Source organism: Aquarana catesbeiana, linkage group LG03, assembly GCF_042186555.1.
Source record: "Aquarana catesbeiana isolate 2022-GZ linkage group LG03, ASM4218655v1, whole genome shotgun sequence".
Classification (NCBI taxonomy): Eukaryota; Metazoa; Chordata; class Amphibia; order Anura; family Ranidae; genus Aquarana; species Aquarana catesbeiana.
In genome coordinates, this window is record NC_133326.1 from 254897864 (window position 1) to 255186221 (window position 288358).

A 288358-nucleotide genomic window follows, 5' to 3' on the forward strand; every position below is an offset into this window, starting at 1 on the left:
AAACTAAAGTCATCAAAAATAAATCCATACTGTCTATACTGACAGGAACATTTAATTATTGCAGAATACGCCTAAATGTTGATGAAAGGGTCAAAGAAGGATATCATCTTTATGTAAATCTACCCTTGCAGTATAAAATGATAATTTTATGCAAACTACACCCGTTTAAAAGAGTTCAATCCCAATAATACTATAGAAATCCCCTCAATAATGTGGCAATTTCTTACTCAACACAATAACCAAAAAATAAAGGGAATTTCCTTTTTTCTATGAACTACTAACTAATTACCCAAATAATATTAAAAACACACACATGATTAAATGGGAGAAAGACTTAGCTCAAGAATTCTCATGGGACCAATGGAAAAAAGCCAATTATATATCCAGTAAATCTTCTGCGTGTATCAAACACTGGGATAATGCACAAAAAAATACTGAATACATGGTATTCTATATATATATATATATATATTATATCTATATATATATATTCTATATATATAGATATATATATTCCCAGGGCTTTTTTCAGCCGGAACTCACTGGAACTGCGTTCCGGAACCTCCGGTGTTCTGCCATATAGTGTCCTTGTATCAAATAGTGTCCGCCTCGTACTGCGCAGGCGCTGCGCCTGCGCAGTACGGAGGAGCAGGAGATGCCGAAAATGTCCGAAGGTGATCAGCTGACCATCAGCTGTACACGGCGCTCGGGCACCTGTTAGCGATGGCAGTGTAAGAGGGCCCCTCGCGGGCTCGCTTCGCTCGCCACGCTTCGGGCACGGCCTCGCTGCGCTCGGCAAATATTTATTCTAACTCTATGTCCACTTGGATAGTGGGGAATGATCCTGGACATAGGGTAAGAATAAATGCGCAGGCGCCGTGTACAGCTGACGATCAGCTGTTGAACTTCGGAGACTTTCGGCGTCTCCTTTGTCCTCCGTACTGCGCCTGCGCAGTACAGGGAGGACACTATATGATAGGGGACTGAATTCGACAAGACACCGGCTATCATGTTAAGTCTCAGGCCGGCGCCCTGTGATTGGGTGAAAAGGGTCATGTGCAGCAGGTGGGGCTGACCTGTGCTCAATCGCGGCGGAGTGGGGCTGGCCTTCGCAGTGAGCTGTGGCTGCTGTCTCCTCCTCTCCTCCTCCTCCTCTTCTCCGGGTCACTGATCATGTCCCCGTTGGGGCAGGCAGTCTGGCAGTGTGACAGGCGGAGGCGCAGAGGCAGAGCAGATGAAAGAAAAAAAGATAAGAGACTCAATCGAGAGTTTTGATGCTGGCCCGGGGGGAGTAGATATGGTCTGGGGAGAGAGTCAGTGTAATGTATAGTATTGTGGGTAGTGTATAGTGGGGTTCCTCCTCCCTTCTCCACACTGTTGGCAGAGCAGCGCCGCAGTGTGTGGAGAGAGAGAGAGGAGCTGTCAAAATTGAAGGTTGGATGTCGGGGGTGGGCGGGACCCGGGGTGGGCGGGACCGAGCTATCCAACACCAGCCAATGGGATGGGATCTGGGCGGGCCGCTACGTGTATGTGGCCCCGCCCCTTTCTTAAACAGCCCAATCATTGGCTGGATAGCTGCTGGGTTCTGCCTACCCCGGGTCCCACCCACCTCCGACATCACGCTGAATCTGTCAGCTCCTCTCTCTCTCTCTCCATACAGTTTCACACACCGCGGTGCTGCAGAAAGCATTCAGTTTCACACAGTTACACTATCGGCTGTGAAACCTGCCATTGCCACCTAGTGCCACCTGCCAGTGCCATCTGCCAATGCCAACCAGTTCCACCTGCCAGTGTCAACCAGTGCCAATCAGTGCCATCTGCCAGTGCCACCTGCCAGTGCCAACCAGTGCCACCTGCCAGTGCCAACCAGTGCCACCTGTCAGTGCCACCTGCCAGTGCCATCTGCCAGTGCCATCCAGTGCCACTTGTCAGTGCCTGCCAGTGCCACCTGCCAAAAAAAAAAAAATCAGCCTTACATATCGGCTGCAAAAATCGGCATTATATATCGGCCATCGGCCACCCCGATTTCTAAATATCGCCATCGGCCAGAGAAAAACCCATATCGGTCGACCTCTAATAGTGTGTGTGTGTGTGTGTAGTGGGTAGTATATTGTGTGTGTGTGACTGTAGTCAGTGTATTGGTCTGTGGGTAGAGTATTGTGTAGTGGTCAATATGTAGTGTATTAAGTAGTGGTCTGGGGGTAGCGGGTAGTGTATAGAGTATTGTGTAATAGTATAGTGTATTGTGTAGTGGTCAGTGGATAGTGTAGTTTGTGTAGTAGTGTATTGTGCAGTGGTCAATATAGGAATCAGGTAGGTTAGTGTGGTGTGGTGTGTAGTGTAGTGATCTGTTTGGTGTGTAGTGGTCAGTGTGTAGTTTAGTGGTCAGTGTGGTGTGTAGTGTAGTGGTCAGTGTGTAGTGTAGTGGTCAGTGTAGTGTAGTGGTCAGTGTGTAGTGTATTGTGTAGTGTAGTGGATTGTATAGTGTAGTGGTCAGTATAGGAATCAGGTAGGTCAGTGTAGTGGTCAGTGTGTAGTGTAGTGGTCGATGTAGGAATCAGGTAGGTTGGTGTAAGGGTCGGTATAGGAATGAAATAGGTCAGTGTGGTGTGTAGTGGTCAGTGTATTGTTTAGTGTAGTGGGTAGTGTAGTGTGTTGTGTAGTAGTAGTATAGTGTAGTGGTCAGTATAGGAATCAGGTAGGTCAGTGTGTAGTGTAGTGGTCAGTATGTAGTGGTCAGTGTAGTGTGTAGTGTAGTGATCGATGTAGGAATCAGGTAGGTCAGTGTAGAGGATAGTGTAGTTGTCAGTATAGGAATCAGGTAGATTAGTGGTCAGGTAGGTCAGTTTAGGAATCAGGTAGGTCAGTAGTATTGTAGGAAGGGAAGAGACTCAGGGAGTGCGAAAAGTCCGCAGGTTAGGGGGCGCAAATTACTTGCCTTGCCCCAAGCGCTGACAGTCCACGCTACGCCACTGCTCTCCTCTCCAGCCTGTCATTTAATACTGAAGCCAGTAGAGGAAGTTTTCTGCACAGCGCACTTCCTCTACTGGCTTCTTGTTGCTAGCTCTGCACAATCAGGGTTGCTGCCCTCGATCACTGGTTAGTGCTTCCGATCCCAACCTTCAGCTGCTGCAGTGCTTTGGGAGGAAGCTTCCATCCCTGCCTGCCGCCGCTACTCAGCCTTTGTAGCACGGAGCCGAGGAGCCCTGAAACACCTCCTCAGCTCTGTGCTACAGTAGGGGGAGCTCTCCGGTCCACTGCACTGTGCAGAAAAAAAAGCCTGCACATATCATGGAGAGCGGTGATGGCAGAAGAGGTGAGGGATCTGTCACTGTGAAAATTTTGCAGAGACTGAGTTCATTCAGATAGGAGTGCACTGTGAAAGTGTGTGGGAGAGCTGGAATATGTGGAGAGAGGTAAAGTTTGTGTGTGTTTAGCAGAGGGGAAAACATTGTACACAGAGGAGAGCTGGGGGAACTTGTGATGAAAGGTGAGCTGAGAAAGTATGTGTGTGTGGAGGAGGGGGATCAGCAGAGAGGAGAGCTGGGGGTATTTGTGATGAGAGGGGAGCTGAGAAAGTATGTGTGTGTGGAGGAGGGGGAGGTCAGAGAGGAGAGCTAGGAGGGGATTTGTAATGAGAGGAGAGCTAGGAGGGGATTTGTAATGAGAGGAGAGCTAGGAGGGGATATGTAATGAGAGGAGAGCGAGGAGGGGATTTGTGATGAGAGGAGAGCTAGGAGGGGATTTGTAATGAGAGGAGAGCGAGGAGGGGATTTGTGATGAGAGGAGAGCGAGGAGGGGATTTGTGATGAGAGGAGAGCGAGGAGGGGATTTGTGATGAGAGGGGAGCTGGGGGGATTTGTGATGAGAGGAGAGCTAGGAGGGGATTTGTGATGAGAGGGAAGCTGGGGGGATTTGCGATGAGAGGAGAGCTAGGAGGGGATTTGTGATGAGAGGAGACCTGGGGGGATTTGTGATGAGAGGAGAGCTAGGAGGGGATTTGTGATGAGAGGAGAGCTAGGAGAGGATTTGTGATGAGAGGAGAGCTGGGGGGAGATTTGTGATGAGAGGAGAGCTGGGGGATTTGTGATGAGAGGAGAGCTGGGGGATTTGCGATGAGAGGAGAGCTGGGGGATTTGTGATGAGAGGGGAGCTGGGGGATTTGTGATGAGAGGAAAGCTGGGGGGATTTGTGATGAGAGGGGAGCTGAGAAAGTATGTGTGTGTGGAGGAGGGGGAGGTCAGAGAGGAGAGCTAGGAGGGGATTTGTAATGAGAGGAGAGCTAGGAGGGGATTTGTAATGAGAGGAGAGCGAGGAGGGGATTTGTGATGAGAGGAGAGCTAGGAGGGGATTTGTAATGAGAGGAGAGCGAGGAGGGGATTTGTGATGAGAAGAGAGCGAGGAGGGGATTTGTGATGAGAGGGGAGCTGGGGGGATTTGTGATGAGAGGAGAGCTAGGAGGGGATTTGTGATGAGAGGGAAGCTGGGGGGATTTGCGATGAGAGGAGAGCTAGGAGGGGATTTGTGATGAGAGGAGACCTGGGGGGATTTGTGATGAGAGGAGAGCTAGGAGGGGATTTGTGATGAGAGGAGAGCTAGGAGAGGATTTGTGATGAGAGGAGAGCTGGGGGGAGATTTGTGATGAGAGGAGAGCTGGGGGATTTGTGATGAGAGGAGAGCTGGGGGATTTGGGATGAGAGGAGAGCTGGGGGATTTGTGATGAGAGGGGAGCTGGGGGATTTGTGATGAGAGGAGAGCTGGGGGGATTTGTGATGAGAGGGGAGCTGGGGGATTTGTGATGAGAGGAGAGCTGAGGGGATTTGTGATGAGAGGAGAGCTGGGAGGAATTTGGGGGAATTTGCCTTATGTGATACACAGTTCTAAGCCTTATCTCATTACAATTTTTTGGCACCGCTGTAATTCTCCACTCTAAGGAAGGGGTGGGGTTTGGATGTGGTTGGGGCGGGGTTTAGGTGTGGTTGGGCAGCGTTTGGGCGTGGTTGAGGCGGAGAGTTGGACAGAGAGGGTGAGTTCCTGCACGTTTTCTCTGAGAAAAAAAGCCCTGTATATTCCATATATATATATGACCCCATATCAATTAGCAAAAATGTATCCCTCTACATCTGACATATGTTGGAGATGTAACGAACAAACAGGTAACCTTCTGCACATATTATGGAGCTGTAAAAACTTGCAAAGCTTCTGGAACTCAATAGCTTCATTTATAGCAGACCTTACAGGAAAGCTAACCAAACTTACTCTGGCCATATCCTTACGGGGCCTAAATTTGGACATTTAGAACAATAGTAATCCATACAATACAAGCGGCAAGGCTCACTATAACCAGCCTCTGGAAATCCAGGGACGCACCCAATTTATCGACAGCTATAGCCAGACTAAATATTCAAGCTCAGTACGACCTTATGCTTGCTTATAAAAACTACTCCACCATCACATTAAAAAAAACATGGAATACCTGGCTATCCCATCCTAGGGCATCCAACTACTTAAAAGAGTGTAACTTTAAAGTACCGTTAAGCCACTTATGTGCATATCTTTGATGTAGTCTAGCATCTTGGACCTACCCTTTCAATCTGATTTGCAAGTTTTGTTTTCGTTTTCATCTTTTGAACCCAAGTATCTAGTCAATTTGGTGACCTGTCCATGCCTACAGTTTGAACCCATTATGCCACGTACACGCGGCCAGACTTGCCAACGGGCTAAACTCCGTCGGCATTTCCGACGGAAAGATTTAGATTGAGTCCATCAGAAATGCAGACATAAAAAGTCCGATGGGGCATACACATGGTCGGAATGTCCGACCAAAAGCTCCCATCTGACTTTTTCTGTCGGGAAGTAGGGCCGTGTGTAGACTGGTACAGGTTATCAAGTATTTTATACTTACACAAAACCTTTTTAAATCAATGTAACTCTGTTGGATGTTGGATACATATGATTAAAGTACATGATAATTTGTATTGTTAGTTAATAACTTTCAATAAAAATGTATTGTTAAAAAAAATGGAAAGTAAAAGAACAGAAGAGAAATCCAAATCAAATCAATATTTGGTGTGACCATCCTTTGCCTTCAAAACAGCATCAGTCCTTCAATTCTTCTAGGTACACTTGCACACAGTTTTTGAAGGAACTTGGTTGGTACTTGGCAGGTTGTTCCAAACATCATGGAAAACTAACTACAGAGCTCCTGTGGATGTAGGCTGCCTCATATCCTTCTGTCTATTTATGAAAATGTAACCTCAGAAATGAAATATGAACAAAGCATATCCCTATATAGTGTGTACTTGTCTCAATAAAGAGCACTAAGTATCCCTCCAATTAGCTCTCAGCTCTCCTCACTGATCTCTACAGTGCATAATTTCAGCTCTCCACCCCATTTTCTGAAAGCGCAGACAAACTTGATACATTCTGGACTTTGAACAGATGTAGAGAAGAAAAGACTGCAGATACAGAGGTACAACTTATGTAGGATGATTTGTTTCATCTCTGTGTATCACCTGAGGCTAGTCACTTAACTGGGTATATGTAAGGGTTTGCAACCATTAAATGCATTCTCTGAATTAAAGTGGAAACTTTATGTAAGAAAAAAACATTTGGCAAACGGGTAGGATTTTAATGCAGAACATAGTGTACATTACAGAGCTGGTAAGTATAACGCCATTTTTATTTTCAGAAAAAAAATTGCCTTTGATATCACTTTAAAGTGGAATTCCTGCCTAACCATAACTATTATTAAAAAATGTCCCCTTCCCCATGCTGCCTATGCTATCTACCCTATGTAAAAAGGTCTATATACTTACCTTTTTCAGGCCACTGCGGCTCAGACACATGATCCTGCATCTCTAGCTCCATTGTGTCAGGAAGAGCTTGAGATCGGCTGGGAATTCTGGGAGCGGTGACATCACTCATAGACACCCATAGACTCACATAGCCCAGTCATTGTTGTCGCTCCCCCTCTCTCTCATGAAGCTGCGAGATCATGTGATCACATTGGAGCAGGCTAAATAAAGGTAAGTATATGCTTCTTTTTAGGCAGGATAGGTAGCAGGAGGGAGAGGGGACATGTTTAAGAATAGTTAGGGTTAGGCAGAAATGCCACTTTACAGTATAATTAAACACATTTTTAAAGTGGTTCTAAAGCCTTAAGTTATTTTTTACCTTTATGCATGCTTTACATTAACCACTTGCCAACTGCCTCACGTACATGTACTGCGGGGCAGCGGCTCTTCTGCACAAAATCAAGTACAGGTACGTGATTCCGCTCTTCCTTGTCTGCAGCGTGCATGCGCGCCACCGCCGACCAACTCTTGCTGTGATTGGACACAGCGGGAGCCAATCAGAGGGGTCCCGCGGACCTGATGTCTGCCAGGATCTGCCATTCATTCCCCAGAGAGGCAGAACAGCAATCTGCTTATGTAAACAAGGCAGATTGCCATTCTGTGACAAGGGAAGACAGAGATCCTGTGTTTCTGCTAAGCAGGAACACGGATCTCTGTCTTCCCACAGTTAAAGCATCCCCCACACAGTTAGAAAGCACTCCCTATTTTTTTTTTTTTTAATTGTCTGTCGTTTTTCGTTTATACAAGTAGCACAAAAAATAAAAAACGCAGAGGTGATCAAATACCACAAAAAAAAAGCTCTATTTGTGGGAAAAAAGGACATCTTTGTGTGCAGCATCGTATGACTGCACAATTGTCAGTTAAAATAACGCAGGGCCGTATCGCAATAAAGGGCCTGGTCATGAAGGGGGTAAACCTTCCGGAGCTGAAGTGGTTAAGGTGAAAAATCTGTGCCACAGGATCCTCCCCCTTTAAACTAACCTGAGCCTCGATCTCGATCCAGCGCTGTGCATAAGAGCAGTGGCTTTCTCCACTTTCTCCCTCCTAACAGGGCAGACTGATAGCAGGGGAAGCCATTGGCTCCTGCTGCTGTCAATAAAATCTTACGATAGAGTGGGGGACGGGGCAAAGCCCTGCTGTCTGTGTCTATGAATGTAGGCAGCGGGGTTCGGGATTGAGGGCTTCATAGAAAGCTTGCTGCGGGGCCACCTGGCAGGGGGAGGAGCCAGGAGCACCAGCGGGGTACCCAAAAAGAGAAGGATCAAGGCTGTTCTGTGTGAAACCATTGCATAGAGCAGATAAGTAGGACACATTTGTTATATTTAAAAAACAAAAAAATAGAGGTTTAGAATAACTTTAATTGGTCGAGAGAAATAGAAGACCTGTCAGTTTTTATTGCTGTCTGTGCCCCCATTATGGAGATTCACCCTCTCTATGTGTCCTGGTCACTGTTTTTACCGAGAGTACAAAAAATCCCAAATTTTGGAATGTCGCCAGAGCTGGTGACAACCAGGAATTTCTTTACTTTGGAGGGATTTCCTTTCTTTTCCTGTTTTGGCTATGAGACAGAAAGTGAAAGGAAGACTCCCCAGTGGGACACATATGGCAAAAAAAATGATGGTTGCAAACCTCAGACATGAAATATAAACAAAGCCTATCCCTCTGTAGTGTGTACTTGTCTCAGTTAAGAGCACTACATGCTAATTCTGTCTGCTGCTTTGTTCCTCTGTTTCACTTCTGACAATTTTTCCTGACAACAGAATAAAAAAGGTGACGGGAGGGAATTCCAGCTCATTGACAGCCTCAACTCTGTTCCTGTGTGCTGTGTGGAGGGGGGGTCCCTTCCCTCCAATCAGATCTCAGCTCTCCTCACTGAGCTCTGCAGGGCACAATTTAAGCTCTACACCCCCTTTTTTCTGAACTCCCCGACAAGCTTTAAAATTCTGCACTTTAAAGCGTAGCTCCAGTCATTTTTTTTTTTAAAGTCAGTGGCTACAAAAAGTGTAGCTGCTGACTTTTAATAAACACACACCCACCTGTCACAGCATTCAGAAATTGTGGTCACCCCAACCGTTGCTTGTCTCCTCTCCAACTGTGGGCACCTGGCAGTGACAGCTTGCAGCCTCACAGCTGGGTGCGCACTGCGCCTGCTGAATGGTCCGGCAGTCTTCTGGGACCTGTCACGTGTCCCAGAAGACTGCAGGGAGGGAGGGGGAGAGAACTTCCCCTCGGATCGATCAAAACTAAGTACCTGCTCCAGATGTGGCAGGGGAGGGGTTGAGGAGTGCTTAAAGTGGAACATTAGTCAGAAAATGAAGTCCTGCTAGATCACTTCAGGCTGCCCCTTTTGCAGGTATAGCTATGTAAAACATTTCATGTATTTATTTCAGGTACTTATATAGCGCTGTCAATTTACGCAGTGCTTTACATATACATTGTACATTCACATCAGTCCCTACCCTCAAGGAGCTCACAATCTAAGGACCCTAACTCACATTCATACATACACATACTAGGGCCAATTTAAACAGGAGCCAATTAACCTACTAGCATGTCTTTGGAGTGTGGGAGGAAACCGGAGTACCCATTAAAAATAAGTGTCTATGTTGTTTAAAATCCAATAATACACTGTCTCACCCTTCTCTGCACATGCCCAGTTGCCCTACATTTTTAGGCCTTTTTAGGCACTGCCAAGTTTGTAGAGGCCGATCTGCTGCCAGTCTTAAAGTGGAATTAAGCTCTGTCATCCTTTACGGCCAGGAAGCTGCTTGTTTGACCTGCAACTGCCATGATACTGCACATGTGATCAGTTATGACACCAGCCATTTGATGGTTTGACAAGGTCAAAGCTTAAGGTCATTCCAGAAATGTAACTGTTTTTTGAAACCGTTAAATCGATGGGTTTAGATCTTCTTTATGATTTACTGCTGTTCAAGGGCTCTTGGCTTCAACAAAATGTCAGCCTCCAGCAGGAAGACGCAGGAGCAATGCTGGCGACAATTTACAGCACACACTCATTTTAGTAATATAATTATTTATGTGGAATGTATGTTCCTTGCTAAAGAACATTATTTTTTATCAAGTTGCTATGGGTAAAGTTCCACTTGAAAAGAAGAATTAAACCCTCCTATCCTTTACAACCACCCTTAAAGTGGATGTAAACCTGATTCATGATTCATTCACTCATTTAACCTAAGAACATCTATCTGTAGTGTTTTCTTATCTCTCTCCAAAGCATTAAGTCCCATGTCTTTCTGCTGATAAAACCAGCCTGAAATTTGTGTTTAGTGGGTGCTATAAATAGATTAGCAAAGAGCTGGTCTATTTACAGCACAGCTCTGCACATTCCTTCCTTCCTTTGTCTATGTGGAGGGGCGGGGTGTGCCTTTCCTCCAATCAGCTGTCACACAGTGTATGTCAAGACTCCCCTCCCCCTGCTGAAACAGGAAGAACAAATTCTAACTATATGTGCACTTTCTACAGAAAGTATAAAGTTGCAGACAGCAGATATACATATAAAACTTATGTAGAGAGATTTGTTTCATCTCTGTGTATCATCTGAGGCTGTTCACTTCACTGAGCATATGTGAGGGTTTACATCCACTTTAAGCTGCTTCTGTTTGATCTGCAACTGCCATGGTGCTGCACACATGATCAGTTATGACACCGGCTATTTGATGGTTTGACAGTTTGGTTGAGGAAACAAGCAAATGTGACAGTTGGCAATCCCAGCATTCCAGGAATGTAACAGTTTTTTTTAAACTGTTAAATCAATGGGTTTAGTCCCGCTTTATAATTTACTGCTGCACAGGGGCTCTGGGCTTCAGAAAATGCCTTCCTCCAGTAAGAAGAAACAGGAGCAATGCTGGAGGTAATTTACAGCACACACTAATTTTGGTAGATTAATTAATAATGCGGAATGTATATTCTTTGCTAAAGAACATTATTTTTTATCAAGTTATTATGGGTAAAGTTCTGCTTTAAAGTGTAACTTCCGTTTTGGTTGAAACTCTGCTTCAAAGAGATGTAGAGAAGAGAAGACAGCAGATAAGCAGGTACAACTTATGTAGGCAGATTTGTTTAATCTCTGTGTGTTTCTCCTGAAGCCAATCACTTCCCTGGGTATACAGTTTACAATCACTTTATTTATTCATGTGTACATGACCCCCAACACACATTGTGCAGGCCTGGGCTTTCGTTGTCACCCTCATGAGGGGTGCGTGTGGACAGGACAGGGGCGTGTGTGGACAGGACAGGGGTGCAGCAGACAGTAGAGGGGTGCATGCAGACAGGAGAAGGGTGCGCGTAGACAGGAGAGGGGTGTATGTAGACAGGAGAGGGATGCAGAGGACAGGAGAGGGGTGCATGTAGACAGAAGAGGGGTACAGGGGACAGGAGAGAGGTGCAGGTAGACAGGAGAGGGGTGAAGGTAGACAGGAGAGGGGTGCAGGTAGACAGGAGAGGGGTGTATGTAGACAGGAGAGGGATGCAGAGGACAGGAGAGGGGTGCATGTAGACAGAAGAGGGGTACAGGGGACAGGAGAGAGGTGCAGGTAGACAGGAGAGGGGTGAAGGTAGACAGGAGAGGGGTGCAGGTAGACAGGAGAGGGGTGCAGGTAGACAGGAGAGGGGTGCAGGTGGACAGGAGAGGGGTGCAGGTGGACAGGAGAGGGGTGCAGGTGGACAGGAGAGGGGTGCAGAGGACAGAAGAGGGGTGCAGGTAGATAGAAGAGGGGTGCAGGTAGATAGGAGAGGGGTGCATGCAGACAGGAGAGGGGTGCATGCAGACAGGAGAGGGGTGCATGCAGACAGAAGAGGGGTGCATGTAGACTCACAACACTGCTAGGCAACAATGGATGACACAAAGCTTAGTATTTTATGGAAAGCCATGGTGTATACGTCATCCAATGATGCTTTCCATGTGCGGGTGTCCTGTAGTCATCACACAGTGTTTGATCACATGTTGTATATAAAGTTTTCTTTTTTTATGGTCGTTCTTCGCAGATTCCCAGCAGAGCAATCACCGTGTGCCTGGGAAAGCAATGACGAAGTGTTCCCCGGGACGGATCAGCTGGCTCTCCGCCCAGCCAGCACACAGACAACAAGCCGCTGCCTCCACTTACTACAAGTAACAACTCATCCACCTCGCTCCAAACAAGGCACAGATGACGTCAGGGCTGCCGCGGCCAATCGCGCCCTTCCCTGACCCAACAAGGCTCCTCCCAGAACCAGAGGCGGTGGCGGCGAGCCATTTCCACACCGCTGTCCACAACCTCCCGAAGCTCCGCGATCTCGCGAGAACATGTAGATGAGCGTCGCGGGCGCGCGTCGTGTGTGCGCAGCCGGTCGGGGCCTGCAGACGTCTGTGTGACAGTGAAGAGAAGTTGGGTGTGGGCCCCCCCCTCCGGGAGCAGGCCGAGACACAGCCTCTGAGGCGACCGAAGAGGCCTAGGCCACACGGGGAGGAACGGAGGAGAGCTTCGGAGAAGAGAGGGCAGCACCCGGGGCTGTGAGGGGGAGGGGGGGAGGGAATGAAGATGGCGGACGCCAAGCAGAAGAGGAACGAGCAGCTCAAGCGCTGGATAGGCTCGGAAACCGACTTGGAGCCGGACGTCGTGAAGCGGAAGAAGAGCAAGGTGAAGTTCGATGACGGGGCCGTGTTCCTGGCCGCCTGCTCAAGCGGGGACAGCGAGGAGGTGCTCAAGCTGCTGGACCGGGGGGCTGACATCAACTACGCCAATGTGGACGGACTCACCGCCCTGCACCAGGTACGGCTCTGTCACCCTGCACCGGCTGGCCAATCAGGGCCTTACTCATTGCAGGACACACAGACCCTGTCTTACCTGGGAGTGCATAGTCATAGGAAGGCTTAGTTTGCAAAGTCAGATGCAGGGGGGCTGCAAAAGTAGGGAGTTGAAACTCAATTTTACCCCCCCCCCCTTCTTCTTTAAGTTGCAAAGTAGTCAGATGACGCTGTGTACATGCTTTGCAGTGTAGCACAAATGATCAAAAATTGTTCCCCCATTGCATTTAGCGGGCATTGGTGCCATTGACCACAATTCCTTGGTGTGACTAGGACTCTGCAATGTTCTTATTGTCAGTACCCCGTGGATCTTCAAATGACATCCAAATGTCATCACCGGATACTTTTACCCCCTTCCTGCCCAGGCCAGTTTTCAGCGCTGTCACACTTTGAATGACGATTACTCAGTAATTCAACACTGTACCCAAATTACATTTCAATCTTCTTTTTTTTGAGGCAGAGAGCCCGATTACAGTAGAAAAGTTCAACATTTTGGGTCCTGTGCATCTCCTGTGATCATCTTGAATAAAGCATTGTTTTTGAAGATCCATGGGGGGGTGCTGGTAATATGTACGTTCATGATGTTGTATAAAATACTGAAATCTAGCCATGGGGACTCTTTGCTTTTTAGGCATGTATTGATTTAGAGCACTGCATACGTTTGTATAGAAATATGAAGTTTATTATACATCCTATATATAACAAGCACAGATATATCCAACATGTCTACCATAAGACTTCACACATTCATCCATGTGGATTATTGGGATGTAAACAATGTGTGAACCCTTGGCAAATGAAAAATGGACAAAGCTGACATCAATGCATCTCTATAGAAGAACGGATGTAAATGGATGATCATCCATTTACATCAGTTTACAATCACATCCATCAACATAGAGAGATATATATATAGATATATATATATATATATATATATATATATATATCTATATATATATCTCTATCTCTAGCTCTATTTCTTTTTTTAAACGGATCAAAGCCCTAGTTTTGTTCCGTTAAAAAAAGATGTAAACTGACAGTTTTTGCATTGGTAGTGGATGTAAAAAACTGATGAGCAACTGATGTACAGTAAACTTCATCCATTTATTTTATTTGAAAAAAACGCGACTCAACCGATAAAATGAACGGTCCACATACGTGAAAGGGGCCTTATGGTAGACATATTAGATGTACTGTTCTTGTTTTATATTGTCTGTATAATAAACTTCATGTGTATATAAAATATATGTGTGTGTGTGTGTGTGTGTGTATATATATGTATGTATAATATTTTTTTTTTTTATGTCAATGGCTATATTTTAGTATTGTATGCAATTTAAGTATGATGTTACCTAGCAGGCTGTTGCTGCAGCAACCATCTTAACTCCTAGCCTACTACAGGAACGTGCGCAATAGGAATGTTCCCAATTGCATGCCAAATGGTAGGCTTGCAGAGCTGTATTCCCATTCAAATAATTTGGCTGTCAAAGCATTCAGGAGGTGGCTGTGCTGAGCATGCACTACTCTCTGAAAAGCGTTCTGTGCGGATCACTTTTCAGAGAACAGTGCAGGTGTAAATGAGCCTGTAGCTGAACCAGGAAAAATAAAAATTCTTTGAGGGAATGCACCTCTGCTGCAAGGCTTAAAGGCCAGTTTCTGTCTAGGGGGTTTGAAAGATCAGTTTTACCTAGCAGATTCTTTGCTCCAGCAAGGCTCCTCACTGCTGCTGAACTGGTCCCTGCAGCCTCTTCTCATCCAAGTGTCTTCCTCCTTTTTTTTAATGAGTATCGGGGACATAGCATCTGTAGTCACAAGGGTAACTCAGATCAACATCTGGCATGTGAAGTTCCATGTTCATTGGAGTAGAGTGTATGTATAGTCATGGCATTTTTATTGTATAAAGTAGAGAATTTCCTGCCAGGTTGATGTCTGTGATCGATTGAGTGGGGAAATGTCCCTTCACCTCTGCCCCAGAGATGTAACACTAATTAAGCCTTGATGCATGCTATGTGCAGGGCTGCCCATTCTTTTCAATGGACTGCTCTACCCGCAGGAAAAGAATTAATGGCACCCTGTGCTTCAAAGTGTAGTGCATTTCTCTGCATGTCTGGGAAGAGCGTGATTTTGTCAACCTAGCCTTAGAGGAAATCTCCTAATCTACAGAACAGGTGTCCCCATTTGAAGATGTAACTTTACCTCTTGTTCTAAAGACAACTCTCAAATTTTGGATTTCTCTGCTTTTTTTTATTTGGTGACAATGGTCTCCCTTACAAATAGTTTGATTTGTATAGTGCATATCTCCTTGGGCATTCAGACCACTTAGGAGGAGGTGAGGCTGCATTCAGTTCAGCCAGTTAACCTACCAGGATGTCTTTTGAAATGTGTGAGGAAACTTCATGCAGATGATTTCCTGAACCAAGGACCCTAGCTCTGCAAAGCAGAAGTGCTAACCACTAAGCCACTGTGCTGCTTTAGGGGTGAATCTTTCCAATAGAGACAAATGACAGAAGATCCTAACTCTTCCCTTCCAATGGAGTTAGACCTGATTTAGATCAGATCAATCAAACTGCCAGAGCCTAAAATTATTAACAACGTCAGCTCTGAGATGCATTTTTTTATTAATTTGTGTCAGATTGATCAATCAAATCCTAAGATTGCATGGGGAAAACTGAGATCCATTCAATAGATTGTGATCATATCTTGCAATACTCGATTGAAATGCACTTCTTTGTGTGTGGCACATTGATCCGATGGGTTCTCAGCTAGAACTAGATGCTCCTACCTTGAGAGATCAATTGGAAAAGTTTTTTGCCACCAATACTTTTGTGGCTGTAAATGCAGGGGGTATGTTCTGACACTAAACTATAGAAACCGCTTGTTTTGCAACGTTGAAGCCTTTTTTTTTCCTTTCATCCAAGTCTAGATGAATGTGACATCCTACTAGTTATAGCATGACCTGCATAAAAAACAACCTGTGGCACATTACATACATTTTTTACAGTCAGCTTAGCAGTTCATTGTCACTTTAGATTCTGTGAACCCTTCTAAGAAATGTCATCATAGGCGTGGTATGTTTACAAATAGTTTTTCCTTGTAATGTAATTGAATGCTTTGGTTGGGGGGGGTGTGATTTCATCTGCCCATTTTATTTTCCTTAGTTCTTTGACACCCTGTTGTGATAATAGTTTTAACAAGTCCAGAAATAAGTACCTAATGTTAAATTGAAGTAGAGAAATTGGCAGCAGTTGGCTACCAACTTGTTGGTTTCATTTGCATTTGTTTGCTTAACATGTTTGACACAAGTGAATTTTGTGGTTTGTAATTTGTGTGGTCATTGGTGTTTTGATGAACCTTTATAATTAGGGCAGCATTTCTCTTTACAGGTGGTTTAATGGTTAGTTATTACACATGTATTTTTTTTTTTTCTAACAAATGTTTTTTTTGCTTGATGACATTTTTATAGTATATTTGCTATCTTTTAACTTGCAAAGAAAAAACAATTGCATTATGTTGAGATGGTAAAACAAGTGACTGGTTAATTGTAACTGGCTTATTACAGTATACATTAACCCCCTTTTACATTACAAAGCACTTTCATTCAGACTACCTGCCAGTAAATTGTTATGGGAAAAGTTGAAGAGGGTTTTCACTGTTCAAGGGTCTAAAAAATTGTCAAGCTCGTCTCAGCTTGTTTTCCTAATGCTGTAATATATTGGTTTTCTAGGTTCCAATGCAAAGAAGAGTTGTTTAAAGATGTTAGCAGTCAAGTTGTCTCAAAATGAATGTGTTGTGTATGTTAATGTTATGTTTTGTAGCTTGCTGATTGGTATCTCTCTGTGTTGGCCAAATAAGGGCAGGTTAGCAATAGGAGATAATGCATGAGGTGCTGAGCACTTGAGTCAGGCTCCTGTTGCATTAGATATTTGCTCAGTGAATTCAATTAGTATTGTAAAAATGTTTAGAATGTTTTAGTTTTTTGGAACTACCTACAGTTGTAACTTTATATTTGAGTTTCACACATGTATGTGAAATAATTTTTCTTTTAAACAATTGTATCTAGTGCACTATAGTTGCTGACTGGGTGCTGTAAACTTTCTAAAGATTGGTTTTAAGTTGAGTAGTAATTCCCTCCTTTTTCCGATTTAAAGTCTCAAAGAAACAGTCTCTCTTGAAGGAAACATGTCATAACAGAAGCATTAATGCTGCCATTGTCGCCTTTTGAAAAGTACTTTTGAAAATGTACTTTAAAGGCCAAGTATACCATTTTTTTTTTTCTTTCTAAACTTTAGCTCCCCTATGTAACAATGTAATAAGTAGCATTAATGTACTTATTTTGCAAAAATCCACTTTCAATTCTACACAGGCTTACCTCACACTCTTCATAGCTGTATAAAAAACCCTACTCAATTACTTCTGCCTTACTTCCTGGACAGACTTTAGGCCATAACACACAAAGGAGTTGACCAGCTGATCTCATTGGCACACAACCTGCATCATCTACCCTCAGCTGGTCAACGCCTTCCTGTGTCATGACCTAAAGTCTGTCCAGGAAGTAAGGCAGAAGTAATCGAGCAGTGTTTTTAAATGGCTATAAAGAGTGAGGTAAGCCTGTGTAGAACTAATGGAAAGCTGTTTTATTTTGCAAAAGTAGTACATTAATGCTATATTGTTACATAGGTGAGCTGAAATTTAGAAAAAAAGGTGAACTTCGCCTTTAAAGCGAGTCACATGTAGACAAAGTATTATAAGCCCTGTACACACTACTAGTCTCTCTTCATTCAACTCGGCAGGCTGAACAGAAAAAAACTGACAGCTCAGATCAGAGCCGCTGTATTAACATTCTAATATTAGTACAGCGATCTCCCCTGCTGTGCTAGTGTTCTGACACTCCTCCCCCCGGCCAGAACACTCCAGTCAGTGCTCTCAGCCATTGGCCAAAATCACTGATTGGGAGCCGATCAGCAGACATTTTTTTCAGTCATGACCCTTCTACAGAAGCTGGCTCTAGTGAAGGGAACATTTAAGGCATCAGTATACCAAGACAATTTCATGCTTCCAACTTTGTGGGAACAGTTTGGGTATGGCCCTTTCCTGTTCCAACATGACTGTGCACCAGTGCACAAAGCAAGGTCCATAAAGACATGGATGAGCAAGTTTGGGGTGGAGGAACTTGACTGGCCTGCACAGTCCTGACCTCAATCCGCCAGAACATCTTTGGGATGAATTGGAGCTGAGACTGTGAGCCAGGCCTTCTCGTCCATGTCAGTGCCCAACCTCACAAATGCGCTTCTGGAAGAATGGTCAAACATTATCATACACCATGCTCCTAAACCTTGTGGACAACCTTCCCAGAAGAGTTGAAGCCATTATAGCAAGGGGTAGGCCAACTTGATATTGAACCCTACAGACGAAGACTGGGATGCCATCAAAGTTCATTTGTGTGTAAAGGCAGGCGTCCCAATACTTTTGACAATATTTGTGTGTATATATAACAGTATCTCACAAAAGTGAGTACACCCCTAACATTTTTGTTAATATTTTCTTTTAATGTGCTGAAGAAATGACACTTTGCTACAATGTAAAGTAGTGAGTGTACAGCTTGTATAACAGTGTAAATTTGCTGTCCCCTCAAAATAACTCCACACACAGCCATTAATATCTAAACCGCTGGCAACAAAAGTGAGTACACCCCTAAGTGAAAATGTTCTAATTGGGCTCAAAGTGTCAATGTTTTGTGTGTCCTCCATTATTTTCCAGCACTGCCTTAACCCTCTTGGGCATGGAGTTCACCAGAGCTTCACAGGTTGCCACTGGAGTCCTCTTCCACTCCTCCATGATGACATCACAGAGCTGGTGGATTTTAGCGACCTTTTGCTCCTCCACCTTCCATTTGAGGATTCCCCACAGATGCTCAATAGGGTTTAGATTTGGAGACATGCTTGGCCAGTCCATCACCTTTACCCTCAGCTTCTTTAGCGAGGCAGTGGTCGTCTTGGAGGTGTGTTTGGGGTCGTTATCATGTTGGAATACTGCCCTGCTGCCCAGTCTCTGAAGGGAGGGGATCATGCTCTGCTTCAGTATGTCACAGTACACGTTGGCATTCATGGTTCCTTCAATGAACTGTAGCCCCCCCAGTACCAGCAGCACTCATGCAGCCCTAGACCATAACACTCCCACCACCATGCTTCACTGTAGGCAAGACACTTGTCTTTGTACTCACCTGGTTTCCGCCACACACGCTTGACACTATCTGAACCAAATAAGTTTATCTTGGTCTCATCAGCCCACAGGACATGGTTTCAGTAATCCATGTCCTTAGTCTGCTTCAGCAAACTGTTTGGCGGCTTTCTTGTGCAGCATCTTTAGAAGAGGCTTCCTTCGGGGACGACAGCCACGCAGACCAATTTGATGCAGTGTGCTGCGTATGGTCGGAGCACCGACAGGCTAACCCTCCACCCCTTCAACCTCTGCAACCTCTGCAACAATGCTGCTAGCCCATATATGTCTATTTCCCAAAGACAACTTCTGGTTATGATGCTGAGCATGTGCACTCAACTTCTTTGGTCAACCATTGTGGAACCTGTCCTGTTAAACCACTGTATGGTCTTGGCCACCGTGCTGCAGCTCAGTTTCAGGGTCTTGGCAATCTTCTTATAGCCTAGGCCATCTTTATGTAGAGCAACAATTCTTTTTTTCAGATCCTCAGAGAGCTCTTTGCCATGTTGAACTTCCAGTGACCAGTATGAGGGAGTGAGAGCGATAATACCAAATTTAACACACCTGCTCCCCATTCACACCTGAGACCTTGTAACACCAACGAGTCACATGACACCGGGGAGGGAAAATGGCTAATTGGGCCCAATTTGGACATTTTCACTTAGGGGTGTACTCACTTTTGTTGCCAGTGGTTTAGACATTAATAGCTGTGTGAGTTATTTTAAGGGGACACAAATTTACACTGTTATACAAGCTGTACACTCACTACTTTACATTGTAGCAAAGTGTAATTTCTTCAGTGTTGTCACATGAAAGGATATAATATATTTACAAAAAATGTGAGGGGTGTACTCTTGTGAGATGCGTGTGTGTATATATAATAATTTTTCATGTCCATTAAAAAATGCATTGCAGTTTCGTGGCAGTTCATTCTGAATGAGTGGGTTGCTTCAACACGGTTTTGCACACCAGCAGTCTGAATAGGTCCTTTTTAAAGTGGAGTTCCACCCACTTTTACAACTCTTCAGCATCCCTCACTAAACTGTCCACTGTAAACGAATTGGATATTTTTAAATTTTTTTTCTCAGCACTTACTGTATATCTGCTGTATTCATTTTTCACTTCCTCCTCCCTGGCCGCGGCCCATTGCATCATTTCCTGTTTACAATGCCTTTTGGGAAGGGGCGGCAACTTCCTCTGACACTGCCGTTGCTATGGAAACCTGACCTGAAACCTATTACACTGCTTGTGCTGCACTGAGCATGTGCGAGATCTGCAAGGATGAGATCCAGGAAGAAATACAGTCTGGCTTCAGATGCCCAGACTTAAGATGGCCACGGCCTGCTGTAAGTTTATAAAATAACAAACTACTGCTATAAACTAACAAAACAGACCTTAGTTTACAGACTAACTTTACTAGAATACATTAAGCTTGTGTATTATAGGGGTATTTTTATTTAAAAAGTATAATTTCGGCCGGAACACCACTTTAAGTATGACACAAATGGGCACATTTTTGTTTTTATTTTTTTACCGGGATAGTTTTCTCCATCCGGCTATGTTGCTGTTGTTGATATTGCATTGTCACATAAGACGTCTGTTGTGTATAGTCCATTCCATTGCCTTTGCACTTTTTTCAGTGTACAAGGTAATTATACAGATGCTTCCACTTCCCAGGGTAGATATAAATCAATGATTTAAAAAAAAAAAAAAAACTTTTTTTTTTTTTTTTTTTTTTTATGCTTTTGGAGTAAAAATCTAAAGATCGTTTAAGACGCTTTAATAATTTAGTTTATTCAGCATGAAATGGAGCTTAGTTATGTAGCATGAGGCTGTATATTCTGCAATATTTGAGTTTACCAAAAATGTAATCAATGAATCCAAGATCTGCAAGCTGAGATAACATGCACTGAATTGATGCATTCACACAATTTCACAATAACCATGAGATGAACCAAAGTTCAGGAATATTCCTTAATCTCATTGTTTTACAAATCTATGTACACTACAAACTGTAAACTGTATGATTATATCGGTTCTGATATCGCTGTTTTACTAACCTGACAGCCTATTCTATTTTTTTTATTCCTATTAAAATAATAAACATGTTATACTTGCCTGCTCTGTTGCAGTGGATTTGCACAGAGCAGCTTGGATCCTCAACTCTCCTCTTCTGTGCTCCTGGCCCCTCCGTTCTGTTCAGTGCCCCCACAGCAAACAGCTTGCTATGGGGGCACCCGAGCTGAGTCACAGCTCCCTGTGTCCTTTCAGACATGACCCATTCTGGCCCAGCCCCCTCTCTCTCCTGATTGGCTAGCTGACTTTGACGCCAATGGCACCGCTGCTGTGTCTCGGCCAATCAGGAAGGAGCAACTCAGATGGCTGAGACACTCGTGTACATCGCTGGACCGAGAGGGACCTCAGGTAATATTAGGGGGGCTGCTGCACACAGAAGTCTTTATCTTAATGCACAGAATGCCTTAAGATAAAAAAAAAACCTTCTGCCTTTACAACCACTTTAAAGATTCTAACTACCAGCAAGAATGAGTCCTTACATTTAACTACTTCCCGCCCCGCCGGCCGTCATATGACGTCCTTGACTTTGAGCGGGATATCTGAATGATGCCTGCAGCTACAGGTATCATTCAGATATCATCTTTTAGTGGCGGCGATTCCCTACACCATAAGAATGATGGTATTGGCTGTTCGCTGCTTGATTGTTTTTAAGAGTGACGAACTAGGGCTGAAACAACTAATCGATTAATCGACAACTAATCGATTTATGAAATTAATCGGTTACTATTTCCATAATCGATTAATCGGCCACTAACATAATGGGGTTAAAAACAAACTAAAATGAGCCCTTTATAGTACAAAAAGAGCAAATCGCTACTGTAAATATTACTTTCACAGTTCTACAGTAAAAAAAATAGTGATTATCTGCTTTTTTGTACTATAAAGGGCTAATTTTAGTTTTCTAACCCCATTATGTTACTAAACGTCTTAGACCTGGTTCTTATCTATGTGTTTTTTGGTGCTTTTTGCAGAAACGCACTACAGTTCATTTACATGGTTTCCCATTGGACACGTTCACATCTATGCTTTTTTTCAGCCGCTGCGTATTTGGAAAGGGTCAGGGGACTTTTTTTTTAAACGCAAAACGGTGCTTTTTTGGTTCAATATATTTCAATGGAGAAGCTGCAGAAACGCATGTAATGCATTTTTTGCAGCAATTTGTGTTTTTTAATCTGCCCAACAACAAATTGGCCAAAAAAAATGCAAAAACGCAAATCGCAGCAAAATCACGTGTTCAAAAATCAAAACGCACAGCAAAAAGCACTGCAGAAACAGATCAAAAGCAAACTGCATAGGTGTGTACTGAGCCTTATGCTGGCCACACGGATCAATTTTCAGACGAGAATATTCAATCTTTGTACATTCACTGAATGAAAGAATGTTGTTTGAATTTTTCACTTGTTTTTTAACATTCTGTTTTTAAAACTAATGTAATTTCTGAACGAAAACCACATACACTGTCTGAAAGTTCCTTTGACCAAGACGTTTTCTATTATTTCCAAATGTTCCCGTCGCTGTGGTTGAAAATGAACGTCGATTTGACCCCACTAACGATTAGAAAATTGAACGAACGTTCTTAAAATGACATTTTTTTTTTTTTTTTGAAGGAAGTTATTGTTTGTTTTTAAACGTTGGAGCAAGTGCAATAATTCTAGCCCTAGACCTCCTCTGTAACTCAAAACATGTAACCAGTAAAAAAATTTAAAGCGTTACTTATGGGGATCTCTAAGTATCAAAGTTTGGCGCCAGTCCACAAGCGTGTGCAAATTTGAAGCGTGACATGTTGGGTATCTGTTTACTCGGCGTAAGATCATTTTTCAAATTATGCAAAAAAATTGGGCTAACTTTACTGTTTGTTTTTTTTTTTTTTTTTTTTAATAGCATGAAGGCCTTTTTTTCCAAAAAAAGCGTTTGAAGAATTGCTGCGTGAATACTGCGCGAGATAAAAAGTTGCAATGACTGCCATTTGTATTCTCTAGGGTCTCTGCTAAAAAAAAAATATATAATGTTTGGGGGTTCTATGTATTTTTCTAGCAAAAAAAGATGCTTTTTACATGTAGGAGAGAAATGTCAGAATTGGCCTGGGTGACAAGTGGTTAAAGAGCACCTGTCATTTCAGATCCATCATGGCAGCGCCATTTAGCGGGCATCCACTTTGCTGCTGCCGCCACGTCCCTCACCTTGCATCACTGACACATCACCAGCCGCCCCATTAAGTGAATGGGACGGTCGGTGAGTCAACAGCGGGTCAGAGGAGAATCTGCTACGGGACAGAGATGACTGTTTACTTTTACTGCGCTTTAAAAATTCTGATTTAAATTAAATCCCACCCTGTCCACTTCCCTGTCTATCCCAGTAACACAGCAGCTTGGTCATCTTCCTGCATTTCCTGAGACGGCACCAGGTAACATTAGCTTAGAGCAATGGTTTTCAACCTGGGGGTTGGGACCCCCTCAGGGGTCGAATGATGATTTGCCAGGGGTCACCGAATCCAGGGCTGTTCCTGAAGCCCGCACTGCTCTCCCAGCCTCTCTGCAGCCACCCAGCTGGGCTGTTCCTGGAGCCCGCGGCCACCCACTCAGCCTCTTTGCAGCTGCCCATTCAGTTCACGGCATGGCTGGGGGGGCAGAAACTAGAGGTCACCTGACTGGTGACGAATGCAAAATGGGAGGGGCTGGAGGAGACCCTATCTCCTGATTTCGGTATAGGTGTCACTGCTATGTGACACCTGCTGCATGACAGGTTTTTCACCTTAATGCATAGGATGCATTGGGTGGAAAAACACGAGGGTTTACAACCCCTTTAACCACTTCACCCCCGGAAGGATTTACCCCCTGCCTGACCAGAGCACTTTTTACAATTTGGCACTGCGTCGCTTTAACTGCTAATTGCGCGGTCATGCAATGCTGTACCCAAACAAAATTTGTGTCCTTTTCTTCCCACAAATAGAGCTTTCTTTTGATGGTATTTGATCACCTCTGTCGTTTTTATTTTCTGCGCTATAAACGGAAAAAGACTGAAAATTTTGAAAAAAAAAGATATTTTCTACTTTTTGTTATAAAAAATCCAGTAAACTCAATTTTAGTCATACATTTAGGCCAAAATGTATTCGGCCACATGTCTTTGGTAAAAAAAATGTCAATAAGCGTATATTTATTAGTTTGCGCAAAAGTTATAGCGTCTACAAACTAGGGTACATTTTCTGGAATTTACACAGCTTTTAGTTTTTGACTGCCTATGTCATTTCTTGAGGTACTAAAATGGCAGGGCAATACAAACCCCCCCCCCCCCCAAATGACCCCATTTTGGAAAGTAGACACTCCAAGGAAATTGCTGAGAGGCATGTTGAGCCCATTGAATATTTAATTTTTTTGTCCCAAGTGATTGAATAATGACAAAAAAAAAATTTACAAAAAGTTGTCACTAAATGATATATTGCTCACACAGGCCATGGGCGTATGTGGAATTGCACCCCAAAATACATTCTGCTGATTCTCCTGAGTACGGGGATACCACATGTGTGGGAGTTTTTGGGAGCCTAGCTGCGTACGGAGCCCCGAAAACCAAGCACTGCCTTCAGGATTTCTAAGGGCGTAAAGTTGTGATTTCACTCCTCACTACCTATCACAGTTTTGAAGGCCATAAAATGCCCAGATGGCACAAACCCCCCCCCCCCCCCCCCAAATGACCCCATTTTGGAAAGTAGACACCCCAAGCTATTTGCTGAGAGGCATGTTGAGTCCATGGAATATTTTATATTTTGACACAAGTTGCGGAAAAGTGACATAATTTTTTTTTTGCACAAAGTTATCACTAAATGATATTGCTCAAACATGCCATGGGCATATGTGGAATTACACCCCAAAATACATTCTGCTGCTTCTCCTGAGTATGGGGATACCACATGTGTGGCACTTTTTGGGAGCCTAGCTTCATACGGGGCCCCGAAATCCAGTCACCGCCTTCAGGATTTCTAAGGGCGTAAATTTTTAATTTCACTCCTCACTACCTATCAGTTTCGAAGGCCATAAAATGCCAAGATAGCACAAAACCCCCCAAAATGACCCCATTTTGGAAAGTAGACACCCCAAGCTATTTGCTGAGAGGCATGGTGAGTATTTTGCAGCTCTCGTTTTTTTTTTGAAAATGAAGAAAGACAAGAAAAATGTATTTTTTTTTTTTCTTTTTTCAATTTTCAAAAGTTTGTGACAAAAAGTGAGGTCTGCAAAATACTCATTATACCTCTCAGCAAATAGCTTTGGGTGTCTATTTTCCAAAATGGGGTCATTGGGGGGGGGGGGGGAGGGGTGTTGTGCCATCTGGGCATTCCATGGCCTCCGAAACTGTGATAGGCAGTGAAGAGTGAAATCAAAAATTTACGCCCTTAGAAAGCCTGAAGGCGGTGCTTGGTTTTCGGGGTCCCTTACGCGGCTAGGCTCCCAAAAAGTCTCACATGTGGTATCCCCGTACTCAGGAGAAGCAACAGAATTTATTTTGGGGTGTAATTTCACATATTCCCATGGCATGTTTGAGCGATATATCATTTAGTGACAACTTTGTGCAAAAAAAAAAAAAAAATTGTCTTTTTGCCGCAACTTGTGTCACAATATAAAATATTCCATGGACTCGACATGCCTCTCAGCAAATAGCTTGGGGTGTCTACTTTCCAAAATGGGGTCATTTGGGGGGGGAGTTTTGAACTGTCCTGGCATTTTATGCACAACATTTAGAAGCTTATGTCACACATCACCCACTCTTCTAACCACTTGAAGACAAAGCCCTTTCTGACACTTTTTGTTTACATGAAAAAATTATTTTTTTTTTTTGCAATAAAATTACTTTGAACCCCCAAACATTATATATTTTTTTAAAGCAAATGCCCTACAGATTAAAATGGTGGGTGGTTCATTTTTTTTTTTTCACACAGTATTTGCGCAGCGATTTTTCAAACGCATTTTTTGGGGAAAAAACACACTTTTTTAAATTTTAATGCACTAAAACACACTATATTGCCCAAATGTTTGATGAAATAAAAAAAAGATGATCTTAGGCCGAGTACATGGATACCAAACATGACATGCTTTAAAATTGCGCACAAACATGCAGTGGCGACAAACTAAATACATTTTTAAAAGCCTTTACAGGTTACCACTTTAGATTTACAGAGGAGGTCTACTGCTAAAATTACAGCCCTCGATCTGACCTTCACGGTGATACCTCACATGCATGGTGCAATTGCTGTTTACATTTGACGCCAGACCGACGCTTGCGTTCGCCTTTATTATTTTTTTGATTTTTTTATCTTATTTTTAAACTGTTCCTTTCATTTTTATTTTTTTTTAATCATTTTTATTGTTATCTCAGGGAATGTAAATATCCCCTATGATAGCAATAGGTAGTGACAGGTACTCTTTTTTTGAAAAAATTGGGATCTATTAGACCCTAGATCTCTCCTCTGCCCTCAAAGCATCTGACCACACCAAGATCGGTGTGATAAAATGCTTTCCCAATTTCCCAATGGCGCTGTTTACATCTGGCGAAATCTAAGTCATGAAATGCTCGTAGCTTCCGGTTTCTTAGGCCATAGAGATGTTTGGAGCCATTCTGGTCTCTGATCAGCTCTATGGTCAGCTGGCCGAATCACCGGCTGCATTCTCAGGTTCCCTGTTGGGACAGGAGAGCCAGAGAAAAACATGGAAGACGGTGGGGTGGGGGGGGGGGGGCATTCCCTCCCACTGCTTGTAAAAGCAGTCTGGAGGCTAATTAGCCACTAGGATTGCTTTTACATGAAAGCCGACCGCTGGCTGAAAAGAATGATACCAAGATGATACCTAAACCTGCAGGCATCATTCTGGTATAACCACTCAAAGTCCAGCAACATACCAGTACGTTGCTGGTCCTTGTTGGGCATATATTGTAAACTTTTTTTTTCATGCAGCCTGTGGGCTGAACGAAAAAAAAGATATTGATCGGTGGGTATGCCCACCATTAGAATACCTCCCTTCATCCACCCACTTCTAATGATGGGCATACATGAGATATATATATATATATATATATATATATATATATATATATATATATATATATATATATATATATATATATACACACCGAAGCATGGGGGCATCCTCCTGCAAAAGTTAGGAGCAAATCGCTCCTCCGCCCACTGCTGCCCCCACGCTTCGGCATATATGCTGAAGTATGTAACTGTGGTGGTGAAATCACCTCCGAAAGCGCTGGAGTCATGGCTTTAGATATCTTGGGAGCAAACGCTGCTGCTGTCAAGATAAATAAATCCGCGCTGCAACTAAATGGTGTACCTGCTAAGCAAATGATGGTTAACAAAAAACAAAGTAACATTACAGTATAACAGTAATACTTACCATACCTGCAAAGCAAATACATAAAAAATAGTAAAAAATAAAACACATAACGCAACCTGTGCCTACCTAAAATATATATATGCCGAAGCATGGGGGCATCCTCCCGCAAAAGGCAGGAGCAAATTGCTCCTCCACCTACTGCTGCCCCCACGCTTCGGCATATATGCTGAAGTATGTAACTGGTGGTGAAATCACCTCCGACAGCGCTGGAGTCACGGCTTTATGTATCGTGGGAGCAAACGCTGTTGCTGTCAAGATAAATAAATCCGCTCTGCAGCTGAATGGCGTACCTGAGAACAAAAAAGTGGTTAACAATAAAAAAACAAAGTATAAAAAAATTGCATACCTATAAAGCAAACATGATAAAAACATAACAATAAAACATTGCAGTATAGAATGCAGAACAATAGAGAGAGAATAGAGAGAGAACAATAAAACAACAACTATTTTTTTGGTTTTTTTATTTTATATATATTATTTTTTTTTTTTTTTTTTTTTTTTAGTAACTTTAACTTTTTTAACTGGTACCAGGTTTGGGTCTCTCAAAATGCGATGGCATCTTGGGAGACCCTGTGAAAGTGTGTCCTAGTCTGTGCAGTGCTGTACCCTACGCTAATACTCAACTAGTGAATGGTAGCGTTCAAAACATTCACCAATGCATAGACCAGGATTGTCAGGACAGGAGGGACAACAATACCGGGTGTCACGCCTAAATCCGCGCTTGCTGCAGACACAACATCTTTTTTGGGGGGCTCGTTGGGTAGGGGTACTCTGGAGGACATAAGGAAAATGCCTCTCATGCAGCCGGCTTACTGCATTTGGTTGGGAAAGGTGAGGTGGAGCACCGTCTGGAAACAGAAGGGCTCTGACGATCTCTTCCTGGAATTTAAGGAAGGATCCAGTCCGCCCTGAAGCTCTGTATAGCACATGAGCATTCAGCAAAGCCAATTGAAATAAACAGACGCTTTTTTGTACCAGCGTCTGGCCTTACGGGCAACTAGGTACGGCGCTAACAACTGGTCGTTGAGGTCCACCCCTCCCATATTTTGGTTATATTCGTGGACACAGAGGGGTTTCTCCACAACACCAGTCGCCATAGTAATTTGGGTTGTCGTGTCTGCATGAAGGGAGGTAAGAACGAAAACATTCTTATTGTCCCTCCACTTCATAGCGAGCAAATTATTACACTGCAAGCAGGCTCTCTCCCCCAGCCTAAGACGGGAATCTACAAGCCGCTGGGGAAAGCTCCGGCGATTAGGTCGCACGGTGCCACATGCTCCAATCTGTTGATCAAAAAGGTGACTAAAAAGTGGCACGCTTGTGTAATAATTGTCCACGTACAAGTGGTACCCCTTTCCGAATATGGGGGGCCCCAAGTCCCACACTATCTTGCCAGCACTTCCTATGTAGTCAGGGCAGTTTGTTGGCTCTACGTGACTATCTTTGCCCTCGTAAACCATAAATCTACATGTATAGCCTGTGGCCCTGTCACAGAGCTTATACATCTTGACCCCGTATCTGGCACGCTTGCTGGGAAGGTACTGTTTGAATGACAAGCGGCCAGAAAATGTAATCAGGGACTCAATAACGCAGACAACTTGATGGGGAGTAAACAAGTCTGCAAAACGCTGGTTGAAGTGGTTTACGAGGGGCCGAATTTTGTAGAGCCGATCGTATCCAGGGTCTCCACGAGGACGACAGAGTTCATTGTCGTTGAAGTGCATGAACCGCAAAATCTGCTCGTATCGTGCCCTGGTCATGGAGGCAGAGAACACGGGCATATGGTGAATTGGGTCAGTGGACCAATATGACCGCAACTCACTCTTTTTAGTTATGCCCATGAGGAGGGAAAGGCCCAGAAAGGTCTTAAATTCGGAAACCGTAATTGGTCTCCAATCTCTGGCAAGGGAGGACTGGGGAATGGTGGCGATGTGTTGACCAGCGTACAAATCGCTTTGGTCCACAATAGATCTATAGAGATCTTCGGTGAAAAACAGCGAATAAAAATCCAGTGGCGTAAAGTCAACTGTTTCCACCTGAATTCCGGGTTGGCCAGTGAAAGGGGGAAGTACGGGTGCTGCAGAAGTGGTGGGTTCCCAATTCTGATTGGCGAATGCAGCAGGAAGGGCACTATGGGCACGACGGGCCTGTGTTAGTCTTCTTGGTGGCAGCGGGACACTACTTTGTGCTTGCCACCTCGCCAGCTTGAACTGCACTTATGGGACTCGCCACGTCACCACGTGATACTGCAGTGCTGGATGTACGACCAGGGTGTACTAGGCCGCTGGTGCTTTCCAGTTCACCGGAAGGAATAGCGGCACTAGTACTTCTCTGCTCCATACGAGAGCCCTGCGGTTCTTGTACTTCAAGGACAGAAGAAGTTTGGGGTCTGGTACGCCTGACCTTAGCATGGACCACAACTCCGTTGTCAGAGCTATCTGTCATGGAGCCGCTGTCCTCTACAGGATCGTATTCTGAGCCTGAATCTGACAGATGAGTGACTTCCTCTTCACTATCTGTCATGCTCAGAAACCTGTAGGCCTCTTCACTAGTGTACCTTCGATTTTGCCATTTTGGGCTGTAAATTTAGGGGTACACTAGTGAGACTCGCAGGCAAAAAAGCTCCTGACTGTTAGCGACTGGTTCAAAACGCTACCAAAAAACTGTTGGCGATCGCAGGGATCAGGCCTGACTCTGCGAACGCTGCAGTTATGTGTGCTTAGTGTTTTGTAAGTGTCAGTGATCGATCGATACTGCACTTGGGTGGGCTGGGCTGGGCTGGGCCGAGGAGCAAAATGCAGGTGCTAGCAGGTATCTGGGCTGATCCTGCTAACACTGCGTTTATGGGAACCCTAAACTGCTGGGGAGTATAGATCTGTTCGGATCAGATATCGATCCGTTCAGATACTATAGCACTAAGGGAGGTGTATGCTGCTTGCGTGGGTTTTAGCGGTACTGGCGCTAACCTGACGCTGCCTGGGGCGACGCAGACCTTATCTGATCCTAAAAACGTAACTTATATCACCGCCGGGCAATTAGGGGGTTAAACCTTTTATAAGGTGATAAACGGCGGGTGCCCTAAAACTATAATAAACTATAAAAAACTAACTAACCAGCGTCACCCGTAACACTTATACGGTGATCGCTGGTGAAGGGGCAATCGGGGGGTTAAAACCTTTAGTAGGTAGTATATGGGGGTCCCTGTCGCTATAAAACACTGACAGCCAACCTATATACTTACCTCCCTAACTAGCGTCACCTGTGTCACTAATACAGCGATCAGAAAAACGATCGCTTAGCGACACTGGCGACGGGGGGTGATCAAGGGGTTAACTTTTATTAGGGGGGGTTAGGGGGGTACCCCAGACCTAAAGGGGGCTAACCTAACTGCCCTAACACTTATAACTGTCACAAACTGACACCAATGCAAAAAAAAAAAAACTGCTATTGGTGTCAGTGTGACAGGGGGTACAGGGGGGTGAAGGGGGGTGAAAAGTGTGCCTGGCATGTTCTACTGGAAGTGTAGTGTTGGTGCACTTACTTGGATGTCTTCTCTCCTCGGCGCCGGATCAAAAAGACCGTCTCGAGGAGGGATGACATCACTTCCTGTGCCTCTGTTTACATTACAGAGACACAGGAAGGAGCGACCGGGAGGGGGTGGCCAACAATGGATGGCCTCCCCCTCGCCTCTCATCGCCCGCGAACTCGAGCCGACCGCCTCTGGCACCGGGGGGGTGGTCCGCCCGCGGGAGGCAGATCACGTATGGGTACGTGATTCTGCCTGCCCGTGCCATTCTGCTGACGTATATCAGCGTGAGGCGGTCGGCAAGTGGTTAAGTAGTGAAATGAAGATGACTGCCCCAGAGTCTGCAGGCTCCATCCACAACTAGGCATTTGTAATTTTGGGCAAAATCGTCACGATTCTGCCCGCGATTCCAGAATCCTGGCAGAATGCGGGACGCGACTGTGATGCCATTACTTGTTAATGACACCCCAATTGCAGTGTTTTATTTATTATTATTTTTTCCCGTGATAAATTGTGAGAAAATAGCAGTGCACAAAGCTTATCGCTCTAAAAGGAGCAGGAGCTTCTGTTGGACGACGGCTTCGGAGAATTCCAAATGCATAGGTGTGAATGGAGCCCAAGAAAAGAGCAATAACACCTGCCATATTTCTAACATGGCAGGTTCTTATTTAAGTATCTGTTTTTCAATATAAACGTTGAGGTGGCCCCATGTTCAACGGAGCAATAGGAAAGCTGGATTTATATAGGGAAAGTCAATTCATACTTTATCTGCTTATAGACCTTGAACACTTCAATCTACTGATCATTTTTCTACACAGCTTTTCCATCATATGTTCTATAAAACTTGCATAAGTTTTGTAATAGGTGTGTGGTGTTTTTTTTTTTTTATAACTAAAATCACAAATCGTCATGCTTACCTGCTCTTTGCAATGGTCTTTGCACAGGCCAGCCCTGTTCCTCCTTTTCTGGGATCCCCTGCCAGTGCTTTTGGCTTCTCAACCAACAACCCCTTTTCAATCTGCCCTGTGAGGAGGGAGAGAGATGCTGCTCTTATGCATAAAGCTGGATTGAAATCAGGCTCGGGTACATACGTATAAGACACAAGGTTTTTTTTTTTACCTAAATGCATAGAATGCAAGGTAGAAATCTTTGGGCTTTAGAACCACTTTAAATTGTAAGGAAACTTCCAAAAACATCTTATGAAAGTTTCCTTAAACCTCCCCCCTCCCTTCTCAGCTGCTCACTTACTGGGTTCACTTCTGGAAAAAGGTCTCCCGGCACCTTACCTGTGGATGGCCTGCTTTCTTCTTGCACTTTTTACACAATGGAACCAGGCAGGAAAATGGCTCTTGTTTTGAGGACTAGTATTCCAGAACTTAGTCTGCATCTAATGAGGGGAGGGTCGACTACATCTGTGCTGTATATTGTAAAGTACACCTGTCCTCTGCTATTATTGTCCACCTCCTGAAAATTCTAGATGCATCTTACTGTCTGCTTTTTGTACTTTAGGCCTTGTTCACACACCATGTGCAGAGACATCAGTTTTTCTGCACGCGTTCGTCAAGGGCACAAAAAAAAAACTGTTCTGTGTCCTGTTTACTACACAGCACTGGTATTGTGTGCACATTTTTTCTGCACAGGAATCTGCAAGGTATGTGCAGTTTTCTGTGCGGGATCTGAGCTGGTCTGTGTACTCTAAAATCGGACGGTCCCCCCTGCTGTCAGATTTCAATAACGCGGCAGAGAGGTTTCCCCATACATCTCAAAAGTGTGGATGGGGGAATTGGTTCAGCCTGCTGGCTGAATTGAAAAAAGCTGAACCATGTATGACTGGCTGCAATTCAAAATTTCATCTATTCTCTACAGCTTTTCCAATGACCTCCATTCCTCTACATGCCAACCTTATCTGTTGGCCTCAGCTATCACATGGTGTACAGTTGGCTAAAAAATTTCACTGTTTCAGTTTAAATATATACATACACACACACACATATATATATATATATATATATATATATATATATATATATATATATATATATATATATATATATATATGCAACAAGTGTCAGAAAAAGGCCTGGTCTTTAAAGCGGGGTTCCACCCAAATTTTGAACAATATCTGTATGTATTCTATTCCTTGCCTAGATGCTGACACGCCATTTAAAAAAATTTAAATCGCCGTAATTACCTTTTATTTTTCTATTCTTCTTTGCATTTCCTGGTTCTCATCCTGTGGGAGTAGGCGTATTTCTAGCCTCTCCCAGACTCCTGGGAGCTAGTCTCAGGCTTCCCAGGATGCCACTGAGCATGTGCGGGAACGAGCGGTGAATGCTGGGAGCACAGCATTCACCGCATCCAGGAAATAAATGCTTGTGGGCTTCAAATGCCCACAATGAAGATGGAAACCGCCTGCAGTGAATAATATAAGTTATTCTTTCCGACGAAATCTGACACAGGCGGACATATTACACACAATATGTGAGTATGTAATGCTGAGAAGAAAAGTTTGTGAATGAACTCAAAAAAAAAAAAAAAAAAAAGATAGGTGGACCCCCACTTTAAGTGGTTTAACTGCCCTTATTTGCAGACAGAAGTTCATCCCTTTTTGATATAAAAGATCCAAATGATACAATGTTTCTCTTTATCTCTCAGCGCTGAGCAGTGTTGATAAACATTTGCCGGTGTTCTGCCGAGAGGTTCCCGTCAGATAATGTCCGCCCTGTACTGCGCAGGCGCAGCGCAGTACAGAGGACTAAGGAGCCGCCAAAAGTCTCCGAACATAAACAGCTGTTGATCAGCTGTACATGGCACCTGCGCAATTAAGACTACATTGTGCCACATGCTCCCAATGCTCGTGCAATTCTGCAAGGGGCGGGTGTATTATTTAACTCTGCAAGGAGCGGATGCAAAATACACCCTTCAGTTGTGTAAATGCCCCGCAAAAACTTGTAGTTTATTGATAAAACCACCCCCAACTTGTGAGCTCTGCCCATCATTGTAAAATATGGCCTCTTCTGTAAGCATCCGCCCCTTACACGCTTCTTAATAATACATCTGCCCCTTTGAGAAATCCACCCCCATCGTATAAGCTCTGCCTATCATGCGGCCTCTTCTGTATGCATCCGCCCCTTGCAGAGTTCAATAATACACACGTCCGTTGCAGAGTTGCATGAGCATCGGGAGTGTGCGGCACAATGTAGTCTTTATTGTGCAGGCATCGTGTAAAGCTGATCAACAGCTGTTCATGTTCGGAGACTTTCGGCGGTGCCAGTGCAGTACAGGGTGGACATTATCCGACGGGGGGACCTTTCTTGGCAGAACACCGGATGTGTGTGTGTGTGCGTTTTTTTTTTTTTTTTTTTTTTTTTTTTTTTACAGCTGTGGAGAGCTGCTCTGCACTTGTTAGATGAATTGTGGAAATGCTGGATTAAGATCGTGAGGGGGGTTGCATGGAGATCGCCAAATAGTGGCATATGCTATGTAAAATATAAAAGATGAGGTTATGTGAGTAAATGGATAACAAAACATGTCAAGCTTTAAAATTGCATATGAAACCAACTAATTTCGGTAATTAAAATTGTCCATAGGCAACATTTTTTTTAAAGTCTTTTACAGGTAATCAGTTTAGAGTTAGCCACAAATGATGGCCCTAGAATTGTTGCTCTCACTCTTTTGTGTGTGGGAATATTTTATGTGTGGTGTTCAGTCATAGTTCTCGCATGTAGCAGCACCTCATGCATACATTTTACATATGTATATGGACAGAGATGGGGGAGGGGGGGGGGGCAGGGAAAGTGTGGGTTGTGGCTTCTGGGTCCCGTGCCAAGCATCTGCCCTTCTGCTTTGGTTGCTAACTCTGCATGGGCGTTATTCAGAGAACATGTTGCATTTCTCAGTGAGTCATAACATTGTCCCACCCCTCTACCTTGTCCAATAAGATTGCTTTGTGATCATTTAGAAAATGCTGATGTTCTCTGGCCTGGTGGTGAGCGAGTGACCCTCTGTATTTTTACTATGCTGCTTGGTGCTAGACCTTGAAGCTAGCGGCAATCACTGTAGTACTGGTGTCTTACAGTGATTTTCCAGCTTCCATAGTGATTGGCCAGGTATGGAACATGCATATACATTTAACATTAGCACTCATGGAAGTGACCACCAGAAAGAGGATATTCAGCATTTACATACACTCCCAGCTGCTGAGTGTGAGTGTAACTTCTGTTGCTGTAATGGATGGACGCAAGTATTACAATGCAGCGAAAGGTTTAAGCATGTGCCCACCCCATTTCTTAAAGTCAGATCTTCTCTGTGCTGACTCTCCTTTAAAGAAATATGTTTAGAGGTGCCAGCCCCCCCCCCCGGAAACTAATATAATTCTGACACATCGGACAGTTATATTTAAAGGAAATATATAGTTATATTTTCAATAAGTAACAATCCAGTAAATTTTGATGAAGAATCTCCTTTTCACTTCAGTTCTGCCTGTCTACTGGCTGTCTTACCACAACTTCTGGATTCCCTGCATGTTTTGCAGCTTATTCCTCTGCTGTTCAATTTCTAAAGACTAGCTATCTCATGATACCTTCTTGTCTGCAAGTTCTTGTCTGTAGTTTAGAGGGCATAGTGAATTCAAGGAAGTAAAATGTGGCCAAGGAAATAAATGCTCAAACCCCAAACACTGCTAAACTTGTTTGAAAAACACAGCTTAGATACGTTTTTAACGCTGGTTTTCTCCTGTCAGGAGGAGTGGCATTTACAATAAACCAGCGTGCATGAGGCCTTAAGAGAATCTCCAATTTTGGGTTGACATCAGAACCGTAATAAAAGGGAAGTTTTCCAATAGGGACCCTAGTTCTGGTGATCCTAATGACACAATGGGATTCCCTCAGTTTAGAGGGATTTCTTCTGCCTTTAGCTACACTTTAAATGGATAGGCTCTCTGGGCGATCCTGTCCACTTATCAGTGGTGTCGATACATGCAGTGGGGAAAATAATTATTTGATCCCCTGCAGATTTTGTAAGTTTGCACAGTTAGAAATTTTTATCATAGGTGTATTTTAAATTACAGAATATCCACCAAGATTTCAGAAAAAAACAAATGTTATAAATTTAGTTGCAATTCAGTGTGTAAAATAAGCATTTGTTCCCCAAGCAAAACATGACTTGGTACTTGGTGGAGACTTTTAATATTCGGACTCTTAGCTTTCCTGGAATCCAGCGATGTCGGCACCCTAGCTAATGTTTCCTTCAGCTCTCAGGTGCTGCTGCCGCCATCGTTTGTAAGTGAAACTGGCAGTGAAGCATTGCTGCTTCACAGCTGGTTCCCTACTGCGCATGCGCGACTCATGCTGCATTTTCTGAATGGCCCGGTGGTGGGGGGAGGGGGGCTGAACTTCTGAGTGATTGCTCTGCTGCGCGATCTCTCGGAAGTGGTCAAAAACAGGTACCCCCTTCCACCTGAAAGGTGCCAAATGTGGCACCAGAGGGGTGGAGGAGTCAGATCAGCGGAGCTTCTATTTTTGGGTGGAACTTTGTTTTAAGGTTTCTTGGCTGTCTCTTGGCAACTCGAAGTTTCAGCTCCCTCCATAAATTTTCTATAGTATTCAGATCTGGAGACTGGCTAGGCCACTCCATGACCTTAATATGCTTCTTTTTGGGCCAATCCTTTGTTGCCTTGGTATCTTTTGGCTAAATGTCATGCAGAAGGACCCATCTAAAGTGTTCTGGCTGAGGGAAGAAGGTTCTCATCCAAGATTTTTCAATATATGGCCCCATCCATTGGCCCCTCAATACGGCAAAGTCGGCCTGTGCCTTTGGCAGAGAAACCGCCCCAAAGCATCATGTTTTCACCTCTGTGCTTGACTGTAAGGATGGTGTTCTTGGAGTCATAGGCAGCATTTTTCTTCCTCCAAACACTGTGAGTCCCCCTCATCAAGAAGTCACGTGTACAGTACATACCAATAAACATCTAAATGATATAGAGAAGGATTGGGAGAAAGTGCTGTGGTCAGATGAGACCAAAATTGAGCTCTTTGGCATTACTTTGACTCGCTGTGTTTGGAGGAAGAAAAATGCTATTATGACCCTAAGAACACCATCCCTACAGTCAAGCACGGAGGTGGAAACATGATGCTTTGGGGCTGTTTCTCTGCTAAATGTACGGGCCAAATTTGCAGCATTGAGGGGCCAATGGACGGGGCCACGTATTGTAAATTCTTGGATGAGAACCTTCTTCCCTCAGCCAGAACACTATGGATGGGTCTTCCAGCATGACAATGACCCAAAACATACCGCTAAGGCAACAAAGGGGTGGCTCAAGAAAAAGCACATTAAGGTTATGGAGTGGCCTAGGCAGTCTCCAGACCTTAATCCTATAAAAAAATTGATGGAGGGAGCTGAAACTTCGAGTTGCCAAGAGACAGCCAAAATCTCTGCTGAGATGTGTCACCAACTACAAGAAACATCTTGCCTCTGTGCTTGCCAACAACGGGTTTCAAAGGATAATAATCGATAATTCTTTTTAGTTTAACCACTTGCTGACCGGGCCATAGCCGGAAGATGGCTACAGCGCGGCCGGCTTATTCTGGGTGGACGTCCATGGGACGTCATTCCAGAATGTTGCTTCCGTGCGCCCCCGGGAACATCCCCGGCGCATCACGGTAAATAACCGCTGATCGCGGCCGTTTACCACGTGATCGTTCCGTCAAATGACGGATCAATCACTTGTAAACAAACCGGTGTCACGTCATGACGCCGGTTCCTCCCTCCCCTCTGTGTACCGATCGGTACAGTGCGAGGGGAGAGGGGGAGAGATGTCTGTGGGCTGGATGTTTAGTGCCCACAGCGCTGCTCAATGTCAATAATTTGCCACGCTCTGCCACGCTCTGCCACGCTCTGCCACAAATTTTAAGAAAAACAAAAAATGTATTTTTTTATCGAATTTTCAGTCTTTTTTGATTTATAGCGCAAAAAATAAAAAAAACCCAGCAGTGATTAAATACCACCAAAAGAAAGCTCTATTTGTGTGGGGGGAAAAAAGGACAAAAATTTCATATGGGTACAGTGTTGCATGACTGAGTAATTGTCATTCAAAGTGTGAGAGCACCGAAAGCTGAAAATTGGTCTGGTTAGGAAGGGGATTTAAGTGCCCAGTTGTCAAGTGGTTAAATCGTGGTGTTTTTTTTTTTTTTTTTTTTTTTTTTGATTGCTTTTGGAGTAAAAATCTATCTAAAGATAGTTTTCTATTTAAGATACATTAATAATTTAGTTTATTCAGCATGAAATGGAGCTTAGGTATGTAGCATGATGCTGTATATTCTGCAATATTTACATTTTTGGTAAACTCATTCAATGAATCCAAACTCTGCCATCTGAAATAACATTCACACAATTTTACAGTAACCATCAGATAAAACAAAGTTCAGGAATATTTATCCCATTGTTTTGCAAATCTATGTACATTACAAACTGTATTATTTGAAGAGAAATGCATCTGTACTAGGCTCTAAGTGTGAGGAGGAAGGGCAACCAGTAAAAATGAAAGTGAAACATTCTAAGCAGCTTATAAACCTTGTGATCTTTCTGCACATAGCCTGACAGCTAATTATTCTAAATGGGAAACCTTTATTTTGTTTGAAAATATTAAAGATTCTAAATACCAGCAAGAATAAGTCCTTACATTTAAAGAGCACCTGTCATTGCAGATCTATCATCGTAGTTCCTGTTAGCGGGCATCCACTCACCTGCTGCTGCCACGTCCCTCACCTTGTTGTCACTGCCGCATCACCAGCCGTCCCATTAAAGTGAATGGAACTGTTGGTGAATCAACAGCCGCTGCAGGACAGAGATGACTGTTGCTCTTTAAAAATTATGATTTAAAAAGAGTTGATCAAATCTACCCTGCCACCAAGTATTAAGTCATGTTTTGCTTGGGTATCAAATGCTTATTTTTACTTACTGAACTGCAAATCAATTTATAGCATTTGTATTTTGTTTGTTTTTTTTTTTTGTTTTTTTTTTTTTTGTTTTTTTTCTGGATTTTTGGTTGATATTCTATCATTTTTAAAATACACCTATGATAATTATACTCTTCATTTCTTTTCTTTTTAAGTGGGCAAACTTACAAAATCTGCAGGGGATCAAATAAATTATTTTACACGATATTTACTGGGAATGTGCCAAAGCACACCCTTTCTTGCAGAGGTCAAGCCTTTTCTCGACACCCTACACAAGCCTTTTAAACCAGTCCACTTCCTTTTGGGCTTTCCCATTCCTGACATGCTTAAAATTCTTTACTAAAATAATGAATCATATGTTGACTGTTGCAAGGTGAATACGAGAATGTGAAATGAAGCAAACCAACAAGACCATCTCAAGCAGGATTTTTTTTTAATGCATTCATGATGTACATACTATGGAATATCTTGCAGCACAGCTGAATGCTCATGTAGACAATTACAATAAGTTTGGACTCCATGGATGATGATGTTGCTATGCCCTGTCACCACAATTTTTTCTCTACGTTCTCCTTCATTCAGTATAACTTTCCATCACACTTTACTTTCCCCCTTCGTCTTTCAGGACAGCCACCGTGAGAGATAGTCTCCTCCTCTTCCTCTAGAAAACACTGCGCCAGCCCATAAATTCTTACTTCCCCCTGCTAGACCTCAGTATTAGTGTTTCCTCCGGTGGGGAGACACTGTGCAAGGAGCCAGGCCACTCAGTCAGGGTGACTGTGGCTGGTGTTTTGTGTTTTTTGATCTGGTAATGGGAGCAGGGGGGTACTTACCCCTCGTTCAGTGGCCACCCCATCCTAGCCGAGCGCGGCTTCAGGTTGTGGGGGATCCCTATCGCGGCTACAGGGCCGCAGCAAGCAGGCGTTCGCCTTTCCCTGTACACTGTACAGGCCGCTCGTTTTTGGAACTAGGCGGGCCGGACGACGGGTGACGTAATTTCCGGCGGAAGGGCGAATGCTTGCCTTTGACCCGCGACTTCTGGTTCCGGGTCGCGGAGCTGATAGGGAAGCCAGGCACAGGCTGGAGTCGCGCACAGGCAGCGTGGGACTCGGTAGTAGCAACCACCTGCAGTCATGTCTGAAGCAGATGCTCAGCCAACGGACACTACCTCCAGCCTTCCTAAGGTAAGAGCGCCCTGGGGAAGGGTACTCTTTATCTAGGTTTGTCCCTCCATGTATAGTTCCTGTCATGGGGGGGCAGACTCCCTGGGTGGTCAGGGGGAGGAAGCTCAGATCCCCACATATTAAGGAGGGTCTAGTGCACTCCCAGGGTTGTATCCTAGTTTAAAAAAAAAAAAAAAAGTGACAATGTTTTGTATTTTTTTTCATGTATTTCAGAAAGCTACAGAGAAATCTAAGTCTACACATAGCTCTAAGAAGAGATGTGCCTCTTGCAGGGACACATTAGGGGAATCTTGGACAAAGGTCTTGTGTAGGGAGTACATAGACTCCCTTGTTAAAGAGAGGGACTCTGAACAGGAGTCAGGACTAGCAGCCTCGGTAAAGGAGCTCTCGTCCACCTTTTCTTCATTTAAGGCTTTATTTGAAAGGTTTCAGCCTCCCGTAAATCCAGCTCCCCAGGATACAATCCCGCCTCAGGCTCAGGGCTCTGCTCCTGCCCAACCTGCAACTTCAGTTAGGGCAGAGGAAGCTCCAGGCCCTTCCGGAGTGGAACAAAGACAACCAGACAGTTCCTCCTCCGATTCCCAGGATGGTTCAGAGGGGGGAGGACCAGGACGGGGAGTCCCGGAAATCCTCCAGATATAAATTATCCCTGGAAGAGGTAGAGGACCTCTTAGGGGCTATTTATACAACCCTCGGTATTCAGAAGAAACCCCTGACCCTTCATGACCAAATGTACAGGGGCTTGGGGGAAGAAAAGAAAAATGTTTCCAGTACACGAGGTACTGGTTGAAACTATTAAAAAGGAGTGGCAAGATCCCGAAAGGAAGCCCTTTTTTTCTAGATCCCTAAAGAGGAGATTTCCGTTCTCAGAGGATCCTGCATCTATCTGGAATAAAAATCCCAAGTTAGATGCCGCCTTCTCCCAGGTTTCCAGACACACGAACCTGGCGTTTGAGGACATGGGGGCCTTGGTGGATGTCATGGATAAGAGAATAGACTCTCTCCTCAAAAATACTTGGGATTCAACAATTGGCAATTTAATGCCTAAGTTGGCTGTCACAGTTGTGGCTCGCAATCTGGAGCACTGGCTCTCCCAGATCCAAGAGCATATTGAAGCTGGAACGGCAAAAGAAACCATTCTATCTTCTTTCTCTACGATTCTGCGGGGTATCGCCTACATAGCTGATGCCTCGGCAGAATCAGTCCGTATGTCAGCCAGATCAGCGGCTCTAGCCAGTTCGGCCAGGAGAGCCCTCTGGCTAAAAACTTGGCCAGGCGATAGCGCCTCCAAGGTCAAGTTGTGCGGGATACCCTTAACAGGAGACCTCCTCTTCAGCCCAGGTTTAGAGACCGTCTTGGACCGCACAGTAGACAGGAAGAAATCCTACCCAGTTAAGCGGAAAACCCCTGCACAAACAAAGAAGGGGTTTCGTCCGCAAAAACGTAAAGAAGCTCCAAAGCCGGAAGGGCAGAAGAGATCTTGGGGTCAAAAAGGCAAGGGCGGAGGAGGGGCGATTTTTCGACCCTCCTGAGCAGCCCCGTAAAAGCCAATGACTCCCCAACCACAGTGGGGGGGAAGACTGGGGGCCTTCCTCCCACAGTGGGAGGCAATATCCCCCAATCACTTTATCCTAGGGGTTATAAGAAGGGGGTACCGTTTCAAATTCACAAGTCCTCCCCTGCTGAGATTCCTTGTCCTACCCAGATGCAGGGCAAAGGCCGAGGCTCTGTTGGGAGCACTAAGGGATCTGGAAGATCAAAATGTGGTTCTCAGGGTACCAAAGGCAGAGGAGGGAGAGGGTTTCTATTCACACATCTTCGTAGTGAAAAATCCCACAGGGAAATTCAGACTGATTCTGAATTTAAAACCCCTGAACAGGTCAGTGACATACAGAAGATTCCGTATGGAGACAATTTTCACAGTCATAGCCCTGTTACCCCACAGCTGCTTTATGGTATCGCTGGACCTAAGGGACGCGCATCTACACATCCCTATAGCAGAAGCCTCGCAGAGGTTTCTTCGGCTAGCAGTAGACGCAGGTGGAACAACGGTACATCTACAGTTTCAGGTGCTGCCATTCGGGGCTATCCTCCTCGCCCCGCATTTTCACCAAGGTCTTGGCGGAAGTTATGGCCTTTCTTCGGCTCCAGGGGATATCAGTGATGGCATATCTGGGCGACCTGCTCCTTTTTGCAGCGTGCCCAGTACAGTTAGTCAAAGATCTAGAACTAACAAAGAAGGTTCTTACAGGTCTAGGGTGGCTACTGAACTTAGAGAAGTCCAGTTTGATTCCCTCACAGCGCATCACGTACTTAGGCTATCTGTTGGACTCAACACTTCTAAGAGTGTTTCTTCCAGCAGAAAAAGTACTAAAACTGGACAGCAGTGGCTGCTCTCCAGTGCAGCAATCAGGTCTCCATAAGAGTTCTGATGTCAGCCCTGGGACTTTTAACCTCTACCCTCCCAGCAGTGCAGTGGGCAGGTCTGCACTTTCGTCCCTTGCAGTCCTTTGTCCTAAGGGTGTGGGATCACAGTGAGAAAGATCTGGACACCTTGGTACAGGTTCCACACCAAGTAAAGAGATCCCTCTGGTGGTGGAGGAAGGTTTCAAACTTGTCGCAGGGTTGTCTGTGGTTCATCCCAGTTTCTCGGGTGGTAACCACAGACGCAAGCGGCAAAGGATGGGGGGCACATCTGGGTTCCCTTTTAGCACAGGGCACCTGGGAGGACGACGAACTAAGAAGGTCGTCCAATTGGAAGGAGCTGAGGGCAATCGGGCTAGCACTCAGGTTTTTCAAAAAGGAGCTACAGGGCCACCATGTTCAGGTGCGGTTGGACAACTCGTCTGCCGTGGCCTATGTAAACAAACAAGCCGGCACGAGAAGCGGAGTCCTTTTGGCCTTAGCATCAGACATTCTGAACTGGGCCGAGACCAACGCTCTCTCTCAGCAGTCTTCCTGAGAGGAGAAAAGAATGTGATAGCAGACTTTCTCAGCCAAACCAAGCTGAGAGAGGGCGATTGGATCCTCAACCAGGAGGTTTTCAATCTCCTTTCAGAGAAATGGGGTCCTCTGGAAGTGGATCTGTTCGCGTCAAGAAACAACGCGAAAGCCCCATGTTTTTTCTCTTTAAACAGAGGGGAAGGAGCACGGGGGGGGGGGGTCGACGCATTGATCCAGAACTGGCATTTCAGAATCTGCTATGCGTTCCCGCCCCCGGCGTTATTGCCGGCAGTTCTCAGGAAGTTCCAGATGGAAAACACGTCCTATTCTAATAGCACCAGATTGGCCAAAGAGGGCATGGTTCTCAGTACTCAAGCAGCTAGCGATTGAACCTCCCTTATTCCTGCCTCCTCGAGAGGACCTCCTCTCACAGGGCCCAGACCTCTGTCCACAGATACACCAATGGCAGTTAGCGGCCTGGCTACTGAGGAGGGTATGTTAAGATCTAAGGGTTTTTCTGAGAAATTAATCTCCACCCTCCTCAACAGCAGGAAGGAAACACGCCAGATGTATAAGAAGGTCTGGGTATGTTTCAATGAATGGTGTGTAGAAGGCTCTTTTGCGGTTCACAGTCCCACAGCTGTGTTTGGAATTTCTTCAGTGCGGGGCAGATAGGGGTTTATCCATTAGTACCCTTAGAGGTCAGCACTCAGTGCTTATTTAGAAAAGCATCTGGCCACCAACCCATGGGTGGTCAGATTCTTTAAGGCTCTTTCTAGACAGAGACCGGTTCAAGGCCCTCCCTTTCCCAAGTGGGACCTATCTTTAGTTTTACAGAGCCTGACGGGAACCCCCTTTGAGCCTTTTAGAAGGGTGTCTACTGAAGGATCTTACGTTAAAAACAGTTTTTTTTAGTAGCAGTGACAACTGCCAGGAGAGTCAGTGAGATTGAGGCCTTATCTGTCAGACCTCCTTTTTGCGTTATTTTTCCAGATCGGATCATCTTCAAGACTGATCCGGCACTTTTGCCTAAGGTGGCTTCTGGATTCCACAGAAGTCAGGAGGTAGTTTTACCCTCATTTTGTCCCAACCTCTCAGGGGAAAGGGAATTAAAATTTCATTCTTTGGACGTAAGGAGATGTATCCTTCAGTACCTAGATCTGACCAAGACGTTTAGAAAGTCAAACTCCTTATTTGTTTTGTTTTCTGGGGCCAGAAAGGGATGCAAAGCGTCTCGACGCACTATTGCCAGATGGCTCAGAGCAACCATAGCCAGGCCTATACATTAGCAGGGAAAGAAATCCCAATGGGTATAAAGGCACACTCTACCAGAGCTATGGCAGCTTCTCAGGCAGAAAAGGCTGGAGCAACGCCAGAGCAAATATGCAGGGCTGCAACATGGTCCAGCTATTCCACTTTCGTAAAGCACTACAGAGTGGACCTGGTGTTGGCTAGTGAGCAAGCCTTTGGGCAAAAGGTATTTCAAGCTGTAGTCCCCGATTTTTATCGTGACTGCGACATGGTGGACACATCGGACACTTTTGGCACAATTTTGGGACCATTCACATTTATACAGCGATCAGTGTGATTAAAAATGCATTGATTACTGTGTAATTGTGACTGGCAGTGAAGGGGTTAACCACTAGGTGGCGCTGTAGGGGTTAAGTGTTTCCTAGGGAGTGATTCTAACTGTGGGGGGGGGGGCGGGCTGTGTGTGACAAGTCACTAATCACCGCTCCTGATTACAGGGAGCTGTGATCAGTGTCATTAGGTAGAACGGGGAGATGCTTGTTTACATTAGCATCTCCCTGTTCTTCCTCACAGTGAGACGATCGCAGGTATCCCAGCGGGCGCGCGCCCGCAAGCCGCCTTCTAAAAGGCAACGTACAGTTACGTTAATCTGCCTGTATGTGCCCTTCTCCTGCAGTATAGCTGCGTGAGGCGGTCGGGAAGCGGTTAAAGTTGGTAATTTGTCAGGTGTCCTCTGTTTTCTTTCTCTTTTTTTTTTTTTTTTTTTTTTTTTTTTTTTTCATGCAGGTAAATGTAAATGAACTAGATTATCTGTCTACTGTGTGTTAGTTGCCTGAATAAAACTATTACTTTTATACTGAATAAGAATCTGTCCTAAAGCAAAAAACGTGTGTGTGCAGGCTCTTATGGGAGCCGGCTTTTCCATTACTTTTGCCACATTAAGGTGCACTGTTGTAGATTGAGAGTGCATAAAAATGTTTTGTGTTAAATTTTCTTTCATGGCAGCTCCAGCGCCATCCCAATATTCTCTTCCTAGATAGCAGCCTGAAAATAAACTGCTGCTCTTGCAACCTGACATGCCCTCTGTGCATTTCCAACTACTGAAATTCAACCAGCAACACTCAGAGCCTCCCTGCTGCCTGGAGAGCAGTAGTTGTAACTCTGCAGGGTGCATGTCAGGTTGGATTTTTTGGGGGGGAGCTGCAGTGAAAGAAAAAAAACTTTTAGATATTTAAAGTCCTAATTTTATGCATTCACTTTCTATAATCTGTAGTCCACAAAGCCACAGTTGGCATTTATGGTTTTTTGTTACAAGGCAAAGCACCACTATATGAAGGGATAGAGAGAAGAGAATATGCTTCCACTTTGTTGCTTACTATTTCTGAACCAATTAAGCTGAATATATTGATTACTGCCTGTCTGCTGGTAACTTCTTTCCCCAACTTTCTGGATTCCCTGCATGCTTTGCAGCTTGCTGCCTACAAGCTGTGATTCCTGTTCTGGTTCTGCCTCCCATAACGTGACCTCTCGGCCCCTCTGTAGTTCAGAAGGCAGGCTCTGTGAAGTGTGACACAGCACTGCCTACTCAGGGCAGAATGAATGTGTCACAGAATTAATGGAAGTAAATGTGGGACTCTTTCATTCTGATTTGAGTAGGCTTAACATAATTAAAATACCATATATACTCTAGTATAAGTCGTTCCGAGTATAAGTCGAGGCCCTAATTTACCACAAAAAAAAGGTAAAAACTTAGTGACCCGAGTATAAGACGAGGGTGAGAAATGCGCAGCTACTGTAAGTGGAAAAGAGGGTCAACAATGCCCATTTGCAGCCTCACTGTGCCCATTTGCATGCCTCACTGTGCCCATTTGCAGCCATAGGTCCCCCGAACTTCAAACTCGGTAGTTAAGGGTTCCTAGCTGCCCCCTAGCTGCAGCCAAAATTTGAGGTCTCTGAACCCAAATGGTCCCGAAATGACATTGCTGCAGATGGACACAGTTGACCGAGTTTGGGGCCCTGTATCTCGGGACCACTTAGTACTAGGAACCCCAAATTTGGTGTGCAAACTCAGTGGCACTAGCACCATAAAATATCCAAAGCTGGGGTTTCTAGCACTAAGTGTTCCCGAGATACAGGGCCCCAAAAATCGGTTCAGGTACCCCAGCATTGGATATGTTATGGTACCAGTTCCACTAGGTTTGCACACCAAATTTGGGGTTCCTAGCACAAAGTGGCCCTGAGATATGGGGCCTCAAATTTGGTTCGGAAAATGAAATTTTTTGCTGCAGAAAAGTGCTTGACTCCAGTATAAGTCCAGGGGGGCACTTTCAGCATAAAAAAATGTGCTGAAAAACTCGACTTATACTCGAGTATATACGGTACCATGTGGAAGTGCATATACTTTAAAATGTTGGCCATAGATATTTAAGCACATTTGAGCCAACATAGAATTTAAGCAGCAAATTCTGGTGTGATTTACTCTAAGCTGTTGCAGCACCTTTTTATATATTGCTGTGGCCTTGAGATAGGTCACTCATCATACAGGAGATTATGGGCAAGTAGCCAGAATTCTTAGCATTTTTAGAATTCCAATTGTAAAGCAGCTGTCCTAGCATAGCCCTTTTTTTTATTGTCATTTTAAAAATATCTTACTACTCATGTTTTACTAGTATTGTAAAAGAGCTCAAGGTAGGATTTTTTTATTTTTTTTCTACTCCTGTAAACCTATCTTCTGGCTTGTTCACTTAGTGTGGTGACCTGTGTTTGTTTTTTTATTCGGCACTGGATAAACAAAGGAGCATCACTAGGACACGTAGAAAACCTATGCATCTTTATCATATAGTACAGGAATCCTGTTTATAGACCATGGGCTAGATGACACGATCTTCGATTGGTAAAATCTTTGGTGGATCCACACCTACTGTCCACATATAACCCTGCCCACTCTGTGAGACTCTAGTTCAGGGTCAGCAACCCACGGGCCACACCCAGCCCGCCACCGCTAATAGTCCGGCCTGTCAGTGCCCGTGATTAAGTCACGGGCCCGTGGACTTGTTCACAGCTGTTGTCCTTGTTGGACAGTGCCGAGCAGCTGGTTTCACAGGGCTGGATGGGGGTGGGAACAGCTGAAGTTGACTTTTTATATTAAACAGCAGGTGATTGGTTGCTGGGTGATCCTAGCAACCAATCGCCAGCCTGTTGATTTAAAAAGTTAGCTTCAGCAGTTCCCACCCCCATCCAGCCCTGTGATAGCCGCTTGCCTCTGTGTGCTTTACACCTGTGTAAGGTAGGAGAGTTCTAACTTCAGCGTGTGTTTTTGTGTCCGTGGGGTGCAGGGGGTGGCAGAGGACACTATGGTGGGCAGATGTGATGGGGTGCAGAGAACACTGGGGGGTGGCTGCAGTGGTCACGGGGGGGCTGCTGCAGAGGATGCTGGGGGGGGCTGCAGAGGGCGCTGGGGGGTAGCTGCTGCATAAGGTCACAGGCGGGCGGCGGCTGTTGCAGAGGGCGCTAGGGGGGGCGGCGGCTGATGCAGAGGGCGCTGGGGGGGTGGCGGCGGCTGATGCAGAGGGCGCTGGGGGGGCGGCGGCGGCTGATGCAGAGGGCGCTGGGGGGGCGGCGGCGGCTGATGCAGAGGGCGCTGGGGGGGCGGCGGCGGCTGATGCAGAGGGCGCTGGGGGGGGCGGCGGCGGCTGATGCAGAGGGCGCTGGGGGGGGGGCACGGCGGCTGCTGCTGCAGAGGACGCTGGGGGGGGCGGCGGCGGCTGCTGCAGAGGACGCTGGGGGGGGGCGGCGGCGGCTGCTGCAGAGGACGCTGGGGGGGGCGGCGGCTGCTGCTGCAGAGGACGCTGGGGGGGGCGGCGGCTGCTGCTGCAGAGGACGCGGGGGGGGGCGGCTGCTGCTGCTGCAGAGGACGCTGGGGGGGGAGGGGCGGCGGCTGCTGCAGAGGACGCTGGGGGGGGGAGGGAGGGGCGGGGGCTGCTGCTGCAGAGGACGCGGGGGGGGGGGGAGGGGCGGCGGCTGCTGCTGCTGCAGAGGAAGCTGGGGGGGGGGGTCGGCGGTGGCTGCTGCTGCAGAGGACGCTGGGGGGGGGGGGTCGGCGGCGGCTGCTGCACAGGACGCTGGGGGGGGGGCGGCGGCTGCTGCTGCAGAGGACGCTGGGGGGGGGGCGGGCAGAGGACGCTGGGGGGGGTGGCTGCTGCTGCTGCAGAGTACGCTGGGGGGGGCGGCGGCGGCGGCTGCTGCAGAGTACGCTGGGGGGGGGGGCGGCGGCTGCTGCTGCAGAGTACGCTGGGGGGGGCGGCGGCTGCTGCTGCAGAGTACGCTGGGGGGGGGGCGGCGGCTGCTGCTGCAGAGTACGCTGGGGGGGGGGCGGCGGCTGCTGCTGCAGAGTATGCTGGGGGGGGGGGGGGGGGCGGCATAAGGTCACAGGGGGGCGGCGGCTGATGCAGAGGGCGCTAGGGCGGCGGCGGCTGATGCAGAGGGCGCTAGGGCGGCGGCGGCTGATGCAGAGGGCGCTAGGGCGGCGGCGGCTGATGCAGAGGGCGCTAGGGGGGCGGCGGCTGATGCAGAGGGCGCTGGGGGGGCGGCGGCGGCTGATGCTGGGGGGGCGGCGGCGGCTGATGCAGAGGGCGCTGGGGGGGCGGCGGCTGCTGCAGAGGACACTGGGGGGGGGGCGGCGGCGGCTGCTGCTGCTGCAGAGGACGCTGGGGGGGGGGGGCGGCGGCTGCTGCTGCTGCAGAGGACGCTGGGGGGGGGGCGGCGGCTGCTGCTGCTGCAGAGGACGCTGGGGGGGCCGGGGGCGGCGGCTGCTGCTGCAGAGGACGCTGGGGGGGCCGGGGGCGGCGGCTGCTGCTGCTGCAGAGGATGCTGGGGGGGGCCGGCGGCGGCTGCTGCTGCAGAGGACGCTGGGGGGCCGGCGGCTGCTGCTGCAGAGGACGCTGGGGGGGGCGGGGGGGGCGGCGGCGGCTGCTGCTGCAGAGTACGCTGGGGGGGGGGCGGCGGCTGCTGCTGCAGAGGACGCTGGGGGGGGGGGCGGCGGCTGCTGCTGCAGAGGACGCTGGGGGGGGGCGCGGCTGCTGCTGCTGCAGAGGACGCTGGGGGGGGGGGGCGGCGGCTGCTGCTGCTGCAGAGGACGCTGGGGGGGCCGGGGGCGGCGGCTGCTGCTGCAGAGGACGCTGGGGGGGCCGGGGGCGGCGGCTGCTGCTGCTGCAGAGGATGCTGGGGGGGGCCGGCGGCGGCTGCTGCTGCAGAGGACGCTGGGGGGCCGGCGGCTGCTGCTGCAGAGGACGCTGGGGGGGCGGGGGGGGGGCGGCGGCGGCTGCTGCTGCAGAGTACGCTGGGGGGGGGGGGGGCGGCGGCTGCTGCTGCAGAGGACGCTGGGGGGGGGGGGGGGGCGGCGGCGGCTGCTGCAGAGGACGCTGGGGGGGGGGGGTCGGCGGTGGCTGCTGCTGCAGAGGACGCTGGGGGGGGGGTCGGCGGCGGCTGCTGCACAGGACGCTGGGGGGGGGGCGGCGGCTGCTGCTGCAGAGGACGCTGGGGGGGGGGCGGGCAGAGGACGCTGGGGGGGGTGGCTGCTGCTGCTGCAGAGTACGCTGGGGGGGGCGGCGGCGGCGGCTGCTGCAGAGTACGCTGGGGGGGGCGGCGGCGGCTGCTGCTGCAGAGTACGCTGGGGGGGGCGGCGGCTGCTGCTGCAGAGTACGCTGGGGGGGGGGCGGCGGCTGCTGCTGCTGCTGCAGAGTATGCTGGGGGGGGGGGCGGCATAAGGTCACAGGGGGGCGGCGGCTGATGCAGAGGGCGCTAGGGGGGCGGCGGCTGATGCAGAGGGCGCTAGGGGGGCGGCGGCTGATGCAGAGGGCGCTAGGGGGGCGGCGGCTGATGCAGAGGGCGCTAGGGGGGCGGCGGCTGATGCAGAGGGCGCTAGGGGGGCGGCGGCTGATGCAGAGGGCGCTAGGGGGCCGGCGGCTGATGCAGAGGGCGCTGGGGGGGCGGCGGCGGCTGATGCTGGGGGGGCGGCGGCGGCTGATGCTGGGGGGGCGGCGGCGGCTGATGCTGGGGGGGCGGCGGCGGCTGATGCTGGGGGGGCGGCGGCGGCTGATGCAGAGGGCGCTGGGGGGCGGCGGCTGCTGCAGAGGACACTGGGGGGGGCACGGCGGCTGCTGCTGCAGAGGACGCGGGGGGGGGGGCGGCGGCTGCTGCTGCAGAAGACGCTGGGGGGGGGCGGCGGCTGCTGCTGCTGCAGAGGACGCTGGGGGGGGGGGCGGCGGCTGCTGCTGCTGCAGAGGACGCTGGGGGGGGGGGCGGCGGCTGCTGCTGCTGCAGAGGACGCTGGGGGGGCCGGGGGCGGCGGCTGCTGCTGCAGAGGACGCTGGGGGGGCCGGCGGCGGCTGCTGCTGCTGCAGAGGATGCTGGGGGGGGGGGCGGCGGCGGCTGCTGCTGCAGAGGACGCTGGGGGGCCGGCGGCTGCTGCTGCAGAGGACGCTGGGGGGGGGGCGGGGGGGGCGGCGGCGGCTGCTGCTGCAGAGTACGCTGGGGGGGGGGGGGGGGCGGCGGCTGCTGCTGCAGAGGACGCTGGGGGGGGGGGCGGCGGCTGCTGCTGCAGAGTACGCTGGGGGGGGGGGGGCGGCGGCTGCTGCTGCAGAGTACGCTGGGGGGGGGGGGGGGGCGGCGGCTGCTGCTGCAGAGGACGCTGGGGGGGGGGCTACATGCTCCCTCAGGGTGAACTGGCTTTGTATTTGTGAAGCACCTTAAATATACCTGTACTGTTATTACTATGTTAAGATTATTATCTTCATTTATTAGCAGGTAAATGCGGCCCTCCATGCAGTCACATACATTGAATCCGTCCTTAAGTGGAAAAAGGTTGCTGACCCTTGCTCTAGTCTAGTGTGTGTTTGTTTGTTTCTACTGTCCTTAGGTGATGGATGCCTTCTTTTTGGACAAGTTTTCCTATTATCTATTCAACAGATTTAAATAGTCGATGGAGGTTTTAAGATCTGACCGTTTACTGCCTTTGTGGCTCATTATTCGTTTCCTGCACACCTTGGGAACTGTACCTGCAGTCACAGGCTTGGCCTTGTAATGTATGCTTCAGGCACTGGATCCTGCTTTCGTTATTTACTCATACAAACAAGGCCTGGGGAATGCCCAGGAAAAAATTCCAAGCCTACTTACCACCAGCTCGCAGACAACCAAATTAACCTAACAGTATGCGTTAAAAACAGGGGTTTAGTCCGCACGCATTTGCAAATGCTGCAGAGCCTTGTCACGGCACCCTGATATCTGTGGTCCTAACACTAAAATATGAGTGTCCCCACAGTGGAGCCACATGCATTCTGATGCATAAATGAGAGCAGGTGGACTGAAGGGCAGCCCATCCCTTTCGTTATTTACTCAACCTGGAACCTGACTACTCCATTTTACCATGAAATTAACTCACTGGCTTACCCCTCAGCCTTGTCTTGCACTCCAACACACCACCTTTTTTTTTTTTTTTTTTTTTTTTTTTTTTTTTTTTACCATCCATTCCATGATTAGAGTTTTTGGGATAAGGTATTTAATTTGTCCTCCAATTCTTAGTTCTCAACCTTGATATGGGGTTCACTATTAACACATTGTATCAAAAATGGTTTAAGCCCCCTTGTTCCTAGGGATTCTTGGGTGGTTACCCTTCCTGTCCACCTATGGTCCACAGCAACTTTGGCACTTTTCTACCATTCTCTGCCATCCTCATCCGTCTATGGATGCTTAACAGCCTGGCCAGGTAATTCCCTAATATCCTTGCCACCTAGCTATTCCCTATGTTAGATTATTGCATTGTTACGATGGATGTCTCCTATTACATCCCATTGGGGCACAGTGTTTCTCTTCCTTGTGTTTTTTATTTATTTTTTTTTGGTGGTGGTGGGGGGGGGGGACTGCTCTGCTATGCGGGCTAATAAACATTCTACTCCTGAGTTCTTAATCATCCCTTATAAAATGTTATATACACACACACACACACACCCCTCTTGACCTGGCTATACTTCTGGCACCCTATAAAACCTGATTAACCTTGTATACCATTTTCCAATCTCTTGATGTCTTGCACTGCTTGTACAACCTTCTACTACACAGGATTTTCCCTTGTAACTCAATGGGAGTTAATTGATACTCCCTTGTAGAGGGACCCGCATAAGATCCAATCCTCCTTTTTCTGTACACATTGACAGCGTTAACCTTCCTTGGGCTTTTCTTCCACTTGGGGAAAGGATAGCCTGGAGACCAGTGTTCCCCTTACCTCCATGATGTTTTTGATTTCCCTTAACCTCAATTTTCTTGTCATGTCTGTTGACCAGCACATTATTTTGCTAGTAATCCCATTCGGAACTCCGGGGTCAGGTATGACTTTTGTTTACATTAGAACTTGTGCCCCCATTTCTCTAATTTCTTACTGGAATATTTATCCTTGGCGCTTCTGCCCCTACCCACCCAGGTGGTCATTTTGTGCCCCCCCCCTTCCACAAACTTCAACCTTTGGGGAATGGGTCCCTCCCTAGCCCATGCACCTACAGTTCTGCACTCCAGCAGAGCAGAGTCACTGCCTAAGTTTTGTTTCAAGTTTCTCCCAAACCATTGGCTGCGGTTCACTGTTCCTGGAGCAAGGAGTTTCTACTGTTAAGTTTGTTTTGAGGCCTGTCGATCTTCACATTTTCTTCCTGTGGACCTGTTGTGGCTGTTTAGCTGTCTCATTGCCCACTCCTTGATTCCTTGAGGATGTCCCATGGTCATTTCCTGTATGATAAAGATGAGAGGGATTTTGCTGTTGCTGTAAATATCTCATACAGTACAGGGCACAGGTCCCTTCCTCCTTCTGTGATCTTAGTATTGTTTGCCAATAAAGCTGGCGAGTCATGGAGAAGGAGATGTTATGTGGGGACATTGGGGCAGACCCAGCAAAAAGTGTCACTATGTGATACCTTAAATAAGTTAAAGGGGGGAAGAAAAAGTGCAATGTGCTGAAATGCTGCTCGATGGCTGTTCTCAGGCTGACAGTTGCTCATATGGTAAAACTCTGCTTTTTTTTTTTTTTTTTTTTTTTTTTTACCATGCAGGTTACTGTGAACTACTAGCCCTTTATAGCACAAAAGGTAAAAACACCAACGTCCTTTTCCACATATTAGGCTATAAATATGAAGTACAAAATATGTCCCTATTTTTTGAACAGGTAGTTTTGAAATGTTGGCACCAATTTAAAAAAAATGCATATCAATGCACGATGAGCATCAGAATACTTTTTGTATGCAGACAGTAGGCACAAGTGGGAATAGGTTGCTGTCTGTGTTCTATACACATATACGAAGTGTATAGGCTTGTATGGTGTTTCCAAAGCTGGCCCCAGACATTTGCCATTCAATTGTACAATTTCCTTTACATTTACCAACTGCTATGAGTAACGCAGGATGTTCTGATTGGACATTGAATGATTGTTATGTAGGTGATTGCAGTATACAGTTGGAACTAAAGGCAGTAATCTGTCTCTCTCTAAGAGGTCCCAATCTGGCTCGGGCATCTTTCCCCAGCTTTTTTCAGGTGACAGTCTTCAGCCATCTTGATTGGCTGGTGTGTGATGTCACCTGCATATGTGTGGGAGTCGTTCATCTGGCACTGTGTCAGAAATGTAAACTAAGCTGCGTATGCTCAGGTCATTGTGTCCACTACAGAGGATTGTGAACAGGCAGGTGAGTTTATTTTATTTTGCAAGTGAACTTTGCATGTCTCTTATGCAATAAGGAGCCTGCCTGTTTGTAGTTTAAGTCAGTCCACACTGAAATTAAATTTGGGGACAGAGAGCATGACTTGCATGAGAAATGGCTCAGTTTCACAGTATAGACTTCCAAAAGGTATACACGCTTGTCGGCCACCCATCATATGCAGAGGGATTTTTGCTTATTCTGGGAAAGGTTACAAAGATCTGAGTAAGGAAAATTGAAGACCTTTCTTTTTCTTTTTTTTTTTCATTTGCTATGTTTCCTGCATAGCATTTTGAGCTTATGGGATGCCTTTACTTGCAGTGTATTGGAGTTGGTAATGTTCTATTTTTGCCCAGGTACAGGTGATTTTTTTTTTTTTTTTTTTTCTTTGCAGCATATAACCACAATTATGTAAAAGGATAGGAAAGCACACAAGATATTACTACAGGTACCATGTTAAAATAAATAAATAAACCTTCCTATTTTATTTTTTTCTTCAAATTTTGTTTTACGTTCTATTTTGTGAAGTTTCCCATGTGTAGACATGCAAAAGCCATGATTCTGATGCTAAGATGTCAGTAGTTACTGCAGACTCAGAACTCACTCAAGTGACTCGTTTTTTCTCTTGTCTCTTTCCCAGGTGTTACATGCTGGGAAAGAATTGGATGTGGCACACAAGGAGGGTTATATCTTTTGCTTGAAAGCGCTAGACACCAAATTGTCGTCTGAATGCGCCTGCCGTTCATCAGCTGCAGCCACGGTTTGTGTTCTGACATCCACTGATGACGCTGTCAGAATGCAACACCCAGAAGTTGGGATTCCTGTTAGATTTCTTTCATTCAGCTCGCATGAATGCAAGAAATCTGTGCCTATGGCCAGCTATAGTTTGCCGTTTATTGCAGGTGTTTTTACGGTACCAATGCTTTATGCAGCACTTTATGTATTGTATGTTCTGTTAAACCCTAATGGCTTGTTGTACACAAGTGTTTTCTTGTGTTAGAAATACATTTGAAAAGCACCTCAAATGCTGGTCAACATATTTCCATTTAGTTCATTGGTGTGGTGTGCTTCATAGAGACTTTTTTAAATGTTTTAGGTTGCAATGCCTTGAAAGTTGCAGGTGTATTATTTTCATTGAAACCAAATGAGACTGAATGCAGCCTTTTGCTGTGATTTGCATGGGAGCACTTGTGATTGAGCACCACTGCGTTCACATGCAAAAGACAACATTTGACAGCAATGCCCATGTACACAAGTTCTAATGGCGGTTAACATCTCTACAATGCAAACACTTGTTGGTGTCTATAATAGCTATAGTTATGGAAGCCGCAAACATCTGCATTTGTTAGATTTGTTTGGGGTGCTACGGGACCTGCCAATGTCTCCAGCATGTACCTTCGACCGAAGTTGGTCAAGCAATGAGTTTTGTTAAGCAGGGATGGTCACACACCAATAGAAATTTGTACCTTCTCATTGTCTGTTTTAACCAAGAAAAGCCTGCACAACGGTACTGCAACTGTATGCACTGCACGACAGCAGTGGTGTGTGGCCTCATTCACTTGAATGGCTTGCATTGGCAGGCACCACCGCTTTGTGTATAATAAATGCCCACAACATTTAACACTTCCTCCAGTCTGTGTTGTGTTAAGGGGGCGGTCATGGGGTGGAAAGTTTTATTCTGCAAGAATATGCACTAAAGATACACCGAAATTTAGGCAGCCGAAGCACTTCAGTCCAAAAATGGTGTTATCCGCATTTAGCCGATAAGAGAAAAAGGTGGAAATAATGGCACCAAAAACGCACCGTGATTTTACCGTGACTTTACTACAAATTCGAGGCAATTTTTTGCAGCAAATTTATGGCAATGTTTACAGCAATTTTGGGGCGATTTTGGCCCCGGGGTGCAACGGATCAAAAAACTCACGGTTCGGATCGTTCCTCGGATCAGGAGTCACGGTTCGGATCATTTTCGGATCAACAAAAAAAAATCTCCCTCACTGTAATATCCACAATCTCCCCCACTGTAATAATATATTAGCAGGGTATGGCAGGAATATTGCAGGGCATGGCAGAGTATTGGCAGGGGGGGGGGGGGGAGAGGAACCGGCGTCTTGTAATGACGCCGGTTTGTTACAAGTGATCGCTCCGTCATTTGACGGAGCGATCACGTGATAAACGGCCGCCGGGTGTACCAAGATGGCCGCCGCTCCGGAGCTAGGCTGAAGCCGCGGCCTTTCCTATGGCCGAGGCCACAGAGTGCTCCGCGGATCGCTGGTGTCCCGATCCGCGGAGGTTGATCCGTACGGATCAATGACGATCCGTTGTACCCCTAATTTTTACTGTGCTTATTGTGTGTTTCATAGGTCATGTGACTCAAACCGCATTAACAAAAGTAACACGGGTGCTTTAATGGTGTGTTCTTGCTGCGTTTTCAACTGAACTGGAGGTGCGTTTTTTTTTTTTTTTTTTTTTTCCTATTGCTTACTGGGCACTTAAACCCCCCTCCTGCCAAGACCAATTTTCAGCTTTTAGCACTTGCACTCTTTGAACGACAATTGCGTGGTCATACAACACTGTACCCAAATGAAATTATCATCCCCCCCCCCCACAAATAGAGCTTGCTTTTGGTGGTATTTGATCACCTCTGGGTTTTTTATTAAAAAAAATAAAGACCAAAATTTTTTAATACAAAACTGTTTTATATTTTGTTAGGCTGCGTTGGTGGGCACTGATGGGCTGCGTTGGATTCGTGGCACTGTGGGTCTGTGTGAACAGGCCCCAATGCTGCAGTTGCTGGGCACTCTGGCTGACAAATTCAGTTTTTAAGTTGTATTAGACTTCATATACTCGGATTCTCTTGACCACACCATTTTTTTTTCCTTCTCAAGGATTTATGTAGTAAAAAATTCCACTTTTTAAGTATTAAATGAGCAGGTGGGACTGAATACAAGTCACATGAAACCTGTCTCTCCTGTTGGGGCACATTATCTACCTCTGTGATGAAATACAAACCTAGCAGCCTCTTGTAATTATCAGAATAAGTGCAAGTTAACCCCTTCTACCATAACTCTAGACGTCAGAACTTGAAGATGGCAAAGCACCAAATGGTTACCAAGTTGTTTTATTAAAAATGTGACTACGTTAACACCATTATCAGGCAGGTGGTGCAGCAATACTGCAGATCTGCAATAGGGAACTTAGTTGTCCCTATCATAGCTATGCAGTTAGGAGCCTGTGATTCACAAGAGTGCATGAACAGAAGTTTATATACCGTATTTATCGGCGTATAACACACACTTTTTTTTCCCCTGAAAATCAGGGGAAAATCGCAGGTGCGTGTTATACGCCGATCCCCTGCGATCCCGAGCTGTCAATTCTTCAAAATCGCCGACCGCGAATTGAAAATGGCGCCGCTGGCGCCGAAATACACAGAGCCGGTCCTCGGCTCTTTCCGGCGGCTCTCGTTCACTTTCGGCTCCACTCGTAGTCCCGAGCGGAGCTATCCGAACCTACTCGGCTAGGTTCGGATAGCTCCGCTCGGGACTACGAGTGGAGCCGAAAGTGAACGAGAGCCACCGGGAAGAGCCGAGGACCGCCTTTGTGTATTTCGGCGCCGGCGGCGCCATTTTCAAATCGCGGTCGGCGATTTTGAAGCCCAGGTTAGCTGGGATAGAGGTTTGAATGCTGCACTGGGGCAAGGCTGCACTGGGGCAAGGCTGCAATGATGGGCATTTAAATGTAAGTTTTTTTCCCTTCAACTTCCCTCCTAAATTGGGGTGCGTGTTATACGCCGATAAATACGGTATATAGTAGCAAATGATTTTTCTGCACTGTATTTATCTTCTGTCAACATTTTAATGCTGGCCATACACGCACAGAATTTCGTCCGAAACTTGACGGTTTCTGAAAGAGCATTCGACAGTCGTGCAGTTGGTGAACACAACTGTACCGACTATTTTGACTGTGGGCCCTGCTAATGTCAATGGATCCGAAGTGAAAACATTTACTGTTTCAACAAAAGTGTATACATGTCGATAATGTGATCAAAAACCAAAATTCTTTCTTGTATAATCTGTTTTTTACTGTTATCGAACGATCGCTACGAACATGGAAACAATCATGTTAAACAAGTTTATTCGGTCAGTGGCCAATTAGATTTTAACTGCCGAATAATCGGTCAGTGTGCAAATGGCCGAAATTCTGTGCTTGTATGGCCAGCATTAAAGTATGATGTAGTGTGCACAAAAAAATGAAACAAAACAAAATAAACATTTATTAGTAAAGATTTGTTACATTTCTGTTTAAAGTACCACTTGGGGTTAATAAGCTATTCCACATTAAAGTGGAATATAAAAGACACAAGTTAATGCGACTCCGTAATCATTAGTCGTTCTAAAGCAGTTTCTCCGCCCCCAAATGTAAACAGTTACCTGAGCCCTGCTTTGATCCAGCGCTGTGCTCCTCTGCAAGTCTTCTCCCATCTACCCCTTCTCACAGGCTGGGCTGAGAGCACTGGGAACCATTGGTTTCGGCTGCTGTCGTTTAAATCCAGTGAGCAGAGTGATGGGCGGGGCCGAGCCGTGCTGTGTTTCGATGGATTCACGCAGCCTAGCTTGGGAGTGAATCCGCATTTGTGCCACCAAGGGAAGTGGCTTCCTATGGGGAATTGGAGGAACCAAGAGCTCCAACAGAGGTACTCCGAAGAGGTTTGGGGCGGCTCTATGCAATACCCTTGCGCAGAGAAGACAAATATAACATCATTTAAAAAAAAATTGTGAATTTTTAACCTGAACTGCTTTTAGATTTAATACATTATAAAAAATATTTGCAAGCAGTGAAAGTACCCTAATGTGATATGGCTGGACCATGAGAGAAGCAGGACAGGGAGCCAGTTTGTTCCTTGTGCTGGCAAAGAAACCCACTGATAGGAAGATAAGAGTGACAGATGAGCTCCTCACTGTTCTGTACATTCTTTTTAACTGTGCAGTAAAGGGCTAGTGTGGATTCAGGCTAAAACTTTAACATGTTGTGGGGGGAGACAGTAGCGGAATGCTCCAACTACATATGGAATGCAAATTATTTTATGCAATCGTTACGAAAGTAAATAGTACATATATTTTTTACGCTAACCGTAATAGAGAAAACATATTAGTTTCTATATGATCCTTTAAGTAGGCTGCTTTTATTATGTCCCTTTTTAGGATTATAGACCCTGTCAGCAGATCATTCTTTTTCAACAAAGCTGTTCCTATAAAATGTGCGTTTACACGCGTTTACAAGCTGTTACAGGCATTTGGCATTTCAAATGTCTCTGAGCATCCGTTCTGAACGCCTTTTTTTTTTTTTTTTTTTTTTTTTTTTTTTTTTTTTTGCTTTCCAAAAAATGCTTCTGAACTCAACTGCCTAGAAACGACTATAAATTACCCTGTGCATGTACTGATAGAATAACATAGAGGAGAGTTCAGGGCAGCTGAAAAAAACATGAGGCCTTAGAGCCCTTTCACATTGTGGCCGCATTAGTGGTAAAGCACCGCTAGTACTTTACTGTCTTTTTAGTGGTACTTTTAGGCGCTAGTGGGGTGCTTTTAACCAGCTAGCGGCCGAGGAAAGGGTTAATAGCGCTCGTGTAACGCTGCTGCCGAAACGCTTTGCATGCGCTTTGGCAGCGGTGCCCATTCATTTCAATGGGCGTGAGCGGCCGAAGAAAGGGGTTAAATGTGTTTGTGTAGTGCCGCTGCCGAATCGCTTTGGCGGTAGTGCCTTTCATTTCATTTCAAACTTTTAGACCCCTTTCACACTGAGGCATTTTTCAGGCGCTAAAGGGCTGAAAATAGTGCCTGAAAAATGCCTCCCCTTGTGAAAATGCAGTTGGCAATTAGAGTGGCAAATAAAACAAGATGATGTATATTTTGTTAGTACAGCTTGTTGACAAGCTAGCAAAACTGGGACCAGGGATGAAAGGTACTTTCTTTTTAGAAAACTAATGCCTGACCCTCCCAATCAGAAATCGGCCAGCAAAAGACACGGTTAAACAAAGTGATTGTAAGGCTTTAATTAGTGTTTTTTTGTTTTTTTTTGTTTTTCTCATTATAGTAAACAAGTTATTATTGTTATACAGGATTTATATAGCACCAACAGTTTACGCAGCGCTTTACAACATTAGGGAGGACAGTACAAGTACAATCCAATTCAATACAGGAGGAATCAGAGGGCCCTGCTCGTTAGAGCTTACAATCTAGGATACTTACCTGCTCTGTGGTTTTGACCAGAGTGGCCCGGATCCACCTCATCTTGGGTCCCACGCTGGCCCACTCTGCTGCCAATAGCCAATCAGGAGTGCGAGTCCCTGGAGAGGCAAGGCTCTCGTGAACATCGCTGGATCGAGAGGAGGCTCGGGTAAGTATTGAGGGGGCTGCTGCACACAGGTTTTTACCTTTTGTGACTAGAACCTTGTGCCTTTACAACCCTTTAACTATTTCTTAACAGAAAGAAGTATGCATCCGCAATGAAGTTTGCTAAAATCCTTTTAACATATCTTCTTGAAAAAGCGGTGTTTCATTTTACAGTTGAGCAACAGTGTTTGGTTAAAAAAAAGCAATATTTCAGTTTTATTTTAATTATACTGTATATGGTTTTGTTTTAGTAAGTTATCTACTTTCTTTAGCACATACCCTAGAATGGTGCACATGGCAAGTATATTTTTCTTTATCGTATGCCAACACTCCACACCCTCCCCTCTTGTTCTGGTCATGGGGAAGCCCACACCATGTATAGTCAGAGCTAAGTTTGTATTGCCTCTAATAAAGTGATGTCAGTCTTCCAGCTGTCCTGGACTTTTGTCTTCAACACCCTCTGAATGGCCCTCTCTTGGTACCTGATATACCAGCACATAGAGAGCTAGTATGGAATTCTTTTGCATCATTGTATCTGGAGTTTGTAAAGCAGTTTGCATGGATTTTGGGTGCCCAGCTAATTATGTCTACTGCACTTTTTTTTATATATATCTACGGTGTATAGTTTTATAAATTTTTATTCATAACTTTTTTATAAATATTTATTTTCTGATAGCTGGTGACATCAGTGTTCTCAAATTGTTTGAAAAAAATTATGAAGATGCATTCTCCAAATTTTTTTCAGTATGTTATGCAGTTTAATGCTTACTGTACGTTAACATGTTTTTTCAGAGATATGTTACACCTCTTCCCTTGCAATGTTAAGAATGACAGTGTTTAGTTTGAAAAGGAGTCGTTTTTGTTTTTTTTAATATAAACTACAGTTTAGATGCTGGAACATATAAAGCTAAACCTAAGTTGTATTTCTGGTTCACTATTCATTTTTATGTAGTAGTATGGCATAGTAATTTTATGGCAGTAGCTTGGAGGTTAAGCATATGTTTTAGTAAAAAAAAAAAGTACACGGATATAAAAAGTCTGCCCACCCCTGTTAAAATGTCAGGTTTCTGTCATGTAAAAAAAAGAGGCAAAGATAAATCCGTTTCAGAACTTTTTCCACCTTTTAACTACTTAACGACTGTGTTATAGACGAATGACGGCTACAGCGCGGCTCGATAACTCTGGGAGAGGGCGTACATTGACATCCTCCCAGATTCTCCGCGCGCCTCCTGGAGATCACGGTAAATGGCTGCTGAAAGCGGCCGTTTACCACGTGATCGCTCCGTCAAATGATGGAGCGATCACTTGTAAACAAACCGGCGTCACGTCCGGTTCTCCTCTCCCCTCTCTGTACTGATCAGTACGGAGAGGGGAGAGATCAGATGCTGCTGCAGCGCTGTTTGCTGGATGTGTAGTGCCCACAGCACTGATTTGTGCCCATGCTCAGCCATCCATCCATGCTCGGCCGGCCATCCATCCATGCTCGGCCGGCCATCCATCCATGCTCGGCCGGCCATCCATCCATGCTCGGCCGGCCATCCATCCATGCTCGGCCGGCCATCCATCCATGCTCGGCCGGCCATCCATCCATGCTCGGCCGGCCATCCATCCATGCTCGGCCGGCCATCCATCCATGCTCGGCCGGCCATCCATGCATGCTCGGCCGGCCATCCATGCATGCTCGGCCGGCCATCCATGCATGCTCGGCCGGCCATCCATGCATGCTCGGCCGGCCATCCATGCATGCTCGGCCGGCCATCCATGCATGCTCGGCCGGCCATCCATGCATGCTCGGCCGGCCATCCATGCATGCTCGGCCGGCCATCCATGCATGCTCGGCCGGCCATCCATGCATGCTCGGCCGGCCATCCATGCATGCTCGGCCGGCCATCCATGCATGCTCGGCCATACTCGTCCGTCCATGCATGCTCGGCAATACTCGTCCGTCCATCCATGCTCGGCAATACTCGTCCGTCCGTCCATCCATGCTCGGCAATACTCGTCCGTCCGTCCATCCATGCTCGGCAATACTCGTCCGTCCGTCCATCCATGCTCGGCAATACTCGTCCGTCCGTCCATCCATGCTCGGCAATACTCGTCCGTCCATCCATGCTCGGCAATGCTCGTCCGTCCGTCCGTCCATCCATGCTCGGCAATGCTCGTCCGTCCGTCCGTCCATCCATGCTCGGCAATGCTCGTCCGTCCGTCCGTCCATCCATGCTCGGCAATGCTCGTCCGTCCGTCCATCCATGCTCGGCAATGCTCGTCCGTCCGTCCATCAATGCTCGTCCGTCCGTCCATCAATGCTCGTCCGTCCGTCCATCAATGCTCGTCCGTCCGTCCATCAATGCTCGTCCGTCCGTCCATCAATGCTCGTCCGTCCGTCCATCAATGCTCGTCCGTCCGTCCATCAATGCTCGTCCGTCCGTCCATCAATGCTCGTCCGTCCGTCCATCAATGCTCGTCCGTCCGTCCATCAATGCTCGTCCGTCCGTCCATCAATGCTCGTCCGTCCGTCCATCAATGCTCGTCCGTCCGTCCATCAATGCTCGTCCGTCCGTCCATCAATGCTCGTCCGTCCGTCCATCAATGCTCGTCCGTCCGTCCATCAATGCTCGTCCGTCCGTCCATCAATGCTCGTCCGTCCGTCCATCAATGCTCGTCCGTCCGTCCATCAATGCTCGTCCGTCCGTCCATCAATGCTCGTCCGTCCGTCCATCAATGCTCGTCCGTCCGTCCATCAATGCTCGTCCGTCCGTCCATCAATGCTCGTCCGTCCGTCCATCAATGCTCGTCCGTCCGTCCATCAATGCTCGTCCGTCCGTCCATCAATGCTCGTCCGTCCGTCCATCAATGCTCGTCCGTCCGTCCATCAATGCTCGTCCGTCCGTCCATCAATGCTCGTCCGTCCGTCCATCAATGCTCGTCCGTCCGTCCATCAATGCTCGTCCGTCCGTCCATCAATGCTCGTCCGTCCGTCCATCAATGCTCGTCCGTCCGTCCATCAATGCTCGTCCATCCATGCTCGTCCATCCATGCTCGGCAATGCTCGTCCGTCTGTCCGTCCGTCCATGCTCGGCAATGCTCGTCCGTCCATGCTCGGCAATGCTCGTCCGTCCATGCTCGGCAATGCTCGTCCGTCCATGCTCGGCAATGCTCGTCCGTCCGTCCGTCCATGCTCGGCAATGCTCGTCCGTCCGTCCGTCCGTCCGTCCGTCCATGCTCGGCAATGCTCGTCCGTCCGTCCGTCCGTCCGTCCGTCCATGCTCGGCAATGCTCGTCCGTCCGTCCGTCCGTCCGTCCGTCCATGCTCGGCAATGCTCGTCCGTCCGTCCGTCCGTCCGTCCGTCCATGCTCGGCAATGCTCGTCCGTCCGTCCGTCCGTCCGTCCATGCCACTACAGTGTCTCACTAAAGTGTAATAGGTAGTCAAATTAGATTTGACATTTATGCCCCTAGAATGCCTGATGGTGCTCCCTGCATGTTGGGCCTCCGTATGTGGCCAGGCTGTGTAAAAGACTCCCACATGTGGTATCACCATAATCAGGAGGAGTAGGAGAATCTATTTTGGGGTGAAATTTTTGCTTTGTACATGTTATGTGTTAGAAATATTGTATAAATGGACAACTTTGTGTAAAAAAAAAATAAAAAAAATAGTGTTTTTATTTTCTTTACACATTTTCCAGAAACTTGTAGAAGAAAATGACACGTTCAAAAGACTCACTATGCCTCATAGATTATATGTTGGGTTGTTTTGTTTTTTTTTTTTTTTCCAAAATGGGGTCATTTTGGGAGCGTTTCCATTGTCCTGGTGCTCCAGGGCCTTAAAGTGTAAGAGGTAGTCAAAAAATTATGTGTAATTCATGCTCCAAGAACGCCTCACGGTGCTCCCTGCATGTTGGTCCTCTGTATGTAGCCACGCTGTGTAAAAGTCTTACAGATGTGGTATCGCCATACTCAGGAGTAGTAGTAGAATGTGTTTTGGGGTGTAATTTGTGCTATGCGTATGCTGTGTGTGAGAAGTAACCTGCTAATATAACAATTTTGTGAAAAAGAAAAAAAAATCTTCATTTTGCAAAGAATTGTGGGAAAAAAATTACAACTTCAAAAAACTCACCATGCCTCTTACTAACTTGGAATGTCTACTTTCCAAAAAGGGGTAATTTGGGAGGTATTTGTACTTTCCTGGCTTGTTAGGGTCTCAAGAAATGAGATGGTACATCAGGTGTGATCAATTTTCAGAGATTGGCACCTTAGCTTGTGGACTCTTAACTTTCACAGAGACCAAATAATATACACCGATTTGAGTTATTTTAACTGAAGATATGTAGCAGTAGAGCTGCGCGATTAATCGTCAATCGTTATCGCGATTTTTTTTTTTTTTTTTTTTTTCCCGTTGCGATCTTGATAAGTGTTTCACGATTCTTGCTATGCAAAGAATTATCTCTGCTCTTCTGAAGCCACAGCCATCAAAAGAAAGTAAGAGAAAAACTGGGCAGTCTGCCAAGAATCATAACATACTTTATCAGTTGAACTTAAGTATAAACATTGTAACAATTTGTCAATGTAATAGACTTTGTGTGTAAAGGCCCTTTCACACCTGCGTTCAGGTCCGCCTAAAAAACTGACAGGCGGACCTGAACGGGCGCTCCATAGACCTCTATGCAGCGGTGACATGTCCGCTGAGACGGACTTGTCATCCGCCGGCTCAGCGGGGATGAACGGAGCGCAGGTGTGAAAGGCCCCTAAGACCCCTTTCACACCGAGGGCGTTTTGCAGGAGCTATAGCGCGTTAAAAATAGTGCCTGCAAGCTGCCCTCAAACAGCTGCAGCATTGTCTCCAGTGTGAAAGCCCGAGGGCTTTCACACTTTAGCGGTGCGCTGGCAGGACGTCAGGAAAAGTCCTGCCAGCAGCTTCTTTGGAGCGGTGTTTCTACCGCTCCTCCACTGCTGCTCCCCATTGAAATCAATGGGGCAGGGCTGGGATACCGCCGGCAAAACGCTGCTATTGCAGCGCATTGTGGGCGCTTTTAACCCCACTAGTGGCCAAACTGCGCCGCTAATCTGACGGTAGAACGCCGCTAAAAATATCGGCGTTTTACCGCCGACGCTATGGGCAGTGTGAAAGGGGTCTAAGTGAAAAAAGTTTAACCACTTAAAACTAAACCTTTTTCTGACATTTGGTTTCAAGTTTGAAATTTTTTTTTTTTTTTGCTAGAAAATTACTTAGAACCCCCTAAAAAAAAAAAAAAAAAAAAATATATATATATTTTCTAGTAGACACCCTAGAGAATAAAATGGTTGTTACAATATTTTGTCTCACTGTATTTGCGCAGCGGTCTTTCAAATGTAATTTTTTTAAAAAAAATTGCTTTAATTAAAAAAGGTAAAGTTAGCCTGTTTTTTTTTTTTTTTTGTATAATGTGAAAGATTTTACGCCGTGAGAATCGTGATCTTTTTATTCTAAGCAAAAAATTGTGATTCTTATTTTGGCCAAAATTTATGAAGAAAAATTACTAATTGGCAAACAACTGAAACTAAGAAAAAATGCATTTTTTTTTTTTTGCAGAATTTTTGGTCTTCTTTTATAGCGCAAAAAATAAAAAACCCAGAGGGATTAAATAACACCAAAAGAAAGCTCTATTTGTGTGAAAAAAAGACAAACATTTCGTATAGGTACAGTGTTGCATGACTGAGTAATTGTCATTCAAGATGTGAGAGCACCGAAAGCTGAAAATTGGTCTGGTTAGGAAGGGAGTTTAAGTGCCCAGTGGTTAATGTGACCTATAAACTGTACAACTAAGTTGAAAAACTGAAATCTTTTAGGGAGGGGAAGTAAAAATAAAAAACTAAAATAATGTAGTTGCATAAGTGTGTATAACTGAGGTTGTAGCTGTGTTCGGAATTAACCACTTACCGACCGCCGCATGACGATGTACGTCCAAACTTTGGCGGTGGATATCGTTGTTATGGCAGCAGCTAGCTGCCATAACCCCGGTATCCCCGGTTTCATGCGGCGGTCCTCTTTCTGATAAAAGTGGTACCTGCGGCGGATTCGCCGCGAGATCACTTTTATCAGTGGCGGGAGAGGGGCCCCCCTCCCGCCGCGATCCGGTGCCCTCCGCCGCTTACCGGAGCCGTCGGTAGCGGCGGAGGCGATCGCGTCCTGTCAGTGCTGTGTCTGGAGACGAGTGAGGCTAAGATGGCACCCACTCGTCTCCATGACACTGCTGGGCGGAAGCGACGTCAAAACGTCACTTCCGTCCACGCCTCTTAAAGCCACATTTTTTCAAATGTCATTTTTTTAAATGAATTTTTTTTTTTTTTTTTTTAATTGCATTTTAGTGTAAATATGAGATCTGAGGTCTTTTTGACCCCAGATCTCATATTTAAGAGGTCCTGTCATGCTTTTTTCTATTACAAGGGATGTTTACATGTAATAGGAATAAAAGTGACACCATTTTTTTTTCTTTTTAAAACATATATATATATATATATATATATATATATATATATATATATATTTTGTAAAATAATAAAAAAAAAATGTAAACACCCACCCCCCCCGTCCCGACGAGCTCGCGCGCAGAAGCGATCGCATACGCGAGTAGCGCCCGCATATGAAAACGGTGGTCAAACCACACATGTGAGGTATTGCAGCGACCGGTAGAGCGAGAGCAATAATTCTAGCCCTAGACCTCCTCTGTAACGCAAAATATGCCACCTGTAGAATTTTTTAAATGTCGCCTATGGAGATTTTTGAGGGTAAAAGTTTGACGCCATTCCACGAGCGGGCGCAATTTTCAAGCGTGACATGCTGCGCAAATACGGTGCAAAAAAAAAAGTATTGCAATGACCGCCATTTTATTCTCTAAGGTGTTAGAAGAAAAACCATATATAACGTTTGGGGGTTCTAAGTAATTTTCTAGCAAAAAAACCTGTTTTAAACATGTAAACACCTAAAATCCAAAACGAGGCTGGTCCTTAAGTGGTTAAGCAATCACATTCAAACTCATGTTAAATAGGAGTCAGTTCACACCTGTCATCATTTAGAGTGCCTCTGATTAACCCCAAATAAAGTTCAGCTGTTCTAGTAGGTCTTTCCTGACTTTTTCTTAGTCACATCCTACAGCAAAAGCCATGGTCCACAGAGGGCTTCCAAAACCTCAGAGGGATCTCATTGTGTTAAAAGGTATCAGTCAGGAGAAGGGTACAAAAGAATTTCCAAGGCATTAGATATACCATGGAACACAGTGAAGACAGTCACCGAGTAGAGAAAATTTGGCACAACAGTAACATTACAAAGAACTGGACGTCCCTCCAAAATTGATGAAAAGACTAGAAGAAAACTGGTCAGGAAGGCTGCCAAGAAGCCTACAGCAACATTAAAGGAGCTGCAGGAATATCTGGCAAGTACTGGCTGTGTGGTACATGTGATAACAATCTCCCGTATCCTTCATATGTCCAGCCTATGGGGTAGAGTGGCAAGATGGAAGCCTTTTCTTGCGAAGAAAAACATCCAAGCCCGACTAAACTTTGCAAAAACACATCTGAAGTCTCCCAAAAGCATGTGGTAAAATGTGTTCTGGCCTTCTGAAACCAAGGTTGAACTTTTTGGCCATAATTCCAAAAGATATATGTTTGGAGCAAAAACACTGCACATCACCAAAAGAACACCATACCCACCGTCAAGCATGGTGGTGGCAGCATCATGCTTTGTGCTGTTTTTTGTCAACGGAACCAGGGGCCTTAGTCAAGGGTAGAGGGAATTGTGAACAATTCCAAATACCAGTCAATATTGGCACAAAACTTTCAGGCTTCTGCTAGAAAGTTGACCATGAAGAGGAACTTCATCTTTCAGCATGACAACGACCCAAAGCATACATCCAGTTCAACACAGGGATTGGTTCACCAGATGAATATTAAAGTTCACTGCTTGAACATAAATGCTGATATTGCCTATCTGTGCTTGGGCTGGGCAGTGTTAACCCCTTCCCTGCCAATGACAATTATACAGTGATCAGTGGCTATTTATAGCACTGATCGCTGTATAAATGTCAATGGTCCCAAAAAGTGTCCGATTTTGTCCGCAGCGATGTCTGTCCCGATTAAAAGTCACAGATCGCCGCCATTACTAGTAAAAAATAAAAAAAATTATTAAAAAAATGGCAAAAATCTATCCCCTAATTTGTAGACGCTATAACTTTTGCGCAAACCAATCACTATACGCTTATTGCGATATTTTTTAAATTTTTTTTACCAAAAATATGTAGAAGAATATTTATTGGCCTATACTGATGAAGACATTTGTGTTTTTTTGTTTGTTTCTTTTTATTGTTTTTTTTTTTTTTTTATATATTTTGGGATATTTATTTTAAAGCAAAAAGTACAAAATATTGTGTGTGGTTTATTATTTTTTTCCCCCAAAGTGGTCACTCCTTTTTTGTTTTTATAGCGCACAAAATATAAACCATAGAGGTGATCAAATACCACTAAAAAAAGCTCTATTTGTGGGAAAAAAAGGACATACATTTTATTTGGGTACAACGCTGCACGACCGCGCAATTCGGTTAAAGTGACGTATTGCAAAAATTGGCCTGGTCATTAAGGGGGAAATTCTTCTGGGGCTGAAGTGGTTAAAGGGAGTGCTCCTAATCTCCGCTTGTTACCTGTATAAAAGACACCTGTCCACAGAAGCAATCAATTAGATTCTGATCTCTTCACCATGGCCAAGACCAAAGAGCTGTCGAAGGATGTCAGGGACAAGATTGTAGACCTACACAAGGCTGGAATGGGCTACAAGACCATCACCAAGCAGCTTGGTGAGAGGGTGATGACAGTTGGTGCGATTATTCTCCAATGGAAGAAACCCAAAACTGTCAATCTCCCTCTGGTGCTCTGTGCAAGATCTCACCTCGTGGCGTTCCATTGGTCATGCGAACAGTGAGGAATCGGCCCAGAACTACATCAGAGAATCTTCTCAATCTCAAGGCAGCTGAGACCATAGTCACTAAGAAAACTATTGGAAGCACACTACGTGGTGAAGGACTGAAATTGTGCAGCGCCTGCAAGGTCCCCTTGCTCAAGAAAGCACATGTAAAGGCCCATCTGAAGTTTGCTAATGAACATCTGAATGATTCAGAGGAGGACTGGGTGAAAGTGTTGTCAGAGGAGACCAAAATCGAGCCATGTTTGGAGGGGGAGGAATGCTGACTATTGACCCCAAGAACACCATCCCCCCCAAGGTCAAACATGGAGGTAGAAATATTATGCTTTGGGTGTATTTTTCTGCTAAGGGGACAGGACAACTTCACCGCATCAAAGGGACGATGGATGGGGCCATGTACTGTCAAATCTTGGATGAGAACCACCTTCCCTCAGGCAGGTCATTGAAAATGGGTCGTGGATGGTTATTCCAGCATGACAATGACCCAAAACACACAACCAAGGCAACAAAGGAGTGGCTTAAGAAGCACATTAAGGTCCTGGAGTGGCCTAGCCAGTCACCAGACCTTAATCCCATAGAAAATATGGGGAGGGAGCTGAAGGTTCGCGTTACTAAACGTCAGCCTCAAAACCTTAATGACTTGGAGAGGATCTGCTAAGAGACATGGGACACGATCTCTCCTGATGTGTGCTAACTTGGTGGCCAACTACAAGAAATGTTTGACCTCTGTGATTGCCAACAAAGTACTAAGTCATGTTTTGTGAAGGGGTCAAATGTCGTATTGGTGTATACTAGAGCTGCACAATTAATCGTTAAAAAATCGTGATCTCGATTCACCTCCCCTGACGATCTCTCCTGCTGAGTTTGCCGATTCTTTCATATAAACAAGTGGAGAGATTATCTGTTCACTCAGCTGTCACAGGAAAACATCCAGGCAGTCTGCCAAGTTTAGAACTTGAAACATTGTATCTAACTTCCTTCTTAGATCAAAGGGATAAACTTCTCTGTGTAAACAAATAACCTGGGCAATCTGCCAAGCTTTAAACAACGTGTAAATGCAGGAAGTTTAACCACTTAAAGTCTAAATCTTTTTCTGACTCTTTTTTCTTAAGTTAAAATCAATATTTTTTGCTAAAAAAAAATTAATTGGAACCCCCAAACATTAGAGTGTATGTGTGTGTGTGTGTGTATATATATATATATATATTTTTTTTTTTAGCAGCGACCCTAGGGAATAAAATGGCAATTGCTGCAATATTTTATGTCAAACTGTATTTGCCCAGCGGTCTTTCAAATGCAATTTTTTGGGAAAAAATACACTTCAATAAATAAAAAAAAAAAAAAACAAACAGTAAAGTTAGCACAATTTTTTTTTTTGTTTTAATGTGAAAGATGATGTTACGCCGCGAGAATCGTGAGAGAATCGTGATCTATCCTCTAAGCAAAAAAATCGTGATTCTCATTTTAGCCAGAATCGTGCAGCTCTAGTGTATACCACGCACTTTTTCACCCTGAAAATCGGGTGCAAATCATGTGCGTGTTATACGCCAATATTTTCTTTTGGCCTGCCTCGGAGGGCGGAGGGGGGGGTGGTGGTTGAGCGCCACCAGATTACGCAGAACGGGGATCTCCCGTTTACTCGGCCGATGTAATACGAAGTCCCGCCTCCTGGACCAACTCTTATGATAGATGTCACATTTCCCAGCATTGGACCAGTGTTCTGTCTATCATAGCTGGTCCAGGAGATGGGACTTCATATTACAGAGGCCATAGAGTAAACTGGAGATCCCAGCTCTGTGTAATCTGACGTCTCTAATCTCCATGCACTGGTCAGACTGCAGGTGGGCACTGATCAGGCTGCAATGGTGTGGCTGCATTGATGGGCATTGACGCTTATTTTGCTTGGAAGTTCTTTATTTAAAATTACTATTTTTTTTTTTTCCCCCCCCTGAAACTTCCCTCTTTAAAATGAGAGCCCATTCACACAGGGACAAATTTGGATCCGACTTCAAGTCGCGCTACATGAAAAAAATCAATGTAAGTGAATGGATCCGTCTTAATGCACACTACTGCAGTCGCTGCGACTTCAGAAAAGGTTCCTGTACTACTTCAATCCGACTAGAAGGCGACTTGTACCCATTGATTCCAATGGAAGTTGCCTCCAAGTGTGATCACTGTTCATACTGAGGCAACTATACAGGAAGCAGAAAGAAAACAAAGTAAAATTCTCCACTAAACAGCCAGCCCCCTCCTTCTCACACACAGCTAAGCTCTGATTGGCCACTTGTAAAGTTCCCTGTCTTGGAGGTGACTTCAAGTTGTGTTGTAAGTTGCCCCAAGCTGTGCTGTGATTCATTCTCAAGTCGTGTCCAAGTTTCCTCCCAAAGTTGCGCTGGAAGTAGTGTTGCCCCTGGGTGAATGCGCTCTTAAGGTGCGTCGATTAAATATGGTACTTATTTCACTCAATAAAATGCAAATCGATTTATAACTTTTTAAAATGCGTTTTTTTTTCTGGATTTTTCTTCTTCTGTCTATCACTGTTAACCCTTTCATGACTAAGCCTATTTTTGAAATTTGGTGTTTACAAGTTAAAATCCATATTTTTTGCTAGAAAATTACTTAGAACCCCCAAACATTATATATATATATTTTTTAGCAGAGAATCTAGAGAATAAAATGGAGATTGTTGCAATATTTTATATCGCACGGTATTTGTGCAGCGGTGTTTTAAACGCAAATTTTTTTAAAAGGGACACTTCCATGAATTTTAAAAAATCCAAACAGTAAAGTTACCCCAATTTTTTTTGTATAATATGAAAGATGATGTTACGCCGAGTAAATAGATACCAAACATGTCACGCTTTATAATTGCACGCACTCGTGGAATTGCGACAAACTATGGTAGCTATGAATTTCCATAGGCGACGCTTAAAATTTTTTTTACGGTTACCAGGTTAGAGTTACAGAGGAGGTCTAGGGCTAGAATTATTGCTCTCGCTCTGACGATCGCGGCGATACCTCACATGTGTGATTTGAACACCGTTTAAATATGCGGGCGCCACTTCCGTATGCGTTTTCTTCGCTGCGCGAGCTCGCGTGAACGGGGGCTCTTTAAAAAAAATTTTTACATTTATTTTTAGATTTAGAAATTGTGTTTTTAAAAAAAAAAAAAAAAAATTGTGTTTTTTTTTTTTTTTTTTTTTTTTTCTTTTATTGCTGTCACAAGGAATGTAAACATCCCTTGTGACAGTAATAAGTGGTGACAGGTACTCTTTATGGAGGGATCGGGGGTCTAAAAGACCTCCGTTCCCTCCTGCACTACAAAGTGTTCAGATCGCCGAAAACGGCGATTCTGAATACTGTATATTTTTTTAAATTCGGCGCCATTGGCAGCCGAGTAAACGGGAAGTGACGTCATGACGTCGCTTCCGCGTTTACATTGAGAAGGCTGGAACGAAGCCGCCCACGCTTCGTTCCAGCCCGCCCACAGCCGCCGGAGACAGCCGATTGGACACGGGCCTCCCGATCGCACGGGAGGCCAGGTAAGAGGCGACGGGAGGGGGATGTCCGCTCTAAACAACGGTACCGGGATGATGCCTGCAGCTGCGGGCATCATCCCGGTATAACCCCGGAAAGCCGAGTACGCATATCTGCGTACGGTCGGCGGGAAGGGGTTAAAATAAACCTACCATTAAAATTATAGACTGATCATTTCTTTCAAATTCAGCAGGGGATCAAATACTTTTTTCCCTCGCTGTAAAAAGATTCCTGCAATCAATCTTTGAACAGGGGAATATTTTGCATGTGCTGGACATGAGCATCTTTTAACTGCCTTGACCCCATTACTCCCTTAATGACTAGACCATTTTTTGCGATCCGCCACTGTGTTACTTTAACTGAAAATTTAATTGAAAAATATATATAGATCCCCTTAAATTTTTCACTCTTTGTTATATTGCAGCCATTTGCTAAAATCATTTAAGTTAATTTTTTTTCTCATTAATGTACACACAGCACCCCATATTGACAGAAAAACACAGAATTGTTGACATTTTTGCAGATTTATTTAAAAAAGTAAAACTGAAATATCACATGGTCCTAAGTATTCAGACCCATTGCTCAGTATTTAGTAGAAGCACCCTTTTGATCTAATACAGCCATGAGTCTTTTTGGGAAAGATGCAACAAGTTTTTCACACCTGGATTTGGGGATCCTCTGCCATTCCTCCTTGAAGATCCTCTCCAGTTCTGTCAGGTTGGATGGTAAACGTTGGTGGACAGCCATTTTTAGGCCTCTCCAGAGATGCTCAATTGGGTTTAGGTCAGGGCTCTGGCTGGGCCATTCAAGAACAGTCACGGAGTTGTTGTGAAGCCACTCCTTCGTTATTTTAGCTGTGTGCTTAGGGTCATTGTCTTGTTGGAGGGTAAACCTTCGGCCCAGTCTGAGGTCCTGAGCACTCTGGAGAAGGTTTTCGTCCAGGATATCCCTGTATTTGGCCGCATTCATCTTTCCCTCGATTGCAACCAGTCGTCCTGTCCCTGCAGCTGAAAAACACTCCCACAGCATGATGCTGCCACCACCATGCTTCACTGTTGGGACTGTATTGGACGGGTGATGAGCAGTGCCTGGTTTTCTCCACACATACCGCTTAGAATTAAGGCCAAAAAGTTCTCTCTTGGTCTCAGACCAGAGAATCTCATTTCTCATCATCTGGGAGTCCTTCAGGTGTTTTTTTAGCAAACTCCATGCGGGCCTTCATATATCTTGCACTGAGGATAGGCTTCCCTCGGGCCACTCTGCCATAAAGCCCCGACTGGTGCACAAACCAATATTCGCTTATTGGCTTTTTTTTTTTTTTACCAAAATTATGTGGCTGAATACATATTCATTGATGAAGAATGAATTGATGAAGAAAATTGGATTTGTTTTTTTCAATTTTTTTTTTTTATTGGCTATGTATTATAGCAGAAAGTAAAAAAACGTTTACTTTTCCCCAAATTGTTGGTCCTTTTTTGTTTATAGCACAAAAAATAAAAACCGCAGAGGATCAAATACCACTAAAAGAAAGCTCTATTTGTGGGGTTAAAAAAAAATCAATTTTATTTGGGTACAGTGTTGCACGACTGCGCAATTGTCAGTTAAAAATGTGCAGTGCCATATTGTAAAAATGGCCTGGTCATTAAGGGCGTTTTTTTTTTATTTTAATTTAAAAAAAAAAAAAAAAAAAAAAAAAAAAAAAACTTTCTTTCCACATTTTTCAGAAACTTGTGGCAAAAAAATTAAGTCTTCAAAAGACTTTCCATACTTTTTAGAAAATACATTATGGTGGTTGCTTTCTAAAATGGGGCCATTTTATGGGTGTTTCCACTGTCCTGGTGCAAGGGTTTTGTACTGTCCCCTGGCATTTTATGGTTAAGAAATATGCAGTCAGTACATAGGGACTGATCAATTTTTAAATGCATATACCATGGTTTGTAGACTCGATACCTCTGATTTGTTATTTTTACCAAAGAAATGTAGTATTATATATTTTGCCCTAAATGTATAAAGAAAGATTGTTTGCATAATTTCATGACCGAAAAACTTTAAATTTTTTTCTAAGAAAAAAAAAAAATGCAGTAGTGATTAAATACCACCAAAGGAAGGTTTTGTTTGGGTTGTGTTGCATGACTGAGTAATTGTCCTTCAAAGTGTGACAACGGTGAAAACTAAAGTGGCCTGGGCAGGAAGAGGTGAGTGTCTGTCTGTCTGATCCTGAGTTGGTTAATGAAGATTTTCATTTTGCACTGAATAAGCTGGTCTGTCTTGCATTATCCTAATAGCACTCCCACATATCCTACCCGTGCTCTCCAGCCAGTTATAATGCCTATTTTCAGAATTATTTTATTTAATTTTTTTTAAATATTAAGCTACCTGCTCCTCACAGTGCAGTATGGCAAATGACTCCTGGCCTGTCGGGCACTGTGTGAGGAGGCAGGAATGACCAGAACTGTCAATCAAATGTTGCTACTCAGTGGTTGAGTCCTACACAACGAGCAGGGATGTAATTATTACTACTGGTTGCCATGAGCTACAGCTGGGAAGTGATCAAACCGGTGTCCATGGGGGGATACATGGCATAGCAGGTGCTGATCTTACAAAATAAATATAAGAAGGAATGAATCCCATGATTCAGATATTGCACAATGATTTTTCTCACTGATAAGACTGGAGGGATTAAATGGTCAAGATAATGGGTTAAACTTTGGAAGCACCTCCACTGATGGGAATACACTTTTTTTTTTTTTTTTCCCCCCGGAGTTCAGCTTTAAGCATGGAGGTCAAGACAATGGGATGAAGAAGCTGCAGTCTTTACACCCAAAAAAAAGTTGAGGACTAAGTAGGAGTGTAATTTAAAAACTTTGCTTACCTTTTTTGGTAGGACTTTTAGAATGTGTTTTTTTTTTTTTTTTTTTTTTTTTTTAAAGGGTGTATTTCAAACATGATTTAGGCCTGTACTTCCATGACTTTTTAATAGCAAAAATTTGATAGTTGTGCACATTGCACCATATTGTACTTGACTAAAATGTCTTGATTTTTCTTTTGATCTAATGTGATAACGGGGAAGGGTAGTGGTGGTCTAGTAACGAGTTTGTTTAGTTGTCAAAACTAAATGTGATACCAAAGTAATCAAATTTGTTCTTTGAGCACTTCTGAGTGCTAGACCTCCCCTGAAAAAAAGCACAAACTAGCTAACCACTTAATGACTAGTAAAAAGAATGTTTGAGCTGTTCAGGCTGATTATTGCCAAATAAGGCACAATTGGCTGACCAAATTTGGTCAAATAACTGAAGACGGCTACTCCTGTGCCTTGTAATGTGCAGCATGCACTGTTCATTCTCTCAGGAACAGCAGTGGTCTGAAAGGTGGCTGCGTTTTTCAGACTTGCTATGTGTCTAACAGTATGGAATAAAAATTTTCATTGCTCCTAACCTTGACTTTAAAGCTTGTCGTGGTTTTCATCTTAATATATTTTCTTTGCCATAACCGTGTCTTGTTCTTGTTGTAGATATTTTTTAATTCTTATAAAAGTCCTCTAAAATATAAAGCTGGCCTTACACTTGGGCCCCTTTCACACTGGGGCGGTTTGCAGGCATTATTGCGCTAAAAATAGCGCCTACAAACCAACCTAAAACTGCCGCTGCTGTGTCTCCTTTCACACTGAAGCGGTGTGCTGGCAGGATGGAAAAAAAACTCCTGCAAACAGCATCTTAGGAGCGGTGTATACAATAGGGCAGCGCGGCTACACCACCCCTGTAGAAGCGCTTTGCGGGAGGTTTTAACCCTTTTTCGGCCTCTAGTGGGGGTTAAAACCGCCCCACTAGCGGCCGAATACCGCCGCTAAAATGACGGTAAAGCATCGCTAAAAATAGCGGCGCTTTACCGCCGACGCCCCCACCGCCCCAGTGTGAAAGGGGCCTTATAGAAATTTCCTCAGGGATCACCTGAGTTTTGATTGCTGTGTGACCGTCCCCACTTGACAGAACTTGATTGTTACATTTTCTTTTGAATTGATGTTTTTCTTAGCTACTGCAACCAATTGGTGTGGAATTGTGTGTCTGTATAGTGGAATCCTTTTTTTTTTTTTTTTTTTTTTCCCCATTCAGTCCACTGACTGAACATATTAAAAAAAAAAAAAAAAAAATGTGGCAAGCTTAAAGCGGTTGTATACCCGCAAATAAAAAATAAATAAAACCTGTAGAGCAAAGGCTAGTATGCACCGCATACTAGTTTATTAAGAAATACTTACCTTAGAATGAAGCCCCCACATTGTATCCCGGTCAACGCCAAGGGAGCTGGCATCTTCCCCTCTGCGTTTCTGACGCTGTAAGTGGTGGCTCCAGCCACTCACAGTGCATGCGCGTGGGAGTCCTCCGTTCTGGCGCGAAACGTCAGCAGCTGCATGCAGGGTGAATATCTCCTAAACCATGTAGGTTTAGGAGATATTCATTTTACCCACAGGTAAGCCTTATTATAGGCTTACCTTTAGGTAAAAATGGTATACAACCTCTTTTAAATTGTTACTAAACCCACAACAGTAAAATCAGTCTGTATATAAAGTAAAGCATTGCTTGCATACACTGTGGAACCTAAGGGGTTATTCCTTTATTCCTCCACATTGTGTTGAACAGCTTTTTTTTTTTTTTTTTTTTTTTTTTTTAATGTCTCCACTGATCTTCCCCTTCTGCCACTGTCCCCAATCCATCCAAGACAGCACATTTTTAGTCACTCTGCTCACTCACTTACATACACACTCTTGATGTGTATTGCTAAAGAGTTTTTTTTCTTGGGAGGGTGCATGTGATCAGCACAGGGTCAATCAGCACTGTCCAGACTGAGGATCAAGAGTCCTGCAGTCATAGATTGAAAACTCCTCCTTCAAGCTTTAACCAGACACTGATAGAAGTCACAAGACTGCTATGTACTGCTAATGAGAAAAGGCATTTGCATTTCTGTCTACTATGGGGAACCAGATATAGTGAGTTGCAGGGTCCTGGGTTTTTTAACACTTTAAGAGTTCACTCTGCTTTCAAAAAAATGTAATTAATAAAAAATGTATCATATACAATTGCTACACAAGCCATGTTACAATTTTTAGTAATGTTTTGATTCCCATAATTAAATCTAATTACCAAGTCAGGCAACTGATGGCCACCAAGTTTAGTTTTACTTTCTGGAATTTGTAAATCGGAACACAATGGAGTTTTTTTATTTTTTTTTTTAATTTTCAGTTGATTTAAAGCTTTGCATACAAACTTATTATTCAGCTATAGCTGCATTATGTATATGAAGTCACTTTTTTGTGCACCATATGCTTTTTTGCCAAACCAAATGCTACAGTGAGGGGAAAAAAGTATTTGATCCCCTGCTGATTTTGTATGTTTGCCCACTGACAAATGATTAGTCAATAATTTTAATGGTAGGTTTATTCTAACAGTGAGGCAGAATAACAACAAAAATCCAGAAACGGTATTTCAAATAAGTTTTAAATTGATTTGCATTTTAATGAGTTTAATAAGTATTTAATCCCCTATCGGCAATATTTCTGGCTCCCAGGTGTCTGCTAAACAGGTAACGAGCTGAGATTAGGAGCACTCTCAAAGGGAGGTAACAAGCTGATCACTCTCAGCTTGTTACCTGTATAAAAGACACCTGTCAACAGAAGCAATATATCAGATTCCAGTCTCTCCACAATGGCCAAGACCAAAGAGTTGTCCAAGGATGACAAGTTTGTAGACCTACACAAGGCTGGAATGGGCTACAAGACCATCGCCAAGCAGCTTGGTGAGAGGGTGATAACAGTTGGTGCGAATATTCACAAATGGAAGAAACCCAAAATAATGGTCAGTCTCCCTTGGTCTTGGGGCTCCATGCAAGGTTTCACCTCGTGGAGTTTCAGTGATCATGAGAACGGTGAGGAATCAGCTCAGAACTACATGGGAGAATCTTGTCCATGATCTCAAGGCAGCTTGGACCATAGTTACCAAGAAAACACTTGGTAACACACGCTGCAGTGAAGGACTGAAATCCTGCAGCGTCTGCATGGTCCCCCTGCTCAAGAAAACACATGTACAGGCCCCTCTGAGGTTTGCTAAGGAACATCTGATTCAGAAGAGAACTGGGTGAAAGTGTTTTTTGGTCTGAGGAGACCAAAATCGAGCTCTTTGACATCAACTCAGCTCGTCGTGTTTGGAGGAGGAGGAATGCTGCCAATGACCCCAAGAACACCATCCCCACCGTCAAACATGGAGGTGCAAACATTATGCTTTGGATGTGTTTTTCTGCTAAGGTGACAAGGCAACTTCACTGCATGAAAGGGACGATTGATGAGGTCATGTACCTTGGAACCTCATTCCCTCAGCCAGGGCATTAAAAATGGGTTGCGGATGGGTATTCCAGCATGACAATGATCCAAAATACACAGCTTAGGCAAGAAAGGAGTCACTCAAAAAGAAGCACTTTAATGTCCTGGAGTGGCATAGCCAGTGTCCAGACCTTAACCCCATAGAAAATATGGGGAGGGAGCTGAAGGTTCAAGTTACCAAATGTCCGCCCTGAAACCTTAATGACTTGGAGAGAATTTGCAGAGAGTGGGACAAAATCCCATCTCAAAAATGGGATGTGTGCAAACCTGGTGGCCAACTACAAGAAACGTCTGACTTCTGTGATTGCCAACAAGGGTTTTGCCACCAAATACCAAGCACTAAGTCATGTTTTGCGAAGGGGTCAAATACTATTTTCGCTCATTAAAATGCAAATCGATTTATAACTTTTTGAAATGCATTTTTCTGGATTTTTTTTGTTCTGTCTTTTACTAAAAAAAAAAAAAAAAAAAAATTAATTAAAATAAACCTACCTTTTAAAATTCTAGACTGATTCATTCTTTGTCAGTGGGGAAACATACAAAATCAGGAGATCAAATACCCCCCCCCCCCCCCCCCCCCCCTCACCGTACCTTGTAAAAGTAGTGGTGACATCATCACTGGGCTGCATATAGCCTGTATTCAGAGTAGAGCTGTAGCTGGGATCCAACAAATCTCCCATTTCAGGGGTGGTTACAAGGCCATTTTCTTTTCACAAGGACAAAGAGCAGTGACCATTGTATTACAGGAAACTCCTGCACAGAGGCAAATTGCAGTAGTTTTGTATTGGTTTAATGCATGTTGGCCGTAGGTGCGTTACCACTATGTGGGTACAACAGACACAAATAGGGCAGTTCCACTGCTACAGGTGATCCCAACCCATACACGAACATTTCCAGGGGCAACTACTTTATATCCTAAAGGAACTGATGCTTGTCATTGGAGTCTCCTTCAGCTCTCGTGAGGCAGAGACCTCTTCCATAACCTTGGGGGCCTATACAGCAACTCAAGACCTTGTTGCCAGGTCCACCAATTTCCTTGCAGATACTGGCCATGTAACCTGTAAGCTTACCCCAGAAGAATCTCTGACCTTTTCAAGGCCTTAAAGTCCAGTCGCTGGTTATCCCTGGTTCTGAGTCCCAACATTTGCGGGCACCACAGTCTCCTGCTGTCACCTCAGAATTGCAAAATGGTGCTTTGGACCTTATTGATGCTGTGCATTCTACATTGTGTTTAGATGATCAGCCTGGAGTCTTTCTCAGTGCCAACAGCTAAAAGACCTTTAAACTACACCCACCATTGAGATGGACTGAAGGGTCCTGGGAGCTTACCCTTTGAGAGGGAGTTTGTTAAACGATGGTCTAGGCCCACTGGACCAAAATAACAGGAAAACTACTGGACAAGTAGGTTTGCTTGATTTTAATAACTGTCAGTTGAAATCCCTCCTTAAATTCCAATTGGATCTGGCAGGTTCTGCCCTGTCCCCTGTGTTGGCAATGACTTTAATCCCTTCCTGCCTACGTAACACATATAGTATATGCAGCCTTATGGAAGTGGGCTTTTTTTTCCCATGGGGTCGCATGTGTGCATCTCTCACCTTTGTGCTAGGAGCGTGCTGCACAGCATGCTCCCAGCACAGAGTCCAGGGTCACATTGAGGGCCCCGTACTAATGATCGGGATCCTGAACTCCCAATTTCGGGTCACTGGATTGCTGTGGTAGTCTTGGTGTGTTTCTCTGTAAATCTCTTTCCTTGCAAAAAAAACCTACCTACATCAAGGTATGATCTAGGTTAGTGCCAGGGCTAGTGTTTGGGTCAGGGTCAGTATATTTTGGGAAGGATTATTTTCCCCTTCCTTACCAGAGCACTTTTTACAATTTGGCACTGCTTTGCTTTAACTGGTAATTGCGTGGTCATGCAATGCTGTACCCAAACCAAATTTGCGTCCTTTTTTTCTCCACAAATAGAGCTTTCTCTTGGTGCTTTTTGATCACTGCGTTGTTTTTTTTTTTTTTTTTTTTTTTGTAAGCAACAATTTTGTAAGAAACGATATTTTTTCATTTTTGCTATAATATCCCCAAAAATGTTTTTAAACAAATTTCTTCATCGGTTCAGGCCAATATACTCTGCTACAAATTCTTGGTAAAAAAAATCGAAATGCATATTGATTGGTTTGCGCAAAAGTTAGTCTACAAACTATGGGTAAGATTTATGGCTTTTTTTTTTTTTTTTTTTAAATACTAGTAATGGCGGTAATCTGCGATTTTTTTTTTTTAGCGGCATTGCGACAGACAGATCGGACACTTTTGACACGTTTTTGGGACCATTGACCTTTATACAGTGATCAGTGCTATAAAATGCACTGATTACTGTGTAAATTACACCGTTAGGGAAGGGGTTAACACTAGGGGGCGATCAAGGGGTTAAATGTGTGTTCCCTCAGTGTGTTCTAACTGTATGGGGATAGGACTGAGTAGGAGAGGAGACATATCGCTGTTCCTACATATTGGGAACAAACGACATGTCTCCTCTCCTCTGACAGCACAGGGATCCCCATGCTGGCACTTGTGGTTGCGCATGGCCGGCGGATGCCCCTTTGGCGGCGTGCACCCTCTGGCGCCTCCTAAATGAACCCCATACCTGTACGGGGATTCGCGCAGGGGAGCTATTCTGCCCCCGTATAGACGTGAGCCGGTAGGATACCGGTTAAATTGGCGTCGGTGTGTTTTAGGTAGGAAAAAAATATTGCTTCTGGGCTGTACTAGGGTACAAACGGAAAACACGTAGCATAGCTGTTGGTAGGTTATGGTAGTAACAAGAAATATACTATATATATTTTTTTTTTTTATACTATTTTGGGCTAGTTTTTCTTTGATTATAAAAAAAATCCAGCGATATCCATAACCATTTACTACCAAATGAAAGCCCAGTTTGTCCTGAAAATAAAGCATTGTCCACCTGGATGCACAAAGTAGTTGTGATATATACAGCTTTACCAACACATGTCAGAGTTGTAAAATAGTGCTTAGGCATGAAGAGGTTAATCGGTCCAATCATAGCAGAATGGGTCAGATCCCTCCAAAAAAGCATCGATCTGCTGGAGTAGACCCCTTCCTAATTTAAATAAGAAGGAAGAAAACTGCGCCCATGTATGCAAACTCGGTATCGTATGAATAGCAGCACCACTGACGTGAGATATAATCACATAAACAAGTATAATAAAACAATGTGTTGCGCTTAAGTGGGGGAAAAAAATTATTAAATATGTGCAAAAGTTCTTCACTTAAATTCCTCTACCTTGTGAGTAGACCACCACCATAAGTATGGCTGTACCCTTATCAGAGAAAGTCGACCACCTATTACAGGGGCGTTAAACGGGGCTCATGCATCGCATATGCTCCATCCCCGGTCACTCCTCAGCATACAAAGGACAAGGGAAATCATCCAGATACCGCTGAGAAACTATACTCCAGTCCCAAATTGTGGCGACGTAAGGGTTGGAAAGGAGAGAAAGGCAGGTCCGCTCTTCATTTACCTGTGGGGCCACAGGAAGGGGGCCTCTTCCTGTGGTCCCACAGGTAAATGAAGAGCGGACACACCTTTCTCTCCTTCCCATCCCGCCCCAACCCTTATGTCACCACAGTGCTCCAGACACCATGATCTGGAACTGGAGGAGTCCCTTGTCCTTTTGTATGCTGAGGAGTGATCGGAGATGGATGCATGAGCCCCTTTTGACCCCCGTAATAGGTGGTCAACTTTCTCTGTTAAGGGTACATCCATACTTGTGGTGGTCTACTCACAAGTGGAGGAATTTAAAGTGGATGTAAACCCAATGTCATCCCTTCTAAACTACTGCCATAGGGGTTATCTATAAGGATATACATGCCTCCTGCATGTAGCTTTACCTGTGAAATATCTCCCCTCTGTCTGTTATGAGACCCGAAAAACTGCATATTCTGTGGGTGGGTCTGTTGTCTGGAGCTCGGTGGGTGGAGTTGTGATGTCAGTAGACTCCCCGCCCACCTCTGCACTCCCCTTGTCAATATGCATTTTCTCCTGTGTATTTCTTACACTGAACTTCTGCTATGATCTCTAACATCCAGTGAAAAGACAGGAAAGTAACCACATGACTTCAGCATGCCAAATCATGGTGAGGTGTGGAACAGCCAATCCTTGCAGAGCTGCTGAAGAAAGGAGTGGGAGGGAATTAAAAAATAATGCCTGTGTCTTAGGCTAGTGCACGAGATGTAAATCACCTGTCACTCACAGCAAGGGGGAGGATTTGACAGTTTTTCTCTGTTAAGTTGTATCTCATTGAACAATAAGAGGATAGCTCAGAGCTGGATTAACTTTGTGGCAAGACTGGGCTCAAATGATAGGAAATCTTAATCTTATACAATATACATTATGACATAAAAAAAAAAAAAATTCGGGTTTACGTCCACTTTTGCACATATTTAATACTGTGAAGGCATTATATTGAAGACACATGGACTTACTTTTCACTTTATTCAACTATATATTCATTTTTTCCCACTTAAGCGCAACACATTATTTATTACCCTTCCTAATTGAGCATGTGAAACTGATGTTAGGAGCCTTGCACTTCAATTGTGGTGATCAGTGTATTCTGACAGTGGTGTCTGAGTCCTGCTGTTTGAATACAATGTCCAAGTGGAGAAGATTTCCTCTATCCCCCTCGCCTGTGTGGATGGAGGAATACGTTTGTCTTTATCAGCTGATCAAAAAGAATGAGTCCTCTATGGACAGCTTTAGATTAGCAGATTTGAATATCAAATTGAAGCTGGACTTCAGCTAACACGTTATAAACAGTTTTTCCTTTTGGGATATAGGTTTTACATAAAACTGATCATTGAAAGCCCCTCTGTCAGTGTTAAATGGTTTGTTTCAACCCTTTAACTGCTACTTTGGGCATCTTGTTCTTTTTAAAGAGGAACTTCCATCCCACCTCCTTAGCACAGATTCGCTGGTGGGTTCTGGGTCCTGGCAGAGCCCTTTGACGCATCTTGCCATGGAAATGCTGCTCATTCGCAAAGGCTGGAAAGGTTTCCCGCTTCTTAGTCCGTGTGAAGATGTGCCGCATGGCTAGATGACTAGGTGAAAAAGGAAAGTGAGCCTTAAAAAGTATACAAAAACTACATCAAGAATAGGTAAGCTGCAATGTAATGTTCACATTTGAGCTCAATACCACTTTAAAGTGGATGTAAACCCTCACATATATACCCAGTGAAGTGAACAGCCTCAGATGATACACAGATGAAACAAATGTCCCTACACAAGTTTTACATGTATACCTGCTGTCTTTAGCTTTATTTACTGTTAAAGTGCACGTCCTGTTAAATTTTTTCACTTCGTCATTCATCTGTAGGAGTGGATTATTGCTAGACACTGAGACAGCTGATTAGAGGAAAGGCACACACCCCCTCCCCACACATGCAGAGGTTGCCTGAGAATAGTTGAGCAGTGTACTAATCTATAGCAACCTCCCCCGACACAAACTTCAGGCTCCCGTCTCAGACAGCTTGTCAAGTTATCAGGCTGATAACAGAAGAAAGGAGCAGGACAAAGCTATGGGACATAGCGCTTTGAATACAAATAAAAAAACACTGCAGATATGTGCCCAGCTCAAATTTCATGAATTGGGTTTGCATCCACTTTAACCGCTTGCCGACCAGCGCACGCTGATTTACGTCAGCAGAATGGCACTGGTGGGCAAAAGGTAGTACAGGTACGTCCCCTTTAAGAGGCGCCGCGGTCTCCATGACCGTGGGTCCCGCGGACTCTGTCCACCGGTGCTCGCGATCATGTCAGAGGAAGAACGGGGAGATGCTTTTGCATCATGCTTCACTGATCTGTCATTGAGAGCAGTGATCGCTGTCATGTGATGTGTAGTGCCCCCCCCCCCCAGTTAGAATCACTCCCTAGGACTCACTTAACCCCTTTATAGCCCCCTAGTGGTTAACCCCTTCACTGCCAGTGTCATTTACACAGTAATGCATTTTTATAGCACTGATCTCTGTATAAATGACAATGGTCCCAAAATGTCAAACGTGTCCGATCTGTCCACCATAATGTCCCGATAAAAATCGCAGATCGCCACCATTACTAATAAAGAAAAAATTAATAATAAAAATGCTATAAATCTATCCCCTATTTTGTAGACTGTAAATTTTGCGCAAACCAATCAATATACACTTATTTTTTTTTTTTTTTTTTTTTTTCCCCAAAAATATGTACAATACATCTCGGCCTAAACTGAGGAATTTTTTTTTTTATATACATATTTTTGGGGGATAATTTTATTATAGCAAAAAGTAAAAAATGTTGCTTTTTCAAAATTGTCGCTCTTTTTTTGTTTATAGCATAAAAACTAAAAACCGCAGAGGCGATCAAATACCACCAAAAGAAAGCTCTATTTGTGGGAAAAAGACGTCCATTTGGTTTGGGTACAACGTCGCACGACTGCGCAATTGTCAGTTAAAGCGACGCAGTGCAGAATCGCAAAAAGTGCTCTGGTCAGGAAGGGGGTAAATCCTTCCGGGGCTGAAGTGTTTAAGGCCTCCTTTACTGTTCAGCAGTGCTATATGCTAAAATGTTCTGAAAATATTTGAATTGCATTTGAGATCTTTTATTGTTAATGGTACCAGCTGTGCAATTTACTATAGAATCTACTTGCACTTGAATATGGGGAAAAAAGGAGGCAGGCTTGTTTTGTACCTCCTTCTCTTTTTTTTGTTTTAATATTTTACTTTTCTTTTTCAGGCTTGCATCGATGATAATCTTGAAATGGTCAAATTTCTTGTTGAAAATGGAGCCAGTATTAATCAACCAGACAATGAAGGTTGGATACCACTACATGCTGCATCTTCCTGTGGATATCTTGACATAGCTGAGTGAGTCTTCTGTTTTTGCATTTTTTTCAACTGAGTAAAAGTTTAAATGGTGTTTATTTTTATCCCTTTCGTTGCCAGAGCAGTTTAGCTTTTTATTTGCACACGTTTAAAAATTTTAGGCCTGAAGATTGCATAACCCCCCAAAACATGTATTTTCGGAAAGCAGACACCCTAGAGCAGGGGTAAGGCAACCTTTTGAGGGATGGAGATCTACATGGAGAACATTGGAGATCAAAGATCACCGGGGTGTAATGTCAGCCCCCCCCCCCCCCCCCCCCAGTCCCCAATAAAAAGTAAAGACAGCATGAAGAAAACTCAGAAAAAAACTACTAAAACTAATGTCCCTGTAAAAATATAAACTTGGCCTACCTTTAAAAGCTAGCTTTAGTGAGTAATTCATTCAGCATTCACTTTCACTTTACTGGAGTTCAATATGAACGCAGAACATCTGGTACATCTGGTACTGTAGGCTGATTTTCTTTGCTAGTTTTAGACCTGGCTATCTGCTCTGACTTCTGGGTGGTGCTTGTAGTATGTACGGCAGCGTCCGGAGGTCAGTAGCATGTAGGGTAGCGTACAGGAGAGCATGGTGTTGGTGCATGAAGAGGGCTGTGGCGTCAGGAGGGCATGGTGCTTGGGGCATGATGAGGGCTGGAGTGTTAGGAGGGCGCAGGGAAGGTGCAGTGGGGCTGATCCCTGCTGGGCAGTCCTCTCTCACCTTTCACATGGGTATCCCTGGATCGAGGAGGAGGGGCAGTGGTGATGAGCGTGCAATATCCATAGGAAGAGCCCAAACCCACCCAAGCTATTCTGGAGGCTTTCCCCCTCCCCGCAGCCGCACGTATGCAAGGGGTGGGGCTGCCTCTGCAGCCCCAAATTGGGCGAGCATGCACTGCTCTGGAGCTCTGGGAAAAGACCTGTTGATGGGTAGCTCGTGATCGACAGGTTGCTGACCCCCTCCTTAGAGAATACACATTTTTATTTATTTATTTTTTTTTTATATCACATGTTATTACCGCAGGTCTAGGTAATGCTCAGTGTAAAATCTGCGTTTTTTTTTTTTTATTGTGACTGCGACATTATGACGGACACATCAGACATTTTTGACACTATTTTGGGACTATTGTCATTTATACAGCGATCAGTGCTATGAAAATGTACTGATTACTGTGTAAATTACACTGGCAGGGAAGGGGTTAACCACTAGGGGGGGATCAAGGGGTTAAGTGTGTCCTAGGAAGTGATTCTAACTGGCGGGGGGGGGGGGGTGGGGGGTGGTGGAGATGGTCTACTAATCACGTGATGGCGATCACTGCTCTCGATGACAGGGAGCAGTGATCTGTCAGCTCACTAGGCAGAACGGGGGAAATGCCTTGTTTATATCTCCCCTTTCTTCCGCTCCGTGACACGAACGCGGGCACCCGGCGGACATAGTCACGGAGCACGTGGCGCGCTCAATGCCACATTTTAAAGGGTACGTACCTGTACGCTAGGGCTGAAACAACTAATCAATTAAATGACAACTAATCGATTATGAAATCAATTACTATTTTCATAATCGATTGATCGGCCAGTAACATAATGGGGTTAAAAAAAATAAAATGAGCCCTTTATAGTACAAAAAGAGCAAATCACTACTGTAAATATTACTTTCACAGTTCTACAGTAAAAAAAAAGAACCTTACAGTAGTGATTATCTGCTTCGCTGTAAAGGGCCAATTTTAGTTTTTTTAACTCCCTTATGTTACTAAATGTCTTAGACCTGGTTCACATCTATGTTTTTTGGTGCTTTTTGCAGAAACGCACTGCAGTTCATTTACATGGTTTCCTATGGGACACGTTCACATCTCTATGCTTTTTTCAGCCGCTGCGTATTTGGAAAGGGTCAGGGACTTTTTTTTAATGCAAAACTGTGCTTTTTTTGGTTCATTATACTTCAGTAGAGAAGCTGCAGAAAAGCATGTAATGTGTTTTTGCAGCAATTTGTGTTTTCTAATCTGCCCAACGACAAATTGGCCAAAAAAATTGCAAAAAATGCAAATCGCAGCAAAATCACGTGCTCAAAAATTAAAACGCACTGCAGAAACAGGTCAAAAGCAAACTGCATAGGTGTGTACTGAGCCTTATGCTGGCCACCCGGATCAATTTTCAGACGAGAATATTCAATCTTTGTACATTCGCTGAATGAAAGAATGTTGTTTGAAATTTTCTCTTTTTTTTTTTTTTTAACGTTCTGTTTTTAATCTGAATAATTTCTGAACGAAAACCACATACACTGTCTGAAAATTCCGTTGACCAAGAAGTTTTTTTATTTCCAAATTTTCCTGTCACTGTGATTGAAAATGAACGTCCACTAACGATTATAAAAAGACATTGTTTTATGTTTTTTAATAAAAAAATTTGATCCGATTCTGATATTTACCAGATTCACCCTTTTAATAGTATATACAATATATATCCTCTAATAGTATATACAGTAGATCTCTTCTGTCTGTTCTCAGAGTGGATTAGATATTTTGCTCCCTAACCATATGCTGTAGTTGGTTATTTATATTTACAACTGCATAGAGATATATTTAAGAATAAATTGCCTTTTTTTTAAATTTTACATATTAACTAAATTATACACCACACTTTTTTTTTTTTTTTTTTATGGTTATTAATCAAAACCATAATCTGCCAACTTATCGATTATGAAAATAATCTTAGTTGCAGCCCTACTGTACGCCCATTTGCCCAGCCGTGCCATTGTGCCGATGTATGTTGTCCTGCGCTGGTCGGCAAGGGGTTAATATTTCATAATTAAACATTTTTTGCACTTACTGGTGTTTTTTTTTTTTTTTTTTTCCTTTTTTTTTTTTTTTTAAATCATTGGGGACAAAGTGTCTGTTACCGGTGGGTGCAAATAATCTGGCACCTCTATATCTGAAAGGCAGAAGTCGGCTTGTCAGATGTACACACAATCCCAGTGGCTGCAGCCTTCAGGAGTGTGTGGGAAAAAAAAAAAAAACCCATCAGGTCCATACGATGTACGGACCTGGCAGTCATCTACTACTATGTTTATATTTTACTCATTGCAAATTATACATAAAGGTTGAAAATGCCTTCCTAAGTGAATCTGGGCCCTGTGTGCATGACCCAGTTAAGTCACTAGTGTGGTATTGAGTGATAAAATTCATTGTACACTGTAGAGCAGATGGGAAGTTAATGGATTTTTTGAGTTAATGTATTTGCTTTTGAGACTTTCATGCAGTGTTGAGAGTTTACTGCACAAAGAAAACCCTGATAAATGTCAGTTGTACAAAGGTGTTGCCTTTCCAAAAAATTGCTATTTTGGTTTCATCTGTTACATTTGTTCCTGAGGGCTGTTATAACCTGTATTTTGTATAAAACGCCAGTCTAGCTTTTTTAGTGTAGGTCTCTAAGGGCTTTTTCACATGGAGTCGCTCTGCTCTTCAGCAGGGTTCCGTGAATAGATCGTTTTTTACATCTGTGACCGTTCAATTTGTGTCCGCATTTACACCGTAGACCCATGATAGCTCTATGGGTGGCCGGATGTAATCCTGTTTATGTACAGAAGCTGTTTACTTGTGTCCGATTACACATTTTTAGCCTGCCCCTAATGCTGCATGGAGCTTCTGATCAGGTCCACCTAGTAAACTCACAGGTGGACTTGATCAGAGAGCCTGGTGTGAAAGGGCCCTAAATCAGCTCGCAGACTGTTCGAATCTCAGCCGGTTCACCAGGGAACGGCCAAGATTTGAACTGTGTATGGGCAGGCGATGCATCAACTTGGGTACAACCAGCCAGTTGGATTTTTCATGTGAATATTGCCTAAGGTTATTGCTGCTAGCAGTAATCACTGTGTTCTCCTGGCTGGGACGGCTCCCCATGCCCCAAATACAATAGTTCCGTGGGAGATATTACCTCACACTGACTGTGATTGCCGAAGTGAAAAACGCTCAATCTACGGCTGGCTTTAGAAGTGGGCATTTCGATGACCCTTTGCTTTTTTGAAGCTTTATTGAAGCTTGGCAGATGCACTGTATGTGTGTGTGTATCTTATACCTGCAGTTTCCCCAAAGCAAAGCTAAATTTAAAGGCCTCTCAAAAGCTTCCAGTGCTTCAAGCAAGCTTTGTCATAGACTTCTGTGGAGGCTTTGAAGCACCACTAAAGTGACATGGGGTATAATTTTTAAAGCAAACACAACGTGTCAACAAAACTGTAAGCTACCCCTCTTATTTAGTGACAGGTGCTTTGATTGGCATTCAGAGTGCTTTAACCACTTAAGCTCTGGAAGGTTCAAACCCCCCCCCCCCCCCGCCTGACCAGGCCATTTTTTTTGCGATATGGCACTCCATTGCTTTAACTAACTGATAATTGCGCAGTCGTGCGACTCTGTTCCAAAATAAAATTGATCTTTTTTTTCCCCACAAATAGAGCTTTCTTTTGGTGGTATTTGATCACCTATGTGGTTTCTATTTTTTGCGCTATAAACAGACTGGCCATTTTATTAAAAAATATATATATATTTTACCTTCTGCTATAAAAAAAATCCAGTAAAAAAATCTAATTTCTTCATCAATATGTTTTCTGGTAAATGTTTTTAGTAACAAAATCCCAATAAGCGTATCTTGATTGGTTTGCGCAAAAGTTATAGCGTCTACAAACTATGGGATATATTTATGGAATTTATTAATTTTTTTTTACTACCATGTTTCCCTGACAATAAGCCCAGGTCTTATATTAATTTTGGCAACAAAAGACTCGGGGCTTATTTTCGCGGTAGGTCTTATCATGCCATGTACTGTCTTCTCCCCCCCCCCCTGCCTGTCCGGAATCCCCTATGGAACCATGTAAAAAGTGCTTGTAAAATTCTAGAATCCACTCTATTACTGCACCACATAATGCAAAATGTTTGTCTCTGCAATCCAATTATTCCACATACCTTCGTATAGCGGTGGGCGCTTCTGTAACTTGCCGGAGCTCTCGTCCCATCTCCAAGCACTGCAGAGGGAGGGGTGCCCGAGATCCCCCGCTGACAGCTTGCAGAAGAGCAGATCAGCTGAGCGCCGCTCGGCGCTTCCATGGCCCGCCGGAGCCCTCTTTCCAGCTCTGAGCACTGCAAAGGGAGGGGGCCCGAGATCTCCTGCTGACAGCTGGGAGGAGAGTAGCGTGAGATCTGCAGAGAGCAGCTGGGAGAAGGTGGTCAGCTGGGAGGTCAGCACTATGCCGGAGGTATTTGGCACAACTAGATCACATAAACGCACAGTCTACACTGTAATAGAGTGTACTCTAGGATTTCACCAGCACTTTAAACTAGGGCTTATATTGCAGCCCGGAAAATCACAGTAGGTCTTATTTTCAAGGTAGGTTTTATTTTCGGGGAAATACAGTAGTAATGGCGGCGATCAGCGATATTTAGCGGAACTGCAACATTGCGGCGGATAAATCTGACACTTTTTGGAGATCAGTGACTCCAATACAGTGATCAGTGCTAAAAAATCAGTGCACAGTCACTGTACTGACACTGGCAGGGAAGGGGTTTTCGGGGTTGATCAAAGGGTTAACTGTGTTCCCTAGGAGTGTTTTCTTACTGTGTGTTATGGTTTAACTGTAGGAAGACAGATCCATGTTCCTGCTTAGCAGAAACACCAGATCTGTCTTTTAGCAGAGTGGTGATCTGCCTTGTTTACATAAACAGACTGCCGTTCTGCCTCTCGTAATGATTGTTGGACCCGCTAATTTTCTCCCGCTGTATCCAATTGCAGCCGGAGCAGGTTGCTAGCAGCGTACGCGCCCAGACATGGAGGAAAAAAAAAAACACGTACAGGTACGTGTTTTTACGCTTAACCACTTAAGGACCGCCTAACGCCGATTTACGTCGGCAAGGCGGCACGGGCAGGCAAAATCACGTACATGTACGTGATTTGCCTCTCGCGGGTGGGGGGTCCGATCGGACCCCCCCCCGGTGCCCGAAGCGGTCCCGTTCTGTTCCCCGGCGATCCGAGATGAGGGGGAGGCCATCCGTTCGTGGCCCCCCCCTCGCGATCGCCGCCGGCCAATGGGAACACTCCTTTGCTGCTGTATGCTAAACAGCAGCAAAGGAAATGATGTCATCTCCCCTCGGCTCGGTAGTTTCCGTTCCAGCGCCGAGGAGAGAAGACATCAATGTGAGTGCACAACACACACACACACAGTAGAACATGCCAGGCATACAAAACACCCCGATCCCCCCCCCGATCCCCCCCCCAATCACCCCCCCCCCCCCTGTCACAAACTGACACCAGCAGGTTTTTTTTTTTTTTTTTTCTGATTACTGCATAGTGTCAGTTTGTGACAGTTACAGTGTTGGGACAGTGAGTATTACCCCCCTTTAGGTCTAGGATACCCCCCTAACCCCCCCTAATAAAGTTTTAACCCCTTGATCACCCCCCAACGCCAGTGTCGCTAAGCGATCATTTTTCTGATCGCTGTATTAGTGTCACTGGTGACGCTAGTTAGTGAGGTAAATATTTAGGTTCGCCGTCAGCGTTTTATAGTGACAGGGACCCCCATATACTACCTAATAAAGGTTTTAACCCCTTGATTGCCCCCTAGTTAACCCTTTCACCACTGATCACCGTATAACCGTTACGGGTGACGCAGGTTAGTTCGTTTATTTTTTATAGTGTCAGGGCACCCGCCGTTTATTACCGAATAAAGGTTTAGCCCCCTGATCGCCCGGCGGTGATATGCGTCGCCCCAGGCAGCGTCAGATTAGCGCCAGTACCGCTAACACCCACGCACGCAGCATGCGCCTCCCTTAGTGGTATAGTATCTGATCGGATCAATATCTGATCCGATCAGATCTATACTGGCGTCCCCAGCAGTTTAGGGTTCCCAAAAACACAGTGTTAGCGGGATCAGCCCAGATACCCGCTAGCACCTGCGTTTTGCCCCTCCGCCCAGCCCACCCAAGTGCAGTATCGATCGATCACTGTCACTTACAAAACACTAAACGCATAACTGCAGCGTTCGCAGAGTCAGGCCTGATCCCTGCGATCGCTAACAGTTTTTTTGGTAGCATTTTGGTGAACTGGCAAGCAAGCACCAGGCAGCGTCAGGTTAGCGCCAGTAGCGCTAACACCCACGCACGCACCGTACACCTCCCTTAGTGGTATAGTATCTGATCAGATCAATATCTGATCCGATCAGATCTATACTAGCGTCCCCAGCAGTTTAGGGTTCCCAAAAACGCAGTGTTAGCGGGATCAGCCCAGATACCTGCTAGCACCTGCGTTGTGCCCCTCCGCCTGGCCCAGCCCAGCCCACCCAAGTGCAGTATCGATCGATCACTGTCACTTACAAGGCACTAAACGCATAACTGCAGCGTTCGCAGAGTCAGGCCTAATCCCTGCGATCGCTAACAGTTTTTTTGGTAGCATTTTGGTGAACTAGCAAGCACCGGCCCCAAGCAGCGTCAGGTTAGCGCCAGTACCACTAACACCCACGCACGCAGCATACGCCTCCTTTAGTGGTATAGTATCTGAACGGATCAATATCTGATCCGATCAGATCTATACTAGCGTCCCCAGCAGTTTAGGATTCCCAAAAACGCAGTGTTAGCGGGATCAGCCCAGATACCTGCTAGCACCTGCGTTTTGCCCCTCCGCCCGGCCCAGTCCAGCCCACCCAAGTGCAGTATCGATCGATCACTGACACTTACAAAACACTAAACGCATAACTGCAGCGTTCGCAGAGTCAGACCTGATCCCTGCGATCGCTAACAGTTTTTTTGGAAGCTTTTTATTGAACTGGCAAGCACCAGCGGCCTAGTATACCCCGGTCGTAGTCAAACCAGCGCTGCAGTAACACTTGGTGACGTGGCGAGTCCCATAAGTGCAGTTCAAGCTGGTGAGGTGGCAAGCACAAGTAGTGTCCCGCTGCCACCAAAAAGACAAACACAGGCCCGTCGTGCCCATAGTGCCCTTCCTGCTGCATTCGCCAATCCTAATTGGGAACCCACCGCTTCTGCAGCACCTGTACTTCCCCCATTCACATCCCCAACGAAATGCAGTCGGCTGCATGAGAGGCATTTTTATGTCCTCCCGAGTACCCCTACCCAACGAACCCCCCCAAAAAGATGTTGTGTCTGCAGCAAACGCGGATATAGGCGTGACACCCGCTATTATTGTCCCTCCTGTCCTGACAATCCTGGTCTTTGCATTGGTGAATGTTTTGAACGCTACCATACACTAGTTGAGTATTAGCGTAGGGTACAGCATTGCACAGACTAGGCACACTTTCACAGGGTCTCCCAAGATGCCATCGCATTTTGAGAGACCCGAACCTGGAACCGGTTACCGTTATAAAAGTTAGTTACAAAAAAAGTGTAAAAAAAAAATATATATATATATAAAATAAAAAAAAATAGTTGTCGTTTTATTGTTCTCTCTCTCTATTCTCTCTCTCTATTGTTCTGCTCTTTTTTTACTGTATTCTATTCTGCAATGTTTTATTGTTATTATGTTTTATCATGTTTGTTTTTCAGGTATGTAATTTTTCATACTTTACCGTTTACTGTGCTTTATTGTTAACCATTTTTTTGTCTTCAGGTACGCCATTCACAACTTTGAATGGTTATACCAGAATGATGCCTGCAGGTTTAGGTATCATCTTGGTATCATTCTTTTCAGCCAGCGGTCGGCTTTCATGTAAAAGCAATCCTAGCGGCTAATTAGCCTCTAGACTGCCTTTACAAGCCGTGGGAGGGAATGCCCCCCGCCCCCCACCGTCTTCCGTGTTTTTCTCTGGCTCTCCTGTCTCAACAGGGAACCTGAGAATGCAGCCGGTGATTCAGCCAGCTGACCATAGAGCTGATCAGAGACAAGAGTGGCTCCAAACATCTCTATGGCCTAAGAAACCGGAAGCTACGAGCATTTTATGACTTAGATTTCGCCGGATGTAAATAGCGCCATTGGGAAATTGGGGAAGCATTTTATCACACCGATCTTGGTGTGGTCAGATGCTTTGAAGGCAGAGGAGAGATCTAGGGTCTAATAGACCCCAATTTTTTCAAAAAAGAGTACCTGTCACTACCTATTGCTATCATAGGGGATATTTACATTCCCCGAGATAACAATAAAAATTATTTAAAAAAAAAAAAATGAAAGGAACAGTTTAAAAATAAGATAAAAAAGCAAAAAAATAATAAAGAAAAAAGAAAAAAAAAAAAAAAAGCACCCCTGTCGCCCCCTGCTCTTGCGCTAAGGCGAACGCAAGCGGCGGTCTGTCGTCAAACGTAAACAGCAATTGCACCATGCATGTGAGGTATCGCCGCGAAGGTCAGATCGAGGGCAGTAATTTTTGCAGTAGACCTCCTCTGCAAATCTAAAGTGGTAACCTGTAAAGGCTTTTAAAGGCTTTTAAAAATGTATTTATTTTGTTGCCACTGCACGTTTGTGCGCAATTTTAAAGCATGTCATGTTTGGTATCCATGTACTCGGTCTAAGATCATCTTTTTTATTTCATCAAACATTTGGGCAATATAGTGTGTTTTAGTGCATTAAAATTTAAAAAAGTGTGTTTTTTCCCCAAAAAATGCGTTTGAAAAATCGCTGCGCAAATACTGTGTGAAAAAAAAAATGAAACACCCACCATTTTAATCTGTAGGGCATTTGCTTTAAAAAAATATATAATGTTTGGGGGTTCAAAGTAATTTTCTTGCAAAAAAAAAAAAACTTTTTCATGTAAAAAATAAGTGTCAGAAAGGGCTTTGTCTTCAAGTGGTTAGAAGAGTGGGTGATGTGTGACATAAGCTTCTAAATGTTGTGCATAAAATGCCAGGACAGTTCAAAACCCCCCCCAAATGACCCCATTTTGGAAAGTAGACACCCCAAGCTATTTGCTGAGAGGCATGTCGAGTCCATGGAATATTTTATATTGCGACACAAGTTGCGGGAAAGAGACAAATTTTTTTTTTTTTTTTTTGCACAAAGTTGTCACTAAATGATATATTGCTCAAACATGCCATGGGAATATGTGAAATTACACCCCAAAATACATTCTGCTGCTTCTCCTGAGTACGGGGGTATTTTGGGGTGCAATTCCACATATGCCCATGGCCTGTGTGAGCAATATATCATTTAGTGACAATTTTGTGCAAAAAAAAAAAAAAAAAAAGTGTCACTTTCCCGCAACTTGTGTCAAAATATAAAATATTCCATGGACTCAATATGCCTCTCAGCAAATAGCTTGGGGTGTCTACTTTCCAAAATGGGGTCATTTGGGGGGGGGTTGTGCCACCTGGGCATTCCATGGCCTCCGAAACTGTGATAGGCAGTGAAGAGTGAAATCAAAAAGTTACACCCTTAGAAATCCTGAAGGCGGTGATTGGTTTTCGGGGTCCCATACGCGGCTAGGCTCCCAAAAAGTCCCACACATGTGGTATCCCCGTACTCAGGAGAAGTAGCTGAATATATTTTGGGGTGCAATTCCACATAGGCCCATGGCCTGTGTGAGCAATATATCATTTAGTGACAACTTTTTGTAAATATTTTTTTTTTTTTTGTCATTATTCAATCACTTGGGACAAAAAAAATAAATATTCAATGGGTTCAACATGCCTATCAGCAATTTCCTTGGGGTGTCTACTTTCCAAAATGGGGTCATTTGGGGGGGTTTTGTACTGCCCTGCCATTTTAGCACCTCAAGAAATGACATAGGCAGTCATAAACTAAAAGCTGTGTAAATTCCAGAAAATGTACCCTAGTTTGTAGACGCTATAACTTTTGCGCAAACCAATAAATATACGCTTATTGACATTTTTTTTACCAAAGACATGTGGCCGAATACATTTTGGCCTAAATGTATGACTAAAATTGAGTTTATTGGATTTTTTTTATAACAAAAAGTAGAAAATATCATTTTTTTTCAAAATTTTCGGTCTTTTTCCGTTTATAGCGCAAAAAATAAAAACTGCAGAGGTGATCAAATACCATCAAAAGAAAGCTCTATCTGTGGGAAGAAAAGGACGCAAATTTCGTTTGGGTACAGCATTGCATGACCGCGCAATTAGCAGTTAAAGCGACGCAGTGCCAAATTGGAAAAAGACCTCTGGTCCTTAGGCAGCATAATGGTCCGGGGCTCAAGTGGTTAAGGGAAGCCCTGCCGCAGTATATGTACGTGGAGCGGTCCTTAAGTGGTTAAAGCCTTGATCTTGAAGGTCAGCCAGGGTTTGCTTTTAAAGTGGAAGGAAAGGCCTCACCAGAAATAAACATTTGTCACCTATAATCCCCCATTTCCCTAGATCCGCTCTGTTCAAATTTAAAAAAAATTGCTTCCTTTTTAATTTTCTTTTTTTGGATAAAAGACCGCCTGTCACATGTCCTTTTTATTCCTTTGGTTTTTCTCCTGCTTGCGGCTCCTAGGCATGTCCCCTGCCAGCTAGCCATGTAATTTCCGAAAGTGACGTAGCCATCGGGTGTTGGCATGGAATGCTAGTGGCTTCACTTCTGGAGGTGACGGCTCTGGGTAATGCCTAATTTCAGGAAATTCTGGATGTTTGCACAGAAGCTGACAACTGTTTTACTTTTAAGGAAGTGTTTGTAAGCAGCCACACCACTGTAGGCGAACCTCAGGCTGATTGTCTAGGCTACACTGTTGTTTACAATCTAGACAATCTGCAATTTAAGAAAATGCATTATACAAAAGTATTTGTTTTTAAACATACTAAGCAAGGGAAGAATTTCATTTTTGACTGGAATTCGAATTTGAGGTTTTCCTCGTTTTTTTTACTCTCTAATGTTCAGATTTTCCTGCAGTTACAATTTTCTCCTTTCCACACTCTTTACCTCATTCATCAGGATGAAAAAATGGCTGACCTTTTATATAAGCTTTTTATTTTTCACTTTCCACATTCCATGTTCCTCACCATTGCCAATACAGTCTGTGCCAAAATTCTACCAGGTCTGCCAAATTAACAGAATTTAGCTCTGTACTAAAGGTCTATCCAAGCCAGCTTTTTGCTGTATGTGGATAAATACAATTTTCTTTATCATGCATCACGGGACACAGAGTTAGGCTAATATTCATTACCTACTGGGTTATACGCCATCTCTAGGTGAATGGACACTGGTAGATAAGTCTTAGACAGGAAGTGATCCCGTATATAACCCCTCCCATACAGTTTTTCCCCAGTGTCTGCAAGATGGATGGGCATGTTTGTTGAGCTCTCCGAGCTCCAGGTCTTTAGTCCCAAAAACAGTTCTTGAATGAATCGAGGGATTGACTGATCAGATCCATTTGAAACAGGTCTTATATGGTTAGATAAACAGTACGCAAGCCTCACAAAGAAGACTCAAGGATCCTGTAATGCGACCTTCAGGCGCTGGACCCCGCGTAGTGGAGTCCTGGATACTACAGAGCTAAGGCATTCCTGTAGGGACTGTACAGGTCCAAGGGATTGGACCCTAAAACATGAAAGGGTACCCAGTCCTTGAAGGTCCTCAAGTGACAGGAACTCGCCGTGATGGATGAAGATTGGGCTGTTAGTTTCTAAGGCTGCCCTGCGCCTGGACGGGTAAGTGAAATCCCCTTTTTACTTATTGTGGGGTGTCCCAGTGACTGTAACAATCAGTCAAGCTAGCTAAAGGGACACCTGTGTGTGGTGACCACAGGGGGAGTTTTGGCCTAGCTTTGGGTGTTTGCAAAGGAAGTACCTTTTTGTTTTCTTGTCTGGCTGTTTGTTCCTTTTAAATGAATGGTCCACGCAAGAGGGTGCACCATTGCACATCTTGGTTCGCATGGTGCACGTGCATTTACCAAGGTGCTCAAGAGTTCGTTTGGTGGCCATGGTGCGTGCGGCTTTGCCATAGGTGTTGTGCACACATGGAGCTGCGCATGTGCCATAGCGTAATCTGGGCGCACAAAGATTTGCTTCATATGCAAATACAGCCGCGCCCGTTTGGCGGGACCATGCACGTGCGGAACATTACGGCACACAGCCAGCTTATTTAAGCTGTGTATACCAAACATGCAGTGCTCCCAAAGGACAGCTGTGGGATAGAGCAGGCTCTGATCCAGGCATTTTCAGCAGATCCTTTCTCCATTACCCCGATCACGCGAGTCACCAGGTGTTGCTTTGCAGGCTAAGGTGCTTAGCCGGATTGTTGCATAGGGGCTTGGTGAGCCCTATTAAGGGATCTCCCTTCTGGGATATGTAAATGCTAAACCCACTACAGGGAAAGGCACACTTGTGTCGTCAGTAGCTCCTGCAGAGCCTAGTCGTATTCCTAGTGTTGTATCCCCCGAGACCAGGGGCTTCCGGGCAATCCTGAGCCGATGTGCCTGTCTGGTATTTGTGCCTACAGTCAACGCTGCTGTCCTCAGCCCTAGCTGGTTAGAGCATAGGATTGCTGGCATGATTGCCTCCATCCTGCAGGGTGGCAAGAAACATGACAGATCCCCTTTCCCTGAGCCTCCTAATTTTGGAGCAGGAATGGGTTGAGGATGGGGGAAGAGCTAAATGCCAAGGATTCTGTGGAGGGCCTGGCCGATGAGTCTGCTTCTGGACAGTCTAGGCCAGAAGATGTCCAGTTGGTATCTGCCTCTGTCGCAGAAGCTTTTGATCCAGACTCTTACTGAGATGGTACGTTCTGCCTTTAAATTACCTCCTGCAGAGGTTTCTGAGCCCCTCTGGTGCTCTTTGGGGTCTCTGAGACCACAGGCCACAGAGGCTTTCCCCTTGCACCCACTGTTGGAACAGGCAGTGTACGCCTATTGGGAACATCCTGACAGGATTTTTGTTCCTCCTAAGAGGTTTTACCTTTTATATCCCATGGAGGAAAAGTTAACCTCTTGCTGACCAGTGCACGATGATATACGTCAGCACAATGGCACGGCTGCGCAAATGGGCGTACAGGTACATCCCCTTTAAGACGTGGCATTGTGGGCACGTGCCCGTGGGTCCCGCGGACTCTGTGTCCGCCAGTGTCACTGAGCGGCGGTACAGGGAGATGCCTATGTACACAAAGCATTTCCCTGTTCTGCCTAGTGACACGATAGATCTTCTGGTCCCTGTCATCGGGAGCAGTGATTGCTATCATGTCAGTGGTAGCCCACCCCCCCCACTGTTAGAATCACTCCCTGGGACACACTTAACCCCTTGATCGCTCCCTAGTGTTTAACCCCTTCCCTGCCAGTGTCATTTATACAGTAATCTGTACATTTTTATAGCACTGATCGGTGTATAAATGACAATGGTTCCAAAAAAGTGTCCGATGTGGCTGCCATAATGTCAGTCAAGATAAAAATCTCAGATCGCCGCCATTACCTAAAAAAAAAAAAAAAAAAAAAGTTAAAATGCCATAAATCTACCCCCTATTTTGTAGTTGCTATAACTTTTGCGCAAACCAATCAATATAAGCTTATTGCAATTTTATTTTTATTTTTTTCCCCAAAAATATGTATAAGAATACATATCGGCCTAAACTGAATTTTATTTATATATATATATATATATATATATATATATATATATATATATATATATATATATATATATATATATATATATATATATATATATATATATATATATATATAAAAATTGATCCCAATTTTGTTTGGGTGCAACGTCACACGATCGACCAATTGTCAGTTAAAGCGACGCAGTGCTGTATCGCAAAAAGTGCTCTGGTCAGGAAGGGGGTAAATTCTTCTGGGGCTGAAGTGGTTAAGAAGTGGAGCATGCCAGCCATAGATGCGGCAGCCTTTCTTAACCACTTCAATACAGCACACCGTCATATGACGTCCTTGACTTTGTGCGTGGATATCTGAATGATGCCTGCAGCGACATGGAATCATTTAGATATCATTATTTGCAGGCGGCGATTCTGTGCACAATAAGAATGATCATAGCGGCAGTTCCGCCGCTTGATTGTTCTTATAGGCGACGGGAGGATCATCCCATCCCCTCCCTTCCGCCGCCATCCAGTGCTTCTCCGGGCTCTCCAGTGCCATTGGGGGCCCGGAGAAAGAATCGGACCCTGCCGGATATAGACCATAGACGACCAGATGGTCACCTATCTAGTCATCTATCTCTTTGACCGTCGGAGGCCTGGGCATGACCCCGCATGTAAACAAAGCTGCGATCGCGGCTGTAAGCATGAGATCGGTGAATTTTTTTTTCCGAACTCGTGCTTTACAGCCTGGAGGAGAGATGTGGGGTCTTATTGACCCTGCATCTCTCCATAAAGAGGACCTGTCATGATAGATCCCTATTACAAGGGATGTTTACATTCCTTGTAATAGGAATAAAAGTGATCAAAAAAATTAAATGTAAAAATAAAAAAAAAGTAAGATAAAAAATAAATTTTTACGCCCGTCCCCGGTAGCTCGTGCTCAGAAGCGATCGCGCATGTAAGTCCCGCCCACCTATGTAAACACCTTTCAAACCACACGTGAGGTATCGTCTCGTGCGTTAGAGTGAGAGAAACAATTCTCGCACTAGACCTCCTCTGCAATTCTAAACTGGTAACCTGTAAAAATGTTTAAAGTGTCGCCTTAAAGTACCGAAGTTTGGCGCCATTCCATGAGTGTGCGTAATTTTAAAGTGTGACATGTTTGGTATCTACTCGGCGTAACATTATCTTTCACATTCTACAAAAAAAATAAGCTTACTTTACTGTTTTGTTTTTTTTTAATTCATGAAACTGTTTTTTTTCCAAAAAAAAAAGGCGTTTGAAAAATGTATTGCGCAAATACCATGCGAGATAAAAAGTTGCAATGACCGTCATTTTATTACCTAGGGTGTCTGCTAAAAAACATATATAATGTTTGGGGGTTCTGAGTAATTTTCTAGCAAAAAAATTCTGATTTTTACATGTAGGAGAGGAGTGCCAGAATGGTCCTGGTATTGAAGTGGTTAAACAAGAACTTAACTTGTCTGGTGAATAACGCACAGGGCTTGAAGGACCCTGAAGACCAGAAACTGGAGTCATTATTAAAAGCTTCCTTTTCTTTGGCCAGTTCAGCTATTCAGCCAGCTGTCGCAGCAATTGAAGTCTGACAGTTCTTAAAGGATCAGGTCAGACAGCCTGACAGGCAAAACCAAGAGGATGATCCTTCTGAAAGCAGAGCAGATATACCTTGAGAGTTGTGTTTTGCTATCGATGCCTTAAAGGATTCCATACAGCAGGTTTCTCGTTTGGCTCTCCTGTCTGTTCACATGCACAGACTTTTGTGGCTTAAGAACTGGTCAGCCGAGCTTCCGTGTAAGAAGTTGACAGGGCTCCCCTTTCATGGGGAACGTTTGGTGATGATTTGGACAAATATATCCAAAAGATTTCTGGAGGGAAGAGCTCTCTACTTCCTGTGAAAAGAAAGACCAGGCGTCCCTCGTTTAAAACTTCAAAGACCACTTCCTCAGTTGTCTCAGCGCCAAGGAAGTTCCGCTGCCTATAGGGCGCTAGAGCCAGAGGCAAGCCACAGGGCCAGAAGAAACCCCATCTCCAAATCTCTAAGCCCGGTACCAAGCCCGCCTTTTAAGGGGACGCCCCCTCTCATTGGGTGGGGGGAAGGCTGCTGCACTTTGCGGACATTTGGAGAACAATGGTTCAAGACGAGTGGGTCACCTCGAAAGTATTCCACGGTTACAAGTTGGAATTGCGGGGGGGTTCCCCTCAGGTTTCTAATATCCAGCGTTCCCTCGGATCCTCCAAAGAGAAACTTATTGTTTCAGGCACTAGATCATTTAATGCATCATGGAGTGATTATACAGGTTCCTGTATCTGAAAGGGGCTTGGGGTTTTATTCAAACCTGTTTACGGTTCAAAAACCAAACTGGGACACCAGGCCCATTTTGGATCTAAGATCCCTGAACCAGTATCTTTTAATCCAGTCCTTTTGGATGAAGTCTGTCTGCCCAGTAATAGCCTTTCTCCAGAGGGGAGACCTTCTAGCCTCCATCGACACCACGGAGGCGTATTTACACGTACCTATCTTTCAACCTCCAGAGAGGTTCCTGCGATTCCTGCTTGGAGATCACTCACTACAGGCTCTAGAACAGAGCATAGCCTGCAGAGTGCAGCATTTAGAAAGCTTGGGCTGGGTCATAAATCCCAAAAAGGATTTGTGCGGCAGATAAGGGGCAACAGACAACAATCCATTTGGCTCTGTATGAGTCTTCTGGGAAGGATGGTGTCCTCCTTCGAGGCGGTGCCCTATTCCCAGTTCCATTTCAGGCCTATACAACAAGACATCTTGGTGGCTTGGAACAGGAGATGGCAGGCCCTGGATTATCCTCGTGGAGAGTACTGACCACAGAAGCCAGTCTCTCGGACTGGGGAGTGATCCTAGATGGGCTGACAGCTCAGGGGAGATGGTCAAGAACAGAGCCTGCCCATCAACATCCTGGAGTTGCGGGCAGTATGTCTGGCCCTTACGGTCCTGGACGGTGGAGCTTCAGGACTGCCTTATCGGGGTTCAGTTCTGAGAATGCCACTGCAGTGGCCTATATAACACACCAGGGCGGTACCAGGAGTCGTTTGGCTCTGAAGGAAGTGAACCTCATACTAGCCTGGGCAGAGTGAGACGTGGCAGTTCATATCCCGGGGGTAGAGAACTGGAGGGCATATTATCTCAGCCACGAGCAGATCTGCCCGAGGGAATGGTCCCTATACCTGAGGGTGTTCCAGGAAATTTGCCAGCTTTTGGAATGGCCAGATGTCGATCTGTTGGCGTCCAGGTTCAACAACAAGCTACATCAGTACCATGGAGCCAGTACCTCCGATCCCTTTCCTTCTACATTTGTTGCGCAGGATTCAGAGTGAGGGTGTTTCAGTCATCCTGGTGGCACCAGGCTGGCCCAGAAGACCCTGGTTCCCAGAGATCGTGAGATTGGCAATAGACGGGCCATGGATGCCTTTGTGCCGCTCCGATCTACTGTCTCAAAGTCCTATATTCCACCCCAATTTACAGTCTCTAAATTTGGCGGCATGGCTATTGAAGGATCGTGGCATCTCGGGACCAGTGGGGTCTACCCTAGTGAATGCTAGGAAAGCGGTCACTAGGAAGATCTATCATAAGGTCTGGAAGACCTATATTGCTTGGTGTGAAGCCAGAAAATGACATCCTCGGAAATTCGTGATCCGGAGAATTCTCTTTTCTACAGTCGGCTGTGGAAATCCGATTGGCTTTGCGTACAATCAGAGGTCAGATTTCGGCCCTGTCAGTATTTTTCTAAAGGCTTTTAGCCTCCTATTCGCTGGTCCGAACCTTTATGCAGGGAGCAACCCGTTTACCTCCCCCTGTTACATCACCTATTTGTCCTTGGGACTTTAAATTTGGTGCTTTCTGTGTTACAGAAACAACCATTTGGGCCTATCAAGGAAATTCCATTAGTCTTGCTGTCACGCAAGTTAGCCTTCCTGATGGCCATCACTTAGGCTAGAATGGTGTTGGAATTGGCGGCCCTTTCGTGTAAGAAACCATACCTAATTCTTCACCACGACAAGGTGGTGTTGCGTCCTATTCCATCCTTCTTACCAAAGGTGATGTCAGCCTTTCATTTAAATCAGGACATTGTTTTGCCTTCTTTTTTTCTCTCAGCCTCATTCGGCGGAAGGGACGACTGCATTCCTTCGACGTTGTCCAGGCAGTCAGTTTTTGTCTAGATCTGCAGAGATCCGAGGATCGGCCTCCTTTTTTGTTTTTACCAGAAGGACCCAAGATGGGGCAGGCAGCTTCAAAGCCTCCATTGCCAATTGGGTCTGTCAGTTGGTCATTCAGGCCTATGGTCTGTAACGTAAGGCTCCTCCCTTTTAGGGTGAGAGCTCATTCTACCAGGGGTGTAGGAACCTCCTGGGCTTTTTCGCCATCCGGTATCTATGGCTCAGATTTGTAAGGCTGCTACCTGGTCTTCAGTGTATACGTTCACAAAAGTTTATCCGGTGGATATTTGAGCAGCCCAGCATTCGGCTTTTGTACCGCAGTGTGGCTGCTGTATAAGGTCTGATGGCTATAGTTTGGCAGGGTGTCTCCCACCCCTCAAGGCTATTGCTCTGGGACTTCCCATTAGGTAATGAATTTTAGCCTAACTCTGTGTCCCATGATGTATGATAAAGAAAATGGGATTTTTTCGTCATACTTGCCTGTAAAAAATCCTTTTCTTTGAGTACGTCACGGGACAAAGAGGTCCCTCTCCTCTTTTTGAGGATTCAGTGCTTGCTACAAAACTGAAGTACTTCCAGTATGGGAGCGGCTATATAGGGGATCCCTTCCTGTCTAAGACTGTCTACCGGTGCCCGTTCACCTAGGGGTGGCGTATAACCCAGTAATGAATATTGGTGTCTCAGTGTCCCGTGAAGTACTAAAAAAAAAAAAGGATTTTACAGGTGAGTATGATGAAGAAAAATCCTATTTTTTTTTTTTGGAACCCTGGACTGTGCACAGGGGCTGCCCATTCCTCTTGGCAAAAAGCCTAAAGTTCCTGTATATTCTTGGGCTGTCTTGCACAAACTGCACATTTGCGATCTCCCCACAGTGGCTCGATGATATTGAGGTCAGGAGACTGAGATGGCCACTCCAGAACGTTCACTTTATTCTGCTGTAGCCAGTGACAGGTCGACTTGGTCTTGTGTTTTGGATCATTGTCATGTTGAAATGCCCAAGTACGTCCCAATGTGCAGCTTCCTGGCTGATGAATGCAAATGTTTCTCCAGCATTTTTGTATAACATACTGCATTCATCTTGCCATTAATTTTGACCACATTTCCTGTGCCTTTGTAGCTCACACATCCCCAAAACATCGGCGATCCACCTCCTTACCCTTCATCATAGGCCTCGTTGACTCCTCTGCAAATATAGCATTTATGGTTGTGGCCAAAAAGCAAAATTTTGGTCTCATCACTCCAAATGACTTTGTGGTTTGAGGCTTGTCTCTGTGCTGTTTGGCGTTTTTGTAAGTGGGATACTTTGTGGCATTTGCGTTTAGTAATGGCTTTCTTCTGGCTTCTCGACCATGCAGCCCATCTTTTTTCAGTGCCTTCTTATAGTGCATCTTGAAACAGCCACACCACATGTCCTGTATTTCACCTGAAGTTTTGTGGGTTTTTCTTTGCATCCTGAACAATTTTACTGGCAGTTGTGGCTGAAATTCTAGTTGGTCTACCTGATCGTGGTTTGGTTTCAACAGAACCCCTCATTTTCCACTTCTTGATTAGTTTGAACACTGCTGATTGGCTTTCTTTTATATCCCTTTCCTGTTTTATCCAGTAAAACTACCTGTTCCCTCAGATCCTTTGACAATACTTTTGCTTTCCCCATGACTCAGAATCCAGAAATATCAGTGCAGCACTGGATGAAAGATGCAAGTCTTTCAGGAGTCCGGAAACTCATTGACTTTTTATACACACACACTAATTACAATCAAACAGATCACAGGTGAGGATGGTTAGCTTTTAATAGCCACTCAAACCCCTTTGTGTCAACTTGCGTGCATGTTATCAGGCCAAAATCACCAGGGTATTTAAACTTTTGATCAGGGTCATTTGGGTAGTTTCCGTTGTCATTATGATTTAAAAAGAGTAAACACAGTTGCTTTGATAATAAATGGCTTCAGCCAAACACTGAAAATAAAACCGAATCTGTTGCGCTTAATAAAACATATAATGGAAGCTGCTGACACAAAAATTGCTGGATACAATTGAAGAGCTATCAATAGGAATGGTGCAGCGCTAAAAATATTAATGTAAAAATGTCCCAATAAGAACCAAAATAAATATGGTCAAACAAAAGTCCTCTCCGTCAGGAAGAAATAATACTCTAATCAGCGAGATCCATATTGAAAGGAGACACAGAAGAGCGATGAAAACACCGTCACCAACAACCAAACTGACCCTTACCATCAGTGTATGGGTTATAAACGTGTAGAAAAAAGGCAGTCTTCATAGAATAAACCAATGATCTTCTAATGGAGTAGCACCAACATATTCACCTCTGAACTAAATGGAAGGCTTTAGATCTCCCTTTGGTAGCTGGATATTAAACCAAATATACTCCAGTAGGCATATGCACCTCAAGATCGTGGTACGTAGGGAATAAAAAGAAAATGCTCATTGCGCAATCTCCATTATAGAAAAGAGAAACACTCACATTTAGTAAGAAGGTATACAGCAGTGTGAAGCGTTCAGCGCTTCTAACCACAAAGATGGCCGCCGTGTCACCGCAACCCACTGCGTCCTGCGTCGCCAGTCTCTATCATCGCCTAACATTTCGTCATCAACATGCGTCTTCAGGGGCGTATTTATGTCGCAAGCTGACGTGTATTTATAGGAACAACAGAACTGGACAGGCAGAAATCAGAGGACAGAAATTCTTATTTATTCCCTAATTCCCCAATTTATTCTACGAAGACTGCCTTTTTTCTACACGTGTATAACCCATACGCTGATGGTAAGGGTCAGTTTGTTTGGGTGTTGGCGACGGTGTTTTCATCGCTCTTCTGTGTCTCCTTTCAATATGGATCTTGCTGATTATAGTATTTCTTCCTGTCGGAGAGGACTTTTGTTTGACCATGTTTATTTTGGTTCTTATTGGGACATTTTTACTTTAATATTTTTAGCGCTGCACCGTTCCTATTGATTCAGCCAAACACTAACCACGAGTGAAAAATGTTTTTGTTTATATTTTCTGAAAAATTTCCAGGAAATCAAAAACTCTGGCTGGGCATGTAAACTTTTGAGCACAACTGTGTGTGTATGTGTGTATATATGTGTATATGTATATATATGTATATATGTATATATATATATGTGTATGTATGAAAAAACCCTTGAAATGTTGTCATGTTACAACCAAAAACGTAAATGTATTTTATTGGGATTTTAGATGAAGTCCCAGTTTCAAGTTTTTTGCAGACTTTTAACAGGTTTTCTTCTAAGATTGCCCTGTGTTTGGCTCCATCCATCAACACTGACCAGCTTCCCTGTACCTGCTGAAGAAAAGCATCACCACAACATGATACTGCCACCACCATGTTTCATGGTGGAGATGGTGTGTTTAGGGTGATGTGCAGTGTCAGTTTTCCGCCACGCATAGCATTTTGCTTTTATGCTAAAAAGTTAAATTTTGATCTCATCTGACCAGAGCACCTTCGTCCACATGTTTTCTGCGTCCCCAACATGGCTTTTTGCAAACTGCAAACACTTGGCTTTCTTTCATCAATGGCTTTCTTCTTGCCATCCTTCCATAAAGGCCAGATTTGTGGAGTGCAGGACTAATAGTTGTCCTGTGGACAGATTCTCCCACCTGAGCTGTGGAACTCTGCAGCTCCTTCAGAGTTACCATGGGCCTCTTGGCTGCTTCTCTGATTTAATGCTCTCCTTGCCCTGCCTGTCAGTTTAGGTGGAAGGCCATGTCTTTGTAGGTTTGCAGTTGTGCCATACTCTTTCCATTTGCACAGTGCTCCGTGAGATGGTCAAAGCTTGGGATATTTTTTTTAGAACCTAACCCTACTTTAAACTTCACAACTTTGTCCCTGACCTGTCTGGTATGTTCCTTGGCCTTCATGAGGCTGTTTATTCACTAAGGTTCTTTAACAAATCTCTGAGGGCTTTACAGAACAGCTGTATTTATACTGAGATTAAATTACACACAGGTGGACTTTTACTAATTAAGTGACTTCTGTATGCAAATGGTTCCACTAGATTTTAGTTAGGTGTATCAGAGTAAAGGGGGCTGAATACACATGCACAAAACACTTTTCAGATATTCGTAAAAACCTTGGAAAATCATTTATCATTTTCCTTCCACTTCACAATTATGTGCCACTTTGTGTTCCATCACATAAAATCTTAATTAAAATACATTTTACGTTTTTGGTTGTAACATGACAAAATGTGGAAAATTTCAAGGGGTATGAATACTTTCCCTGAGATTAGAGGGCAATAGAGGTGGATGAGATATACTTTTTGTATCCTACCCAAACAATCCATTCAGATTTATATTCTGTTGGCAACACCTTCCATTTGCATTTGGTAAGTTTTTTTAGTTGATCGGACAGACCAAATCTTGGCTGGTCAAATTTAATCTCATTCGTACAAAAAGTGAGCTGACATGGGTGTGTCTCAGTCCCAAATTGTATATGCACAAAGAGAAATTTCCCACAAGACTTTAACAAGGCACAGCCAGAAATGTAAAATATACAAGAAATTTATTACATAAAAAATTATACATTTAAAACCATATTGTCATATCTAGTTACCAAATATATATGTACATGAATAACCATCATTGAGTAAATCAAAGTTGAGCTAAACTTCCTTTGGGTGGATAATGTACTGGTTCTCTCTACGTATTTCGCGAGATACAAACTCGCTTCCTCAGGTGAGGTACAGATGAATATCTAAAGATGGAGACAAGGTTGTTTAGAGGGAGAGAAAAAAAAAACTGTATAATGTAATCTTTTGTTTATATTTGTTGTTCATACTCATGTATATTGTGATGTGCAATCTCGTGTATGATGTGCTATTTGAATATGCAGAGACAATGTTGTGTTCGGTAATCCCCTTCTCTTTTCTTCCACCCCCCCCCCCCCCTTTCCCCTATGGTGCGTGCTTGTTTATCCCTGGGAGTCGCAAGCCTCTTTTCAACACGACCACCTGTTTTTGTAACTCTGGGTTTGTTTTTGTCATCTGTTCTTTTCCATAATCTTGTGTCCCCAGGTGATTGTGGAGCCTAGTGTCACATCCTGTCTCCACCGTAGACAGCGCATGCTTGATCTGGGGCTGGGTTAGCACCAGCTTTCCGGTGCACGCATTTTCGCGCATGCGCGATACCCCATCATGCTGCGCCCACCCGTGGGCGAAGATTGTATCTGCTGCGTGCCACCATATGCGCCTCGTGTTCCATCGGCCATGCCCTCATGTCAGTGGCCAGTCCGCTGCCATCTTCTCTGCATGAGCCACCTTGGCGGTGCTCTGCTATTATGATGTTGGAGGGGCGGGATTAGGCCAGTGCTCTGGCTATTTAGCCAGGTGCACCCCTTACACAGCCACCATCCTCCAGGCTAGATCTGGCTGTGTTCGGATTGTCACTGGTGACGATTGTTTGCAAGGTAACTATTTCCTAGGTTTTCATCTTTTGCCTGATCCATGATACACTTCTCATTTATTTTATGATGCATGTTTTAAGTGTTTTTTTCCCCCTTTGCACTTATTTCTGGATTAGCATGCAACTGTTTTTCGCTTTTTCTTTTCTCTCTTCTTGATCTTGGATGCCCTGATGATCAGGGTATCTGGGACTTTCCCATCATCAGTGATTGCTTGCCACTTTGCTTATTTATCATACATGACTTAAAAGATATTTCTTTTTTTTAATCATGATCACTCTATTTACCTCTATCAGTTTATCCATTATGGTAGATGCTAAATAAGTCATAACAGCACTCGCACTTTGTTCGTCATTTTTATGGATTGCTACATGTGCCCTTATACCATTCGTCACTCCCTTTTTTTGTGGCACTTGTTTAGCTTTATGCCCTTTTCCTTACTATTATGCCCAGGCACTATTCCTAGGATGTTGGGGGGGGTTGATATGTCTTCTCAGGTTACCCCCCTTTATGGAGATTCACTATGGTTTTTCAGTTTCCAGTGCCTGCGCAGACTCCCTACTGCGCCCTCACCAGGGGTGTCATCACAGGGGCTTGCACTGCAGTGTCTGGTCTCCCTCCTCTCCCCCGCTCCTGGGGTGAACTATGTGGACCATTGGGTGACTCTGCCCAGCCCTTTTACTGATTCATACTTGAAAGACCTGCTAATCCAATACACTTTACTTCTGAATGTGTGGAGATTCCTAGCATCAATCTAACCATGAGCAATTCTGGGCTTGTCCATTTTTTTTTTTTTTTTTTTTCTCTCTCTCTCCCTCTAAACAACCTTGTCTCTATCTTTAGTTATTCATCTGTACCTCTCCTGAGGAAGTGAGTTTGTATCTCGCAAAATGCGTAGAGAGAACCAGTACAGATTACCCACCCTATGGAAGTTTAGCTCAGCATTGATTTATTCAGTGATGGTTATTCATGTACATATATATATACATTTGCTAACTATGACAATATGTTTTTAAATGTATATAATATTTGTTTTTTGGAATAAAAATTTCTTGTCTATTTTTTACATTTCCGCCTGTGCTTTGTTCAAGTTCTGTGGGTAATTTCTCTTTGTGTGTGTTAATCTCATTAGTGCTGTGTGGGGAACTGTGGGAAAAGATGGTTTTCAGACATAAACGCTTGCATTTGCCTGGGTCAGCTATGGTTATGCTGATGGAGGCAATCCCTGAAACATAACCTGTGAGGAAATTTGGCCTAGAGTTTGAGTTAAAGAATAAGTGCAGTTTAATGGCAAGTTCATTTATCCATTTTCTCTTTTCCCCCCTAAACTAGCCCACAGTCCCCCTCCAAATGCATAGCTACAGTGCATTCATAAAGTATTCAGACCCCCTTAACTTTTTTAATTTTATTACGTTTCCGCCTCATACTGTACTTTTTTTTTTTTTTTTTTGCTTTTTTTTATTGATCTTCACTCAGTATCCCATAATGACAAAGTAATAACAGAATTTTAAAATGTCTGTGAATTTGTTAAAAAGAAAAGAACTGAAATATCAATTGGCTTCAGGTGTAGGCATATTGGGTAAGGGAAACTAGCAGTAAATCTTTTTTTCTACTACACATGTGAGTGCCGCCCCGCTCTTTGTAAATTGTCCTCCGGTCTTCTGGAACCTGTGTGTCCCAGAAGGCTGTGGAGGAAAGAGGGGCCAAACATCCTCGTAGTTTGCTGCGGTGATCTGACCCAAAAGTGGTAGCGGGCACCTGTCAAAAAAAAAAGTGAAGAGGTTCTGAATACTTTATGAATGTACTGTACCTTGATTTATTGGCTGCAGCCTTAAGTGTTTATATTTAGCACCACAAGTTGCACTGCTCCACTCCTGCACATTACATCCCCAATGGCTTCTATGGAGCTTTGTCCTGCAGGGGAAACTGCCCCATACAGTCTCTGGTGCTGTAATATGCCCAGGAGAGAGACTTGTGGCTCTAGGTGTAAAAACCAGAGGCAGCCACTGGTAGGTCAAAGTTGTTATACATCTGTGGAGGGTGGGTTAGTTTAGGTCCCGGCTAAAAGGATAAGTGCACTTTGTCTTAATGTGCAGTTATCCTTTAAAGAAATAGTCATGAGAGAAACCTGAGGGTTGCACGTTTGATCCCCCTATTATATTGATCACTGTTCTCTGTGCTGGAGCCCTGACATAGGAAGCAAAGCCCTGCTTCAATCAAGATGGCTGCCTCCACACAGAAACCGTGTGCTGTCAGACATGAAGATTCCTTAATGGGTTAAATATCAGCTGGAGGGAGACCACAGGCACTTCTGGTGACTAGCCCATTGCCCTCTTTCTGCCCTTTTTGGGCACAGCTTTCCTGAGTTTATTTCCTCTTTAAGAAGTTGGTTGAATTAGTGATTCAGTGCAATAAAAAAGGGCTTTTGTCCCTAGGATCAAATCTGATTTTAGCCTTCACCTCTAATCTGCACTGGCAAAAAGTAAAAAAAAAAAAAAAACCCCATCGGTTGCTGTAGACCACACCTCTATTTATGTGGTTCAGGTTCACACCCCCTTTGAGGTAAAATGATTGAATAGTGATACTAAAGGTTTCAGTAATTCCCAACATGTTTTTGGAAATGAGCAGTTTAGTTTTGGGTATATTTATAATGTTGGTTTCTTTCTTTTAGGTATTTAATTAGTCAAGGAGCAAATGTAGGCGCAGTAAATAGTGAAGGAGACACTCCACTAGACATTGCTGAGGAAGAGGCAATGGAGGAACTGCTTCAAAATGAAGTCAACCGTCTAGGTAACAAGCTTATTTGTTACTTTGAATATATAATTGGCGTAATTGCTTTAACTTATGAAACAATACATAGGCATTGCATCCCTTCTATGCGGAGCACTTGTCCAGAATTTCAAGAGGGTAAACAAAAACCTTTTTAGAAGACATTTTCTTTCTACTGTAATGTGGCGTGTTTAATGGTGAAGAGGAATAGCTGCATGTTAATTATGTGGTAGAAGATTTTCTGAACTCTAGAAAAGATATACAATTTAGATTATGCTTACAATTTTTATCTTGGGGGTAATGTAAGTTTTTATGCAACATTTACTAGACCCGATTATAGATGAAGTGTTAACATTTTACTGTTTTTTTTTTTTTTTTTTTTTTTTATTTTTTTTGTGGGCAGTAAATGGTTATAACACTACTAAAGCATGTTGCAGATGTGTTTTGGTGCACATTAGCAAATATGTTAAAGTACATTTAAATCCAAGAACAAAAATCTAATTTATCAGCTTCTATGTCCTTATATGTGGAGGCTGGATTGGATTTTTTTTTTTTTTTTAAGGCTTTTTACTTTTTCTGCAAGTACAGATGTGGACCTTGAATTCGAGTGGTATAATTACTTTCTGTGGATTGAACTAAGATCTCAAACAAATGGTCTCTTTCTCAGGTATTGTATGTAAATTGCTATGTTTCTCTGTAGAGGAGTGGTGGAAATGTTTGTAATCACGATCATGAGAGCAGCTGGCCATACATCAGTGGTTCTCAACTGTCCTCAGGACCCACTAACAGGCCAGGTTTGCAAGATAACCGAAATACATCACAGCTGATATCATGTGCTGCTCAGTAATCGCGGTATTCTAGTCTGCAACCCCCCCAAAGAAATACTTTAAATCTAGCCTGTTAGTGGGTCCTGAGGACAGGAGTTGAGAACTACTGCCATACATTTTGCAATTTTCTTGTTCAATTTCCCTTAGATTTACCTTCAACTATATAGTGCAAGGTCCTGCCTGATTGCATTCAAATTGAAAGGATTTAGGTTTGACCTAATATTATTTTTCATAAATCAAAAGGAAAAATTGTATAATATATGGCCAAGGGGGAAAATCTGTCCCTTGATTAAGTGCAGTTAAAGAGTATTGTGACCCTATGAAGTGTAATGTTGGCAGGAGCATCAGATAAAAACTAAAGGGGAAAGCCTTAATAAAAAAAAATACACCCACCATATTTAAAAAAAAAAATTATATATTTTTATTTTTGGATTTATATACATTTTAATGCATCCCTCAGCTTACATAACTAAAACCTTGTACACACAAGAGATAAAAGGGTCCCAAAAACCTTCAGGTGGGGCGGAACCTGAACGCAGCCCTAGATTCAATGTATCTCCTGGGAGTCCATTTGTTCCATACGGCTCTGACTCCACCTCTCAAGTATCCTAGTTACTTATGGGGCACCTTCCTGCAGTTTTTTGACAAGCTTACTGTAATGCTTGCAGGCTTGGACTGCCTTGGTCGCAAGCTGAATCGGTTTTTATTTTTTGTTCCAACAAAAGTGGAGTTGCTCATTAAACATACTCCCACCCCACTTCTAACTCCTATTCTAACTACCCAGTGAAAGGAGGTTGTGTATACTTTCCTATTCTGAAGGCGGTCCAGTCACATGATTGGCTCCTAGTTGCGGCTTCAAGCTAGAGATCAGACAACAGACGCCCCATAGTCTATGGATGACACCACCACACAGGCAATGCAGTTGCAGCCATTGTTGGTGATTTTCTCCTCTCCCCTGAAGCTGGTCCGATCATGTAACCCGACCAAGGTGCCCTTAGAATAAGTATATCCATCTTCCTTTTTCATGGTAGTTGGTATAGGAGTTAGAAAGGGTATTAGCAGGGTTAAAAGAGAAGTATGGGTTTTTTGTTTTTTTTTTTTTATTCACCCTTACCTCGGTAGATGGAGCATCAGACCGATGCTGCAGCTGTCCCCCGCCGTCTCTGCACTGAGAACCAATCCACCGAACATCGCCGATGGCTCAGTTCTCACAGATTCCTGAGAGGAAAGCTGCTGACTGTCAGTCAGCTTCTCTCCTCTCTGCTTTTCCACGCTCATTGGAGCGCTGAGCTGTGGAGGGACGGGAAGGGCTGTCTCAGCGGCTCGCTGAGACTGCCATCAATCAAGGCAGCTGGCGGATCCAGACTTGGAAGTCGGGATGACGCTCTGCCTCAACTAATGGGCAGTGATGTCAGCAGAGAGCGGACTTCAGGCCGCTCTCCGCTGAAAACAGGTCACAGGAGTGCAAAACGGGTTGCACTCCTGTGACCCATAGGAGAAGCACAGCCTAAAAAGCTCAGGCTGGACTTCTCCTTTAAGCTTGTTTGGGAAAGCCTGGACATGCACTTTAAGGTCTGAGTTCCTCTCATGATTTAGGGGGGCTTATACTAGTCAAGATACTGAATTAAGCAGAAACCTGGAATGTTTTCAATGTTATCTCTGCTTCTCAGCAGACTCAATCATTATTGCTCTAGGGCAGTTTTAAAAAATTTTTGCACACGTAAACATTTGCATTTTTGGCCATAAAATTGTACAAAACCCCCAGAACATTATATAAAAAAGTTTGGTTCAAAAACTCCTTCCTTTCGCCTGTCTCTGGCTTGGTACATGAAACTCAGACCCTGGTTCCAGTTCCAGGTCCCAGTTCCATAAGAAACCATGGACTTCAAAGCTCACTATGCTGGGAAACAAATTCTCTGCACAATGAAGCAGCACACCTATTTCTCAGGTGGGAGGATGTTTGCAGTTCTTTTTTAGAGGTTTGGCAGGGAGAGCTTGCGGACAAGTGGGTCTGCAGTATAGTGGCTAGCAATTTCAGGCTGGGAATTTCAGAGCTTTCCCCCTGCATGCGTTATGCTTTGTAATGTTTTTGAATCCACAAAAAGATATTTGCTCCTCAGCAAGCTCTGTTATCTTTATCGTGCAGTGATCATTCCAGTTCCAGAGGAAACATTTTCTACTCAAACTTTTGCACAGTTCAGAAACCAAGCAGTAATGTTCATCCAATCTTGGATCTCGAGACCGACGCATTTCCGTGAGTGCAGTAGTTCTGGATGGTGCAATCAGTGGTGGCCTCTCTCCAGCAGGGATATTTTTTTTAATCAGTGTATATGAAAGATGCTTATCTGCTTGTTCCAATCTTTCCACCTCACCAAAGGTTTTTGTGGGTTTCAGTGGAGGACCATCCTTTTTTTGTTTTGGCACTGCTGTTTAGCCTTTCCACAACTTCCAGAGTGTTTACCAAGGTTCTGGGGATCCTGTGTACTCAGGGTATTCCTGTTAGTAGGATACTTGACAACTTACTTCTGGGGGAGCAATTCACTTCTGTGTTGGAGACCAATGTGTCTCAAACGGTGCACACACTGAAGAGGTTCAGATGGGATCTGAATTTACAGAAGTCACCTCAACAAAACCCAGAGGTTACAATATTTTAAGTATTTTTGAGACCCTAGATACTGTCCAGGTGAGAGTGACTCTCCCTCTGGACTCAGGTGGACTTATTCAAGATGAATTCCTCAGTTTGCTTTTGCATGAGGGCTCTGGAATGGTAGCCTCCTTTTGAGGTAGTGCCCTTTGCTCAGTTTATTCCAAGCACCTCCAATGGAATGTCTTGGTGGCAACAGAAGGACGTAATCCATAGAGTCCCTGATGTAATTAAAACCCCAGCTTGAGACTAACCCTAGAGTAGTGGATCTTCTCACAGGTGCTGGGAGGTGGGGAAAATATTTCCTTCCATTATTCTGGAGTGTCCTGGTGACTATCACCAACCTGACGAGCTAAGGTGGAGTTCTGGTCAACCTCGGTCCAGGAAACTTGGTCTCCTCAGAGGAAGTCGTGATTACGAAATGCGTCAGAGGGCGGCCTTCCGACAACTGGAATTGACCTGTGCGCTCCACAATCAGGAAGAGACAAACCAGGAAGTAAGCAGTGGACGCTGCCTGCCTATAGTGTGTCTCTCTCACCACCTCCTGTGTCATGTGGAACGCTCATTTATGCCTAGAAAGTTAATTGTATAGCTTGACTGATGGCCTTTTTTGGAATATACCTATTTGGAAATAAATTGTGAGAAAAAAACAGAATTACGCTATATGAGCCTTGTTTCTGTCCAAGTACCGGTGGAGACCCCAGGATATGCTGTGACACCCTCCATGACACTGAGGATAGCCGTGGCTAACATATCAAAGCCCGATGTGTTCATCTCTCTGGTGAGTGGGAACCTCAAAGGGTAGTGTGACACACGGACTCTGCTGTGAGGTGCACTTTTGTCTATCACAGTAGGATCACCATCTGTGTGTCTTCAGGGACTTCTCTCACCATCTGTCAACTGTATTTTCCTCGTGTGCCACTAACACTTGAAAGCTGATCATAATTTATTGTGACAGTAGCACTGCTGTGATTATAGGCACTTGAGCTGGACCTATGTACCCTTTTTATTACGATTTTACTAACACCAATAACTGGAAGGTATCTCAAAGTGTTCTCCAATTTTGATCAATGTCCTTTATTTTTTTTTTTTTTTTTTAATCTCATTGAACTTTTTTATTCTTCCTTTCTAAAATATGTTACCCATGAAATAAGGTTACCAAAACAGCTCTTTTACTCCTGTTTAGATCATTTAAAATAGGACTAAGCAGTTAAATTTTGGAAATTATAGATTGTACTCTATCTTTGATCTTCAGTGTGTGAGAGAGATAGATATAGAGATAGAATAGAGAGAGAGATGGGGGGAGAGATGGATATGGGGGGGGGGGGGATAGATGGGGGGGAGGAGATACAGTTGTGCTCATAAGTTTACATACCCTGGCAGAATTTATGATTTCTTGGCCATTTTTCAGAGAATATGAATGATGGCACAAAAACCTTTCTTTCACTCATGGTTAGTGTTTGGCTGAAGCCATTTATTGTCCATCAACTGTTACATAGTTACATAGTAACTATGTAACAGTTGATGGACAATAAATGGCTTCAGCCAAACACTAATCATGAGTGAAAAATGTTTTTGTGCCATCATTCATATTCTCTGAAAAATGGCCAAGAAATCATAAAATTATGCCGAAAAGAGTAAACTATGTTTACTCTTTTTAAATCTTAATGGCAACAGAAACTACCCAAATGACCCTGATCAAAAATGTACATACCCTGGTGATTTTGGCCTGATAACATGCACGCAAGTTGACACAAAGGGGTTTGAATGGCTAATAAAGGTAACCGTCTTAACCTGTGATCTGTTTGCTTGTAATTAGTGTGTGTGTGTATAAAAAGTCAATTAGTTTCTGGACTCCTGACAGACCCTTGCATCTTTCATCCAGTGCTGCACTGACGTTTCTGGATTCTGAGTCATGGGGAAAGCAAAAGATTTTTCAAAGGATCTGCAGGAAAAGGTAGTTGAATTGTACAAAACAGGAAAGGGATATAAAAAGATATCCAAAGAATTGAGAATGCCAATCAACAGTGTTCAAACCCTAATCAAGAATTAGAAAATGAGGGGGTTCTGTTGAAACCAAACCACGTTCAGGTAGACCAACTAAAATTTCAGCCACAACTGCCAGGAAAATAGTTCGGGTTGCAAAGAAAAACCCACAAAATAACTTCAGGTGAAATACAGGACTCTCTGAAAACATGGTGTGTGGCTGTTTCAAGATGCACAATAAGGAGGCACTTGAAGAAAGATGGGATACATGGTCGAGTCGCCAGAAGAAAGCCATTACTATGCAAATGCCACAAATTATCCCTCTTACAATGCGCCAAACAGCACAGAGATGAGCCTCAAACCTTCTGGCACAAAGTCATTTGGAGTGATGAGACCAAAATTTAGCTTTTTGGCCACAACCATAAATGCTACATTTGGAGAGGAGTCAACAAGGCCTATGATGAAAGGTACGGAGGTGGATCGCTGACCTTTTGGGGATGTTTGAGATACAAAGGCACAGGAAATTTGGTCAAAATTGTTTGCAAGATGAATGCAATATGTTATCAAAAAATACTGGAGGAACATTTGCATTCATCAGCCAGGAAGCTGCCCATGGGATGTACTTGGACATTCCAACATGACAATGATCCAAAAAACAAGGCCAAGTCGACCCGTCATTGGCTACAACAGAATAAAGTGAAGGTTCTGGAGTGGCCATCTCAGTCTCCTGACCTCAATATCATTGAGCCACTCTGGGGAGATCTCAAACGTGCAGTTCATGCAAGACAGCCCAAGATTTTACAGGAACTGGAGGCTTTGCCAAGAGGAAAGGGCAGCTTTACCATCTAAAACGATAAAGAGCCTCATCCACAAATACTACAAAAGAATTCAAGCTGCCATTGATGTTAAAGGGGCAATACACAGTATTAAAAACTGGGGTATGTAAACTTTTTTTGATCAGGGTCATTTGGGTAGTTTCTGTTGCCATTTATGATTTAAAAAAAGTAAACAGTTTATAATTGGCTAAAGCTAAACACGAATCATGAGTGAAAAAAGATTTTGTGTTCTCATTCATATTCTTTGAAAAATGGCCAAGAAATCAGAAATTCTGCCAGGGTATGTAAACTTATGAGCACAACCGTGTGTGTATGTGTGTGTATATATACAGTGGCTTGCGAAAGTATTCGGCCCCCTTGAACTTTTCAACCTTTTGCCACATTTCAGGCTTCAAACATAAAGATATAACATTTTTTATTTTTTGTGAAGAATCACCAACAAGTGGGACACAATTGTGAAGTGGAATGAAATCTTTTGGATTTTTGAAACTTTTTTAACTAATAAAAAAATGAAAAGTGGGGCGTGCAAAATTATTCGGCCCCCCTTGCGTTAATACGTTTTTAGAGCCACCTTTTGCTGCGATTACAGCTGCAAGTCGCTTGGGGTATGTCTCTATCAGTTTTACACATCGAGAGACTGAAATTCTTGCCCATTCTTCCTTGCAAAACAGCTCGAGCTCAGTGAGGTTGGATGGAGAGCGTTTGTGAACAGCAGTTTTCAGCTCTTTCCACAGATTCTCGATTGGATTCAGGTTTGGACTTTGACTTGGCCATTCTAACACCTGGATATGTTTATTTGTGAACCATTCCTTTGTAGATTTTGCTGTATGTTTGGGATCATTGTCTTGTTGGAAGATAAATCTCCGTCCCAGTTTCAGGTCTTTTGCAGACTCCAACAGGTTTTCATCCAGAATGGTCCTGTATTTGGCTGCATCCATCTTCCCCTCAATTTTAACCATCTTCCCTGTCCCTGCTGAAGAAAAGCAGGCCCAAACCATGATGCTGCCACCACCATGTTTGACAGTGGGGATGGTGTGTTGAGTGTGATGAGCTGTGTTGCTTTTACGCCAAACATATCGTTTTGCATTGTGTGTCCAAAAAGTTCGATTTTGGTTTCATCGGACCAGAGCACCTTCTTCCACATGTTTGGTGTGTCTCCCAGGTGGCTTGTGGCAAACTTTAGACGAGACTTTTTATGGATATCTTTGAGAAATGGCTTTCTTCTTGCCACTCTTCCATAAGAGTGCAGTGTACGACTGATTATTGTCCTATGGACAGACTCTCCCACCTCAGCTGTAGTTCTCTGCAGTTCATCCAGAGTGATCATGGGCCTCTTGGCTGCATCTCTGATCAGTCTTCTCCTTGTCTGAGCTGAAAGTTTAGAGGGACAGCCAGGTCTTGGTAGATTTGCAGTGGTGTGATACTCCTTCCATTTCAAAATGATCGCTTGCACAGTGCTCCTTGGCTTGGGAAATCTTTTTGTATCCAAATCCGGCTTTAAACTTCTCCAACAGTATTACGGACCTGCCTGGTGTGTTCCTTGGTCTTCATGATGCTCTCTGCGCTTTCAACAGAACCCTGAGACTATCACAGAGAGGTGCATTTATACAGAGACTTGATTACACACAGGTGGATTCTATTTATCACCATCAGTCATTTAGGACAACATTGGATCATTCAGAGATCCTCGCTGAACTTCTGGAGTGAGTTTGCTGCACTGAAAGTAAAGGGGCCGAATAATTTTGCACGCACCACTTTTCAGTTTTTTTAATTGCTAAAAAGGTTTAAAATATCCAATAGATTTCGTTCCACTTCACAATTGTGTCCCACTTGTTGGTGATTCTTCACAAAAAATTAAAATTTTATATCTTTATGTTTGAAGCCTGAAATGTGGCAAAAGGTTGAAAAGTTCCTATATATATAGATAGATAGATATAGAGATATATATATATATATATATATATCTCTATATCTATTCTCTCTCTCCACACACACTGCATCTTTTCCAAATTTTTCTTATTTTTTTTTCTACAAACCATACCCCATAATGACAATGTGAAAAGTTTGTTTTTGGAATCTTTGCAAATTAAAAAAAAAATGAAAAAAAAAATCACATGTACATAAGTATTCACAGCCTTTGCCGTGACATTCAAAATTGAGCTCAGGTGCATCCGGTTTCCACTGATCATCCCTGAGATGTTTTTTACAACTTGATTGGAGTCCATCTGTGGTAAATTCAGTTGATCGGACATGCTTTGGAAAGGCATGCACCTGTCTATATAAGGTCCCACAGTTAACAGTACATGTCAGAGCACAAACCAAGCCATGAAGTCCGAGGAATTGTCTATAGACTTCCGAGACAGAAATGTATCGAGACACAGATTTGGGGGAGGTTACAGAACAATTTCTGCAGCATTGAAGGTCCCAATGAACAAATCATCTGTAATTGGAAGAAGTTTGGAACCACCATGACTCTTAACTAGAATGGGCCACCTGGGAGATGACCAAGAACCCGATGGTCACTCTGGCAGAGCTCCAGCATTTCTCTGTCGAGAGAGGAGAACCTTCCAGAAGAACATCCATCTCTGCAGCATGCCACCAATCAGGACTGTATGGTAGAGTGGCAAGACAGAAGACACTCTTTAGTAAAAGGCACATGACAGCCTGCCGACCATGAAAAACAAAATTCTCTGGTCTGATGAAACAAAAATTGAACTCTTTGGCCTGAATGGCCAAACCTGGCACCGCTCATCACCTGGCCAATACCACGCCTACAGTGAAGCATGGTGGTGGCAGCATCATGCGGTGGGCATGTTTTTTTTTTAGCGGCAGGAACTGGGAGACTTGTCAGGATTGAGGGAAAGATGAATGCAGTAATGTACAGACACATCCTTGATGAAAACCTGCTTCAGAGCGCTCTGGACTTCAGACTGGGGCAAAGATTTTATCTTGAAACAGGACAACGAACCTAAGTACACAGCCAAGATAACAAAGGAGTGGCTACGGGACAACTCTGTGAATGTCCCTGAGTGGCCCAGCTAGAGCCCAGACTTGAACCAGGTTGAACATCTCTGGAGAGATCTGAAAATGGTTGTGCACCGATGCTCCCCATCCAACCTGATAGTACTTGAGAGGTCCTGCAAAGAAGAATGGGAGAAATGGCCCAAAAATAGGTGTGCCAAGCTTGTAGCATCATATTCCAAAAGACTTGAGGCTGTAATTGGTGCCAAAGGTGCTTTAACAAAGTATTGAACAAAGGCTGTGAATACTTGTGTACATGGGATTTTTTTTTTTTTTTAATACATTTGCAAATATTTCAAACAAACCTCTTTTCACATTGTTTTTATGGGATATTGTTTGTAGAATTTTGAGGAAAATTTAAATTAATTTTGGAATAAGGCTGTAACATAAAATGTGGAAAGTGAAATGCTGTGAATACTTTCCGAATGCACTGTGTGTGTGAAATAAAATGAATAAGTTCTAAACTAAATATTATCCAAGGGTGGTCATGGATTCCCTCTATTTATTCCATAAATGTATTAATTTGTCTACTCCTATAATTAGCTAGTCTATTAAAACTGATAGTTACTATTGATAGCACAATAATATAAGGTTAGCTATGAAAACAAACAAGAAAATATGAAAATGCTAACATGAACATACTAAAGGAAGATATTGCAAAGCATATAACAATAGAACACAAGAACATCAAAGATACTTATTGCATGGTCTCCTTAGCTGGGCTCAAGATGATAGAGAGAAAGCCATGCGGCTCAGAGAGCCATCAGGCATGAGCCAAGAGCGCAAAAGGGACAACTTCCCTCCTGTGTACTCTTTTTAAACTTCATCCATACACCGTCCAGACCCAACCCCATTGCCTGCCCATTTTTGTTTCTAACGAATGAAAGTTGTTCCAGGGCAGTCCTCAATATATTAGATTTCTGTCCGTCCTGCTGTATTGGCCTCCTAGGGGCAGCATTCATTCATGTATCATCGTTGTGTGACCTGGGTCCTTCAGTCTTAGCTGGCCCTTTGATCTTCTGTAGCAGGACATTCATCAATCATCTTGTCAGCTATGGTCCTTTTCAAGCTTGCTTGCAGAGGGCTAATCAGGGATTTCCATGGTATCACACCAGACGGACAGGAGCCAAGCCTTTGTTCAGCCCTGCTTCTTTCAGATGAATAATCTTATATGCTACAAAGCTGTGATATGCAACTTGTTACATTCAAAACGGCCACCAAGGATGCGAAGGTCTGGTATAGCCATCGTTGATATTTCTAACACCTCTAGTATCATGAACTAAAACATGTTGCCTTCCAACAGTGTGTGTGTATTTGTAATATAATTTTTTTTTTTTGGTTTTTGTTTCACGGTATAATTTAACCCCTTATAGCAGTGATCATATGCTGTTTTTGTACTAATAAAGAGCAATTTTTTGTTTTTAAACCCATTCTTGATAAAAGCATGCTGATGCTACTAAATGTGTTAATGGCAGCAGGCAGCTTGTATTAACCACTTGCGGACCGCCCACCGTCGTTATACGTCGGTACTTTGAAGGAGGATAACGTTGTTATGGCAGCAGCTAGCTGCAATAACCCTGGTATCTTTTTTTTTTTTTTTCAGTGAGTGGTCCGGTTTAAGACAAAAGTGGTCTCTGCGGCGGATTCGCCACGAGATCACTTTAATCGACGGCGGGAGAGGCCCTCCCCGCTGCTATCCGGTGCCCTCTGCCGCTTACCGGAGCCATCGGCAGCGTTGGAGGCGATCGGATCCTTCTTGTGGCCTGACGTGGAGACGAGTGAGGGGAAGATGGCCCCCACCCATCTCCATTTAATTGCAGGGCGGAAGTGACGTGAAAACGTCACTTCCGCCCATAGCTCTTAAAGGGACTTTTTTTTTTTTTTTTTAAATGACAATTTTATTTTTTTTTATTGCATTTTATTGTCAATATGAGATCTGAGATCTTTTTTACCCCATTTTTTTTTCTATTACAAGGAATATTTACACAATTTGTCACATTGTGTGACAATTTTTTTTATAAAAATTGTATAAAAAGGTAAAATAAGAGAATTTTTTTTAAATGCACACTGTCCCTACGAGCTCGCGTGCAGAAGCGAATGCATACGTGACCAGTGCCGCATATGAAAACTGTGTTCAAACCACTCATGTGAGGTATTGCCACGATCGGTAGAGTGAGAGCAATAATTTTAGCCCTAGACCTGCTCTGTAACTTAAAACATGCAACCTGTAGAATTTTTTAAACTTCCCCTACGTGTGATATGTTGGGTATCAATTTACTCAGCGTAACATTATCCTTCACAATATAAAAAAAAATTGGGCTAACTTTGTCTTACTGTTTTATTTTTTAATTAAAAAATTGTATTTGTTCCAAAAAAAGCACGCTTGTAAGACTGCTGCGCAAATATGGTGTGACAAAGTATTGCAACTACCGCCATTTTATTCTCTAGGGTGTTAGAAAAAGAAAATGTATAATGTTTGGGGGTTCTAAGTAATTTTCTAGCAAAAAAACCTGTTTTCAATTTGTAAACAACAAATCTCAGAAAGAGGCTCGGTCCTTAAAGTGGATGTAAACCCAATGTTATCCTTTCTAAACTACTGCCATAAGGGTTATCTATAAGGATATACATGCCTCCTGCATGTATCTTTACCTGTCAAATGTCTCCCCTCTGTCTGTTATTAGACCAGAAAAACTGCATATTCTGTGGGTGGGTCTGTTGTCTGGGGCTCGGTGGGTGGAGTCGTGATGTCAGACTCCCCGCCCACCTCTACACTCCTTGTCAAGATGCATCCTCTCCTGTTTATTTCTAACACTGAACTTCTGCTATGATCTCTAACATCCAGTAAAAAGACAGGAAAGTAACCACATGACTTCAGCATGCCAAATCATGATGAGGTGTGGAACAGCCAATCCTTGCAGAGCTGCTGAAGAAAGGAGTGGGGGAGGGAATTAAAAAATAATGCCTGTGTCTGAGGCTGTCACTCACAGCAAGGGGGAGTATTTGACAAAGTTTTTTTCAGTTTGTCAAGATTTTTCTCACTGAACAATAAGAGGATTGCTCAGAGATGGATTAACTCTGTGTGGCAAGACTGGGCTCAAATGATAGGAAATCTTATAATCTACAGTATGATATCAAAACAAAACAAAAATTTTTTTTCGGGTTTACATCCACTTTAAAGTGGAGTTCCACCCAAAAGCGGAACTTCCATCTCATCGGATTCCTCCCCCCCTCCGGTGTCACAGTTGGCACCTTTCAGGGGGGAGGGGGGTGCAGATACCTGTATATTACAGGTATCTGTACCCACTTCCGGCATAGATAGCCGCAGAATATGCGGTTATTTACGCCACTTCCTGTTACACACACACACACACACACACACACACACACACACACACACACACACACACACACACACACACACACACACACACACACACACACACTGTCTGCTGGGAAACACACGGCTCCCAGAGACAGCAGGGACCATCCGTATTGCGCTGCGCGACTCGTGCATGCGCAGTAGGGAACCGGGAAGTGAAGCCGCAAGCCTTCACTTCCTGATTCCCTTACCGAAGATTGAGGCAGCAGCACCCGAGGACCGAGAGACGGTTCGACCTCGGGTGCCGACATCGCGGGCGCCCTGGACAGGTAAGTGTCCATGTTTTAAAAGTCAGCAGCTGCAGAAAAAAAAAAAAAATTTGGCGGAGCTCCACTTTAAGTGGTTAAAGTGTAAGTAAACTCTCCTATTGTTTTCAGCCAAGAAAGCTGCCATGTTTGCCTCTGTTTAATCTACAACTGTCATGATGCTGTACGTGTGATCAGTTGTGATATCAACCATTGGATGGTTTGACAGTTTGGTTGAGACCAATGGGAGTGTTACGTGCCGGAAATGAAACTGTTTTATGGATGGGTTTACTTGCGCTTTAAGCTAGCTATCTATCGAGAGAGAGATAACTCTCTCTCTCTCTCTCTCTCTCTCTCTCTCTCTCTCTCTCTCATATATATATATCTATCTAATATATCTCTATATATCTCTATCTTCTGTTATTCTCAGCGTAGATTACATATTTTGTTCCCCAATCATATAGCTATTTATATTTACCATAGCATAAAGATATTCAGGAATACATTTTCTTTCTTTTTTTTTTTTTTTTAACTTTACATTAACTAAAATTATACATACACCACACATTTTTAATTCGATAAATCAAAACAATCTGCAAACTAATTGATTTACAAAATTCATTTTCTTTAGTATGATTTGTCATGCAAGCGTTGAACACGATAACAGTAATATTTAAACTGTTCCAGTGTGATTATCAATCTGCCATATTATAATATATTAGATATCTCAAATACAAAGTTGTTGAAATGTTTGTAAAAAAAAAAACAGGTAAAAGCCAGTAGAGCATGATTTCTTTAGTCCTTACCTACAGATCATAAAGTAAACATGTGCTTTGAATTTGCATGGCTTAGCCACAGGTTATCTTAAAAGTGGTCCCACAGTACGACTTACTTGCCTTCCTTTGTTTGCAACCAGGAGGAAAGAAAAATAATTAATACTTCAGGCATTTTACATTGTTGGGGCCCGTGTTGGCAAGCTTTCGATCATTTAAAGCAGGTTTTGCTTTCCCCTTCAAGTCCAGTGGGATTGCAAAACCCACTTGAAGCAGGTCAGAAGGAGGTCAACGACAGGTCAAATGCTCTTGTCAATTATGAGTTTTCCTAGAAGCATCTCCAACAGTTGCCATATACACAGTCCCAAAGCTCTAAAGTGCAGCCCCTTTCTCCCCTCCCCTTACCTAATTTAACAGTGCTGGTGATTGGACTAGCACTGTCACATACGGGTGGGGATGAAAAGCCTCAGCCCTGTGTAAGCTCTTATTTGGCACAAGCTTGTTACTTACACGGGGCTTCCTCTTCAACAAACCAAGCGGCTCAGAAGTGAAGTTTTAACGTGTTACGAGCGCCAGCTTGTGGATTAACTTTTTTGCTTTGCCCTGCATAGGCAAAGCACATATTCATTTTAATGTTGTACTTTGGCCAGCACCCCATCTTGGTATTTCTAGTTTAACAAATGAAAAACTTTAAAATCTTTATTGTGATTGTTGCTCATCTGTATATAAAGTTGTGTGTTCAGCTTTTTTAATTTTTTTTGTTTTCACTGTTGCATTTAGGTATTGATGTGGAAGCAGCAAGGAAAGAGGAAGAGAGGATAATGCTTCGAGATGCAAGACAGTGGCTAAACAGTGGACACGTTAGCGATGTGCGACATGCAAAATCAGGAGGCACAGCTCTGCATGTAGCAGCTGCAAAGGGTTACACTGAGGTTTTAAAGTATGTTTACAGAACATATAACTCCATAATTGTATTGATCTTTTGTAATAGCCACAGTAATGTATTAATTAGACGTTTTGGTTTAAGTACTAGCTTCAGGAATTTTGGACCACCAAACAAAAAAAATAAGCCAGCCCCCATATTACCTTGCCTCTAGCCATCATGCTTTTTGCTGGTGTCTTAGGAGGACTTTTCCTCCTCCGCTCTACAGACAAAAATGTAACTATTTTTTGCTAGCAATTTTTTTTTATTTTTTTTTCCCCCCAAAGTCATCTGTAGGCTACTTTAGGTATTTTTCCAATTCTGTCCAGGACTGCATGAATCCAACCCCAGAGACAGGAAACACAATAGGAAAGGCTTTAAAGCTCAACTCCAGTAAGTAAAGTAAAAACCCTCCCGTGCAGTGGGGGCTGCCCTTGCACACGTTAAATGCTGGCTCAGGTCTAAAGGAACAAGAAAAATAATTTCACTTGCTCAGTTCATCTCTCCCACAGGCTCCCGCACTGCAAGGTTTCTGCAGGCTCTTCTCCCCTGTGCTCCAGAGGTTGGATTCCCTCTGACGTTCACGTTCATACCAGCCTTACATTGGACGTGAGGACACAGAAAGGACAGTCCTTTGCTGGAGCACAGAGGAGACCACCGGCTGGAGGGCGAGTGGAGGATTAAATAAGTAAAATTGATTTTCCTGTTCCCTAGACCTAAAGTGAGGCAACCCCACTACAAGGGACGATTTTACCTTCCCCCCCCCCCAACATTCTCTGGAGTTGGGCTTTAAAAGAAAAAGGCAATTCCCGAGCACAATCTGCCAGTATTTGTTTAACCAGGGTTGTTACTTGGTTGTCATGGGGTTTGGGCCTAATAGTTTCATTGCTGCTGTATTTTTTTTTTTTTTTTTTAGGCCCAAGCTCTGCACCTATGCAAACCACCTCCTTGTGCTTCATCTAAGCTAAGAGATCACTGTAACAAGTTGCTTTGTCACAAATATATTGACAAGTTAGTGCATGAGAAATTCTCTTCTGCTTCCAAAGATTTACTCACCAGTGTTAGTGGTTCTAAAGGCTAATAGGTTTTTCTGACCTCAGTGAGTTCTCTTCACTGCCCCCCTCCCTCCACACTTAAACACTTATCTGAGTCCTCTCTCTCAGTACAGCACTGTCTCGTCTGCAGCAGCTCTTCTGTCCTCATGTATTCACAGGAGGCTCAGATGGCATTGGGAGCCATTGGCTCTTGCTGCTGTCAAATCCTGTAAGGAGGGAGCAGGAGGCTGGGCCAAGCCATACAGCCCGGTTCGGAAGCATTCCCACACAAGCGCCCCCATAGCAGCTGGCTTACTTTGGGGGCACTCTCAAAAGAGGAGGAGGAACAGACAGTGAGAAGGAAGACAGAAGAGGAGGTAAGGGCGCTGCTCTGTGCAAAAACCATTGCACAGTGCAGGTAAGTATAATTTTTTTTTTATTTGGGGGGGGGGAGAGAGGATTTAAAGTTTACAACTGCTTTAAGGATGCCCAATGTTTTATCTTCAATTCATCAAAACTAATTTCAGTTTTGGATGAAAATGGATACAATTGCCCACTAACTCTCAAAAAGTAGAGAGAATTTATATTTTTCTATTTTCATGGCATCTAAGATGTTTGTAAAATCCTTCAGCTCCCGCCCAAAATATACTTTCAATTTTGAGTGAACTTGCCATGTTTTAGTGTACGGATGGTGCTTTGATGGTCTTGGGAGCTATAAATGACTGGTCTTCAAACTTAATATCTCAACATCAAAAAGTGCTATATCCATAGTGTAAGTTGAGCACCTTTTACCTAACTTGTGTGTTTGTCCCTTTTTAGTACAATATAGGGTTCAGTCTTAACACTTGAGGTGCTGCACAAAAATAAGCATTTTTTATTTTTCCTTTCCTTGCAGACTTTTAATTCAAGCATGTTATGATATTAATATTAAAGATTATGATGGTTGGACGCCGCTCCATGCAGCTGCCCACTGGGGAAAGGAAGAGGCTTGTAGGATCCTGGTAGAAAATCTTTGTGACATGGATGCTGTCAATAAAGTGGTAAGTCTTATTACGCAGCTCAATAGATTTTTATGTATAAAGATACTGTAGACAAGTGCAGCATGTGTGATCTTAGATCGTTTGGGAAGCGAAAGACTACATTGATTTTGATAGCGGTTGTAAAAATGTGTTCACTTGTTTTTACTGTTTTACTCTGTGCAATTCAATCGAATTTTAAAAGTGTGTGTGCATGTTGCCCTCTGGCATGCTTTGAAGCTGATGTCTCCCTCCTTAGCACATACAAAGTAATAACTGTGCTCTAACTTTTATTGCTCTTTTTTTTAATTTTAATATAGAAGTAAATGTATTAATCATACAGGGTACTGACATCTTTAGGTCTTGACCATGGGTCATGCTGTCATATGTCATGGACACTGGTAAACAAAGTTGCCTGTACAGCCCATATAACTTTATCCACTCCCACCAACCATCCTCAGTATTTTGCTAGTGCCCTTGAATGGAGAAATGCCCCGCTCCCTTCCCAACTGCGTTGACGCTACTGCGGCAAAATTGCAGCTTTCGGATCAGTCTCTCTTCAGCAACTCTTCTGGTAACTGTAGCTTGACACCCCCCCCCCATTTGGTAGACGTTGGGCCAGCCAGTAATGCTGTCACTGGACTGGAATGCATTTGGCACTTGCCCTCTACTGAAGTGCAACACAGCGCTGCTAGATGCACAGTACTTTACAGGTTCAGGGTAGTGGCAATCTAAATGCCAGTATTTATAGACTCTAAAGACCCTTTTGTTGCTGGAGAGTATACCCTCTCCTCCATGGAGAGAGTCCCCACCTGGCTGCTTCCACCCTGTGAGCCGGTATCCTAATGTGAAAAGTCTGGGTCTTTGTCTCTTCCCCTGTGGGCTCCACCCCAACTCCTCTCTCACAACAGCTCCGAGCTCCTGCCAGTTTGGAGATAGTTTATGGATGCCGGTCCCCTGCCTAGAACATCAGGGGGTGGACATTGGGACTACCTTAGGCCCTTTTTCCACTGCATCGGCAGTTGTAGTGAACTGTGGGCGAGCATCATTTTCTATTTGTGGCTACTGATTTGAGTCTATTCATATTCCACCATTGGGAGTACAGAGGACACTGCTGGGGGTGGGGGGCGGGTTGGGTGACTAAGAGAACACTACAGTTTAGGTGTGTGGGAAGGGGACAGAGGACCATGCTATAGGGTGGGGAGGGGCAGAGGTCTACAGTGGGGGTGATGTGAAGGGAGGTAGAGGACACTGCTTTGGGGGGGGGGGCACGAGATACTACTGTGGGGGGCGAAGGGGGACAGAGGACACTACAGGGAACTACAGTGGGAGGGGTGATGTGAAGGGGGCTCTCCCTTACTCTATTAACCTTTTTATATATGGGCAAAACTAAATTACTTTAGCATGGAAACCCACTCTGATAATTCCCGTCAAGGGTGAATCCTCCTCTCCGAGCTCGCTGGGGTGACACGGTAACCTTTTGCCATATACTTCAGAAAAAAGAGAATGCAGTGCATACTGTAAAATCGTCACAAATGCTTTATTAAAAGTGTAAAAAATAAAGCTTTCTCAAATTGTTGTAGCCAGTACCCCTTAAGGTGACAAACTCTGGTTAAAAATGTTTAATTCAAGAAAGTACCTTTGATTGCTCTCAGCCGCTTCCATTTTCAATTTATTTTATTTATTTATTCATGGTCCCGCTTTATGTAGGAACCCAACCACCACCCTCTCTTGCTTGCTCCTGAGAAGGATTAAGAACTATGGGATTTTTAGTGTGCATATAGCAGTACACATGACTGCAATGAACTCCCTCTTCATTTGAAATGGGGTGGGGGATGGAGGAGGAGTTTGGGAGCTCACAGAAGACATTATCAGAAGGCAGAAATTTAATGAAAAATTGGGCCATTAAATAGTGGATGTGCATGGATAGTTTTTGGAGAATATTTAGTGTCACTTTAAGACAGAGGTCACAGCCAAAATCGGTCAAAAGTTGACATATTTCTGCTTTTAACACTGTTCTGCAGTATAGCTCCTTAGTAATTGTTTCCATGTTTTTTTTCATTTCTGTTAAAGGGTCAGACTGCAATTGATGTTGCTGATGAAGATATTTTAGGATACTTAGAAGAACTTCAAAAGAAGCAAAAATTGGTAATTTTTTTCAACTTCATTTTTTAAGACCTATAATCATATTCATTTTCAATACACACATTTTTGTAGTGTTTATCAGTACAATATATTGCTTAAATATTTTTCTTATGTTGGCTAGTTGCAAGAATTCGTTAATCTGGCCATTCTTGCTGTAAAAAGTCTGTAAAATGAAATTAACATTTTTATCTCTCATTCATCTGCCAAGGATGGAACTACTGTCAGTGCATTTGGAGTGTGCACTGTGCGTGCATAGACAGGCACAGCCAGCGCCTGTAAGCCAATTCCCCTGCTCCCTCATCACAGGAGTTGGACTGACTGCAGCAGGAGCCTATAGTTCCGCTGCTGTCATTTTCTCCTGAAGGTGAGGGAAAGAAATGAGGGGTGGAGTCGGAGATGGTGCAGGAGCTACGCAAGTGTTTAGGAATGGGGTAGGACAGGTAGTGGGTCGGGTTTTTTAACCTTAATACAGAAAATGATTTATAGTATAACTAAAGGCAAAACTTCTTTATTTTTTTGGATAGAGTGGAGAGGGATTAAAATCCCTGTAAGTTTTTCTTGCTTCAATTATTTTTTATTTAGATATTTTTCACATAAAAACATTCCATGACATTTCATCACAAAACCTTATTAAACATGCTTAACAAACATATAAATAAAACAAAACACATCACCATAATCAACATAGTTCTTGGATCAATGCTCATAGTACCAAAAAAAATATTAAATACTATCCACGATCTCTCCCCCGTCCTATCCCCTAGGAAGAAAAAAAAAAGAAAGAGAAAAAAAAAAAGGAAGACATAAAGCTCCCCCCCCCCCTCCTCTCCCTTTTCCCTTTTTTCCCTTCCTTTAAATAATCCAAACTTATTAATGAAGTGTAAGCCTTTACTTTAGTGACCTCCACTCACTTATTATTTATTCCCAATCATGTTTATTCTTTACCCCATACTAACCCTACTATTCTATCCCAAACCTATTGTGTTTATTTTGGAGAGGAAAGAGTCGCAACTTTCTACCAGCATTATATTATTCCTTTCTGAAAGAAGAAAAAAAAAAGTGTGACAACCTTCCTAACTGTATAATATATACCCCATATCCTTTCCCATAATTTTTGTGACCCTCTTTCCCAATCAGAATTATCATTAATCCCGTGTTATATCCCAACTGTATATATGTAGTGCTATATGTTTCCCAAACCTATTATGTGAAGAAAAACATATTTTTTTTATAGATACAATTCCCCCTTCCCCTCAGCTCAATTCTCAGCTTTCCAATGGACACCGTAAGTCCACATCTGGGGGAAGAGATCAACAGCTTGTATATGTTAGAAATCCCTTGTCTATTTCTTCCCCATTGGTCGACTAATCTTTCCTATGGATTCAGCCCCCTTACTGAACAAAGAGGTTTTTGGGAGAGAATCTACAAAATGTTGAAGTTGTCTATCTCCATGCATCCCAAGGAGTTCCACCACATTTTTCTCGTAATTCCGATAAGGAACAGGGGGTATTTTCCGTCAGCACATCCTTTAATCGGTGTTACAGCTGTAAAAATGCCTGATGCAGCTTATGTCAAAATCAACGGTTTCCTATGAGAGCACATTGATTTGCACAAGTTGGATAATGATGATCCAACCTGCGGTGCGGCTTGTGCATTAAGGAACTTGAAGGGGTACCCTCGCCAAAATGAAAAAAAAAACAAAAAAAAATGGACTTTGGTCTGTGTGAAAGTTAAGAGTCCACAAGCTATGGTGCCAATCTCTGCAAATTGATCACACCTGAAGTACTGATGGCCTATCTCATGTCTTGAGACCCTAACAAGCCAGGAAATTACAAATACCCCCCCAAACTGACCCCTTTTTGGAAAGTAGACATTTCAAGGTATTTAGTAAGAGGCATGGTGAGTTTTTTTTTTTTTGAAGTAATTTTTCCCCACAATTCTTTGCAAAATCAGGATTCCCCCCCCCAAATTGTTATATTAACCACTTCAGCCCCCGGAAGATTTTACCCCCTTCCTGACCAGAGCACTTTTTGCGATTCGGCATTGCGTTGCTTTAACAATTGTGTGGACATGCGACGTTGCACCCAAACAAAATTGACGTCCCCCCCCCCCACAAATAGAGCTTTCTTTTGGTGGTATTTGATCGCCTCTGCGTTTTTTATTTTTTGCGCAATAAACAAAAAGTGACAATTTAGAACAAAATGCAATATTTTTTACTGTTTGCTATAATAAATATCCCCCAAAAATGTATATAAAAAACTATTTTTTCTCAGTTTAGGCCGATATGTATTCTTCTACATATTTTTGGTAAAAATCGCAATAAGCGTATATTGATTTGCGCAAAAGTTATAGCGTCTACAAAATAGGGGATAGTTTTATGGCTTTTTTATTAATGATTTTATTTTTACTAGTAATGGCAGCGCTTTTTATCAGGACTGCGACATGGCGGACAAATTTTAGGGACCATTGGCATTTTTTACAGCGATCAGTGCTATGAAAATGCATTGATTACTGTAAAAATGTCACTGACAGTGAAGGGGTTAACACTAGGGGGCGGTGAAGTGGTTAATGTGTTCCCTAGTGTGTGTTCTAACTGAAGGGGGGAGGTAACTGTCTGTCTGCTCTCCCCTCAGAGAACCGGAAACTGTGTGTTTACACACGCGGATCCCAGTTCTCGGTGTGCCCCGAGCGATCGCGGGAGCCCGGCATGAACGCGACCACCAGGCACTCGCATCGGCTTCATGGGCGAGCAGGGGGGCACACGCGCCCCCTTGTGGCCGTCTATGTTACCGACGTAACATGACAACGATTCGCGCAGTTCGGCTATGTTGCCGCAGTATAACTGCGGCAGCTGGTCGGCAAGCGGTTAGCAGGTTATTTCTCACACACAGCAAATGCATACCACAAATTACACCACAAACACATTCTACTACTTCTGACTATGGTGATACCACGTGTGAGACTTTTACACAGCCTGGCCACGTACTGAGGCCCACCATGCAAGGAGTGCCATCAGGTGTTCTAGGAGCATAAATTACACATATCATTTCTTAACTACCTCTTGCACTTTTGAAGGCCCTGGACAATGGACACCACTGCAACAATGGAAACCCCCAAAAATGACCCCATTTTGGAAAGAAAACCCCCCAACGTATAATCTGAGGCATAATGAGTCTTTTGAACATGTTTTTTTTTTTTTTTTTTTTTTCTACGAGTTTTTTGAAAATGTAGAAAGAAAATGAAAACACATTTTTATTTTTTTTTACACAGTTGTCTATTTATACAGGATTTCTAACACATGGCATGTACATACCAAAAAATACACCCCAAAATAGGTTCTCCTACTCCTCCTGAGTATGGTGATACCACATGTGTGAGACTTTTCCACAGCCTGGCCACATACAGAGGCCCAACATGTAGGGAGCACCATCAGGTGTTCTGGGGCATAAATTTCACACTTTTGTGGCATGGATGAGCATGAATGTGTATGGATGAGCTGTGGATGGGGATGGCTGAGGATGGCGATGGATGGATGAGACTGGAATGGGCACAGATCGGTTGGATCTGTACTACCCACAGCGCTCCTGCGCCCGATCTCTCCCCCTCTCCCCTCGCACTGTACCGATCAGTACGGAGAGGGGAACTGGATATGACGCTGGTTTGTTTACAAGTGATCTCTCCATTTGATGGCGCGATCACTTGGTAAACTCCCGCTGTCAGTGGCCATTTACCGTGGTCTGGTCACAGATCTTCCTGGGTGTTCGCCCGATTTTGGGAGGACGTCATAGTACGCCCTCCCAGAGTTATTGAGCCGTGCTGTAGCTGTCATTCGACTTTAGCGCGGTTAAGTGGTTAATATCACTTTACGTGTAGATTTGTGGTGTTGATGTCGTAATATGTTTTATATTTGAATGTTTAAATACCTTAACTTTTTAGTCTTAATAAAAATAAGATATGGTTGAGGTTTAACAAAACATAATGTCTATTGTATTTGCTGACTGTTATCCGCCATACTTATTCATGACTACTGTTCTTTGTAGCTTTTGAGTGAAAAACAAGAGAAGTCACCATTAATTGAGTCGTCTACTACGGAAAACAATCAGTCATTGAAAACACTGAAGTATGTTTTACAATTTGTATTTATACTTTTTGCATATGCCCATTGTATTGACCTGCAACAAATTGTTAGTCTGAAAACCAGAAAAGCAATCGCAGCATGTGGATTATATCCCCAAAAACGCTACACCTCAAAAAAAACATATTTATAGAAATATTTATATCATTCACACCGACACTTTAGTGTATATACAGTGGATATAAAAGGTCTACACACCCCTGGTACAATGTCAGGATTCTGTGATGTAAAAAAGAGACAAAGATAAATAATGTCAAAACTTTTTCCACCTTTTAAAGTGTTAACTCAAAATTATAACTCACTGCCAGCCCCTCTATTATAGACAGGCTTACCACACTGTAAGTCTTTTATAAAAACGTGGATTGTAAATACCTAATTTAGGGCGATCTGCAGGCCAATCGCGTGACTTGCGGCCGCTATACATCTCTGATACATGGATATAGCAGAAGGGGCTGAGATTGTTAGCCGGGGAGGTCACGTGGCCGCTCAGCCCCTCCCATAGAAGCCCTTACTCGCAGATGTAAAGCGGCCGCATGTCATGTGACCGGCCTGAAGATGGCACTAAAAATGTATTTACAATCCTCATTTTTAGAAAAAAAAAACTTAGTGTGGTATGCCTGCCTATAATAGAGGGGCTGGCAGTATCCATTGTAAGTTTTTTAATTTAATAGTGGTGGGGGGAGGGTGGAGCCAGACAGACACAGAGCTGACAGGCAGGGGGGAGAGGAGAGCAGAGGAGACAGCTATGGAGGGACGTACACTGATCACAGTGGTCAGGGCTCAGCAGCCATGATTTTCATGATCAGCGCAGAGAGGGGGGATACAGGAAGTGGCAGGATCAGCCAGGTTTTTTACAGTTCAGAGGGGGGCAGATTACACAGCACAAGCAACTGTGCTGTTTAACCACTTCCATACAAGGGGGGGCATTTTCACCCCCTTCCTGCCCAAGCCAATTTTCAGCTTTCAGCACTGTCACAATTTGAACAACAATTGCGCGGTCATACAACACTGTACTCAAATGAAATTTTAACATTTTTTTTCCCCACTAATAGAGCTTTCTTTTGGTGGTATTTGATCACCACTGCGTTTTTTATTTCTTGCACTTTAAACAAAACAAGCGTGACAAGTTTGAAAAAAACACAATATTTTTTACTTTTTGCTATAATATCCAAAATTTTTTTTAAACCAATTTTTTCCTCAGTTTAGGCTGATACATATTCTTCTACATATTTTTGGTAAAAAATAGCGCAATAAGCGTATATTTATTGGTTGGTTGGCGCAAAAGTTATAGCGTCTACAAAATAAGGGGATAGATTTATAGCATTTTTATTTTTTTTTTTTACACTAGTAATGGCGGCGATCTGCGATTTTTATCGTGACTGCGATATTGCGGCGGACACATCGGAAAATTTTGACACATTTTTGGGACCATTCACAATTATACAGCGATCCGTGCTATAAAAATGCATTGATTACTGTATAAATGTGAATGGCAATGAAGGGGTTAACCAGGAGGGGGCGCTGTAGGGTTAAATGTGTTCTTAAGGAGTGAGTCTAACTGTGGGGGGAGGGGATTCACAAGGGGAGGAGACCGATTGGTGTTCCTCTGTACAAGGAACACACCATCAATCTCCTCCCATCTGACAGGACGTGGATCTGTGTGTTTACATACACAGATCCACGGTACTGCTCGGTTACCGGGCAATCGCGGGTGCCCGGCGGACATCGCGGGTGCCGGGCACGTGCACCGGGACCCGAGTGACGGGGCGCGCGAGCCCCCTAGGGATCCTGGAAGGCAGCGCCGTCGTATGACGGCGGCCCAGGATAACCGCTGCACCGTCCCGCCATCATATGACAGTGGGCGTGCAGCAAGTGATTAATCTGCTTTAACCCTTTCGCTGCCAGGCCCTTTGCTCCATTTTGTACACTCAGGTGGCCAGACCATTTTTGCAAATTTTCATTTGTTTTTGTCTTTTTTCACTTATAGCTTTCAGAATTTGTGAACCCCCCCTCCAAACCATATATTTTGATCATGTGAAAGCACATGATCAGTAGAATAAAAAGGTGCTACTGATTTTTTTTTTTTTTTTTTTTTTTTTTTTTTTTTTAGACCCCGAGGTATTTGCACAAATGTTTATCCAATATATTTGCAAAAAATACACTAAAACCATTATTAGAAGATAAAGGGGTTAAAGCGGTTGTATACCCGCAAAAAAAAAAAAAATTAAACCCATAAGGTTAGGGCATAATTAACTAGTATGCACTGCATACTAGCTCATTATGACATACTTACCTTAGAACGAAGCATCAGCATTGCATCTCGTCTCGGTCACCGCCGAGGGAGCTGACATTTTTCCCCTCTGCGTTTCTTCCGGGTTCGGGGCTCCGGCGCGGTGAGTGGCCAGAGCCACGATTACGTCATACGTGTGGGAGTCCTTAGTTCTGGCATGATACGCTGGACCTTCACTACGCAAATACGCCTCTGACGTCAGCGGCTGCATGCAGGGTGAATATCTCCTAAACCGTGTATTAAGGCTTACCTGTAGATAAAAATGTAAAAAAAGTGGTATACAACCACTTTAAAAAGGGGTTAAAAGCGCCCACTTAGTGCTGCTTTAAAATAATTTTTAACGTGCTTTGAAAGCGGCGCCCATTCCTTTCAATGGGCAGGGGCTGGGTATAACACCGCTCCTGCAACGCTCTAAGAGCCCATTCACACAGGGGCAACACGACTTGCAGGTCGCCTCAGCGAGGCGACCTGCAAACGACTTCCGCGGCGACTTGCAAAACGACTTCTGTATAGAAGTCTATGCAAGTCGCCCCCAAAGTCGTACAGGAACCTTTTTCTAAGTCGGAGCGACTTGCGTCGCTCCGATTAGAACGGTTCCATTGTACAGAACGGGAGGCGACTTGTCAGGCGACTAGGTCGCCTGACAAGTCGTCCCTGTGTGAATGGGCTCTTAAGATGCTGTTTGCAGGACTGTTTTTCCTGTCCTTAAAGCACACAGCCCCAGCGTAAAAGCACTTGGGCTTTCACACTGGGGCTGCAGAAGAGGCAGTTTACAGGTGCTATTTTTAGCGCAAAAACGCCTGTAAAGTGCTTCAGTGTGGAAGTGGCCTTAAACTAATAATACTTTACTGAAACACCTTTTGATTTTATTACAGCACTCAGTCTTTTTGTGTATAAGTCTATCAGCATGGCACGTCTTGACTTGCCAATATTTGCCCACTCTTCTTTGCAAAAACACTCCAAATCTGTCAGATTGCGAGAGCATCTTGTGTGCACAGCCCTCTTCAGATCACCCCACAGATTATCAATCGAATTCAGGTCTGGACTCTGGCTGGGCCATTCCAAAACTTTAATCTTTTTCTGGTGAAGCCATTCCTTTGTTGATTTGGATGTATGCTTTGGGTTGTTATGCTGAAAGATGAAGTTCCTCTTCATGTTCAGCTTTCTAGCAGAAGCCTGAAGGTTTTGTGCCAATATTGACTGATATTTGGAACTGTTCATAATTCTCTCTGTCTTGACTTGGGCCCCTTTCACACTTGTGCGACCTGGCCACAACGTTGACGTGATGTTGCAGCGACTGAGTGTAATCTTGAGGTCTGTGGACCTTAAGTTGCATCAGTCAAACTAAAAGGCCCCTGTTGCAGCTGAAGAAAAGCAGCCCCAAAGCATGATGCTGCCACCACCATGCTTCACTGTGGGTATGGTGTTCTTTTGGTGATGTGCAGTGTTTTACACCAAACATATCATTTGGAGTTTTTTGGCCAAAAAGTTCAACCTTTGTTTTATCAGACCATTACACATTTTCCCACATGCTTTTGGGAGACTTCAGATGTGTTTTTGCAAAATTTAGCTGGGCTTGGATGATTTTCTTAATAAAAGGCTTCCGTCTTGCCACTCTACCCTATAGCCCAGACATATGAAGAATATGGGAGATTGTTATCACATGTACCACACAGCCAGTATTTGCCAGATATTTTCGCAGCTCCTTTAATATTACTGTAGGCCTCTTGGCAGCCTCCTGACCAGTTTTCTTCTCTTTTTTTCATCAGTTCTTGGTAATGTCGCTGTTGTGCCATATTTTTTCCACTTGATGATGACTGTCTTTACACTGTTCCATGGTATATCTAATGCCCTGGAAATTCTTTTTGTACCCTTCTCCTGACTGATACTTTTTAACAATGAGATCCCTCTGATGCTTCGGAAGCTCTTTGTAGACCATGGCTTTTGCTGTAGGATGCGGCTAAGAAAATGTCAGGAAAGACCTGCTAAAACAGCTGAACTTTATTTGAGGTTAATCAGGGGCACTTTAAATGATGGCAGGTGTGTACTAACTCCTATTTAACATGAGTTTGAATGTGATTGCTTAATTCTGTACACAGCTACATCCCCAGTTATAAGAGGGTGTGCAACACTTATGCAACCACATTATTTTGTTTTTTTATTTTTACTTCCCCTAAAAGATTTCAGTTGAGTTGTACAGATTATAGGTGACGTTAAAGGTGGAAAAAGTCCTGAAATGTTTGTCATTTTTTTACATCACAGAAACCTGACATTTTAACAGGGGTGTGTAGACTTTTTATATCCACTCTACGTACACCCCTGTCATGTGTATAACTGCCATGTAAGGTGTGTGCTTAGAACCAGGGCTGTTTTTAATATTGATTGGACCCTGGGCAAACATTTTCTTGGGCCCCCCTATGCAATTTCGCTCTCTATCCCCAACATCCCAAAAAACAAACACGCACTCATCTAAAAAAAAACTTTAAAAATGTAAACGTTAAAGAACTGGTCCACACTCGCTGATTACTTGCTAGAGGTTACTGCACCTACTTACTGCTCACTGGTTGCTAGAGGTTACTACACATCATTACCACTCATTGAATGGTTGCTAAAGGTTACTGCGCATCATTACCATTCACTGGTTGGTAGAGGTTACTGCACATAATTACTGCTAACTGATTGATATAAGGTACTGCTTCTTATTGCCACTCACCGATTTGGTTTCTAGAGGTTACTGCACATCATTCATGCCTGTGATAATATAAAATAATAAAAATAATAAGTAGCATACTTACGCACCAAAAACATGTCAGCAGACACAAAATAGGTTCCAAACTTACACACCAGAAATATGCCCACAAACACCAATTCAATTAGAGTCAGTACTAGGGTTATCCCGATACCACTTTTGTAGGACCGAGTACAAGTACCGATACTTTTTTTTTTTTTTTTTTTTCAAGTACTAATTTAATGTCACGTGACAGTGTTTTTTTTTTTTTTTTTTTTTTTTTTGGGGGGGGAGACAGTAACATCTGTATAACGAGGTAAGCACAAAATCATTGAGGGTCTTTAAAAATTAAATTTATTAATACAAAAATGTAAAGTATAATATAAAATCACAAAGTTTACATAATACATAGTTTATGAATGATACTTGGATGTACTATTGCACAAGATGCTTGGATATGCAGAAGACCAACATGTTTCGCAGTTTCCTGCTTCTTCAAGGGCGTCGCATGCATCTATAGATTCATCTAGATTGCATAAAACAACATTAGAACCATAATTTATTCAATACATAGCCAATCAGTGTTTTCATGGAAACGTGTAAATGCTTACCCAATCAGAGATTGCAAGTGCTTTAAAAAAGAAGTGTATGGCGGAAATTCATAATCAGGACCCAGTTAACAATATCAGCCAACCGAGATCATTACCCTGTGGAAGCCAGATCCATAAGGGTTGAATAGTGGGATGTCGGATCACGCAGTGACCAAAATATCAGGAGATTGCCAGTGTCATTAATCTAAAAATGAAGATTTTTTTTAAAAACAACCGTTTATTTAACATAAATGGGTCAGTAATGGGGTACTAATATAACTGACCGCTTGAACAGTCTGCCCGTATTTTCACAGTAGTCACAAATGGTCCATAATGTGGATCAAAAGTGACCCTTCCCGGGCCGCCAGTGGCACACAATGAAAACATAGTTACTGCGCAGAGTTTGATAGAATATATATATATATATATATATATATATATATATATATATATATATATATATATATATATATATATAAAAATAATCCTAATAGTAAGATTTGACACTAGTAAATTAAATAATAAAGTTGTATCCACAGAAACTAATACATCTAGATATATATGATACTGATAATGAGCCATCTGTGTGACAGGGAGGAAAAGGCACCAAAGATTTAGCATTACAGCCTATGTGGCATAAAGGTACAAAAAATGTGTTGCAGTGTACAGCTGTAGTTTCAGGGCAAACCCATAATGCTGTGTTAGGGTCTTTACTCTTATGGACAATAGGCCTATGATGGCATTTTCTAACCTGCCTAGCCAGGCAGGTAGATACGCCGGGTAACATATCCACTATAGTATGCAAAATTGCTCTGGCTATATGGTATGGCATAAGTGAAGGGAGGTATAGCCCAATTACCTGTGAGATATCCTGATCAATCGCGGCTTCACAGCGGAGGAGCTCCCGCCCGCTGTGTGGTGCACTCGCTGTCACAGATAAGTGACGGTGAGATCGCTCTCAGCGTCTACTTAAACATGCGCGATCCCTCCGGAAGTAAAGGGTCCGTGATGACCCCTGACTCTACTTCCGGAGTGGGAGCCCCTGCTTGGCGCATGCGCTAGGAGGCCTGTGACGGCCAGCACCGCGCCCATAGCGCACAAGGGAACGTGCGAAGGGAATAAGGGAGGGGAAGTACAAATTCCCTACCCTCCACCAGGGGCGCCCGAACAGCACCACTAATTGTCCTTGATCCAGAAAAGCTGAATCACTGAGCCCCGAATATGAAACGCCCCACAGTCAATGCAGCACCAGCAATTTCAAAAAAGGAAAAAATGAAAAAGAATTTCAGAAAATAACTAAACATTGGCAATTGATTTTACATAAGTATACAAATATCCATTGGTTCTACTGCATAGATTAGTGTACAGAAGTCAGTAGGAGGTAGGGCAGTGTATAGAAGTCAGTAGCAGGTAGGGCAGTGTACAAGGGTCAGTAGGAAGTAGGGCAGTGTACACAGAACAGTATAGGCAGAGGTCAGGGGGTCAGCAGGGCACTCACCATGGGGGCAGTGAAAACCTGAGGGCAGTAACAATTTAATTATTTTAACATAAAAAAAAAACATCTTCCCATTTGTCAGCTAGCAGGCAGCACTTCTATGCTATACTGCAGTAACTCAGCAGACTTGGCATAGAAGTGCCTGCAAGCTAATCCACAATGAATTGCTAGGTGATTTTACCTCCAGGCACACTCCCTTGGCTCGCCTCTGCCCAGCTACTGTCACACCACCCTCTTCCAGGTGGGCACAAACTCTGAGATCAGGCACATCCCCATCCTCCCCACTCAAGCAGCTGAAGCCTGGAGGCTCCATCTCGGGGACGGTCCTTGGTCCTGCACGAGAACGGCAAAATTACTGGTCAGCGATGTAGGGGGAGGTGCAGGGGGTGGAAATGTGCGGGACGGTGGGCAGCAAAAACTAATACAGCAATAGCAACGAGTGAAATGGCTGTAAGCTGTCCCGATCACGGCTCTGCTTTCTGGAATGCAGCGGGGGACAAGAGCATGGCGGCTCACTAGAATGTGACTGTTGGCAGCTTTGCAAGTATGGAACGCGGGCTAGCTGCTTTGGGCCCCCCAATATCAGGGCCTGGGACATCTGCCCCGTTTGTCCTGCGTTAAAGATGGTCCTGCTTGGAACAGTGTTCAGTGATAACAAGCTTTATACACCAGCTCAATATTCCCTCAGCACATACCTTCAACACTGCAGAAGAAATATTTTGGGAAATTTGATATTGGAAGGCAGCAAAAAGATCATTTTGTTTATAAACCACTGTTGGTCTGCTCTCCAGGTGATGCTATACGGTATATTTCTAGTTTGTCCAGTGGTTTTTGGCATGGAATAAATGTCCTGACGTTATTCTGAAAAGCCGCTATTGGTGAAGCATTTTGGAACATGATTTGCTAAATATTAAATAAAATGTTCCTAAGTTTATTTTAAAGTCATATTAAATCCAAAAATGTAAATGATTGCAGCTTACTAATTCTTATGTTGACTACACTACTTTTTGTGCTTTTTTTTTTTTCTTTTTTTCTGTTTATTTTCACCTAACCAATTAAGTTTTTTTCAGCGCCATTTAAGAAACCAAGCTGTCCAACAAAAGTAACGATCAGATGGTCAAGATAAACAATTTGAAACTGACAGGGGTGTTCACAATGATCTGCTTTTATTGCCAGTTCACACCACATGCAGTCCAGTGCGTTATTTTCTGTATCAAAAACTTATAGAAAGTAGGCTATATGGTTTTCAATGGCATAGTTCACAACAGTGCTTGCAGTTCCAGTGCGTTCCAGAAAAAAAGTAAAACATGCTGCATTTTTCCTGCACTGTTCTGAAATGCAGTAAAACGCACTGGAACAAACGTCCTTTTTTTAAGGTTAAGAAAAAAGAGGGGGTAAAAATGCACTGGACTGCATCAAAAACACGCATGCAGAAAAGCATCTGGAATGCATCCGGACTGCGTTTTCTATGATGTGAACTGGCCCTTTACACCAAATGCAGTCCAGTGCATGTTTTTTTAATGCATTAAAAAAACGCATGAAAAGTAGGTTATATGGTTTTCAATGGCATAGTTCAAACCAGTGCTTGCAGTTCCAGAGAAAGTATAACATGTTGCATTCTCCCTGCACTGGACTGTACTGGAACGCTGTAAAACGCATGAAAAACTCACTAGAAAGAACCTAAGTGAACAAAAAACACACTGGAACACACGTCCTTATTTAAGGTTAAGAAAGAGGAGGAAAAAATGTACTGGAACCCATCAAAAACGCGCATGCAGAAAAGCATCAAGACTGCGGTTCGATGGTGTGAACTGGCCCTTATTCATATAGTTAAAACCTTTGTCGCAAAAGAAAAAACTAAACTGTTGCTTTAACTTAAGTTTTAGCTGGAGTTTTGGTTTTAATTAAAGTCCTTCTAAATTTGCTAGTGTCCTGCCCTCTCCCTAGGTTGACAAAACTGCTGTCTAAAGGTGCCTCTGTTGCTCCTCCATCTATACTGGAGACACCCTAAGACAGAAGGTGTTACTGGCTAGATCAAGTGAAAATAAAGGAAAGTCTAAAATAAAAGCTATGGACCCACCATATTTATTGATTGGCAAGCTGCAATCTATTACATTGTTTTAGGATTAATTGCTACTTTAAGCCTAGGTTCACACTGAGTGCTAGAATGAAATTGTGCGAGTTTAGCTGAACAATTCATTCCCGCATGTCAGTCCTGATTTCGGGGACGATTTCAGAGACATCTGTGCAGGTTTCTGCACAGATGTCAATGGAAATCGCACCCCGAAATCGCCAAAAGTAGTACAGAAACTGCTTTTGGAAATCGGTGTGACGTCGCAAATGCGGAGTCGCACCATTTAGGACGATGCCATTGCTGGCAATTGCTGCCGAATTGACATGTCAAATCGCACCAATGTGACCCAGGGCTAAGTGCCAATAGTATGAGCTCATTTATATGAATGTTTAGGGATGTCAGTACAGTTCGGCTTTTACTAAAATATATCTCCAGCCACAACTTGTGTATTTTAATTTTGAGAAGAGAAGGCTTGTGTCTCCATTTGGGAGATTTCGCCTCACGTCTTCTGCTGGTGATATAGTGACTGGAAGTGGTCATTTTTCCAATGGAAGCAGGGAAAACAGCGATGTAGTCATTGGTTGTGTAATGAAGAGAAAATGTGAATTTGGTAATGGTCCCCCCCCTCCTCATTTTTGAGGGGGGATGTCGGGGTAAAATATTTGGTAGTGGTGTCTTGGCATTTTCTGCTATTTTTGAAACACATGAGGAAGGGGGGACATTTATAAAGCTACTTCTAAAAACAAAATGTGCTTTACAAGTGTTCTTGGCGCTTTGCTTCCTTCAGGATTTGGGAGTGAGCTACATCCAGTTCCTTTAAATTAACTGGACAAAATGAATGCCTGAGGCGACTCTTGTCCAACCCATGTGCCCAGCCTCTCCTTCAGTCACAATGTTCCCTGTGGTGCTGGGATTACTTTTTTTTTTTTTGTCACCAGTCTCCAAACTGTGTTATACAGACATGAGATGTAGGCACATTTTCTAGTGAACAATGCAGTGTCCAGTGGATAGCGTTATCACTTTTTGTTAAGAATTAAACTACGGTGTTACTAATTTATTGTACTGCACAGATGGGACCTCAGTTGTCAAACTGACAGCAGCTCCTGGCAGCTATAGCCAGGTGTCTATTGGGGGAGGATTCTAGGACATTAAGCACTAAATCCTTCACAGGATACATTTCCTTTTTCTGTTTTTAAAACAAACTTTATACTTGATTTAGCAAAGAGACTTTAATTATTGAACAAGAAAAAAACCTATCAACTATTGAGTCTCTTGAACAAGAGAAGGCAGATGAAGAGGATGAAGGAAAGAAAGATGAGTCTAGCTGTTCCAGCGAAGAGGAGGATGAAGACGACTCTGAATCTGAAGCAGAAACAGGTTAGTACCTAGAAGGCTGTTTCATTTTAGGAGTGTAATTGATTTTCTTTTCCTAATTATGTATTTAAGTGGTTATAAAGCCTAAGCATTTTTTTCAGCGTTCATGTAGGCTTCTTACGCACTCCAGCTTGAAAAAGCTCAGTACAGCTTATTTTTTTACTAAGCTAAAATACAGCTCATTAATTGTAATGTGCCTGTGCACACAGGCGCGTAAACGAGCGCTGTGTATTTAGTAAAAAGAAAATAGAAATCTGCATTTTTTGGTCAGTAATTTACACCTCATGAGCGCTAAATGCGCAAATGTCCATCATATTGTGAGCGCGAGAATAGGTGTGTGCGCATGCCTGCGAAATTGCGCAAACGCATATGCGTAAAAATATGTGCAAATACAAAAAAATGCTGAAAAAATAGTTGCTCAAACAGGAGTATTGTGTGCAAGAGGCCTTAGAGTCCAGAATTTAGAAGATTTAGTCAAGCAGTTATTCTTCAGATTCTAATTATTTTGGTGTTCAGACTCCTGGAAATTGTCTGGACATCCTTAGGCTCTCCAGAGGTAGTCTGGTTACTCTTCTCAAAAAATAACAGGCAAGACATCTGCATATTCATTGGGCCAAAATTTTTTTTAACCAATTGGAAGTTGAAAATTTCTATTGATGACTGAAGGCACTTATTAACATCTAGAGCTGTCCTTATGTGCAAGCAATAAATCAGAAACCTTATTTCTCATTTGGTTGTTAATGGTTACCCTTAGTAAATCTTCCTTTGATGTACCATGCTTTAGACGCTAGCTGGGTAATCCATTCCCAGTATACAGTAGTACCTTGGATTACGCGCATAATTCATTCCAAAAGCATGCTTGAAATCCAAAGCGCTCGTATATATCAAAGCGAGTTCCCCCATTGGAATCAATGGAAATTCAGATAATTAGTTTGTGTCACTGCTAGTGTACGCAGTACCACGTGTGGCCAGACGTGGGGTGACACTCAGACACTCGGGTGCCGAGTGTCTACGGCACACCCCCCCCTCCCCCCCCACCGCTTGCCACATGCGGTATTGCACAGCCCAGAGGCTTGAATCCTACTTGTCTTCTTGCGAGACAACGATCACAAATCAAGTCAGGATTTTTAAAATCTGCTGGTATTGGGAAACGATCGTAAACTGTGTTACTCGCAATTCGAGGATTTACTGTAGGAGATTCTGGCAAAATAAGTAGATGTAATATGCATGTTTTCCTTTATTTTTAATTATATAGCTTCCTAACTACCCATGAAACCTAAAATCCAGCAGGCTTTGAAACGTTTATGATCTATGTGCATCCAAAACATTTATTTATTTTTTAATTTTGGATAGCATGGGAATGAATTGGAACCCCTGCCAGGTTTTTACTGCTATCTGGTGCTCCATTAGAGAAATCCTACCACCCTGTTAATATTTTACCAGACAAAAAATGAGTGAAAATCTCCAACCGGAAGTCTGCACTGTGGGCACCTGAGCTGAGCGAAAACCTGCATTTTCAGGGGTATTGGAAGTGTGTTACAGGCATTCTTTGCATGTGTATTAAGCTTCAGGAGTTGACTGGGCAAAAGGGGAGGAGAGCAGTTCCGCTGAACGAAAGGAATTCTTCAGGCGTAAAAATGTGCAAAAAACACGAGTGTCGCACATTTTGCAGGCATGCCTATTGACCTAGGGTCGAAAACACCTGTGTATGCGCTTAAAATGAATTTACTTTTTTGGGCGCAGGACGACTGAGTGTATAAGGAATAGGAACAATTAGAGGAAATGTGATTCTGCGCAGTCAGACATAGAAAGGTGTAGGGAGAAGAGCAGAAAAGCACTCCAGTGTTAATTGGGGGGCTGACACTGACAGGAATATAAAAATGCTTTTCTTAAGTAGAGTAAGGGAAGACTAGAACTGCACTCAGAATTTTTTTTTTTTTTGTCTGTGGGGTCAATTCAATAAGATTAACTGAAAAAAATGAATGCAGTATTTCAAAAGTAGTCTGTTCACAAAAAAAAGAAAACCTGCGTTTAAGTGAAATATTTGTTTTGCGATACCTATTACCTAAATTTAGCGTTATTTTTTTTTTTTTCAGCATTTTTCGCAGAGGAACATAGTTCTTGAAGACCACTTTCACATTGGGACGGCGGTTCTGTTAGCAGTAAAGCACCGCTTTTAGGCCGCTAGCGGGGCACTTTTATTCCCTGCTAGCAGCCAAGGAAAGGGTTAATAGCACCCATTTTTGTAGCGCTGCTGAAGACCTTTGCAGGCGCTTTGGCAGTGCTGCCCAGAGGCGGCTCTCTAATTAGGCAAATAAGGCGGTCGCCTAAGGCCTCGCATTCACAGGGGCCTCTCGATCGCCTAATTTAAGAGCCGCCTCTGCTGACAACAATGCCGCTGTGGCATTAAGCTCTGGCCAGCAGCAGGTTAACATTGCCTGTGAGCTCCACGACCAGGCAGTGGAGAGAGGGGACGAAGCATGGCTGTGTCTTCAGGAGGAGGCGGGGCCAACACTGTGTTGTCCGGGGGAGGAGATTGTTGCAGCCGGAGCAAAATGTTAGCACAATTCCCGCTGCACCAGGGACACAGATCGCACCTCCCCCAGCCATCCCCCCCATAACTGGAGTGCTCAGTGGAGCGGTCCCGCAGCACCCGGAGGAGGCATCTGGCATGCAGTGGGGAGGAGTGAAAGATGAAAAGGAAGGTACAGCAGAGGAGGCCTCAGGAGTGCTGTACCGAGATAGAGCGCTGACACCAGCACCGAGATAGAGAGCGCTTTAAAGATCTTAAAGGGGTTGTAAACCCTCATGTTTTTTCACCTTAATGCATCCTATGCATTAAGGTGAAAAAAACACCTGGCATTCACCGGCCCCCCAGCCCTCCCATTTTACTTAACTGAGCCCCTTCATCTCTTCGGCGGGGACGCACTGTCCCTCTCTCCACGGGGTCCCGGCTCTTGATTGGATAGATTGATAGCAGTGCAGCCATTGGCTCCCGCTGCTGTCAATCAAATCTAATGACGCGGGGGGCGGGGCCGAGTCCAGCATTTGCATCTATGGATGCAAATGCTGGATTCGGGAGTGCGCCCGAAAGGTAACCCCCTCAGGAAAGCGCTTCTCCTAGGGGGTTATCTGATGCAGGGAGGAGCCGTGAGAGCCGCAGGGGGACCCCAGAAGAGGATGTTTGAGGCCACTCTGTGCAAAACAAGCTGCACAGTGGAGGTAAGTATGACATATTTGTTATTTTCTTTAAAAAAAAAAAAACGATCCTTTACAATCACTTTAATATACTGTATGTAATTTATACTGTTAATTTTTTTTTTTTATTTCTTAAATTAATTTTTCCCATTATGGGCGTGAGTGGGGCCTTGTGTCTAGGTTTTGCCTAAGGCCTCACAAAGCCTAGAGCCGCCTCTGGTGCTGCCCATTAATTTCAATGGGCAGGGGTGGTGGAGGAGCGGTGTATATACCACTCCTGCACTGCCCCAAAGTTGCTGCTTGCAGGACTTGTTTTCCTGTCCTGCAAGCGCACTGCCCCAGTGTGAAAGCACTAGGGCTTTCACACTGGGGAGGCATGAGAGGTGCTATTTTTAGTGCTAAAATGCCTGAAAAGCGCCCCAGTGTGAAAGGGGTCTAACTAAATGCACACAGAAAATATGAAATTGTGAAAACAGTCTAGTGTGCTTTCATTCACTGAACAATCTCCCTGAAATGCTGCAATTTATTTCTTTTTTTTTTTTTTCCAAAGTATTTTATTTTATTGGTGATTATGAAATCTTAACAGGAATCATTGATCATCAAGCATTGAACAATGAAAAAGAAACAGTTGTAAGATATACAGAGATTTACAAAAACAGAATGTCCCGGCTATCAGTGAAAATCACTTTCATGCTAGGTCGATTGTAAATAGGGGTGTTAACCCAACTTATTTCTTCAATTGGGCATTAATTGTCCCATAACTGTTGTTCTATGGAAATTGTATGCTTCTTACAGTGAAAGTATCAATATCCTGCTCTTGGAGGGTGAGAATCGAGTATGACTTCTGTCGAAGGTGTAACATACTTGTCACTGTGTCTGTGTGGGCCTGGTTAGTGATCGTTCAGTGTATTTTCGTGAGTGTCTGAAGTTTGTTTCATTGCAATTTATTTCTATTCCTGAGCTTATGGCAGAACATTTCCACATTGATACATTGTATACTTTTAACTTACTGGACAGTGCAGAGTTCCCCTCATTTGTTTCTCTGTACATTGCTAAAATACTGACTGCCTACTGGCAGGTGACAATGAATGTGTGTCTTCTAAGGCCCCTTTCACACTTGTGCGACTTGGGACTGTAAAGTCCCATGAAAAGTCTTACCCAATGATTTCCAATGAGTACCATTCTTATCTGTGTGATTCAAGTCGCACCAACTTCAGAGTAGTCCCTGTACTACTTTGGTCCGACTTTGATGCGAGTTGAGATCCATAGACCCCAAGTTTACACAGGCATTCCCTGAAATCTTGTCAAAATCATTGTAAAATCGCAGTAGTTTGAAAGGGGCCTTAAAGAGGTTGTAAACCTTCCTTTGCAAGTTGTACCTATAGGTAAGCCTACAATAAGGCTTACCTATAGGTACTGTAAATATCTTCTGAACGTGCAATGTCATCGGCATATGCGCTGTGAGGAAACAGCACCCTGATGTTAGTCACTCAGGTTCTAAACATTTAACATCCTGTTCAGCACTATTTTCCGAAGACAATAAATAAGGGTGTATGGCCAACGTTGGCACCGTGTAAATCCAAATTAAACAAATAGCCAGCACGTCTTCAACACTGTGTATTAAAAAATCAAGGCGAATCTGTGTGGAAGCCAAGCTTCCTCTTCAAGATGCCTTTACACAGTGTGATCCTTAAAGAGGTTGTAAAGTTTTTTCACCTTAATGCGTTCTATGCATTAAGGTGAAATAACATCTGACAATACCAGCCCCCCCCCCCCCCCCCCCCCCCGTTTTACTTACTTGACCCCTCGAAATTCCCGCACTCTCCCCCTAAATCCTCTTCGCCGCTCAGCCTGGCCGTTGATTGGTTACAGTGGATGGATTGAAAGCAGCGCAGCCATTGGCTCGCGCTGCTGTCAATCACATCCAATGACGTGGCGCGCCGGGGGGGCGGGGCCGTTTGATACAGTGGGCGGCTGTATCACAGGATCGCAAGCACTCAACCCCCCCCCCCCCCCCCCCCGCAGCTGCAGAGTTTGACCGGCGGAACTTCAAAATGGCATATTGAGATCAGTAGGGCCACACAGCAACCGCAAGTCCAACGCTTGGTTTGCAGTTGTGCAGTCCCGCAATGTAAAATTTCTATTAGGCAATACTTTTTTATTTTTTTTATTTTTTAAAGGCACAGAGAGGTGGCAGTAGTGACTCCAATTCCTGCTAGCCATTACTGTGTCACCCTCTGAAAAGTCAACCGCAGATTGCTTTGTAGAGGGCGATAAACATTACCGCCTGTTTGAATACCAAAGGTGAGAGGAAATCCTAAATTTTCAAAACTTCTGCTAAGCAAGTTGAAGGGAAATCATCCAATAGGGACAGATTTTCTGGTAATTACCTGTCTAAGGTGGGAATTGCTTCACTACAAGGAGTTTTACCGTCTTTTCCTGTTGCATTGGCAGGAAGTGAAGTGAGACACAACATGAGTTAAAATTGTTTTTGTTTTTAATCCTTCCATATTCTATCAAAACAAAAAATAGTTTTCTCTTCACATAACATGTTTATTCTTATACTGGTTTGTTTTAGTGGGTGCATTTTTCTTGTAACATAGGTTTAGCACCATTAGTTGAATTGTATGGTGTCACCTTGCTTTGCTCTTACACACCACACAATGCCATCCCTTAGGCTGAGTTCACAATGGCATTAAGAGCAGGTGTTTGAGAGGTGCTAAAAAGGCCCCTCAAACGCCTATGCACAAGGTACAATAGACAGCACATAGAGCTGTTCACACAAAGCGTTAGGGTTGCTTCAAAATTGAAGCCTTATGTCGAGTCAGGAGGCATTTGAAGCCTTTCAACGCCTCCCATTCAAGTTTATGCTAACGCTTCGCAAATGCTCTGGCAGGCAGTTGCGGGTCGTTAAGATTAGTTAATTTACTTTAATGGAATAGGCGTTTGTGGAGCAGTTTTAACTAGGGATTCAACAATACCATTTTTTAACACAGAGTACCAATCCCTTTTTTTTTTTTTTTCTGAATTACTCGCCGCTACCATTTACCGATACCTATCGCATAGGAAGAGGGGTGGGGGGGGGATAGGGATGGGAGGATCATTGTGAGACATGGGGAAGAGGTGACAGCTGGTGGAGGGAAGGAGGACATAGCACAGGGAGGGCACACGAGACACGAAAACGCAGTACAGGGGGTTGGGAGGTCACAGTACAGGGCGGGCAAAAGCGCACAGTAAGCAGGGGTTGGGAGGGCATAGTACAGGGGTTACTGCTTGCAGAGCTGTCTTCCATCCCTGCATTGTAAACAGCCTGAACACAGGCAGAGCTCCTGCTCCCCACACAGCACACACTGGAGCTGAAATCTCATTCTCTGCACAGTGTATAGCTGGCTACTGGTTGCAGTTCCGACCTGTGACATTCCATGGTAGGAACGGCAATTAGTTGCAGTAGCTAGCTATATACAGTACACATCGTAGCTGTAAGGGAATGGGATCGGGAGGAGGAGCATTTAGTGCTGCTATGCTAAAGATGTGTACTATGCGGAGATGGGAGAAGCATCACGGGTGGTGGAGGGCTTAGAAGGGGGGAGCCCACCCCTCCCTAGTACCCCTCTAGATCTCGGCATTATCTTGCACAGCTGTGCTGGAGGGATGTCTTCTGCTCAGATCCCCGCCAACTCTCGTCTCCATGCCCTGTGTTAGCAGCAGTATAAATCCCGCCCACATAGGCAGTAATAACATGCTCTGCCTCTGGGTTCCTTCTTACACCCTGCAGAGTACTAGAGGAGCACTGGAAACTGCGGGAGCGGTGGAGGAATTGCAAGAGGCCCCCCTGGACAGAGCCTAGGTTGACCCGTGCATTAAGACAGCCCTGCTCCAGTGTAGACAGCCGGCCGGAGGAGGGGGAGGAGGCGGCATTCCGCTCCCAAGCTGACGTCACTTCTGGTATCGGCTTAAGGTATCGGAGCATTTTCGCGAGTACCGATACTTGTGAAAATGCCTAGTATCGGTATCGTTGCAGCCCTAGTTTTAACGCTCATCAAACGCTTCGAAACTGCCCATAGGGTGTTTGGGGAGCATTTTTAACTCATTAATTGTAAAGCCCCTGTCTAATGCCCATACTGAAGCTCATTGGTGCCTGACTGATGCCCATACTAACACCATACAAACGCTATAGGAACGTTTTTTGTGCGTTAGAAATTTAGTCAAGTGTGAACAAGCCCTTATTTTATAGTCGTCTGTTTTTTTTAGTTTGTGATGGCGTGCTACAGGAGTATTTAGTACCATTTGACAGGTTCCTAGGACTATTTTTAGCCATTTTCATTTCTAATATATGTATAAATGTTAGATTTTGTTAATTCTCTGATTTGATGCTGCTCTCTTTTGGTATATTCTTTTTGTAATGGAACAGAATATCCCTAATTTACTATTGCTGTTTTTCTCTTGACGACTTTCCAAATGTAGATAAAACCAAACAGTCTACAAATAGTACCAGATCTCAGGTGACCACTGGAACAGCTGTACCTTCTGTGGCATCTGGACAGATCACACCAACTTCACCAGTAAAGAAGGTAAATTTGATATGTGCAGATTTTTTTTGTTCCCCCGAACTTGAATGTGTCTTAGTAGAGAGGAATGTGTTTCTTAGCCCCTGAATTATGTATTGTTTGTATTTATTACCATATACAGTGCTGTTTAGAAACATACAGTACTTTTTATTTGTATATGTCTACAAAAGGACATTTCTACGTTTCTATTTTTATAATTCATCATAATCTGAAAATTACCACCCCATCAATTGCATTGTCTATTTATGGATACCTTTTTAACTAGTGGCTTTCTGCCTCTCTGAATTCCATTCACCCTTGACCCTTTCATTGTCCTTTGCCTCTTACCCCAGACTCTTACCACAAGTGTGTTCAGTTGTTGCACCGCCTGCACTGTGAAAGTGATCGATGACTATACAGGCACCTGGTCATTTTTACTTTGCAGCTGGTAGTCGGCTGAGGAAAACGAGCACAAACTGATGGCTGCTACTGCAGCCAGGTAATATGCACATCCAAAGAGCTAAACTGGTTAAAGCCTCTTTTTATAACTCAAGTTATTTTTTTTTCATTTTACATTCTACATTTTTCATTTTACATTCAAAATATTCACACATTTTGTTAAAGTATGCAAATAGTGGTTAAAAAAAAAAATCTAACTTTTGCTTTTTGTAAGTGTGGTGTTTCTTGTAACATACTTCAAACAGCATTTCAATTAATAACTGAGAGGTTTTGGCTGTTTCAACTGGGTTACCCGAGAGGCTACGTTTTTTTTTTTTTTTTCACTGCTGAATCTAGTCCTAAATGTATGTCAGGATTTTAGCTTCAATCTTATTTGTATAGGACTTGTATTAATAGAACATAGGTTATATACAGCTACCTTTTAAAGCGGAAGTAAACCCTGATGGGTTTTGCTTCCTCTTTATTTCCCTGCAAAGTAAAAGTATAATGGGCTGTTATGTGTTATGCGGCGCATGTGTGTAAGGGTTTATAACCACTTTAAGTGATTATTTACAGCTAGATTTAAGCGATTGGACAATGGTAAAAGATCTTGCAAGGGCTGCCCACAGAATTACACCATATAAACCCTGCTCACTCTGAGACTCTAGTGTTTTTTTTTTTTTTTTTTTGCTAGTGTTTATAGGTGATGGTCATGTTTTTGCAGTTCGCTGCTCCAAAATAGCTTCCCAATCGCTCCAGCTGGGATTAGGGAATTTCATCTGCATTCTTGTCTTATGGCTTTTGAATGCTCACAGGAACGAGACCCGCCCGGACCCCACACTGGGCATGCGATGATGGCCTGTAATGTTACCGGTTAGCACTGGACAGTGCATAATGGGACCCTGTGCAATAATATTGCCTTGCGGACTGGTAAGGCCCTAGACAGGTCCAGGGCAATGATCCCTCCTTCAGAGAGCCAAGACCCTGAAGGCCCCTGAGGTGAAACCTGCCATGATGGTGAAGATTGGACCTTAGGGGGTTCTGCAGCAGGAATAGTGAGTGCCCTGGGGTAGCCCACGCTGGTCTTGTGCCCTGGCTACTGACCCCCCAACTCCAAGTGGAATGCAAGGTGACTAGGCAGTGTTTTTTTTCAGGTCATGGGCCCTTTAATTCTTAGGGGCTGATGATGCAGGCAGCACAGGAGGCCTTACATTCTTTATGCCCCCTACATTCCTTTTCACTGGCAGAGCTGCATATGGATTGAACAGGATATGATGTCACGGATGGGTGGAAGTTACTTAGCAACCCCTTGACACATGCATCTGGGTACAGTGACTGTGGCAGATGCTGTGGAACTAGTGGTGTAAGACTACAGGCCGCAATGATGATGGTTGATTACAGGTCGCAGCAAATCTCCACAGTGTGGAACTACAGGTCGCAAAAGAGCCTTGTGATAGTATCTTTGGTCACTGTAAGTTGGTGTGTGTTGGTCGTTCTTTTATCTATTTATTTTTTCTCTCCCTACGACCTTACTGGTGAAGGTATTGAGGCACCTAGGGTCCTGTTTTGGGCTACCAGAACACCAGTGGTCTTTTGACTTGGTGCCGCTCACAGATCGCCATATTTTTTTTTTTTTTGCAAGGGTCACTGTAATTCGTCAGCAGGCCGCATCTCGCTGACAACAGGTGGTTTTGAAGGGAGTACGGGGTCCTAAATACCTGCAGGTAGGAAGGATCCTGTGAGAAGCTACCATGCAACAAATCCCCTGGGGGGGGGGGGGTTTAAGTTTGTTCCAGGCGTCTGACTGACTTTCACTGTCTGGTATCTCCTACTTTTGGGGCACTTTCCTCCAGTTCCTTTGTGCCAAGGATGGAGTTCTCATCTGCTTATTGCTGGGGTGCAGCAGCTTCCTGGAATACTTGTCGACTGGACTGTAGAGCTGCACAATTAATCGTCAAGAATAGTTATTGCAATTCCCCAGCCCCCCCGTTGCGATTTTGATGTGGTATTTCCCCATTCCTTCTATGCAGAGAATTTTCTCTGCTCTGCTTAAGCCAACAGCCCTCAAAAGAAAGGAAAACAAACAAACAAAAAACGGGCAGTCTGCCAACAGTCACAGCATTCTTTAGCACTTAGCAGAAAATTACACTTTAATGAATTAAAAAAAAAAAAAAACTAACCAGTAAAGTTAGCCCAATTTTTTTTGTATAATGTGAAAAGATTTTATGCCGCGAGAATCGTGATCTTTTTATTCTAAGCAAAAAAAACGTGATGCTCATTTTGGCCAGAATCGCGCAGCTCTACTGGACTGTCATGATTGCAAACGTAAACCTTCCCTCTTGCCTCCCTCCTTCTGTATTAACATAGTAATCAGTGAAGGATGAGGTAGAGGAAAAGAATATTTTGGTAGAGGAATCTGAGGAATCTACTCCTGGAGAACCCCAAGGTCGGAGTTATTCTCGGACTCCTAAAAACCTTATGAGTTTTCTCACAAAGCTGGCCAAACAAATTTGAATTTGCCACTTCCTGAGTCCTCTGCTCTAAAGCTTACATGATTTGGATTGTGGCAGCCTCCGCAAAATCTGCAATCCTTTCCTTTTACATCCTCCTTTAAAGGATGTTTTGTACACATGAGCAGGATCTTATGAAGTGTTGGTCAGAGTTGTAAAAAAAAAAAAAAAATTCTCTGCGCTTTTGGATATGTAAATAAGTGTCAGTCTCATATATACCAGCATGACATAAATTCCATAAAACCCTGTAAATAGACAGCACGATCCATATACAGTGCAAAAATCAATATAAAATATAGTGAATGATTGAGCCCCAATATGCAGCTTTAAACTTCAGTTAAAGTGACAGTGCTTCTATGGACCTCCTGTGATAAAGTAAAGTGTTGGTGCTCCTTATGGACATGCAAAGTACTTTCTTGTGCCCCACATAGATATAAACTTACCAAAATCATCTGACCACATATCTCTAGTTTGGTCAATAAACGCTTGTGGGGCAATCCCCTGGTAAATTTGTATCTCGTGTGTCTCCAATAGCTTGTCTACTCGACCATCATGTTAGAAAAGGAAGGGTAAAAGGCTCATAGCATAAAACCGTAAGGTGTATTTATTTATTTAAAAAAAAAAGTTATACAGTGTTGCACTCACTTGCTGTTGTGCCCTATAACCTGGCACTGGGTGTAAACAGCGTTTGTGTGTGGGGATGATGGCATGAGGGGCTGCTCTGTATCTTTGATTGAAATTTAAATCTGCATATTGTGATACGCTTATTAATTCACTATACTTTTGTTTTATATTGATTTTTTTTGCACTGTATATTGATTGTGGAATGCGCAATCTATTTACAGAATTTTATAGTCAGCAGAGTTGCCCTGCAAAAAGCTTGTAAAACATTTGCCTTTTCAAAGGCAGCATTTGTTCAGTCCTGCTTTAGATGATTACAATAAAAAAAAGGCAAAAGCCTACAGTTGAAAAACCTGCGGCTCATTCTAATTCCAAAAAGCATTTCTTTTGCCGATCTCTGCCTTCTGGCTCCAAGCCAAGATCCCAGTTCCGCAAGAAACCCTAAACTCCAAAGTCCTCTAAGCCAGGGAACAAGTCCTCTTCACAATAAAGGGCCGTCCCCACTCACTCGGGTGAAGGGGACATTTGCAGGCCTTTTGTGGTAGTTGGGCAGGAGGGAAAACAAAATGGGGCATCTGACTACTGGACCTGAAATCTTTTCAACTAATTTCTTCAAATGTCCAATTTCAGGTAGAATCGACAAGATCTGTCATTGCTTCTCCCAGATTAGGGAAATGTCTGGCATTAGTACATATCAGACACACAAGATGCCCATCTACATATCCCCATCTTTCCTACACATCAATGCTTTCTGCTTTTGATGTGGGAGACAAACGCTTCCAATTTTAAAGCCCTACCCTTCAGGCTCTCCTCTACACCCTCAGTGTTCACAAATATTCTTGCCCAACTTCTGGTTCTTTTACAAACACAGGGAATTCATTTTGTGGGTTACCTGGATGACCACCTACTGAAGGACTCAGCCACAACCTTTTCTGCCAACTGCTAAAGGACAATTCAGCTTCAACCTTTGGCTGGTTAAACAACTTTCCAAAGTCTGCCCTGCAGCCCCAACACTGTTTTGTCTAATCTTAGACACAGCCCAAGCAGAATCTTCCCTTGTAGAAAAAAAATGTCTTAAGGACCCACATGCAGATCCTCAGGTCAAAACCGCACCCTTCATCTGCTCTTGCATGAGGATCTTGGTACTAATGGTAGCCTCCTTTTTGAGGCACTTCTTCGCCCAGTTTCACTTTGGACCTCTTCAATCCAACACACTCATGTGGGCTAATAAACCACCAGGGGACACCAAAAGTCAGGCTGCCCCAAGAGAAACAAGTCTCAAACTATTCTTGGTGGAAACTCGCATTCCAGCTATCTCAGCCATTCACATCCCTGTAGTGGAAAATTGTCAGGTTGGCTTTCTAAGCCATCAATCTCTAGACCCAGGGAAGTTGTTTCCGCATCCAGAGATCTTTCAAAATCTGTCAAAGGTAGACATGTTGGCCTTCCAAGTTCAACAAGCTGCACAAGTTTGTAGCCAGGACCAGGAACCATTTAGCCTTTGCAGTGGATGTTTTGGTGATTCCATGGACACCGTTCAAACTGGTTCATGCCTTACCTCTGATGAAGATCCCTTGACTGCTGCTCAAGATAGAGGAAAGGGTTCCACTGTGTGGTGTTGCACCAGATTGCGCCAGAAATGCATGGTACACACTTCCTTAGACTTTTGTTGGATGACCCTTGGATTCTGCCAAACACATCAGATCTACTGGCCCACGGCTCCCTAATCCATCTTGCTAGTCAGTTGCTGGCTACAGTGGCATTGTAATTGGAGCCCAAAATGGATAGAGGAATTTGACTCTTCCCACCTTACTCGGAGTAAGAAATTCCAGCTTCTGCAAGAAATACCATTGCACATGTGTTTTTTTATTTAAATTTTTATTGGCTTTCTTCCGGGCCTATTGGCAGTTCTGTTTGCCATGTTGCTGCCCAACCCTCCATGTATTGCTTGGGTACATACCATGGTCTGTGAATGAAAATCCTGTGTCCTGTACTGTATGCTTTAAGATGATAGGAATTTTAGCTTGCCTGTAAATTCCTTCTCTTGGAGTACAGTATAGGCCCCTCCCCCCTCTGTTTTAATTTACTCCTTATTGTGTGCAGTTTTTTTTTTTTTTTTTTGCAATTTGAGACTAGGCATATATGGTACTCTCTGGGCGTCCCTAGTAAATTTTGTTTGCCAGTGTTCAATTACCTGAAGGTAGCTGAATATAACCTATGGTCTATGAATACAAGTCCTGACATGCAAGATATTTTTTATTTCCTTGTTGTGGGTAGAGTAGGAAAGACTTATCCCTGTTTAATTTTTTTGTCTTTATCCCAGTGGGGAGATATTTCCCTCACTTCCTGTCTTGCAGACACTGCAGGAAGCGAGAGAAAATTTCTAAAGTAGTGGTATTCTCCCCTTCACAGTTGTCACCAATGTCCTAATTGGAAGTTTTATATTCTGTTGGCAACTTAAAAATTAAAATGGTTGTAAAGGCTGAAGGTTTTTTTTTTTTTTTAACCCTAATTCATTCTCTGCATTAAGGTAAAAAATCACCAATTGTCACCTCCCTCCAGTCCCCCAAATACTTGAGCCCAATCACGATCCAGCGCCGTGCCCGAGAGCAGCAGCTCTCCCTCACTGGATTTGGTTAGAGCAGCGATAACCATTGGCTTCTGCTGTCAATTTGCAGTGATGAGGGAGCTGAGGGTAGGGCAATGGACACACAAGGCATGGCACGGGATCGAGCTGGCACATGTCAACATAGAAAGCGGCTTCCTATAGTATACACAGAGTAGAGAAGCCCAGAGTGCTTGCAGGGGACCCATTCCACAGTGCAGGTAAGTATGATGTCTCTACAATCATTTTAAGGGTTTCCCCTTTTCTGTGTCAGTGATAATGGACAAAAGGGCTGAATCTTCCCAGCAGAGACAAAGACCACAGTAAAAATTATGAGGCTCTAACACTTACTAACCAAAAATACTTAGTTACGTTAGGGTTCCCACTTTTTTTTTTCTTGTGGTTATTGGTGTTTGTGCAATATTCCTTTTTTGCTTTTGATGTACTGCATCTGTCTTAATGGTTCTACCAAATATCTTTAATATGGTGCTTTTAAAGATGTGGATAGTTATAAGCAATAAAAGATATTGGTCTTTTGTTTCGGTTTCTCATTCTTTGCTTTCCATCTTATTCCATCTTGCCTATTTTGGGTTCAGTTTGATTTCATTGCCCCTTTCATGCCAGTGGTGGAGTCGGCACATCCTACTTCATGGAGACAGGGCTTGCGCAAAACTGGCATAGTCCTTGTGCCAAATAAAGGTGACAAGTCTATGGTGAGGAATAGTGTGCGCACTTCTGTGGTTCCAGGTTGCAAAATATATATAATCAGATTTACCTCACTGTGCATGGTTTTGACTTTTAACTATTTTAATCTATTTGGTGATAAGTGCTGTACATAATGACTTATCTAACATTAAAAGTGGTAAATTTGTTTCAACAGTGGGGGTTTCTATTTTTCATTAACAAGTTTTCCCGTGTGTTTAGATTTTGTTTCCAGTGATGTTTTAACACCATTTAGATTCACACTTGGGTTTTTAAATCATACATCTCCTATGCCAAAGATTATTCTGTTGTATAGGCTTGACCATCAAAGAAGCTGCAGCAAATGATCAAATGCCTTTGCAAATCTAATTGATTGCTTTGGTGTTGGGTTCCATTAGTATGAGGCTAAGCAGCAAAATCAAATCTTTACTATTCTGTTTTTGCAGTTCCCCACTCCTGCCACCAAAATATCACCTAAAGAGGAAGAAAGGAAAGATGAGTCTCCAGCTTCATGGCGCTTAGGACTTCGTAAAACAGGAAGTTATGGTGCTTTGTCTGAGATTACTGCATCCAAAGAAGCTCAAAAAGAGAGGGACTTTACTGGTGTCATGCGTTCTGCCTCCAGTCCAAGACTTTCTTCTACTCTAGACAATAAGGAAAAGGTATTTTTGCTGTTTAAAAAACTTGCAAAGTACATACAAACTTTTTTTTTAGGGAAAACTTCAAATAGACATTTTTATTTCTACATTTAAAGCATACCTTCAGGCAGATATACTCAAATCCTTGTAAATGAAGCTTTGAGGATCCAAACATGGGACTCAATTGACATTTTATTGGTGTGTTTTTTAAGGCTTTAATCATGATCCTTGCTTTGCCACTTATTGAGCCATTGATTAACCCAACCTTTTGCTCTGGTTTTCAGGAGAAAGATGGTAGAGGGACACGGCTTGCATACGTAGCTCCAACAATACCTAGGCGCCTTGCAAGTACTTCTGACATAGAAGAAAAGGAAAATAGGTAATGTATGCTATTGATTGAGAGAACTTAAAGCGTATGTATGTCAAAATAGAATAAAAAAATGGAAAACCTCTTTCCAGTACATCCACATTTCTTTTACTATTTTAGCAGCTCAACATGTACAGAAAATACCTATTCTGCCAGATATCCAGTGTGTTTCTAGCTTTGGTTAAAACACAGTGCCTGTTGCACTGAAACCCCAACCAGCATTGTCATAGCTGTCTGCTTGTCTGCAGCACTTTTGTGTGGCCCTTCCTACATACGTACATTGGTTTTGATTTTTTTTTTTTTTCCTCCGCAAAACAGTGCTGCTGCCTTAAGTTCCAAGAGTCTGTCCACATTGCTGTGTAGGGAAAATGGCTCTTGGTAAATGTTTTTCAAGAGGTGTGCCCACGTCAGTAAGAACAGACTTCAGACTAGCTGCACCTGCAAGAATTTTATTAGCCTGCTGATGTATTGTAGACTGATGAAAGCTGTTTCTGTCTACAGGAAAAAAGGTTAAAACAGAACTATACTTGCCTTGAATCCAGTGATGTCCTGTCCCTGGAGCTTACCGCCAGTCATTGTCCTCTTTGGGCAGCTAGCTTACGGGTCTCAGTCTTCGGCTGGGCTGAGATGATGTCACTCGTGCATTTTGCATTGCCAAATTTGCAATAAGCTTTGCTTGCGCAGCTCACTCTACAGGGGCAGGCAGGTAAGTAGCTTTAATGCAGGAGAGGCAAAGCATGTCTCTAATGCATTTAAAATTCTGCCTGTCTGCCCATTTTAATTTTGGAGCCTTAAGTTCCACTTAAAATTCTGGCACATGCTTTAGAGGGGGAGAGGCTGTAAATTTGGGCAGTACCTCGACATGGGCATTAATTGATTTGCAGTGGAAACAGTATTCATTTTAAAGGCTTAAAAATTGTATGTATTTTCTTCAAATTCTAAAGTAAACACCCGTCTTCTAATGCCTAAACAGAAGCAGAGTATTGCAATAGGTGCCACGTTGGTAAAACTTGTGAGTCCTACCCAGCCTGCACGCTGTGGGGACAGCCCGTATAGTTTACTTCGGACACTGTATCCTGCATGGTGACTCACCTTGGCACCTGGTGCAACATGTTAGCAGCAGGGTCTTATACAGTTTCAGGAATGTGGGCCATCACTGTGGAACCCAGTCCCTGAAGACCCATTTAGAGGTATGCCCACTATGACAGCAAAGTCTGAACTTTATATTAAGTCCATTGTCTCACACATGGTTACTGTAAAAACGAGGCTATGTTTAAAATATGTTCACTTCACAGTGCAAATTTTGCACTAAAATTTAAACCACAGAGTCTAGTCTCAGGTGGATGAGAAGATGTCACACCGCTGGTCCCACACTTTAACGCCGTCACGTCTAGAGCCCTTATTAAGTGCTCCTGTGCTTCCTCCCACCCTTTCGCCACAAGGGTTAGTTAACGCCGTTCTACATGTGGATTACTGCGTTCTCCTTCTGGATACACATAGCCTATTTCCTATACTCCATTCCATGAGCACCCCTCAAGGGAATACCCTCACATGTAGCTATGGCAAAGACCAGGCAAAAAGGAGTCAATTGAAAATCTCAGGTGATCATTCGTTTTTCCAAAGGCCGCACAACACTCGACCTCCATAATGATGCGTCCCTTGCAATGGAGCAGGACCTGGTTTTAACAACGATCTGGATCCGTTTCTAGCTCTATTTCAGGCACACAGCATGGTGCTTACCTGACAAACAGAATTTTGTGCGTGTCATAATTCCATGGATGGATTACAGCTTTATTAGTCATTTTTGTCCAGGGCTCAAGTACCCAATCTCTTCTCCCATTTCTCAACCAGACAATCAGATCTCAATATGGCAGTCCTAGAGGAAACACACAGAAGGGAATGAAGAGACATTATATTAGAGAAAGCTGCAGACAATTTTTCTCCCCCAGATTGCCACTATATTGAGGAGGTGGCATCAGGCAACATGCTTGCCAATGGTAAAAAAAAAAAAAACTCATTGCCTCTGTCTGCAAGATCCATGGCAGCCCGACACTCCGTTTAGCCATGAATCTTTTGGGTACAAAGAAACCTACTAAATGCTGCAAAATATTCCCTGCTCACAGACACATAGAATCTGCAGTCTGACATCGGGGTCACACCAGAAAGGGTTTGCACTTCCCCCAATGTCTTAGCTGATCACTAAAAAAGAAAGTTTGCAGAAATGTGGGCTACTCCTGTAGTTGATTCTGCTGTCTGTTATAAACAAATATCTTGCTGTACCTATTGAAGATGATCGTTTTGAAATATTTTGCAGACAGAACGCTTAAGACACTCCTTAAAGCTGACCTTCGGTCATTTTTTTCAACTTTCCATCTATTAAATCTTCTGCCCTTGTTGTTTTAACTTTGGATAGTAAAACTTTTTCTTTTCTGCCAGTAAATACCTTATACATCCCACTTCCTGTTGTTCTGGTCATTGGCCTAGGCTTATGACATTGTGCATAGCTCTCTTGTGAGAGTTTGCCAGGATGGGAGAGGTGATGAGTCATTAGAGGGCCAATGAGAGCTGCCGGGCTGGAGGTGTGTGTCTGTATAAAAACAGGAAGTGAACAGGAAAAAGCTCCAGCTGCCCACCGTTAAAATAGATGCAGCCAGACTCAGTGGAGGGAGATTTCTGCAGCATATTTGGCAAGAACAGAATCAAAATATATATATATATATATATATATATATATATATATATATATATATATATATATATATATATATATATATATATATATATTATGCAAAATGTTTGGAGGGAAGCTTCGGAATGGAAAAGATGTTTTTTATTACAAATTATGTGAGCAGACTGCAGTTCCTCTTTAAGACTTTGCTCTCGCAGGCCCACCCCTGCAACCAGCCCTTGCTTCCATTTCAGTATGTCAAATTGCAGCTAACTGAACTAGGACAATGAACAGGCAACATTTTAGGATCGTGCTGGTACAAAGCAACTACAGCACATGTCACGAGGCAAATTTCAATAATGGCTTTAAAATCTATTCACATGTACAGACCCTTATAGTTTAAAGCTTGGACAGCTAAAGCAAAAACGTCTCACGCATATGCCCTTCCAAGGAAGACATCTGTTTGGTGAGGCACTTGACCACCTTATCAAAGGGGGTCACATGGAGGAAAGGTTTTATTTCCACAGAGTAAAGTTCCAAAAATCCCTTCCTCAGGAGCCCTAGCACCTTAAAACGCACATCCTCAATCTTTCCAATGTCCAATCACCTGAAGGTAAGGGCCCATAACCAATTGCTTATGAATGTTGCCTGTGTCTTGTATTGTACTCCAAGATAAAGAATTTATTTTTTTTTACAAAAATGAATTGTGAAATTTAAATATTGAATAGTACACAAAATGTTTCCATAATTCTTTATATGTGAAATCAAATATTTTATGCTTTCCAAACAATACGACTTAAATGTAGTATTTGGATAGGTGATATGTCTAATTTTAAACACATCAACTAGCACAATCAAAAACCACTCAAAATTGTTTGGTAAAAATTCGTTTAATTTCCATAAAATTTACTTGTGGGTTATATATGCAACTGGACTCTGGCATACTGAAAGACCATTGAAGGCCCACCCACTATAACCCCACACCTAACAATTATGATCATTGAGTAAGCAGTTCATAGAGCCCGTGTCCTGCATTGGACTTCAAGAAAATATTTTACAGTGAGAACACAAAGATAGTTTTATCGTCTATTGAGGGACATGGATATTAGTAACTGATAGACATATAGGATGTCCAAATGAAATCCAACTGAGGAGTGGGCACAGCCATTGCGTGATCCAACTGACGTGGAATCCTTCCTAGACTGGTATAGAAAGGAATAGTCCAGTAAGGAACAATCTTGAAAATGCCATTAAAAGGAAAAGCACTAAGACTAAGTTCACCTTTTCCAGAAAATAGCCTATGCAATCAATGGGCTAGAGTAGATATTTAAAAATCTGTGAAACTTTGTAAAATTTTTATTTGACCATTTGGGTTTCCTCGGTAACCTGGCAAAAAACTCCTAGTTGGCAACCTCCACTTCCTGCCTTGCTGCAAAGATGAAAAACTGTTGGATTTAAAGAATGTTACCCCAACACTTCCTATTCATGATATGTGCCTGTTGTGCCATGTACTTGTGTTTAAAAAGTATCCTGTTTTCTTTGTTTTGCTTACTTTGTGCGACTTAGTGTTCCTACCTGTCCTCCTGCATTCCTATTTCAGAATGACCATGCATATATCTTGGCGTAATCAGTTTTCTGGCTGAGCTGGGAGAACAACCTTCCTATCTTCTAATGATCAAACTTGTGATGACATTACACAGCCGTTCACTCGGAAGATTGTTCCGCTGTTTCCCCTCACCTAGCTCTCAACGATTGTATTCTTTTATTAAGAAAATAGTGTATGTGTATATTATGTATATATATATATATATATATATATATATAACATATTACATATTACAATTTGGTCTATATTTGGACACGGGCACAATTTTTAGATTTTTTTTTTTCAGGTATTTACTAAAACATCTTCAAGCTATAGTTATATAATAGATATGGGCTGAAAGTGCATACTCTCGGATTTAATTGGGTATGTACATCCAAATCGGTGGAAGGGTTTAGGAATTGCACCTCTTCAGATTAGCCATCCCGCTCTGGTGATAAAAACATAAAGACCTGGACGTCCGTGGAAGACAACAGTGGTGGATGATTGCAGAATCCTCTCTATGGTAAAGAAAAACCCATTCACAACATCAAGACAAGTGAAGGACACTCCAGGAGGTGGGTGTATCATTGTCTACAATCAAGCAAAGACTTCACGAGAGCAAATACAGAGGGTTCACCACAAGGTGCAAACCATTCATAAGCCTGAAGTATAGAAAAGCCAGATTAGACTTTGCCAAAAAACATCTAAAAAAGCCAGACCATTCTGGAAAAGCATTCTTTGGACAAATGAAACTAAGATTAATCTGTAAAAGAATGACAGGAAGAAGAAAGTGTGGCGAAGGCTTGGAACAGCTCATGATCCAAAGTGCACAATGTCATTTGTCAAACACGGTCGAGGCAGTGTGATGACATTGGCATGCATGGCTTCCAGTGGCACTGGGTTATTGGTGTTTATTGATGTGACAGAAGCAGCCATATTTATTCTGCAGTGTTTAGAGAGATACTGTCAGCCTAGATTCAGGCAAATGCAGCGAAGTTAATTGGACGGCTTTTCACAGTACAGATGGACAGTGATCCAAAACACGCTGCAAAAGCAACACAGGAGCTTTTGAAAGAAAAGTGGAATATTCTGCAATGGCCAAGTTAATCACCTGATCTCTACCTAATTGAGCATGCATTTTACTTTCTGAAGGCAAAACTTAAGGCAGAAGGACCCATAAACAAAGAACTGAAGACAGCTGCAGTAAGAGCCTGGCAAAGCATCGGAAAGAAGGAAACCGTCTTTGGTACTGTCCATGGGTTCCAGACTTCAGGCAGTCATTGCCAGTAAAGACAAAATATTAAGTATTAAAAATTAACATTTCTTAATCGTACATCACGGGACACAGAGCCATAGTAATTACTATGTGGGTTATAGGCCACCTTTAGGTGATGGACACTGGCATACCCTAAGACAGGAAGTTGCCTCCCTGTATAACCCCTCCCATACAGTTTTTTCGCCAGTGTCTAAGTTGTTGGTCACGAGTAAAGCTGTGCTGAGCTCCACTGGAGCAATCCTTGCTGGGGCTAGCTATACAGTTGGATCCATTCAAAGTGTCTTTTTAAGCCAAATTGAATGGTAGCCGGGCCTCGTGGTGGAAGAAACAGAGGTTTAGCCCGTAATGCTTCTCTTTTTAGAGAGATGGACCCCAGAATCCAGTGCTTTTTGTTTTTTTTAGCCATAATTCTTTTCTGGTGGGGTACGATTACGGGTCCAGGAGTGCGGATCCCCCGATAAAAAGGAGCCCCAGTTCCTGAAGGTTTTTTAAAACGCAGCCCACCGTGAGGGGTGAAGATTGGGTCTGTTGGTTTTACCACAGAAATCCCTGCGGCGGAAAAGGTAAGTGGAGATTTCTAAGGAATTTTAAAGTTTCTTATGAATTGTCTCCTTTAAAATAAATGTTAAATGCCTAAAAGTCACCACTGGGCGCTGTATAGAGCACGTACCTTGTCATGCTTTCTCAGATCATGCTGTGTCAGCGGAAGCTGCAGCTTCCTCCGGCTAGCAGTCACAGGACTCCGGTAGGATGGTGGGGGGGGATTATTCTCTAAAAACACCCCCTCCACCTGGAGAAAAGCTCTGGCTTCTCCCTCTACTCAGAGAGAGGGGGAGAACGATCGGCGGATGCCGCACGGTTCACCGTCTCTGTACGGCTGTTTGTCACAGCTCTCCTCCTCGCCGCCCTCCCCCCACACACACCGATCCTGTCAGATCGGAGGCTCGTGCGGGAAAACACTTTTTTTTTTGGAGGGGGGGGCGGTGGGAACACGGACTGGGCGTGGCTTAGCGTGGTGTTGGCGTGCAGCAACGTCCAGCACAGGGGTACTTTTAAAAGGCTTAATTTTTTGCTGACTGCAGCTTTCGGCGAGACAAAAGCTAAAAAGGGGGCATGTAAGTGGTGAAACAGGCATTCCTTTGGCACATTTACTGAAGAATCAGGCTGAACGTTAATAGCAGTGACAGTTGCTGGACTATTTGCTCAAGCAGTGAATGTGATTTCTTCTGGTAGTACCTATGCATTTGTGCATGGTCAGAAGGGGAGGTAGAAACACCTCTAAACAGCCTAAACTCATATCTACAACGGAATCCTCCCCTGAGATGGGGTGGCCAGTCAGAGTTAGCCATCAGGGCTATCAAATATTAGTTGTTTTCCTTAAAGCAGCCCCTGTCTATATTACTGAAGAGGGTTTTTTCCTCAAGCCATAATAGGATTGACTAGCGGCTTTAATCGCACCCCACAATGGGAAAAAATGCGACAGGTCCCTTTCCATTACCCAGGACCCTCAAGCTGAGGATCTGGGGGCGGGAGAAGATTAATTTCCTTCAGGGGACCATGGAGAGGCTGATGATGACTCTTCTGCGGGGTCAAATCTATGGGGATCAGCTTCACAATCTGAAGGATTGATGGTGCATTTTTGCTACTCTTTATTGAGTCGGTTGATATGCCCACTTTTTGTTTGGGTTCACTAAAGCCTCCCCAAGCTGTGCATGCCTTTCCTGTCCATTCATTGTTGGAAAGGCTTTGTGCATTCTGAGTGGGATCACCCAGATGAGCATTTTTTTCCTCCTATAACACTTTATCCTATGGAGGAAAAATTCACTAAGAGGTGGGAGATGCCAGCAATTGTCGCTGCTATATCCTCTGTGAATGAAAGTTTGACTTGTCCGGTAGACAATGCTCATATGCTTAGGGATCCAACGGATAAGAAGTTGGAATTCCTATTATAAAAAACAAAACTTTTTCTCTGACTCAACCTGCGCTAGCAGCAATTGGTGTATGTCAGTCATTAAGAGACCAGTTTAAACAGGTGCTCAAGGTTATTCCTGATCAGCAGGCCAGGATTTAGCTGAGTTACCAGTGGCATTATGTTTGGCAATAGACGTCATGAGAGATTCTATTCTTCAAGCCTGGCGCCTTACGCTTGGGCTGGTGCATAGGCATAGAATACAGCTGAAAGATTGGTCAGCCGAAGCATCATGCCAAGCTCCTGGCTAGTTTTCCTTTTCAGTGAACAGCTGTTTGGGGATGATTTGGATAAATACATCCAAAAAACTTCTAGTGGCAAAAGTACCCTTTTGCTAGGTTAGGAAGAGGAGTAATCGCATTTCATTTAAACAAGCTCCTTCTCCAGTCCCAGGAGCATCTGCCTCTAGGCAGTCACGACAGCCTCCGCTTTCACGTTCAAGAGGGGAACTGAAGCCTCCTTATGAGGGGGCCCCTCACTCGCTCGAGTGGGTGGGAAGGCTTCTGCAGTTCTCACGGGTCTGGTAGGAAGGGTGTCGGTAGCCTACGGCCACATCACCCTTAAAGCGCCCGATCTTGTCTGATCTCGGAGTCTAAGCAGGGTCGGGCCTGGTCAGTACCTGGATGGGGGACTACCTGGGAATATCAGGTGCTGTAGGCTGCAGGTGGGTGACTTCCTCAATAACTGTAGGGTACAAAGTTGAGTTCTGAAAGTCCCCGTCTCCTCGTTTTCTCAGATTCCAGAGGAAAAGTCTCTCTTTTAAGCATTGGACCATCTTTTGTCTCAAATTATTTTAGTGGTTCCCATGCAAGAGCAGGGATTGGGGTTTTATTTAAACCTTTTCACGGTACCAAAACTAAATGGGTATGTCAGACCCATTCTAGATCTCAAAGAGCTAAACCGGTTTCTGAATATCCGCTCTTCTCACATGGAGTCAATCCGATCAGTGGTCTCCGTCCTACAAGGTGGAGAACTTCTGGCGTCAATAGACATCAGGGATGCATTCCTCCATGTACCTACAGTGGGGACGGAAAGTATTCAGACCCCTTTAAATTTTTCACTCTGTTATATTGCCATTTGCTAAAATCATTTAAGTTCTTTTTTTATTCCTCATTAATGTACACACAGCACCCCATATTGACAGAAAAACACAGAATTGTTGACATTTTTGCAGATTTATTAAAGAAAAACTGAAATGTCACATGGTCCTAAGTATTCAGACCCATTGCTCAGTATTTAGTAGAAGCACCCTTTTGATCTAATACAGCCATGAGTCTTTTTGGAAAAGATGTAACAAGTTTTTCACACCTGGATTTGGGGATCCTCTGCCATTCCTCTTTGCAGATCTTCTCCAGGTCTGTCAGGTTGGATGGTAAACGTTGGTGGACAGCAATTTTTAGGTCTCTCCAGAGATGCTCAATTGGGTTTAAGTCAGGGCTCTGGCTGGGCCATTCAAGAACAGTCACGGAGTTGTTGTGAAGCCACTCCTTCGTTATTTTAGCTGTGTGCTTAGGGTCATTGTCTTGTTGGAAGGTAAACCTTCGGCCCAGTCTGAGGTCCTGAGCACTCTGGAGAAGGTTTTCGCCCAGGATATCCCTGTACTTGGCCGCATTCGTCTTTACCTCGATTTCAACCAGTCCTGTCCCTGCAGCTGAAAAACACACCCACAGCATGATGCTGCCACCACCATTCTTCACTGTTGGGACTGTATTGGACAGGTGATGAGCAGTGCCTCGTTTTCTCCATACCGCTTAGAATTAAGGCCAAAGAGTTCTATCTTGGTCTCATCAGACCAAAGAATCTTATTTCTCACTATCTTGGCGTCCTTCAGGTGTTTTTTTTTTTTTTTTTTTTTTTTTTTTTTTAGCAATGCGGGCTTTCATGTGTCTTGCACTGAGGAGAGGCTTCCATCGGGCCACTCTGCCATAAAGCCCCGACTAGTGGAGGGCGGCAGTCTGAGGGCCTGGATGTTCAGATTACGGAATTGTCCTGTCAGGATCCAATCCGACAATGCCACAGCAGTGGCCTATATCAATCACCAAGGGGGGCCCGAGAAGTTGTGCGGCCCAGAGAGAGGTGAATCATATCTTAACTTGGGTAGAAAAAAATGTACCTTGCCTATCGACAGTCTTTGTTCCTGGAATAGAAAATTGGCAGGCAGACTACTTGAGTCGCCAGCAGTTTTTCCCAGAAGAATGTTCCCTTCACCCCGATATCTTCCTGGCAATGCTCCGAAGATGGGGGATCCCAGACGTAGATCTGTTTGCGTCTAGGTTCAACAAGAGAATCGACAACTTTGTGTCAAGAACAAGGGATCCGCTAGCATGCGAAACAGATGCCTTAGTATTACCGGGGAATCAGTTCTCACTGATTTATGCATTTCCTCCTATTCGGCTGCTTCCCAGGATCAAGCAGGAAGGGAAATCGGTGATTATTGTGGCCCAGAAGATCTTGGTTTGCAGAGATCATAAAGATGGTGGTAGGGGACTCATGGACCCTACCACCACGTCCAGTCCTTGTCTTGCAAAGTCCGGTATTCCATCCTACCTTACAAACGCTAAATTTAACGGTTTGCCTATTGAGTCCCACATTCTGAAGAAGCTTGGGCTGTCAGGTCCAGTGGTATTTACCTTGGTTAATGCAGAGAAGCTGGCTTCCAGGATTATAGAGTCTGGAAAGCATGTGTCTCCTGGTATGAATCCAGGGGTCGGCACCCCAGGAAGTATGCCATAGGTAGAATTCATGACTTCTGTAGATGGGGTTAGAAATATAGCTGGTCTTGCGTACTATCAAAGGCCAGGTTTTGGCCTTATCGGTATGATTTCAACAACCCCTTGCTTCGCATTCTTTAGTTCGTAGCTTATTCAGGGGGTAGCGTGGCTTAATCCTCTGGTTAAGTCACCCCTGAACTCTTGGGACTTTAATTTAGTTCTGTTGGCATTGCTGAAACAGCCTTTTTGAGCCGATACAGCATATTGCCTGTGTCCCTCAATGGACGATAAAGAATGCTATTATGTAGTGTATGCTGCAGTTTTTTGTTTTTTTTTTTCTGACTTTTATAGGCAAGTTAATGCAAACAGTTCCTTCTAAACAGGAGATATTTTCAACACTTGATTTCCTTTTTTTTGCCTATGCTGTGGTCCGCCTTGTACTTGTAAGGAAAACACCTTAAAGCTAGCTGACCTTAAGTAATTTTTTCAACTTTCCATCAATTAAATCTTCTGCCCTTGTTTTATCTTTGGATAATAAAACATTTTTTCTGCTTGTAAATACCTTATACAGCCCACTTCCTGTTTCTTGTCTGGTCATTAGCCTAGGCTTATGACATCATGCACAGCTCTCACTCTCCTGAGAGTTTTCCAGAAAGGGAGGGGGGGTTGAGTCTTAAGCGGGCCAATGAAAGCTGCAAAGCTGGATGTGTGCGCCTGTGTGTAAATCCAGAAGTGAACAGGTGGCAGCTTCAGCTGCCCACAGTTAAAATGGCTGCAGCCAGACATGGTGGAGGGAGATTTCTGCAGCATATTTGGCAAGTATAGAATCACAGTATATATAAAATAATATGCAAAGTGGTTGAAGAGAAGCTTCAGAATGGCAACAATGTTTTTATTACAAATTGTGAGCAGACTACAGTTCTTCTTTTAATGCTTTATCCAGTTTCCGTTTTGTTCTGGTTTTTAATTTTAGTTTGCAAGTTTGAGTCTTTAATCATGACATTAAAGTAAAAAACTCCCCACTACTTGTTCTTCCTCACCCCCATCACTAAACACTTACCTGACTCCTCTCACCAATCCTGTGCTGTCCCAGCTGCAGCACCGCAGGAACCATTGGCTCCTGCTGCTGTCATGCAAACTTCTGTGAGGCAGGGACCTGTTTGGGAGCTTGCCTGCATGGGTTCCTTCTTAGCAGTGCGCTTGCTGAGGGGGCATCTGGAGGAAGGAAAAGGGACCGCTAAAGAGGAGGTAAGGGGCAATATCTTTCTACAAAGCTGATATGTAGAACATTATAAAGCCTTTAATATCACTTTAAATCCTGTATGTTTCTTAAATAGTGGTAAATGGAATGGATCATAGTGATATAGAGATATATATATAGAGATATATATATATATATATATATATATATAGATATATAGATATATATCTATATATCTATATATCTATATATATATCTATATATCTATATATATATATATCTATATCTATATATATCTATATATATATATATATATCTATATATCTATATGTGTGTGTTTTAACAGTACATTGTAAATCACGCGTTTTATTTCTGCAGGGAATCCTCTGTCGGTTTGTCTCGTATTGGTAGTTCTTACACAAGAAGAAAATGGGACGATGAAAAGAAAAATAGTTCCGTGAATGAGATTTTAAGTACAACCTATCAACGAAGGTAAAATCCCAAGATATTGGGTTTCTGAGAGAAGTACTATATACAATATATTGTCCAAATTATTGGAGCGCCTGCCTTTACATGCACCTGAACTTTAATGGCATCCCAGTCTTAGTAGGGATCAATATTGAGTTGGCCCACTCTTTGATGCTATAACAGCTTCAACTCTTCTGGGAAGGCTGTCCACAAGGTTTAGGATTGCGTCTATGGGAATGTTTGACCATTCTTCCAGAAGCGCATTTGTGAGGTCAGGCACTGATGTTGGATGAGCAGGCCTGGATCGCAGTCTCCTTTTGAATTCATCCAAAAGGTGTTCGGGTTGAGATCAGGACTCTGCGCAGGCCTGTTAAGTTCCTTCACCCCAAACTCACCCATCCATATCTTTATGGACCTTGCTTAACATTTAGTGGAGGGGGGGTTATGGTGTGGGGTTGTTTTTCAGGGGTTTGACTTGGCTCATTAGTTCTAATGAAGGGAACTCTTAAGGCGTCAGCATACCAAGACATTGTGGACAATTTCATGCTCCCAACTTTGTGGGAACAGTTTGGGGATGGCCCCTTCCTGTTCCAACATGGCTGCGAACCCGTGCACAAAGTAAGGTTCATGAAGACGTGGATGAGTGAGTTTGGGGTGGAGAAACTTGACTTGCCTGCACAGTGTCCTGACCTCAACCTGATAGAACACATTTGGGATGAATTAGAGCAGAGACTGCGAGCCAGGCCTTCTCGTTCAACATCCATGCCTGACCTTACAAATGTGCTTCTGAAAGAATGGTCAAACACGCCTAAATCTTGTGGACAGCCTTCCCAGAAGAGTCGAAGCTGTTATAGTTGCAAAGGGTTGGCCAACTCCATATCGAACCCTACGGACTAAGACGGGGATACCTTTAAAGTTCGTATGCGTGTAAATGTAGGCGTCACAATACTTTTTGACAATATAATGTATCTATATACCCTTGTATACAATCATACACTGTACACTTGTAATAAAGGGCACACTTGTAGTGGAATATAGGGACACAAAGGGCATTAAAATGGACAAACTTTTTAAATTTAATAAAATAGTTCAAGTCACAAGGGTCCTCAGAAGTGGTACCTGGAGCAGAGTTCTTATCCTCAGCCCTCTGTGGCCAGTTGCAGGGCTCTGTATGGAAAGATAACTGCACAGTTTCCAGGTTGAAGAGATAAAGGACCCACTTGGAGCTCCACCCCAAATCTCTCCATAAAGAGGACCTGTCACGTCCCATGCTGTGTCGAGGGATGATTTTCATCCCTTGTGATAGCAATAAAGTTAGTACAAAAAAAGTAAAAAAAAAAAAAAAAATTAGTATAAGATAAAAAAAAATTAACCGCTTTTTACCCCCTTCCTGACCAGAGCACTTTTTCCTATTCGGCACTGCACCGCTTTAACTGACAATTGCGCGGAGGTGCGACGTTGCACCCAAACAAAATTGACGTTCCCCCCCCCCCCAAATAAACGCTTTCTTTTGGTGGTATTTGATCACCTCCTGCGTTTTTTATTTTTTGCGCTATAAACAAAAAAAAGCGACAATTTTGAAAAAAAAGCAATTTTTTACTTTTTGCTATAATAAATATCCCCCAAAACCGCTGCGCAAATGCTGTGTGACATTTATTTTTTAGGGTCTCTGCTAAAAAAAAAAAAAAAATTTTCTAGCAAAAAAAAGTAGATTTTTACATGTAGGAGCGAAGTGTCATTAATGGCCCGGATGTTAAAAACTGTTTTTTTTGCTAGAAAATTACTTAGAACCCCCAAACATATATATATATACTTTTTCTAACACCCTAGAGAATACAGTGGCGGTCGTTACAACACTTTGTCACCGTATTTGCGCAGCGGTCTTACAAGCGCACTTTGTTTGGAATAATACACTTTTTTGAATTAAATAAGACAACAGTAAAGTTGGCACAATTTTGTTTTATATTGTGAAAGATATTGTTACGCCGAGTAAATTGATACCAAATATGTCACGCTTCAAAATTGCGTTTGCTCGTGGAATGGCGACAAACTTTTACCCTTAAAAAAAATCTCCATAGGCGACGTTTAAAACATTCTACAGGTTGCATGTAGAATTATTGCTCTCACTCTACTGAGGCGATACCTCACATGTGATTTGAACACCGTTTTCATATGTGGGCGCTGCTCACGTATGCTTCTGCATGTGAGCTCGGCGGCACAGGGTGCGTTTTAAAATGTTTTTTTCTTTTTACCTTTTTCTTTTTACGCTGTTCTTTAAAAAAAAAAAAAAAAAAAATTGTCACACTTATTCCTATTACAAGGAATGTAAATATCCCTTGTAATAGAAAAAAAAACATGACAGGACCTCTTAAATATGAGATCTGGGGTCAAGAAGATCTCATATTTACACTAAAATGCAATAAAAAAAAAATGTCGCTGTGGGCGGAAGTGACTTTTGACGTCTCTTCCGCCCTGCAGTGGTATGGAGACGGGTGGGGGTCATCTTCCCCCTCACTCATCTCCATACCTAACAGGACACAAGACCCGATCGCCTCCACCGCAGAGACCACTTTTATCTGAAAGCTTACCGCCCGCTAAAGAAGAGGATACCGGGGTTATGGCAGCTAGCTGCTTCCATAACGATATCCCTCTTCAGTACCGTTGTATAACGACGGCAGGCGGTCTGATAGTGGTTAATAAACTTCATTATATACTTGCTGATTTTCAAATGACTTTTAATTTCTTTGTTAAAATATCAAACTTTCTCCATAATGTACACAGTTGCTTATAGATGTGATTTTTGAAGGTTTTTTTGTCTGATCACATGTATCCTTTTCCTAGTGGTTCTTTTGGTAGACGGCAGGATGAATTAATTAATTCGGGAGTTACCAGTTCAACCTCTGGATCTACACCAACGATCACATCGTCTGGGATTACGAGAAGTCTTTCTAGCACTATTAATACAAAAAGCACACTGGCTTCTTCAGGCTTATTAAGCAGGTATCCCTAAAACTATATTTAATAGATACCCTATATCTATCTATCTTGTATGTGTGTGGATATAGATAGATTTTTTGGTGGAATATCTGGGGCTAGGCTGTAATGTTGGTTTCTTCACTGGATCCTGCTGTGGGTGCTTCCCTTGGCAGATAGTGCAACATATAGAGCTAGCTGCAGAGTACTTTACAGGTTTTTGGCTGTGGTCTGTCAGGTGAAGAGCACTGTCCCTGAAGACGCCTGCCTGAGTAAGACCATTGTGGAGGGCAAAACCAGGAAAGGTGCTAAACCCCTTGTTAATTTGTTCTACATAAATTGTGGCGAGTACTGAGAAGTCCTTTAAACATCCAGTCCAGGGTACCCTTCTTTCTTAGAACCCGTGGGATGCACAGGAAGCCGCCAACAGCCAATCCGTTGAGAATGGCAGGGGACCAGGGGTGCCAGGGTCAGATTTTAAACCTGGTGCCATATTTTTGCTCTGGTGCGCCTTTTGCGATGTGCCTGCATGCATCTCCCACTTGGTGTCTGGAGCCTTTGCTGTCTTTCTCAGTGGAGTTACTGCAACTGCGTGCGCTGCCCCTTGCCCTTTGTAGATTAGACTTCAGACCAGGAACATTTCCTAGATATCGCTCTCAAAGTGCATTTTACAGCAACTAAAATCACAATTCCTCCATTACTTTGGATTATATGTGAATGCCAGCAAGGCAGTCCCACTCCCTTTTTACTGCTACAGAGCTTGTGAGTGGCCCTCTGGGGACAATATTAAAATTACATGCGTGGCAGATAAATGCAAGGAAAAAAGTTACGTTCTATCATTCAGAGCCATGGTACTTTTATTGTGATGTTTGCACCCACTCTGACTCCATGCGTTCCTCTGGCCATTCCGCTGGCCCGTCGGCCATACCAGCTTCCCCTTTCCCCCAGAGTAATCTGCCATAATGTCAGATTCCATGAAAAAATTTTTGGTTTTATTGAGGCGATAGATAATGCAGGGTCATTTGTACACCTCTGACCTCCCTCCCTGTATATCTGCCTTTGATTTTGCTTTTGGGCCACACGGTGCCTGAGGAGGATTCCTTACCATATGATGCAACAGATCGGCATCAGATGCCTAGTACAGAGATTTCATCCAAGCTAAAAGGATACCATAGCTACCCTTAATGAAGCTGTATGCTATTGCTTGGCATTGGCACAGCCAGAGTCTGCTCACAGCTAAGGTATCCAGTATGGGGTCCCTGATCTATACCTTTCTGTCTCTCCAGATTATTCATCTATTTCACAGGATCAAGCTGGAGGGCATTCCATTGATCCCTATCACTCCAAAATGGCTCAGGAGGTTGTGTTATTCAGACATACTCAGATTCCTGGTAGATACTGAGTTCCTTTCCAGACCTCCTGTCCCAAAGGCCAGTGTTCCATCCTGCTTCTTGGTTACAGGCATTAATGGCATTGTTTGAAGTCATAAGACTGAAGGACAGGGGCCTTTAAACTTCAGCCATCCCTACCTTCTTGAAAGCTGGGAAGTTGACTTCTTGGGAAGTCTACCATTAGATCTGGAAGGCCTATTTTCCTTGGTCAAGATATTTACAACGTGGGATGTACACTTTTTTTTTTTTTTTTTTCTACTCTTGTCTGGACCAGCATCTTGTCTTAAGGATTAATCTCCACCTTGGCTGTTCAGTTTCTGGAACTTTTGCCTGCAGTTTCTAGTAAAGGCGTTTGTTCAGGGCATGCTGCATATCTCCCCTACCCCAGTACGGTCTTCTGTGTTCCCTTGGGGATATTCCCTTGTCTGATATTTACCCGTAAGGATGCATCTGAACTATCTCTTGTTCCAGGGAATAGTTGTTCCAGTACCCCTAGAGGACATGTTCAAAGGATCATATTCTAAGCTGTTCACATTACTAAAACCCCACATAATATCTTGGACCTAAAACCCCTAAACGAATACTTTCAAATTACCAGGATTTTGCATGGAATCCACAAGGTCTCTTTAATTGCCTCTGAGTAATACTTGACTTCTTTAGACATGCCTATCTTCACATTTCCATTTTTCTACCTCCTCAGCAATTGCTACACTTTGCAGTATGAGACAATAATTTCCAGTTTGTCACACTGTCATTTGCCCTATTCTCTGTTCCCAGAGTTTTAACCATGGTCCTGGCACCCCTCCTAGCCTTTATAAAAACTCAGGGCACACAGGTCACCAGGGTATCTAGATGACCAACTCCTGAGGAATTTGTCTCTCTTCCACTGATCTGCAAATGCCCACAGGACAATTCATATGTTTCAAGCTTTCAGTCGGGTGATCAATTTAAAAAAAATCTGCTCTCCAACCCTCTCTTCGCCTGCAATACATACAACTAATTTTAGACAGTCCAAGTAGTAGTCTTCATTCCAGAAACGAAACTACTTTCTCTCAGGACATGCACACGTAGGACTTAAGATCAAAGAAATGCCCCTCTGAGTTCCCCATGTGAGTTCTAGGTCTCATGGTGGCCTCATTCGAGGCTATCCTATTTATTCAAGTTTATTCCAGACATTTTCAACACTAAATTTAGTGGCAAGGAACAAGCATGTTCCTTATGCTGACCTGCCCATGCTCCTATCTAGTCACGCAAGGAACTACCTAGTTTGATGGATTTTCAGCCCAGCCTTGGGGAAGCTGTTTTAGACTAAGCCCCAGTGGGCAGGGTGAAATGCAACAGAGGAGGGTGGATTAGGAAGACTTCCAGGCTGAGGCTGTTCACTTTTCTCTCCACCTGTTGAACTAGTGGTGTGCAATGTCTCTTATCCCTTCATGCTACATTGCTTTCTGGATCTAGCTCAAGACAGAGCCTGCACCCTTACACTGCTGTGAAACACCAGATTCTTTACTAGCAGAGCACCTTGAGCATCACTGTAAATGGCTGCAAGGTTTTGTTAGCCAGGCCCAAGGATCCTCTAGCACTGGCACCAGATGCATTGCCTTTGTTACCCCAAACTGCCGCACAAGATGATCTCTCCAGTAAAGTAGCCTTCAGGCTGTCAGGTGTGTCTCTGATCTAGCGGCTCTTTTTTGTAAAGCACTATTCCTCATTTTCCCAAAGACAAGGTAACCTTGCTCCCAAGACCTTTCTTCCTTCCTGATGGTGTCAGTCTTCCAACTAATGAATACTGAGTTCTTCCATCTTTGTGCACTACTAAGCACCCCAAAGAGATCAAGCTTCACTGCCTGGATGTAGTCGGAGCCATCCGAGTCTACTTCCAACCTTTAACTTCAGCAGAAAGACTGACTCCCTATTCGTCTTGTCCCCTGGACTTTGTAAGGAACACCCTGCCTCAAGTCATTCATTGATGGATACATCAACTCATCTCGAGAGTTTCTAAAGAACAACATAACGCCTGCAGTTTCTTGGGCATTGCGGCATCATGCTTCTGTTGCTCAACTTTGCTGGGCTGCCACCTGGTCGTTTCTTCATACTTTTTCATATTTCTTCCAGGTGGATGTCCAATCCTTTTTGCTTCGAGGTTCTTGCGGTAGCACTTGGAAGTCGGGCCTGTTGTCCCTTGTCTGTGTTTTGGCCTGTTAGCACAGTTTGGTTTGCCTGTGTTATTGCACAGCTTTCTTCTTCATTGCTTGGGGCCATCCCAGTGTTTATGAATATCAAGCTTGTCATGTACTGTACAATTTAAGATTAGAGGAATTTTAAACTTGCCTGAAATTTCCATATCTTGAAGTATGGAACACAGGCCACTCTCCTTTCTAAAGCCTGTGTTCTCTGCATGGCTTGCTACAAATCTGAGGACTCAAGAGTGAGGCAGACTTATATAGGGGATGCCCAGAATGTGTCCTTCAAAGCTTTGACAATGTCCAATCACTTGAAAGTGCAAGCATGTAACCCAAAGTCTATCAATACATGATATGGAATTTACAGGTAAGTCAAAATTCCTCTTTACTCAACTCTTCATTACTAGTTTATCTGTCATTTAATAATCTCAGCAGAATGTTTGATTGCTAGTAGGTCATGTATCGCCCGCTTTTTCCCATGTCTACAAGACGTTTACTTAAAGTGAACTAACTTGCTTTAAAATTTGCTGGTCAAGTCCCTTGTCCCTGGAGATTTAGGGTAGTGAAAGCTATTGGTAAAACAATTTTATTTTTTTCTTATGTCTTATTTACATTTTTAAGTGTTTGTAAACTGATGTCATGTATGGTTAACCATTTTTTATGAAATCTTTGTTGTACAAAGAAACATTTAATACCTGACAAAGGCTTCCCAAAGAAAGATGGTAGTTTCCTTTTTAAATACCTTTTCTAGCTTAAAATTTTTTAGTGGCCTGAAAAAGTGATTGCCCTAATTCTTTCCCCCCCCCCCCACAACTTTTATCATCCATATAGCCAAGCCTTTTCTTTGAATTTTTTAAAGAACATTTAACGGTTTCCTTTCATGTGCATTAAAAGTTTTAAAGAAATTGCCTTCATTGCCTTTTCTTTTCTTTGTGTGTTGCTGCTCGCGTATAGTACCTCAAACCGTTTGTGGACAGAGGAAAGTTCCGAAAAAGAAACTGTCCCTACAGCAGTCACCATTCCAGTTGTAAATCCTATTTCTGCATTCACATCTTCGACCACAACTTCCACTGGCACTGTTCCTTCCACAACAGAGGTCAGGGAGAGACGAAGGTATGTACATACTTAGAAGCATACAGCATTGTTAATTGTATTTCATATCTTAAATAAAATAAAACAAATGACCAAAAATGCCTTTGTGCCATTGCATAACTTGCGGTGAATCTGTGCTTTACTCATGCAGTATTAAAGGAATATAGTGATCAAACTGCTGCTATCCCCAGCTGTGCATATTCTACTTTCGATCTATTACCATACATTCAGCCACTAGGATTAAAGAGATGAAGCCCTGTGTATGCGCCCAGTTTGATTTTAAACCTTACACAGGAGGATGCCCCATATAAGGTGCTAGGTACCTGAGCAGCCAAGGTCCACAGCAGTCATGTGCAAATTGAAGTGGAAAGTCACATGCTCCCTATAACCACAAGTACCAGGCATTTCTGTTCCCTAGCTTCACATACCTTCCATTTGCTTCCCTTCTGGGAGTAGTCAACAGCTTAAGAGAACCTGCAAGAGCAAAGCCCACATTCGTTTTATTATATGTACTGGTACATCTGATATGTTTGTTTTTCAGGTCATACCTCACTCCAGTTCGTGATGAAGAATCAGAATCTCAGAGAAAAGCTAGATCAAGGCAAGCCAGACAGTCCAGAAGATCTACACAGGTATGCTCGGGGATGCTCTTCTTGAAAGTCTGTTTTATTAAGGTTTTTACACATTAGAGCACGGGTGCTCAACCTGTGGCCCTCCAGCTGTTGCAGAACTACAAGTCCCACAAGGCTGACAATTTACAAGCATGACTCGCAAAGGCAGAAGCACGATGGGACTTGTAGTTCTGCAACAGCTGGAGGCCCACAGGTTGAGCATCCATGCATTGGAGCATTCTTAAGCCTATACTGATGATACTGTAACTGTAGTGTGCTTCATCTGAACAGTCATCTATATTAAGCGGTGTTAAGATGGGTTAGAGGTTGGAGCAGATACTGTTGTAGCTACCTTTTTTGGCAATAGTGTTTTACAGCAGTACATTTGTTTTCAGTGTATATGTTTAAGCCCTGATTTTTAAAGAAGGGCATGGGCTGCGTACAGTCTACTGCATCCGTAATTGAGTTGTCCAGCAAAAATTCCCTGGTTCATTTCAAGCATACATAATTCAGTGCACCAACTTTGGTTATGGGCTTATCTTTGCTGTCCAGAACTGTGATGCCTGAGTCTTTTTTTCAGTGTAGGATTGAAGATGTTAGCTTGGGGGTTAGGGTAACAGACCGTTTGTATTTCGCACATTTTGATAAATGACGAGTGAAGTTTGGGATTTTGTGCATTCCGGATATAGGATAAAATGAATACCTGCGTTTAATATTATGCGCTCAGTAGGCAGAGGTCGGTGACCTAACATGCAGTGCAAGGTGTTTTAATTGTCACTGCTGGTTTCAGAACATGGGAGGGATCCTGTACTATTTTTAGGTGATGCATTTAAAGGCAAAGTATGTAAGTGAAAAAAAAATAAAAAATCTGTGATGCTGCAGCTGTCCGATGCGGTCACTGTTCTCTGCTATGGTCCTCCAGCGCTAAGGCGGGCATGGTTGGCTCCAGCTGTCAGCCACAGTTTAGAGCCACTCTCAGACTTTGGGTTACAGGAGAAGAAAAGTAAATGTACTCCTGTGACCCTCTAGAGAAGTACAGCCAAAAATATTTTCCCATGCTTGCCTTTTAGGACAGTACAGTCTTTGGGTGATGCTTTTAAAGAAGTAAAATTGAAGTATTTTCTACTTTTTTTTTTTTTTTTTTTTTTTTTTTTTAATATAATAGGGAGTCACATTAACAGATCTTCAAGAAGCAGAGAAAACAATTGGCAGAAGTCGCCCTACTCAAACTAAAGACCAGGAAAGTGAAGAAAAACAAGACAAAGAAAAGCAAGAAGACAAAAAAGAATCTGAAAATAAAAATGACGATTACCGGTACAGATTCTCCCGCACCAGCATGGAGGAGGTATTTAAAAGCTGAAGGCTCTGTCTGTCTAAAAATGCTTCTTTGTCTAAGCCAGCTCAACTCCAGTCCTCAAGGTGCCCCAACAGGTCATGTTTTCAGGATTTGCCTCAGATGAAACAGTTGTGGTAATTACTAAGGCAGTGAAACTGATCAAATCACCTGTGCAAAATAATGGAAAGCCTGAAAACATGACCTGTTGGGGACTGGAGTTGAGAAACACTGGTCTAAGCATACATGTTCCTGTAAATAGAGATTATAATAGAGCATGGACAGATAACTCCTAATACCAATTTATTATGGGAGGCAAAGAACAGAGGGCGTTTGGCTGGGTGATTAGTGCTGCTGCTTTACGGCCGGTTCCCACTGGTGCGACATATGCTCCAACTTTGGGAGCACATGCCGCATTACGTGTATAAATCGATCTCTCCCTATGAGAGCCGTCCTAACTGGTCCAACACAAGTTGGTCCGACTTTGAAAAAGGTTCCTGCACTACTTTGGTCCAACTTGAGCCCAACTTCAGTCCATTGATTTGTGAATGCAAGTCGCATCCAAGTCAGAGCATCATCTTAACTGATCTGACTTGTGGCATGCAACTTGTGCTCTGATGATCTTGAAGGGGAACCCCACGCCAAAATTAAAAAAAAAACAAAAAAACAGCATGGGGTCCCCCCAAAACCCATACCAGACCCTTACCCCAGCATGCAGCCTGGCAGGTCAGAAAAGGGTGGAAATGAGCGACCTTCCCCCTCCTGGACCATACCAGGCCACATGACCTCGACAGGGGGGAGTGGATGCTTTGGGGCAGGAGGGGGAGCCAGAGGAAGAAGACATCAGCACAGCGAGAAGAACCAGAGGGAGAAGACCTCGCCGGAAAAAGACACTATGAAGCTGCAACAGGGGACTTTTTTTTTTTTTTTTTTTTTTTTTATATAAAGTACTTTGTCAAAAGCCTTTGTACGGTTTTTATTTTTCACACTTTTTGGGGTGAATGAGTAGGGGTACAATGTATCCCTACTCATTCTCATGGGTGGAGGGAGGTGGGACTGGGGGGGTCTTCCAGGTTCCGCTAAGCCCTCTGCCCGCAGACCCCCACAACTATCGGCCAGGGTTATGGAGAAGAGGCCCTTGTCTCCTCCAACATGGGGGACAAGGTACTTTGGGCAAAATGGCCAAATGTTGAGGGCATGTGGCCTGGTATGGTCGGGGGGGAGTGTGTTCTTGCTCATCCCCACCCCCCTTTTCCTCAAAATAAGGGTCTGGTATGGGGGGGGGCACAGTTTTATTTATTTTTGCCATTGCCTGGTATCCAACAGATCAAAGTTGGATCCCGTTCATTGAAGTCGGATGGAAGTAGGTCCGATTGTCGCTTGGCGGATCCACAGTCGTGCGACTGCCATGTCGTACCAGTGTGGACCCGGCCTTAGATATGAGGGCATCCTGCAACCCATCCAAAACCACCTTGATCAGGTGAGGATCATTTCATTTCTAAGGCCAGTGTAACTAATGTTATTTCACAAGTTGAAATTCAAGCTAGTATCCTGGTTAGCGCAGTAGTTCTCTTATCAGATTATGACTTTAGTCAGATCTTGGAAGAAAACCAAAAGCAAGGTAGGATATTGGTCCAGACCATGTGTACTCTGACTGTTAATGGTGGTTACTAACGAGTCCTGTTAGTGCCGGTTCACACAGGGGCGACTTGTCAGGCGACCTAGCCACCTGACAAGTCGCCTCCCGTTCTGTACAATGGAACCGTTCTAATAGGAGCGACGCAAGTCGCTCCGACTTAGAAAAAGGTTCCTGTACTACTTTGGGGGCGACTTGCATAGACTTCTATACAGAAGTCGTTTTGCAAGTCGCCGTGGCAGTCGTGTGCAGGTCGCCTCGGTGAGGCGACCTGCAAGTCGTGCCGCCCCTGTGTGAACTGGAGCTTAGTGATAGCGGCTCAAGTGTTAAGAAATTATCTATCTAATTCTTATTTCTTGTGTGCTTCCTTTTTTTTTTTTTTTTTTTTTTTCCAGAGGTACAGGCCGTTATCCAGTACTACTGTCACATCATCCACACCGTCACTTTCTTCATCTACTGGTTCTTTATATTCTTCGAGTCAGTTAAACCGACCAAGCAGCTTAACTAGTCTCTCATCTTCTTACTCAAACTTCTCAAGGCTTACTGCAAAAGAGCCAGAGAAAGGTAACTTTTTTTTTTTATAAATACCTTGATAATAGTTCTTAACCACTTGCTTACTGGGCACTTAAACCCCCCTCCTGTCCAGACCAATTTTCAGCTTTTAGCACTGTCGCACTTTGAATGACAATTGCGCGGTCATACAACACTGTACCCAAATGAAATTTTTATCATTTTTTTCCCACAAATAGAGCTTTCTTTTGATGGTATTTGATCACTTCTGCAGTTTTTAGTTTTTGTTAAAAAAAATTGAAAGACAGAATTTTTTTTATTTTTTTTTATATTATAAAATTTTGCAAACAGGTAATTTTTCTCCTTCGTTGATGTATGCTGATGAGGTGGCACTGATGAGCACCGATGGGTGGCAGTGATGGGCACTGATTGATGGCAGCACTGCTAGGTGGCACTGATTGGCACCACTGGTGGGCACTGATTGGCACCGCTGGTGGGCACTGATTGGCACCGCTGGTGGGCACTGATTGGCACCGCTGGTGGGCACTGATTGGCACCGCTGGTGGTCACTGATTGGCACCGCTGGTGGTCACTGATTGGCACCACTGGTGGGCATTGATAGGTGGCACTGGTGGGCATTGATAGGTGGCACTGCTGGCCACTGTGGGCACTGGCAGGTGGCAATGACAGATGGCACTTGCAGGCACAGATGAGGCATATGTGCCTCCTTCCTCTTCGGGACCGATGTCCCTTTGACATAAGCCGGTGATCGGCTTTTTTTTTCTTCCTCACGCTGTAGGCGTGAGGAGAAAACGAAACCGATCACCGAGCTTTTGTTTACATCATGCGATCAGCTGTCATTGGCTGACAGCTGATCACATGGTAAGGGGCCGGGACCGGCCCCTTGCTCGGATCTGTGATTATCCGAGTCTCCGTGACTCGGTGATCACAGCGCGCACACCGCGCGCCCTGCAGGGTGCACATTTTGCGCGTGCACAGGGGAGGACGTCCCATGACGGCCTCCCGGAAATTGAGGACCGCGCTGTGGCCGTCATTCGGCTATGGCCCGGACCTCAAGTGGTTAAAGTGGAAATTTACCCATAACTTGATAAAAAATAATGTTCTTTAGCAAGCAACATACATTCCATATTAATTATGCTACCGAAATGAGTGTGTGCTGTAAATGACCTCCAGCATTGCTCCAGTCTCTTCTTGCTGGAGGCTGCCATTTTTCCGTAGCCCTGAGCCCCTGAGCTGAGTAAATCATAAAGCGGAACTAAATCCATCAATTTAACCTTTTCAAAAAAGTTACATTCCTGGAATGCAGGGATTGCTGTCACATGTACTTGTGTACTCAACCAAACTGTCAAGCCACCAAATGGCTGGTGTCATAACTGATCACATCACATGTGCAGCACCATGGCAGTTGACCAGGCCGTTTTTTTGCGATATGGCACTGCATTGCTTTTACTGACAATTGTGCGGTCGTGCTACACTGCACCCAAATAAAATGTATTTATTTTTGTGACACTGTACCCAGTATATGTATGTAGGGTGGTCCTTAAGCGGTTAAGCAGCTGTTTTGTTTGGCAATACAGAGAACACTAGTCCATATTAGCTAAGAATTATTCTTAAAGTGTTACTAAACCCACAGCCGTAAAATCTGTCTGTATATACAGTAAAGCATGCTTGTTATACTCGCTGTGGAGCCTAAGGGGTTAATCCTCTGCATTGTGTAAAAAGGCTGTTTGTTACCCTCTTCTCTGATCCTCCCCTTCTTGCATTGTCTCCAAAACATGTCTACATAAGACAGTTACTGGAGTCAGGCTGCACATGCTCAGTTTGGTGTGTATTGCTAGAGGTTTTTTTTTTTTTCCTTGGGAGAGTGAATGTGTTCAGCACAGGGCCAATCAGCACTGTCCAGACAGGGCGTCGGGGGTCCTGCATTTTAATGGGACAGCCAGTGCAGTATGAAAACTCCTACAAGCTTTAACCAGGCACTGATGGAAGTCACAAGACTGCTATATACTGCTACTATTTTACTACTATTTAGTAGAGCTGCACTATTAATCGTTAAAAGATCATGATCTTGATTCATCCCTCCACACGATCTTAATCCAGCATTTCCACAATTCATGTAACAAGTGCAGTTACTGGCTCACAGCTGTCAAAAAAAAAAAAAAGCAGTCTGCTATATTCATCAACAGTGCTCAGCTCTGAAAGAGAGAGAAAAGAAACATTGCATCTTTTTTCATTTACAGATCAAAGGAATGATCTTTTGTCTGTAAATGAAGTCAGTTTAAAGCAACCTTGTCAAGTAAAATAAAATACATATATTTTTTTTAACTTGTACCTTTTAAGGGTTAGTTCACCTGTACCAAAAACTGCCTATGCAGATAAGGGGCGTCTGTAAATAAAAACAAACTGTGCAGCTTTATCCAAAGTTAAATAATGACCTTTCTATAGGCCATTTGTGTGCCTCTTGAAGCCTGACTGGAATACTCCCAGGACGTTTCTAGGATATTGCTAATTGAGGCCTAGTCATCACTGCTCCCCTCCATTGTGAAAGGAATAAGCTCTCCAATGCTGAGCTTACTTAGCAACCTCCTGGGAGTATTCCAATATGGCTTTGGGAGGTACACAAATTACCTACACCTATAGCAAGGGCTTTTTTTTCAACTAGTCAGAGCTGTTTTTTCACAATGGATATTTCATGTCATTTGATACATTCACAAATGAAAGGCGAGATCTTCTTCCAGATCTTTATATTGTCAACTTTTTGTCCATTTATCATTGCATAAAAAAGTGTATTGTGTAGTGCAGGTCTACCTGCTGTTTGTACAGTTAAATTGGTGTCTATGAAACCCCATCAGGCACTTTCTGAATAATTTTGTTCTTCAGATGAAAAAAAAGAGGAGGAAAAAGAGTCGGAGGACAAGTCTCAGTCAAAATCAATACGAGAAAGACGGCGACCGAGAGAAAAAAGACGTTCTACTGGTGTTTCCTTTTGGACGCAAGATGTAAGTGTAGTTTATATGATCTAACTAAATGGTTTTCCTACTTGAAAGCCTCAATTTAAAAAGCAGAGTTTTAAGCTTTATTACCTAACATTATATGTGCTTGTTTTGCCATGTTCTTGGGTATTGATGCTGAATGGAAGTGTCTGGTTCATTGTAATCACTTGGCACACTTGATCTGATAAAAAGTTGGTGTCTGCATCTCTTTAGAAGTGATTAACTTTTAGGTAATATCTCACTAAACAAAGTTTCTATTGCAGAGGATGCTTAAAATCTGACTTGTAGAAAAAGGAGGGGTAGGATTGGGACTTTAATTGAGGCATGTGGGTGTATATAAAAAAAAAATGTGTGGAATGTAAATAAATTGAATGTCACAATCCCCTAGGGGTAGTTCATGGTAGAGAAACTGGTAAGCATAATCCAATAATATAATGTGTTTATGATGTAAAGATACAATCATAAAAAATTAACATAAGTTGATATAATTAGAATTCATTTATTAATACAAGATAAGTTACTCACATAATTTGTGACAAACATTTCATAGCAGAAAAGCCAAATAAATATGAATAGAAATATAAAATACATAATATAAACATAATTCACATAATACAGGTAGAGAACATGATTAGTTGCAGTTTATTAGATCAAGCGTAGCTTGGCATCCCTAGATGAACACTCATGGCCTTTTGCCAATCGTCAGGAGTTGGATGCATAAATTAAACCATAAAATAATAAGATAATTAATGAATTTAATAGCTAGCTATGCATTGTATCCTAAAGGTGGAAAATGGCAACAGGTCTATTACTACTTACAAAGTAGCCCATAGATTGAAAACAGCTCCAAGGGTGGGGTTAAATGGTGGTCTGGTGTGAGTAATCTTCCCCGGGAATGAGACAGGGAGCAGCCAAATGGAGACCCAGATTGAGAGACAGCCATGGGGCTAGGTCGGCAGTCACAATGCAAAGGTATGTGATGCATATTGTGCGCGTAAATGACATCTGCTGGGTGCTGTGTAATGAAGAGGAAACAGAAAAAGGCATTGAATAAATGAAGAAAGGGGTGAAATACGTATGTATACAGTGTTGGTGAGGATATAAGAGAAGTGAAAGACATGACTGTGTGAGGATAAATGAAAATGAAATAAAAGGCAAAAATGTGTGCGGATGAATAAAATTATATACAAACCTAAAAATAGGTGTGATTAATGCAAAAATATATCAAAAAATATATACTGAGTGTGAAGTGGATTAGTGTTGATGTGTAAATGTTAGTATGTTTGAATGTGTGTATATGAATGCCATGTAATGTTTGTCACAAATTATGCTGAGTAACCTATCTTGTATTAATGAATTATAATTATATCAATTTATGTTGATTTTTAGGATTGTATCTTTACATCATAAACACCTTATTATATTATTGGATTATGCTTACCAATTTCTCTATCATGAACTACCCCTAGGGGATTGTAAAATTCAATGTATTTACATTCCATACATATTTTTTATATACACCCACATGCCTCAATTAAAGTCCCAATCCTACCCTTCCTTTTTTTCTACATATATATACATTTTGGGGTTTAATTCCAGGTTGAGACAGGTCATATTCCTCTTGTTTAGCTTTTAAAATCTGACTTGTTTCTTATGGCAGACTTCTAGGAAAATCAGTGAGCTAATCACACCAGCAGGAAAATTGCGCATTTGGAGGCGTTCTTCCAGCATTTCAAATTCCTTGATGGTCACCAGTTAGACACATTCCAAACTCTGTTGGGCACCCCTCTCTTCTCAGACTTGCAGATCGCCCCCTACACACACACACACCCTGTCCATCAAGTCTGCCCCTTTTTATTTTTAATGTATACATTTTTTTTCCTATTATTTTTTTTTTTTTGTCTGAGTATAGATTAGATGGATGTATAGTTCTCACCTGTTGTGAAAATAGGGATCCCCATCCTAAAACCTGTTGCCATTTCTCTTGCTGCAACTTCTGTTGTGAAACAACTGGCCCCTGGTACCTGGCAGGTCTTGGTTAGGCCTTGTGTATCCTCTTTCTCACACCTTGGTTTTATTCGACATATGCACTCCTGTTTTGCAAGAAGTTGCTGCTTTTATTCTCTGTTGTAATTCTCTGGGGCCCTCCTCAGGTGCTCTTGCCCTCCCTTTGTACTCGGAAGGAATGTTCCCTTATAAAAGCCTCTGTAACAATTAAACATTCTCGCTGGTACCTTAACAGCCATAGTTATTCTGTGGCTCCCCTGTGCTCTTTTTGGGTTTTCTTTCCTACTGACATGGGGACAAAGTATCCTGGAAGCCTGTCCTTGCTTACCTAGGGCACCTTTTATCGTATTTATTGGGAATGGCATTCTCCCTCCCTGTGTCCTGCCTTGAAAACATGTCAGTCTTTTGAGACTCTGCTGGTCCCTGCCTCAGATGCAAATATCATGTAAAGAGTACCCCTCAATAAAAGTACCGTGGGACTTTAAGGGCAACTAATCATTAACAAAATATGAAAAAAATAGAAATATATTTATTAATATAAAAGGTGTAACAAAGAGTAGAATTGGATCATGTAAATACAGATCCTTCAGTATTGGGCCTGATGCGTTTCAGGACTGATATGGAGTCCTTTCTTCAGGGGCATGCCATGCAAAGTATTAATAAATACATTTCTATTTTTTCATATCTTATTTATTAGTTGCACTTAAATGTCCCGGGGTACTCCCTTTACGTGATCTCTGATATCGGGATGTTGGCAACCTCTGGGTATACTTGGGTGGATTCCTACAATTATTGCCTCAGATGCCAGGTGCTGCATCACCTGTTCAGTTCTTTGACCCTACTTGTTCTCCCTGTGAGTCTGTTGCTGCAAACTAGGCTATTTATTACCCACCCCTAGATTTATTGCTTGGGGATGTCCCATGGACTAAGAATCTTGGCGTACAAGAAATGGGTCCATTCCCTCTTCCTTTGTAATATCTTTACTGCTTTCTCAAAAACTTGAGCCTCATGGGCGGATCAGATTTATATAGATACACTGAGGGGCAGTTCCCAGCTAAGCTTTGTCCAATCACCTGAAGGTAGCAGCATATTACCATAGCCCAAGACACTACTGTGTCCTGTATTGTACTCCAATTGGAATTTATAGGTACTTCAAACTTCCATTGGGGGACACAGGTCCCCACCCCTCTGCATTTATGAAAATGCTCTCAACAGTTTTGATTTTTTTTTTTTTTTTTTCCTTGTTTAGCACTAAATGTACAACTGTTCAACTTGTTTACACATCTTTTACAGTTTACCAACTTAGAAGTTTAGATTTTATAGCCAGCAAATTGTATGAATTTTTTTTTTTTTCTTATACAGTCTTTCGTTTTTATTTTTCTATCTCTCAGAGTGATGAAAATGACCAAGAGCATCAGTCAGACACAGATGACAGCACCAACAAGAAAGACAGCAAAGTAAGCTTTTTTGTGTGTGGTTTTTTTTTTTTTTTTCCTTTACTAGTCATGTATTAGAATTTCTTCTATCTGAGGTTGGAGGTGGATGCCTGACTATTTTCAAGGAGATGCAAGCGTAGCTGATAGTTGCGGGTAATGGTATTTGAAGTCTACTAAATAGAGATTGACTTACTTTGTCTTGATTCTTTTCTTTGCATCTTCCTGTGTCTCAGCGCCCCAGCATTTCTGGGGTTTGCTGTTTCAGTTTCTCCAACCAAATGTTTTTGAGGTTTTTATTGGAAATCTGTTTGCAGCTCTGAAATCCAAAAAAGGCAAAAATCCCATCGTGGGCTTTTACTTTCAGTATGTTCTCTGTTTTGAACCTGAAATCTGTTTGAAAATCTGTTCAGTTATTGTCTTCCTTTTATCATGGAGACTTCTTGGCATCCATTGACCTAAAGCATGTGCATTTACACATCCCTATCTTGCAAGGTCATTAGCGATTTCATACAATTTGCTCTGTGCGGAAACAGCTACATTAGTTTCTGGCCTCCCCATTCAGTCATTGCATTAGTTTTGGTGGTGTTCACCTGAGGTATTCCAGTCTTTGGATACCTTGACAATCTTCTCAAAGACCTCACTAACCTTTGAGTATATGTGTTAACCATGATGTGTCACAGTGCCAATCTGTGACGCCAATCAGTGACGCCTGCCAGTGCCATTCGCCAGTGGCAACCTGTGCCACCTGCCAAAAAAAGAAAAATTGGCTTAAAATATCGGCCGCAAAAATCGACATCATACATCAGCCATTGCCTCCCCCGATTTCTAAATATCGGCATCGGCCAGAGAAAAACCTCATATCAGTCGACCTCTACCTTCCACCTTGGTAAAGACCTTTTCCTTTCTTCCTTGTGCCCTGCTCTTGCGTATCACAAAGAAATTGCTCTGCATTGTCTGGTTGTGTTCTGAGTTATCAGAGTTTACCTGAAAACCGCAGCCTCTATGTAGAATATGTACTTGCATTCTCAGTTGGGCAAGATATCTCATTGTGACGGCTTACACGCTGAAGGATAAGGTTCCTTCAGTACTCTTATGTACTCCACCGCTTCAGTGGGGGTTTCCTAGGCATGCTGACATCAAGTATCTCCTGCTCAGCTTTGCAAGCCAACAATCTGGTCTTCAGTTGATACCTTCTCCAGGTTGTACTTGGTGGATGCCCAGGCCTCTACAGGTGAAGCTTTCCACATTGGAACTCCCAAGTTGGGTCTTTGAACCTTGTTTGTTTCTTTGCTCCTATTGTTGGCATGGTTCTGTTTGCCTAGCTGTTGCCCACCCCAGGAATGATGAATGGATATACTTTTTTTTATGTTCTTTAAATATTAAAGATATCTAAAGATTATATATTGGAATGTATGTTTGTAGTGAAGCTGACATAAACTTTGGCAGGGTTGCCTACATGACAGGATCTTTCAAATAGTTGTATGATTTATTTCTTCTGCAGGTTCTTGTATAAATAAGAGGAATACAAATTCCTACTTCACAGGTTCCTTTTAGAAGTGCAGTCATAATGGTGTGTAGAGCATACCATCAAATCTGGCATCTGCTCAAGAATGCTGAAAGTAGACAAAAGATCACTAGTTAGTCTCATTGATCTAAGAGAGAAACTTAATACCTACCTGTGTTGCCAAGACATTTTATGGAAACTTGACAAACCAGTTAAAGTGATTTAACGCTACAGACTTTTGGCAGTCATTTAAACAAAGTTTTAGTCATGCTTTTAAGTGACGTACTGTCGAACTCCTGGGTTTTGATAAAGGAAGTTAAACTAGCAGGAACTTGCGCTGTCCATTCATTTTTATTAAAGATCACTAAGTGATATTAAACCTATTTTAAAACGTTTACATTTGTGAAGAGCAAATCTCGTGTGCGAGCAGTTCAGGCTTAGGAAGGGGTGCTGGTCCTCAGTCCACTACTGTGAGTGCTGGCTGGGGAAGGAGCTCATCCCGGCTCCTGACGTCAACGTGTATGAAAATGGATGTTCCTTGTAGCAGCACATTGAAGCAAACCCACTTGTGATGGTATATGGCAACCTCAGCCAAGGCTCTCGCTCCGCTCCTCAAAGCTTAATCATGGGGATAATGCATCATCGTGCGGCTACAGGGACATCCGGTTTCATACACAATAGCAAATCTTACAATAGAAGCAAGAGTGTTCAGCCCACGTGAAGAGAGAAAAAAAAATAACTTTTCTTTTTGTGTTTAGAAAGTCTGGTTACATGATTTACTGCATTTGCTCTGCATGTCACTGTGATAAGAGGGCGAAGAAATGCAGAAAGTTTAATCTGAGGTCAAGTGTAACAAAAAAAGAATGCATTTGACTGTTAGGAGCCTGACACGCTCCTGGGCCATCTTTGTGTTCCTCTTCAGCCCACTGCTTGGCTGCTTTCGCTCCCACCTGTCTTTCTCCCCATAGCTGCCATTGCTATGATGCCTGTCCCTCTGCCCTCAGCTGCAGCTCAGCTAATGGCATATTAGCAGCATTCTTGAAGAGATGAAGATGCAGGGTGGTTAAAAGCACTGAGTGGTGGGCTGAGGAGGGACAGAGGAAGAAAGCGAAAGAGCGGTGTTTCAGGCGTCTCTCATTCAACCCTCTGAAGCCACTGAAGAGTCACTTTGAGTTGGTTCCAGGGGACAGAGTGGAATATGATGAGCTGCTGTTAGAGCATCCACAATTAGAATGGCAACACTGCATCCAGAGGATTGGCTGCTTTATGGCTGCCACTAGCAAGGAAGTCCATGGGTTGACAAGAACCAGGTATTTATTTACAAAGGAAAGTTACATGCTGGAAAGCTTTTGCACACAGCTTTAGAATACATTAAAAGTAATACACACAAAACCTATTTGGGGTTTAATGACACTGCAATGTTGTGGTCCCCTAGCTTAAGCTTAATAACTATTTGCCTTGCTTTTTTATATTCTGTTCAGTTGTGTGATTTACTACTTTCCCTTTTCTTTTTCCTCCATATGTAGATGGACAGCCTGTCAAGGTATGTTTGTTTTGTTTTTTCCTCTGTAGCACATTATGAAATTTTCTACAATACCCAGTCTGTATTATACTCTTTAATGAATGGGTCATATAGACTTTATGCATTTTCTGCACGTTGTTTACCAGCTCCTGCTGTTTATAGTAAATTTGTTTGCTCGTCATACATTGTTCAGCCTGTTGTCCAAAAGCAGGGTTAAAATAACTTCAGCTGGCCATACATTATACAAATCTATTGTACAGTTTTCCTTTAGATTTCCCAAAAACCCCATAATATGAGGTCAAACCTAAACACGTTTATTTGTATCCAGTCAGGGAGGTCCTTGCACTACATAGTTGAAGTTAAATCTAGAGGGGACTGTTCAGAAATTGTACTATGTATGGCCAGTTGGAGTGATTACATGCTCTCTCATATTTTTTTACACAATAAAAATGACCATTTTTGTGTTTTAGAAACTTGTGAGACCAGAATGATGTACGTTTTGTAGAATCATCAAATCTGAAAGCAAATATGTAAAGCATATGCTTGGTTATTTGCTGTAAAAGTTTTGACTGGTGCAGAAATTGTGTAAAAATCAGTATTAACAATAGGTGCTAATTACAGATAGCCTATTTTGTCTTAAATTTCTGTGTTGCTTAAAATGTTAAATGATCTGCAAACGTTTTGTGTAAAAACAAAAAACCTTTTATGGCTTCCAGTACCTTGTTTTGAGAGATTTCATTTTTCACCTGCCAATATTTATTGCATCTTTACACTGTTAATAAAGCATTAACATTCAAGTAACCTTACCATGAGAGACAAGATTTCTGTGTAAAAATGTAAAATAATTGGTTTGCAGGTATCCAGGAACATCAGGTGTTCTAGCCAGTGATCGATATGAATCAAATATGGGATCTTCTAGTTATTTAGAAAGAGGAAGATTTAGTCACAGCAGACTAGAAAAGGACGACTCTACTGATTTTAAAAAGGTAAATGACTTGCCATTCTGCAACAAAAAAAAGTCTCTTGCAATTGATTTCCTTTCATCAAAACAGTTTCTGTTCAGTTTGATAGTCTGCAGTTTATAAGGATTTTTCTCATTGTAGGCTGTTACACAAGTCATTTTGTAGCAACTTAAGACCCATTTTTCCTGAACTTGTGTTCTATCCCTATGCAGGCACAAATTACGGCAGTCAGCTGAGTAAAGGGAGACATGCTAATCTTTCCTATGCCTTAACAGTAAAATGTCATAATGCTTGCCTGAACAACACATTCGGTGTACATTTGCTTGAATTCATTATTACAAAGCACAATATATTCAAATGCTAACTGTCTGATTTTTCTGCTTATTTCCAGTTGTATGAACAAATTATAGCAGAAAATGAGAAGCTGAAGGCCCAGTTGCATGACACCAACCTGGAATTAACAGAACTAAAGTTACAGCTTGAAAAAGCAACACAGGTTTGAATATACCTTGAAACATTTTAGGTTTTATACTATGCTAGGACATGGGTATATCCAGGTAGTGGTTTTGTCTGCCTCATCACTTTGATGTATTTGCTAACTTTTAACCCTATTACTGCCACTGACCTAAGGCTTACTTCAGTAGCAACATGGGGGGGGGGGGGTTTACATAATCCTGACTGCTAAAGGGGGGCATCTACACACAAAGATGTTTGCGGTATGCATGTTATATTGCTGTGCACGCTGGAGTGAGTTCAATAAATCCAGGGCCATTATTCCCAGTTATGACCTGTAAAGGCCTTCAAAATTGTCACGGCCCTGCAGTTTTAAAGCTTGCATGTTGAGTATCTATTTACTCAGCACAACTTTATCTTTTATACTTCACCAGAAAATTGGGTAATATATTGTGTTTGTGTGCCCTAAAATTTAACTATTTTTATTGATAATGATGTTGACCAAATTTGACAAACTGTTGCACAAATAGTGTCACCAATAAAATGGAACTACCACTATTTTATTCTCCAGGGTTTGTGCTTTCAGAAAATATATAATTTCTGGGGGTTTTAACTTCTTTTCAAGCCTAAAATTTGGGCTGCATTCACACTTGTGTTTTTGCCACACGTTTCAGTAACGCGATGCAGTCGAGGTGGCGGGGTCACGCTTGCAGTGCCATTAATTGGTAATTGCACCACAAATGTAGTTAACAAATGTGTCAAAATGCGTAGGTCCCGTGTACGGCAGCACGTTTAAGTGAATGGGCTTCCCTAAGGGCGATGCATATAAAAAGCACAAAAAATGGCTCTGGAGGCAAAGGGTTAAAGTATTCTCTTTGTAGGAACTAATCATTTTTGCTGCTCTATTTTAACCAGTAGAAGTTCTGTAGAGGAATAGCTTGTATTTTAGATTGACTTTTTGAATAACTTGACAAAATTGTGAGGTCAGAGACGCTTTGCAGGAGGTTATGCATCCTGCTGATGCCAATTTGGCTTTTCTGTTTCAGCGGCAAGAACGATTTGCAGACAGATCACTTCTAGAAATTGAAAAAAGGGTAAGTAATTTCTATTGCTTCATGGTATAAGAAATGTCACTGGTTATTCACAACCTGTGGTGGTGGTGATCAATCACTAGAATCCTGGCATCCCTACTTAATGTGTCAATAATCCGGAGCAAACTTTTATAACAAGTAAAATCTGAAACGTCTAAACTGACATCCTGCTTGCTTGGTTCTAGTCAGTGATTCACTAGAGAGTAAAGCCAGCATGGGGAATAATTGGTTTTCCTTACAACTCTGGTCTCAGGGCAGGTTCACATAAGTGCTGCGGGTTCATGCCTGGGGTCCAGTGCGTGTCTGTTCAGCGGTTCAGGTGCGATTCAGGTCCAAATATTTGCCTGAATTCACACCTGAACCAGACCCAAACACGCACATGACCCTTTTTCAATCCACTCTGCGGCCGCCCCAGACCTGTGTGAACAAGCTCCATTGGGAGCCGGTCACACTCGCCTGTAATGCGAATTGGATGCGGAGAATGTCACATACAATTCACGTATATGTGAATGCAGCCTCAATCTTCATTTTTAAAATGCACAAAGAAAGTAATTTATGAATACAGTTAGATTTGAAAGAGAAAAAAACTGTTTTCTTATATTTAAAGCGGTAAAACTCTAAATCAACATTAAGGCTTTATTCACACAGCAACAGAGAGTTACCACAGTGATTCGACAGCTCTCCGTAGTCAGCTGCAGTAAGGGGCAGTGTGGTGCATGATTCAGCATATTACACCCCCCCCCCCTTTTTTCTTTTTTCCTTCTTTTCTTCTTTGTACTGACTTTATTTGAAGTGTACAAAATGTACTCTTCATTCACGGCAATGTACAGCAGTGCGATTCGTTGCTGTACATTGTTTGCGCTGCGATAAAATGCAGCATTCTGCAGCGCAGCCTTAGGAATGGTCCACATAGGAAACCACTGTGGATGGAACACATAGGAAACAATTGTTTCCTGTGTGTCCCTGTGGTGACAGACATTTTACAATGCAGTTAAATGTATCACCACATGTAGTGTGAATTCATTCTTAAAACTTAATCCTTATGCTACTAGCTTTAAGAAATGGGTAGTTATATAATATTTACTTAACTATTTTTTATTTTATTTTTTTCAAAACTTCAGTTGCTTCATGGTTTTTGACCTAGGCCAAATCCAAATGTCCTACATCCCAGGATACATTTTTTCTTTCTTTCATTGAGAGGATGGGCTTCTAAGCTAAGCACCCCCTCCCGCCTACATGCCTGAGCTAGGACAGATGGATTTCAGGTAGTAAATGCTACTTGAATAATCTGCCCTTAGTGCCGCAGCTAGAAATGCTGGAGGGGGGTTCAGTTTGTGTTCCTCAGATACAATTAGGCTCTGCTTTAACTATCTTAACCACCTCAGTACAGTGCACTTACACCCCCTTCCTGCCCAGACCAATTCTCAGCTTTCAGCGTTCACACTGTGAATGACAATTACTCAGTCATGCAACACTGTACCCATATGAAATTTGCGTCCTTTTTTCACACAAATAGAGCTTTATTTTGGTGGTATTTATTCACTAGTGGGTTTTTTTATTTTTTGTGCTGTAAATAAGACTGAATTTTGTGAAAAAATGCCTTTCTTTGTTTCGGTCATAAAATTTTGCTAATTAGTAAGTTTTCTTCATAAATTTTGACAAATTTATACTGCTACATATCTTTTGTAAAAATAACCCAAATTAGTGTATATTATTTGGTCTTTGTGAAAGTTAGAGTGTACAAACTAGGGTTGTCCCGATACCGATACTAGTATCGGTATCGGCACCGATACCGAGCATTTGCCCAAGTACTTGTACTCGGGCAAATGCTCCCAATGCTTCCCCGATACCTAAAAGTCAGCTGTGATCGGCGCGTGGGGGAGTTACAAGCTTCTCCCCCAGCGGCTTTCACCAGCTTTAGTGACATACAGCGGTGATCGCTCACAGCTGACTGTCACTGCATCCTCCTCCGTGCCCCCTCCTTTCCTCTGTGCCTCTCCGCTGTTCCCCTCCGTTCTGCTCTCCTTATCTGTCCCCTCCGTTCTGCTCTCCTTATCTGTCTCCCTCCGTTCTCCCCCTCCGTTCCTCAGTCCTCCCCCTCCTTCCTTTGTGTATGGAATGGATAGAGTCAGCTGACTCTGTCCATTCACAATAACTGAAACATTGTAATCTCTTGTGATTACGATGTGTCAGTTTATGAATGGAGAGAAGCTGCTGTCTTTTCTCCATTCATTCTCAGTGCAGCTGAGGCTGCAGAGAAAGGGACTGGGGAATCTCTATCCTCTGTCTCTTTCTCTGTCTCAAGGGGGAGATATCAGAGGTCTGTTAAGACCCCTGATATCTCACCAAAGCCCCCCAAAAGGGCTGATTAAAAAAAAAAAAAAACAATAAAGAACAAAAAATATATTATTGTAAAAAATAAAAGTTGATAATAAAAAAAAAAAAAAAAACACACACATACACCGTTCACCCCCCCCCCCCCCCCCCAAAAAAAGCAAGCACTGTTAAAAAAAAAAAAAAACCCAAAAAACACTGTCACGTGACATTTAAAAAAAAAGTATCGGTAATCGGTATCGGCGAGTACTTGAAAGAAAGTATCGGTACTTGTACTCGGTCCTAAAAAAGTGGTATCGGGACAACCCTAGTACAAACTATGGTGCCAATTACTGAAAATTGATCACATCTGATCAGGCAGTACATCAGGTGTATCTCATTTCTTGAAACATTAACAAGTGTTAACAAATGACCCCTTTTTACAAAGTAGACATTCCAAGGTATTAAGTAGCATGGTGAGTTTTTTTAAGTTGTAATTTTTTCTCACAATTCTTTGCAAAATGAAGATTGATTTATTTTATTTATTTATTTTTTTACAAAATTGTCATTATCAGGTTATTTCTCACACGCAGCATATGCATACAACAAATTACACCCCAAAATACATTCTGCTACTCTTCCCGAGTATGGCGATACCACATGTGTGAGACTTTCACTAAGCCTGGCCACATACAGAGGACCAACATTGAAGTAGCACCTTCAGGCGTTCTACGAGCATAAACCACACATCTCATTTCTCAACCACCTATTACAATTTTGAAGGCCTTGGAGCACCAGGACAATGGAATTGCCCACAGAATGACCCCATTTTGCAAAGCAAACACCCCAACGTATAATCTATGAGGCATAATGAGTCTTTTGAACTGTTCATTTTTTTTTCCAGAAGTTTATGGAAAATGTGGAAAAAAATGAAAACGCTTTTTTTTTTTTTTTTTTTTTTTTCTCCACAGAGTTGTCAATTTATAAGATATATCTAACACAGCATGTATATAGCAAAAATTACACCCCAGAATACATTCTGTTACTCTTCCCGTGTATGGTGATACCACATGTGTGAGACTTTTACACAGCCTGGCCACATACAGAGGCCCTACATTGAAGTAGTACCTTCAGGTGTTGATGGCCTGGTGACAGGTACTCTGATGGCCTGGTGACGGGTACGCTGATGAACTGACGGGTCCTTTTTATTGGGGGGGGGCCGGCGCGCTCAATCAGTGTGATTGGTGTGCACGAGTTGTTACCGCAATTTCCTTCTCGCACACGATCGGTGTGTGAGGCGGAGAACCCTGTAACATCTCGTTACCGCTCTGTTTACATTTAGTGATCGGCTGTGAAAGGATCACAGCCGATCACGTGGTAAACAGCTGCTGACCAATGGTTGTTTACCAGCGTCTGTGACGAGCTGTGTTCCCGGGAACATGCTGCCACCGACGTGCACGCGCAGTGTGATCGCACGCAAGCACCATGCAAAATGCGGCGGTACTATCTGTGATTGGCTGTGACTTCATAGCGGCCGATCACGTAGTAAACAGCCATGCCCAATGGCTGTTCACCCCCCTTGGTGGCGAGCGGTGTCTCTGTGACACGCCTCCACCGAAGGGACAGGGATGCGTGTGCATTCCCTGTTTAAATGGACGGACATCATATGACGCTGGCCCAGAATGAGAGCCGCACCGCCTGGCCATTATATGGCGGGCGGCAAGCAGTTAATTTAGCAGTACAGGATGCTGGCAAACTATTCATACACAATGGGTTATGGGCTCATATCTTCAGGTGATTGATACCCTCCCCAGTTCTGCTCGGTGGATTCTGAAGACAATCAACTGTGGTGCTGGGTGAGAGGCCAGGTATCATAGATCCGGTATCCCCCCCCCCCCCCAGCATCAACGAGCACATGCCTTCCCCAGTATAAGGGGATCGGCTGCCATGGCTTTGCTCCACAGATTGGTCGGCAAGGACTCGCCCCTCAGCAGATGCGTACGACAGTTGGACTTCCATTGCAGTATCGCAAAGCTATGATGTCATCCCGATCAACATAGGATCAGAGGTGTTCATTCCCTCACCTGGAGATTTCTAAGTTTGGGGGGGACCTGCAGGTATGCAGCGCTTCATTGGTGAAGAATCTCATGATTGCCTCTCAACTGCTCAGCATGTGCACTTTGCATCTCTGTCAGTGCATAGCCACTGGATTGTGCTACAATGCAGATGGGACCCTATCACTACAAATACTGGCAGGAGTATGATGCACTATCTGTGCACTCAGGTTCTCTGTCAGTGATGCTGATCCCCCCCCTTCTTCCTGCCCAGGTCATAGCCCTAAGATGGCCATGGACTGTGCCACCTCATGTCCCTTATGCCCTGTTCGAGGTAATGTGGTTTAGTCAGCTGGGAGTGCTGGTAATGCAGCTATTAGATCCACTTCCCTGCAGTTGTGGGATCTTTTCACTGGTTACACATTCTGCCCTGGCCCCCAGGGGCTGAATCCCTACACATGGCATGAGACATCCTCCTATCTTGATGTCTGCAGCCTGATCTGCAATTCACTCATTTGGGTTTCCCCGGCTAAGTCCTCATTGACTAGGCTTATGCCTCTGCGTGGATGGATGCATGCACGCTGGCCAATCCTTCACCAGTCGTGGCATTCCTTAGGACCGCCTCTCCTTCAGACTTATCTGTGCTCCAGTTTAGTTCCCATTTCTGGAGGCCTCTGTTTCTGGTCAGAGCATGGCCAATGGGGTGTTTGGATACTCTCGGCTTCCTTTTTTGGCCATTCAGGTCCAGGATTCCATATGGCAACGTTTTAGGATATGTGTGTCAGGCTGGCTTTGACTTCTCCGAACTTGAATGCTGTTTCAAAGCCAGTTATAATCTCAATATCCTTTTTGCTGTGCATTCAAATGTTACTGGCAGTTCTGCCACGTCTGCAGGAAAGGTTTTCCTCTGCATTGGTGATGCCCCCACCTCAATATCTTCATTTGAGTTGTTTTCACTTATTCGTGGCTTGCTGGCTATCTCATCTTAGATGCCTAGGCCTCCTATGACAGCGTTACAGTTCCTATCTAGGTTGCTCTTTTCCCCCCAATTTGCATTTTCCCCTCAATTTGCATTTTCCCCTCAGGTTTAGGCCCCCTGAATCAAGGTATCCTCCTAGTTATGATACTGTGGCAGAAAAAAAAAGTACGTCAACTCCTTGGAATTTAGTTTTCTGCAGCAATTTGCAATAAAATACGATCTGATCCTTATGCAAGTCACTACAATAGACAAACACAATGTGCTTTAGCTAATAACACGCAAACAATTAAACATGTCCATTAAACATTCACAGTGCTGGAAGAAAAAGGATGTGAACCCACAGGCTAACTACTTAAACAAAAGCAAATTGGTGTCAGTAGTTTGCACATCTGGAGTCCAATTAATGAAATGAGTTTTAAGGTGTGGTTTTAGAGCTACTCTTGTTGATGAGACACTCCAGCATTTAGATTGTTGTTCATAAGTAGCATCAGCTGTCGTGAACCATGCCTCACAAAAAGGAGCTCTGAGAACTCAAGAGTAGTTCATCTGCATAAGACTGGAAAGGGATACAAAGCAATCTCCTTGTTTAGGCATCAATCAGTGGACAGTTATACAAAGTGTCCATAAATGTACCGTGGCTGTGTTTCCTAGAAGTCGGTGCCCATCCAAGATGACTCCCAAGACATGATGCAGAATCCTCAATGAGAACCTCAAGAATCCACAAGTAACAGCTGAAGGCTTGAAGACATCGCTGGAACTGGGAAAAATCCCTGTCACGCGTCTACCATATATAAGCCTTTGAACAGACAGGGTGCCCATGGCAGAACACCACAGAGAAGGCTGCTGCTGTCCAGAAAAAAGCACTACTGTGCACCTGAAGTTTTCCAAAGAGCACCTTGGCAAACCACAACACTACTGGGAACATGTGACCTGAAGAAACAAAAGTTTAGTTGTTTGAAGAATTCGCAGCACTGTGTGGCACAGCTTACCAACATCAAACATTGTCCCTGTGGTGGAGGGAACTTTATAAATTGGTCTTTTTTCGCTGCCTCAGGGTCTGTACCACTTGTCATCATCGAGTGAATTGCAAAGTTTACCAAAATATCCTACAGGATAATGTCAGGGTGGCTGTGAGCTAAAGCTTAGTAGAAGTTGGGTGATGCAGCAGAACGATGACCCCAAGCATCAAACTAAATCCACCACAGACTGGTTTCAGAAAACGAAAATGTGCCTTTTGGAGTGGCCCAGTCAGAGCCCACAGCTTAACCCCATAGGGATGCTGTGAATTTACCTCATGAGAGCCGTTCACATTAGACCTCCAATTGTGTGTCTATGCTGAAGCAGTTTGTGAAGAGGACTGGTCAGATTCCTCCTGAACATTATGCAGGTCTGATCCAGAGCTACCAAAAGCTCTTGCTTGAAGTCATTGCTGCCAAAGGAAGTTTGACTATTAACTGCAAGGGTTCACTTAATTTTCTCCAATACTGTTAATGTTTAATAGGTTATGTTTAATAAAGACACGAAAAATTAGAAATGCTTGCGTGTTTGTTATCAGCTTAAGCACATTGTGTTTGTCTATTATTTTGATTTAGATGAGGATCAGGTTTATGGTAAATTACCTGTACAAGACAAGTTAATTGTAAGGGGTTCATGTATTTTTGCCACTGCTTTTTTTCCGAAAGTGTATGGTGTCCAACCAAACTTCGGACACAAGTCTGTCCTATATCCCCCTCCTCGTTAGAGAATTTGGGAAAACTCCTTAACATCTTTTGAGGCCATGGGTTTTCCTGCCACAGGAGAAACTTTAGAAGCTGTCTCCATGTCTTTTAATTGCCATGTGAACTGCATACTTGCGTTCTTCCATGAGCATTCTGGGCCTCATGGCTTCTTTTGCAGGGGGTCCCTGTGCATGAAACTTTTCCAGGCATCTACATTGAGTTGTTACCAAGGGAACAGCATTCCTTGGTCACTGGCTCTGACCAATGCATCCTTAGTTTGTTAGGCCCGTGAACTTGTTCTTTGTTTTTCCTCTCGGTTGCCAGATTATCATCAGACACCAGCTTTTTCAGGTGTGGGGGTTGTGATGGATCCACTTGTCTGTTCAGGACCGATGGTTTCCGGAGGAGACCAGCCATCTCATCAACTTTCTGGAGCTCTAGACAGTTCACTCACATTGGAAGACTACCCGGGGGTTTCCTGACCAGACTACAATCGGATGATGCCATGACTTTGGTCTACATCAATTCCTAGGGCAGCACCAGGAGCTCCCTGGTGGGCATGGGGGGGTGTTTAGGATTCTCAGTTGGATGAATCTTCATGTACCAGCCCTATCTGTGTTTCACTTCATGGGAATGGAAAACTGGCAGGCGGACTATCTTGGCCACCAGAATCTGGACCGGGATAATGGTCTAAAACTCCATTTCCAGATTTGTCTCTGTTGTGGCTCTCCAGATGAGTTCCTTGGGCAAATGCATTGGATGAACTTGTGGCTCATGTACAACCCCAATTCCAAAAAATTGGACACCGTGAAAAACAGAATGCAATGATTTGCAGCTCTCATAAAAACAGATTTTATTCACAATAGACAATGGAAAACATGAAATGTTTAACCACTTCAATACCAGGCACTTATACACCTTCCTGCCCAAGCCAATTTTCACCTTTCAGCGCTGTCGCAATTTGAATGACAATTGTGCGGTCATGCTACACTGTACCCAAACAAACTATCATTTTGTTCCCACAAATAGAGCTTTCTTTTGGTGGTATTTGATCACCTCTGCGATTTAAATTTTTTGCGCTCAGGTGGAAGACTACATGAATACACATTTGGTTCGCTCACCAGTATACTCTTGATTTTATTGTTAAAGTGATCATTTCATATGATTGTAGTAGATTTTTCCTTACATGTATATTTTTGTATATTTGTACCAATAAAATTGTTTTTATACCTATTTAGTTGCCTTTAAAGTCCCACTATTCCATGAGGGGTTATTTTCTTTTCTCCTTATGTCAGGGATGGCGGCAACTTGTGTGACATAATTGGATGGTATCCCCCCTTTTTTTGACAACAAATAAAAAAAGACCAGAAATTTTGAAAAAAAGTTTTTCTTTGTTTTCTGTTCTGTTATCTGTAGTCTGAAGTGGGCATCTGAAGGGGGGGGGCTGTGCTGATAAACAATCAGCACAGACCCCACCCCCTGTCAGGAAAGTCGCTGATCGGCTCTCCTCTACTTGCGTCTGTCAGACGCGAGTGAGGAAAAGCCGATCAACAGCTCTTCCTATTTACATGGTGATCAGCCGTGATTGGACACGGCTGATCACGTTTACCGAGATTGGTGTAGTGGTGTGTCAGTCTGACACACCACCGATTGCTGCGATGCACGCCCCCACGGGCGTGCGGCAGCTGTTATCCTGCAGGGCGTCATACGACGCCCAGTCAGGATAACTGAACCACCGTTCGGCCGTCATTCTGCTATAGGCCGGGCGGGAAGTGGTTAAAATGAGAAAATGTACCATGCAAAAAAATAAGGTAATTAATAAATTGGTAGCAACACATCTCAAAGTTGGGACAGGACAACAAAAAGCTGGAAAAACAGGTGGTACTAACCAGAAAGAAGAGCTGAGAAAACATTTAGCAACTAATTAGGTTAGTTGGCAACAGGTTAGTAACGTGACTGGGTATAAAACATATCTTAGAGTCAGTGTTTCAGAAGTAAAGATAGGCAGAGGTTCATCAGTCTGTTAAAAGCTGTGTCTAAACATTGAACAATTTCAAAATGTTGCACAGTATATAATATCAAAAGATTCCAAGAATCTGGAGAAATCTGTGCGGAAGGGACAATGCAGAATAACAATATTATATGGCCTTAATGGTATTCCATACTTTTATCATCAATTTAAATCCCCTACGATTAAATTGATGATAAAAGTATGGAATACCATTAAGGCCATGAAGGGAATGGGAGGTCTGATGAAATGCACCCCACTATGGAACAATAAGAACTTAGAGGAATTAAAAGAAATAGGGAAAATAAAATCATGGGAAATAAGGGGGATAAATAAATTAGCCCAGTTGTATAATCAGAACACCTTAAAAACATTTGGATCACTTAAGGAGGAATTTGGTATCCTAGACCAATCATTTTTTAGCTACCAACAAATTAAACATGCTCTTAGTAGACAGTTTGGAGGACAAGGGCCAGCCTGGAATAGGTCTACCTTATTTCAAAAACTAGACGTGTCGGGGCCCATAGCCGAAACGTACCCAGATATATGTAAAAGTATTATAGAGACTCCAGGAAAACTAAAATGCAGAACTAAATGGGAAGAAGACCTGGGTGCAATTTCGGATGAGCAATGGAAAGAGATATTGGCAGGAGGACACCAAGTTTCAATCTCTCCAGCTCAGAAAGTCTCACAATTAATGCTATTACATAGGACATACTATACCCCTAAAAGGTTATTTAGGTTTGGGGGGAGGAAAGACGACAAATGCCCTAGATGCCAGGAATCGGGGGACCTAATACACATGATATGGAAATGCCCGAAGTTATTTCGCTATTGGTATGAAGTGGTGTAAACGTTAAATAAGATCCTTACTTTAGAACTTAAAATAGAGCCGAAACTATGCATCTTGGGAGTGGAGGGAAATATAAATAGAGGTAATTTTAAAATTAAAATAGTAAGAAGATGCCTATTCCAAGCAAGGAAGTTAATAGCTCTAAGATGGCAGGCAAGAACCCCCCCCCCCCCCCCACGAAGGATGAATGGATTAAAATGGTATTAGAAACAATGTGGAAGGAAAAAGTAGTATATACAAAGAGAATCTGAAAGAATTTAAAAAGCTTTGGAACCCTTGGCTAGAAGAAATGGGATACCCAATGTGAGGGAACGATAAGAGAAGCGGCCTTATGGTAGTTAAATTAAGGATGAATAGAGATGCATGGTTGGGGGAGGGGAAGGGGGATAGGGTGGGAGGAGAGTGGGGAAATACATGGGGAAAAATGATTAGAGTATACCTTTTCTGCTATAGTTATGTGTTCATAAATGTATATATAGTAGATATATTTAAAATTTGGTATGCTTGTTTTTAAAAATTTTGTATAATGTGGAAAAAATAATAAAGATTATTTAAATTTAAAAAAAGAATAACAATATTGGATGCTCGTGCTATTTCGGCCCTCAGACCACACTGCATTAAACAGGCATGATTCTGTGATGGACACCACTGCATAGGCTCAGGAATACTTACAAAAATCAGTCCATGGATGTATGCATACACCCACGAATCCTAAAGGAACTGAGCTCTGTCATTTCAAAGCCATTGTTTTTCACATTTTTAGGAACTTGTTAATGATTTGAATAGTACCACTGGATTGGCGTAAGGCCAATGTGGTGCCTAGATTTAAAAAGACATCAAAGTCTTTACCAAGTAACTATAGACATGTTAGTTTAACTTCTATAATGGGAGAGATACTTGAGTTTTAATAAAAGATCACATAGAAAAGTTCTTGCTGGGAAAATAATATTTTAAGCAACAGACAGCATGGATTCATGAAAGACGGACCTGATTTTCAAACCTGATTTCTTTTTATGAGGAAAATAAATGAAAAGGTATATTTCTAACCATATTAATAGTATACCATGGACAGAGGGGTGGCCGTGGATGGTAGTATACTTGGGTTTTGCAAAAGCGTTTGACACGGTTCCCCACACACAGCTCATGTGTAAGGTAAAGTCCACAGGCTTGGAAAGATCAGTTTGTAAATGGATAGAAAACTGGCTAAAAGACCAAATTCAGAGAGTAATGGTTAATGATTCATACTCTGCATGGTCTAAGGTTATTAGTGGTGTACCCCAAGGTTCATTGTTGGGACCCTTACTTTTTAATATCTTTTTATAAATGATATAGAGTCTGGGATTAAAAGTACCATTTCAGTCTTTGTAGATGACACCAAGCTGTGCAATAGAATAACATCCTCAATGCACTGTTTATTTGGGCAACTATGTGGCAAATTGAAACAAATAAATAAATAATAATGCGCCAACTAAAACGAGAGGAAGCTGCCAACACAACAATCAGACTAATTGTGAAGAGATAATGGGTACATAAGTGTGGCGCTAAATAATCATGTACATTAGTGGACAAGGCCTGACAGAATGGAAATCCGTGAGGAAATTAGTCCAATAAAGTGTATTAATGAAACACCAAAACAACTTGTGTGTTAGACTAGTGAAAATGATACATAAATACGTGGGTTAATCAGAAGGGACCAACCAACATTAAAGGCAGTACTGGTACGAACCCCTGACTATACCCAATGTGAAAAAGGGATCAAGAGGTACTCTCTCACTAATCCTCATTCAAAAAGTGATAAATTTGAAAACCTTAAAAGTGATGTGGTGACACATATGCAGATTATAAATAGTGAAATACCATAACAGCCAATGTAGCTGTCATAAAAACGTCCAGTCAATAGTTAAATAAGAAAACTTCAGTGACCAACATTCAGAAATAAAGAGTCAAAAGTCTGTAGTTGTCAAGATGATTGGTAGAAGACCTTCAGTCCAGGGATGGCATCCACAGGACAAGGGGCTCAGCATATATCAAGATGGAGTAGGTAAAACATACTCTTACCGGAAATGGTGGACCCCTCGGCCAGCGGCCTAGGGGTCTAACAGGCTTAAGGATATGGGAGAAGACTTCCACGACAGTTGGAGGGGTTGGAGGGGACCCTCGACACTCACCAACCGACCTCTCAAGTAGTGATGACTCCCGGTCTGCAAGGGTTCAATCGGAGGATGTTCACAAACAAGCCGCTTCAAAAGGCCAGGTATGGGTCCTCAAAATGGGGTTTTAAAAGAAGAAAACCACCCCATAGTGTAAATCCGCTTACTCAGAAGCATTTATTAGTAAAACGAAGGTTAAACAACACGCCTTAACCCGGACACTCACAGTCCGGTATAGACAATAAAAAGCGCTATAAGATAAAAGTGGCAAGACAGGCATAACCACCCGACACGTTTCGTCCTACGGGACTTCAACTGGGGTACATGACTGTCCGCCACCAATGCCTGTATATATATATAAAACTCATAATTACCTAATGGTAGCAGCTGTTTGTGCCATGTGTGCCGTTACTTCCGGGTTATCCGGAAGAGGGCGTCTAAATAGAGGAACCGCCAATCACGAAGAGACAGGACCTGGCTCCAAACCAAGCCTCTCTATGGACGGTCCCATCAAGGTGTAGCGTGGGCGGCGTCTACCTCCCTGATGGAAGGCAACGTCCATACGTGTCACCTCCCAGGGCCAATCATGGCCCAAATGCTAGAGGCGTCATGCGCAGCGTCCATGAAGGGGCGGTACTGACAAACCGTCCATGGTGTCAGTTCCGTAGCCGTCGGAAGTGACGAAAGGTGGGACGCAGATGCGTCACGTGGGAGCGCTCACTGGGAAGACGTGTGCGACGTCAGTTCCGTAATCTCCGGGAGTGACGAGGGGTGGAACGCACATGTGAACCAAGCCTCCCTGAACCTGGGACGCAAACATAATAGTCCGTCAATAAAAATACACATAACGTACTGTGAAGGCTGGCACGCATATGCGGTCCAGCCTCTAAAGGGGAAAGAAGAAAGAAATTTAGTATAACATGGCTCAAACGTCGCTAGATACAATAACCTAATACTGGCTAATAATACGATATGTTACCATACTGTAGAAATGTATAAAATTCACGAAATTCCTAGAGGGTACCTAAATAAACTATACCAATATAATGTATAGCTCCAAACGGCTAATCAAAATCAACCAAAATAAGGGTTATGGAGAACGGTAAAATAGGTACATATTATTAGCAACAAATAATGTGTAAAAGGGGGGGAAAATATATTCAGCTAATTATAACCCCAAATCTCCATCTTGACACAAATATGCGAAATGAAAATAAAATAAAAATAACATAAAATTGCAAAAAGGATTAGAAGTACAGTGATTCAGAGAGAGAGGACTACTAGTGTAACTATCACGACTGGTTAATAAAAGCATTTATATCCCAGTCGACATTGAGGCCAAAAGGTAGGTAACATTTTAGTTGGTGTATCCAGAAAGTTTCCAATCTGGACACGCCCCTTTTCATCGACGCGCCCCTCCAATGTGGAATAAATTTATCAATAACTTGGAACTGAATACCATTCGGATTTTGGTTGTGACATTGCAAAAAGTGTTTAGGGACACTATGATTCGTAAGGCCTTTTTTAATATTAGCTATGTGTTCATTACCTCTCACTGATAATGTACGTATGGTCCGGCCTACATACTGTTTTTTGCAGGGACATGTGATCAAATAGACCACATATCTGGTCTCACATGTCAAGAAATGTTTTATCTGGTATTCCCTCCCCGTAAAGGTGGAGGTGAATGTCTCCGTTCGTCTGCGTCCATTGATGTTGTGCAGACATACGTTACAACGTTTACAAGGGAAAAAGCCCTTCATATTGTGAAAAAATGAACGAATCGGAGGGGGATCGATAACATTAGCGGCGATTTGGCCTCTAATGGAAGGAGCCCCTTTAAAAATAATACCACTTCGTTCAGGGAGGACCGGACCCAATATTGGGTCATTCTTAAGAACTTTCCAGTGTCTAGCAAGGATTGCTTTGATCTGTTTATGTTGTATGGAGAAATTAGTCAGCAAGGACCATTTGTGTTTATTATCAGAGTTGTTTTTGGGGTGTCCCATCAATAAAGATTCCCTATTAATCTGAGCGATGTTCATAATTTCACTGTCCACATCTCCGGGGTCGTAGCCCTTATCGATGAACCTGGACCTTAAAATTTGTGTCTGTTGGAAGTACTCAGTAAGGTTGCTACAGTTGCGTCTAATCCGTGTGAATTGGCTACGTGGCACCGATTTCAGCCACGTGGCGTGGTGGCAACTATCGACCGGAATGTAACCATTCCGGTCGGTTGGTTTAAAAAATGTTTTGGTCTCTAGATGATCATTAACTACCATTATTTCTAGATCCAAAAAATGGATAGATGAAGCACTGATCTCATATTTTAGTTCAATCCCAATCTTATTATCATTGAGTTTCTTCAAAAAGGCATGTAAGGTATCCACGCTCCCTCTCCAGAGGAGGAGGATGTCGTCTATGTACCTCGCCCAGAGAGCTAACTCCGGGGGATCGAGGGCATAGACGACATCCTCCTCCCACCGGGCCATAAAAATGTGGCAAATGTTTATTGTTGCTAAATGTAAAGTTATGCAATTGAGGGCTAAAAATATGCATGCATCATACATACTAGGGGGAGTACAACTGGGGGGAATCCATAGTGGCGAAGGATCTGGGGGTTTTGGTAGATCATAAGCCGCAGTTTCCAAAGCACGCAAAATGTTTTCTTCTATTAAGAGGCGTGAACTCCAGAGTGAGAGATTTTGCCCCTGTACAAATCATTAAGACCTCATCTGGAATACGCAGTTCGGTTTTGGGCACCAGTTCTCAAAAAGGATATCGGGGAACTCGAGAAAGTGCTGAGAAGGGCAACCAAACTGATAAGAGGCATGGAGGAACTCAGCTATGAGGAAAGATTAGAGGAACTGAATGTATTCTCTCTTGAGAAGAGATTAAGGGGGGATAAGATCAACATGTACAAATACATAAGGGGTACATATAGTGAACTTGGTGTTGAGTTATTCACTTTAAAGTCATCACAGAGAACAAGGGGGAACTCTTTACGTCTAGAGGAAAAAAGATTTAATCTCCAAATATGGAAAGGTTTATTCACAGTAAGCTGTAAAAATGTAGAATAGACTCCCTCCAGAGATGTAAAAAAATATGTAAAAAAAAAAAAAGAATATGCCACAGAAAAAAGGAAAAAAAATATGAAAAAAAATGTGTAACACAAAATGAGCAAGTGATATGCAAGTGAAATAAGTGAGTGTTCAAGGTGAACAAGATAAAGTGCCAAATAAAGGTAGACCTGCCGCAAAACCTAATTCGTGTTCACAATACACAAAGTGAAAATAATAAAGTGATCTTGCGCAGTGGTGAATCAGCACTCAGCGTTTGAGTTGAGTGTTGATTCACCATTGCGCAAGATAACTTTTATTCCCTCCAGAGATGGTTCTGGTCACCTCAGTAGATTGCTTTAAAAAAGGCCTGGATTCTTTCCTAAATGAACATAATATAACTGGGTACTAATGAAGGATTTTTTTTCCCCTGCTGTAGCAAATTGGATCATGCTTTGCTGGGGTTTTTCACCTTCCTCTGGATCAACTGTGGGTATATGAGTGTGTATATTTAAAATTGTCTCTTGCAAAGTGGAAAACTGTTGTGTGGTCAGATGAATCAAAATTTGACTTTCTGACAGTTACTTTTTGGCAACCATAGGTCCTGCGTCTAATGGACTAAAGAATATAGGGGCCTTCTGGCTTGTTAAAAGCACTCAATTCAAAAGCCTGTATCTGATTGTATGGGGATTCAATGGATTTGCACAGAGCAGCCCAGGTCATCTTCTGGGGTCTCCGGCTGCCCATCTTGGCTCCTCCTTTTCTCCGAGTGTCCCCATAGCATGCCACTTGCCGTGGGAGCATTTGTGCAGGCTTGACCCTGAACAAGTCTGTGTGCATGCATAGACACAAACAGTGTGGCTGGGCCCTGCCCCGCTCCCTCATCACAAGATTTGACTACCAGCAGTGGGAGCCAGCAGCTCCCACTGCTTCTGAGTCTCCTGTGAGAAAGGAGAGGATAGAAGAGCTGCTGCAGACAGGCAGAGCGCTGGATCGAGATAAATGTTTAAGGGGAGGCTGAGGGAAGCCGCTTTTGAAAAGCTTTTACTTTAATAGAGAGCATGCGTTAAGGTAAAAAAAAAAATTTTGCCTTTTTAGAATCCCTTTAAAAGCAGTATTTGAATTGTCTTTATAGACTTTAAACTTTGCAGATAGGGGCAGAGTTTATTAGTGCCAAATGAGTCTGAAAGCTTGCAGCACAAACCTACGTTTCAAGACAAACCAGTGGCTCTGCTAAGAATTTACCGCTGTTGGAAGAAATATTTTATTCAATGGAAGATAGACAGCTAGCCCTTTAGCTGTTAAGAGTTGTTTCATACTTTTATCTTCATCTGGACCACTTACTCACATAGTATAACTTCTGCTCTCTTTAGGAAAGAAGAGCTTTGGAGAGACGAATATCTGAAATGGAAGAAGAGCTTAAAGTAAGTATTCAGAATGAAAGAAAAGTCTAAGTAATAGCATACTTTCATCAGACTGTTGTACGTTTCTGTTCAGTATAAATATTTCTGAAGTTTGTATGGTTATACACTGTAAACAGTGAGAAGTCGTAGTGTCTGTCCTTGGCCAGAAAACTTGAGGAGAGCGACACTGCAAGTGTACACCCAGTTAAGATACTTCATTTAGTAATAAAGTAATTTGCTTTCCCTCCCCCATGATTCCACAAGCAGTGATTAAAAAATCTTTAAAATTGGTGTCCAATATAGTCCATTATTAACATAATTTCATACTAAATGCACTTCATTTCAATGTATTGTTCAGATCATTGTTCTAAAATTGTACAACACTAGGTAGTGGGGCATAAAGTGTATAGTATATGTAAGACTTGAAATCTTCCATTGAAGGGGTTTTCATAAGTTACAGGCAAGTGTTAGAAAAGTAGATTGTAGTTTGTAAAAAGCAGACCATTTTTAGTTTGTTAGTTGAATTGTATAAATAGCTTTTCTTAACGTGGTACTTCAGGCAAAATAAAAAATATGTATATGGTGCAGTCTTTCAGTAGCATTAAAAAGGCAGTCTTTGTTTTTCTAAGCCCCCCTGTAACTTTTTTTTTTACCTGTTGAATATGCTGTTATTTTTCAGCCTCCATTAACTGACCAAACTGTGCTGCAAAAGTGGCTTTCCTGCACATATGCAAACCATGCCAGAGTCGGTCTTTGTACATTTTGGCGCATGGGTAGGATATCCCCGTGCATGCACAGATGTGCCGCAGGTCTTTACTGTGTTTTCTGTTCTGAAAACCTGCGGCACATCTGCACGCATGCACAATCCTGAGCTGCGAATATGCCTTATTGTAACACTGTCTCCTGGGATGACTGACATGGACATCTCAGTGGGTGCAGGCACAATGCCATTCTCTCCCGGGCAAGAAACAAACAAGGAAATCCAGTTGTGGGAGGGGCTGTGCTGAGCAGCCAGGAGGAATATAGTTATGTATAATTTCAGTGGCTGAAGTTTTTCTGGGGATATTGTGTTAATTTTCCTTTGTCTGGGTCCAGGTCACCCCAAGGTTATCTTTCTCTGTTGCCTGGATATGGTAAAGTCTGTTAAGGTTTTATCTCTTGCTCGCTGCTTCTTTTGGGCTGACCAATTCCCGGTTATAGATTTCAAAAGGGCCTAAAAGAGGTTCTTTGGTTTCCAGGTTTCACGTCTTCTACTTCTAAGTGGATTTGATCAATTGAGTTGCACAATAAACTACCTTGTTTACTAGGGGTGCAACGGATTGTCACCGATCTGTGATCCGAACGGTTCAGCCTGTTCGGATTGGAAAGGCTGCGGCTTTGGCCTAGCTCCAGAGCGGCAGCCATCTTGATACATCCGGCGGCCGTTTACCACGTGATCGCTCCGTCAAATGACGGAGCGATCACTTGTAAACAAACTGGCGTCATGTCATGACGCCGGTTCCTCTCTCCCCTCTGTGTACTGATCTGTACAGTGGATGGGGAGAGATCAGATGGCAGCAGTGCCAGTACTCTGCCATACCCTGCTAATATTCTAGCAATACTCTGCCAATACCCTGCTAATATATTATTATAGTGGGGGAGATTTTTTTTTTTTTTGTTGATTCGAAAATGATCCGAACCGTGACTCCTGATCCGAGGAACGATCCGATCCGTTGCACCCCTATTGTTTACCTATTAAAGCCACCAGAGCAATGAGTATTTCTTGGGCTTTTCCTCATCAAGCCTGTCTCTCTTCTGTAAGGATGCAACCTTGTCCCCTGTAATTCGATTTATAAGTTCCTTAAAGCCAAGTTCCACCCAATTTTGAGAGGTGGTCTTAAATGAAAGACCACCTCTCCAACCCTCATTTTATTTTTTTCTTGTAACTTACTTTTTTATGAAGTACAGCCTGTACTTCTGGTCTGTGGCGCAGGAGGTCATAGCCTCTTCTTTGGCGAGGCCCCCCCCCCCCCCAGTCGACAGACGGCCATTCACAAAGCGCCGTGCGACTCGTGCATGCGCAGTAGTAAACGGGCAGTGAACCTGCAAGGCTACACTGCCGGTTACCCTTAATTAGAATGGCGGTGCCTGCACCCGATCCAATGGAAAGATCGGCTTCAGGCGGCCGACATCGGTGGCTCCCTGGACAAGTAAGTGTACAGTTTGTAGCTGCTGACTTTAAAAAAAAATAATAATTTGCGGGTGGAACACCGTTTTAGCTACTTGATCTTTACAAGTTAAAATCTTTTTTTTTTTTTTGCTAGAAAATTACTTAGAACCCCCCAAACATTATATATATATTTTTCCAGACACCCTAGAGAATAAAATGGCGGTCGTTGCCATACTTTGTCACACCGTATTTGTGCAACGGCCTTACAAGCGCAGTTTTTTTGTGGAAAAAATACACTTTTTTTAAATTAACAAAAAAGACAGCGGTAAAGTTAGCCCAATTTTTTTATTTTGTGAAAGATAATGTTACGCCAAGTAAATTTATACCCAACACGTCACGCTTTAAAATTGCCCCTGCTTGTGGAATGCTGACAAACTTTGACACTTAAAAATTTCTAAAGGTTACCAATTTTGAGTTACAGAGGAGGTCTAGTGATAGAAGTATTGCTCTCGCTCTAACGATCGCGACAATACCTCACATGTGTACTTTTAACAACGTTTTCATATGCAGGCGCTACTTACATATGCGTTCGCTTCTGCGCACGAGCTCGGCAGGACGGGGCGCTTTACATTTTTTTTCCTTATTTATTTTCCTTTATTATTTTTACACAATTCTTTTTAAAAAAGTATGTAAACATGCCTTGTAATAGAAAATAAAGCATGAGAGGAACTCTTTATTGTGAGATCTGTGGTCAAAAATACCTCAGATCTCACAATTACACTAAAATGCAAAAAAAAAAAAAAAAATTCCCCCATCAGACCATTTGGTGGAAGTGACGTTTGATGTCGCTTCTGCTATCCAATGGTATGGAGCCGAGTGGGGTCCATCTTTCCCTCACTTGGCTCCAGGCTGTTGAGGGGAGAGGACGCGATTGTCTCCGCCACTACTGACGGCTCCGGTAAGCTGTATCTCACAACAAATCCGCTGCAGAGACCACTTTTATCTGAAAGCTGACCGACCACTGTTGAAGAGGATACCACTTCAAACAGCTGACGTACAACGACGGCGGGCGGTCCGGTCCGCAAGTAGTTCAAGTGGAACTAGTCATAAAATTAAGTCCTGCTAGATCACTTCAGGCTGGCCTCTTTTGCAAGTATAGCTATGTAAAACATTTATAAATAATTGCCTATACTGTTTAAAATTAATACACTCACCCTACTCTGCACATGCTCAGTTGCTCTCCATTCTTAGGCACTGTTGAGAGGCCTTAAAGTGGAATTAAACCATTCTATCCTTTATAGCCAAGAAAGCTGCTTCTGTTTGATCTGCAACTGGCATGGGGCTGCTCATGGGATCAGTTAAAACACCAGCCATTTGATGGTTTGACAGTTTGGTTGAGGACACAAGCAAATTTGACAGTTGGCAATCCTGGCAACTTTTTTTTTAAACTGTTAAATCGATGGGTTTACTTCTGTTTTATTATCTTCTTCTGCTCAGGGGATCTGGGCTTCAGTAAAATGGTGGCCTCCAGCAAAAAGAAACAGGAACAATGCTGGAGGCAATTTACTGCACACACTGATTTTGGTAGCATAAACATTAATGTGAAATGTATGTTCCTTGCTAATATTTTTTATCAAGTTGTTATTGGTAAAGTTCTGCTTTAAGGTTGATGTCTTATATTTAAAGTAATACTGAAGTCTTTTTTCTTTTTTTCTTTAACCACTTCATCCCAGGAAGAATTTACCCCCTTCCTGACCAGAGTACTTTTTGCGAATCGGCTGTGCGTCGCTTTTACCGACAATTGCGCGGTCGTGCGGTGTTGCACCCAAACAAAATCGACATCCTTTTTTTCCCACAGATGGAGCTTTCTTTTGGTGGTATTTGATCGCCTCTGCGGTTTTTATTTTTTGCGCTATAAACAAAAAGAGCGACAATTTTGAAAAAAACACAATATTTTGTGCTTTTTGCTATAATAAATATCCCCCCCCCCCTTTTTTTTAAAAAAAGCTAATTTTTTCCTCAGTTTAGACCGATATGTATTCTTCTACATATTTTTGGGAAAAAAAATCGCAATAAGCGTATATTGATTTGGTTTTCGCAAAAGTTATAGCGTCTACAAAATAGGGGATAGATTTATAGCATTTTTATTATTTTTTTTTAAATTTATTTTACTAGTAATGGCAGCGAGCTGCGATTTTTACCCTGACTGCGACATTATGGCAGACACGTCGGACAATTTTGACACATTTTTGGTCACTGGCAGTGAAGGGGTTAACACTAGAAGCGATCGAGGGGTTAACCGTGTTCCCTGGGAGTGATTCTGACTGAAGGGGGAGGGGACTGACTAGAGGAAGTGACGGATCGTGGTTCCTAGCTCATAGGAACACACGATCTGTCACTCCTGTCAGAACAGGGAAGTGTGTGTTTACACACACTCGTCCCTGTTCTGTGTCTCCTGCTCACGATCGTTCGTGGCCGGCAGTCATCGCGACAGTCGGCCACGAGCATCCGGCGCGCCTGCTATCCCTACCCCGCGAGCCTATGGCGGCTCGCGAAGGGGAGCCAACCTGCTGCAGTATAACTGCAGCGGCTGCTCGGGAAGCGGTTAAAAATAACACATACCTTACACAAAAAACATTTCACAGAGCAGCCCCAATCCTCCTCCTCTAAGGTCCCTCTTCTATGCTCCTGGCCCCTCCCTCCTGTCCCCCCACAGCAAGCAGCTTGCTATGGGGACACCTGAGCCAAGCTGCCGCTCAGTGTGTCCATTAGACACGGAGCCCTGGTTCGGCCCCGCCCCCTCTCCCCTGATTTTTGACTGCAGCGGGTGCCAATAGTGGCACTACTGTGTCTCAGCCAATCAGAGGGGAGAGTCCAGAATAGCCGAGGTACATCGCTGGATAGAGGGAGGGGGGGGCTCAGGTAAGTATTAGGGGTTTGCTACACACAGAACGTTCTCTTAATGCATAGCATGCATTAGGATAAAAAAAGCCTGCCTTTACAACTCCTTTAATGGCCTTCGTTTCCCTTTTCTTTTTTTTTTTTTCTTTCGAGATGATAATGTGGGGTCTAGTTATGCCTGTGTTTTGATTTGATGTGCCCACTCCTCAGTTTGGACTCCTTTTGGACACTTAAAAGTTTCATCAAACTGTGTCCCTCAACAGATAAAGAAAATATGATTTTTGTAGTCAGTGTAAAATCCTTTTCTTGGAGTTCATTGAGGTACACGGCTTCCTTCCCTCATATGCTATCTGAGTGGTTTGCTGGTGAGGTCAGGTGAGCGGGGGATTATAGCCTCAAGGGGGCCTTCAGTTAATGGGCCTAGTACCCATTTCTCCTGTAGATAACAGTATAAAGCTAGGTTTTCACCAATTTCCACAAGGTTTGTCCTTTAGGGGACTGCAAGAAATTGATTTTATGGTATGTATAAAAAAAACCTTTTTTTGATTAGTATACATCCTTGATTTTCCCGTTTATTCTTTATAAACTTTTCACTTATTCCATGTCTGTTTAAATTTACAGAACCTCCATCAAGTAAAACAGATACATACTTTGAGGCAGTTAAATGAACGATTGATGGCTGAAAACAGAGCTTTGACCAGAGTTGTTGGCAAGCTCTCAGAGTCCTGTAGGCAGCTACAGTCTGTGGACTTGTAATTCCTTCTCCTATCACTAGTCAGGCAGGTGCCCTGTTTGAGCCAATGCATTGCTATGATCTGCTCTTAGTGCATAAGTATGCCTGGGGATTTGCTTGTTAATTAGTGTGGCTTTTTGCATGCAGTGCTTAATGTTTGAAGTAATGATCCCCAGTGCAAACGCTCAACATTGATCATTTCCCCTCATTTGAATCAAAATCCTATGTAGTCCTCAGTCTTCTAAAGAAGATACTCTCTAGTCAGAATCTAGCCCAGTGTCACAAATGTCTTTACAATCCACTGTTTAATAAATTAAAAACCACGTAGTGTGCGCTTCTATCTTTCATAAGTAAAAACTCCTTCATGTGTCCAGGATACTCACAACAGGCTATGGGGTGCTGGAAACTTGAGCAAATAGTACTTTGTGTTTTTGTAGGTGTCCTCATTCTGAGATGTATCTTAAAAAAAAAATTAGCCCGATTTTGTTAGACAAACCACAGTTCGGTAATAAAGCTGTTTTAGGAATTAAGTATGGTTGTTGTAATGAACGTCGGTCTAGAATTGCTATAGAGTATTTTGACCATTTAGATGTCTGTTGCTTTGTGTTTTTTTTTATTTTTCTTTCGCTTCCTAAATGCTCAAGTTAGAGGAAGTAAACCCTGATGGGTTTTACTTCCTCTTTTTTACCCTGCAAGTTAAAAGCTTAATGGGCTGGTATGCATCTCATACTAGCCCATTATATGCCAGTTACCGGCAAACAAAGCCCGCAATGTCCCAGCTGGTGGCTGTATCCATCTTCACCCCCTACTATCCGGGCCTGTAGATTCTGGCTCTGTGACTTGCCGGAGTCGTGTGACGTCACTCCCGCACATGTGCGCAAAAGCCGCCAGTCACTGCACAAGCCCCTTAGAAACGATCTCTTCTTGTCCTTTCTTCAGTGCACATGATGTCGGCGCAATAGTATATGGTAAATATCTCCTAAACCGTGCAGGTTTAGGAGATATTTCCAGTACCTACAGGTAAGCCTTAAAGTGGTGTAACTAGGTTTACAACCACTTTAAACACTTAAGGACCGAGCCTCTTTCTGAGATTTGTTTACAAGTTAAAAACAGTTTTTTTTGCTAGAACCCCCAAACATTACACATTCTTTTTCTAACACCCTAGAGAATAAAATGGCGGCCGTTGCAATACTTTCTGTCACACCGTATTTGCGCAGCGGTCTTACAAGCGCACTTTTTTTTTGGAAAAAATACTTTTTTTGAATTAAAAAATAAGATAAGAGTAAAGTTAGCCCAATTTTTTTTTTTTTAGATAATGTTACGCTGAGTAAATTGATAGCCAACGTGTCACACTTCAAAATTGCGCCTGCTCGTGAAATGGCGACAAACTTTTACCCTTAATCTTCTCCATAAGTGACGTTTAAAAAAATTCTACAGGTTGCTTGTTTTGAGGCCATCTTCCCCTCACTTGTCTCCATACCAAGCCAGGAAGAGGACATGATCGATTCGACGGCTCCGGTAAGCGGCAGAGGGCACCGTAGAGCGTCGGGAGGGCCCCTTTCCTGCCGCCGATTAACCACTTCCCGCCCACCCACTGTCATATGACGGCGGGACGAAGCAGCTTCTGTTCTAGGCCACCGTCATATGACGTGATTTCCTTCTCGGGCCACAAGGGGGTGCTGGACCCGCGATTGCCCAGTAACTGAGCAGGACCGTTGATCTGTGTGTATAAACACACAGATCCACGTCCTGTCAGAGGAGAGGAGACCCATGGTGTGACCCTTGTACATAGGGACACCGATCGGTCTCTTCCCCTTCGGTGAGTTCCCTCCCCCCACAGTTAGAATCACTCCCAGGAAACACATTTAACCCCTCGATCACCCCCTAGTGTTAACCCTGTCCCTGCCGGTCACATTTACACAGTAATCAATGCTTTTTCATAGCATGGATCGCTGTATAAATGTGAATGGTCCCATAAGTGTCCGATATGTTCACCGCAATATCGCAGTCACGATAAAAATCGCAAATCGACGCCATTACTAGTAAAAAAAAAAAATAATAAAAATGCTATAAATCTATCCCCTATTTTGTAGACGCTAAAACTTTTGTGCAAACCAATCGCTATATGCTTATTGTGAATATTTTTTTTTTTTTTTTTTTTTAACCAAAAATATGTAGAAGAATACGTATCGGCCTAAACTGAGGAAAAAATTTGTTTAAAAAAAAAAATTGGATATTTATTATAGCAAAACGTAAAGTATTTTTTTTTTTTTTTCAAACTTGTCACTATTCTTTTGTTTATAGTGCAAGAAGTAAAAATCCCAGAGGTGATCAAATACCACCAAAAGAAAGCTCTATTTGTGGGAAAAAATGATAAAAATTTCATTTGGATACAGCGTTGCATGACCGTGCAATTGTCATTCAAAATGCGACAGCACTGAAAAATGGCTTGGGCAGGAAGGGGGTGTTCGTGCCTGGTAGGCAAGTGGTTAAAAGTGATCTCGTGGCAAATCTGCCGCAGAGACCACTTTTATCGGAAACCGGACCGCACACCTTAGATGTCAGTCTGGGCGATGCATAACACAACCAAACCTACTGTGTTGGGCAAGAACAGTTGTCAGCCGCATTTTAGCGGATGGGCTGGTAGCTCTGCCTGGGATACGTATATCCTGTGCTTTTTTTTTTTTTTTTAATATTTATATGGAAGTTGTTTATTTTGAACCCCAATTGACAATAGGCTGGGTGGGGCATTTGTCGTTCCGGGTGAACGTCATATGACATCCTCCCAAAATGCGCCTCGTGTGTGGCTCAATCTGCCACCGGCTGTGACGCAGTGTGCCGGCTTGCTGCCGATACTTTTAGCTGTGGTTGGTCAGTAATCACATAGTACACAGCCCATCTGTACCATGTGATCAGCTGTGGCTATTTCCTTATATTTTCATATATTCAAAAAAATGATGTAGTGCAACAAAATAACCACAATATGATAAAAGGGCAAACAATTGTGCAAACAATGTGTGCGCAAAAAAATAGTCTATTATCCAAAAGTTTCAAAGGAAAAATCATATCCAATTTGAATCCACTACAATCACCAATGTGACATGTAATGCGACGTGTGAATCCTCCACCCTTGTAGATGAGCCTCTCACCTCACAGCCCCGACCCCTGTATTACCAGTAGGTCTCACCACAGGTTTTTCCATCTCTGGGGATGAACACAAACAGCTACTGCTTCAAATGCCTCTTACTCGAATGGATGGATTGATAGATTTCCAATCCTCACAGCATAAATGCAGGAAGAAAAAGCACACAGATCCAGTGCTCTCCGTTTAAAACTTAGGACGAGAGCTCACGTATATGATGTCATCCTGCGATCATCTCTGCATCTAAGGATCCTTGTATGCGACAGACACACGCGGTTCATGGTTGGCACTGCCTATAGTGCCATTTTTGTAAGTGCAATACTTTACCTTTTTTAAATAAATTGAAGTTTTAAACGGAGAGCACTAGATCTCCATGTCATATTGGTGATTGGAGTGGATTCAATTTGGATAGTTTTTTTCCTTTGAAACATTTGGATATTTATTGGACTTTTTTTTTCCACACATATATATTTTTTTGCACATTTATTATGTTGTGTTTATTTTTTGTAAGTTGCGCTACATCATTTTGTTGGAATATATCAGTTTAACCACTTCAGCCCCGGAAGGATTGACAGGCCATTTTTTGCGATGCGTCACTGCGTCACTTTAACTTACAATTGCACGGTTGTGCGACACTGTACCCAAACAAAATTGACGTCCTTTTTTTCCCGCAAATATAGCTTTCTTTTGGTGGTATTTGATCACCTCTGCGGTTTTTATTTTTTGCGCTATAAACAAAGAGAGTGACAATTTTGAAAAAAAAAGCAATGTTTTTTACGATTTTCTATAATATCCCCCCAAAAAAATGTAAAAAAAAAAAAACATTTCTTCCTCGGTGCAGGACGATATGTATTCTTCTACACATTTTTGGTCAAAAAAATTGCAACAAGCGTATAGTGATTGGTTTGCTGAAAAAATAGTTGTAGCGTCTACAAAATAGGGGATATATCTATGGCATTTTTATTGCTTTTTTTTTTTTTTTTTTTTACTAGTAATGACGGCGATCTGTGATTATTAGCGGCACTGTGACACTGCAGCGGACAGATCGGACACTTTTGACACTTTTTTTGGGGGGGGGGCATTGTCATTTATACAACAATCAGAGCTAAAAATAGCCACTGATTACTGTATAAATGTCATTAGCAGGGAATGGGTTAACACTGGGGGTGATCAAGGGATTAAATGTGTGTCCTAGGGAGTGATTCTAACTGGGGAGGATGGGACTGTGACTGCCTGGAGGAGGAGACCAATCGCTGTTACTTAATATGAACAACAGATCTGTCTCCTCTCTCCTGACAGAACGGAGATCTGTCTGTCGTCGCGCTGCGGACGGCCCCTAGTGATCTTAAAGCGGCCGACATACAGCTATGGCGATTTGCCCAGGGGAGCCAACCTACTGCAGTATAATTGCGGCGGCTGGTCCTCTAGTGGTTAATAAGGTTAGATTCACTTATGGGTGTTGACTAGCAACCTTTATAGTTCATTTGATTGACATATTATTGGATTGCGCAGATTGATTAGTTATACAATGCCTGATACTTCTAGCTGTGTTTGGTCAGTGATCGCATGGTACGGATGGGGCCAATCACAGCCCATCTGTACCATGTGGTTAGCTGTGGCTAATCACAACACACACTGAACGAATCAATTTCATTCAGTAAAAATGGTTGCTTATACCAATGAAATTCACTGGTATAAGTTATCATAATGTGTTAAAAAAAAAAACAAAAATAAAAAAACCCTGATCACTTCTCCAGAGTAGTTCACTGTATTGCTGTGGCCACAGTGTGTTAAATATTGCAAAAAAAAAGGGGGGGGGGGATGTAGTAAAAGAGAAAAAAAAAGAAAATATCCCCCGCACCATTACACCACCACCACCTGCCTGAACCGTTGATACAAGGCAGGATGGATCCATGCTTTCATGTTTGCACCAAACTCTGACCCTATTATCTGAATGATGGTTGTGCATGAAAATCCCAGTAGATCAGCAATTTTTGAAATACTCAGACCATCCTGTCTGGCACCAACAACCATGCCACATTCACAGTCCATTAAATCCCCTTCAGCAGGTCATCTTCACCACATCTAGATGCCTAAATGTATTGAGTTGCTGGTATGTGATTAACTGATTAGCAATTTGTGTTACCAAGCAATTGAACAGGTGTACCTAATAATAAAGTGGCCGGTGAGTGTATGCGTCTCATATGTGACACTGCCTCTATGTTCCAGCTGTCTAAAAAAAAAAAAAAAAAAAATTAGCGATCACGCTTCTCGGAACAGCAGTGCTCCCATATAATGTATACTTTAGCAGGGACTGGCCAAGCTTTGATTACACTAAGAAAAAACACGAAAACATCCATCGCCGGCTTAACCACTTGCCGCCTAGTTACATACCTGGTACATCATTGGTCTTCAGGTTGTTGTACCGGGATGATGCCTGCAGCTATTGCTGGCTAGTCAGACACCCATAGACAGCTGGGATCGACTTTAATCCGGTCTCCGCTATGGTAATGCAGAAGCCATGACATGACCTCACTTCCGGTTTACCCGGATTCCATCGGCATCATTTTCAAAAAATCAAATGGATTAAAAAACACAGATCTTGGTGTTTTGAATGTTTTTAGTGCAGAGGAGGGATTTGGGGGACTTATTGATCCCAGATCACTCCAAAAAGAGTACCTGTCACATGCCTATTGCTGTCACAAGGATGTTTACATTCCTCGTGACAGCAATAAAAGTGATAAAAAATTATAACATCATTGTAAAGAAAATAAAAAAAAGTGCCCCTGCCCTCCCCGTGCTTGTGCACAAAGGCGAACGCATGCTTTAGTCCCGCACAGCATCGCCTGTGGATAGCAAAATTGATGTAGTTTGTCACCTCTGCACAGGCATGCACATTTTTAAAGCATGACATGTTTGGTATTTACTCAATGTAACATCTTTTATATTTTACAAAAAAAATTGGGTTAGATTTTGTTTTTTTGTAATACAATTCAAAAATGTTTTTTTTCCTTCAAAAACTTGCATTTTGAAAAACCACTGCGCAAAATGCTGTGTGACATACAAAAATTGCAAAACCCACCAATTTATACTTTAGGGCCTCTGCTTTTTTAAAAAAATATATAATGTTTGGGGCTTCCAAGTAATTTTCTAGCAAAAAAAAGATTTAAATGTAAACAAAGTGCCAGAAAAAGCCTGGTCCTTGAGTGGTTAAGTATGATATGCTATTAGGGCTCTCCAATACCGTATATACTCGAGTATAAGTCGAGATTTTCAGCCCTATTTTTTAGGCTGAAAATGCCTCCCTCGACTTATACTTGAGTCACCGCCGTCTGCCTACATGATCAGCGTGTCATGCAGACAGACGGCGGCCAGCGTGTGATAATACGATTCGGCGGCCATTCCACTGTTCAAAACCGCGCCTCTTCCTCGTCTGTGATAGGCAGAAAACTCCATTTCCCAGCAGCCAGTGTACAGCCTATCACGGACATTCTCTCATCCTTGTCCGTGGTATGAGGATGAGAGAATGTCCGTGATAGGCTGACTGCTGGGAAATGGAGTGCTCTGCCTATCACAGACGAGGAGGAGACGCGACTTTTGAACAGTAGAATGGCCGCCGAATGGTATTATCACACGCTGATTGGTGCAGAGCGGCACGCGGAGGATGGAGATCGCCACACAGAGGCATGCACAGGACATGGGTAGGATGCACACATGCACAGGGACACATGCACAGGGACACATGCACAGGTAGGATGCGCACATACACACGGACACATGCATAGGTAGGATGCACACATACACAGGGACACATGCACAGGACACAGGTAGGATGCACACATACACATGGACACATGCATAGGTAGGATGCACACATACACATGGACACATGCATAGGTAGGATGCACACATACACAGGGACACATGCACAGGGACACAGGTAGGATGCACACATACACAGGGACACATGCACAGGACACAGGTAGGATGCACACATACACAGGGACACATGCACAGGACACAGGTAGGATGCACACATATACACAGGGTCACATGCACAGGACACAGGTAGGATGCACACATACACACGGACACATGCATAGGTAGGATGCACACATACACAGGGACACATGCACAGGACACAGGTAGGATATACACAGGGACACATGCACAGGACACAGGATGCACACATACACAGGGTCACATGCACAGGACACAGGGAGGTTGCACACATACACAGGGACACATGCACAGGACACACACATACACAGGGTCACATGCACAGGACACACACATACACAGGGTCACATGCACAGGACACAGGGAGGTTGCACACATACACAGGGACACATGCACAGGACACACACATGCACAGGACACACACATGCACAGGACACACACATACAGAGGGTCACATTCACAGGATACACACATACACAGGGTCACATGCACAGGACACACACATACACAGGGTCACATGCACAGGACACATGCACAGGACACATGCACAGGACACATGCACAGGACACATGCACAGGACACATGAACAGGACACATGAACAGGACACATGAACAGGACACATGAACAGGACACATGAACAGGACACATGAACAGGACACATGAACAGGACACATGAACAGGACACATGAACAGGACACATGAACAGGACACATGAACAGGACACATGAACAGGACACATGAACAGGACACATGGAGGCATGCAGCTGCAGATGGGCATTGTTGACCCTGTTTTTCCACTTACAGTAGCTGCTGCAGTTCTCACCCTCGCCTTATACGCGGGTCAATACGTTTTTCCCAGTTTTTTGTGGTAAATTAGGGGCCTCGACTTATACTCGGATTAACCTATACTTGAGTATATACTATATAGTTTGTCCATGCATTGGGTAAAATGAAGCTAAATCTCTTGTGTGCACAACGAGGTCCTGCTGCTGGCACTTGACCTCTATTGCCAGTCCTGCCCAGCTGCCCTCATCCCTGTAACTTTACTTTTTTTTTTTTTTAACCCATGTAAATTCATTTGCAATGAGATGCTGTGGTGTTGCCACAAAAATAGGGTAAAAAACCCCCCACAAAATCTAGTTACCAGAGATCTTTTTGTCCCAGGCAGAGCACCTACCACTTTATCCTTTAAACTGCACACAGTTGGAAATATGCCTTTCTTGCCCTCGACTAAGAACTCAGAAGGCTGTCTTCGCTCCTTGTGTTAATGTCAATATAATGCATCTGTCCTGAGAGCACCCAAAGTTTTTATAGACAAGTGATGAAAATTTAGAGGAAGAATGGCTTGAGTATTTGGGGATGGGAGGTGGATACAAAGATTTGAATTAAAACTGATAGACTGAGTGACTGACCCAGTTATTGGGTACAGTTGAGCTAAATGGTGGAGGTTTAGAAGTTGAGACTTATAACCTAGATTTGGAGCCCAAGTGTTCATGTTTAAGCTGATGTTAAAATGTTTTAGTGGCGACAGATTGAGGTTTGGAAGAATGAACAGCATATTGAGGTGTGTTCTAAAAGAAACACTGCTCCGTCTGCTCTCTTCTTTTTTTCGGTATGGTCACTGGGCACAAAACTGCATTGCTTCAGACCTTGGTGTCTCGGTGTGCAGACCTTCCCTCAAACTAGTTTGAGTGCTGCTGTACAGAGGATTACAGAAGGCTGAGTATCAAGACATATTAAGGGGTTTATACTAGTTGCATTAAAAAAAAAAAAACATTCTGTTTTTTTTTTTTTTTATTTCCTCTTATTGAATTCATAATGGCATTAGTTGGGGATTATATATTTACCTGATATTGAGTTTTAAGGGAACTTCCACTATAATCGATATTTAAAGTGATTGTAAATCCTTACATATACCCAGTGAAGTTACTCACTTAAGGTGATGCACAGATATGAAACAAATACTCCTACGCAAGTTGTACAAGCTTATCTGCAGCAACCCTCGCAAGTTGTTAGCTGCAATGGCTGACAGTGCTTGTAGTCTCTTCATTCACAGAAAACTGAATGATGTGGCCATGTGTGTGGAGCCCCGCACACACTCATGGTTTGCAAATTGTGACAGCGGGTTCAGGGAGAGGATCCCGCCACCCACTGTCACGGGCTTTGGGGGTAGAGTGGGTGCGTTCTGAACATGTAAAATGTAACACCCTAAATATGGGTGTAACATGTTCAGAAAGGTTAACGGCCTTTCACTACTTCTATACAGGGCATTTTCACCCCTTCCTGTCCAAGCCAATTTTCAGCTTTCAGCGCTGTCACACTTTGACAATTGCGTGGTCATGCAACGTACCCAAATTAAATTTTGTTCTCTCTCCCCCCTCCCCCAACTAGAGCTTTCTTTTGGTGGTATTTGATCACCTCTGCGTTTTTATTTTTTGCGCTATAAACAAAAAAAGTGACAATTTAAAAAAAAAAAAAAAACACTATTACTTTTTGCTATAATAAATATCCCAATTTTAAAAAAAAAACAATTTTTTCCCTCCGTTTAGGCCAATGTGTATTCTTCTACATATTTTTGGTAAAAAAAAAAATTCCAATAAGCGTATATTGATTGGTTTGCGCAAAAGTTATAGTGTCTACAAAATAGGGGGTAGCTTTGTCATTTTTATTTTTATTTTTCTTTACTACTAATGGCAGCGATCTGTGATTTTTATCGTGACTTTGCGGCAGACAGATTGGACACTTGACACTATTTTGGGACTATTGACATTTATAAAGCGACCAGTGCTATAAAAATTCACTGATTACTGTATAAATGTGTCTGGCAGGGAAGGGGTTAACACTAGGGGGCGCTGAAGGGGTTAAATTTGTGTCCTAGGGAATGATTCTAAATGGGGGGGGGGGGACTGATGAGGGGAGGAGACCGATCGTTGTTCCTCTGTACAAGGAACATACGATCAGTTCTCTCCCCTGACAGGACGATCCACGTCCCTGCGGGTGCCCGGGCACATGCATCGGGTCTCCAGTGATGCGGCGCGCTCTTCACAATGCCGGGAAGCCGAGGACGTCATATGACGCCCGCCCGGAGGAATGTAGGGTTCCTGCCGCCATCATTTTACTATACTGCAGTAGGGAACTGGTTTAAGGGGTTGTAACCCGCATGGTTTTTCACCGTAAAGCATTCTAATTTTTCTGTTCTAATGCATTAAGGTGAAAAACCTTCTGTGGTGCTGCAACCCCCCCCCCCCCCCCCCCCCGATCCCCTGTTTTTTACTTGACCACGATTTTTCTCTGGTCGGGAACAAGCACACCAGATCTAGCTGGTGTCTCGTGTCCTGATTGGATAGATTGATAGCAGCACAGCCATTGGCTCCTGCTGCTGTCAATCAAATCTAATGGCGGGGGGTGGAGCCAAGTCCTGCATTCTGTGTGAATGGACACAGATGGCGGGACTCGGGGGCGCGCCCTCACGGGATGTCCACCAAGGAGAGAGCTTCTCCAATGTGGACACTTGATGCGGGGAGGAGCCACCGGCGCCGCTGTGGGACCCCAGAAGAGGAGGACCGGGGCCACTCTGTGCAAAATGAACTGCACAGTGAAGGCAAGTATGACATGGTTTTTTTTTTTTTTTTTTTTTTTTTTTTTAAACGAGGGTTTACAAACCCTTTGGGCTGACCATACACATTAGGATGACTTGTTCAGCCATGCTGGCTGAATGAGGGAAATCATTCGCTTATCACTCAAACAGAAAAGATGGTCTAATCTGCAGTGCTAGTTATGTTCTGACAGCAGGCACCTCTGTCAGAAGACACAGTGACTGGATTTCCTTCGCTCCTTCAACAAAGATCGATTGAAAATAGACCTTTGTCAAGCTTGGTGGCTCCAACAGGGCCACCCATAGAATGCATTTTGGATGATTCAGCAGGAACTGGCCAAAAGTCTATCCCCGTTTGGGCAAAACCCAACTCCGCATGACTGGATGAATATTATATTTTCTTTTGGAAGGGGATATAAGGCTTTAAGCATGTATTATAAGGCTTGATGCTAATGGTTGTGGAAATGTTTCTGTGCATTAACACCATCTAGTTTTATCACCTGATATCATGTACAGCTTTTCCTGAGCTTAAAAAAGGTTACATTTTATCATGTTATCCATAAATGGAGGGATTTGTAGTATCCTCCTCCTGTCTACATGTTTATTTTCCTACTACCGGACACTGCATTGCAGTACTATTGATTATGTCCTAAAGTGACAATATGGTTTAATTTTAATTCTATATGCAGGTATTCCTCCCTGCAAATACACAGTTCCATAGTATAGGATTTCATGCACAGTTTTTGCTAAATTGCCCCGCTACCTGGGAACTTGAAAGACTGTACATTTGGCTGTTTAGATTTGATACTTCAAAGTGATTTTCAATTAATATATTCACCAATCCTTTTTTCTTTCTCCAAACAGATGTTACCTGACCTGAAAGCAGACAACCAGAGGCTAAAAGATGAAAATGGAGCCTTAATCAGAGTTATAAGCAAGCTTTCCAAATAGAAAATGGTTTTACCACAGCAGCAGTTTAATGGCATTGCACATATGTAACTCCAGTGGACCATAACGTGGCAGTCACTGGATACATGGGGGAAAATTCCTTGGCAACTAACTTTCAGAAATCCTGCCAAACTCCCTCCTTTTTTTTTTTTTTTCTTCATTTTTTGTACAAAAAAGATTTTGTATTAAAGTGCGGCTGCTGAGGAGAGAAAGTGACTATGAATTCTTGTTTACAGTTACAAAGTGCAAGAAAAGTGTTCAAGGCCAGAAGCCTCCTATATTTAACCAGTAAGCCTTAGTTGTACATATGCCTTTTTGCTATCAAAAAGCTTTCTGCTACCACAGACAAGTTACCACACAGTTTATGTTGTGCCACACATGAAATCTTTCAGTTCACTTTATTTTTACTTTTATATAATAATCTCTTGAAATTTTAAGTCGGTGAGTGCCAGCAGTTCCTTTATATAGTTTGTAGACCTCTTATTGAAGAAGTACTGTATGTAGCCTGTAATGATCATGCTGATGTTGTACTGACAGCTTACTGTGATGTCAGCAACAGAAAAAGTTACAGGTTGACCAGGCATAATGTATAGGTTTACAAAATATACAAGTTTGATCATTAGGAAATCACTTTTAATGACTTATTTGACTACTCAGACATTAGTGGGGAAATTGCATTTACCACCTGTGCTAAGCTAAGCTCTGGAAAAGAAGGTAAAACCTTTCCTTTCTATCCATCACTTTTATAAGGTTTGAATGAGATGTTCAGTACTATGGCCTCCACACTCATTTTTAGCAGATACTGATTTTTTTTTTTTTTTTTTTTGCATGTGTATATATTTGTGTGCGTGTATATACAAAGGTATATAGATATGCTAGCTTATATCTATATATTGGTATATATGGAGAAGCTGTATCGTTCCAAAACCACTGTGTGGCATGCTCAGATCCACCTCCTTGTCCGCAATGTCTGTTACTCAAGGTTAGATTATTCCTAAGTAGTAAGTGATCTTAATAAAGTTTGGTCATTTTATGGTATATTGTCTATTTTATGGAGGCGTGACTTTAGTTATAACTGTAAAATATTCTGATTTTGTTATTTTTCATTTTAAGTCACAACTATTAAAACTGTTATTATTTCACTACATTTCATGTTTCTTTTGAGTGCTGTCAATATCATTTGTGCTAGTCAGAGTGAAGTCACTTAGAATTCTAACATGCACTCTCTTGTGTAAATGCACTGTTACCATGTCAGAAGGCATGTAATTTAATACCACCGTCATATCTATTTTCTACATTTCAGTGGCCTTTTTGCAGAAAGTAACAAATATTATAAATATGTATGTGTATACAGCTAAGTGAGAGTTGCTGCTTTTTTTTTTTTTTTTTTTTTTTTTTTTTTTCCTTACTTTTTTTTTTTTTAAAGCTTTTATATTTTCACTGACCTATGAGAATGACAGCGTAACAATGGCACATTAATTATCTAATCCACTGAAAACAGCTTGGTCATTAAAACAAAGTTGTAAATTGTAAAGCTTTCAGCAGCTATTGTATTGTTGACTATAATGTATACTATATTAAATGTGAATTTGTACCCCTTTAATTTACAAGAAGAGGTCATTGTGATCTACTGCCTATTTTTGGGGGTTTTTGATTATCCAGACTTGATGTCCTTTTGTTTTGGTTTCTAAGTTTTATGAAGATACATTGTCTTGCTCTTACTGCCAACCTCAGGATTCTTGACTTTTTAAGGTACAAAGATAATTGTGGGGTGTTGCTGTTCATTTATTGTGTATGTGAGGTTCTTAAAGCTTTGCATCTTGAGGATGCAAATAAAAAAGAACTACTGCAGACGAAGCTGCACGATTGTGGAGATGCTAGATTGCTTAAATTATGGGTTGTACTTGGCAAAGTTTGGGTGTCTGTGAAGAATGATTAAATATTTCTAATTTAGTATTTTATATTTAGTTTATTTATTCTTTATCTAAACAGATTGGATACTGTGCTACAGTGATTTTATTGGTGGTAATGAGCAGGCTGTGTATCTGCATGAAACTCATAACAAACCTAGTCTCTTGAGAAAAGTGTATTTTGACATATACAAATAAAAACGAATGAAACTATTTTCCCTGTGTGCGTAAACATGTTAAAGGAGTAATTGCATTGAAGGCTTTTTAGCGCTGGCATTAACAGGTATATTATACCTTGGGTCTATATCATAGCCTTTTGGGTCAGATGTCTGCATATTGCATTTGCACATGTTTAAAATGCTTTGCTGACTAGTTTGGTTGAATCATCCAAATATTTATACTGCTTGTGAAATAAAGGTCATGAAATACAAACTCGAAGATCAACAGCGTGACTTCTCCCATTGTCTTTACAAGGTCGCACAATGTTACAGAGAAAACCTTTAAATCCGATTTACTGCAATGAGTATTACTAATGTTTTTCCTAGAAGGGAAAAGTATGTTGGTTATTAAGTTATTCCCACACTGTAAATACAAAATGGCACTTGTTTGTACTTTTTCAAAGATTGCTGTATCATTTTGTCATTTACAGGGGTTTCTTTTAACAGATAGAAATTGTTTATTGAAAAGTACAATGAAGTACAAGCAATGCAGCATACATACAGGTAATGAGCAGGGGAAACACGACTATAGGTAACCATGTACAGTGTGGGGGGGGGGGGGGGGAGATATTTTGATCCCCTGCTGATTTTGTAAGTTTGAACAATGACAAATAATGAGTCTATTTATTTTAATGGTAGGTTTATTTTAACAGTGAGAGACAGAATAACAAAAAATCCAGAAAAACACATTTCAAAAAGTTATAAATTGATTTGCATTTTAATGAGTGAAATATTTTTTTTCTATGAGATTAAGGTCTGGAGACTGGCTAGGCCACCTCAGGACCTTAATGTGCTTCTTCTTGAGCTACTCCTGTGTTGCCTCGGCCGTGTATTTTGGGTCATTGTCATGCTGGAATACCCATCCATGGCCCATTTTCAATGCCCTGGCTAAGGAAAGGAGGTTCTCGCCCAAGATTTGACGGTACATGGCCCTGTCCATTGTCCCTTTTGATGTGGTGAAGTTGTCCTGAAAAACACTCCCAAAGCATAATGTTGCCACCTCCATGTTTGACAGTGGGGATAGTGTTCTTGGGGTCCATAGGCAGCATTCCTCTTCCTCCAAACACGACAAGTTGAGTTCATGCCAAAAAGAGCTTGATTTTGGTCTCCTCTGAGCACACTTTCACCCAGTTCTCCTCTGAATCAATCAGATGTTCATTACCAAACTTCAGACGGGGCCTCTACATGTGCTTTTTTGAGCAGGGGGACCTTGCGGGCGCTTCAGGATTTCATTTCCTTACGGTGTTGTGTTACCAATTGTTTTCTTGATGACTGGTCTCAGCTGCCTTGAGATCATGGACAAGATTCTCCCGTGTAGTTCTGGGCTGATCCCTAACCATTCTCATGATTACTGAAACTTCACGAGGCGAGATCTTGCATGGAGCCCCAGACCGAGGGAGATTGATAGTTATTTTGTGTTTCTTCCATTTGCGAATAATCACGCCAACTGTTATCACCCTCTCACTAAGCTGCTTGGCAATGGTCTTGTAGCCCATTCCAGCCTTTTGTAGGTCTACGATCTTGTCCCTGACATCCTTGGACAGCTTTTTGATCTTGGCCATGGTGGAGAGATTACAATCTGATTGCTTCTGTAGACAGGTGTCTTTTATACAGGTAAGAAGCTGAGATTAGAAGCACTCTCTTTAAGAGTGCACCAAATATCAGCTTGTTACCTGTATAGAAGAGACCTTGGAGCCAGAAATCTTGCTGATTGATGGGGTGGATCAAATATTTATTTCACTCATTAAAATGCATATCAATTTACTTTTTTGAAATGTGTTTTTCTGGATATTTTTTCTTCTGTGTCTTACTGTTAAAATAAACCTACCATTAAAATTACAGACTAATCATTTCTTTGTCAGTGGGCAAACATAGAAAATCAGCAGGGGATCAAATACTTTCCCCTCACTGTATCCTATCCTAATGGACTACATGCAAAATACTTAAGCTTTCATTCCAATATAAAAGTCAGGAGCAAAATCGTAGCCAATCAACAGCATTAAGCAAGCCTAGAAGAAAAAATGTCAATCTGCATGGAAGGTTAAGTGACATCAGGACTTTCTCAAAGCTGCATGAGGAAGGAGATGCACATGATAGGGGGAAGGAGAACGTCAACGGAGGAATGACACAATGTTCACCAGTGTAAGGAGGCGAGGGGCCTACATAGCCCCACTGCCCTATCTAAGGGGATTGGCTGAAACCCCAAGAGTCAATCCAGGTGGACCAAATCTTATCAAACAATTTTAGACAGCTCCTACTTGCGTAGGTTAACTTGTACATCAGTAAAGCAACATCCAATAGCGGCACACAATGAAGACCAATTAGGAGTGTGAGGTATTTTTCACTCCAAAACAATCTTAAACGGGCATAAAAAGCAGCATAAAGGATAAACAATTTCCCATACAGACCCAGTTACCTCATCTACGATACCCAGCAAGAGCACCTTGGTGGTACACTAACAAATTCTATTAGGTTCAGCTACTACTGCCTTCCCAAAGGACCTAATTGAGGGGTTATGGCTCATGCGTGATGGGGGGGCATCTCATCTTTCCCTAAAAGTGTGCATAAGTCATGGGAGGTCGGTATGTACACGGTAAGCAAGTCCTCCACTACATATGCCGCTATAGAGGCCTCGATAATAGAAGGTAAAACTGTCATTTAAGTGAGGGTTAGTAAAAATCAAATGTTACCTTTTATAGTTAATGACCGGGCTTGAAATACATACTGAAATTGTAACCTGTTTTAATTGGTGCATGTTGCAAGTCACATGGACACTTTCCCAGGAACTAAACTGGCATAAGATGCAGCTTGCATTGCGTTACATTATCATGAAACATTAAAAATGTGCCAAAAAATGCATTATACGCTTTGAGGGAAATGTATGTGTGTTTTCCAGCTGGCTCTCCAATTTAAGTGATTACACCAGAATCTGTAAGTAGTAGGTTCAGCCTTATGGCCACACAGTGTAGAAGAGGTTTGTGAATTACTAGATTGGTTAACCTCTTGCTTAGTGGGCACTTGAACCCCCTTCCTGCCCAGGCCAGCTTTCATCGTAATCACTATTTGAATGACAATTACGTGGTCATGCAACAGTGTACCCAAATTAAATTTTTATCATTTTTTCACACATACAGTGCTTTCTTTTGGTGGTTTGTAATCGCTGCTGGGTTTTTTATTTCTTGCAAAAGAAAAAAAAAATATATATATATATATATATATATATATATATATATATATATATATATATATATATATATATATATATATTGAAAGAAAAAAAGTTTCATAGTTTGTTATAAAATTTTGCAAACAGGTAATTTTTCTCCTTCATTGATGTGCGCTGATAGGTGGCACTGGTAAGACGGAACTAATGGGCAGCACTGATAGGTGCCATTGATGCTGACGCACTGATTGGCAGCACTGATATGCACTGGCAGGCACTGCTTAGCATCAGTGGGTCTCCGTGTGTGGGACCGATGTCCCTCTGACAGAAGCCGGTAGTCGGCTTTTTTTTTCTGATAGCGTGAAGGGTGGAGGGGGAAACTATTAAGGCTTCTGTTTGCATCACATGGCAAGGGGCCGGAACTGATCTGTGATCAGCCGAGACTCGATCACAGAGCGCACCCCAGAGGCAGCTCAAGCTTGGGAGGATGTACACGTACATGGACACCCTCCCAGCACGAGGAGATACGTTATGAAAAAGCATACTTGGATTTTCAATCGGTGCCTACAGATAAAGGTTATGCTTCAACTAATGACACCTTGATATGCTGTATATTCAAACTCATCCCCTCAAAATTAACAAAAATGTAACAAAGATATGAAAGGGCTCACACCTCAAAATTTACCACCACTTCAAATCCATGAAATTAGAATTAGGTGTTCTAGATCAGCTGCCAATGATTAGAGACTCCTTCGGAAGTATGTAGATGGAACCTCTCTTTTTAAACTTCACATTTTTAGGGTTTGGTGTTCACTTTGCTAATGTGTGTAGTGTTCTTAAGCGAAGGTCAAAAAAACTCTTCAAGGCTCTCAGAATGAAGGTTGCAGATGCCATAAGTCTGGTTAAGGATTTAAAAAGTGAAATGCCACTGTCAAGAAAATTATCCAGAAGTAGTGCCGATTTAAAACGCCTAACTTGTCCAGGACTTGGCACTGTGACAGTAGAAGTGTTTTTGCACAAGCCAGGCAGCGGTTCATAAGAACCTCATATGAACTGCGAAGCATGGTGATGGAAATGTTATGGCTTTGGGTTGCTTAACCCCTTCCCGCTGCCATCTCCTGGCCCTTTCTAAGCTTTTAAATGCCTGGAGGTGGGCATTTGGATCATCTGGCCGCTGTGGTTTGGCTGTTACAGTGGTCACATGATCAGAAAGCTCACGATCACAAGTATGCAGTGGGAGCTTTCCAATCCCTGACTGCAGCTGTGCTGGGAGTGTGCAGTGCACGCACTCAGCACAGGACTGAGAGTGCATTAAAACCCACCTCCTGAGAGGCTGCATATATGCATATGGCCAGTGGGAAAGGGTTAAGGAATTTTTCATAGTCCAATGTCATATTGTACCTACCAGAATTTATGCTAAAAGGAACAACCAGCTTCTGAATACAATTAAATATACTTAATTATCTTAATTTTACAGGACACAAGCAGAGTATTCATACGCTATGGGTTATTGCAGTGTACCTTCAGGTGGTTGGACACTGGCACCTCCCCTATAACCCTACCCCACTCTGTCCTGTTTCAATTTTCTGCTAGTGTCTTAAGGTAAGGGACCTGTTTGTCCTTCAGAGAAAATCACCCTTAGCATAATTAGTTTGATTTTATCTTTTGATTCTTCAATCAAGCTATCACGGTCTTCTAATGCTGAGGAAGTGTATCCAGATCAGCACAATCTTGTTAAAACCTTGGGAGAGGTACCCAGACCCCACACTGCGGGCTGGGCCTCTAATGTTGCTTTTGGGCACTGGACCCTGCATGGGTGCTCACCTTGGTACTTGGAGCAGCACGCTGTTAGCCGCAGGGTGCTATACAGGTCCAGGACTGTGGTCCATTGCTATGGAACCCAGTCCCAGATCCCTTTTTAGGGGTATGCCCACCATGACAGGGAAGCCTGGATTTTATTTCAAAGTCCATTGTCTTGGACAGGTAAGAGGGTCACCCCCTATATCTCCGACTTAATATTGAAAATGGGGTTATGTTTGGAATGTATTCCCCTTGCAGGGTAAGCTTTTTAAACTTGGTGCTAAATTTCAACCACTGAAGCCTACTTTCAGGTAGATGACCAGGTGTTGCATCACTGGCCGCATACTTTGTGACCACTTTCACCTAGAGCTTTTAGAAGGTGCTTGGGTGCTTTCTCCTGCCCTTTCTTCATGAGGATTTGTTATACGATAGTCTACAGCTCCATTATCGCTTACCCCTCATGAACATGCTCATCTTATGCTGCGCACCATGTTCTGTGAGTAACCCACAGGGAAATACTCTCATTTGTATCTACGTTGGAGACCAAGCGCAAGGGAGTCAATTCAAAACATTTACTCTGCCGAAGGTCCACACAACCCTCAGAGTGACAGTGCATCCCCTGCATGGGAGCAAGATCAGACTTGAACACTGGTTTTGGCATTCGATTCTAGTCTAATTTAAGGATCGCAACAGGAGGCCTAGTTGACCAAAGCAAAATTCTCTGCATCTGTCACATTTCCTCAGACAAATTACTGCCTTAGTACTGTCATCTTTGTCCAGGGCTCAAAAACACCATGCCGCCTCTTCTATGCCTTTTCTGAAGCTGAGTCAGATCGCAATATGTCAGTTGTAGAGGACACAGACATGCATGAAAACCGCCTCTAGTCCCGGGGCGTCATGCCTGTACTGCCACAAGATAGGTTCAAAGGATTCTAATCAAACCTGTTCACAGTATCAAAGCCCAGCAGGGGGATTTCCTCAGTTTTGGACTTAAAATCCCTCAACTTCCTTAACCACTTTCTGCCTGGGCAGTAGCTTTCTTATCTGGAGTGGACGTCCTATAACGTCCTCTCCGTAAGCGCTCATCCTGGAGGGGCCACACAGTAGCGTAATCTGTTACCAGCCGTGTCCACGGGACACAGCTGATGACTGATCAGTGTACTGGCTTGCTGCTGGTACCATGTGACCGTTATGACCAATCACAGCAAGTTACATGACTGTTGTAATCAGTGGATGGCTTCCTTTCATGTCATCCATTGTTTACAATTGTGTTGCTCCTTTTAATTTGATCACGTGGTATAGACAGGGCCAATCAGCCCATCTGTACCACGTGATTAGCTTTGATCAACCACAGCTAATCACGACAAAACAGATTGATTCCGTAAAATGCTTCAATGGAATTCACTGCTATAAGCAAACAATGTGTTAAAAAAAAAACATCCTGATCGCTTCCCCAGAGTAGGACAATGTCACTATAGTAACATTATATTGCTCTGGTCTGGTCAGTGTGTTAAAAAAAAGTAATAATTAGAAATTATAATTTTTTTTTGTACTGCCACACCAGTTATGTGTTGACGCTGTACTGCACTGGTGACAATATGTAAAAAAAAAAAAAAATTGAACTTTTTTTTTTTTTTTCATAAAAAAAAAAAAAGACAAATTACAACTTCAAGAAACACGCTATGCCTCTTACTAAATACCTTGCACTGTCTACTTTTCTACTTTTCCAAAAAGGAATCATTTGGGGGGTATTTCTACTTTCCTGGCATTTTAGAGCCTCAAGAAAAGGCTATCAGTACATCAGGATTGATATATTTTCAGATATATGCCATAGTTTGTGGACTCTCTAACTTTCTTTTGGATACAGTGTTGCATGACCGCGCAATTGTCATTCAAAGTGCAACAACACTGAAAGCTGAAAATTGGCCTGGGCAGGAAGGGGGTAAAAGTGACCTGTATATAAGTGATTTAAAATTCCAAAAAATTGCATGAAATCCACAAGGTCAGTAATTTGCCTCTCTGAGACAAGGGGAAATAGACATGCTTATCTGCATGTTCCCATTTACCCACCTCATCAGCACTTTCTGCGCTCCACATTGGCAGACAACTACCTCCAGTTTGTCACTCTCCAGAGTGTTCACAAAGGTCTTGGCACCTCTACTTACCCTTCTCAGAACTCAGGGCATCCAAGTTGCAAGCCATATAGAACAACCTTCTTCTGAAGGACTCTTCTCCTTACAGCTATTGAAAAATGCCCACAAGACAATTCAGATACTCCAAGCGTTTGGCTTGGTAATCATCTTCAACAAATCTGCTCTCCAGCCTTCCCATTGCCTGCAATACTTGGATCTGGTCCAAGAAGCACATGCTCAAGAATAGAGACCCAAGGGCCATCCCACATTGAGATTTACCATGAGAGTTCTAGGCCCAGTGGTAGCATCTGAGGCAGTATCATTCATGCACTTAGTTCCATTCAAGAGCTCTCCAATAAAACCTTTTGTTAACCTGGAAAAAGCAGTTTACGCCTCTCCATTTACCCATTCTCCTGTCCAGCAAAGCAAGGAATGCCCCATTTTAGTGGATTACCACCCCAGCCCTAACAGCGGGGAAGTCCTTCCCTATCACTGGAAAGTTATCACAACAGATGCGGATCTCAGTCCGGGAGGAGTGTTCCAGTTCCTAACAGTCCAAGGAACATGGTCACTGGGGAAAGCCAAGCTACCTTTTGACATCTTGGAGCGCAGCACAGTCAGGTTGACTCTGCTGCACTGTACCCCTGTTCTGAAGGGGGAGCTTAATCAGGATACAGTTAGACAATGCCATGGCGGTGGCCTACATGAACATGAAAGGGGGTACCAGGAGTCGGGCTGCCTTGAACAAAGCACACTAGATCGTCTCATGGACACACTGTCCAGCAATCTCTGCGGTCCACATCCCAGAAGTGAACGACTGGAAAGCAGATTATTTTGGCTGCTTTCACCTGGATCAATGGGAATGGGCCCTTTATCCAGATGTGTTCAATCCCATATTTAAAAAATGGGGGATTCCAGATGTGGACATTTTAGCTTCCATAATCAACAACACACTACCTCTATTTGTTACCAGAACCAGAGATCCTCTAGCTCGGGGGTCAGCAACTGGTAGACAGGTGACTGCTCGAAGCTCAATGGTGGGTCAGCAAGCCCAGAAGGCGATCTACCAGAGTGTAATGCAGAGGGACTACTTGTAAAGTTGGAGCTTTAGTAGGGCGCAAGAGCAACATAAGCTGATGCTTCCTCTAGTGCTGGCTCCTGTCCCATGCAGAGTGATACCAACTGCACTTATCCTAGCTAGTGGTGTCAGCAGCAGGAAAAAAGATCTTCAGGTTAGTGTGAAGCAACACACTGGGCATAATAGTATAGGGCTGCTTTCACATTGATGCGCTGCTGTTTACCCACACTGCAGGTGCAGTGTACCTGCAGTTTTCCTGTGCTTAGCCATAGACTTCTATTATTCTGTGAGTTTGGTGCACTTTTCACTTTACATGTGAACGAGCCCTAAGGGCACCGGCGCCGAATGCAACTAAGGGCTCATTCACTAATGCAGCAGGCACCACTGCTCATCTGCAAAGCGATCCAAGTGTGTTTTAACAGGTGGTGAGAGGGCAATATGTTGCCTCCTCACCACCTCATTTAAGACCATGATTGCCGTGCAATGTACGCAATTGTGACACAGTGCAGCAAATAAAGGTTTAAATTGGGTGTGAGGAGGCGACACTGTGCCTGGTGATCTTTGACTCCCATGTTGTTCAGGTAGATCTCCACCTGTTTAAGTTTGCCTACCCCTGCTCTAGTCTCAGATTTTTTGATAATCCCCTGGTCTCAGTTCAGGCTAATTGACATCTTCCCTCCCGTGTGAATTCTACCTAGTCTGCTTTAAAGAAAAAAAAAGTACCAAATTGGCCCAGAAGAACCTGGTACACAGGCATATTCAGACTTCTAGCATTTGACCCTTGGCTTCTTCCCAACAGGCTAGATCTGCTATCTCAAGGCCCTCTTTTTTTCATCCTGCTTCTCAGTCTCTGCCTCTAACGACATGGCTGTTAAAACCCAGGTATCAAATAAGAGGGGTTATTGAGTCTGAGATTCCCACCTTGTGAAAAGCAAGAAAGATCTCTTCCAGGAAGATCTACTATCATGCCTGAAAATCTTTTTTTGCCTGATGTGAAAATAGGCACTTTGTGACTCGCATTCTAGCCTTCTTTCAAACCGGTCTTGACCAGAACTTTGGACTTAAGCACTCTTAAGGTCAAGTCTTGCCTTAAATACTCCTTTTTTTAAAAGCCTCTGACTTCACTTTCCCTTGTAACGAACATTTTTCAAGGTGTATCTCATGCTAAGCCCCATGGCAGCATCCTGTGCTTATTTGGGATCTAAGCTTGGTTCTCACTGCCTTGTAGAAACCACCCTTTGAACCTGTCAGTGATATTCCTCCCAGAGTATCTCACATGCAAAGTGTGTTTTTTTTTTTTTTTTTTTTTTTTTTTGCTGCTTTTGTATCTGCCAGACGTATTTCTAAACAGGCTGCCCTTTCCTATAAAGAGGCTTTTTTTTTCATACTACACAATGACGGGGAAGCCCAAGGCCATCCTCTCTTCTGAAGATGGTTCCAGCATTCCACCTCAATGAAGACATTGTTCTCCCATCCTTATGCCCTGCTTCTAAGCATCCCAAGGAAATCTCTTTACATTGCCTGGATATTGTCCGAGCCATTAGAGTAAACCTTAAAGCTATTGCTGTGATGAGACTGACGGATTACCTATTTGTCCTGTTCTCAGGGCCCTTGCCTGGAACACTGCTTCAAAGCCCATTGACCAATGGATAAGAAATGTGATCACAAGAGATTACACTCTAAAAGCACTCCCCCTGTGCTTTTATGCACCCTTTCCTGGGCATTTTGGTGCCAAGCCTCTGTAGCTCAGTTGTCTAAGGCTAGGCACACATTATACAATTCTCCTTTAGGTTTGATCTCTGATTACATAGTTTTGGTAAACACTTTCAATTTGTATGCAATCAGGCAGGCCCTTGCACTGCATAGTTGAAGGTAAGTCTAAAGGAAATGGAATAAAAAAATTGTATAATGTATGGCCAGCTAAAGGCCACCATCTGGTTTTCTGTTCATACCGTTTCCAAGTTTTACAAAGGTCATCCAATCTTCTGCTGATGCAGCATTCTCCCAGTGGCACTCAAGTTGGGCCTTCTGGCAGAGTTTTGTTTACCTCATTGTTGCCCACCCTTCACATTCATTGCTTAGGGATGTCCCCTGGTGTATGAATACTCTGCTTGTGTCCTGTAATGTACAACTAAGGGAGGAATTTTGACTTACTTGTAAACTCCATATCTTGGAGTACAGTACAACAGACAGGCAACTCTCAATTGCCTACTACAAAACTGAGAACCCATGCAGTTGGGTAGAGTTAGAGTGGAGGTGTCCAGGGAGCATGTCCTCTAAAGTTTTGCTAGTGTCCAATCACATAAAGGTACATGCCTATAACCCATGGTGTAAGAATACTCTGGCTGTGTTCTGTATTGTACTCCAAGATATGGAATTTACAGGTAAGACCCAGTTCACACTATGAAACGCACTGCATTCCTGTGCAATTTCGCCAAAGTAGTGCATACACCAATTTTAGAAATTCAGTGCAACCGGATTGCATGGTGGTTTTGTACCATGCCATCGAGTGTAGGCAAATGTGCTGCGTTTATGACGCTGTTAAAATTGCACTGACACCCGCTGCAGATCTTAAGAGCAGCGCAATTTAAATGCGGTGCGAGAAATACTCATGGATTGCGGGTGTCCTGCACCACATTATAGTGCGAACTTGGATTAGGTCAAAATTACTCTTTCTGACAGTGCACTATTGTTAAAATGTTCAAAAAGACACATTTTTCTTGTGTTTTTATTAACACATATTACTGCTCTCTGTATGTATACTTAATCATATTGTACAAGACAGTCTTAGACCAAGGGTCATATTCTGCTACATTCAAGCGATTGGACTTTGGCAAAAAGCTGTACAGGGAGGCCCTCAATGCACGTATAACCACACCAAATCCATGGGACTCCAGTTTTTGTTAGCATCCTTAAGTGATGGATGTCTTCTACAGAATATTTTTCACAAACATAATTTGTTTTTTCATTGCTTTGACTGAGACTTCTATCAAGATAAAATTGCTTATTGTATCAGGGCTCACTAGAACTTTCTGGATCAGTTATTCCCAAGATGCATCAAGGAAACTATATCCAGACCTTGCATGAACAAGGATGGCCTGTAATGTTTGCATCAGGCACTAGATTCTGAGCTCGACGCTCATCTTGGCACATGGTGCAACAAGGGTAGTTAGCCACAGGGTGCTAGAAATGCCCAGGGTTGTGTTTATTGCTATGTGAACCATCTCCATAGAGAATAATTGATTTCTTTTTCTCCTCCAGCATTTTGGAGCTTCAGGTTTCAAGCTACAAAACGCTGAGGTGTGAATGGGGCCTAATCGTGGGTAAGAGGGTCTTAAGGTGGGTGTTTAAAATAGTCACAATTTGGGAGTGCATATTTCACAGGCCAGTTTACAACAAAAAAGACCCCTCATTCCACTCAGTACAGAATTCTCTCCCTAAACTCCCCCACTACAAAATCCTAACTGCTGCATTACATGATCACTGAACTCAGACTCGGTATGCTGTGTTCCTCCTCCCCACCAAGTAAAAAAAAAAAAAATCTCCTCCAGGGACCTTAGATTGTACATTTATATCCAGCCTTAGAGCTGAGTAAAGCCTTCCTCCATTAGTCTGGAAGATTCTTACAATGGAGGTCAGCTTGTAAGACCGTGCAGGAACCCTGGACAATTTCACAGTGCTGAAGACACGGTTGCTAAAGAGGAAGCTCATGTTTCATTCCTGGAGCTACAACCCCTGGCAAAAATTATGGAATCACCAGTCCCTGAGGATGTTCCTTCAGTTGTTTATTGTTGTAGAAAAAAACTAGATCACAGACATGGCCAAAAACTAAAGGCAATTTCAAATGGCAACTTTCTGGCTTTAAGAAACACTAAAAGAAATCAAGAAAAATAATTGTGGTGGCCAGTAACAGTTAGATTTATAGAACAAGCATAGGGAATAAATTATGGAATCACTCAATTCTGAGGAAAAAATTATGGAATCATAAAAAGCAAACAAAACACTCCAACACATCACTAGTACTTTGTTGCACCACCTCTGGCTTTTATAACTGCTTGCAGTCTCTGAGGCATTGACTTAATGAGTGATAAACAGTACTCTTCATCAATCTGGCTCCAGCCTTCTCTGATTGCTGTTGCCAAATCATCTTTGCAGGTTGGAGCCTTGTCATGGACCATTTTCTTTAACTTCCACCACAGATTTTCAATTGGATTGAGATCCGGACTGTTTGCAGGCCATGACATTGACCTTATGTGTCTTTCTTCAAGGAATTTTTTCACAGTTTTTGCTCTATGGCAAGATGCATTATCATCTTGATAAATGATTTCATCACCCCCAAACATCCTTTCAATAGATGGGATAAGAAAAGTGTCCAAAATCTCAATGTAAACCTGTGCATTTATTGAGGATTTAATGACCGCCATCTCCCCAGTGCCTTTACCTGACATGCAGCTCCATATCATAATTGACTGTGGAAATTTGCATGTTTTCTTCAGACAGTCGTCTGCATAAATCTTGTTGGAACGGCACCAAACAAAAGTTCCAGCATCATCACCTTGCCCAATGCAGATTCGAGATTCATCACTGAAATTAACTTTCATCCACAGTCCACGATTGCCTTTCCTTAGCCCATTGTAACCTTGTTTTTTTGTGTTTAGGTGTTAGAGATGGCATTCTTTTAGCTTTTCTGTATGTAAATCCCATTTCCTTTAGGTGGTTTCTTACAGTTCGGTCACAGATGTTGACTCCAGTTTCCTCCCATTTGTTCATTTGTTTTGTTGTACATTTTCTGTTTTCAAGGCATATTGCTTCAAGTTTTCTGTCTTGACGCTTTGATGTCTTACTTGGTCTACCAGTATGCTTGCCTTTAACCACCTTCCCATGTTGTTTGTAATTGTTCCATGTTTTAGACACAGCCGACTGTGAACAACCAACATCTTGTGCAACACTGCAGGATGATTTACCCTCTTTACCTACATACTAACAAGCAGATTTAATCTGATGCAGGTGTTAGTGTTTGTAATGAAAATTTACAGGGTGATTCCATAATTTTTTCCTCAGAATTGAGTGATTCCATAATTTATTCCCTAGGCTTGTTCTATAAATCTAACTGTTACTGGCCACCACAATTATTTTTCTTGATTTCTTTTAGTGTTTCTTAAAGCCAGAAAGTTGCCATTTGAAATGCCTTTAGTATTTGGCCATGTCTTTGATCTGCTTTTTTTCTACAATAATAAACAACTGAAGGAACATCCTCAGGGACTGGTGATTCCATAATTTTTGCCAGGGGTTGTACAAGTGATTCAGTTGTCCCCCCCACGCTGGACCTCCTCAACTGCAGTCATTGGATTTGGATTCAATGGAACAATGCCAAAGCCATGGCATACAGCAATCAATCATCAGGGAAGAGCCAGAAGTCTTGCAGCTTACAGAAGAGCTGACCTAATTTCGACTAAGGCCCCATGTACACGGGATGCTGTTAAACATACGTTCAGAGGCAGTTGGACGCTTTTTTCAACTGCCCCTGAACTCATGCAATGTTATCCTATGTGACCATGTACACAGTCTCATTTATTGCCGTTTTATGCAGTTGCGTTTAACAGCGTTTCTTTGGAAGCAAAAAAATGGGTTCAGGCGCCGAAGATTTCCATGTTTCAGACGCCAAACACGGTTAAACGCAGTACCGGCGTTTAGACGCATTTTCGTGTTTAAGCGTTTTTAAAGGTACCCTATATTTTAGACCTGAAAAGACAAAAATATAATGGAAAACAATGAAAAAAACATTTAAAAAAATAGTTAAAATGTTTTAATTACTCGCGATGATTCATAGACCATATATAGTAGGTACGCAGCTGTACGTACATGTTTAGAAAATATCCTGCCAACATTCGCTGCGCAATCAAAGGATGGCTTCAATAGTGACGAACTCTGACTCTGGACCTCTCGCGCAATTTTCTATGTAGTTCTAGCCTCATCAAGAGCAATGTCAGGAGCATTTCCTCAAATACAAGTAGACAACTGCTCTCTCTGCTGCTGCTACCCACCCTGGTCAAAATGGCTGAAATAGTTACGTTACAATGTTTTTTGAGCTTGGGGAGGGTCAGGTAATCTTAATAAACGCTTCTAGACGCAAACGCCGCTAAATGCAGCATGCAAACGTGGCTAAACGGGTGTTTTAAACGCCGGTTTCAAGGTGTCAAAAAAATTTGTCCAGAGGACTTTGCCTCAGCGTCCCGTGTACATGGGGCCTTAGGCAGAACATGCACATTCCAGACATGGAAATTTGTCAGATGGGCTTCCTAATTTGACAGTGTCTGAACACACTGACACTTCACCCAGAGGTGATTCAGGACTCTTGTCCTGTGTGGGGAAACTATGGATGTGGACCACTTGGCTTTCAGGTTCAACAACAAATTGGACAAGTTTTTTTCAGGTCCAGGGATCCTCTGACCATAGCAGTGGATGATCTGGGGGGCAATTCACTAAGAATAAATAACGGCTCATAAGATACCGCATGCGGTAACAATTCTGCAAGTGTTCAATTCATTAAGAATTTTGCGTTTCAATATCGAAGCCGGCCACCACGTCCTTAACCACTTAAGGACCGAACTTCTTTCTGAGATTTGTTGTTTACAAGTTAAAAACAGGGCTTTTTTTGCTAGAAAATTACTTAGAACCCCCAAAAATTTATACATTTTTTTTTCTAACACCCTAGAGAATAAAATGGCGGTCGTTGCAATACTTTGTCACACCGTATTTGCGCAGCGGTCTTACAAGCGCACTTTTTTTGGAAAGAATACACTTTTTTAAATTAAAAAATAAGACAACAGTAAAGTTAGCACAATTGTTTTTTATATTGAGAAAGATAATGTTACGCCGAGTAAATTGATACCCAACATGTCATCCTTCAAAATTGTGCCCACTTGTGGAATGGCGACAAACTGTTACCCTTAAAAATCTCTATAGGCGACGTTTAGAAAAAATTCTACAGGTTGCATGTTTTAAGTTAGAGGAGGTCTAGGGCTAGAATTATTGCTCTCGCTCTACCGATCGCGGCGATACCTCACATGTGTGGTTTGAACACCGTTTTCATATGCGGGCGCTAGTCACGTATGCGTTCGCTTCTGCACGTGAGCTCGTCGGGACGGGGCGCATTTAAAATAATTTTTTTTTCTTATTTATTTTTTTACCGTTTTTATTTTTTTTACATTTTTACACTGTTTTTAGGCATAAAAATGCCATTTTTTTTTTTTAACATCCCTTGTATTAGAAAAAAGCATGACAGGCCTTCTTAAATATGAGATCTGTCAAAAAAAAAAAAATATGAGATCTGGAGTAAAAAAGACCTCAGATCTCATATTTACATTAAAATGCAATAAAAAAAAATATTTATAAAAATATATATTTTGTCATTTAAAAAAAATGAAAAAATAAATGGCCCTTTAAGAGCTATGGGTGGAAGTGACTTTTTGATGTCGCTTCTGCCCTGCAATGATATGGAGACGGATGGGGGCATCTTCCCTTCATTCGTCTCCATATCAGGCCACGAGAGGGATGCAGTCACCTCTGCTGACGGCTCCGGAAAGCGGCGGAGGGCACCGGATTGCGGCGGGGGGGGGCCTCTCCCGCCACCGATAAAAGTGATCTCGCAGAGAATCCGCCACAAAGACCACTTATCTTAAACGGGACCGCTCACTGAAGAAGAGGATACCGGGGTTATGGCAGCTAGCTGCTCCCATAACAACGATACCCTCCTTCAAAGTACCAACGTATGACGGTGGGCAGTCCGGAAGTGGTTAATGACAAATTGTGTGTATAAAAATTAGTGCATCTGTGAATCAACTGCTAGATCCAATGAAAATGTCCATCCAAAACAATACAAGAGTAAAGGTTCAGTGCAAACATATCCAAAAATGCTTTATCACCATGCTAAGGAATATATAGATGGCAGCTTTATTCCTTAGCATGGTGATGAAGCATTTTTGGATATGTTTGCACTGAATCTTTACTCTTGTAATGGACATTTTCATTGGAGCTAGCAGTTGATGCACAGATAGACTTAATTTTTATACACACAATTTTTGTCTTTAAGGTTGTTCTTAACATAACCATAATTTTGAACCTACCTATTAGAGGTTTTTTGCACTCATAATTTTAATTCATTTCAGGACTCTTGTTTTTCAGACTTTGTTTCACTGGTTTGATTCAAGTTTTTTTGTCTTTTTTTTTTTATCAATTGTTTACACACATTTGGTATTTGCATAGAAGTCTGTGAACTTATACATTTATTTTTGACAGTGCACTTTACACTTAATACCACATCAATCCAGGGATTTTTTTCGGTGCTGCAGTCTTTCATTATATTGGCCAAGCGCACCCTTTTTTAAGTGGATATTTAGGAATGATGAAACAAATGGAGTGGGGTCCCCACCGCCAGTCCATACCAGGCCCTTCTGGTTGGTCAAATTGAAAAAAAAAAAAAAAAAAAAGGCGTGGAGTCCCCCTAAAATCGATACCAGATCCTTACCTGAGCATGCAGCCTGACAGGTCAGGCCATACTAGGCCACATGTTGCTGGGGACAAGAGCTTCATCCCCACAATCGTAGCTGGTGCTTGTGGGGGTCTGCAGCAAGGGGCTTATCGGAATCTGGAAGCCCCCTTAAAGTGTCCAAAAACTAATGAAAGCAGAGAGTTTAACAATTCCTTTATTAACCACTTGCCGACCGCTGCACGACTATATACGTCGACAGAGCGGCACGGGCAGGCAAAAGGACTTACAGGTACGTCCTTGCCTGCCCGCGGGTGTGGGGTCCGATCGGACCCCCCCCGGTGCCTGCGGCGGTCGGCAAATCTCCCCCGGCGATCGGTGGTGAGGGGGAGGCCATCCATTTGTGGCCCCCCCTCGCGATCGCTCCCAGCCAATGGGATCATTTCCCTGCCTCTGTATTGTACACAGAGGCAGAGGAAATGATGTCATCTCTCCTCGGCTCGGTATTTTCCGTTCCGGCCCGAGGAGAGAAGACTGCAATGTGAGTGCACAACACACACACACACAGTAGAACATGCCAGGCACACAAAACACCCCGATCCCCCCCCCCGATACCCCCCCCTGTCACAAACTGACACCAAGCAGGTTTTTTTTTTTTTTTTTTTTTCTGATTACTGTATTGGTGTCAGTTTGTGACAGTTACAGTGTTAGGGCAGTGAGTGTTAGGCCCCCTTTAGGTCTAGGATACCCCCCTAACCCCCCCTAATAAAGTTTTAACCCCTTGATCACCCCCTGTCACCAGTGTCGCTAAGTGATCATTTTTCTGATCGCTGTATTAGTGTCGCTGGTGACGCTAGTTAGTGAGGTAAATATTTAGGTTCGCCGTCAGCGTTTTATAGCGACAGGGACCCCCATATACTACCTAATAAATGTTTTAACCCCTTGATTGCCCCCTAGTTAACCCTTTCACCACTGATCACTGTATAACCGTTACGGGTGACACTGGTTAGTTTGTTTATTTTTTATAGTGTCAGGGCACCCGCCGTTTATTACCGAATAAAGATTTAGCCCCCTGATCGCCCGGCGGTGATATGCGTCGCCCCAGGCAGCGTCAGATTAGCGCCAGTACTGCTAACACCCACGCACGCAGCATACGCCTCCCTTAGTGGTATAGTATCTGTACGGATCAATATCTGATCCGATCAGATCTATACTAGCGTCCCCAGCAGTTTAGGGTTCCCAAAAACACAGTGTTAGCGGGATCAGCCCAGATACCTGCTAGCACCTGCGTTTTGCCCCTCCGCCTGGCTCGGCCCAGCCCACCCAAGTGCAGTATCGATCGATCACTGTCACTTACAAAACACTAAAAGCATAACTGCAGCGTTCGCAGAGTCAGGCCTGATCCCTGCGATCGCTAACAGTTTTTTTGGTAGCGTTTTGGTGAAATGGCAAGCACCAGCCCCAGGCAGCGTCAGGTTAGTGCCAGTAGCGCTAACACCCACGCACCGTACACCTCCCTTAGTAGTATAGTATCTGAACGCATCAATATCTGATCCGATCAGATCTATACTAGCGTCCCCAGCAGTTTAGGATTCCCAAAAACGCAGTGTTAGCGGGATCAGCCCAGATACCTGCTAGCACCTGCGTTTTGCCCCTCCGCCTGGCCCAGCCCAGCCCACCCAAGTGCAGTATCGATCGATCACTGTCACTTACAAAACACTAAACGCATAACTGCAGCGTTCGCAGAGTCAGGCCTGATCCCTGCGATCGCTAACAGTTTTTTTGGTAGCGTTTTGGTGAACTGGCAAGCACCAGCCCCAGGCAGCGTCAGGTTAGTGCCAGTAGCGCTAACACCCACGCACGCACCGTACACCTCCCTTAGTGGTATAGTATCTGAACTGATCAATATCTGATCTGATCCGATCAGATCTATACTGGCGTCCCCAGCAGTTTAGGGTTCCCAAAAACGCAGTGTTAGTGGGATCAGCCCAGATACCTGCTAGCACCTGCGTTTTGCCCCTCCGCCCGGCCCAGCCCAGCCCACCCAAGTGCAGTATCGATCGATCACTGTCACTTACAAAACACTAAACGCATAACTGCAGCGTTCGCAGAGTCAGGCCTGATCCCTGCGATCGTTAACAGTTTTTTTGGTAGCGTTTTGGTGAACTGGCAAGCGCCAGCGGCCTAGTACACCCCGGTCGTAGTCAAACCAGCACTGCAGTAACACTTGGTGACGTGGCGAGTCCCATAAGTGCAGTTCAAGCTGGTGAGGTGGCAAGTACAAATAGTGTCCCGCTGCCACCAAGAAGACAAACACAGGCCCGTCGTGCCCATAATGCCCTTCCTGCTGCATTCGCCAATCCTAATTGGGAACCCACCACTTCTGCAGCGCCCGTACTTCCCCCATTCACATCCCCAACCAAATGCAGTCGGCTGCATGAGAGGCATTTTCTTTATGTCCTCCCGAGTACCCCTACCCAACGAACCCCCCCAAAAAAGATGTTGCGTCTGCAGCAAGCGTGGATATAGGCGTGACACCCGCTATTATTGTCCCTCCTGTCCTGACTTTGGTTTGGTCTTTGCATTGGTGAATGTTTTGAACGCTACCATTCACTAGCTGAGTATTAGCGTAGGGTACAGCATTGCACAGACTAGGCACACTTTCACAGGGTCTCCCAAGATGCCATCGCATTTTGAGAGACCCGAACCTGGAACTGGTTACAGTTATAAAAGTTAAAGTTACAAAAAAAGTGTAAAAAAAAAAAAAAAAAAAAAAAAAAAAACACAAACAAAAATATAAAATAAAAAATAATAGTTGTCGTTTTATTGTTCTCTCTCTATTCTCTCTCTCTCTCTATTCTCTCTATTGTTCTGCTCTTTTTTACTGTATTCTATTCTGCAATGTTTTATTGTTATTATGTTTTATCATGTTTGCTTTTCAGGTATGCAATTTTTTATACTTTACCGTTTACTGTGCTTTATTGTTAACCATTTTTTTGTCTTCAGGTACAGCATTCACGACTTTGAGTGGTTATACCAGAATGATGCTTGCAGGTTTAGGTATCATCTTGGTATCATTCTTTTCAGCCAGCGGTCGGCTTTCATGTAAAAGCAATCCTAGCGGCTAATTAGCCTCTAGACTGCTTTTACAAGCAGTGGGAGAGAATGCCCCCCCCCCCCATCGTCTTCCGTGTTTTTCTCTGGCTCTCCTGTCTCAACAGGGAACCTGAGAATGCAGCCGGTGATTCAGCCAGCTGACCATAGAGCTGATCAGAGACCAGAGTGGCTCCAAACATCTCTATGGCCTAAGAAACCGGAAGCTTCGAGCATTTTATGACTTAGATTTCGCCGGATGTAAATAGCGCCATTGGGAAATTGGGGAAGCATTTTATCACACCGATCTTGGTGTGGTCAGATGCTTTGAGGGCAGAGGAGAAATCTAGGGTCTAATAGACCCCAATTTTTTCAAAAAAGAGTACCTGTCACTACCTATTGCTATCATAGGGGATATTTACATTCCCTGAGATAACAGTAAAAATGATTAAAAAAAAAAAAAAAATGAAAGGAACAGTTTTAAAATAAGATAAAAAAGCAAAAAAATAATAAAGAAAAAAAAAAAAAAAAAAAAAAAGCACCCCTGTCCCCCCTGCTCTCGCGCTAAGGCGAACGCAAGCGTCGGTCTGGCGTCAAATGTAAACAGCAATTGCACCATGCATGTGAGGTATCACCGCGATGGTCAGATTGAGGGCAGTAATTTTAGCAGTAGACCTCCTCTGTAAATCTAAAGTGGTAACCTGTAAAGGCTTTTAAAGGCTTTTAAAAATGTATTTATTTTGTTGCCACTGCACATTTGTGCGCAATTGTAAAGCATGTCATGTTTGGTATCCATGTACTCGGCCTAAGATCATCTTTTTTATTTCATCAAACATTTGGGCAATATAGTGTGTTTTAGTGCATTAAAATGTAAAAAAGTGTGTTTTTTCCCCAAAAAATGCGTTTGAAAAATCGCTGCGCAAATACTGTGTGAAAAAAAAAATTAAACACCCACCATTTTAATCTGTAGGGCATTTGCTTTAAAAAAATATATAATGTGTGGGGGTTCAAAGTAATTTTCTTGCAAAAAAAAATAATTTTTTCATGTAATCAAAAAGTGTCAGAAAGGGCTTTGTCTTCAAGTGGTTAGAAGAGTGGGTGATGTGTGACATAAGCTTCTAAATGTTGTGCATAAAATGCCAGGACAGTTCAAACCCCCCCCCAAATGACCCCATTTTGGAAAGTAGACACCCCAAGCTATTTGCTGAGAGGCATGTCGAGTCCATGGAATATTTTATAACATGCCATGGGAATATGTGAAATTACACCCCAAAATACATTCTGTTGCTTCTCCTGAGTACGGGGATACCACATGTGTGAGACTTTTTGGGAGCCTAGCCGCGTATGGGACCCCGAAAACCAAGCACCGCCTTCAGGCTTTCTAAGGGCGTAAATTTTTGATTTCACTCTTCACTGCCTATCACAGTCTCGGAGGCCATGGAATGCCCAGGTGGCACAAACCCCCTCCAAATGACCCCATTTTGGAAAGTAGACACCCAAAGCTATTTGCTGAGCGGTATAGTGAGTATTTTGCAGACCTCACTTTTTGTCACAAAGTTTTGAAAATTAAAAAAAGAAAAAAAAATTTTTTTTTTTGTCTTTCTTCATTTTCAAAAACAAATGAGAGCTGCAAAATACTCACCATGCCTCTCAGCAAATAGCTTGGGGTGTCTACTTTCCAAAATGGGGTCATTTGGGGGGGGTTTGTGCCACCTGGGCATTCCATGGCCTCCGAAACTGTGATAGGCAGTGAAGAGTGAAATCAAAAATGTACACCCTTAGAAATCCTGAAGGCGGTGATTGGTTTTCGGGGTCCCGTACGCGGCTAGGCTCCTAAAAAGTCCCACACATGTGGTATCCCCGTACTCAAGAGAAGCAGCAGAATGTATTTTGGGGTGCAATTCCACATATGCCCATGACCTGTGTGAGCAATATATCATTTAGTGACAACTTTGTGCAAAAAAAAAAAAAAAAAATAATAATAAATTGTCACTTTCCCGCAACTTGTGTCAAAATATAAAATATTCCATGGACTCAACATGCCTCTCAGCAAATAGCTTGGGGTGTCTACTTTCCAAAATGGGGTCATTTGGGGGGGGTTTGTGCCATCTGGGCATTTTATGGCCTTCAAAACTGTGATAGGTAGTGAGGAGTAAAATCAAAAATGTACGCCCTTAGAAATCCTGAAGGCAGTGATTGGTTTTCGGGGCCCCGTATGCGGCTAGGCTCCCAAAAAGTCCCACACATGTGGTATCCCCATACTCAGGAGAAGCAGCTAAATGTATTTTGGGGTGCAATTCCACATATGCCCATGGCCTGTGTGAGCAATATATCATTTAGTGACAACTTTTTGTAATTTTTTTTTTTTGTCATTATTCAATCACTTGGGACAAAAAAAATGAATATTCAATGGGCTCAACATGCCTCTCAGCAATTTGCTTGGGGTGTCTACTTTCCAAAATGGGGTCATTTGTGGGGGTTTTGTACTGCCCTGCCATTTTAACACCTCAAGAAACGACATAGGCAGTCATAAATTAAAGGCTGTGTAAATTCCAGAAAATGTACCCTAGATTGTAGGCGCTATAACTTTTGCGCAAACCAATAAATATACACTTGACATTTTTTTTACCAAAGACATGTGGCCAAATACATTTTGGCCTAAATGTATGACTAAAATTGAGTTTATTGGATTTTTTTTAGAACAAAAAGTAGAAAATATCATTTTTTTTCAAAATTTTCGGTCTTTTTTCGTGTATAGCGCAAAAAATAAAAACGGCAGAGGTGATCAAATACCATCAAAAGAAAGCTCTATTTGTGGGAAGAAAAGGACGCAAATTTCGTTTGGTTACAGCATTGCATGACCGCGCAATTAGCAGTTAAAGCGACGCAGTGCCAAATTGTAAAAAGTGCTCTGGTCAGGAAGGGGGTAAATCCTTCCGGGGCTGAAGTGGTTAACCACTTCAGCCCTGGAAGAATTTACCCCCTTCCTGACCAGGCCATTTTTTGCGATACGGCACTGCATCGCTTTAACTGACTAATGCGACGTTGTATCCAAACAAAATTTACGTTGTTTTTTTTCCCCCATAAATAGCGCTTTCTTTTGGTGGTATTTGATCACCTCTGCGGATTTTATTTTTCGCGCTATAAAGAGGAGCGACAATTTTTTAAACAAACACTATTTTTTACTTTTTTACAATTTCTTCATCCGTTTAGGCCAATATGTATTCTACGTATTTTTGCTTTAAAAAAAAAAAAAAAACACGCAATAAGCATATAAAGTTATAGCGTCTACAAAATAGGGGATAGATTTGTGACATTTGTTTATTATTTTATTTTTTTTTTACTAGTAATGGCGGGGATCAGTGATTTTTCTTCTTTTTTTTTTTTTTTTTCTAATCAGGATTGCAGCGGACACTTTTTTGGGACCATTGACTGAGCGATCAGAGCTAAAAATAGCCACTGATTACTGTATAAATGAATCACTGCCAGGGAAGGGGTTAACACTAAGGGGCGATCAGGGGTTAAGTGTGTTCTCTAGGTGTGTTTCTAATTGTGAGAGGGATGTGACTGAGTAGAGGAAGAGCCATATCGTTGTTCCTACTTAGTAGGAAAGAACAGGTGGTCTCGTTCTCCTCCCGTCAGAACAGGGATTTGTGTGTTTACACACACAACTCCTCATTCTGGCTCTCGTGCCCACGATCACAGGTGGCCAATGGCGATCGGAAGTGGTTAAAAAAGTGTCCCCCTAAAGTGTAAATCCATTGTCAATCACGCCCCCCCAAAAAACTAAAAAAAAAAAACACGATCCTGCCACCATTGAAGGCTGGCTGTCTGCCTACTGCAGGCTCTGTCGCTTGCCATTTCTTATATAGGTAAGGAGCGGGGTCACCTGGTGGTCCCACCCCCTTCTGACGTGACGGACCAGTGCATGTTGGGTCGGTGATGTCTCAAGGGTGCGGGACCACCAGGCGATGTAGCCAGGTGGCCCTACCCCTTACCCAAGAGATGGAGCCTGCAGTAGGTGGGCAGCCTTGACCAACGGGAGCAATTTTGTTTTATTTTTTGGTTGCGGTGGGCGGCGTGATTGACCTTAGATTTACATTACATTTTGACACTTTTTGGTGAATGGGTAGGGGTACAATGCATCAGATACTCATTCACATAAGGGGGAAGGCGGCAGGATCTGGTAAGCCCTCTGCCCGCAGACCCCCACGGGCCACAGTTGTGGGGGCAGAGCACCCCTGCCTCAAAGCACCCAACCCCCCATGTTGAGGGCATGTGGCCTGGTATGGTTCGGGGGGCGGGGCACTCTTACCTCCCCCCATTTTCTTGACCTGCCAGGCTGCATGCTTGGATAAGGGTCTGGTATGGATTTGGGGGGGGTACCTCATGCTGTGTTGTTTTTTTTGGCATGGGGTTCTCCTTAAAATCCATACCCGACCCAAAGGGCCTGGTATACATTCGATAATGAAATAAAAAGTAGCGCATAAATGGTGCCAAAAGTCTTCAATCAAAAAAACAACTGAAAAAAACAAATGTCCACAAATAATAAACATAACAGTGAAAAAACTTGTAAGTCTCTCAATATAAGTGAATAAAATCCTGTCGGTGAGTGGGAAACAAATGACATGGAATGTCCCACTGAAAACCATGCGTGGATGCAGGGAGACAGAAGTTAAAACGCAGGTGAATCAACAAATCATCCCCAAGTTGTATCTCTCAATAACATGCGACTTGGTAAAGGTGGTGTGTAAGAAACTCTTACCAGATATGATGGACTCCCTTGTCAGCGACAGGGAGTCACTCGAGCGGGTTGCCTCTCAGGGCCAGTGAACAGACATCACAGCTCTGCGAACCTTCTGGGTCAAACTCTGCGCGGATCTCCCGGGGTCGTCAGGTGGGTCCTCCCAAAGGATGGCCAAGGTGCGGATCAGAGGGAACAATGTGTCACGTACAAAGGCTGGAGTGAAGGCTGGTTGAATCTCTCAGTAAGTATGTGGAGAAAAAATAAACAAGCTCCACATAGTGTAGATGAGCATGCCCCAGTAGACGATCTATTGATCGAAAAGCTTCGGGCGCTTCCAGCATCCTCCTTGTTGCCCATTTTTGATTTTATACTCTGTGATCACATTTTATTGTTATCTGGCATTTTTAGCAATAAAAATCCTATTTTTGCTCATCTACACTATGTGGAGCTTGTTTATTTTTTCTCCACATACTTACTGAGAGATTCAACCAGCCTTCACTCCAGCCTTTGTACGTGACACATTGTTCCCTCTGATCTGCACCTTGGCCATCCTTTGGGAGGACCCACCTGGCGACCCCGGGAGATCCGCGCAGAGTTTGACCCAGAAGGTTCGCAAAGCTGTGATGTCTGTTCACTGGCCCTGAGAGGCAACCCGCTCGAGTGACTCCCTGTCGCTGACAAGGGAGTCCATCATATCTGGTAAGAGTTTCTTACACACCACCTTTACCAAGTCGCATGTTGTTGAGAGATACAACTTGGGGATGATTTGTTGATTCACCTGCGTTTTAACTTCTGTCTCCCTGCATCCACGCATGGTTTTCAGTGGGACATTCCATGTCATTTGTTTCCCACTCACCGACATCACTTATATTGAGAGACTTACAAGTTTTTTTCACTGTTATGTTTATTATTTGTGGACATTTGTTTTTTTTCAGTTGTTTTTTTGATTGAAGACTTTTGGCACCATTTATGCGCTACTTTTTATTTCATTTTCACATGTTTCTTTGGTTGTTGTCACCTTGTAAGTAGCTGCTCCGCACCATATATTTTTTCAATTTAGCGCAGTGTACACTTTTATTATATTTGCACTTCCTGGTATACATTCGGAGGGACCCCCTAACAGCTGATGAGTCATTCATTGTTAAGGACGTGGCGGCCGGCTTCCTAACCCACTCCTTGGCAACCAAGTATTTGTCAAAAAACATCCTGCAATGTAAAGCCATAATGTGCTAATATGCATCACATACTAGCACATTATGTGAAACTTACCTGAAAATGAATCCCTCCAACTCCCAGTTGCTGAGAGGGCTTCCATCTTCACCCAGTCTTTCTTCTGGGTTTGTGGACTCCGGCTGTGTGAGTGGTCAGAGCCACGATGACGTCACTCCCACATTTTTGCATAAGAGCTGCCGCTTACAACACAGGACTCTGAAGGAGAGGCCCGGGTGGCCGTTTCTTCAGAGTGCATGCGCTGGTGACGTCACTGGCTGCATGTACAGTAAATATCTCCTAAACGGTGCATGTTTAGCAGATATTTACAGTACCTGTAAGTAAGCCTTATTATAAGCTTACCTAAAGGTAAAAGCCAGAGATGGGAGTTTACTCCCACTTTAACAATACTCATAAGGGTAATCTTCCTGGCTTCACACTTAAAAAGTCAAAACAGTATGACAAAATGTGAGCAAGGCTAGGATAAAAGACTTCGGGCACCCTGAGATAGAAAGCAGAAACTAGTTCTGTGGCATGCAGAGAATGGTGGGAGTGGCTTGAAGGAGAATGAATATACTGAACCTGAGCCTATCCATTGTGTACAATGCACACCTATGCCCATGTCTTTGTATCTACAAAATACTGCTAACTGTGGTGAAGGAAGAAATGTCCCTGCTACAGTGTAAGGAAACCAGGCCCTGTGTTAGTGGTGTCACTAGAAGAAGAAACAGCCCTATAACTGTGGCATTACTGGAGGGAAACAAAATGTCTCTACCTTGGTGGTGCCACCATAAGGAAAAAAAATTGGTGTCGGTGTCACCGGAAGAAAATTTCTGTGGGTCAGTGGTGTCAATGGAAGCAAAAAATGATGGTAAGGGAAGGTAGTACAAAGGAGAGCAATTAATAGTGCAGACAGACAATACAGTGGGACAGTTAAAGGGGTTGTAAACCCTTGTCTTTTTTCACCTTAAAGCATCCTATGCATTAAGGTGAAAACATTTCTGGCAGTGACCCCCCCCCCCCCCCCCCCCCCCCGTTTTACTTACCTGAGCCCCTTCATTCCCTCGGCGGAGACGCGCTCTCCCTCCCTGCATGGGGTCCTGGCTCTTGATTGGATAGATTGATAGCAGCGCAGCCATTGGCTCCCGCTGCTGTCAATCAAATCCAATGACCTGGGGGGCGTGGCCGAGTAGGGCATTCGTGTCTATGGATGCAAATGCTGGACTCAGGAGCGCGTCCGCAAGTAACCCCCCGGCAGAGCGCTTCTCTTAGGGGGTTATCTGATGCAAGGAGGGACGACAGAAGAGGAGGATTGGTGCCACTCTGTGCAAAACGAGCTGCACAGTGGAGGTAAGTATGATGTGTTTGTAAATCTTCGTGTTTTTTTTTTTTTTTAAATAACAATCACTTTAAGAGAAAAGGCAGTAAATGAAGGGAAGTTGATGAGAGCAGACTGTACAGAGGGGGACAGGTGATGGTGGAGCCTGGCAGCACAGAGAGGGGTATTTGATGCTGAGGACACGCAATAGAAAGGACAGCAGTTGATGGCGAGAGCAGGTAGTACACAGAGGGTAAATAATGGTGGGGATAGGCAGAACATAAGGGAGAGATGGGCAGCTGATGGAGATGAAAGTCAGTACCGAGGGGGGCAGTTAATGCTGGAACATGCAGTAAAGAAGGGGCAGTTGATGGTGGGAACAGACAATATATAGGAGGGGGGGTCAGTTGATGGTAAGGGCAGGTAGTACAGAAGAGGGCAGTTGATGTTGGGGACCCTCCAATATTCCCACCAAGTCTCAGTTTCAACTTTCATTATGCACACACTAACCTCATTCTTATGTTCAGGGCCCCAGAATTTGGTAGCTGATTTGGCACCCATTTCCAGACTCTGGGGCTTCAATCTCTGCAGCCCAGGGTTACATCGGTCCGGGGGACAGAGCTAGAGTCCTCAACAGCTGACCCAACAAATAACACAGATTCTTCCCCCTTCTCCTCTACCAGGCCATGCTGTTCAGTCAAGTGGTGGGGAGGAGAGGGATCCAGTGTGGCAAGCACTATGGTTAGTCTTGAGTCCATTTATTGCAACATCTCAACAATAATCCACACAGGACAGTAGTAGGTACAGAAGTTGATGCGTTTCACACAAATACGCTGTGCTTATTCATATGGTTATGAACAAGCACAGCTTATTTGTGTGAAATGTGTCACCTTCTGTACCTGCTACTGTCCTGTGTGGATTATTGTTGGGATGTTGCAGTAAATGGACTGAAGACTAACCATGCTGTGCAGCCATTTCATCTTCAGCCGGGGTTAGCACCCATGAGTGGAGTCCAATCAATATAATTATCTAACCTGGAGCGGCATACCTCCTGCTCCACTGGCAAGCACTATGCCTGGGCTGAGTGGCTCCCCTCTATACGCTGATTTCCTTTAAACTACAGCCACAAGTGACAAGCGCAGCTGCAGCTCAGGAATCAAGACAGCGTCCATGTGTGCAATGAGTCAGTGGACCCAATACCCCTGTCCTGCACACGTGGAGGATGGGCAACTGGCTCCCCAGATCATCTGGATATCTTGTCCCAAGGATCAGTTTACCACCCTGCTTCATGGTTGCTGTCTTTAATGACAGAGCTGTTAAAGCCCAGGCAGTGGTATATTTAGGTTTTGTGCTGCCCTAGGCCTGACTAAACTTGCACACCCCCTAATTTAAATATGACCCACCCCTTCCTTTCAAGGCCACATCCCTTCTTTTTTAAGACCCGCTCCTGTCGTCTTCATGGGAGGAAGACAGAGGGACCTGGCATCTTTTCATTTGGAGGGGAGGGGGATAAGGGGATGTGTGCTGGGTGCTTTGGGAGGGTAGAGGACATGTGCTAGTGACAGGGGGGAATCAGAACCCCCCCACTAGCACATAGCTTCCCCCCCCAAAGCACCCCCCAGCACATATCTCCCTACCCCCCTCCCATCACTCCATGTGTGCATTTGTTGTCTGCCCCCCCTTCCCGCTTACTGTGTCCCCCTCCACTGTAAACTATACACAGACCTCACACCAGCAGCCCGGCTCTTGCACTGAAGTTGTGTCCCTCTGTGGCTCCTCCTCCTGGCTGTGTACACTAGAACATTGGAGCCGAGGAGGAGGATGAGCCGAGCAGTGTGTGCAGCTGTCAGTGGTGAGAGAGGTGTCCGCTGCTACGGAAAGCCAATCACAGCTTGCGGGCCCCTGGGCGGCAGATGTCCCAGGTGCCCACGCTAGCGCATCCTTGTCTGGCCAGTTACCGAAGCTCAGTGCCAGAACTGGGCAAGGCCCAGCGTTGGAGCTCGTTGTGGCTGTCAATAAGGCCTAGAGGATAGCAGGTTAGGCACTTCCTAATAGCTAAGTCCCTAGGAACAGTAATGGTTAATGGCCAACAGGCCCTCTTACCAGACCCAGCGAAACCGCAACAGTGATCCGCTGGACGTTCGCTCACTCTGGGTTGCACTCCTGACTGTAGTCAATAGTGTAGCATGTCTGTACCCTGGCAGTGTCTCAGTCTTTCTCCCCCTTTGGCGGTGCAGGTACAAAGTGGCTCTCTCTGGTGGTGCGGGTACAGTGTGGCTCTCTCTCTGATGGTGCAGGTACAGCGTGGCTCCCTCTCTGGTGGTGCAGGTACAGCGTGGCTCCCTCTCTGGTGGTGCGGGTACAGCGTGGCTCCCTCTCTGGTGGTATGGGTACATCGTGGCTCCCTCTCTGGTGGTATGGGTACATCGTGGCTCCCTCTCTGGTGGTGCATGTACAGTCCTAGCGCCGCTGCCGAGCTGGCAAACGCTTTGCCGATAGGGGGGGTGTTCACTCGATGGCATCCACTACTTCTGCATCCTGGTGTCACCCGGGTGCGATCCGCCCCCCCTCCCCCACACTCCTATAGTGACGCCACTGCTCTGGAATTTAGCTGTACTCCCCTGATGGCAGCCTTGCATGCGGGAGCTTTTTTTTGCCGCCCCCACAAAGTCCCGCCCTTGTTGGCCTAGGTCAAAACACAGCACTGAGCTTAGGTCCTAAGGCATTCATGAAAAAACATTTTACAAACATATTGGTCTTCATGTTGCAGTTCTGCTTTAACTAAATTTACACTATAGTTTCCATTAAAAAAAAAGAAACTGAACCTGTCATTGTAGAAATATTGGTACTGTTGACTTTTTACTTTGTTAGTGGTTCTCTGGCCATCACTGTCACTATTCGGTTTTACTATCTGTTAAGTTGTTCAAAACTAGTACATTAGCCATACCTCCCAACTTTTTGAGATGGGAATGAGGGACACCTATCAGCAAAAGTATGCAGGCATAGGACACATCCCTTGCCGCGCCCCCTTAAAGGAGAATTGCACAAAAAAACAAGATTGGTTAAACCCACAGTGCTTTTTTTTTACCACTACTATTCCTTTATATTGGCTTTTGGAATTTACAAATGCAGCAATTTAGAAATCAGATGAAAGGTTTAGCGCTGGAAAACACTTTTTGATAGATAATAGGTGCACTTTATATACATCTATATAGATAAGACCAAAATGAGGGACAAATGAGGAGGAATGAGGGACAGAGGGACATTGCTCCAAATCAAGGACAGTCCCTCGAAATCAGGGACAGTTGGGCGCTATGCATTAGCCGATTGCTCACTATATACACTGTATATGTTAGACCTGGGGCACATTCCCTGGCATTCCCTCCTGGTGCCTGGGGTCTATCAAGATGACACTGAACACTTATTTTAGGAGCATACACACCACTGAACAGCAATATTATTTGAGCATACACACCACTGTTATGGGGCAAACACCACTGGACAGCATTGTTACAGGAACACTTACACGCCAATGAAAAGCAATGTTAGGAGGAACACACCACTGACCATTGTTATGGGAGCATTTAAACAAAGACAATTCCCCTAGTGGACTTTAAAGGCACATATGAAAGGACATATAGGAGAATGTATAGTAAGTAGACAATAATTTATTCATTGCAAAAACATCATAAAAACATTATAACACAAAATGAAAGGAATGCGATTCATGCATATGTACACATAGCTATTGATACCAATGTGCTTGCATCTGACGCGTTTCGGAGTTGTTTTAGCCTCCTTCTTCAGGGGTGGTTGTAAGCTTTAGCAAGGGTTTCTATATTAGGAATAGTTTATTTAACATAGACATAGTAATTATATGTACATATCAGACCATAAGGACATAGATACAAGTTGAATTAGTTTCATTTACACTTACATTGGCATATATGTAGACTAGCTACGCATTCCAGAGAAGTTTAAAAACAGAGGCGCTGACACTGTCTGCCCATCCAGCGTGTTTCCCAATCGTGATATATAAGGGTTATTTGGAATGCCCAGAATGTTGGTACTTCGTTATATAACAAATTAAGGTAACTGCGTATGGATATATAAGATAGTTTTACTTCCTTATAATAGGAAGAGAGGCCCATCAATCTAGGGCATACAGATGTGTTGGATCTGAAGTTCCACTGAGGCCGAATGCGGGTCCTGTAGAATGTGAAGGTATAGAAATGTATAGTAACCAACCATATAGGTCTATTCAATATTGAGAAGGAAGTTTTTAGGTAGTGCAAATGTACCATACCTGGTGAAACTACTGTAGAAGATTCAGAGGAAACTACAGAAGATAGTAGGTGTAAACTGAATAAATTTTATTTATTTTTTTTTTTTAAATGATGCTTTAATATGTGTCTGTGAGACTGTTGCTTGTAACACTGTAATTAAGGCATAGTGTGGGCGTACCGATACAGTGGTGAATACAGCAAATGGGCTCAAGCTATACATGCTGCAGACAGAATTACTGTACTCATGGGACGCTGGGTCTTTCACAGTCCTATCAACACCCCTGGTAACTGAATACTATTTTATCAACTAATATAGTTGGAGGATAAACATAACAGCCAGGGAGCACCTGTATTCTTGTCATGAAAGGTTCACAAAAAATCTTGCAAGCGGAATTGTAGTTTCTTTTTACTAAAAAGATTTAATTCCTGAATTATTCTGTCGCTATCCTGTATATTTTCATTACTGTTGCTTTTTTATTTCCAATTTGTTCTTTATATGTAATGTTTTAGTTGTGCATTTATTTTCATTGTTTCTTATAGTAAAAAACACAGTTATTTATATTAAAACACCAGTCAAACTAAACCTAAATGGAAGACTTTAGCATTCTGAAACATTGAGACTGGTAACTTGTGTTTTGCATCCAGTAGATGGCGCTACAGAATTCAATACCACAGACTGGATTCTTGACACTGATATACAGTATACCAATATAACTTAATGCAAAGTCGATTATCTTAAGTAAAACCAGAATGTAGTGTATTTTGCACAAAACTAAATAGCAATATGACCACTCTTAAGCAGGTCTCACATATAAGCTCCTGGTTTTAATTGTATTGTAACTGTACTGTCTGCCCTTATGTTGTAAAGTGATGCGTAAACTGTTGGCGCTATATAAATCCTGTATAATAATAATAAGCTTTTGAATTTCATCAAATAACAAAATATTGTTTGTTTTTGGAGCCAGTGACTTTTTATTGTGCTTAATGTGTTAAACTAAAAAATGCTGAGGGTTTAATAGTACTTTAACCACTTCGATATAAGGCACTTTTACTCCCTTCCTGCCCAGGCCAATTTTCAGTTTTCAGCTCTGTTGCATTTTGAATGACAATTGTGCAGTCATGCAACACTGTACCCAAACTAAATTTGTATAATTTACCCACAAATAGAGCTTTCTTTTGGTGGTATTTGATCACTACTGGGTTTTTTATTTTGTGCGCTACAAATAATTTAAAAAAAAACAGCTTTTTTTTTTTTTTTTTTTTTTTTTTTTTTTACAAATTCTGTAATGTTTCAGGTTCAACAGACTTACAAACACCCAAACAGTCGCTTTGTAATAGTCAGGGGCTCCATCCAGGACAAATTGATAACCTTGGCCTCGGTGTACGCCCCTAATGTATCACAGGCCACATTCTTTAAAAACTTTTTTTCAGGTCCTAGACAGATTCCACTCACCCCACATATTGATTGGAGGGGATTTCAACCTAGTAGCCCACTCTGTTATGGATAGAAGTCACACAGGTGCCTTCTCTAATGCCTTCCCAAAATCCCTTCAACACTCTTCAATCCCATCAACTGATAGATGCCTGGAGGGCTTACATTTTCTGCACTCCCTCCCTAATTGCAAACTCCACCTCAGCGAACATACATGTCTGCCTGTGGTCGGACCACCGCATGGTATCCGGCCACCTTTCTTGTATAGGTCTCCCATACACTACTAGAACCTGGCGCCTCAATGACTCACTACTTACAGACCCTACAGTATTGACCCAACTGTCTGAGCACCTCACAGACTACTTTAGACACAACAACATAGACAAGATATCCCCCACATCCCTCTGGGCAGCCCATAAAGCTGTCACGAGGGGCCACTTAATAGAAATTTCCACCACTAGAAAACGCCAAAAACTACAGGAAACTCGAAGGCTCACCTCTGACCTCGAGAAACTTTACCACAGGCACAGTCAGACACATTCACAAGACTTACTACTCCGAATTAACAAAAAAAGAGGGCCGCTTCCTCCTTCATAGTAATTTAGCTTCAACTATATTTGCACGGAAACTCAAGCAGACCACCCAACCGACGCACCTTTACAAACTAAGGAACCCATGATGGTAACTTCACCACTCACCCCAAAAATGTCCTGAGCATCTTTTCCTCCTACTACCAAAAGCTATTTTCTGGCCCTAGCTCCCCACTCCCACCTTCCCCCCAAACCTGGTTAGACACCCTTACACTTCCCCAGCTTTCGAAGGCGCAATTGCAAATCCTTAATGCCCCATGTACAGCAGAGGAAATTGCCACCATTATTTCATCCCTTAAACCCTCTAAAACCTCAGGCCCAGACGGATTCTCTACCACTTATTACAAAAAATTTGCCGGATTCTTAATCCCCAAATTGACCAAACGCTATAACCATATCCTAAAAGGAAAACACTTCCCCAAAGAAATGCTATTGGCTATTATCTCCCTAATACCAAAACCAGGGAAAAACCATACCCTCCCCCAAAATTTCCGCCCCATCTCCGTCATTAACAATGACTTAAAAAGTCTTTGGACGGATCTTAGCAGACCGCCCAGCCTCAGTTATTACAACTTTAATATCCCCTGACCAAATGGGCTTTATACCATCCAGACAAATCACCAACAACATTTGCTTAGCAACAAACATTCTCCAGGATGCTGACATTCACTCCAAAAGGTATTACTCCTGAGTCTGGACATTAATAAGGCCTTTGACAGTGTCCTCTGGCTCTATTTAGACACCCTTTGAATCCAAATTTGGATTTAACGGCAAATTCATACACGGATTTAAGGCCCTGTACCACCACCTCCGTATGCGTATCAAACTTCCAGGATGCAACTCTGAATACTTTCCTCTAAACCGCGGAACCAGACAGGGCTGCCCCCTTTCCCCCCTTTTATTTACCCTTGCTATGGAACCCCTGGCCTGATCCATATCCAATAACCCTAACATTAAGGGATATAAGAACGGTGATCAGGAATTTAAAATCAGTCTATATGCGGATGATGTCCTCTTATTTATGTCTGACCCCCTAATTTCCCTTGCCAACCTTATGACCTCCCTAGACTCCTTTTATCATCTCACAGGCCTAGGAGTAAACCCATCCAAACATACGGCATTGCCTATCAACCTCCCCCAACCTTTAATGACTACTCTTAAAGACAATTGCCGCCCAATGATGTATGGGGCCCGTGTGAGAGGTGGCTTGGGATGCCCGGATCTATGGAAATACTTCCTGGCATACCGCCTTGTCCAACTGGCGCAATGGCACACTTCCCCCTACATCCATACCATGGCTGCAATTTGAGTCTCAGTGACTCCATACTACCTCCCAGGTGTTCTCTGGTCGCGCTCAATATCCCCAAAATACATCACTCCACTTAATAACATTGTGGGTCAGTCTCTATCTCTGGTCTCTCTACTGGAACAAATTTAAATTAAAATCCAACCGACCACACCTGTCTTCTTTTATGGGAGAACCCTCATTTCTTCCAGCCTTTAACACAGACACATTGTTTAATGGCTGGACCAAACATGGGCTGGTAACCTTAGAATCTCTGTTACAGGGCACATCCTTTTGCACATTCGCACATTTACAGCAGACTTTTGCTCTTAGTAGATTGGATTTTTACCAATACTTACAGATAAGACACTTTTACTCCACTGCCTTGGTTGGCGGAGTAGAATTGACAAAATCACCATTTGAATACCTATGTGGAGAGGCCTCCAGAGATGGGGCAACTCTATACCGATACCTCAATGACTACAATACTACTCTAAAGTCTGTAACAGTGGTGGGCTGGGAGGCTGAGACGGCTCAGGAATTCTCAGGGGAAGACTGGCAAGACATGATTAACAACATGCACAAATGCACACGCTCTGTATCCATTAAGGAATCAGTCCTCAAACTACATACCCACTGGTACTATACCCCAGACCGCCTACACAGGATATACCCACTGGCTCCTGACACATGTTTTAGAAGATGTCAGGACAGGGCACGCTCCTACACACATTCTGGAGTTGCAAAGCATTAGGACCCATTTGGCATAAAACTGCCTCACTGATAGTCCAGCTAACTGGTGCGCCTGTTACCCTGACTTACCATATGTGTATATTGTATGCAGAACTCCCAGGAGTTCCCCCCACCACAAAAGTTAGCTCACACACTTTTTAGTGCTATTCAATTGGCTGTCGCACTGAAAAGGAAACGCCCCTCTGTGTCATGGTCGCAAGTGCTTCTACGCATGGAGTCTATTAGATTGATGGAAAGGGTGCACCATACTCTCCTGGACTCCATGCACATCTTTGATCGCAAATAGGGCATTTGGACATCCCACCTGCTTAGCACAGGACTCGAGGATCCCTCCGTCCCAAATCCTGATGCCCAGATGGACTGAAGTCTTCTGAAATAACTTGCACAGTAGATATGTCTGATACTCACCTTTACAGACTCATTACGCTGCTATAATCTGTAATCTGATAGAATGGTATCACAACCCCTACATTTGTGTTATTTGAATATCACAGTTTCTAGTTATTTTCTGTTCTTTTTTTATTTTTATTTTTTCTTCAATTATCGGGTTCACTGTTTATTTCATTATCCTGTTCTAAGGCAACATGAGAGATGTACATATGTGCTGTTTTATCCTATCTCACAAATGTACTTATTGTCCTCTAGGTGCCAGTACACCCTGTTTTTATGTTATACCTTAATAAAAACGTTTGTAAACAAAAAAAACTGAAAATTTTGAAAAAAAAGTTTTTGTTAGTTGCTGTTATAAAATTTTGTAAATAAGTTTTCTCCTTCACTGATGAGCACTGAAAAGGCACTTATATGCAGCACTGATGGGCACTTATAAGTGGCACTGATATGCAGCACTGATGGGCACTCGTAGGCGGCACAGATTGGCATCCCTAATGGGCACTTATTGGCATCCCTGGTGGGCTCTAGTGGGCATCCTCAATGGGTCTGCACTCATAATCAATGCGCTGATTATTAGCGCAGACCCCCCCTATCAGGAGATCTACCGATCGCCTCTCCTCTACCCATGCCTTGTCAGTGCGAGTAGAGGAAAAGCCGATAAACGGCAGTTCCTGGTTACCATGTGATCAGCTGTGATTGGACACAGCTGATCACATGGTAAAGAGCCTACGTCATAGGCTCTTTACCTAGATCGGAGATGCGGTGTGTCAGAGCGGCACAGCACACCACTGCGCTGCGTGCCCCCATTATCAGCTTATCCTGCTGGATGTTATATGATGCCCAGTCAGGATAATACAACCACTTTCCGGCCATCATTCTTCTATATGGCGGGCTGGAAGTAGTTAAAGGGTAACTCCACTTTCGTGGGGGGAAAAAATGGCAAATAAAGAAAAAATAATATAGTGCATATAATTGCGACACTTATCATATTGTAATTGAATGTCATTAAAAATTATCTTTCCTTTTCGATCTGCAGCCAATGTAATTTTCTGAGATCACATTGCAATATGGCTACCTGGAGTTGTTCTGTACACAGAGTGTGTACTGACCATTCCCCAGACTTGTGCAATAATAATGCTATTTAATCAGCATCTTGATATGCCACGCCTGTGAGGTGGATGGATTATCTCGGCAAAGGAGGAGTGCTCACTAACACAGATTTGTGAACAATATTTTGGAGAAAAAGGCCTTTAGTGTACATAGAAAAAGTCTTTGAGTTCAGCTCATGATAAATAGGGGCAAACACAAATGAGTTGCATTTATAATTTTGCTCAGTAAGAGTATACACACACACACACACACACACACACACACACATTATATATATATACACACACACACATATATATATATATATATATATATATATATATATATATATATATACATACATACATTTTATTTAACTTGTAGGGTTTCTTTAACCCTTAAAATAGAATGCACTCCTATTTAAGTCCTTATTATCTCTTAGTTAGAGCTGATTAAGCTTAACTAACTATTTCCTGCCCTCCTCCTTTAGCTTTTCTTTTTTTCCCCAGTGTTCTATATGATCATAATTTCAAAGTAATGTTAAATGGGAAAAATTATAGGATAAAAGGCATATTCCATTTGTTAAATTTACACATTTAAATATATGGAGAACTTTGGGGCAATGTAGAGACTCGAAGGGGGGGGGGGTCTGGAAATCTATGGCATGGGGTAGGGGAGGAAGTGGGGGGGGGGAGATTATGATTATGATTAATGATTATGTGAAATCATGTCAGTTTTTTTAAGATTTATACATTGTAAAACAATAAAGTTTAAATAAAAATAAATAAATAGATAAAATAAATACCTAATATGGATGAGAACACTGGTTGTAAAAGCACTGGAGTAATATGAGACCCCCATGGAGAGAACTGATCCACAAAATTCAAAGTGTTTAGTATAGTTGAAGGAGGTTGAATAAGGTCAGCTTTCCACTATATTCGAAGGAATATAGCTACAAAAAATATATACAAATAAATTATATACCATGGGATAACATAGCATAATGTAAATGGAGACATTGTAATCGACCCATATAATCCCATCTGTGCCCCTACTCCCCAAATGTATACATGTGTATACCATAGATCACATAGCATAATGTAAATGGAGATATTGTAATTGACCCATATAATGCCAACTGTGCCCCTACTCCCCAAATGTATACATGTGTTATGATATAAGCATTACTCATAATGCCACATTTAATTATACACTCACCTGCTACTTTATTAGGTATACCTGTTCAATTGCTTGGTAACACAAATTGCTAGTCAGCCAATCACATGGCAGCAACTCAATACATTGAGGCTGGATTCACACCATTGCCAATTGGATGCGGATTCCCCACATCCAATTCGCAAAAGCAGATTTTGACCGGCTCTCTATGTAGCCGGTTCACATATCTCTGCTGCGGCCCTGCTGCGAATTTGCACAGGAGTCCTGTGCGTCTTTTGGTCCATTTCAGGTCCGAATTCAGCCACAAATTCGGGCTGAAATCGGATCTGAAACGGTGAACCAGGACGCACCGGACCCCTGCTGGGTACTGCATGCGGCAATGGTGTGAACCCAGCCTCAGGCATCTAGACGTGGTAAAGGTGAAACTGTTCAAACTGAACATCAGAATGGGGAAAAAAGGGGATTTAAGTGACTTTGAATATGTCATGGTTGTTGGTGCCTGGGTACATTGTGCAATTTTTGCTATTCTAACTGATCCTATGACATGAAAATGTGCTAAAATGGATAATAGATGCGCAACCAAAAAGACCCAATGTGTATAAGAAACACACAAAAAAAGTGCAATAAAATGCCCCTTAAAACTAAATTTAAGAAGAGCAAAAAAAAGCAAAAAAACAAACCAAACAAAAACAGAAATGGGTATCAAAATAAGTATAAAAAATTCGGTCAGCATACACACATTAGCCTGAATTAAACCTGTGCTGAAACAGAAAACAGGAGAAAAAAACCTATGCTAAACAAAAACACAGGAAAAGTCCATGGTGCATTCAATACAGTCCATTAAACATAGGTTATTCAAATGGAAAGCCCCAATGCATCCTTTTTCTGAATAAAGTCCCACACGATAGCCAAAGAATACATATTGTTTTTCACTTACCCACTGGGGGTAGCGCGGATTGTCCACATAACACATGAAAATGTGCTACTATGCCATTCGTGTATATTTATGAACTGCAACAGAATTTTGGTATGTGCGTATTTATATGAAATTAATTTTATCTGGCTCTGTACCATCTGCAATATGTTATGATATTGTTTGTCAATGAATATGTTAAAGAATTTTTATTAATTTGTCCGTCACTGCCTCATTTAAAGTCCCACAAATCTCTCAATTTATTACAGGTAACTAAAAAAAACAGTTTTTGCTTGCACAGTGAGCTTCACCTCATTCACTGAGCTAAGTGAACAGCCTTTAGTAAATCAATCCCACATTAAAAAATGTGAAGCAGATGTCTTTCTTAATGTCATTCCTTCTCTGGAATTAAAAAAACAGATGGCAGAAAAGCCCAAACTAAGCAATTCTAAGTTTGTTCTTGCTTGGGCCTACATTGACAACTCTCAAAATACAAGTAAGGAAACTGTGAGGAAAAGTAGCCTTCTGTTCCTAAATATATTAAAAGAGCTAAAGTGTTTTAAATGTACAATTATTATTTAGTATTGTTAAACATAAGGTAATCAGTTAAATCAGTGTATTATAGTTGGTTATACAGAATGTCTACGCAGTTTTTTAAAACAAGCAGCCACTTGCTGACCATAAGATCACAAGAAAATAAGATTGTTGGGGTACAGTTTCCTTGATGACCGTTACTATTCCACCTAGATAAGGACAGCATTGAAGTATCTGCTCAATAAATACAATGAAAAATTGACTTTAAATATGATCATTGTAATTCACTGTTAAAAAAAAAAAAAAAAATATGATCATTGTAACAAACAATGGTTCTACGACTGAATGTTCCAACTGTCATCTTATGTCTATGGTTATTCTACAAGGAAAAAAAGCAATATACTGTATATGTAAAGATACTCAGTGGCACTACCAGCTGCTGTATTAAAACTCCAAGGTGATGTTGCATATTTGTGAAAGTTGCATGTGCTTTTTGTAACCTGGGATCTACAGCAGTGGCTTTAGGTCTAGCAAAATACTTCAGCGCACAATCTCAGCAGCTGTGAGCTCCATAAGGTTAAACAGTGAGATTACCTCCTGGATGCTTTGTATGTTGCAATCCTCAAATTTAGATGAAAGAGATGGTGTTGAGGTATCTATTGCTAACATAATCTTTAGTAAGATATTACATTTTAATAATTGTAGATCCTTCAGCTTTGCCTATAATTACTACCATACCAAGTAGATGTGATGGTTTAGTAACCCAGGATGTATGTTAGAACGACAGAATATCTCCCCCTCTCCTTAGCTCTATAGCATAGGGGGTATGTTTTGTAGTTCAGAGAAGAGAATTAGAACTGTTTATACCATTATACAGTTCTGTAAACAGGAGGTTACATTTTCACTAGTTTTATGTAAGGGTCAAAAGGTAATTTTCTAGACTAAAATAAAGAAAAATGTAGCCACCATATTCAAGGGCAGATAATTGGTAATAATACACATTTTTATGAGGGGGTTAGATGTACTATTAACCACTTGCTGACCAGCCAATAGTAATTTTACTGCTGGCCGGCGTTTAAAGTAGGCAGCGCAATGTTCCAGTATGCTGGCCCATGGCTTGAGCAGGCAGCAAGATATCCCAGTATGCCCCAGATTGTAGTGCTTGGTATTGGGCCACTGTGAGCGGCCTGGATAACATGTGATTGCTGTGTGTGGAATCCATTCATGACATAATTCTACTGTGTGTTATCTGTGACTGGTCACCAGTAATCATATGGTGCATGGGCTAATCACAGCACTCTGTACCATGTGATAGCTGTGGCCAATCACAATAGTAAACAATGAGTCATGAATGAAAGCAATTCAGGACAGTTCAAACGTACTGTCCTGGCATTTTAGAGCGTCAAGAAATGAGATAGGCCATCAGTACATCAGAATTGATCAATTTACAAATTTATATACGCCATAGTTTGTAAACTCTATAAAACTTTCATACAGACTAAATAATATACACCGATTTGGGTTATTTTAACCAAAGAAACGTAGCAAACTACATTTTGGCCTAAATTTATGAAGAAAGATTTGTTTGCAAAATGTTATAACACAAACTAGAAAAAAAAAGTTTTTTTTCAGAATTTGTGTTTTATTTTATTTCTTTATATAGGAAAAAAAACAAAAAAACAGTGATTAAATACCACCAAAAGAAAGCTCTATTTCTGTGAAAAAAATGATATAAATTTAATTTGGGTACAGTGTTGCATGACCGAGCAATTGCCAGTTAAAGTAGCACAGTGCTGAATAGCAAAAAGTAGGATTTTTGACTTACCATAAAATCCGTTTCTCTGAGTTCATTGACAGACACAGCCTTCTTTATTCAGAACCATAGGGTTATATCGCCCCCTACAGGAGTTGCACACTAGGCCGACAAAAGATTGGCTATGCCCATGGGCAGTCCTAGGCGATATACACCCCCCTCTCTACTACAGGCCTTCAGTTATGTAACAAGCAGTATCAGAAGTATTAAAAACTCCATAGAGGGGCGGGTGCTGTGTCTGTCAATGAACTCAGAGAAACGCATTTTATGGGAAGTCAAAAATCCTATTTTCTCTTTCGTTCATTGACAGACACAGCCTTCTTTATTCAGAACCATAGGGATGTCCCAAAGCAGTGCCAAGCATGAGGGGTGGGGCAGCCAACAAAAACAAAAAAACCCCAGGCAAACCCGACAACCTGGAGCTCTGTGAAAACAACCTGGAGCCCACCTGACCAGCAAAAAAACCCCTTCACGAGGGAAAAACCCTCTAGACCGCAGCCTGCAGAACCTTTCAGCCAAAAGAAGCATCCGCAGATGCCAGCACATCCACTTTGTAAAATTTTGTGAAAGTGTGCACCGACGACCAGGTGGCCACCTTGCAAATTTGCGTTACTGACGCCTCATGACGGAAGGCCCAGGAGGCACTCAGTGCCCAAGTCGAGTGCGCCTTCACCGGGAAGGGAGGAATCTGACCCTTGATAGAATAGGCCTGAGTCACCGCCTGCCTGATCCATCTAGAGATGGACGCTGAGGAAGCAGATAGCCCCTTCTTTGGCCCGTCCATGATCACGAACAGAGAGTCTGACCTTCGAAGAGACTCAGTGGCCGCCAAATATACCCTGACTGCCCGTACCACATCTAAGGTGTACAAGGCCAATTCCCCCAGATGTTGCGGCCGGGGACATAGAGAAGGCAACATTTAAATGAAAATCAGAGACAACCTTTGGAAGGAAAGAAGGACAAGGACGAAGCACCACCTTGTCCTCGTGAATCACCAGGTAGGGCGTGCGACAGGATAGTGCCGCCAACTCTGACACCCTGCGAGCAGAAGTAATAGCCACCAAGAAGGCCACCTTCTGTGATAGCGTGAGCAGGGGAATTTCTCAAATATCCTCAAATGGAGGCTTCTGTAGAACTGAAAGTACAAGATTCAAGTCCGACGGTGGCAAGGGAGATCGTAACGGTGGAACCACATGTCGCACTCCCTAAATGAAGGTACGCACCAGGGAATGCAAAGCCAGGGATCGTTGAAAGAAAACCACCAAGGCCAACACCTGGCCCTTGACAGTACTCAAGGCCAAATTTTTTTCAATGCCCCTCTGAAGAAAAGTCAAAATCTGAGCCACCGAAAAGGAACGTGGGTGAAACCCCACTGACTCACACCATGAAATGTACGCTTTCCACGTCCTTTAATATACCTTTCTGGAAGAAGACTTTCTAGCTTTAAACAGCGTCGGAATCACAGACGCGGATAAGCCCCTATACTTCAAAGCCTGGCTTTCAATAGCCAGGCCGTTAAAGCCAGCGACGATAAGGCAGGGTAAAAGATCGGCCCTTGGGATAGCAGATCCTCCCTGAGAGGCAGCCGCCAGGGGGCATCTGCGACCGGACGCACCAGGTCGGCGTACCGGGACTGATGAGGCCAGTCCCGGGGCCACTAGAATGACCGGAATTCCTTCGGCCTCGATCCTGCGCAACATCCGTGGCAGAAGCTTCAGAGGAGGAAAGGCGTAGATCAGACAATACTGGCCCCACGGAGTGACCAGAGCATCTGAGGCATCCGCCAAAGGGTCCCGAGACCTGGCCACAAACCTCTGCACCTTCCTGTTGATTTGGGATGCCATCAGACCTACCTTTGGAGATCCCCAGCGTAAGCAAAATACCTCCTGATGAAGGGACCACTCCCCTTGGTCCAATACTTGACGACTGAGGTAATCCGCCTGCCAGTTGTCCACCCCTGGAATGTGAACGGCAGAGATGGCCGGGACGAAACGTTCTGCCCACCATAGAACGCCGGCTACTTCCAGGGCCACTAAGAAACTCCTCGTTCCTCCCTGGTGGTTGACATAGGCCACCGCCGTGGCATTTTCTGAATGGATCCGTATCGGGAGCCCTTGAAGCCGATCTGTCCAATGATCCAGACAGATTCTGATCGCCCGGAGTTCCAAGATGTTGATAGGTAGCCTGGATTCCTCCAGCGTCCAGTGACCCTGAGCTGAGCTCCGGCCCAGGACTCCTCCCCACCCGGACAGACTAGCATCGATGGTGGCCACCGTCCAGTACAGCGGGAGAAATGATTTCCCCTGCCGAAGAGCCAGGGAACAAAGCCACCAAATCAGAGACCCTTTGGCTCCTTGACTCAGCCGAATCTGACTGTCTAGAGACTCGGCACATTTGTTCCATTTTAACAAGATTTCCCTTTGAAAGGGTCTCGTATGAAACTAAGCGAACGGGACCGCCTCGAACGTAGACACCATCAGGCCCAGTACCCGCATGCAAGTCCGCAGGGAGACCCACCTGCTCGACAGCCGCGAGCGGGCTGCCGCCTATAATTTCTGAAGTTTGTCCTGCAGAAGGAACAATCTGGCCCGAGCGGAATCCAGAGTTAGACCCAGATAAACCAATTTCCAAACTGGGGTCAACGCAGATTTTTGGTAATTTATCAGCCACCCAATATCTGCCAGAGTCTGAACAGTGATCTCCACGTCACCACTCAGGGCCGCTGAGGACTCTGCTCGCAGCAGAAGGTCATCCAGATCAGAGATTCCAAGCTGGCGCAGTAGCGCCAGAACCGGGGCCAACACTTTGGTGAAGACCCGAGGAGCGGAGGCGAGACCAAAGGGTAACGCCGCAAACTGATAATGCTCCTCTCCCACAGCAAAGCAGAGGAACCGCTGGTGCTGTGCACAAATCGGAATGTGCAGGTAGGCATCCTTGATGTCGATGGAGGCAAGAAAGTCCCCTGATGAAGAGATGCCACCACGGAGCGAATGGACTCCATTATGAACTTCCGCCCCTGCACATAGCGGTTCAGGGCCTTGAGGTCCAGAATCGGACGTACCGTACCCTCCTTTTTGGAGCGACAGGCCTTGTGCCGCACCCCGGAGGGCTAACAAGCGGTCTGGAGACAGATTGGACGGAAAAAATCTGCTTGGGGATCAAGTCTGGAACTCGATCTTGTAACTAGACAGAATCACTTCGTGGACCCACTTGTCGTTTATCAGAGAAGTCCACGGGCCCAGAAACCAGCGAAGACGTCCCCCCACCCGGACTGCGGGTGAGGGCACCTCTTCATTCCAAAGGAGCCTTATCTGGGGGTCTGGGAAAACCCACTCTCGGTTTGCCCAACCAGGGCCGATTAGAACCTCCCGAGGGCGGGTTGAAGACTTCGAGTCTTTGTCAGTGGACCCTGAGGGACAAAAAAACTTTCTGTGAGCTGAGAAGGAAGGGCCACGCTTGCGACTTGGCTCCTTCCCTTTCTTTGACTGTGGAAGAAAAGTAACTTTCCCCCCTGTGACATTCTTAATGATATCATCCAGAGTGGCCCAGAATAAATGATTGCCTTGAAAAGGCAGATCAGCTAGGGCGTTCTTTGAGGCCTGGTCCGCAGTCCAACACTTCAGCTACAATACCCGTTGAAGCACTACCGCTGAAACAGATAGCTTAGAAAGCAAGGGAGCTGTGTCCAAAGAGGCATTGCAGACAAACTGCAGCCCCTGGACCAGTTGGTCCACTAATTCCGTGAAGGCAGGTGGAAACTGGTCCCCTTCCAGGTCACGGCGCAACAGCTTCGCCCACTCTGTCAGCGTTTGCCACGCCAGAGCAATAGCCAAAATTGGCCGAAGCGCCGAACCTGCAATAGAGAACATAGTGTGGCTCAGAGACTCTGCCTTCCTGTCAGCCAGGCAACGAAATACAAAAATACAATATATTTTATTAAACAAAATGTACATATATACAGAATATGAATTTTCAAACCAATAAAATTTGATAACAATGATGATGAATTCCCATGGAGGTCTAGACAGGCCAACGCGTTTCAGGACACAACGTCCCTTTGTCAGGGGCAATAGTCGGGAAGGAATTACACTGTGCAATAAAGATCAAATACTATGATAAATAACAGTATAATAATTTCAATAACTTACATCAGTTGCTTCAACACAAGAACGTACAGCATAGAGATTGCATGAAAGGCATACCCAAAAGGATCATCATGGAAGTTCACTGCTTCACCCGCCCATAGTCCCACCCACAGCCCGCCCACAGATTATAAATAGTTATACCAGGGCTAGTGTGTAGTCATTGGCTTGATGAAGGAACCAATCAGAAGTTCCGAAATGCATCCCATTTTGATGACTACTTCCGGATTCCGGCTTGTGGTCCACGCTGGTTGTCGTCCCCCATTGTTGATGTCACCTCCAGGATCCTCTGTTCCTCACTGATCCTGGCGGCTTGATTGTTCTATCAGTGTCTCCAGAGCCCTCAGACGTCCATCTGCGGGTCACCCTGGAATCTTCCGCTGCCACACATTGACATAATTGAGAGTTTACAACACACTGGGGACCTGCCCTATGCCGGATCACTCGCTTTATGTACATGCGATATGCCTTCATTCATTGCAAATCCTGTAAGTGCTTTTAACCCTTTTTGGGGACATTAAAAGTTTTAAATTCTGCACTTAGAGGCGCCTTTCTGTTTTTGTCTGTCTTTTAGAGATCGCTCTTCTCTGCAAGTGCAGCCCTGAGTGCCGAAGAGACACATTTATACACACATTAGATCATCTTAATTGTTTTTTTTATACAGACTATTTTAGATAAAGACATTTTCTGCCTGGTCCATTCACTTAGAGTGTCCTTATATATACTTTCATCACCAGACATCCACACAAGTCCCACAATAGAGCAACAAAAGATAACGCACAGATGGATCTACCCCTCAGTGTTCCTATCGGCTCTCCACAATGTGGGATATAATAAAAAAAGGTAGGGAAATTATCTTAATTCGGCAGTAGATAATAGGCTGCCTCATGTCCAAAGGATTCCTCCTTTTAGCAGACACAGATAAAAAATTAGAAGCAAAATACAGTTCCATGAATATACATGAAAAGGCATCCTACCTTAATAGAATCCACAGTGAGGATAATGCAGAAAAAAGGCCACAGCCAGGGGCATACTCACCATACCAGGACCAAGTGGGCATCACTCCAGACAGAACCTACTCGCCACCGAAGTGGGGGGCTGTCGGCCATGAGGGACACGGCGATTCGAGCTGAGACCCGGTCGTATGCGACCTCGCGAGACGTTTAACTCGCAGGGCCAGCCCCCGTCCAGTGGTGCTATGTCGCGGCAGACCTAGCTCGTAGCTGCGGTCTGCACGCGCTCGCTGGCCAGACTGGGGTGACCACTGGATTTAATGTCCAGCCCGCCACCCAGCCCGGCAGTTGATTGTAGATCTCACTGTAAAAATCCAGGGAAAATAAATAAATAAATAAATAAAAATTGCCAGGACAAGAGATCCCAACAGGAAACTAGGTCCTTACTCCTGACTAGGCAGAAAAAACTGAAGGCCTGTAGCAGAGAGAGGGGTGTATGTCAAATAGGACTGCCCATGGGCGTAGCCAAGTCTTTTGTCTGCCTAGTGTCCTACTCCTGTAGGGGGCGATATAACCCTATGGTTCTGAATAAAGAAGACTGTGTCTGTCAATGAACGAAAGAAAAAATGCCTTGGTCATGACAGGGGAAAACCCTCTGGAGGTCCAGTGGTTAAAAGAGAAGTGCAGGCTTTAAAAATACAAACACACACACATACTCACCTGGGTGGATGCAGCATTGGTCCCCCGCCTCTAAGACTGAGAACTGAGCGATCCTAAAGCCTCATACACACGATCGGATTGTTGGCCAACAAAACCGTGTAAGTTTGTCTGAAGGGTGTTGGCTCAAACTTGTCTTGCATACACACAGTCACACAAATGCTGGCCAAAAATTATGAACGTAGTGATGTACTAGACATACTACGTGGTTTTTCAGCTCTTTAGCGCCACCCTTTGGGCTCCTTCTGCTAATGTTACGTTTCCCAAGTCTAATTTTAATTCTGTCCTCTGTTAACCATGGAGGTGCTTCCTGTGATGTGTCACGAGGATAAACACTGCAGTTTTGGTTACTGAAGCCCCTCGATTGCCTCGTGAAGGCTGAGGAGAAGAATAAATTCAATACCTTCGCCATCTCCCCATCCTTTGTATACAGATATCCTTCCTCATTCTTTTGGGGCCAATATAGTCTGTCCTCCCTTTTTTACTGTTTACATACTTAACCACTTACGGACCGCCCGCCGTCGTTATACGGCGGCTGTTTGAAGGAAAATATCGTTGGTATGGCAGCAGCTGGCTGCCATAACCCCGGTATCCTCGTCTTCAGCGGGCGGTCCGCCACAAGATAAAAGTGGATTCACCGCGAGATCACTTTTATCAGTGGCGGGAGAGGGCCCTTCCCCTCCCGCCGCGATCCGGTGCCTCCGCCGCTTACCGGAGCCATCAGCAGCGGCAGAGGCAATCACGTCTGTTCTCCTGTCAGGTATGGAGATGAGTGAGAGGGAGATGGCCCCCAACCTTCTCCATACAATTGCTGGGCGGAAGCAACGTCAAAACCTCACTTCTGTCACTTCTGCCCTCTTAAAGGGCCATTTTTTTTTAGATAATTTTTTTTTTTAAATTACATTTTTTTTTTTTTTTTTAAATTGCATTTTAGTGTAAATATGAGATATGAGGTCTTTTTGACCCCAGATCTCATATTTAAGAGGTCCTGTCATGCTTTTTTCTATTAAAAGGAATGTTTACATTCCTTGTAATAGGAATAAAAGTGACAATTTAAAAAAAAAAACTGTGTAAAAATAAAATATAAAAGGTAAAATAAATAATAATAAAAAAAAAGTTAAACGCACCCCGTCCCGACAAGCTCGCGGCGGAAGTGAACGCATACGTGAGGAGCGCCCGCATATGAAAACGGTGTTCAAACCACAGTTGTGAGGTCTCGCCATGATCGGCAGAGCGAGAGCAATAATTCAAGCCCTTGACCTCCTCTGTAACTTAAAACATGCAACCTGTAGAATTTTTTAAACGTCGCCTATGGAGATTTTTAAGGGTAAAAGTTTCTGGCCATTCCACGAGCGGGCGCAATTTTCAAACGTGACAAGTTGGGTATAAATTTACTCAGCGTAACATTATCTTTCACAATATACAAAAAAAATTGGGGTAACTTTACGGTTGTCTTATTTTTTAATTCAAAAAAGTGTTTTTTTTTTTTTTAAAAAGTGCGCTTGTAAGACCACTGCGCAAATATGGTGTGACAGAAAGTATTGCAACGACCTCCATTTTATTCTCTAGGGTGTTCGAAAAAAAAATGTATAATGTTTGGGGTTTCTAAGTAATTTTCTAGCAAAAAAAAACATTTTTAACTGGTAAACAACAAATCTCAGAAAGAGGCTCGGTCCTTAAGTGATTAAAGAATTTCTTGGGATTTTTTTTGCTCTCCTCCGCTATGTGTCTTTCATGTTCTATCTTAGCCATCCTTATTGCACCCTTACATTTCTTGTTGCATTTTTTATAAAGTCTGAATGCTGAAGATGATCCCTCAACCCTGTATTTTTTGAAGGCCTCCTCCTTTGCTTTTATATGCATTTTTACATTGGCATTAAGCCATATAGGGCTTTTGTTTTAAATTTATTACCCAATGGGATACATTGGCTAATGCCCTTATTTAATATGCTCTTAAAGCAAACCCATCTCTCCTCCGTGTTCTTTGTTCCTAAGATTTTATCCCAATTTATGCCTTCTAGCAAGGTTTGTAGTTTAGGGAAGTTGGCTCTTTTGAAGACTCTGGTCCGGCCGCACCTACAGTATGCTGTCCAGTTCTGGGCACCAATCCTCAGGAAGGATGTACTGGAAATGGAGCGAGTACAAGAAGGGCAACAAAGCTAATAAAGGGTCTGGAGGATATTAGTTATTAGGAAAGGTTGCGAGCACTAAACTTATTCTCTCTTGAGAAGAGACACTTGAGAGGGGATATGATTTCAATATACAGATACCATACTGGTGACCCCACAATAGGGATAAAACTTTTTCATGGAAGGGAGTTTAACAAGACTCATGGCCACTCGTTAAAATTAAAAGAAAAGAGGTATAACCTTAAACTACGTAGAGGGTTCTTTACTGTAAGAGCGGCAAGGATGTGGAATTCCCTTCCACAGGCGGTGGTCTTAGCGGGGGGGCCTCGATAGTTTCAAGAAACTATAAGATAAGCACCTAAACGACCGCAACATACAGGGATATACAATGTAATACTGACATATAATCACACATAGGTTGGACTTGTGTCTTTTTTTTACCTCACCTACTATGTAACTATGTAACAACCGTGGTCATTAAGCCTACCATCAGCCTGATCAACAAAGGTAAGGAAATGAGTGGGGGGGGGGGGGGTAGTGTGGGGTGTGCAGATGTAGGCAGAGAAGGAATTACAGTTTGGGGTGCACAGATGAGCAAGGAGGGGATGTATGGAGGTAAGGAAGGTGGGTGCAAAGATGAGCAGAGGAGGCAGGTAGAGTTAGAGGGGAGGGGGGATTATAGTGGAGAGGATGGGGGAGGTTTGGGGTGCAGAGGTATACTGACAGGGTGGATAAAGGTGTAGATCATGTGTAGGGCAGCCCATTCATTTCAATGGGCTGCTCTATGCACTACAAATGCGGAAGAAAGTCCCAAACCCTTTTTCAAAATAACATGGTGCCAAGGCACATGTCAGCAGATGCGTGAGGTGTCAGTAACAATTAATGGCACTGCTGTGGATCTGCTAAAGGGCAGCACATTTCTGTGGTGTCAGGAAAGCGATTTTGAATGTGTTCCCAACACACACAAATGTGAGCGCAGACTAAATGTCTCAGTTACATTGGCGGTCAGTGTAAATCTTCTCATTACATTGATTCTTGGTGTAGAATCCTTTCATTCACACTAGTGGCCAGTGTGAATGTCCCCCTTACATTGGTGATCAGTGTAAATCCCTCCTTAGTTTCAATAGCCTTTCAACAAGCTAAGAAACACCCAAAAAGCTGTGGGCATTGTGGAAATCCTTAACAAGTCCAAAACAGCAGGGCATATGCTAAACCTGGAAGCTGAAAAAAACATTCAACCCATTCAGCACATTTAAGATGTCCACATTTCAGCATACTGAGATAATTCAAACAAGTCCACACATTCAGTTATTTACTGGTTTTTGCTTTGTGAATTCTCAATTAGAGTAAACTGTCTAAACTAAATTTAGATGTACTATCTAAATAAAGCACATCGAACAAATGTTTCTGGTTATACTTCTGTTTTTATTCCACAGCCTATTAAACTAGGAAACATTAAGTGCTTCAGAGAAGAAATACAAACAGAAATGTTTTGTTCCTGTTGCTGAGATGCAGCAGTGAATAGTGGGGCCAGAAGATGGCTCTTCCACCCCCCAGCAGACTGAACATGGCAGCTGTCTAGAAAAATGTAAATGTCCTGCTGGCTATAGGATTAAAGCAGGATTTTTTCTCTTGCATTGCCAGGACTATGACTCACACTTTAAGTTTTTGGAACTTTTAAATCCCTTCACTATCATTAAATAAACCACACAATGCACAAATGCTTAAGTAGATTAACTTTATGTGGAATCACTCAGACAATGCCGTAAAATATACTAATATGATTATGTAAACATCTGAAGTTGATGTAAATCCTACGTAAATGTTATTTGGTTTGCCGTCTTTATTTTTAATAATATACTTGGGAGACAGGTACAAAGTGTTGTCACCCTATCATGGAAAATGCCCCAACAAGAACCTTCATGGCAGGATCAACAGGTATTAATTTAATTAAAGCTGCAGATTTACAACATTTGAAAATTACTTTTGAAATTATACATTATCGTGTTAAAGTTTATATGACATTTTATCTATTGGATTTACATACACTTTAAGCCCTGCCTTATAACAAAGAATTTGAGAAACATAGCTTGCATAGGTACATGCGAAACTTTAGGATGGCAATACACATACATTCGTCAAATTAAAAAATGGGCAGCAGTACATGCCCAGCCTCCCTTGAATCATGTTCTGCCAGAGCCCAACTCAAACTCCCTTTTTTTAAGATGGTCATAGATGGTTCAACAATAAATAAGCAATTTTAATGAAGATTCAGAGCTCTGATGTATATTGGGCTGCAAATGCTTTTGTAGGGCAGAAGGGTTCGAGTTTGATTTCACACAGGGAGATTTAAAAAAAAAAAGCCTGAGCAGACCCTGATCATGTACTCTTCTATGAAGAATCACTCCAGCAGTCAGTGATCAAAGCAGGTTCTGACACTCAATTGCTAGCCAAAATGTGCTCCAGAATTGTAGCCAGTGTGAGGCTGGGTTCACACTAGTGCGAATTACATGCAGGTTTCTCCGCATCCAATTCGTATGTCAGGAGACTGTGACTGGATCTCAATGGTGCCAGTTCACACAACTCCAGGATGGCTACAGAGCAAATAGCACAGAGGTCCTGTGCGTCTTCTGTTCCGTTTTAGGTCCGAATCCAGACAAAAATTGAGGCCTGGTTCATCCCTGAAATGGAGAGCAGGGACGCACTGAACCCCTGCTGTCAGCAGCTCCGCACAGCAGTGTGAACCCAGCCTCAAGGAACTGTGGCTAATATTGCTAGCCAATGGTACATACACACCATGGTCATGTGTCCCAATGGCTAAAAGAGGAGAAATCCCATTCCTAAATTAGAAACACTGTGTAAAGGAAGGACCCAGCAGTTCCAACCTAAATGGGAAGAACTAGGACAGAGTCAAGAAGATGTGCTTATAAGCTGTATTAAAGATAGCCATAGCTAATGTTTTAGGGACCTGCATGGTTACATATTTAGTGGCACTGTTTTTGTCATGTCTTTTTTGTGTTGTCCCTGTATTGGCCATATGTTTTACAATAACTCATCATAAAACCACCATTTCCATCTCCCCTTAACTAGTTGTGAACACTGGATGTACTGCACATGTCCAAAAAACATAATCCAAGTACGCAATCATATATCCTGTCCTTTTGCCTTGCTGCCTGTCTTCCCTCACACTTGCCCGCAATTTCAGACAAAATGAAAATGATAGCCAGGAGTTGCTGGGTACAGTAACTGTAAGACCCCTTTCACACTGGGGCGGATTTCAGGTGTTTTAGCGCTGGAAATTGCCTCTGCTAAGTGCCTGAAAACCGCCTCCTATTTATTCAAGTGGGACTTTTCACACTCGGGTGGTGTGCTTGCAAGACGTTACAAAAAGTCCTGCAAGCAGCATCTTTGGGGGTGGGTTGGGAGCACTGTATTTAGCGTTCCTAAAATGCCCTGCCTATTGGAATGAATGGGCAATGCTTGCGAATCGCCTGAAAAGCATTTCGGAAGCGACACAACACAGGATTTTTTAACTCCTTCTTTGGGATTAAAAGCACCCTGCTAGCGGCCAAAAAGCACCACTTAAATAGTGGCAAAGCACCGCTAAAACGAGCTGCACTTTACCGCGAATGCGGCCCCAGTGTGAAAGGGGTCTAAAAGCTGCTGCTGTCAAAAAATGGACAACCAGACACAGATATAGAGATACAAGGTAACAGTGCTGAGTTCCTATCTAACCTCTTCTTAACCCTTATTTTACCTTAATCAGCCTCCCTTTTCCCTTCTCCACTCAACTCTTATTTTTTTTGCTGATTTTTTTCCATTTTTCTTAGTATTAAAGTGGTTCTAAAGGCTTCAGATATTTTTTTTTCACCTTAATGCATTCTCTGTATTAAGGTAAAAAAAAAAAAAAAAAAACCTGTGACACAAGATCCCTCCCTCCTTTATACTTACCTGAGCCCAATCTCGATCCAGGGCAGATTGATAGCAGTGGGAGCCATCGGCTCCTGTTGCTGTCAGTCAAATTCTGTGACGAGAGAGTGGAGTCAGTAGCGAGCCATGCTGCCTGTGTCTGTAGACACAGGCAGCGCAGCTTAGGATTGAGGGGGTTGGCAACTCCTCAGTCACAATCTACCTGTCGAACGTGGGCAGATGACGGATAGATTATGTCCCTTCCTTGCCGGCCTCTTACGCTCCTTCCACACAGGAATTAACAATTTAGTATGCTGCACCATGACGAGCAGAAGGAATGTGAACCTGAGCAAGAGGGGCGGCATTTACTGGAACCAATCCCCTGTTTTTACCCCCTGCAACATCTGAAAGTTGGCTCCTCCTCCTCTCCCTCTCGTCATCTTTCAGTTGCTGCAGGGGGAACTACAGGGGATCGATACCAGTAAATACCACCCCCGCTGCCCCTCCTGTCCATGTTCCCCTTATTGCTGTTGCCTTCCCACCCCCCCCCCCCCCACCTCACCACATCGTTTCCACCTTTGCCTCCTTTTCTTCCCACTGGCTGCTGCAGGGATCGTTTCAGGATAGAGAGCAAGAGAAAGGGCCGGTAAATATGTTGTTTACCGACCCCTTCTTTTTCTGAATCAACACACAGAGTGATCAGTACCTTTCACTGTGTTTATAAATAACCGAAGCATAGTAAAATGTATTTACTATGCTTTTGTTTGTGAATGAACAGGGAGATTGTGCAGAGCACTTCCTGTTCATTCCTTTTGTGCAGTCCTCAATCTCCTTTCTCTGTCTCAAAAATGAGACATCAGGGGTTGGTTTAGACCCCTTATATTTCACCAACAGGGCTGTTAAAAAAAAAAATTGTGAAAAATAATAAAATTGTAAAAAAAAAAATAATAAACATAAAATAAAAATAAAAAACTACTGACACTGTTCACTACCCTTTTAAGTGTATGTAAAGTGTACCCTTTAAGCCCCTCCCGACCAGCCGCCATAGTTATACGGCGGCAGCTTGGCTCCCCTGGGCGAACCGTCGTAGCTATACGTCGGCTCACCTTTTGACCACTAGGCGGCGTGCTCACAAAGCCGAGGTGAGTGCGCATGCCCATGGTGCCATGCCGGAGCTGATGCAAATGCTCAGCGGTCGCAATGAACGAGGGGCACCGCGATCGCTTCACACTGAGACAGAACGGAGATCTGTCAATGTAAACAGACAGATCTCTGTTTACATTGACGGATCTTAATGTACACAGAGAAGGGAGGTAGGGGAGAGTAGTAGGGCAAGTAGGGTAAAGGAGGAACACCAGCAGCCTAGGTTAGTGAACATGTTTGAGCTTTATGTTATAACATTACATTTGGGATATCGCAGCCAATTTGACCACACTACTATAA

At 43.3% G+C, this 288358-nt stretch overlaps 1 protein-coding gene and 1 pseudogene across 1 annotated transcript; both read left to right on the plus strand.

Annotated features, from left to right (window-relative positions):
- Positions 1-12111: 12111 nt before the first annotated feature.
- PPP1R12A (protein phosphatase 1 regulatory subunit 12A) lies at positions 12112-232793 on the plus strand. The gene is made up of 25 exons (XM_073619994.1): positions 12112-12625; positions 85955-86085; positions 112849-112967; positions 127438-127597; positions 129509-129653; positions 131703-131777; positions 135815-135894; positions 146306-146463; positions 154123-154229; positions 161528-161743; positions 162004-162098; positions 173875-173988; positions 176806-176964; positions 181466-181624; positions 182145-182235; positions 183380-183559; positions 185579-185747; positions 188595-188713; positions 192106-192171; positions 195181-195197; positions 196033-196162; positions 196530-196634; positions 197638-197685; positions 214190-214240; positions 231565-232793. The coding sequence occupies exons 1-25, from the start codon at positions 12389-12391 to the stop codon at positions 231649-231651; spliced, it is 3018 nt and encodes a 1005-aa protein (XP_073476095.1). The 5' UTR covers positions 12112-12388; the 3' UTR covers positions 231652-232793.
- Positions 170126-170244, plus strand: LOC141135787 (5S ribosomal RNA; annotated as a pseudogene).
- Positions 232794-288358: the final 55565 nt, after the last annotated feature.

Bases quoted from the DNA above. Each gene is read 5' to 3' on its own strand.
- PPP1R12A (XM_073619994.1), top strand. From the start codon at position 12,389: ATGAAGATGGCGGACGCCAAGCAGAAGAGGAACGAGCAGCTCAAGCGC. The intron at 173,989-176,805 runs GTAAAATCCCAA...TCCTTTTCCTAG, and splicing joins AGTACAACCTATCAACGAAG to TGGTTCTTTTGGTAGACGGC. The intron at 214,241-231,564 runs GTAAGTATTCAG...TTCTCCAAACAG, and splicing joins AAATGGAAGAAGAGCTTAAA to ATGTTACCTGACCTGAAAGC.